Raw genomic sequence first — 250,993 nt, 5'->3', positions numbered from 1 at the left:
TACTTTTCTAAAAACAGCTGAGCAATGTCATATTTAGAAAACCTTATTTACACAGAAAAAAGTGCATTTGTTAGGGGCTATCTCCAGCAGAACTGGTGCTCTAGTGTTGTAGTATTCACAGCAGCAGGACGATGTTTGTGGGATCGACTCAAATTAATACAGTGCTCATTAAAGTATTCATTTAAATAAAAGAATGTGTAAGACAGTGCAAAGTTAGCATAGGAAGCATAGGTAGCATAGGAAGAACAGTTGTGATGGTTTTGGTCTTTTTACGAGTCGTATCAGATCAAACCATTAGGTAGATGGTTCAAAGTTCCAATTTGAAGCAGATTTTCTTCTCAATGATGAAGAAGACATTATGTGGTAAATAACGTTGGAGATGCACTTGGCCAGTAAATAATCATGCAGGCTTGGCATGATTTGCACGACAAATTGTTCAGCTTGTTTGTGGATTTTCTGGAATTTTGTCTGCAAAATGTCAATCAGAAATCTTAGATGCTGCATCATTCAACGGTTATGATAGCATGGCCATACGTTTGTACAATAACATGCTGTCAAGTACATCTGTAGATGAAGTTTTAAACAGGGCCAACACACACACACACACATGCAGGCACAATAACAGCCTCGCTCTCATCTTTCTTGTTGCTGTAGACGGTAGCCTCGGACCCCTGGAGACACCACGGTGTGATGACTGTGTGCACTTAGAGAAGCTGAAGGGGAGGTGAGAAGAGGAGCCAGAGGAGAAGAAGAAAGCACCAGGGGAACAGAGGAGAGGAGAAGACAGGAGAGGAGATGCTGTGGGAATCCTCCCTCTGTCGTTTTCACACCGGCTTCCTGTTGTCACCGCTCCCATTTCCTGTCCCAGAGGAACTCAGCTTGCACATCCCACAATTCTCCCTTTTGTTTGTGTTTATTTCCCCTCCAGGTCTGCTAAAAACAGCGGTAAATACCTGTGGTATTTCTACTTGAATGCATGAGTTAAAAGTAGACGCTTCTTAGTTTCTATGTCAGGAAATTGAGTCTTGTAGGAGTTTTGTTGATTGAAGTCTGATCATTCACTTGATAAAATTCTTGTCATGGTTACCAATCAAATCATGTAGGAACAAATGACTGATCTGATTGGGTCAACACACTGATTCACACACATCCTCGCTCTATCTTATCTTCCCTTCACCTGCGTACCTCTATCTTCCCTCCCTTTTTATTTTTTGTTTTCCCAGGCCTTTACCTTCCTCCCCCCGGGGTCTGTCTGCGAATCTCCTCCTTCTCCCCTCTGTGGTTTTCTGTCTGTGTTCTAAGTGGGGGTGGGGGGTGTGCAGTCTGGCTGGGGATGCTGCCTGCAAGAGGAGCAGTAACCTTTCTTTGGGTCCTTGCTGATTTCATTATTTTCATTATTGGGAGACTTCCACCGTAGCAATCCCATTAGGATAAGACGGGGCCCAGCAGGACAGGGCGCGCTGCCTGGGGGTGTCGGGTTTGTGTGTGTGTGTTTGTGTGTGTGTGTGTGTGTGTGTGTGTGTGTGTGTGTGTGTGTGTGTGTGTGTTTGTGTGAGTTCATGGCGTGGGTGTCCCGCAGGATAAGAGACTAAAGTTAAGCACGGCTACATTTACCCGGATTTTCAGGGGGTCTAAACTGTGAATGTCTCAGTTGTGATATCTGCCTGTTAAACTTTAATAGCTTTTTATATTCATCATCAAAATGATGCGCTGGAGAATGTGATGATCGAGACAGTGCTAACATTACTTTGCTCCACAGGCTGAATAATACTGTAAGTGTAGAGCTGGCAATTCAAAGATTTACCATGAATTAAAACAAGCATCAGAGTAATGTCTATTGTCACTTTGTGATGTTGTCAGCAACTCACAAACAATCGGGAAAGTAGAGTGTCCAAATTGATCAGATATGACAGTCAATAGTTGGAAGCCACTAAATATAAATGTGAGATGATTTATTTATCATTATGTGCAATCATTTAATAAATCTCCCTTAGATGCAATAATCTATGAAATTACTGTTTTAAAAAACAGATGGCTTGAACATGTAACAACCAAGGTTATTATAGTTAACGAAAACTAACAAAATAACGAAAACTAGAATTGAAAAAACATTTTCGTTAACTGAAATAAAAATAAAAATGAGGTTTTTTTTAAAAACGATAAATGACTGAAACTGTATTTTGTGGTAACAAAACTAACAAAAACTAGCCTAACTAAAATTATAGTGAAAATGTCCTTAGTTTTCGTCTTTGTCAACTTTTTTCATATGTAATCCTTTTTGGTTGATATGAAATCTATTTCATCTATCTGGTTTTATGACTTAGTAAACTTATTGGAGTTGAGATGGATAAGACAAAGGAAATAAAGCCAACATTTATTGTGACCTTATTGAATCCCACACCCAACTAATAACCCATTGCAAAAAACTAAAACGAATAAAAACTAAACTATAACTTAGCATTTTCTAAAAAATAAAAGCTAATTAAAACTAGCAAACTCACTCTAAAAACAAATTAAAACTATTATAACCTTGGTAGCAACAAGTCATCTTTGCATCTTGCATATTAAATCCTGTAAGTGAAATTACAACAATTTCAATCACTTATTGGTGGTATAAATCACCTCAATTAATATTTGATTTAGAAAACTGTATATCACAAAGTGTTTTGCATTCAGTTTAGATGGAAAATAAAGAAAAGAAATTGATCAAATTCCCTAGACTTTTTAATCTCTTTATCCAGCAACAGGTTGCATATTGAAATATATGTTTTATGATCTCACAGCTTTCTGCTTGGAAAGATAAACCATTTGGGGTGACACAACTAGTCCTCCTACAACGTTAGATATTTTTGGATTTTTCATTGCAGGAAAAGCATAGATCAAGTGTTTATCCATAATTGCTTATTTACGCCTTTTTTTTTCTATTCCTGCTTTGCACCTGCTGTGGATGTCCCTAACAAATTGGAACTAAATGTCATTGTATCTGGGATCATAACATCACCTTGCGGTGCACGCAGCTCGGTGAGTTTCACCTCCTACTCCAGGAACTGTCTGGATGACTGCGGCAAAGGTATGAACTCAAAATAAAGTGATTTTGCAGTGATTTAATTGTAATAAACAGATCAAAAGGATGCTGAAATAACTACAGCATAAAGTATAAACCAATGCTTGATTAGGTTTGTCTGCAAAATGACAAGCAAACAGCTTTTAAAATGTTTGTTTTCTGAATGGAGTTAGGATTGATTGGGGCTAAACTATACAGGAAAATCTCAGCCCTGATAGGCTTTCACGACACAATGTCACAAGAATTTCTTGCTGGGGTCAAAAAATGATATTCGTGCAATTTGTAAAATGCTACAAATATTGAGGGATTTGCAACTTAGTCTCCATATAGGTAAACACAATGAGCCAGCATGCTATTATTGCACGCCATGTTTGCAGAGCACTGAAACCTGCATATTAATTACACCTGTGATTGTTTGTCTATGACATGTCAAAATCTGCTGTGAAAAAAGAGCAAGACTGCGCCGGCTACAGCCTCCATCTGCTAAATAGAGAAGAATATCATCCTGAATGTATCGTTATTCCAGTGTCCCTTAACCGACGCCTAAAAACTGGACAAGGAGGAACATATTTGGACTGACGCATAAAAATGATTCTGATATATGATTGATACATGAGTGAAGAGGCCTTGTAGAACCTACTAATGTACATTTTACATTATTGGGAAATGCACTTTATTACATTATTGGGAAGTTATTACATTATCAGGTTTTATTACATTTTCAATGGACTCAAGTGCATATTTATTACATTATTGGGAATTTATCACATTATCAGGTTCTACAGGCCTCAAACAATGGAAATGTTTAATATTTTATAGATAATATTCACCTATAGTCTACCCACACAGGTGTATTCACATGTAGAACTGCTCAGGACCGTGTGGGTGTGCACAAAATTGGCTTGCCAGTCTTGCTCATTTTCCTGTTTCACCTGTTTGGGTAGAACAACTAGCAGTTATGCTACATACATCATTTCCAGCATAGCTCCACCCAACCTCAGTTTAGCTGCTATAATCAGACAGAGTAATTGTCCTGTACACATGTGTGGGTGTGCAGGACCTTTAACAGAAACACCACCACAGAATGCAGGCCCATACCTCTCTCCACCTCTCAGCTACACCGTGCTTCAGATGAAGCCCTTTATGAGCTGCTGAGGATCAAGTATGCTTTTATTTAGTGGACATCCATGAATCATTGGAGGCAGGCTCAGTGGCTGAATCACAACTTGATGTTTATAGAGGCTGTGATAGCTGCACAGACACTGGTACAATCTCTTTAAAAGCCATCACCAGAGGGACACAAACGGAGGAGTAGAAGAAGAGGCACAATCACTTAAACGGAAAAGTCACTCCCCAAAAGTGTCATCTTACCTGTAGTTCTATTTATGGGTCTTGATTGTGTTGGTGTGAGTTGCAGAGTTTTAGAGATATTGGTCATTGAGTTGTCTGCCTTTTCTCGAACAAAATGTAACTATATGGCACTTGGCTTATGGTGCTCAAAGTGGTAGTGATGGCCCAATGAAGCTTCATGAACCATTTTCTTTATTTTCTGAGATATACAGTCATGGAAGAAATTATTAGACCACCCTTGTTTTCTTCAATTTCTTGTTCATTTTAATGCCTGGTACAACTAAAGGTACATTTATTTGGACAAATATAATGATAACAACAGATATAGCTCTTAAGAGTTTCATTTAAGAGCTCTAGCCATTTTCCATGGTTTTCTTGATGATGATTTTGGTCATTATCAAGGAAACCATGGAAATGGCTCGGTATTGTCCAAACAAATGTACCTTTAGTTGCTCCAGGCATTTAAATGAACAAGAAATCGAAGAAAACAATGGTCTAGTATTTTTTCCATGACTGTAGATGCTGCTCAGGTCAGCAAAGGGTTAAAAGCGCTCTGAATTGCCATTCCTTGTGCCTTTTTCTTTAAACCAAGAGTACTGTCTGGGGTCAACAAATGCAACTAAATTGACACACAAAAAAAACATCTGAAAACTCAACAGCAATGTCCCCTTCCAGAAATCATGATATGGTTACTGAAGATAATCCCCAGACCTTGTTGTGAGCAGTTTCATGTAGGAACTATTTTCCTTATACTGAACTACACCTGCCAAATGTATTACTGAACAGAAGGAAGCATTCTTCTATGTCTAATGTTTAAATGTCATACATGAAACTGCTCACTACAAGGCCTGTAGATTGTCTAAAGCAACCTTGTCGTGCTTTACAGAAAGTCTTTGGTGTTGAGTTTTTTAAATGCATGATTTTGACCTTTCAGCACCACAAGCCAAGTGCAATCTAATTCTATGTCCTAATATGTTCAAGAGAAGGCCGACATTCCAACAGCTCAAATTTCCAACACCAAATTGGAAATTTGGATTGGAAATGGATTGCAAATCACAGTAAAATAATCAAAGTATTTTTGATTTTGGGGTAATCTGCCATTTAAGATAATTTAAGACAGAAAAACAGTGAGCATAAAACTTCCCCTGTCTTTATATAAATGTATATGGCTCCAGGTAAAATGGATTTAGGTTAATTTGATAAGACTATTTGTTGCCAGGTGCAAGTCTAATCCAATTAATATAAATGGACATTCACCTGGAGCGATACATTAAAGTGGATTTGCCTTGTTGTCTGTGATCTGATGAAGGCCCACGGTCAGGAAGTCTTCTTATGTGATTAATCTAACTGCTGGCCCATATTTCTTGGCAGCACCTTGTCTAATCTTACACCAACAGAGAGCAGAATTTCTTAGCAATGCACTTTATAAGACAACTGTTATAGGAATCCGGAAGCAATACTATTTTCTGACAAACAATGCTAATCCCTCACTTAGCTATCATTTATGGCCACGTCTCTTAGCTCACTTACGTCTCTGATGAGGCTCACAGGGAGCAGAGGAGTGTAATAGCCAATGAATCATGTTGAAAGTGAGGGGGTGTGAACCTCAGCGGCCTCCTTACAACATCATCATCTGGAGCCGAACTCCCGCCCTGCACTCATCACCCTGACAGCTTAAATGCCCCATTTACGTGCTCTTTTTGTAGGATGTGTGCGAGTGTGCGTAGGAGGGGAGCAGGAGGGGGTGAAGGGCTGAGGGGCTTCATTTAAAATAAACAAATGTGGACACATACTCTCTTTCAATATATAGCTTTAAATATACAGGCAAAAGCTACATACAGTCATATAGCCACAGATAAAGCCATGGAAAAAATATTAGACCATTGTTTTCTTCAATTTCTTGTTCATTTTAATGCCTGGTACAACTAAAGGTACATTTGTTTGGACAAATATAATGATAACAACAACAAAAAATCATATGAGTATAATTTTAGAGCTGATATCTAGCCATTTTCCATGGTTTTCTTGATAATAATCATTGTTAAGAAAACCATGGAAAATGGCTTTCTTAATAATGATTTTGGTTATCATCAAGAAAACCATGGAAAATGGATAAATATCAGTTTTTAAATTAAACTTGTATGGTATATTTTTGTTGTTGTCATTATATTTGTCCAAACAAATGTACCTTTAGTTGTACCAGGCATTAAAATGAACATGAAAGCAAGGAGAAAACAAGGGTGGTCTAATAACTTTTCCATGACTGTACATGCACGCTCACACACACAGCCCAATAGTGGCCTTTGGCACAAACAAACCCCTGCCCCCAAAAACTCATGACTGCAGCAGCTAAATCCTTATCAGTCTAATACTTCAATGTCCCTGTCAGCAAAATAAATGCCACGAATCTGGCATTACAGGGGGCCCGGGTCACGCAAGTGAAGATCAGAGGAAATGTATGTACAGTGTCTGTGGGGCTCAATCTCCAGTCTGATATTTGGCAGAGAGTCCAAGCGAACACACAGATAGGATGGGAAAGATCCAAGAACTCGCACGCAGATAAAAGCTCAATAATGAAATTAGGGTTGAGACTGCAACATGCTGTTTGTTATCCTCTTGGTAACCATGGAGATTAAGATCAAGTGTCACCACTATGCACACACACACACACACACACACACACACACACACACATCCATGAATGTCTAACCTTATGAGGACCCTTTACTGACAACCTCCACCATCATGTGAAAGCTGAAGCCTTCACCGAACTAACTTAATACTAACTCTAAACTAAAACTAAACTAAACTAAACCATAACTTAAGTCATATTCATAGTGAAGCAATGACCAGAATAGTGTCTCTCCTCAATCCGATATTGAAGAAAAAATATCAACAAGTGAAAATATTAACACAAACTAGAAGTTTTTTAGAAGTTTTTTTACCACTTAAAGTAGCATCCACGTGAATTTTCCCAGTCAGAAACTCATTTTTTCAATTATTCTGACACCACATGAATGCAGCACGAATGCCCTATCTCGCAATGTTGAGAAAAGTGAGATTTGGATCTACTCCAAATATTAATGGGTCCTTCCTTGGACCATGCTACACCATTACACCTAGTTTCATGGAAATGGGGCTAGCAGCTTTTACATAATCCTGCTGACAAACAGAGAAAGACACAAACAAAGTCAAGAGCATGACTTCCTTGGTGGAGGAAATTTTGGTTCGGTTGCTCTTCAGTAGCCTGATGTCACTCAGGAACAACAACATCTGAGTTTGCTAAAAATATATTTGGATTTGGTTTTAGATAGCTGCACTAATCAACCCCATGAGTAAACAATATATGAAATCATTATGTGTAATATGAAGCAGGCTGCTCATAGTGATAAACTGGCATAAACTCGACAGTTTCGCTCGGCTCTGTAGAATGTTTTAGCAGCTTTCTGCTCACTGTTATATGTTTTACAGCCTGCATTCACTGTTTTTGTTCACTCTTATCGCTCTCATCAGTGTTCTCAGCAGCACAAAAACATGTGTTAACTGCCCAACACCGAACAGCAGACAGTCATGATGAGCTGGTGGACATTTAGCTGCTAAAGACTCTGATATTTGTTGGTGAAAACTAGAGAGGAGCTGTAGGTACACCGTTTGGAAATAGTAACGCGTTAGACTACTTGTTACTGAAAAAAGTAGTCCGATAAGAGTAATGTGTTACTAATTAGCGTGTTAGTGGCATCACTGCTACTTACTTGTCATTACAGTAATCTATTTGCTATTTTTATTTTTCTCTAAAGGTGTGATACTTTTATATACTTTTATCTTCAATTATGCATCTACAGGCTTGCTCCAAACAAGGTTTCATTCTGCTTGTACCGTGACAATAAAGGCATCTTGTAAATCAAATGTGTTGCAGTAAAAGCCACAGCCAAGATGGCTGCCAAAGGGTCCAATACATTAAGTGAACACCTTTAGTGAGTATTTGAAAGTAATGCTTCATGTAAAAACTGTATCAAGGTTCAATGTCTTTATTTAGGCACAGAGTTCAACTCAACTAAGATGATGGAAAAAATTTTTAGGCTTGTACGACCAAAACCCTATTTGCAAAATTATATGAAATGTAATGTTGGGCTAAGACTCTCTGTTCTCCCATTGACCAACAGTGGAAATGGGGTGACCTTAGCAGTTGGCTGTTTCTGGGTAAGTAGGTCCAGGATGGGCCTCCAGCGAGGAGGAGGCCCAGCCAAACAATAGGAGCCAAAGGGAAAGAGTGGTGGAGAGGGTCCTCCAACCTCTACAGCTAAAACTAGGTCTTCCATTCACTGAGCTGCTCTCCACAGACAATGGCTGGATGGGGGTGAGGGAGTGAGGAAGCGAGTGAGTGAGTGAGGACTTTATGGGCATGTTGAGATTGCCGGTGCCAGCCAAGCACACGATAAATGTTTAAGGCGCGTGTGCACGTGTGTGCCCTGCTTTCTTTAAGAGGAACCTACATACACACAGACCCAGACAGAAGGAGCCCCTATAGCGGAGCCTCGCACCCTGGTTATGGGTCCTCTGCAGTCTAAAAACGTGTCTCTACTGAACATCTGTGCTTTATCAAAAGCAAACGGCTCTCCTCTATTCATCTCCCACTCTTATAGCCTCTGAATGGTGATTTGATTTGTATTGTTCGGCCCTGTGGTCATGAACCCCGCTCTGTGATATTTTACTCCCAGGGAGGTTTTTAAAAAAGTGGAATGGGCCTTTAGTATCCCATTTCCATGGCTGATTACATGTCAGATGTCACTTTCTTCCACTATTTCATCCATTCTGCTTCCCGACGGACATTAAAATGAGTTATGAGTTAAGCCGCGGCTGTCCCTGAGGAGGCGTTTCTTTCTTCTTCTTTTTTTGCCTTTGCATCATGTTTGATATTCAAATGTAGAAATCTTAATTCACTCTTGGTTGAAAATGACTCTGGTGAGAAGTTATTGCTCCGTTGAATTATTCAAACATTATCTTTTAGGGGGGTGTCTGGTCTCTTTCCCCACCAAAAAAGTCTGGGCAGAGACAATGAGCTATGTGAACAATTTCGGCAAGTCAATCGGCAACTCCCAGGAAAACACAGCCTTTCATTGTGTGCCAGTGTGATGGGAGAGGAGAAAGAAAAGGGAAAAGTTGATATTTCATACTGAGTGAGTAAGTGAGAGGAGGGGCAGAGCTGGACAGAGCCAGCTGCAGAGGAAAAGAAATGGCTGCTTCAATACGAATCTGTTCTTTCTTTCTTTCTTTCTTTCTTTCTTTCTTTCTCAAGATTGAGAGAGATGGGAAACTAACAGATAGACAGAGACTTGTGGGATGTCCTCCACCTTGAAGAAAACTTCTGCCCGCTCTTAGCTTGTAGTTGTGTGTGTGTCTGAAGGGGTGTGTAGAAAAGAAATGGGGAAGCTATCCCCCCTCCTCAGACAAAGGGCGCAGATGGCTGGCCCTCCTCAGCTTTGGGGTGGGGTGGTGCAAGCAGACGCCTGCGACGGAGCGCCGTGCCCTCCCATGGAGTTCATTTCAGTTCCCCACTGAAAGAGACGGCAGACAGGGGGGCCCTGCTTATAACAAGAAGGGCTTAGAGACCCTAAACTGCCCCCCCCCCCGAACGCCCAAACGCCCCCTCACCACTGGCCCATGACCCTTGCTCCTCACCAGGTCACATTCACAGTTACGAAGGTGGGAGGAATGCCAAAGCAGAGGAGGGAGAGAGGGAATGAGACAGAGAGCACACAACCTGGCCAAAAAACTAATCATACAACTAAAACAGATTGTGCTCAGTTTGTCATCTGGTTATGACAGACACTAATCATCTTATTTTCACTAAGCTGTAAGAGAGATAAGATCCTGACAAAGAAGTGAAACATACTGTAAGTTTCAGAATGTCCTGTCTTCAAATAGGGTTTTTCGACTGGGAGCCAGTGCTCGTGTGGTTCAACTTGTGAACCAGCTCTGAACCTGTTTACTTTTCCATAAGTCTGTAGAGCCACGTCATTGTGTCACTGCTAACGTCTGTATATGTCTCCACCCTCTCAGCAAGTATAATAACAATGGCAGACTGCATGTCTCTATAACACATCTGTGCTGCTCATCTTGATCACTATGGACGCAGAATATATTCTTATTAACACTGAACGTAAGATGCTAATGTTGTACTTTGTTGTAAGCTAATGTTAGCCCGCTAGTGCTGGCCCATTAGCCCGTATCAATCACATTGCAGTTAAACAAATCAAATAAATTAATGATACACGTTTTAGTTGGTCTCTTTCAACCGAGTTGGTCTTGTTGGTCAGATAGCCCCGCCCCCAGCCCCTGACGTAGCGATTCGCAGTTCAAGACCAGCAAAGACTTGGTGCCGCTGTGGAACCCGTTTTCACGGCCGGGAGCCAGGTCTTTGGCGGTGAAAAACCAAAAAACAGTTTGCATTTGGGCACTGGCCGGGTACCGGGAACCGCCTCCGGTGGAAAAACCCTACTAGAGTTCCTTATGAATACTTACTTAAGTTGCAAATTTAGCAAGCGTCAAATGAAGCCAACACGGAAATGCTAAACTGCAGTTTAAAAAAAAAGTTCCAAAAAAGATCTTCATAAATGTCCAGCATTTTTACAGTCTGGTACAAAATGGTTTTGGTCTTTATAGCTAATTTCCCCGTTCCTGACAACTGTGTGAGGTGTGAATTTTATACAAATTATATTAACGTTTCCAATTGCATAATTAGAGGCGTGGCCACTTTGAGTGGCAGTCAGGTTGCTCTATGTGTGTGACTGGCCGGCTGGCAAGCGAACTACCACTGCAGGCCCTTATAGACCTTTTTAACTCAGTAAAAAGTTTCAGCAAATTTGCACTTCACCATCATTCTTGCTGATATTTGAAATATACACACTTGACTTTGCACCTCAAACATTCTCAGAAGTTTATTAAGAGATGAAATCATGAAAGGCAAAAACTGGAGAAAAAAAATTGCCATTGTTTAACTGCCTCCCAATCCTCACTTGAATGCTGCAATGAATGTTGGGATACTGTCAACAAAACCAATGCATCCTCTGCTAGATCGGTGTGTCAAGAGCTTCCAGGAATTTTAACTGTCTTTGCCGAAATACCATCTTGTGTATTGGGACAGTACTTGGGCCAGAAAATATGACATTTTACAAGAACAGACAAGAACGCAGATTGAGAAAGGCCCCCTGTCTTTATGCTGAACTGAGCTAACAGCCTGCTGGCTAGCTTTTGTATATATGCTGCCATCCACTGTTCCTGCAATTCCTTCAGTGGAGCAGCCATTCAAGTCCAAACCAAAGATCTTTCTGGCTTGAGTTTGCTGACATAAAAACACCTGACATCACAGCAACATGGCAGTGCACACAGTTTTGATCTAAAGTTGTATTTAGAAATAAAATGCAATGCTTTTTAAGATAATTTATCTTAAAAGATCTTGACAGAGAAAATGCTATTTTCCACCACAGCAAAACTAAATGCACGCAATGTCTACAACTCTGCTACTGTCTGATTCACATTAGGACACTTATATTGCATTTAGCAAGACAGATTAGATTACTTTATACGCAGTTTCTCTTTACATGTGGTGCTGTGGTAATTGATGTTAGTCTTCTGTACATGCGTATTCATGTTTTCCTGAGCAGATGCATTGGCACACATTTAGATCAGAAGTCGAGAGCACCAACTTGAAATTATCAACTTTCGATTTGCATCATTACCAGACATGGGAATGGTATCCAACTTCTTACCTAACTCCTAGCAATAAAGTTAATCAGCATATTTACCAAAATGTTGAATGATGAATTAAAAAAATCCTAAATAATTCAGTATGTTATGGGGAGGGGTCTTGAAAATTGTACTAAAATATGCCAAAAGCATCAATAATGAGGGACGACAAGGTTGAAGAAGAAAAACACATAGAGAGACGGACAAAGATGGTGAAAGAGGAAAGATAGAGGAAGAGGCAAAATGATAGAAAAATAAGTTTGACACCGACCCAGAATGATAAGTCCCCTCCATCTATCTCAAACATGTGTTATCTTTGGAGGAGGAGGTTCGTTCGTGTCACAATCATCCCTCCTTAACTTGACCCAGAGTACTCCACTGCCTTGTTTTGCTCATTTAACCCTCTTCAGATAGCTTGTTCTTGTTCCAGGAGATCTCCCGACCCGATAACATGGTCAAACTGTTTCAATGTGGCTGATTAGCAGTGATCCCATCCCGTTCATGTTGAGGCTACACAAAACATGTCAACATACATCGTCTACTTTCCCTAAGCAGAGTTTGATTAAGGGCAGCATTCGATGAGGGATAATCTGCAGGTGATTATCTGCGGTAGATAGGGAAGAGGAGAGGATAGGCACAATCATAATTCCTATGTAATACACAGCACTTAGTCCCTTTGACCCAATGACCCATATCCTGTCTTGTAGAAGGGGGAGCCTATATTGTGATACTGAAAGGCTTACAATGGCTTATCTGGAGGGACCTCAGGCACAGTGAGGCGCTTGTCAGCCCACTCTTGATCCAGGGGGATTTGACCACAATGTGTGCATTATAATGGGCAGTGGGATGTATGTAGGCGCCCTGGCAGCTGTCCCACACACTGTACAGAAAGTATAGTGTGTGTGTGTGTGTGTGTGTGTGTAAATGTAGGAAGAAAGGGAGGGAGGGAAGACTGTTTGCAAGTCTAAGTGTGTGTGCGTAATAATGACAGAAAAGGCGGCAGAATATATTGTTTGCCAGTCAAAGGGGGCATGTGATGTGTGGCATATATTGTGTGAATGTGCGCCTGCGGGCATCTGCGTAAGTGTGTGTGTGTATGTGAAATGTATAGAAAGGAGGGAGAAGACTCGGTCTTAAGTGCACACATGTGCATCGTGTGTTTTCTGGGAACATGTAGAAAAGCTTAAGTGTGCATGTGGACAGTGTGTGTGTGTGTGTGTGTGTGTGTGTGTTTGTGTGTATGTGTGATGCTTGTTTAAACCAGTTTCTACTGAGGCGAAAGGAGGACATGCACACACATATAAAACATTTATGCATATGTACACCGGATTGTTTGCAATTCTGAGTATGTATTATACAGCATGTGTGCATCTGTGTGTGTTTGTGCGCTATGTGTGTGTATCGTAGAGTGAGCTGGGGATAAAGGACGGATTGTTGTCAAGGCTGTATGCATGAAAACACTGTGTGTAATTGGAATGAGGGAGCAGAAGTGCGTAAGAAAAGGTTTTGTGTTGCAGTTGTACGGTGTGTGTGTATGTATGTTTGTGTATGTGTGTGTGTGTGTGTGTGTGTGTGTGTGTGTGTAGTGTCCCAGAGTGTAGCGTTACAGTGAGTAGGGGTGGAGCCCTCGTTAGTGGCCTGTGAATGGAGGTCAGTGTGACTCCTGAATAGTAGGGAAGAGAGAAGAAAAAAACCATGACAGATAGAGGATGAATCAACAGCTCCTTGCCTTTCTCTCTCTCTCTCTCTCTCTCTCTCTCTCTCTCTCTCTCTCTCCCTCGCTCTCTCCCTCTCTCTCTCTCTCTCTCTCTCTCTCTCTCTCTTTCCTCACTCTTAACTTCTTTTTCCATCTCCAGGCACTGCCATGTTTCAGAGCAATGTAAAGTAAATGGGAACTGCCCTAGAGCAAATAAGATAAGATACGATGACATAAGATAAGATGAACATTAATGATCCCACAACGGGGAAATTCACTTGTTACAGCAACTAAAGAGTAAAAAAAGCAAAGAAAAAAAGTGACTGAAAATTAAACAAAATGAGAACAGACAAAATAAAATAAAATACAAATACATTTCAAATAAAATAGCTACTGTATAATGTACAAAATAAACACAGAAAAATAAAAATGAAATGAAAATAAGTTTATTACACTAAAAGTGTACAGAAATGTAACATAGAATTTTTCAATGAACTGATCTCGAACTATTCAAATTCTGACTCTAGCCATTCTCTCTTTAATTCTGGACAATGACCCTAAAATCAGGTCCAGACTTTGTCTGCAGTTGCTGTTTCACACATGTAGCACACCGCAGCTGATTGTCCATGTCTGATGTGTTCTCACTAACTGGAAATAACTGAATTTGATTTAGGGGAGGGGTGGTGCCTGGGTGAAGCGTACATGAGACAGGACACGATGCACAAAGTAGTATGTTCCGATATCATGATACTGATTCCATACCACAACTTCCAATGCGTTTTTAAAACAAATCATGCATAAAGTATGCTGCTGGTTTGTAATTTAGCCATAAACTCTTGAGTCTCTTGCCATTCCTTGAATAGACCCATCTAGCAACTCCTTGTGTTGACCAGCAACAAATCTGGTGACTTTGTCTGATGTTATTGGAGACTTTTGAAGACTTGTTCCTACTCTTCTCAACGAGTAGCAGGCGGCGTCCCAAAGCACTCACAAGCGGCCCAGTCCTCCTGCAGCAGTTTCTCCCAGTTGCAGATAGACCTGGAGATGTTAACCCCTCAGCGTCCAGTTTGCACCAGTCTGCAAATGAATCACGCATGCACAAAATGCCTCAACCGTATCCAATCAGCGTCGACTAGTTGGTAGCGACTCAGAAAAGTACCTATCCGAGGCAGGTACTTTCTGAGCCGCTAACTGGTGAAGTTGGGCGGATCCTCTCTCCTAAGTCACACCCATAGCGGCTCACAAGAGGGAAAAGTACCTAATGGAAACGCGCCTATTTTCTATGACATCATTCCCCCCAGCTATTTGTATTCTTCTGTTTTCGTGCCAGTCACATGATAGAAACATCGTAAACACATCCACTGGCTCACTGATTTGGACATTTCATTCTCACATACAGCTCCTCTGGGTAATATCTAAAGACTTCTTATACCACTTTCAGGCCTCAGCAGAGACCCAAAACTATTTGACGCTGGTGTGAATGGGTCAACATCTAAACTGGGCCATGACTGCGCTCCACACCTGGGTGCAATGTGGGTCACAAACTGCTCAACTCTGGTGTGAAAGGGTGAGCAGACGTGGGGGTCAAATGTGGGTTGAAAGCTTGGTGCATGATCCCACATCAAACACAGTGTTATTGTGTGAAAGTGGTGTTAGTCTCATATGCAAATGGAAATGATTTCCCCTGTGGGAAGCATGAAATTGAGCAAATTCTGCCAGCAAATGTGATTACAAAAAAAAAAGAAATCCATATAAAACGCTCAATAAATGTGACATTAATTATTCCTGTAATATACATTTTACAGCAATATTTAATTTTCTGCCTACATTTATTGTGTATGTATTGCCATTGTCATGTCAGCCTGGGTGTTTCTTGCATCAGCTCAACGTCAGGGTAATATACATGCAAATGCACGGGGGAGGTAAATTGATTCTTATGCATTAATAATTATTTTTGAGTGTTTAGTTGCCAGATGAGGCTTTCACTCTGTGAAAAGTGATAATCCAAAAAACTAATTTTGGTAAACTGCTGAAGTTATTACTCTGGAAATATTAAGGAGCTAAAACTCCTTTATATCATGAAGATATGAGCAGAGTATGAAGTTTAGCCTGATTCATTTCTCCCCTCTCTGCAGTCCTCCATGTCTCACATCTCTCTGTCAGCTACACCTCTCCTCCCCTGTGCCCTTCATCGCCTCCATCCATCTCTCCCTCCTTTCTTTCCCCCTTTCTCGCCTCAGCAGAGAGATGGTCACCAGGGACTCGCATTTCTGTCTCTCCTCCCTCCTCCCCCCCAAAATACCCCACTGTTGTTGTTGTTTCACTCCAAATCTCTGCTGGCAGACTATATAGAGAGTGAGATAGGCAGACAGAAAGAAATAGACTTCTGCCTCCCCCCCAAAACCACCCTCACCTCACCATCCCCCCGCTGTTGTTGCTGTCGCCCCTCCAAATCTCTACTATAGAAAGATAGAGAGAGATAGAGAGGGAAGGTAGGAGAGAGAGAGAGAGAGAGAGAGAGAGAGAGAGAGATTTGGGAGTCTTCTCTACAGGGGGATAGTTCTCAGGGCGGCAGGAAATTACCCATGTTGTTTTTTGGTAATCCGTTTTTAATATCAGGTTTTGGGACAAGGAGGGGTGGGAGAGGATAAGGAGGCAGGAGTGGGGAGAGAGAGAGAGAGAGAGAAGGAGGGAGACAAAAGAGGGATCCAGGCCAGACAAAACGATTGGCGGCTCCCAGGGGGACGATATGGTGTCTGTGTGTACATAACAGACATCTCAAGTGCTGGAAATGAATAGCATTATGAGCCTCAAACAGTATGTCTTTGCTGCTCAGTAATACCATTGGTATCCACTGAAATGAATAACATGAATGAGCTGGTTTTTCTCTTTGGGAAGACTTTACCCCCCCATTTTTTCAATTACAAAGCTCCTTTTACAAGGCTTTGGTTACAACAAAATAAATACATAACTGATTGAACTCTCTGGCTCAATATATGATCAAATAATTCTAAATTTTAATTTTTGTTTGCCTTCCTTATTTTGCAATACAATTTGAGACATAAACTCCTGTTATTTTGCTAGCATTGTTAGCATTCTGTAATTAAACTAAGGCACAAAGGTTTTTAGTTGCACCAATCTGTTTTTCTTTAATATAAACAATGGGTCAGATCACTTTGTGAAATGTTGCTAAACCCAACAAATGCCAGACACTCAAAGTTAGTCACTCGTTGGTAAAGAAAGTAAACATCTAGTTGGTAAGGATCAAGATACTGGTGAAATAGTGACTGTTGGATGTAAATTCATTAGGTGACAAGACATCAATGCATCCTCAACCCAAAAAACTGATGTATAGGTCATCTATACAAACAGCTTATTATAAAGAGCGACACTGTCCAAGCAGAGGGATGGTCGAGGTGGGTGGAGGGGTCAAAGAAACACAGTACTTTCACTTAGGAGATTGTTTTTTGATATTGTTGCAAAAATATGTGTCTTTCTGCTCAGATTTTGATTTGACGGCCCACACTTTGCTGTTTTAATTCAGTTTTACTGCTTTTACCAACCTGTTAACAGCAGCCGGAGGTTGTTTCTAGCCAAGAAGCTCTATAAACTGTACCGTACACGACCTGCTCAACACCAAACTGCTAACAGGCAAAATTAGTGATTAGCCAGTGATCACAATGGAACATTTACCAGCTAAAGAGCGAAACATTTGTCTTAAAAGCTGGTGGAGACTCAAACCAGAGCAAGAGAAATGACTCCAAAGGAACACTAATGTTGCTTTGTATTTGCTGAATATGTAAACAGACAGCTATTTGCTCACAAGCACACCGCAATATCTTCATAAAGTAATAATATCTTAGAGTTTTGTTTATGCTTTGTTGTGTTGCCCCAAAGTGTCAAAAATAATAACTGTGGTTGCTTTAACGTGTCAAGACTTTTTTTTTTGTGCACATTAAAGAAATTTGATCCAACTTTCAAAAAGTCAAAACGTTCCTTCAAAGGCACACTTCACTTCATACATCAAGGCCAGATAAGTATGGGCTTGTACTGATAAGGAGGAGAAGGATCTGCCTGCATTCTCAGCCATTAATCAGTGTCACTTAGGGAAATCCAAGCCTCCCATCAGCGCTCCATTGTAGATAGTGGCTGACACAAAAGAGGAGGATCAGCCCACAAGACACAACTCACAGTAGCCTGGTTGTACCATATTGACCCCCCTTTATGGCAGATGCACCCCTTTCGTAAGGGAGTTAGGCGTCTGTCTTAGTTGTCTTCCAATCCTCCCCCACTCGCCTTTCTTCAGTGGGGTGTGGCAGATAGAGAAAGAAATAAGGGATGGGAGGATGGAGGGTAAAAAGAAAACTATACAGTGTCTCTATTAAACCATTGTCAGCAAGCATGTACACCCTCTATTCAGGATGACTCGTGACCCTGGTATTTAGCACAGGGATGACATATAACCCATGCAACACACACACACACACACACACACACACACACACACACACATACACACACACACACACACTCTGCACACATGTACGCTTTATTTATCTAGCAGGAGTCGGACAATTCCTGGGGGTCGGGGTAGGAGGGAGAAAATGGGTGTTTCACTCAACGCAGTAAAACACAAGTCAATAGAGGACGTAGAAGTAAAATCCAATTAATCTAATTAACTTATCTGAGGCCCTGCTGGGTTAAAGTTTGCACCCTAACAACATGTAGCTTTGACTTCTTGCTTTGGGGCAGCGGTGTCTGGTATCCAAATACACACTGGTTGTGTATCTATTTAAGATGACCTTCCATTACTCTAGGAACACACTGACCATAGAGCAAGTGCATCTTTAGTGACAACTTGTAACAGGATTTAACTCTATTCTCCCTTTATTGCATGGGAAAGAGGCTCTAAAACCAATTGTGATTAGATCTGGTGTCTTGCTTTCAGTGAACTAATTAGGTTTGATCAAAGCTATCTCAATACATACTCAATGGTGAAAAGAAAACTAATATGCAATTATATAATTTTATTTAAGTACATTTGTGTCTGGTCTGGTCCAGTCAAATCCAGTTCAGCTGTTAATCAGTCCAATCCAAATTTAATTTCATTGATTGGAGTCCCGCCCAAGGCAACCAATCCATGCACAATGTAGCCTACTTTAGCTACTCCAACCCAGCAGCCTGACCCTGTTTACCCTTGAATCTTCTTCACGCTGTCATCTTAACCTGCGTGACAAACCAGCAACGCCTTTTCAAACCCAGCTTAGATCAGCACACTTCAGGCTCTACTCTGTCTCTTCCTTCCTGGATCCCTGGGTTCTGGCGATAAGGAGGTTAAAGGGCAGTGTGTGTGTGGTTGACAGGGGACTATAGATCACAGTGAGTAGCCATAGTTCTTCCTTTTTCTGCTGAGGATGCACAAACATGTCTCTCCATCAACCCCTTTGTGAAACAACATCGATCCTGAAATATTCTAGTGATATTAACGGATGATCAGGTCTGGTTTATGAAGGTGATGTGATGCATGAGACTCAAACACCACATATGTTGTAAGAATGCTCTGTTGAATCAATCGTAAATCCTCATATTTGGTATCATGTAAATCCTGCTTTAAAAAAAAAAAAAAAAAACATTGAGTAGAAGAACAGTGCACACTAGTCATCTATTGAATCCTTGACAAGGGAAGAGGAAATAGGATGCTATTGATCTCCAATGGAGGATCAGATTTCCTATAGCAAAAGGATACAGGTCTCATTCTACAATGAGAGGAGCATGTGACAGAGTGGCCCATGCTGTATACAAGCCATAGCAGGGAGTCAATAGCCAGGAGAACAAATGATATTGTGGCTAAAGGCAATCTATACCACTAATTCCTCTCAGCAGTGGATGCATTCGTCACACGGATCTCTTAACTGTAAGACGGTATAAAGCAGCTTTTCAAGTCTCCAAAGTCAAAGTCAATGAGAGCTCTGACATGGCTTGTGTTTAAGACTACTTCATGAAATACTGGTTAGCTCCAACACATGGACACTGTTTCTATTTGTTGGGTTTTGTTATTCTGTTTGAAGTCATTTTATTTGTAGCATTGCTCTTTTGTAGTTCATACTGTATTTCTGTTTTTCTACATTATTTTTCTACCTCTTCTGTCAACTCTAGTTGCATTATACAAGCAGCTTTTAATACCTCACTGTCTTGTTGCTCTTCACCCCATTTATTCCTCAAAATCTTCCTTCAAATTAAGAGTCAGAGGGTAGAGGGTGTTGCATGCTGTACAGTGGAGTAGTGATATCCAGCCAAATTTTACCTACTTCCAAGGTAAATGGACAGGTCGTGAAGAATTAGAACTCCAGCAACACTTGCAGTATGCAAAGCGACTTTGTTGTATATTGAATGCATATTATATTCAATAAAGTTGTTCTGCATACTGCAAGTACTGCTGCTCAGACTATACTATATAAACTATATATATTTCTAACGAAAAACTTCTTAATTCTGGGCTATAAGTAGATATAAAAATGAACTTCCTATGATTGTAGCTGCTTGCCTTTGACTCTTATGTAGGTGAAAAACAAAAAACAAAAAGCAAATTATATTCTTGATGCAATTTAGCCCAATTATGCTCTGTGTTACAGGTAGAATACCTGGCTTAAGAGCACATACAGTAAGCATTAATTGTTTAGGGATGTTAAGTGTTTTTTATTTTGTTTGAACTAAAATATGCTGGAGGAAACAAAGTGCTGACCATTACAAAACAAGCAGGTCTAAGGCACTTCCTGATTGGCTTCACTGTTCAGAATCGGAGGTTGCTTACTGAAGAAGGCAGAAGTACATGCTAAAACATTAGTTATTCACAAAGAAAAATCATATCAGTAAAGCAGAAATGGACTGATGATGTAAAAAAAAGAAAGAAGTTGAGCTCTACTCAAAGTCCAAAACAACCTTTCATTCAGGTCTGTAAACTCTGGGAATTAATAGTGTGATTTTTCATCATGTTGCTACGTACTCTAACCATCAGGTCATTGTTGAAGACTCCATTGTGTCCCCTGCCCTTGAATGTCCATGTTAAAAAATGGCAGTGGGTTGCCTGTTGGGGGAGGAATGATAAAACACCAAGATAATGCCGCTCAGCACATTTCCTTGTCTTGGGTTCCCAAACAACATCTATAATGTCGGCCTTCAATGAATTAAAGATTAAGGGGCCATAAGTGAGATCCTTACTGCCCCAAGCACAAAATGAACATAATACATCTTCAAGGATTTGATAGAACAGTTGATCAATAACAGTGACTCCACTAAATAATCACCCCCAACACACACACACAAACACACACACACACACACACACACACACACACACACACACACACACACACACACACTGACTTGCACTTTTCACCCGGTCAGTGATGCAGGACAGTGCTATGAGGGCACTATTATGTACTCAAGCCAACAAAGCCAATAAGCAGCAGTATTATAATCACTGTATACTGCATCGTGATTATCTCATCACAAGACTCTTTTGCTGGAGCTCTGCACACAATGTAACTTTATTAGTTCTGTTGATTATGCAGGCCACTGGGACTTGCAGAAAATGGTCAATAAAAGCTGTAGATTACTTAATTCTTTTCTAAACCGGCATTAACTGATTTTCTTGGCTTTTGTGGGCAGTTAAACAAGCTGTATACATAGTGATGTCTCATTTTAATTTGATATGGCAGACTAAGCAAACAGTTACTAATTTACACATCCAGCATTTACTTAGCAACTTAGAACCATGTCCAAAGTCCAATTATTGCAGTCTTTTTGCTCTGTTTTTGGTCTCTACCGCTCAAACAAACAACTTTACACTCAACACTACAGGGACCTGGGCAATACACCTGCCGTGACAATGTTTTGCCCCCTACCGACTACATCGATCATTAGCTCCCAGCTAGCTATTTGGGACCAGGCTATTTCTGGAAACAGAAGCTCCAGGCTCCCTTTCTTCTGTTCTTGACAAAGAACAAGCTGTACCCAGCATGCCGTTTGGTGTTGTAACAGTTAATAGGGGTCTCTTTTAGATACTACACAGTGTGTTCATGATGCACTACTTATAAATATGTCTTGCGCTCAATAAATATCAGCATTCACTCAACAGTGTCCTCTGCAATACACCTGCAAAGCGTGAAGTTGATTGCATGGATGTTTGTTTAGAAACTCAAAGGACAGACAGACAGAGAGTCCTTCAGTTTTAGCACTATGACAGGCCTTTGTAGCTTATATAGAGTCAGGTATATCACAGATCTTTAATTCACTGGAGATGTACGACAATACAAGGACAATTAAATAATAATAATTAATAGCCTGTCAGCAAGTGAAGATGCAGCCTTTCCTGTCTTTCCTCACTCATCATGTCTTCTCACACAGAAGCCATCTCGCTTGAATAAAATTGACCACCAGCTTGTATGACTGCGTGTGTGTGGGTGGTCTCATGGGGTGTGTGTATTTGGGCTTAGACCTAACTGACCCCTTATGTTGTTTATCAGTCCTTAATTCATCCCAGTGGCATCTGGGCATCACTGCAGTCTCTGGTAGCTGTGAAACTCGGAGTGGTGGGGTGTCGGGTATGTTGGGATGGGGCGGTGCTTCTGTGTGTGTGTGTGTGTGTGTGTGTGTCTGTGTGTATATAAAAGGTTGTGGGGGTTGCCCTGAAAAAAAGGCCTATCATGGTTTCCACAGTCCCCCAGCAGAGCATCCATCTAGACGCAAGTAGGTTCATTGTTTTGACACTCCCAGCGTGGTGCTGTCTGGAGAGGAGAGGAGAAGAGAAAACCCTCTTCACCTCCTTAATTGTGCTGAACATGATGCAATAGGATTGATGTGTGTGTACTGGATGAGTGTGCCTTTCAGTGCTGTGTTGAAGAGCTTCAGTCTTAAATGGGACACTCATCATTTGAAAGAAATCTACAATGGCCCTGGAAGCTGGCTGCATGGCAAAATACAGTTTTTGGCAACTGCTGAGACACAAAACACATTCAGTTATTAATCACTTGCACCCAAAGGTCATGTGTGGAAATATCGGTAACTAGTTGATTACTTCAGTCAATCACCGCTAAGTATTCACTCGCTATTAACATTCAGGTTTGCTTTTTGGTGTGTGCAACAATGGAGGTCAACTTTCGAGAGAGAGATAGAAGAAAAGGGGAACGAAGAGAAGAAGAAAAAGGGAACTGTCTGAGTTATTGCTTATCTGAGTCTTGAGAATTAACATTCCCCACTAAATTTGTGTTCAGTCTATATTTTTAGTTTTTTTTTTTATTTGCATCACTTTTAAGTGTCCTCTGGTTGTGGTCTTTGCATCGCTTATTCTTATTTTGTTCTGTTGTGGTCTTTGCAGCACATTTTTGAAATGCTGCGCTTGTGTTGTCAAATTGATGAAGATGCTTTCTCAATTTGCTTGTGTTTTGTGTATAAATTTGCGTTTTTTTTCTTAAGTTGCAGCGCTGTGAGCTCTCAGGGCCACAGTAATATTTTATGCGTATGTTTTGGTTTTTGAGTGTGTAAGGATTTGACAAGGAGGGCCCTAGTATAGAAATGATGCTTAATCAATAGTAAAAAACAAAACAAAAACACATGACAAACCATTAACGACTTGACAACTTATACAATCAAATTCGGAAAGAGTTTTTAGGGCCATAGTAATCAGAGATATTCCAACAAAATTGCAAACTTAAAATTTGAAATCAATCTCTATTTCTGACTGAAGACTGAATGATTATGTTCTCTTGTTTTTCTGAATTGATAGAACTGACAGTATACTATAACACTTTGGAAATTAACTCCTCAACATTAATCTTTTCTGGGAAGACGAACACATTATGAGAGATGAAGCTTTATTGATCCAAACCCAATTTCCCAAAGGATCAATATTTGTATCTCTTATAATGTTGTTTGTTTTTCCATACACAAGTCTGAACAACAACCCAATCAAATAAACTCAGAATCAGCGCTTTATAAAAAAAGCAGTAAGTGAATGTACGTCACAGAAAACAGACTTCATCTTTTCACAATCAGGACACACAGGAGTCACAGGACTGCTCATACGCTTTTATTGTTCATATCAGGAACGTTGCCAAATAAAGTGCTGTATACTGATATCACATTCACTGACGCCAGGACAGGATTACAGTGTTGTAAATACTATATATGGAAGCTACACCTAGCATATTAAACAGAAATGATCCTACATAAAGACTTTCTCAACACTCTCTCCTTTAACTAACACACCCCCTGACATATCTCTTACAAGGTCTGAGTGGATTTGATGATTTTAAGCGTTTGTGTTAACCTGCTTATAACACCACATGGAAGTAAGATAGCATTAAAACAACATTTTCTACAACTATTTGGGCTTAAATCTTCGACTCAATTATCCTGCGTCCTTAAAATATGATCTTTGATACTAGTGAAGGAAGCTAAGTTGTTCCCCCAAAAGTGCTCACTTGAAAGTAAGCAGAGGTGAGAAAAGGCATCATTAGTTTAAATTTCAAACCCTTTGTAAAAACAGACATCATAAGAAGTGATTGATAGTCCACAGTTGACATCTCCACCAATAATATCTGCAGCAGCTTAGCATCCTAAACAGTTTTGGGGACGATTTGAGGTCCCTGCAATAGGACAGGGACACGTTGGGGTTGTGTAAGACTACAAAGCTCTAGTTCTACATTGGCAGATACTGAAAGACCAGAGAGAGAGAGAGAGAGAGAGAGAGAGAGAGAGAGAGAGAGAGAGAGAGAGAGAGAGAGAGAGAGAGAGAGAGAGAGAATCTTCAGGGGAAGTTAGCACACACTATCATTACATTTTGCATATTTTGTTTTGCATCTGAGGATATAAATGCAGTCAAGGCACAATGGCTGCTCATATGCACATAAAGTCCCCCAGTGTCCAGGTTTCTCAACTGAACAGTCCATGCTCGCTGTGCAACGCAGACCCCATGTTGTGTCGAGCTGTGACAGGTTTGCACCAACGTGAGGCGGACGTCCCTGAAAGAGTGCAGCTGATTAGGATATTAAGAATGAAGCACACTCTTTGGCAGTAAAGTGAGAATCTGTGGACACATCAAAGGGACGCAAAACAAAAAGTTGCACCTATCATACAAAAAAAAATAGAAACAATCAAAATTCTGACCCATTAAGGGGACCTCCACTGATTTTACATATCAAATTTTGTTTACAGTTCTTGGGAAGTTCCATCATCAATCATACCTAGAAGTTGTACAGGGCTTTCACATACGATTCCTGCAGTTAAATCTGCATCAATTGATGGATCCAAAGTCCCATCCCCTTTGGTTACTGTTGCTAGGTTGGACAAGCTTGACAAAAAAAAAAACATGGCGACATAGTTCCGCTTCACTGGGTGCCCTGTGTATTATGTTTGTAGTCGCTAGGAGATACAGCTCCAAAAAGCTGGCAGCAAGAACCCCAGAACTGGATGGGGTGCTAGTATAATTTGATAAATAACATCAAAAGTTGGCTAGTTAGCTAACCTATAACTAACTAGCTAACATTTTGTGAACAATGGCTAAAATAAGATGTGACTTTAAACAATATAATGTGTCTTTGAAGATTGTGACACGGTTGGGGTGTTGAGTATTGCAGATGCTGCTACAGTGTTAATAGCCAGCATTAGCTATGTGCGAACACAGACCTACAACCAGCTGATGTTTCGCATTAGCAATGGTTAAGAATCCATAATCGTGCATTGCTTTTAAAATCTTTAAAATGTTTCTTCCCAACCTAGCCAAGTCTAGCACATTATGTAAGTACAGAAAAAGGGAAAGTTGGCCGAGATTCTGCTGGTAGTTTGTTCAGCTGTAACTGGAGCACAGAGCAAAGGGGCGGGACTTTGAATCGGTCAGGTGGTTCTCTTTGAAAGTAAAAAAAAACATATCGGGCTGTGGAGTCAGAAGTGAGCTTACCAGACCTCTTTAGCCGGCTCCTCCTCTTTGCTGGAGGCTACAGGCTCCTTAGCATGCTGCTAGCAAAACACACTAGACTTGCATAATCAGTAATATAGGCGCCAGATTTTGTTTGATTTGTAATCATCACTAATCATCTTGCAACCAACTGTGGAGGTCCGGGCATCCAAGTTTGAAACCACTACTATAAAGAATAGTAGAGGATACATGAGTTCACAGGCTAACAAATGACGTACAGTATTTATAGTATGTCAATAACAAAATATCTCTCATATTTAGGGGTAAATTACTGGTAATGTGTAGCTTCTGAATGGATATACAGTACCACACAGAAAGGCCATCTTATATACTGCTCTGTTTGTCTTTACACAGAAATGCATATCTCAATGTGTTGAGTGTCATTGTGCTCAGTCTGCGTTTCACAGCATGTCTGCTTCCACATTTCCTGTGCATCTGTTATGATCATTGTCACATTTACTCTTGCATTTAGTCAATCGCTGCCATAAATGTGCCATGACTTCCTGATTGAACTATTCACACATACAATATATTTATTCTCATCTATTAACACCATAAAAAAGGCACCAGTTACTGTTTTGATTTAGGTCCTTCGATTTGAAGCTGTACTACAATATGGTTAAACGATCATGAAACTGAAAATATATCCGCTTCATTATATCAATTCATGATAATGGTATAAAGGAAAATGAGCGTGTATGGATTATGTTAAACTCAATAACTGTTTGAAAAATGGCACAAATTGTGATGAAGGAACATGAAAAATGAGCTTCCGTTTCTTAAAATACAGTTTTATTCGTGAATTTACACTGATTAGCAATACATCTAAAAGCAACTCCATTAGATAACCATTTATATAGGATTTTCACAGGTCACAAAGTAGCTTGGCTCATTCTGGCATGCCAAAGCAAAACTCGTTCTTTTTTTAAAAACAGAAAAAAATGGTGGATAGAGAGGCATTAGTAAAGCAAGGTGCAAACAGTTGGAAACCAAAGAGGAGAAAATAAAAATGATGCAATGCACATTCAGTTCATCTGGGAGCAATTTATGCTCCTAAAATGGTTAATAAAAAAAAGCCTAGTGCTCTCTGCAAACTAAAAGAAAAAAGAAAGCGTACTGCGATACAAATGGAGGATGAAAAAAAGAGTTTCCGGGAGGAGAGATGGTATGAAAGACAGTCTGAGTGATACAACATGGTGCGTTAGTGTCAGGTTGTCCTAACCCCTGCCCCTCTCTACTACACACAAATATGCACTTCCATTTCCAAACTCACACCTCCCGTCTCCATCTTTCAGTTGTGTGACCTCAGCTCTTTGCCCAGAGCCAGAAGCTATCGTTTAACACAGCTAAAGATGTGTTCCTAAACCCTCCCTGCCTCCCCCCCAAATCCAATACTTCACATTGCTAGCTGGGATATTGGTACATCTGGTTAAACTGCAGGGGGAGGATATGTGGCAACCCATCACACTTTGGCTTTGCAGAGTTCAGCTGTGGGTCATCTGACAGTTACAACGTGATCGTGTTTACTAGAGAAATTACATGAGGGGAGGCTTTAGAGGCTGAAATGACGAGCGGGCTCGCAGTGCGATCAAATAAAAATAAAAATGTCCATATGACCTCCTTATAATGTTCCAGTTCCAGGAGGAGATAAATGGCAAATTAAGCAAGGAAGTGTAGCTGTTCTGAATGTCGCTACTGAAAAAAAAAAAAAAAGAAAAGTTTTTGGGAGCCTGAGGGGTGTCGATGCAGTCACTGGGGTGATTTAACAGAGGTCTTGTTAGGGTCCTTGATGCCCGAGCAGGCAGAATCACAACCCTTGTCTCGTCAGGAAAAAAAAAAAATTACAATATGGCTTTAAAAACAAACACACAAACACACCAAACAAAAGATGTCACCGCTCCACACTCCACGACCCATGGTTCTCATTTCAGCTGGCGACTGCAGATAGTTGGACGTAGTATTTCAGTACTACACTTCCTGTTTTTTTGAGTTGAGAAGATCATTTCTCATGTGTGACACCAATGAAAGACTATTCTCTCTTTCGTCATTCGACTCACTTTCTGGGTCCTGACCTTTTCTCCGACGCCATGCCTCGCTTGCTACTTGCGCAACTTTTACCAAAACACTTCACAATCTCCTTCACTGGTGAAACCACCTGCAACTAAAATGTGTTATATACCACGAGAAAAGTGCAGCACAATAAAATAAAAAATATATAGTTAAAAATCTATAGCCAACATATCCAGTTCTCATATATCTGTGTAATATAGTAAATTTGTGTACTCTGAAGATTAGAATATAATTTGAGCAATCAGGCATCACTACAGAACATAGTCAGCCATATAAATTCAGTTCTTGCAAAAAGAGAAAACATGCGTAACATCTGTAATTCTCTGTAAAAGCTTACAAATGAGTACAAAACAGAGTCGACTAATACCAAATTTGTGTTCAATAAAAAAAGATAAAATTTCATGAGATGACAAACTAGACACAAACAGTGACGCTTTACCAAAATGAGATTGTTTCGTCTTTTCTTCCATTTAGTTTGGCAAAAAAAAGAAAAAAAACTGAGATGAAGAGGAGAAGATATGAAAATGCTACATAAATATTCTGAGTGAGTCAGTGGCTCTTTTGAGATCATGTCAACTTTAGTTGTGATAAACTGCCAGCCTAACACTATCTTGTCTGGTCCAGTCTTTAACTCATCTTCTAGTTCAACCCCAATCAGCCAAAGTGAAGTTTTGTATCAGAAGAGTGTGAGAGAGTGAAGAGAAAACTTCTCGCAGTCAATAAATCAACACAAACACTGTGGCTGTGTTTTCTGAGACCAGTTTTCCAGTGTGACTTCAAATTTCATGCGGCCTCTCAGTTCCCTATGCAGAATGTGAAAACTAAACTTTAAAAGACCGGGGGAGTCTTCAATAGTAAGAAAAAGAGGTTAAGTTTCAACTTGTGCAGTTTTGCAATACTCGTGTCGCAACTCAATCATTTAAATAAATTTGGATTTGAAAGCAAGAAATTCAGAAGGCGGTTTCAAGTTGTGTTTCAGCCTGGGAAACCAACAGACGGGGAGCCAGTTATTCAGGATCAAAATGGCCTCAAATGACACTTTACAGCTCCTAAGGAGCCCTGTTAGAGTACTGCATAGGTGATCAGGTGTGAAGACACCCAACACCCATCTAACTCACCCCACAACTGCTGCACCTTTAATTTGTGGAGCCACACCCATCACAAAATTTCCCAAACATTCTTGTCTTTTTGCAGATTGCTCTCTCTCTTTTTTGTTGCAAACCAATTCATTTTTTATGTAATCCATTCTTCTGCCCTTTGCACTTAAAACATTTTGTTTAAAAAATTCAAATAAAATTAAAAACATAAAAGGACGTTGAAAACAGAGACAAAATAAAACACAGACATTAAACAGAAAAGGTGGCTGCCGCCCCTCTTTCTTCTTCTTCTGTGCAGACGGCCTCCTGTCTACTCTCAGGCCTCCGCCTTCTCTTTCTTTTTGTTCTTCTTCAGGAAGGACGGGGTGCGGAACTTCTTCTTCTTCTTGGTGTTAGGCGACTTGGAGGGTGAGCTCTCGGGGGACAGCGCCTCCTCTATCTTTTCGCCGGAGCGCACAGTGATCTCCACGCTCTCCACGCTGGTGGTCAGCTGGCTGACGCGCTTGGACAGCTCCTCGTCCACGTCGCCGTGGTCGTCTTTGCCGTTCATCAGGCCCGTGTGGTTGTCTGAGGGAGGAGAGGTGACACAGGTTAGGTGAGGACAGGGAACAAGGAAGGTCACATCATTCAACCCTGCGAGACACACACCCAAATAACAGACAACACCCACAACTAACAAATATGGCTTGTGCTTCATAGTGTACTAATGCAGAAAAGTAGATAATGTGGGAAATAGTGACATATTACAACTTCCACTTCAGAGCCAAAATCTAACTGATTCATTTTCTGATGAAACATCAGTGGTAAAGAACATGTTGAGAAACAACATTTTAAACAATTTTATCAGTTTTAACGCATATACAGTTATGGAAAAAATTATTAGACCATTGTTTTCTTCAATTTCTTGTTCATTTTAATGCCTGGTACAACTAAAGGTACATGGTTTTCTTGATAATGACCAGAATCGTTATCAAGAAAAGCATGGAAAATGTCTAGATTTCAGCTCTTAAATGAAACTCTTATGAGCTGTTTTTGCTGATATTATATTTGTCCAAATAAATGTACCTTTAGTTGTATCAGGCATTAAAATCAACAAGAAATTAGAGAAAACAAGGGTGGTCTAATATTGTTTTTACTGTATTCAGTCGTGAATCCATGGACTACACAAGGCAGATGTCCATCATATGAGGGGTGAGCTCACAACACAAACAGTAACAGAATCTATGTTTTTACACCAAATGACAGACACAGATTGAAGTTGGCCGTATCGCCCAGCCCTACAAGCCATCGCTACAAATAGTGTAAGTGGTGCTAAATCCTCTCTATTAAGGTCTCAACTTAAAAGGGAAAGCTATAAGCCTCACCAAAGGCAAACTGTATTGGACTGCATTCTGCTTTACATATTATTGTGTCGACTCCCAGAATGCCTAACTCTGCTCATGTAGTCGATGTGAGGCTTTGCTGTCCCTGCTGTACCAAACACACTAACACCATTTGAACTATGTGCTGAACTCCCGCTTCCCACAAAGAGACAGGCTGTCCCAGTGCTCTACATATTTCATAATATCCCTGCCTGCGTAAAACTCCAGTGACCTGATAGCACAGAGAGTCTTTTCACCTTAAAAAAAACGAGGCCTACACCCACTCCCTTAATGACTGTTCACGTAACAGGCTGCCGGTGTCACATCCCTTTCTCTGGCTTATAGATGCAGGTTAGGGAATGCAGAGCGGCAGCATCATGTTACCAAAACATGAAAACTGTGATGAAGAAAAAACACAGGGCGACATTAAAAAGTACAGAACACAACAATTGCCCTGGTTTCTGCACAACTACTGGCTGACCTCATAGAGGCGGTGTCAGAAAATATGTGTCCCCTGAGCCAGCCTTGTGTCCTGGGTTAATTGTGACTCATTGTGTGGTTTTGCGTGTTTGTACTGAAGGGAAGTTGACAGGAAGTCAATCCCATAGTGTCATTATTTACAACCTGTAAGGAGGCTGCTGTGATCTTTGTCTCTCTTGGAGGTACACCAACTGGCTTCAAATGTCAGACAAGTTCTAGGTTAATAGTTACTAGACTGTACATCCGTGACATCAATGACAGCAATTCAATACCCAGAAATCATGTGATGTGACATCATAACAGGCTCGAGTAACCAACAAAGCAGGTCTGTGATGTTTTACAGCAAAGGCAAGAGAGAATCAAAAGATCTGATGTGAACTTGTTAAGACAATTCACAACCTTCTAAAATTCACATTAGGAGTTAGCTGGCAAAAAAAAAAACGTTGTAATCTGTAATAAGTAGTAAATATATAATGAAAAATGTTTCTTTGAATAAATGTCTGTTAAGTCACTATCTATTGCTGAATGAGGTCACATAGTGGTGACTGAGCCGATGGCCCATTGGTTAAAGCCCTTACATTTCCAGCACAACCCCAATCCCAAGAGTTCTAAAGCAGTAAAAAAACAAACAGAAAATACGTTTTTCCCAGTTTTAGCATTATATATCTTGTATTTGTTTTTCACAGCTTCTCAATGCTTTTTGAATCTGGGTTGAACTGGGTCTCTGTGGTGACATTGCTCATAAAAAAATCCCAAGCAGCGATATCAGATTTGGTAAGGCGGACCTAACGCTACAAACCCACGCCCGGGCGCAGTAATGTGCTGCCCAATGCTCCTTGCATGGTGTGTTCACTTCTTAAATGTACAGTTTATTTTGTCTCTGCTATCACTGAGGTAGTGAACTATGGGCAAATAGATAAAAAAAGGTGATACTTGTGTCTTGGATTTCCACTAGAACATGCTTATATGCTTTAATGTTCAGAAAACACATTATTTTTCTCATACTGTCTAGCTGAACTTATCTGCATTCATCCTCTGTCTGAAATGCTCTGATTGAGCGCCTGTCTCTTTAAGTCCCCATCCTGAAAAAGCCTAGTCTGCTCTGATTGGTCAGTGTTTCTGGGTCTTCCACAACTGCACTCTCAGTGTCTCTGCACCATCATTACAGCTGGGGAATAAAAGTAATGTCACTGTTAAGGCATTTTCTACCTATCTAGTGAAAGCACCTAACTGAAGTGCTGATGGCTCATTTAAAGTGACAGTTTCTGAATATGAGCTGTGGGTATTTCTCTGTTGATCGACCAAAATATATAGCACTGACATGCTTTTCAATAAAAAAGACATGGAATTCTTACTTTTCACACCTTTAAAGAAGTTAAAGGACATAAACAAGTAGCTCCAAACCTGTTTTTGTCTCTTTAAATGCATGAATTATAAATGTATGCCAGGAAGAAACTGTCTGCAGTAATGTAAAGTGCTTTAAAAGTTGTGCTTCATCACTTCTGGTGGGTAAGGATCAATTTTCATTGCCAACAGCAGAAATTTATTTGGCAAAAAAAAAGGACAAATTTGGTTTTAAACAGAAGGGATGGGACATTATAGCAACTTCATTATTGTCAACGGAGGAGTTTTTACAAGAAAAATCATTAGTGCAGTAAACACTTATAGCACAGATCAGTAGTTTAGGCATTGCATACGGAGCTCTTAGTTAATTTCATTCATGCATACACACACTCAAACACACAACTGATCCTAAAGACACACAACAAGGCAGTGAAGATCATTCTGACAAAGTGTCTCTCTCTCTCTCTGGGTGAGTGATACCTTCTTTAGCTGGAGTGCTTTGCGGGGACTGGGTGAGAGACAGAGACTGAGAGAGAGTGGAGCCGTCGTCGGAGGTTAGCTCGTGCTCTCCATCTGCAGGGACGGGGTCGGGAGGGGGGTGAGGGACGGATGAGAGGATTGCAGGGTGGTGTAGAGGATTGAAGTAGTGGGACGACAGCAGGGGTGAGTGGGATGAGAGGTTGAGGAGGGGGATTTGGGATGAAGGGTCAGAGGGAGGGGGGGAGGAGAGATTAGTGGTAACACACATGTTAGAATCAGGCCATGCACAGCTGCTTTTCCATAAAATTTCCAAAAATCCTTGTCTGTTGATTGTCACTTATTTGTCTGTTTCTCCTGGCTGCTGAGCGTGCACTGTAACAGTTTGTCGTGCTCTGTTATCCCTCTGATGGGACAAATGCCCGAAACTGAAGAGCTGCAGGTTGGATCACAAGAAAATATCCATACACTAATAAATTAAAAGTATGGACGTGCAAAGTACAAAGTATTTCTTTTAATCCTAGATGTTGTTTACATGGTGGTGTATAGGTTAGTCTGACTAAAATCAGATTTAAACTCACGGTACATTGCCTTGCTTACAGTTGCAATATATTGAATTGATGCAGGGGTTTATCATTTTGTAAATTTAATATCCAATTTAAAATCACATTGATGTAATCTTTACCTACATTGTAAAAAAAAAAAATGTTGTATAATTGTTGATGTTATTTTAAGTACTATGTCAACAATGACAAATTACATTGATTTCTCTTATTTTTATTTCTTATGAATAAATCACTATATTATTCATAAAGAATTTCTTCTGCTTTCTTAAGTTATATTCAAATGTATGTAATATGGCAATACATATCTGGCATTAAATATATAGCTAATTATAAATAGGTTTATATACATTAAAATGCATTTTCATACATGTAATTATATAAAAAATGCATTTTTTTATTTTGAGGTTAATTTTATTATTAAATTTGCATTCAAACTCTGCAACATAATGTTATGATTTTAAAAAATTGAATTCAAAACACAACCAATCTCTAATTTTATTATGTAGTTGCAAAATATATGGTATAGTAAAATTCCATACATTTTGCAAGACACCATGGGTGAATAGAGTAAAACATGTTTAATTAACAGATATCGCCATGAATTCCCTTGTTGATTATTTACATTAACACAATAATTTTTTATATTACAAGTTTACGGAAATGTACTGCTTAAATATGCAAAAGGTGATTATCTAATGCTAATGTTTGGTGAATTCAGGAGAAATCTACAGACAAAATAAACACATACATGTGCATTTTGGATGTTTTGCAGCAGCATTTTAAACCATTATACCCTTAATTTCTGTACTTCATAGGGCATAGAGTTTAAAGAATAAATAAATCTTTATTTCCCATAAGTTGTCAATGTTTGCACCTGAAGGCTTCATGCTCTTAATGCATGAAAAGGACTTGAACATTTGTGTTTTTTGAATCTCTCACAGCTTATAAAACAACTTGTGTAAGCACAGTAAATGTTACAGTCCAGCTCAGCATCAGTGGCTTCATTAGTGTTAAACACTGATTAGTGTGAATGAACGACATTCCCATATCACTTGAACACATTCATTAGCACATTCAGGGTTACACATTCGGTTGGTTGCGGCGTCACAGTCTTTCACAACGGCATATAGAGAACGTGGTTGCATAAGAGCCTGCTGTGTGCAGTCAAAGTGCTAATATGTTCTCCATCAGATGTTACACATGCAGAAAGTTGAGGAGGGAACTCAGTGTGAACTGCTTTTTTGTTGTTGCTATTTCATATCATATTAAACTGAATATCTTTGGGATTTGGACAGACACAACAAGACATTTAAGACATCATCTTGGACTTTGAGAAACTGGGATGGACATATTTCACTATTTCCTGCATTTTACAGACAAAGTGATGATTTTTTTTTAACTAAGAAGAAGAAGAAGAAATAAATTAGTTGAATCCCTTATAATCCCACTGAAAAAAAAAAATCAATTTCAGTTTTAAAACTGCAGTTTTTAAATGAAGCTCGAAAATTACTCAGGCCAATGAAAGTGCACCATATAACTTACACTGCAAAAAAGGGGTGTCTAAAAACAAGATAAAAACACTAAGTCTGAAGGAAATGATCTTGCTGCATGGACAGATCATTTCACATGACAAGAAATAAGCATGTTGAACACTTAAAATAAGAAATTAACTCTTAAAACAAGGTAAATTATCTAACACTTAATCTAAATCAATTTTTTTTTTATCTTGGTAAGAAACAAATAAATTTCGGTGTATGGTAGGTATTTTATTTTTGTATCAGTTCTGACATTTAATATTTAAAATGATCACACTTTAATTTACAAAATTAATATACAGAGTGGACTGGACACTAATCACAGGCTAAACCTGATAGTGACTGAGTGTGTCAGTGTGTGTGTGTGTGTGTGTGTGTGTGTGTGTGTCTGTGTGTAGGCCATTACAGACGGTCTCCAGCTTGCATCCAGATTGGCCACCGGGGATTCATGGGGCTGTGGGGGCAACAGTGTCATAGCAACGGGCTGCGCTCATGTGGCGGGTGTGAAGACCTGCTGTCTGTTCGGTCTGCCATCTTAGTCACACCGGCCGCTCACACGGCGGCACATGTGAACGCACGCACATTAGCTCTCGTTTCATATGCACATAAGGACGATCCATTTGGATGATCTTTTAAACATGTAGGAGCGCTGATGTACACACACACACACACATGTATATGAATACACACATTCAACACGTCCAGAGTGGCAGGTGTGTATGCGGGACGACCCCCCTTCACTATCTGTTCACTATTGATTGTCTGAAAGGCAGTGGGACAGAGGCTAATTTGATTAGCATTGACGATCTGGTGTGTGCACACAGAGGGTTAACACAGATGACGGCCTGCAGGGACATGTTCAAAGTATATAAGTGTGTGTTTGTACGTGATACTGCGGGCGGTGTGTTGGCCGTCCAATGGGATCGCTGCTAAGGCGACAGCGCTACAGACCCTGAGATTATATGGATGTTTATGAACACCAAAACTCCTGGGAGAGCACAGAACAAACTCAGTAATCAATCTGCAAGTCAAGATTTGAAGAGGAGCAGGAGGAGACAGATTTGCAGGTTTTAAAGAAATCCTGATTTGGTTAGAGCTCAGTTTGAAATCTGCTCCAGCTGTTTTAGCCGATTCTGAGCTGTTGAAAGCGTCAGATGGTGCTTGTTAACAACTTTAACAGACTTCAGCAGGACGTGCTCACATCTGGCGGTTCAGATCTTGTATTCTCGACAGCTGAAAGTCTTTTACACCAATGGAAAAATGAATGGAGCACTCCAGGACGTAGCCCTGACCCAAGAGTTCAAAGCTTCAAAGCCTCATTTATAACGTGACAACTGGATATTGAAGCAACATTCAAATGCTGCAAAGCTTTTTTTAAGCATGTCTGTTCATTCTGTACAGTAGTGGAAAAATAATAGACAACAGTTATATTGTTAATATATTATTTGTAGAATGAGATTCCGACGCTGGCTGCAGAGGATTGTTTTCAACTGTTGTTCATGATATTTCCTGTTTTTTTGCTGTTTTATATCATATTAAACTGAATATCTTTGGGTTTGGACAGACACAACAAGATGTTTAAGACATAATTTTGGACCTTGAGAAACTGGGATGGACATATTTTACCATTTCCTGCATTTTATAAACCGAATGATAAATCGTTTAACCAGAAGAAGAAGAAAAAACAAAATTAGTTGAATCCCTTATAACCCCTATGACAAAAAATCTATTTCAGTTTGAAAACGTAATGCAACTTTCTTGAGTCTTTAAAGATTATATGTATCTGGAGGAGGATTCTTGATATTTTGGGGGTGGACAGCAGACGTGTGAAGCTTCATTCGAAATCTCAACAGAAGCTTCAAACGTAAAATAAATGACTTTTGGTTTCAGCCCGACCAGGAAGCTGCCTGACACTCGTAAACGAGATTAATCTGCCGGATTGAGACTTCACTCTAAAGTCAAATCTAAAAGATTATACTCTCAGTTTATGTCAGGAATACAAACTAGAGCTGAACTCAAAGTACATTTTTAAGGCTTATACTGTTACCTGGGTATGATAGAAATCAATACTTGTTCAAATAAATTAATAGTTTTTGCTTGGATAGCTCAGATTTTATTATGAAAGAGTTGTGATAAAGATAATATGTGTAGATAGCAGTTTATATTTTACAGTTTAACAATAACATTTGCTTCAAAAGACGCGGTAAAAACAGCATATTGTTAACAGTAAACTAAAAATCTAACTTTTATAAATAATTATAAATACAATATGTGCAATTAAAGAGAAAATTAAGTTAAAATAGTCTACAAAAACACTACCTATAACACATATATTGCTGCTGTTGAATACTGCCAAAATACAAACCAATTTTGGCTGATAATATCGGCCCTGCTGACACATCAGCAGGCTTGAATCCTAACTGCCAAAAATGTGAGCACACATCTTTGAAGACGGCAAAAACCTGCTGCTTGCTCAAATCTACTGACAAATGTTGCTGGCTCGGTTTAATCTCCTCCTGCAAGCTGTCAGAGTGTGTCTTACACATTGATTATTGATCGATAGTTTTAAACCTGTTCAATAATTTGATGTTAAATGACCCTTTACAGGTTGGTTGGGTTGTTTGCTGCTCATGGAGAGTCTTTGGCTTTGAGTACAAGTCACTGTGTGTGTGTGTGTATGTGTGTGTGTGTGTGTGTGTCTATGTGTGTGTGTGTGTGCCAGCGTGTGCAGTCCATATGTCTCTCAGTGTGACTGGCCTCTTGTGGTGTTTGCAAGTTGAGCGTGAAAGATTTTCAGAATCAAATCCACACACACCTGTGAACATTAATGAATTTATAGTCTGGTGTGTGTGTGTTTGTGTGTGTTTGCATGTTTTCTTTTTCAAAGCATGTGTATTTATGCGTGTGTCGTACCACTGAGGCCGAGCTGCCTCCTCTCCACGTTCTTGCGGTACTCCTCCAGCGCCTTCTCTGACAGCTCACTGAAGGGGTTGGGAGGCAGGGGAGCCATCTGGTCCTCCTCTGTGGGCACGTATGGCTGGGGAGGAGACAGGGAGAGGGGTGAGCATGGAGCACACACACACAAGCAGTCAGGAGGCACATACACACACTCTCTGAGATGCAAAAAACAAAGCACACACACAAACAAATGCACCAGAGCATAAATGCATGCACAAACACAACAGATCCATTTTTCTTTTCCTCTTAAGTAAAAACACACACTGGTGTAACACACAAACAAAACAACTCACATACACACTCGGAGAGGCGCACACCCCCCCCTGTGACTGAGAGGGACAATCATTCATTACAACGTAACTACGGCGGCTCATATAAAGATAAAAGTGTCGACCACATCACACAGAACTCAAGTGATTCCCAACTCGAGGCGGAGAGTCTCAACCAATTAGTCTGCAACTTCTTTTTAACAGACTGTGGAACATGAACACTGGTAACACGCACTCACACGCACACGCACACGCACACACACACACACACACACACACGCACACGCACACGCACACGCACATGCACACACACGTAAATAACATGTCTTCTTGGATTTTTGTGTAAAAACTACCATGCTCCAACACAACGTCTCATTTCAAGAATCCACACACGGGAAAACAACAAGTGTAACTTTAAATGAAGTAGAAAAAACAGTGACAATTTCTTTAAAAATTGGTGAATACAACAAGAACAAACACATGCAATTTTTTCTGGTCTCAGCGGGCAATAAAGTATAAAAATGAATCCACAAATAAAAAAAGAGTCAAATAAAAACACCACTGCAACGCCAACAATTAGAAAACACTTGTGGATATTTACCAGAATGTTTATCTGCACAGGATCCTTCAAGACAAGACACCACACAACCATCAGCACTCGATATTTTTAATCAATCTTTACTTTGTTTAATGACTAAGTGCAACTATAAACTTATTATAGGTTGCAAAATATTCTCTCCTGTCTCCACCTAGTGGTCAAAAGGCGTCATTAAGCTGTCTGTGAACTATAAAGGGGAGATGATTTAAGCTCCTGCACAACGATGGAACGCCAACACAGGTGTTTCCACTTGTGTCTAATCATCCAGAATAACTGAAAACACCTTCACTGAGTTATTGCTCAATAAACAAGTCATTCAGGAAATCTGTACTGGTGCTGCAGTGCAGCAGGAGGCCGGGTGGTATAATAATAAACCACAGACGCATACTGGACCTGTTTTTAGAGCATTTGACGAAATCTTGAATCCCTAATGTGAAGTAAATGTTTCTCTGAACACACATGAAAAAAAAGACTCTTTATGTTGTTGGATGAAAACTCTCCATGAAGAGCAGATTCACAGGTACATCTCAAAAAATTGGAATATTGTGAAAAAGTTCACTTTTTTGTCAATTATTTCAGAAATTGAAACTCGTATATTGTATAGATTCATTACACATAGAGTGAAATATTTCGAGCCTGTATTTCTTGTAATTTTGATGATTATGGCTTATAGATAATGAGAACACAAAACTCAGTGGGCCTCATTCATGAAACGTGAGCAGAACGAATTTGTGTGTAAACCGTTCGCAGACGGAAATTTACGTGCATCTCCGCATTCATCAATATTTTAGTAGCTCCGATCTTTTCGTAGCTACTAACAAAATCTACACATGCTGCTGACCACACGTAGTGCTTGTGTAAATTTAAGAACGCATATAAATAATGCTCGTCACTGTTGGAAATTACAATTTTAATTCATAATGCGTTCTGTTATGTACACAATACGCAGATGCCTTTGAAACATGTGATATAAACATGGCAAACGATTAAAAATATAACATATTTAGTTAAATTAGTTGGCAATTGGCGGGATTAAGATTCAGATTAAACTCATAATTGTGAATTATCTATGTAAATTGACGCATCCTGCCTGCAGTTCTCAGAGGTATCATTAAATTAATGCCAGAGTATATCCAATTTCCATACGGCGCACAACGGCAGACAGAAGTAATGCAGGGGTTCAGCGCAGTTGCAAACATGCCAGGTGTTATCGGTGCCATAGACTGCACACACGTACGCATCAAGGCTCCATCCGGTGATGCATTTGCTTACATTAACCGGAAAAACTTTCATTCCGTGAATGTGCAACTGATCTGTGACGCAAAGTGTGTGTTGTTAAACGTTGTGGCACGGTGGCCCGGTGGGACGCATGACGCATTCATCCTGCGTAATTGCGCAGTTGGCACGCGTTTGGAGGATGGAGCTGTGAGAGACGGCTGGCTCATTGGTAAGAATATAGCCTGCATAATCACATGTGTGTGTTATATATGGACTTACCTTTCTATATCCGTAGGGGATAGGGGTTACCCACTGACGCCGTGGCTTATGACCCCACTGGCCAGCCCGCAGACACCACAGGAGCATACAATGAGGCGCACGCGGCTACTCGGGCCGTTGTAGAGCGCACCAACGGGGTATTTGGACTCTGAGCGTCCTCCTCCTGTGGCAGATGTACTTTTTTTGTGTGCGCTAATGCGTTTCTTTGCGTCAAGTTTAATGTCAAACCATTTACGTTTAACCTCGGACGTAGTTCTTTGCACTACAGAAACCACATTTACTGCGTCCGTCACCTCCCTCCACGCTTTCGCTTTGCCTGTCCCTGTCACACCACTACTAACAGATGAAAATAAAATTTTTTTTTTGGACTCCACTTCTCCCAAAATAACTTCAATCTCCGCTTCGGAAAAATTCTTTTTTCTTTCTCGTTCTTTTTTTCTTTGTGCCATGACTGACAGGTCGACAGGATGCCTCTACACACCTCCTTATATGGTGGTCATTAGCAATTCATGGGCGGGGTTCATGCTAATTGCTGATTATCGGGAGCGCGCTGCCACCTTACGATGGATTGGCATTCATGATCATACACACGTGTTTACGATCAGATCTGAGTTTCCCGCAGCGTTCATGAATCCGGAGTAGGTTTTTAGTAGCGTAGGCTTTTATGTGCAAATCTACGCACAAATCTACTAACGTTTCATGAATGAGGCCCAGTGTCTCAGAAAATTTGAATATTACATAAGATCAATAAAGAAAAAGGATATTTTAAACACAAATGTCTGGCTTCTGAAAAGTATGTTCATTTCTATACACTCAATACTTGGTTGGGTCTCCTTTTGCATGAATTATTACATTAATACTTGGTGGCATGGAGGAGATCAGCCTACAGCACCATGTTGCTTTTATTGCAGCCTTCAGCTCATCTGGTGTCTCTCACCTTCCTCTTGACAACAGCCCATAGACTCCTATGGGGTTCAGGTCAGCAGAGGACATGGCCCCACACTGACTGTGAATTCAATATTGAACTTTTTCCACAATATTCTAATTTTCTGAGACACTGAGTTTTCATTAACTCTAAGCGAGAATCATCAAAATTACAAGAAAATCAGGCTTGAAATATTTCACTCTACACGTAATAAATCTAATGTATGAGTGTCACTTCTGAAATGATTGACAAAACATATTGAACTTTTTCATGATACTCTAATTTTTTGAGATGTACCTGTATATTCTCGATGTATTTCTGTCAATACTTTGTATTAAGAGAAGAATTTTCTGAGCTTGACCTGGTGCCAGAGAACTGGAGTCTATTTCAGCAAGTTTTTTTTACATTAATTCAGGTATTTTTTGTGAAACACCTGTGCATTTTTCTTATTCCATTGTGTCTAGTTGGGAGGTGATTTGGAGTGCAGCTAGTGATTTATAAAGGACGTATAAAACAGGTCTTGACATCCACTGTCTGGCAACCGTGTTTGAACAAATCAAAACCACACTGTAATACCAGCATACAAAGTGAATTGGATTTTTTTTTTCACAAGGTCCAAATATCAAAGAGAGACAACTCTTACCCGTCGTGGTTCATCAACAGGGATGCCGGCCAGGTGCTGAGAGCGCGGCCCCGATGTCATCATATCAAACCGGTTCTGCTCTCTGATCTGTGATAGGACAAAACACACAACAGAAGCTTTAACAGCCACTTTAAATTATTTAAACAGTCACACAGTCACACACATTTAAAGAGTCAGACTCACTTTGTTCCTCTTCTGCAGCACCTCTTTGGGGTCTGTGTTGAGAGGGACGAACTGATTGGGGTCCTCGATCCGGATCGGGGTTCCCGTCTCCTCTGCCTTCATCCACTGCAGAAGAAAGGCACAACAGGTGAGATCAAAACTAACAATAACCAGCGGTAGACTGAATAATCAGTCAGCCGCCATTTTGGGATAAACAGCCTCAGCCAGTGGCTGCACTCATGAGGCAGATTATTCTTTTATGGTGTCTGACTGAGCCGACACCAGGGAAGGCCACTTCACTCACACTGATTATCTATTCATTCATGTTCACTCTTTCTCAGAAATGAGTCGATGCTGCTATGAGCTCACAGATGCTGTTTTTAAGTGCAATAAAACTGTTTATTGTTGTCTGTTATTATTGTTGAGTCTTTAAAAAAAAGGAAAATAAGTGCACTGCAGAGAGTGCAGATGTAGTAAGCAAACAAACAGAGAATGCAGACAATAATAATGAAATAAATACATTTAAGTTCAGTCACTTGTGTCTCAGTTATTATTATGTAATTGTTGAGTTTTATCAAATGCAAGTAAAAACCCAACAACAACAGGATATCAACATTATATATTGCACCAGTCATTAAAAATATTGGTTGACCACTACTAAACATAGCTATAAAACTCAATTGAGGCCTTATTTATATAAGAAAGTTAAGCTCTTAAAAACAGATAACATCACAACAATGAGACTAAATTGAAATACTTTAATTATTGTCTATTTTTAAAATGACGTAACTTCACTTTTCCATTTACTGCTATATACACAGTCGCCCATAAAGTTGGGATAATTTTGTTTTCAGACACAATCCTCAAACATTGTGATATACTGTATTTGGAAGAGAAAATAAAGTTTTGAGAAGATATACACTATCTGTCAAGAATAAATCACATTGTCACAATCATTTCATGGAAAGAGGTAAAAAAAAACCCTATGTTATTCCAACTTTATGGGAGACTGTGTATAACAGTAAGGCATCCACGTTGTATATCATATAATCTCTTGTATCTCGTTGAGATGTATTTCATCCAGGACAGGTTGAGCACATTTTACACGCTTTTTATTCTTCATTTGTTAATAGTTTTGGCTGTGTTCATGCATGAATTTTGGCAAGATTGTGTATTATTATTTGATCTTGTTATTTCCAGCTCAGCTCTTGATCATTTTTACCACTTTCCACCAGATTGTGTCATACTGACCATATTCAGCGTTTAGAGAAAAACCATGCGGTTTATACACACAATCCATATACACTGCTTCAAATAAATCTAAACATGGGTCATCTTGAATCACATTGCAGCCAGGTCTATAAAAGTGTTGTCATCATGACAGAAACCTGACATATAAAGGGTTAAAATATTCAAAAATCAATTGGTGTTTGATATCAAAAAGTAGGTCGGATGTAGGGGGAAAATCAGTACAATGAAAGTAGAATATCATAATGTATAATTTTTATTTACAGCTTGCTTTTTAGGAGCTGATTTTATGCGCTAAGCAGTACAAGTGTGCATAAAATTTGAACAGACCTGTCAGTGTCAGGGTCTGATGAAAAACTACTGACTTGCATCATGGGAACTTTAGGATCCACCATTATTAGGGACTCACAGTCAGGAGATCCACTGTTTGCTGCTTTGATTTAGATAAATTATTCTTAAGTGTGTCTCCTGTGAGACATCCAAATGTGTGGAAGTGCAGTGTTTAATCACTGGAGGACACTAAGCTAAATGTTAGATAAATAACATGAACCAGAGCAACTGAAGCAGAATACATGTAGTTCTCTGTTCAGCCAGTAGATGGCGGCATGCTACCAGGTGTTAAATACTGAGAAACCTGTCAAAACAAGGCAGTCCACACTGATATGACAATGAACTAAATGAAAAGTACAGGGGCATCTCAATAAATTAGAATATCATAGAGAAGTTTATTTACGTCAGTATTCTATTCAAAAAGTGGAAATAACACATTATATAGATCCATCACACACAGAATGAAACATTTCATGCCTTAATTTATTTAATTTCTTCTAATGACTTACATTTAATGAAGACCTAAAATTCAGTGTCTCAAAAAATTTTAATATTACAAAAGACCAATTTTAAAAAGTATGTTTAATATGGAACTGTTGGCCTCTGAAAAGTATGTCCATCTATATGACTCAATACTAATGGACTTTTCCATCTTATTCTAATTTATTGAGATGCAGCTGTATGTCTACGAAGTTCACTTTGTCACACAAACATAAATACACATGTAATTTGTTGAGGAAAGAGGTTTTAGTTTCAGTTCAGCTTCATACCTTTAGAATAAAAACTGAAAGCTTTAATCGTCTTCATGTTGAACATTCACACTGTGCTCACCGTGGTCGTCCGGCTGTTGTAGCGCTCTTCTCCGCCCTCCACGTTGACCTTGGTGTAGCTGTTGGGCGAGTTGAGCCAGCGCGTCTTCTCCCTCTGCTGCCGCTGCTGCAGGAACTTGAAGGGCAGCCTTGTGGCGCTCTCCCCATCATCCTCGAACATAAACGCTGTGACAGTGGCGGGGATCTCCACGTCGCTCTTGTGCCTCGGCTTCTCTCTCATGATGGGGTGTCTGTAGGTGTAACCTGTCCTGTAACCCTGCAGCAGCAAACAAGATCACATAAACTGATTGTTGTCTTTAATTTGGTGTAATTTAAAGATCCATACTTTTTATTTATGTAGACCCCATTTGACTTCTACTCCTCCATTCGATCTATTATCTATTGTATCATCCTGGTTACCCAGTGAAGATCATAAATAGATAATATTTGACATTATTATGAATCCACAATGATGCATTCCTGAGCAGAAATTAGCATTCTTTCTGTGACTTTTCCTCTCTATAACGCTGGTTGAGCTGCCAGTTTCACACATCGGTCAAATGAAAAAGAAAGAGAGAAGCAGTGTTGTGACCACAGGGTTTCTGGCAGCACAGAGGACGGAGTCAGAGAGCCATTTCCTGTCTGACCCTCTCCTCTTTATCCTCGTCTTTCCTTTTCTCTCACACTCTCATTTCTTGCCTCTCTCTCTCTCTGTCGCTGAACTCTCACTTGGTCCTGCTGTTCGTCACAAATTTTTCCACACTGGACTTGACAGTAAAGTTCCGTTCCTTTTCCGTTTTGTCCTCTTTTATTCATCTCAGCTCCAAAATCAAAGTTGACCTCTCAACTTCACTTGATCCCACTTTTTCTATCCAGGGCTGACATGCTCTTTTCCTGCAGCATCCTGCTTTATATTCTTTATATTTTTGGCTTTTGTGCTCTAGGTGTTAAATCGGGGTGGAGAGAGTAACTACTTTACTTTCCTGCTTTTTATTCTCGTCACTGTGTCTGGTTCTTGTATTAAAACTATTAGCTTATCTGAGACGAATGCTGTGTTTATGAGGTGTCGGAAGAAACAAGGATGACGCAGAGATAAGCTGCTCAGAGACTCAGCATGCGGAGAGGCAATGACAGGAGAGAGGAGAGAGAGAGAAGAAGGAAGAGAGGGAAAGAAAGTGTGAGGTGCTAGTGGTGAGAAGGGGAGACACATAGTGACGCATGAGAGACAGAGACAGATGCTACGACAAGCTCAGACAGAGAGAGAGCAAAGACATTTACCAAGGACTGACTCATTGTGGTGATTCAAAATTATTATTATAATTATTTTTTAATATCACTTCTTGCCATATTAAAATATTCTCAGCAGAACAGAAGTAATTGCAATCCAACTGCTCGAAAATGTAGTTCTTGCTGAAATCTCCAAAAGTGTTGGACAGAAAATCACAGGAAAACTTATTCTCTGGTGTTCATCAAGGTCTTGGTGTCCTAATTTGATATTTTGGGGGTGATTTCTGGCTTTTTTTTGTTGTAATTTTCAAGTGTAATAAATAGTACCAACCCATAACTTGCTTTTACTTCCAATTACCATCAACTTATGAGACATAGCTGAACATGGGTATGTCCATCATATACTCCCATTATAATGTAGCCCTTTTCAACATTAATTAATAGTTGACTTTAATTCATTAATTACATAGTTATTTTTTTATTTATGCCTAGTACAACTTGCCAAACAAAGTGCAGGCACAAGAGTTGCATGTAAATTGTAAATTATAAATGAATCTTCAGATTCAGATTCCCAGCTTTCAGATGATGCATCACACAGTCCTGCTGTTTTCCTTACATTTTCTGTAGCTTTCTGTAGGGGGCGCTATTTTCTATCTGCTCGCCTGCAGTGGCAACCAGTGCACATGGTCACTTCCAACTCAGTTTATTACAGATAAACAGAAATGTATTACAATAGAGGGCACTGAGGAGTTCTCCCAGGAAGGATATTTAAAAAAATGAATGCACTGATGCTTGTAGGTTGTGCTAATATTGTGTTTTTTTAATTAATTAAAAATATTGCCAGACACGCATTAAATTGTACGAAAAAAACATTGCTTAAAAGAACAGGTTTTGTCGAAAAAAATCAATGTGTTGAGATTAAAGAAAGTCAAATAAATCCTCTGAGTACCCTTCACTTCATTTTCACTTAATTTGCCTCTGAGCTTCTTTGTGCAACAATAACACTTGACTCACCAGATTATCCAGCATCCTCATCAGACACTCAAACTCCAGCTCGCCATACTTCCATTTGTACTGTCCTCCCCTGTTGACATCGGCCACAGTCACAGCGGAAACTCGTGATTTGTACTTCTCCGGGTCCAGCACTATGAGGTTGTCCACGCCTCCAGCAGACGAGATGGCATTTACCTAAAATCACAAAGTGAGGAAAGAGAAGCATGTGAGCCTTTACTGCCCACTGAAGGCAGTAAACAGACAAAAAGGCCCTTTTATCAAACATCTAGGGCATTAGATCATCCACCTAAAATTACATTATGCAGGAAGAGACTTTCTGACCATTTTCCACACCAAAGAAAGACATAATTTAACAAAACCAAAATGAGCTACTCCCTCAATCTTAAGCTACCACAGGAACCAGGAACATACAGAGCATGGCATACAGCAAACATGGTGGGGGGATTTATTTATAGAAATTAAGCCGGGCTTTGCAGGATGGATTAATGTTTTCTTTTGCTTGACCAGGGAGAGTCAATCAGGAGATTTGGTATGCCTGTTACAGTAAGGGGCACAACAACATCTCTAAAATCCTGCATACAAGGGAACACAAAGACACACAGGAGTCCAACAGCAAAACACCAGAAAGAAATCCACACAAAACACTATGTTTGATACATCATGACGTCTCTCAGAGCTGGACATTACAAGAAATGAGTCTGATCGCATTTTCTGATATGAAACTATAGTAATGTGACCTTCATGTGATCTATCTATCTATCTATCTATGGACATATATATATATATATATGGACACATTCATGCTTCAACCATCTATCCTTAAATTACTTTAAGCAATGGTTGCTCAGTTACTTTCAGCTAACTAAAGTATAAAGTATAAACCATAGTTTATCCACTTTAAGCTAACTAGCTAACTTTAATTAACCATCTAGCCCTTGATTACTTTCAGCTAACCATTTCAACTGTTTATCCGTTACGTTTAGCTAATGTTTCAACCATTTATCCATCAATTACTTTAAGCAAACTATTGAACTTTCAGCTAACTAAAGTTATAACAACTGTTTATGCATCTTTAGCTAGTTATTCCAACCATCAAGCCTTTGATACTTTCAGTTTACCATTTCAACTGCTTAACTGTTTATCTGTTATTTTGAGCTAACTTTTTAACTGTTTATGTATTACTTTTAAGTTAATACCCTGAGGGGTACAGACAACAGAATTCATGTCTTTCATATTGAGATTTTTAAAATACAATACATGAAATATGAATGCGATATTTAATATCGGCCCATTATACAAGCCTGACGCTGTGGAGAGATTTAATAAAAACACAATGCAATTTTCTGGAAATCATTTTCGACCTAAATTCAATTGAATATAGTACAAAGACAAGATATCTAATGTATATATATTGTAAAGATTACACTGAATTTGATGCATTTTTTATTTCCACTGTGCCCCAACTTTTCTGAACTGGGGTTGTATATACTGATTTAATAACCATTTATTCCTCCTGCCTGTTCCAGACCTCTTGAAATCCCCTCTTCCATCTTTCAGATTTTTTTTTTACTGGTTCAGAAATAAAAGGAAGAACAACACCCTTTTTCTAAATGCTGCTTTGGACCGACATCAGCAACAACAACACATCAGCATGCTACTCCCCTCATCACTCCTAATAGCCTGGCTGTTTAGCCAACATTTCCGCAAGGCAAGAGATTATGACTTATGCAGCGTTGTTAAAATAGTGAGAGCTGGGAAATGTGAAAACGGCTGTGGGGAGATTATATTTAGCGAGAAAGCTGCCGCCCTGCTGGTCTAATACATGTGCAGGGGAAGCCGAGTGGTGCTGGAATGTGCTCGGTACCCAAAACAGCAGCAGTTAGTAAGTGTGCACTGGTGTGTGTGTGTGTGTGTGTACCTGGATTTCACAGGCATAGTGGGCATTGTAGATGTAGTGAAAGGCCTCTTCTATGGTCTCCCCGAGAGCAACAACACCGTGGTTCCTCAGCACCAAAACCTGTAACACACACACAGAAAAGGTCAATTAGAGGTACATCTGTTTAACCTGCTTTAGTTGTGACTGTATTTCATTAATAAGTAGCCACCAAACATTTCTGATTCCATGTATCAAGGGTCGGGGCACTGCAGGGCCTGGCAACACAACACCAGTGGAAATTCCCTTGAATTCCCTGAATTTTTGCCAATTAAAAGTCTGTTGAACTCACATGGGGAAACACATGCAAGGACAGAAATAAAGAGGCCCAGAAGGTAACTGACATCTCAACAGGATGTCCTATTTGAAATTAGCCGCACCCTGATAATTTGTTCATTTCTCTTTCTTGACTGCAAGGGCAAGAAACAAAAACATCCCTTCCCTCAATATATCAAAAATACCTTTTATTATCTCCACATCACAGGCTTAACAATGATTCTATATTTTCTAAGACGCTCGCTTCATTTCATATTTTTGTCTGCTGTCAGTGTGAGTGCATCATAGATCAAAGAGTATGGAAAGTTAAAAGACTTCTCTGACATTTTGGGAAATGCTGATTTTTTATTTTGAGTGTTAGATGATAAGATGGAAACCAACTTCTATGTCTGTGCAGTAAATGTTAATCATAGCCAGCAACCACAGAGTGGTATTGATCTTCTTATCTTACTGTCTGCAAGACAGTAAATTAAATGTATTATTAATAAACAAACTATTCCTTTAGGACTGCCCAGCTTCATACCTTTGCTGTGGGCCCCAGGGCCTTCTGCAGCTCTCTGCGCTCCTCCTGGTCGTCCAGGCTGCCCTGATAGTTGTAGTAGGCGATATCACCCAGGATCAAGGACTCCTGGGAGATGGGCAGGATGCCACACTTCATGGATGACACCTAAAGCAGAAAGAAGGTGAGAATAAGGCAGCAGAGACATGAGAGACGAGAAGCTTTGACAGGTGTGTTACAGCTGTTTTATTCATCTGAGTCTGCGGCTGACATTCATGTTGGACAGCTCTGTGAGGAAAACTTCAGACCCTCTGACTGCAGAGACGAGCCTATCATACATATCACCAACATTTCCCATAACAGATCATTATCCTTTTCAGTTGAGGTTTGATACAATTACACCGTTCAAATTTCTCATACTCCCTGAATACACTAAAGTCAAAGATCCAACATCTGGTTATTATGTTCACTGAGCTTCAGGTGTTAATCGTCTGAACCCCAAAAATGGGCATCATCTTCAGATTGTCAACTTTTCCTTGAACTGATCATGGGTGACAAACGTGTCCATCAGGAAAAGTAACCAAATTTAGGCTTAAAATGTTTATATTTCATCAAAATCACTTCATTGTAGAAGTCTCATTTAAAATCTTACCAGAAACAAACTGTTTGCACTCATAAGATCCTGTAAAAACACAAAATTTTAGCACAACTGGGAAGCCAAGAATGACTTGGCTAAGACAAACAGCAATGAGACAAAAGTTCAACAGAGCTGTTTACTGTTTACACAGATCAGAGAAGAGAGGACGAGAGAGGTTTTTTTGTCCAATAACTGAACTGAAAAAATTGGGAACTGAATAAATATTGTAACTATATATTCACACATTTTATTTTATTTTAAAGCTTGTAAAATAAATTAGCAAAAAAAAATTAAATGAGATTTTTCATTTTCATTATTTATAGCATTATGACTGTGCTTTACTGCACAAAAAAGTAACATTGTGCTGTGCACACAGGGGTGCAGGAATTAAATATAACAGAAAAAAACAAGGCCATGGTGAGTAAAATGTGACTCAATATGACAAAAAAAACGCCCTGAAATTGCTTGGGGTTCAGAGGGCTTATTTTCCAGCTAATTTTTGCAACTTTTTGTGTTTGTGCTTTACTGCTGAAATACAATTACATTTCAAGTAAAATGTGAGCAAAAACCACCCTGACATTTCTGAGTTGATCAGAAGCTCTGACAGTCATTTGCTTGCAGGGCAGGTTTTAAAAATGTTCTAGTGTAATGAGGACTTACAGCAGCCGTGGCAGGAGTGTGCACATGTATGACGCAGCGGATGTCTGGACGCATGGAGTAGATTGCAGCGTGCGGGCTGAAACCTGCAGGGTCGACCCTCAGGTTGGTGGAGCCCTGTTCGATCACATCTCCGATGATGTTGACCTTTACCTGAGGGAACAAGGAGAGTGTCAGTGAATGCTTCATGGAGCTGTGAAGCTGTGTTGACCCAGTTTTCTTAACTGGTCAAAAGTAATTCAAACACAAGCTAAACAAGCTATTTGGAAACTTGACGGCAGCATCATCTAGACGTCTCTCCTGAGAAGGGAGGAGAAGGAATATGATGAGGCTGGAGGGAGATGTACTGTAAAATGAACCATGCACACATCAGTGTAATTAAATATGCCCAGGCACTAAAGCACATCCAGGGACCAACAGATCCGCCCGAACACACAGACACACAGCTGATAACCCTCCAACATTAACTAAGACATAAACACAAGTCAAAATCAATGAGCATGATGACAGAAATCACATTATCAATGATTCCTCTCCTCTGTCCACGTCTCCACAGGAAATGAATTGGAACGTTACCAGGAAACATAATATAGTCAGGGAGTGGACATGACGTCCCTCAACTATGACAACTTTATTACCAGCCAGTTAGCAGTAATTAGATTACAGGATGGGAGAGAAGAGAGATGGAGGGAAGATAGAGACTTGAGATGGATAACAAGAGAACATAAAGAGAGATAACTGGACAAGGAAACATGGTATAACACATGAAAAATGAGAAACTGAGTAAAACTTAATAACAAGCAGAAACACAGCTTTGCCTGCAGTTCTTGCACAAAATCACCGTAACCTGATGTTCTGTGACACAAACTCAAATTTCTCTTTCACAAAACAAAGTCTAAAAGTTTGTTATAATAACAGGAAATACATCCACTTCAGCTGAATATGTACCGGGTCTCATTTTTTACTTTACACTTTAAAAAAAAACTAATGCAACAAGAAACCATAACCAGAAAAACCAGAGAAATTATCTATCCAAAAAAAAAATAATCCATAGATTATGCAATAGATAAACACCTTATACTTGGCATGACCAACCAGAGGATGGTTCATTTCTGTTTTCTTTTGTTTGTTTTTTTCCAGCACAAAAATCACACTAATATTCCCTGAAAAATACTGTGATTCACAACCACATCGTATGCAATTTGTGCAGCTATTTCCATATAATAAACACCATCTGTCACACAAACATCTGGCCAAAATGCTTCCTCAGTCCCCAGAAAAATTATTTTGTCTTTCTTTGATACTTGCAGTACTGCCTGTTCAAAATAAATCTCGTTATAAACACATTCTGCTTCTAATAACAACAGCACATACTAATGCTTTAGTGTAGGGCTGGCCGATATGGACCAAAACTCATATCCCCAATATATTTAGGCTGAATATAGATATACAATATATATCCAGATATTTTAACGCAAACAGAGCAAATGTTCAGTCAAACTCAAAGTCAAATATGACATGTAGTTTTATTAAAACCATTTATTTAAGTGAACATAAATACTGTATCACAACAGGAGTTGAGTTATGGAGCTCCATAAGTGCACATTTAAATAAAAAAATATCTTAAATAAAAAATAGCCTATGAAATAAAATAGGCCAATCTTTTTCTGAAATAAATATATTTATATGAGAAAAGAATAACGAACATTATTTAAGAAATACATATGACAAACACTAGTAAAGGCAGCATTTATATTTGAAGAAAGCTTTTTTTTAAAAAACTATATTGATACATGCGATATGGTCTAATTCATTATCACAATAAAAATATATCAATACATTTTTTTTATCGATATATCGCCCGGTCCTACATTAGCGGGTTTTTACCTCCCAGAATATGTCGATGCTGGCAAAGTAACATCTGTTTTGGTATGCTTTATATTTGCACTAGTCTCAAAGAAAATTGATTCCCAGAAACAGCAGGTTGGAGTCCACTGCTAGCTGGTGATCTGTGGGTCAACTCAGCCTGATAATCCTGAGACACATCCTGAGTGCTGCTCTGCCTTTTATTAGCCATGGATGTTTGGATGGATGATCGTCTATTGATCTTTTACCAAGCGGAGGGAAATAAATGACACCAGCCGAGCGTAACTAACTATCGCCATCTTTGTCTCCACACACACCCGCAGCCGCAGCCAGCTGTCAGGAGATCGAACATCGATTGGTTTAAATCACATGTCCTGTCCTGTATCAGTTCACCCCGTCACGTCCTTCAAAATGCAGCTCCCAGACCCCGCCCTGCTGCCGAGAGGCCCTTCTGACAAACATAGCACTTCTAATTTTAAAAAGATGCCAAAGGACGTGTCAGAAAGAATCTGAAATGTGACTCGGCTGGGTGGAAAGTACATGATAAGAGCCTGAAGAACCAGTGTGGCCAGCTGAGACTTCTTTGATCTCCATCACTGCACATGAGATTAGGGCTGGGCGATATGGACCAAAAGTCATATCCCGATATACAGCATTTAGGCTGAATATCGATATACGATATATATCCTCATATTATATTCGCAAAGTGAGAGCAAATGTTCAGTTAAAGTCAAATATGACATGTCACAAGTAGTTTTATTAAAACCGTTTATTGAAGTCAACCATTTATTTAAGTCAACCATTTACTTAAGTCAACATAAATACTGTATAACAACAAAAAAAAAAAAATCAAAGCTCCATAAAGAGCACATTTAGATAAAATAAAATCTAAAATAAAAATCGCCAATGAAATAAATAGGCCAATCTTTTTGTGAAATTAATATATTTATATGAGAAAAGAATAACGAATATTACAAAATAACTAAATATGATAAACCCTAGTAAGGGCAGCATTTATATATAAAGAAAGAAAAAAAAACTATATATCGATATATGATCTAATTCCATATCACTCATCATTTAAAACTATATTGATATATTTTTTTTATCGATATATTTCCCAGCCCTACCTGAAATCAAACTAAACAAAAAAAAAATGCCATGTCGAATCAAAAACACAGAGGTGAAAACTTTGAGTTTCTCTATGGACTCTCATGACCCCGCCTTCACCTCAGAGCTCCAGCAGAGAGACTGAGAGGGAGAGGCAGATGGAAAGTGACCAAAGCCAACACAACTGCAGCCTTTCTCTGACGCTGCAGCCTGACCCCAGCACGACCTCCCAAACTCTTTATTCTGGATGACTTCCTCTTAATCAATCTGTTCGCTTGAACAGAAAAACACTTGAACTCGACCATGTAACTGTGGAGATGACTGGATCAAAACAGGCTGCGAGATAAGAATCAGAAGATGAGGAGCTTAGAGAGAGAAACCCAGCAGCGACAGAGTGCCGTCAAAACACAAAAGCACTAAAACAAATTCAGGCCGATCTGAAAGAACATCATTTTGTTGCATCTCCAAAAAGCTGCAATGGTGTGACCATCGTTCTCATACAGACAACCACAGAAAAGAACACAACACAAACATGGTCCAGACGCACTAAAGATACTGAATGATTTTGTCTTGGGTCCTGTCTATCCTGTCTATACGGATATGGATATTTTTGAAAACTGGTATTTTTACTATCCATTAACAAAAAAAAAAAAAAAATCTCCACATGACCTTTGTTTTTATAAAATAAAATAAAACCGACGTAAACGACGTGTCAAACATCAGAGAAGAAGATTTCTAATCTCTAAGTATTGCCTTTGGTGGTTTTAAGAAATCACACAGTAGTAAAACACTGTTAGCTAATCATTTCTGAATTTATGAATAAAACCGGTTTATTTAACATCCTTCTAGTATACGCTGCTATCGTAAAACTGAAATGCGACTCATATGTGCACATTATACACTCACCGGCAACTTTATTAGGTACCCCTGTTCAACTGCTTGCAAACACAAATATATCTATGAGCCAATAACATGGCAGCAACTCAATGTATTTAGACATGTAGACATGGGGAAGAAGAGCTTTTAAAGTTCAAAGTGAGCATCAGAATGAGGAAGAAAGGTGATTTTAAGGACTTTGAACGTGGCATGGTTGTTGGTATTTCACAAACTTTTAACGCACAAGCATTTCTAGGGTATACAGAGAATGGTCCAAAAAAGAAAAATTTGAGTTAGAAAAAATGCCTCGTTGATGCAAGAGGTTAGAGGAGAATGGTCAAACTGGTTCAAGATGATAGAAAGGCAACAGTAACTCAAATAATTGTTACAACCAAGGTATGCAGAAGACCACACCTCCACTTTATTAGGTACACACTGGTACACATGTCTTATACAGTGACTTTTTCCTATATCAACATACATTCAAAGTATGTTTTTCCTACCAAGTGAACTTCTGCATTTTTTTCCCAAGTAACAAATAAACAAGCGGTTAAGTTAGCTTGTGAAATATCTTACTTTACTATCAACTATCTGACTTTATCCTGCTCAACAGAAACCAATCAGGACAGCCTTAAAAGTTTTTTATATAAAAAAAATTGTAATTGTAATAAGGAATAAAACAAATCTACCTCAATGATCTTAAACAGGCTGGTAAACACACTCTCCACTCTCTCTGCTATCAGTCTCCAGCAGAAACTAAACTTCAGCTGACTTTTATTACATATCTCTGCCTGCCTGCCAGCCGCTGCTGCAGGTCAAACAGTGAAACCTGCCCGTCAGCAGAAAGGCTACTACATCCAGCTGTTGACCCACACCTGCAGACACAGAACGCAGGTGTGTGTGTGTGTTTGCACAGGTGTTAGAGATAAAGCAGGAGAAAAGTACAACAAAGCAGAGAAAAACAGAGGAGATAAAAAAGACTGAAGATTTTATCCAAGTGACTTTTAAGCAAACTTTAGTAATGTCACAGAACATGAAAAGCCAATTATGGAGGAGTTATGTGGCTTCGTTTGGTGGACCCACATAAATATTCCTCCTGAATATCAAAGAAACCGCATCCGCCACAAACATGAAAAGCATTCCAAGAATGTATTACTACTGGGCAAGGTAATATTATTGTTGTTAAGTGTCTGTTCCAGATTTTATGGAATAAACAGAAAGACAAATATCTACTCTTAAGCACAAATGGTAACACAAAAATACAGTATGCGCTGTTTATAATATGGAAATAGCTGCATAAATCTCATAAGCTGTGGCTGAGAATCACAGTATTTCTTGGGGGAATATTAACATTAATGTACGGGGGAAAAAAAACCCAAAAACAAACACAAAACTGAACCATCCTCTGGCTGGTCATGCCAAGTATAAGGTGTTTATTTATGGCATATTTCATTTTAAATTAATACTAGTAAAAATAAACTTTTTTCCAGTCAGATATAAGGCTGGGCAATATATCGAATATATATATCCATATCACATATATCGATATAGTTCAATTTTTTCCTTTTCTATATAAATGATGCCCTTACTAGGGTTTAGGCATATCTAGTTATTTTGTAATGTTGGTTATTCTTTTCTCATATAAATATATTTATTTCAGAAAAAGATTAGGCTGTTTTTATTTAAGATATATTTTGTATCTAAATGTGCCCTTTATGGAGTTTTGATTTAAAAAAAAGGTACTCCTATTGTTATCCAGTATTTATGTTCACTAAAATAAACAGTTTCAATGAATGTCATATTTGGTTTTGACTTTGACTGAACATTTGCTTTCACTTTGCGATAAAAATATTGGGATATATATCGTATATTGATATTCAGCCTAAGTATATCGGGATATGACTTTTGGTCCATATCGCCCAGCCCTACATCTGATACTTTGGAATGACCGTGAAATAAACACTTGGATGAAACCAGAGGGAGAAGTAGAGAGATGAGAAGAGAGATACAGAAGAACAGATGGAAATAGAAACTGAATTAGAGGGAGTTAATGTATGGCGGTACATTATTAGACATTATTGCACATCTATTGACACGACATGTGACAGTGTGTGCACTCACTGAACCGTAACTTAACAGACAAACGACCTGAATACACAATATTTGCTGACATGTAACAGGAAAGCAGCAGATGGAGAGAAGGGACGACACATGTCAAACACATGCAGAGAGAGGGAAGGAGGCAAGTTGTTACCGTGATGCAATGACTAAAACACTGAAATTAGCTTCATCTACCATTTTTCACTTCATACAATTCAAAATAGGGACATTTCTGATAAGTGGAAAAGCATTAGCCCTGTGCAGTGAAGGCTAAAACCTTAATACTAAATGTGTGTCAGAGTCCTTATCTGCCAACAGCATTCCAACTATTTTATTTGTTTTACTAGGACCAAGAGATAAGTGTTGTAGTGAACAGTTTCATGTAGGAACTCTACTAGAAAAATAGCTCCAACATTTTGGAGTGGACTGTCTCTTTAAGTTAAAGTTAAGTTTTAAAAACAATTTCTAAATATTCTCTTATGTGTGGGTAATTTACTTCTTCGTTTCTGAAGCTAAACAAACAATTAAATATAATTATCATGTGTATCATACTGGGATCTTGTGCTTGTTCCACTCAAATATCGTTTTATTTTATATACGCTAAAAATGAAATAAAAACATAATATTTTTTTATCACTTTAAGTTACCTGCAAAAAAGCTGAGTATATACACCTAGATGTTATTAACTTATTGTGGTTTCTCATGTTTCTTACCAGGTTTGATGCAGACGCCTCAGCAAACGACAGTCCTCTGGGGATGATGAGGATGTGGTCCTGCTCTTTACTGACTCGACCCTAAGAAGAGGAAAAAAAACATTAATTTTTTTGTTGAAGGATCAAATTGATTTAAATCTGAAGGCAACAGACTTTTTAGGTCTGGCACAAGGCCTTTTTAAGGATAGACTAGTACTATATTTCTTTCTGAATATTGAGTATTCAAACTATGCTGGTCAAAAGTCAAGTGAGCTACAACTCAGAGGGAAATGTGTCTTTTATTTTTTCAGCATGTGTCAAAGTAACAACAAGTGGGACATCCAGAAAATTCCTTCATTCATCGAAACCTCATTGAAACAATCAACACATACTATATTTATTCCTACAGCCTCCAGAGACCATTGCTGTGTCGGAAATCACCTCCTCAAACACTCAGAAGTACAAAAGTAACTCAATACTGAAGCATCAGACATAGAGTCAACACTCTTTAGGACAGAGAGGCAAATTCACAAAGAATGGAACTGATTGCCACATGCAACTGATATCTGCCCATGTTAATGTGTGATTCACAAAAGATATCTGCGACTGATTGCAATCATGCCGGAATATTGTCTTTGCACAAAGTGCACAAAGGAAAGTGAAAAAAACCTATATGAAATTTAATATCCCAGTCAGTCAGTATTGGTGGTGCGTTCAGGTGCACAACTCTGCATTACATGATTTGAAGTTGAGGACACCCGTTATGAATGCGCTCCAGTTAACAACAGCTCTCTGAAGACGCTAATGATTTCACTGTAACTTTGTGTGGCTGCTCTATATACTGCTGATCTTTGTGAATTAAACTGTTTTGTGCAAATAATTATATGCAAATACCTCAGGAGTAACAAGATGCTTTTTTCACTCTTTGCGGAAGCTTTAAGAAATTACAAAGTTTGTTTTGGTCTTATTTTTGCAGGTTCAAAGGTCACAAAAGCCATATGATGCTTTTTGTGAATTTGTCTGGCAGTCTCTAAATGCTCCTGATCAGTTTTTAAAGAAATTGGATACTGTATACCACCTTGCTTTGCATTTTATTACTGGTTGCAGCTATCGTTGACATCACTGTATCCTATATGCTGTCTCACATTGTTCATCTTTGTATGTCGGAAGACTCTCTCACTGGTTGACATTTATTTATATATCTATTCTTGGACTTCTGCCTAAATACTTGTGTTTACACATGTGTAGAAACCTCAGCCAATATGGCCTGAATTCTCAGGCCTTCATACAGATGCAGGTCCTGAGAGTCAGAACTGAACTGGGCAAAAAGGCTTTTAAATGTTCTGCCCTGTCTACCTGAAACGATGTGCAGAAGGACTTGAAATTGACACATCTTGTAACTCAAGAAGAGAATTCAAGTCAATTTTAAAAGACAGAGAAACAAGTTCCATTGGATCTTGTGATTGCACTGTGTAATCCTGTAATCCAACTCTTGTTTTTCTTGTAGTGTGTGACTGTTTTTTATTTATGTCTTGTGCGTTTGGCGTAACCAATTTGCTTTTGTGCTGCTGTCTTGGCGAGGTCACTCTTGGAAAAGAGGTTTTTAATCTCAATGAGTTTTTCACCTGGTTAAATAAAGGATATTGATTGATTGATTGCAGTCATACTCTGGATGCAGCTACTTACTGTGATGTAGGAGTTGGCAAAGTGGGCCCAGCTGAACAGGTCCACCAGTCTGTAGAGGCTGGCCACTTTACAGCGTGTCAGCTTCTCGCCCTTCACCATCGTGGTGGATTCCATTGCGTACATGTCATTGATGGGGTTGACTGACCCCATACCTACACGAAGGAAAAAAATGTGTTAAAGAAAATGATGTAGTTGTAAAATGAGCCGTACTTTTTTAAAATTTTCTAACGACAGCAATGACAGCCGCACAGCACCACTGTCAACATCTGTCTTCATCTAATGATGTACCTGACACATCTGGCTCCACATGAAGCACACTGAGGTAAACAGCACTCCGACCTCTCGACTTTGTTTACCGCCAGCTCCTCTTACACTCACTCATTATGGGTATATGCTAAGAAAGAACTGAAGAACTATATTGCATTTGACATGTAATTTGGCATTAGTTGTGCATTCCTGCGCTGTGATTGGAAGCAGACTTCACATATGGACTCCTGGACAGAATTCCAAGATCAAAAACCCAGCGAAGTATGTGCAGCTCTTCCGGAGTCTGGGGTTGGGTTGTCTTTGAGTTTTTATGCCCTTAAGCACGCAAAGCTCATGTTTGGATATGGATCTCTCCTCTTTAAGTAATGATGCTGTGTTTTGTTTTTCAGTGCAGTGCAGAGCGGTTGCACCCTGGGCAATGGTGGCATGCTCTGATAAATGTTAGTGTCTGGTTCCCGGGGTAACGTGCCACAGCACTGTGAGCACTTACTGAGGGGGGAGGTGTTGAAGCCGGCCACGGAGCTGGCCATGAAGAAGTCAGCGATCTGTCTGAGGGCCAGCAGGCCGGTGGGGTTGTTCCCCTTCCGTTGCTGCTCCTGGATCAGACTCTCCAACTCCTCCTTGAAGGCCTGGAAGAGAAGACAAGAGAGGTAGAGTTGAGTGAGGAAATAATGTCACACCAGGACGACGCAATGTGGCAAACACTAGAAAATTAACCCTCAATTACCCTAAAATTAAAACATCAAAAAGGCTATTTGTACGTTGCCCCTGAGAGCTCACAGCGCTGCAACTTAAGACAACACATGCAAATACACAAAACACAAATTACCGTAAGAAAACATCTTCATCAATTTGACAACACAAGTGCAGCATTTAGAAAACACGCTGCAAAAACCACAACACAACAGAAGTGTTTCCAGAGGACACTTAAAAGTGATGCACATGTCTGGACATGCTTATGTTATTTCAAGATAATGATCATTTCATGTGATAACATTATAACGTGAAATTATCACGTTATTTCATGATAATGATATTTTCATGTTATAACGTGATATATAGTGTTAGCCCGTTAGTGTTAGCGCGTATCAATCACATTGCAGTGCACAAATCAAATAAATTAACGATAAACGTTTTAGTTGGTCTCTGTCCGAGTTGGTCTTGCTAGCCCGCTAACGGTAGCTAACTTTAGCACGCTAGCGCTAGCCCATATCAAATCATCAAATAAATTCATTATTTTATGTCTAAAATATAACAACAATATACACAACAACAATAATATCATAAGCGTGTCCAGACATGTGCATCACTTTTAAGTGTTCTACGGAAACACTTCTGTTGTGTTGTGGTCTTTGCAGCGCGTTTTCTAAATGCTGCGCTTGTGTTGTTAAATTGACGAAGATGTTTCTCAGTTTGCTTGTGTTTTGTGTATTTGCATGTGTTTTCTTAAGTTGCAGCGCTGTGAGCTCTCAGGGCCACTGAATATTTGGATTGAAATTTATTTCATGACCTTTAAACCATCACACCTGAAAACACACCAATATTTGTATGCTATACATGACAATCAAGCTAGATTGGTCACCTCAATCAGGTATTGTGCAGCTAAAACAGCAAAGAAAAAACTATTTATTTCATTACGAAGATGGAGCTTCAACTTCCTTAAACTGTAATTAAAAAAAAATTGAAAAGACAGCGAGAGATACTGGGAAGGGAACTGGGAAGGGATGAAAAAGTAACAAGATGTGAGAACATTAAGAGAGACAGGAGGAGAGGGAATAATGTGGATGGAGACGTGTTAATCACAGATTAGATGCTGCTCGGGTGTCAATCTGAATTGTCCTCAGACAGCTCTATGAAGCTGAATCAGGATAGGCCGGCTTCCCAAAAAGCTGAGTCCGGATTGGACGTCAGGCTGCCAGCCTGCGTTATGATTGGCTGTCTGACTGGGAGAGAGTGTGTTGCTAATCCTCATGTCCAGACTACAGTCATCTGTTGAACCCACAGACACAAAACAGTATATGCTAGCATGCTCTTATGCAAGAGCAGACAAACTCACAGCTGGCTGCGTTACATCATGTAAAGCACTGTATGATTTTATGCTTTCACTTTCCTTCAAAGCAAATCATCATGAAACAGAAATCACAAGACGTCTCAGAATACATGAAGATCAGAAGTGTCGGTTTAAATGTGACATTAAAGACACGTTACACTGTGAACCCCGTCTGCAGAGTGTAACAGCAGGCAAGATAATGCTGTTTATCTCAATAAGGCTGTTAACCTCTTAGGAGGCATGCTCACCTTTCCCTATAGGATAACGTCATTAAAGCTGTGACAGTACAGAGGTTACCCAGGTAAAAAAGGTACACTGAGGTACACCTCAAGTTAAATACACTGACTTACATGTGCAATTTATTAATGCGCTAAAAGTCCTATTATTTATGTATTTTGTATTTAATAATATATGATATGTAGTACTTAATAGGGCTGGGCGATATATCGATATAAAAAAAAATATCGATATATTTTTAAATGTGATATGGAATTAGACCATATCTCACATATCGATTTTTTTTTTTAATGTGCCCTTTATGGAGATTTGATAAAAAAAAAAAAAGGTAATCCTGTTCTTATACAGTATTTATGTTCACTTGAATAAACGGTTTCAATAAAACTGCTTGTGAAATGTCATATTTGACTTTGACAGAACATTTGCTCTTTCTTTGCGATAAAAATATCGCAATATATATATATCGTATATCAATATTCAGCCTAAATATATCGGGATATGACTTTTGGTCCATATCGCCCAGCCCTACTGCTTATAAATTTATTGCATTCCTTACTGTTTTTTCTTATGCACCAATACACTATAGCAAATTCCTTGTATGTGAAAACCTACTTTCAATAAAAACAATTCTGATTCTACTTTTCAAAAAATAAAAAGAGATGTCTTAAATGTCAATAAAATATGCTTATCTTTTTGATGATGTTAATTCAATTGAAAACTATCCAAACACAGTTCATATAATATTCAAACTGATAAACTTTTTGTAAATATACACTCTGAATTAAATACTCCAATTTGATGCATTCTGATTTTATTTACATTTTATATAGCAACCTAACATTTTTAAATAAGGGTTGTATTCATACACTTAAAATATCTTTGAAATATATTCAGAATTCAATCAAAATGTAAATGTAATTAATTCAAATTTTATTGATTTTCAAGTGCACTTAAAGTAACAAGAAAATCTATTTCAAATTGAGACAAAGTTGAAATAAAGGACATTTGTAAAATAACTACATTATAAAAAAAATAAGTTGTACTTTAGTGTATCTTAATGGTGTTTAACTTGACTAAGATTGTAGTCAGTTTTGCAGATGGTCAGTTCTGGAGAGTTAATCAGCATCGAGCTGAACCATACTTCATATGTTTAACTTCAGGTTTCTGTACTTTGTGCACCGGTTTACACGGTTTATAAAGGCAAACTTCCAACAGTTAAAAATCACTGTTTTTCTGCTGCTGTCATCATAAAACTAAAATATCTGGGTGAAAATGTAAACTCAAACAACTCATGGCTCGACTAAAACCTTATCACCTGCACCAGCTCACTGGTCTGGATAATATAAATGATTTGTAGGACTGCAGCACTCAAACACAAGTACAGCCTCCAGTTCTGAGTCAGCTGTTAAGAATACTTTTCATTTTGGATTGCTTCTTTTTTCTGTATGCATAATATGAGTCAGACTGCCTTGTGTTGCAGTCATTATTAGATATTGGGCGGAAAAAAATTCTGAACATTTAATTATGTTTTATCCATCTGGTGCACCATCCCTTTCTTCTATTCTGTATTACAAAGATTTTAGGGAATTCTATCAGTGTAAAAAAATAGTCCTCAAAAAACAGTTTGCACAGATTGCAAACTCCACATAACATGTGACATTTTAGTCTGCGCTGTTGAAAACGCCCCTTGGAGAAAAAAAAATTAAGAGAGAGGCTCCCGATTAATTCACATTTGAGATCTGGTCTGGCAATGTCAGGCTGCTAACCAACTGGATCTGGTCTAAAATTTACTTCACCTCATCATGGAGTTAACAGACATTTTCTGACAGACTCTGAGTCCACTTTAACTTCCTGGTGGAAATTTAAAACCAGTGAAAGGAATCTGTGGCAAAATCAGCAGCCTGAGGGTGAAAATAGGCCATGACACTGTTTCCATGCAATGACTCCTTTTGCAGGGCAACATGTAATATGCATGCCTTTATTTAATCTCATTGCTTATGCAACAGTCAGGACATTCCCAATAGAGCTGCATCTGTGCACAACAACATCTCTGACACTTAACTTCCCCTTGTCTCTGCCCCCCGCAGCCCCTCATGTCACCCCACGGGACAGTCCATTAGTGTTATGTGAATAGAGTTAGGGCTTTTGGTTTTATGCCCTTTTGGGGGTGTTTTGTTCAAAGTGGAGCAGCCCCCTGTGTCACGACACATACAGTCCTGGTGCACTGCTGATTCTGAACCCGGGCCAGACATTCCTCAGTCCCTAATGGCGAGGTCGCTGTGGCAACCAGCCTGTTGCGGATGTCTGACAGTGGTTGGTCTGGGTTTTTTTTGTTTTGTTTTCAGTTGTTGTTTTTGTTTCTGGGCATTTTTGTTTCAAAGACTGTTGTGCCATCACATTGACATTGGAGCCGCAGTGGTGAAGACACAGTTTACTGGAGCCAGAGCAGAGACACTTGAACCCTCAGGCAGATCCTGACTCCACTAGAAAGGTCTTTGTTTTGGGTCTGTGCTGGGAAATTATTGCTAGCCTGACACTATAGGTCTATATACTATATGCTCTTACAATATGACAACAAAGATGAATGAAATCAGTTAGTACAGTACTAAACCTACATTAACAGATGACACTGACATACTATCATTAGTCAGTTGCAAATATGGTTTAACCTTAAAACATTCTGACAAAAGGTTTCTCAGTGGTTTATGGTATCAGGTGTACTTACAAACATATTAAAAGTTTACCAATTTTTGACTCCAAGAAATGCCCCATTTTCAAAATGGCAGCGCCAGGTCTTTAAAATGACCATTTGCATTCCTCTTTTGCCTGATACAGGTTTTGATTATGTAATAATCTAATTAGCATATTGCATGATAGATAAGTGATTACAAGTACAAATGTATATTAAAGCAATTGGTTACGAGCATATGTATGCGAAAATGAGTACAATTTCCCTCAAGTAATTGCATATTTCTCCTTTCTCATATTACTTTGCCTAGTGTTGGTGGCTTCCAGCCCACCTTGGATGCCATCATGAAAGGACATCTAATACAAAAAACAGCTGAGAATCCTTTCCGCAGATTATTTTTAGGGTTAGGTGTTTTTTCTCGTATATGCACCCGCCTACATCTTTGAAATTGAATTTAACAGTACTGCGTTCATTTAGAGTCAGTTTATCTGGCCACTCGATGAATGTAGGTCCTATACTTTCTCTCCTTTAAGCTCGGTTTTGGTCACCACCAATGACTAAGGGAAATATCTTGCAATTTAGCTGCTAAATGTTCGGCTATGTTCACCTGTTAATCAGTAACGCTGAAGTAAAAAGTCTACAGTGGACTGTTGGAGCTTATTGCAACAAAAACAGCTGCCTGCCATGGCTGGAAATGACACTAACTTAATCAAAACAGTAAAGTTGTGGTTAGAAAACACAATTTTACCAGTTTCAATGTTGTGTTTTAAATTTAATCAATTTTTAAAAAGTCCTCAAAATACTGTCCAATCAAGACTTGGATTGAAACCTATTAAAAAGCAAATGAGCATGACAGCACACACATTCATAAACACACACACACACACACACACACATTCATACACACACACACACACACACACACACACACACACACACACACACACACACACACACACACACACACACACTCTAGCAGGCATCTGCTCTACAATGTGTGTGTGTGTGTGTTCCCAAGAAGATTATGACAGCAGGGATTTGATTCCCATCATCTAAACAGATTAATCCCGGGGCATAAAGTGGATCGTATCATTAATATTTCGACAAACCCCCCACATCTGCAGCAAAAAAAACATCACACATCGAGTGTGTTTTTTAGCTGCTGTGGCGTGACTGCTTGACTCTGATCCCACTCTAACCCAACGACAAGAACATGAGCTGAACCTTCTAAATAACATTAGATCACTGCAGTCGCAGCACATTCACCTACTGAGTGAAGAATAACACAAACATCCATCATCTAACCCGCCAGATTAAAATCACTGACAGGCTACCAGTCTAAGCAGGTCCTTCCACTTACTGGAGGAATACAAATGTGATCCAATCAGAGAAGTGAGGAAGGGTTTCCGTGACTGCTCCAAATGGCAAAAGCTAATCTTTCAAAATGGAACTGCAGCGGTCTTCAGAGAATTAAGTCGACATGCAGATTGGAGCTTGGCCAGCACATCAGTGGACGAGTCAAAGTCTGAGAGTGGTGAAAGAAGTGGCCACTTATATAAAGAAACAAAAAGCTGGCTCGTCCGATTCTGACATTGAAATGTTTTGGACATTCTCTGTTGTAAAGCCAAGTGTTTATTGGTTCTCTTGGATGATCATTGCATCAGGACAGAGGCTTCCTGGAAATACTTTCCCACTATGGTGGAAAAAAAATGCATCTTTACATACAATTGAAACTTCTTCGAACTCTTACTATAACAGGAAGTTTCTAGTCTTCCAGGAGCTTGGGTCATATGACCTATAGAGAAGCTTCCTTTGTCTGGCTCAGTCATTGTTGCAAATGCAGGTGACACTTTAACTGTTGTACGTCATCGTGTGGGAACGGAAGACGAGATTTTTTTATGACTTTGCTGGAGCAACGCCGACCCTGCGTGTCTGTGCTTGTACCCTGATCAAAGAAGCGGTGGTTTCAGCATTACCTCACACTCACTCGTGTCATCATGTAAAATGAAACTATTATGGTTTGATCTGACTCACTAAAGCAGAGTTTAATTAATTGAATTGGAAAAATCTGGGTTTAGGTTCACACAGCAAACCAAGGCTTGAGAACAACAGCTACAACTAGCTTGTATCTGCTTCATCAGCCCAATATCAAATGGCCACTTTTGTTTTGTTACACCTGCGAACACTGTGTTTTGGGGTCATTTCCTGTAGCAGGTTAGGATTACATTGTCACACGGACAAAAAGTGCATCACAGTTCAACTGGAAGAACATACTGACCTGCATTTGTCGCTCACCAGTGATGACATCCAAGCTCAGATTGCAATATTGTCAACTGGACAAATAAACCACGAGTAACCTCAATGGAGTCCAAACAAAACTGTTCAGACAAACTTGCCGTGAGAAGACCCTTACCTAAAGAAGCATGCATGCAAAGATAGATAAAAGGCAAACACACACACACACACACACACACACACACACACACACACACACATTACCCTTAAAGCTTGTAGACACATATGCACACCAGGTGAGGCCTGTAATTTCAGCCACAGCCTCCCCAGTTACGTCAGCACAATGCTGCTCTTTCAAACTGCAGCGTGACAGTGTTACAAAGTAAGAGAGTGCCTGCCTGCGAGCTTGCCAAGACTATTGATTTCCCCCCATCTAACCTCAGAGTGTGTGTCAGTGAAATTGGTCCCAAACTACAGCTGCAAAGACTCCCTACTCTGCATAAACTCTCTGCCCTTTTTCTTGAGGGGTGCACTGGTTCACCTCGGCAGAAAGTGCCAGAAAATCCGAGCATGGAAGATAATTTTCACTAATTCTTAAAAGTGAAAACAATGGTCATCAATACATAAAGATGATACGTGTCATGCTATTGTTATGATGGAGAATTAGTCCGGAACCCCAACAGTGTGAAAAATGTCCCATTAGACCAAAGTACATAATACGCCAACTAACCCTCAAACCCTAACAAAACAGAAGCAAAAGGCCAATTATTATCCCCATTGGTAAACATTTCCCCTTTACCTTAACCAGAAACCAAATCTTATCTCTAAACCCCACATGACAATTTGTACGAAACTTAACCCAACCCTAACCATATCTCCAACTAGTTATCTCTGCTATGCCGAACCATATCCTAAGCCTTAATCCCGACCACACAGAAGGGAAACAGATATCGATGGAGAGACAGACTTCGACACAACAATGCAAAATTTCAGGAGGCAGGGCCGACTGATTGCAAACCATGAATCTTTCTTACTGCATTGAGTGTGTAATCTATTTTCGGAGCAATGGGTGTTTGTTTCTGGGTCAGACAAATGGGCTTTGATCTAGGGGACTATAGGGATTTCTGAATATTGGGCCATAGGAACAAGTGTGTCGATACAAGAGCTGAAAGATGCACCAATCCAACACTTTCTCTGTCAATACCATTTCAATACCTGATACTGTTTCCTTAACTCAGGATATTTGCCGATATAGAGTACTATTTCAATAGGACTTGAAATTTTTGATTTAATGGTAACTGAATCAGAGTCTGGTCTCGACTCAGTGAATGTGACCGACAGCGAAACCTGAAAACTGTAATTCATGTGGATTGGGCACATCATTGATGATACATGATCCACTTAATCAGGTCAGTATCTGCACTGATACTAATGCACCAGTTTCAGGAAAGAAATAAATCTTTACATTTATGATGCTTGGTGACCAAAACATTTCTGTCTCTGATTTTGAATAAAAAAATTGTGATTTCCGTTGCCAGATGGGGAAACCAGTGGAAAACTTAAACCCTAAACACCCAAAGGGATTCTTCTGACTTTTAGCCCATCCTTTTGAGGTTGCACATGAGCTAAAGTGGACCTAGTAACATTTCAGTATGTTACCCTCTAATCCCGGGGGCACTGCTCCACTGCTGGAGGTTTTGCTAAGTTCAGCACCCAAGAGACGTCGTGAAATGCCAAAACTGAAACACAGCCGTAGAGACATGGCTCTAAGGGGGGAGGCGGCGGTTTTAAAACAGTCTCTGGAGTAAGTTCAACCACTAATGTTCTACCAAACGAGACCTTCAGGACTTTAAAAAGAAAAAGGGAAAACATAATAGTGCATAGTCGTGACATTTGCCTCACATGAGGGGGTTCACGGCAGAACCCACCAAAGCACCATAAATTATCCACTTGTGTTTCCTGGCAAGTGGGGGGGAGAGAAGAAATGTGTACTTCCTCTGAAAACCACGGCACTAGCGCAAATGAGGCTGAGTAAATTTACCACTTGGCACCAATAAGTCATTTCTATGGATGATGAACAAACTGTGCCACGAGACGTGGTGAGGAGAAGAGAGAGGGGAGGAAAACTAACAGCAGGGAGAGAGCAGGAGGAGATGCAGAAAATAGAAGCAGCATGTGGAAGTAGAACTCAAATTCAATTTCATGTGATTTAATTTTCAAGCCTCTGAAGGCTTTTGACCTTTTGACTTTTGGGTCACAAATAGAGTCAAGGCAACCTAGTTCCCAACACAGAGAGAGAGAGAGGCTTAGTCGCAGAATTTAACACAAACAAATTAATATCATGATTTACCAACCGTGACATCATGAGACTTGGATTTGCAGCCAAATTCTGTATCAAAGCGCCTTCTCAAAATGCAACAGAAAACCACCTCAGTGTGCCTCAAAAACCACCTCAAGGCAAATTTCAATCCTTGCATGTCATACAAAACACCCTTTATATGAACCACTGTAACCACCAAAAGCCATCGCTTCCTTTCTCTCTCTTCCTTCCTCATATGACTTTAAAACCAAATAAACCAAGTAATATTAACACTAAAGCAGTAAAGCGAGGTAAACATAATTCTTTTTTTTTTTAAAGATATTTTTTGGCCATTTTCAAGGCTTTATTGATAGTGAGAAACAGAGTGAAAGGGGGAGACAGAGGGGAAGACATGCGGGAAAGGGCTCCGAGTCGGATTCGAACCCGCCCGCTCACGAGGACGGTGCCTCTATGGTACGCGCTCTACCAGGTGTGCCACCGGGGCGCCCCGAGGAAAACATAATGTACTGTATTATCACTTTAAACTTTAAAGGGTCAGTTCCTCCCAGAATCAAAAATAAATATTTTCCTTTCACCTGCAGTGATGTCAAAGTGGCAAAAGAGCACAACTCAACAGCCAGAAATCGAGACCCGGTTACTCAAGATCCACAGATCTTGTTATGTGCAGTTTCATGTAGGAACTACTTTCTTTCTAGTGTAGTTCCTAGTTACGAAAAAAATATTTCTGATTTTGGGGTACTGTCCCTTTAACCCATTAAGGCCTAAAGCGCCTGGAAAAAAATGCCTGGAAAACCTATGGGTGATTTTCAAATGACCCCCTAAAACCTGAAGTTTTTCTGGAAATTCAACACCTACTAAATAATAGATTTTTCAGCCTCTGTAGCAGATAAAAATGAAATTCAAAAAGTATTTGAGAGCTTATACCCGTGGCTTTCATACGAAGTTGAGTTTATTTGTCCAAACCTTCAATACATTTTTTTTTTAAAATCAACAAACTCAGCAAATGTTACATTTGTCTGAATAAAAAATCCTATGCATAATACTAATACATGCCCATTAGCAAGATGCAAACATGATATGACCACTGGAAGAACAAGACATTGTTCTCATTAGCCTACTCTAATAAAAAAAAAAATCATAATAATAATAATAAATAATAATAATACATTTTATATATTGCACTTTTCAGGGTACTCAACGACGCATAAAGTAATATAAGACATAAACAGTCATGATTTCTTATATCATCATCACAATCAATTAGCCTATTATTATTATTAATATTAATATATTATTATTAATAATATTATTATCTCCAGATGGCCACAAATCTGTCTGTTCTTTGGTGAAAATATGTTGTCTAAAAACATATTCCTCATTCATAAATGCGGGTCGATTGGTTCCGAGGGTTCAAAGTCCGGATCAGCAATTAAATGATCGCCGCTGTTTTCATCAGATCTCTTCCTTCACTTACTTCTGAGCTCCTCCGATATAGTCGTCTTCCGCCATGATTTATAAGTTCTGGAAAAGTCCGATGTTGCATTGCGACACTCCTGCATGTATTCTGATCATGTTCTGATGCATTTCATTGGCCAAGAGACCGAAAATAGGTGGAAAAAAATACAAATACTACAAAATGACATATCCGCTGTCCCGGCCTTAATGGTAGAGTGACGCAACAGCGCTCCCGGCTTTAATGGTAGAAATGTGGTAATGCTTTCCTGGCGTCAATGGGTTAAGGATACTGCAAATTAAATTTGTTTTTACAAATATGGACATTTTCATCTTTAAGGGTTTTAATTGTCATACACCGCGTTCCAAATTATTACGCAAATTGTATTTAAGTGCCATAAAGATTACATTTTTTGTTTTTCAATTAAACTCATGGATGGTATTGTGTCTCAGGGCTCTTTGGATCACTGAAATCAAAGTACAGACACCTGTGATCATTAGTTTGCGAGGTGCGCCCAATTAAGGAAAAACTACTTAAGAAGGGCGTTCCACATTATTAAGCAGATGACCATTTCCAAGCAATATGAGAAAGAATAAGGATCTCTCTGCTGCCGAAAAGCGTGAAATAGTTCAATGCCTTGGACAAGGTATGAAAACTTTAGATATTTCACGAAAACTTAATCGTGATCATCCTACTGTTAAGAGATTTGTGGCTGATTCAGAGCACACACGGGTTTGTGCAGATAAAGGCACAATGAGGAAGGTTTCTGCCAGACAAAAACATCGGATTAAGAGAACAGCTGCTAAAGTGCCATTACAAAGTAGCAAACAGATATTTGAAGCTGCTGGTGCCACTGGAGTCCCACGAACATCAAGGTGTAGCATCCTCCAGAGGCTTGCAGTTATGCGTTATTCTATCAGTTATTCTATCAGTTATTCTATTCGGCTACCCCTAACCAATGCTCACAAGCAGAAACGACTGCAGTGGCCCCAGAAATACATGAAGACTAATTGTCAAACAGTCTTGTTCACTGATGAGTGCCGTGCAACCCTGGATGGTCCAGATGGATGGAGTGGTGGATGGTTGGTGGACGGCCACCATGTCCCAACAAGGCTGCAACATCAGCAAGGAGGTGGCGAGGCATGTTTTGGGCCGAATCATGGGGAGAGAGCAGGTCGGCCCCTTTAGGGTCCCTGAAGGTGTGAAAATGACCTCTGAAAAGTATGTGGAGTTTCTGACTGACCACTTTCTCCCATGGTACAAAAAGAAGAACCGTGTTTTCCGTAACAAAATCATCTTCCTGCATGACAATGCACCATCTCATGCTGCATCTCATGCTGTCATACTACCTCTGCATCATTGGCTGCTATGGGCATAAAATGAGAGAAACTCATGGTGTGGCCCCCATCCTCCCCTGATCTCAACCCTATTGAGAACCTTTGGAGCATCCTCAAGCGAAAGATCTATGAGGGTGGGAGGCAGTTCACATCCAAACAGCAGCTCTGGGAGGCTATTCTGACATCCTGCAAAGAAATTCAAGCACAAACTCTCCAAACACTCACAAGGTCAATGGATGCAAGAATTGTGAAGCTGCTATCAAATAAGGGGTCCTATGTTAAAATGTAACTTGACTTGTTAAGATGATTTTGATTGAAATAGCTTTTGATTTCAGTAAATATGACCTCCGAATGCTGGAAAATCCAAAAATGAGCATTTTCAGTTCTTAAAAACCTATAAAATGTTATAAAACTCTGTCGTGCGTAATAATGTGGAACAGTGCATTTTAAGTTTTTTATTTAAAAAAAAATACTGTTATCATTAAGAGGTTTGTCCAATCACATTACAATTCATTAAACTAATGGTTGATGACTTAAATTATGCTGACTGTCATTTGCATCGACTATTTAGGAAAATCGGAGAAAAAACTCAGTTGCATAATAATTTGGAACACAGTGTAAACTGCCTCCAAAATCTTGAGGATTTTGTTTCAGTAATGTCTATAGAAATAAGAATGCACTGAAATATCAACTGATATTGACCTTGTTAACTGCTATTGGCCTATCAGCAAATAAGATGATTTTCAATAATGGTGGCTGATGAGTATCTATGTTGTATCGGTTTTGCACTGGCTACATGTTGTATTAGTTATGTGTGGTTGAACTTGGACAAAACAGTCCTTTAAAAAAATGAAGATGTCTTTGTTTCTCTGTCACAAATGGGTAACAAATAACAAAAAAGAAGAAGAAAAGAAACAAAGACAAATACCGGCATCGACTATTGGCCAATTGTTATTTCTAGCTCTAAAATGGGACTAATGTTTATGACCACGTCACTTCTATAAATGCATCTAGGGGCTATGTAGAATATGTATTTATTAAATGTGTTACATTAGCTTCATTCATCCTTCCCCTTGTGTTGTTTTAGTTTGCCTTTCTATGCCTGGTGTTGTTGCAGAAAGCCAATCAGGGACAAAAAGAGTTCAAGGTTCAGCTGCAGTCTTTGGCTTCTAAAGGTAAACAGTGCTGAATGAATGAGGCGGGAGGATGAAGTCAGCTGAGTTGATTCTGTCCCGCCTGGTCTATATTGGTCCAACTTTAAATACAACCTGCCATCTGAGAGCTAGAAACATGTAATCTGCAGCCGCCACTAGTCCCATAACACTGGAATCAAAACAAATAGAGAAGGAGGGAGGAGAGGGAGAGAGAGAGAGAGAGAGAGAGAGAGAGAGACAGACAGACAGACAGAGAGACAGAGAGAGAGAGAGAGAGAGAGAGAGAGAGAGAGAGGCACCATGTGTGGACACCCAGCTGTTGACATTCTTGTTGTTGTTGTAGCTGAATATGAGAGAGAGCAGACTGAGAAAGACAGAGAAGGAAATGGAGAAGATAGGAGAGAGAGAGAGAGAGAGAGAGAGAGAGAGAGAGAGAGAGAGAGAGAGAGAGAGAGAGAGAGAGAGAGAGAGAGAGAGAGAGAGAGAGAGAGAGAGAGAGAGAGAGGGGACACGTGTCCATGTCCAGCTGGTGACACACACTTGTTATTGTTGTTGAATATGAGTAAACCAACTGTCCTGATGTAAGAGCTGAAAAACATTCTGTGGCCAACAGGGAGCCACCTGTTACTGTGGCTAAGAGCTGGTTGGCTCACGTTCACACCCACATCAAACAGCAATAATATATATATATAACACTACGAGTGTAACACACATGCTCACACAGACACAGTGTGATCAGTGGTAAATGGCTTTGAAATGGTATTTACTTTTTTTGTTATAGGTCATTTGGGTTATTATAAATAGGTGGACGTTAACACAAGGCTTCAGCAGGCACTACATTACAAATCAATATGGTACAGTACAATATAATGTAATGTAATACAATAAAATGCATAAATACATTAGAAAAACTGAGAGTATATAAAAGCAGTGCTAGATATGAGGCAGTATGATTAGGTATGATTGCATTGTTTGGTTTGCTTCAATTCATCTTCATTCAAGTTTATGGTTACGGGTTAGGTTATTATTGACCTTTCATAATTCAATAGGGAGAGTATTCCAGTAATGTGTGGGAGAAAACTGTTTGCCCAAACTTGCTTTGTCTTTATTGTACAACAGGAGCTATTTTCTTTCTTGTATAGACGAATCCTGGGAGAAATCAGAAGTAAACAAGTTGCCATTACAGTGGTGGCATCTCCCTACAATACCCAACGAATGAATGCAACCTGTGCTAAGAAGTGTATAATGTACTACTTCTACCTTTGCTGTATGTGAAACATCATTTCTGACGATGGTGTCTAGGAGTTGTTTCACCATGTTAGGCTACTAACATTAGGTTCTCTAACTAACATAAACATAGTCAGCATCACAAACAGAACATGTACAATGTTGTCTGGTGTTTCGGCAGGTTGCCTTGTAACAGGTGACTCTCAGATGAATGTGTCTGTAGTGTGTAGATGGCAGCTGTTGAAAATCACAGTTGACATGAACAACATGAACAGAACATAGGTGTCCTCGTAACAGCCTTTAATATTGCTGCAATCATTACTCATCTGTCTATTATCTACGCCAACCAAGTTAGTACAAGCAACCACAAACGTATTCAGGTGAAGGTAACTCATTTAACACCATCAGTCCTGTGTTTTGTAGGAGTGATATTTATATTATCCATTGGAAAACCCAACTGTCACTTTGCAGTCAAAAATGTATATACTTAATGCTAACATTTGTCATCAATTAGCTGACAAAATGGTAATAATTGAATAAGCAAACAATTAAACATGTATATTTATTTATTTACTTATTTATTTATTCTTTTGGCACTGCCTCTTGTAAAAATGCATAAATGTGGCAGGATGAATTGAATATGTGATGAAGCTGCTAATATTTGTAATATCATAACCTGCAATAAAGTAATAAAAAAAAAATAGCTGACAAAATGTGTCCTCTATCCAACTACTATCCATTCTGCTGTGGTTGTCAGCAGGCAGAAGACACGATGGAGGAGCTGCTAGATGGCTGAGCATATAAAGTGGTCGCTGGATTGATCTATAGCACCTACAATTAACTGCTAACAGGTAAGATGAAAACACATATTTAAGAGTTTAATGTGAACATTCAAGATGTTTACCTCATCTTTAAAATGAAGATGGTGTTCAAGTGTTTAAAACTTGTAGTACTTTAAGAATATTTTTGACAGATCACTGTGGCCGGCACTGTTTTGTGTGGTGTTGTCAGTCTGTGGTGAGACAGCTCTTTGTCACTGACTTCCTCTGCCTTTAATTCAACATTCAATCTCTGCAGATAAGGACGGACTGGAGTCAGCTGTGCCAGACACGCTGCAAAAAAACACCAGTGATGCTCGGCCACAGACAGGCTCAATGACAGCCAGACAGTGCCCCTGTGGCTGCTTAGAGCGGGGCCCTTCCATGCACTCATTCATTTGCTCGCCCCTAACTGCACTTGTGGTCCTCAATCACGTACACAGACGATGTGACACAGACATACACTGAGTATCAAGTGGAAACCTGCATCAGCAGCACCATGCTCCTGCCCTTCCAGACATCTGGCACAAAATGCAGCGTGCCAAGAAAACCACACTGGGCATGTGCAGAATGCGGATCACATTTAAAGCTTGAAAAGAAACAGGCCAAACCACGGCAGCCACTACCCAATATCAATCACACACACACACACACACACACACACTTGCAGGCTTGTGTTTCTCCACTTGTGCGGGACATTCACTCATGACATTCACTGCCTATGCAACGTCTAACCTTATCCTTTAGATAACTTTAACTTCACCATAAATCTGTCCCTGCTGACTCTAAAACCTTCAAAGTGTATTTGTCTCTTCAAAGTAATTCAAAGTACAAATGCACACAGACACACAGACACACACCTTGTCTCTCCTGATGTAAGATCCCATTGTTAACAGTGACGAGCCCTTCAGTCAGGGACCAGCCTTGAGTCAATAGTGCAGAGTAAATATTCCTAATACTGTAAAAGGCTGGCGGCTTGTTGTAAAATCTTTACACAAGGTGACGCAACTGTTCAAAGGGCACAATACAAACAGCAAGACACTGAGCTTGACTTTGTATATGGAGAATTAGATGCTGAGTTCCTGGCAGCGATGCATCAAGGGCCAAAAAGGAAACAATCTGATCCACAGTGAGGCACAGCAAATAGTTAATAAATGTAAGTGTGTTCAAGTGTTGCTGTAGGCCTGTGTTAATCACGCCCGTTATAATCACACAACACACAGTGCACTCTGATCTTTGCAGAGGCTGCAACTAACTGCAAAACCTATAGGAAAAATACAATACCCCAATATTTGTCTCTTTGTGCCTTAATAGCAAGTACGCATTGCCCAAAATGGGTTCAAACCTCTAACTACACCTCCAGCACTTCAGTCTTGCTACAAGTGCAACAGTAATTCTCATAAATCCAGACTCCAGGGAAAGAAAATCAAACCACAACATGATGCGTGCTGGCTGAAATACGCCCTGTGCTCACAGAGTTGTTGACCTCAGCAAAACCTGACCCAACATGAGAGCCGCCGGACTGGAGGGCACTTGGAGAGCTCCGAGAGTAAGCCTGAGCGAGGGTGTGGTGGCCGGTGGTTATATTAGGGTTTTAGCAGGCCGCTGACTGCTGTGATTCTGTGGCCAGTGTCACAACATCAACACAATCATGGACATGCAAGCACACATGCTGCAACTTCTTTAGAAATCACCTGATTGGGGAATAATAACTGACAGAAAGAGAAAATGGGAACTGATTACCCAAAGCATGAGTCAGTGAGGTGAAGAGTTCTTGGCTTGCATCAAGTTCTCCATTAGGTTTTAAGTGATCTTAATAACTCAACTGCCCTGTTCTTTGGAAATAGATAAACTAACAAATGTGTAGTTTTCCCTCCTTCGATTACATTCCTTGCATAAAACAGCTTATTGTGTCAGGGCCAATATTTCTGCAGGTTACCATCTCTCCCCTCCCAGTAAGTAATTGCATGCATTACCCTAGTTTTGACTTCAGTGAAATGACTTACGGGGCTCTGTAGTATTTGCGTGACACGTTTCTTCTGCTCCAACACATTGAAGTCCTGTCGGAGGTCAGGTGACAAGTTCCTGGCCCTGATATACTCCGGATCGTTGACGTTGACCCGGTCGAAGTAGCGTTCCTTAGTCCCTCCACCGGGTGGAGGAGGGGTGGTCACCACCCCCTGATGGCTGTCCGCACTCATGCCTGCTTCACCTCACTCGCTCGCTCTGTGGCCGCCGCTCTGACTCTCACCTGAGAAGAAGAGAAGAGAGAGACAGAAATGTTAGAACACAAATCACGCCATTTGGCAAGTGGAAAAAGTTTCCTATTTGCAATAAAAAAACATATGAAATCTGTTGGTTTCATAGCAGAACAGAATCTACTTTCTGACATGAGTAGAACTAAAAAGAGTAAGCAAAATAGTACTATATTACATTCAACATCTGACGTATGCCAATCCAATCAGTGACAAAACCCTATCATCAACAATGACACGTGTGTTCGTCACACAGGACAAGAACAGTCCTGTTATTGGTGGGCCAAAGAGAGGTATTGCTCTTTTTGGACACAAATAACAAGCTCCATCCTGACAGCAGAGTTTTGTTCCATACACACATCGTGTCACAACTGCACGTAGGCATTTCTGAGGTCACTCTCAACAAAGTGTACGAGGAGGACAGGAGCAGTTCTGTTTGAACATCCAGGCCTTGACTGGTGAGCTGGTGTACTCCCACCGTTCATTCTCAGGTCAGCTGGCATGACAACAAACATTATGCCGGATACAAGAATTGTTATAAATCAACAAGTGTGACTCTCAATGCCTTGTTGTCCTGCCAAAGGTCACAGCCAATAAAGGTAAAGGGAAATACATTTGAAATATGGCAACATTTGTTATGTGTGTGTGAAAGAGTTGGCTTTGTGATGCAAGGTATTTTCGAGGAAATACGAAAATAAAACACAATCTAGGAAATACAGATTTTCTTTTGATTTAATAGCAGCAGTAGCCCCATCTATCCAAGACCAAGTGAAGACACCAAGATTGACTCAGTCTTTAATTCGAAAGGCCTGATTTCCAACCAATTATTTGGGGGATTTCTTGTAAATTAACACATGAGATGCATAATGTCCATGGTGAAATGAAAAGATGAGACAGACAACACACATCAAACTGCATTATCCAGGTTCCCTTGCAACTCGGCTGCTGTTAAGCTGGTGGTGTATTAGGGAGAGGCGGGGCTTATTGGAGCTCTAACAGATGGTGTCTTGGCTTGAAGAGCAGAGGAATGAGAGAGAGAGCAAGAAAGAGTTCAAGAAAGGAATCCCGCTGCTTTCCGCCTTCAAAAGCCCAGTGGTCATCTGACAGCAGGAGGATCAAAATTTAGGGGTTACTCTGCCAGAAGAGATTCGTTCTCCCCTTTTAGCCTTCTCTCTTAACTCTGTATGATGGGAAACAGGGGGGTTGGGGACTTGGTTTGGTCTGCGCATGTTGCTAAGCTACTCCTTCAGGTCATGCCACTTAAAAAGATGGTTGAGATTAGTGGAGTGACACACAGCTCAGTGTATAGTCGAGTCGGACTCAGACCAAACAAACAATGTGTTTAAGAAAATCCTTCCAAGAGGATGAACTTGTTTTTAAGGGGGGTTTTCTCTCATGACCACACGTCTTCACTTGTTCCGATGGAACAAAACCACTGTGTGAAGACTTGACATTTACAGTGTTGCTACTGTACCAATTTAAATATGCAAGAAGGCCAGCAACAACATTCAACACTTCCTTTCCAAGGATTACCAATGACCTAACGTGTATGAGAACGTAGTTATTGCAATAATCCATTACTCAGACCTTAGATTTACCTAAATATAACTACTGCTTCTTCCTCTACTATTGGACACAAAGTAGTCGAGTGTTAAAGTCTTGCTCAAGGGCACTTCAGAGGTAGCTGAATGTGCTTGTCACTTGAACTTCCAACCTAAATTCCCCCCTTTGGTCATTTGAACTGGTATTATGGTTGGGCGGTTGGACGAATATATCGGATATCAGCAATCGGCTGAGTAAATTGCAAGTTGTTGTACTTTAGGCATTTTATTTTGGAATTAAATGGTCTGCCTCTGAAGAGCAATTATGATCAGCTCCAGGGGCCGTGGTGCAGCTGGAACATGCCGAACAGTTGAATCCTGGGTAATCTTCTGCTTGGCGGGCAGTTCGCACGGTGCTACAAAGAACTGGTGTCTAATCAAGACTACTCAGTGACAGACTCTCATTTAGCGAACTAACACAGTAGCACAGAGGCTAGCAACGGCAGAAAGAGACAGCAGGCAAAAACTCAGCATATTTTTCCTCTCACTCTGTCAATGAATGGTTTATTACGACCAAACCGGCTTTGTTTGAACAGTGAAAAGACTAAGCAAAACACATTTGGTGAGTTTTATTTTGTTTGTGTCAAATTCAAATGTGTTGTGTTCTGAGATGAATCTAAAATAAATAATAACAAGGTTAACAACCCGAATATTAACTTGAATTCAGAAATGTATGGTTGCATTTTGCTGTTTAATGGGAAAATAGTTGAGAGGAAATATGTACTAACTTGACATTTTGGAGGTATATTTTGTTTATGTATTAGACTAGTTATAAAGCGAGGAGAGCTTGTGAATGTAGCAAACTCGCCAGGACACACCTACACAAATTTATTTGCAATCACTGGTTGCTGACTTAAGGATGACGACTGGTTGGGAAATATTAACATATCGCCCAGCCCTAACTGGTATCAATGTCACATTCCTTCTATGCAGATGATCTTCATGTTTTGGAGAAGTCACAGACATACAAAAAAATAAAAGTAAAACAGAAGCTTACAACTCTTACAATGGTTTCCCAAGATTTCTATGTCATCAGTAAACTACAGAATCCATAGGAGCACAGGAAGTCTTTCGCTTTCTACCTGATCCCACTACTGAAGCTGTGATTTATACTATGGAAGGGAATAAAAGCCGCCCCCAAAATCCTCTGTAATTGAAGGCAGCTGGGCAGTGCAGAGTTATGTAACCTGATATTGAATTCATCCTCCTGCGCGCCTGCACTGTTCTGCTTACTGAGAGCACAGGACAGGCTAGCATAAAACCCCAAAATGATGGGTTGGTGATGGGAGGAGGCATAATGGTTAATTAAAAGTAGAAAGACTTGTGCAATGTTTGTACGTCATCAACTTGAATTCCTTCACTTCTAGTACTTCTGGTGCACTTGTTCAAAGATGCCCAAAGGTAAATTAAATGAAGTTTACACAACCAGCCGCAAAGTTTTGATTGACAGTAGAAGCACATGCCTGAAATTTGCTGAATGAGTGGAATTCTGCGCGGCCGAATGCAACAGCTGAAGCCTCACCAAAATAAAGTTACACACCCCCCTCCAAGCTCTAAACCCTGCCTCACCTCTAGCTTCACTCACACACATACACCAGTACACTATCCTGTCCCTGCCCTGTCACAAGACACACAACTCCAGCAGTCCCCAGCATGAGTTTCCACCCTCCCTCCCTCTGCCGCTCTCAATAGATCATTGTCCCCGTCCCGAACCCTCTCGGTCTGGCCACATCCAGAGAGATCGACGGTTGGGAGGTTTAGGAGGGTGAGGGGTGGGAGTGGTTGTGTGTGTGTGTGTGTGTGTGTGTGTGTGTGTGTGTGTGTGTGTGTGTGTGTGTGTGTGTGTGCAATTAATCTCAGTAAGAATGAAATCTGATCTCTCACATTACAGCATCAATGTTTATAATTCAAATTTCATGCTCGAGGGCAGATGCTCTCTTGTGATTCATTTAAACACTTCTCGAATGAGACACATTGAACTTTCACAACAATGCCTCAAGTTTAGATTGAGTTCAGTGACCGACTGGAAATTTGAGACACAATTGCCCTTTACAGTTATGGCATTGGAGGACAGTGGTGTATTGTAATTGATTTAAACTCCATTAATGGGAGGCAGATAGACTAGGCAGACTGTGTTTACTGAAGGGCGCTAGACTGCGACCGCTGCCTGAGGCAAGGTGACCGCAACCTCTCACCCCCTGACCTTTAGTGACCTCCCCTCCCCCTTCCTCCCTCCTGCAGCTTTGCAGACATGAGCTGTCTTTATCACTGGGGAAGTCGTCCATGAAAACTTTCTCATCTCTAAACAACTGCTTTAATAGTGCTATAAAACCAATCACTGCAACAAGCCTTGCAATGGTTTTTGCATGTTTCTGGTAACTAGGTGTGGACACCATCTATCCCGACCTCAGCCTGAACAATACACTCTTACTGCATGAGGGAGATTTATCAAACACTCTCATGAGAAAGATTTATCAAACACTCTGCAGGTTTCTTCTGTGTTTCAAACACAACTGGCAGGAAGTTATACGAGTTTACATGAAACTATATTCTACTAGGGCTACGATTATTTTCTTTTTCCATCTGTCTGGCAATTAAACCAATGAACGATTTGGGTTTAAAAAATGTGACAAATTAGCAAAGAATAAAGCACCAACAATACTGATATAGTGACAAGATTGTACGTTTGTCTATTGTGTTTGCACACAATATTTACACAATAAAATTTGTAATTAAATAATCATCAGTAGTGTGGATAAAATGGCTATGGAACTCAGTAAGGTTAGAACTTTAAATGTCTTATTTTGTCTGACCAGCTGTCCAAAGCCAACACAGATTCAGAAAGCATAACCTTTCACATTTGACAGGCCAAAACCAATAAAGATTTGCTTAAAATTGACGATAATCAAAAAAGTAAAGTTGTCATTTTTAATGCTCTTTTCATGCTGAATGATTAATTTCCAATAAACTTATAAGAGCATCTCTGGTAAAAGCAAGAGTATTCTTTGTGGAGAAACTCGACTAAGAATCTCTATAGTCGAGGACAGCTCAATTGCCAATTAGAAATGTCTCTGTCCTGGGAAACCTCAGATTTGATAGAATTAATTCCTTCCTTTATCTTCATCTCTGAGACAAAGTGCTCACCCATAATGCCTCAGTCGTCCTCTGACATTTGGAGCTGGAGCAGAGCCAGCAGCTCAGACAACACATAACTCTCCATCTTCATCTGATGACAGCCGGCTAATCTGAAAACCTACGTCTAACTCGTGTATCTGCTCTTCCATCTCTCCGTCTGGTCCCGTCTCTCTGGTTATATACATCTGTCCATCACTCTCTATTCTGACTTTACCTCTCCTCCTTTTATTTGCTGTCCTTAAAAACTATGCACTCCATGGCTGAAACAAACAAAGTCACAATAATGTTGACTAATATTACCGTCAGTACACACAAACATTGGTTACGACGTCCAACAACAACACCACACACCCATCCACCCACTCACACACACACACACCCCTCATATCTCCATCTTGCCTTGGGGGGAGCTTCAAAGTGTGGCTACAAGCCGCCACCACTAAAAATAGACAAACAGCCTTTTGGGTTGTGTTACGACCCCAACGGCAACAATACCAGGAAAGAATCTGTATGTTGGCTAATAATATCCACACACACTGTAAATGGCAGAGTGAGCAGAGGCACGCACAATCAAATCTGCACACAAGTGACCCGGAGTAGAGGCAACTCATGCACGCACACAAACTGAGCAGTAGGTGTGTCTAAACATGCCTGCATGACAGGTCCAGCAGTGAGTCTGGACGGTGTGTGTGAGCTAAATGCTCAGCAGCTTATAATGTAGATCCTCCAGCAGCTTTACTATGACACAGTGAAATATCTTCTTCTGAGGCCAACGACGTGCCAGCAGCTTTTGTCTGCAAATACAACACATGGCAGCGGCTGGTTGTAGTTTGGGGGCGTTGGTTTCTTGTGCAACCCTTTCTTTGCAGATTGCAACACACAAAAAAACGTATTTTGATTCTTTTTACGCTGGTTTGTTGTGCAACTTCACTGTGCAGATTGAAACACACGAACACACGAAGCATTTTGATTCTTTTCACGGGAATTCCCTCTAAATGATTGATTCATATTTTGAGGAAACGTGTGCTGAATGCTGATCTTTGTTCCTGCTGTGACCCTTAAACACTTGACGGTGTCCACCTTGACATAGAGCCTCTGTTGTTGTACACATTAGAGATAATGGCTACAGCTAATCTTCTCTGGAGCTCACACACTCACTGTACTGTTACTGCCAAGCGTGTTTATAGTGCAGGAGTGTGTCTCTGCCTGTGTGTGTGTGCCCGAGCCTTCACATGGAATTCCCCGAAAAACTACAAATCAGTTTTAGGGATGAGAGTGGGGGTCAAGCTTTGGCAGCGTGTGGGAACACAAAAACAGAAGACAATGAATGAGATTGGATCTTTAAAAGATACAACTCCAACCAAATATATCCCAAGCTAAATCCAATTGTCCAACCAGGTGTAGTGACACAAGAAACCAGAGCATAAACAAATAAGCCAAGCCCAACCAACCTTGTATTTCCTCCTTGGTCAGTGAATGGGAGAGAACAGGCAGTAGTAGTAGGCAGCTGGGGCAAAACACATGTCTCTATTTTTCTCTCCTGCGCTCAAATTCCAACACTGAGTCCCAAAGAGAAGCTGGGGAACGACGAGAGAGAAAGAGCGGGATATGAACGACAGAAAGTGAGAGCCAGGCTGCGTTCAGAAAACCGGTCGGTCCACTTGTCTGTCCAGATTGTCCATATAGATGCTGTTTGGCCGAGCTGCCTGCAGACAGCAGATTCTCCCAGATTCCTGTGCTCTCCGCTCGTCGGCTGCCCCGGCGTTCATCAGAGAAGTCTCAACAGCTGTGAGTGTGTATGTGAGAGGATATATGTGTGTGTGTGTGTGTGTATGTGTCCTCTGCGAATGAGGGTGTGTGTTTGTGTGGAAAAGGAGCTAAAGGGACCACGTGACGCAGGCTTAATCCCCCGCCCACTGGCTAGAAGCACACACATTCAGGCAAACACACACATACAGGCTGCTAGACCAATCAGAGCTCAGGCTCACACGCACTAATCACACCTCCTCCTCCTCCCTCGCCCTCTCTCTCTTTCTCTCTCTCTCTACCTCTCTGTCTAGTCATCTTTTTTTCATTCCTCTTTTTTCTTTGATCCATTCACTTTCTGGTCTCTCTCACACATTCCACAATCCTCTATGACTCTTTCTCTGTCTTTATGTCCCTCATTCACAGCCCCGCCGACCCCGCCACCCCTCAGGCGACTGTACCGAAGGTCAGTGTTTATGGGTCTGGCTGACAGCAGTGTAACTACAGCCACACAACCTGCTGCAGCCAAAACTGCATGGCCTTTATATCTGCTCCTGCCGCCCCTCACGACCAATGCTATCTGGCTCTGCAGTGAACTGAAATGCCTTGAAAAAGTCAGAGGATGTTGTCAAAACTACAACTTTTAAATGACATTGCCACAGTGTAATGATCCCAGGTCAAAGGTCAGGGTAAACCACACCACAGCTGTTTGTGATTCTGTGTGTCGCCTCAAGCAAAACTCCATTATAAGCCTGGCTTCTTTCCCCCACTTCCATTTTTCTGTTATTTGTTTCTGTTGATTGATTCTCATGAAAGCTGAAGCTGCTAACCAACTCACACGTAGCTTTTCTTCACTGCATTTAAAAAACCAACCGCAACCACTCAAAGCACAGTTTCTTCATTGTTCTTGGTCACGCTATCATGATATCATGCCATGGTATAACTACATAAATGAAATTATGAAATATCAGCTCATACAGTATTTTTCAGATAATAGCTGACAGATAAACAATGAGCTGAAAATTAATCAGAAGTTTGACTGATGAAAATGTTATTAAGATTCGTTGGTTTCATACTGATATTTCAATGCATCAACATGGATAAAGAATCACATTTAACATGATCAGATTTATGGTTATTTCAATAAACCATCATCAGAAAAAAACTCTTTGAATGAAATATTAAAACAACCCACTTTAGTTTCTAATTACACTAAAATCACTTATTGGGGTGACAAAAGCCTGTAAACATTACATTCATACTGTCACAATATGATACAACTGGAGTGAGAAGTAGGGTTATTTTCACAGACTTCTATACAAGCTGACTTCTTTTTGCAACCAGTGGAGTTGCCCCCTGCTGGCCATTAGAAAAAATGCTGGTATAAGGCTCTTCCACATTGACTTCACTTATAGACTCTGTGGCTACGTATGGATTGCCTTTTGGCCCTAAAGCAGCAGCCAATTGACTTTGTTTGAAAACTGAGTGCTAGGATGGAAAATAAAACTATGTGATTACGGAGTTCAAAATAATAAAAAAAATCATCAAATCTCAGTGAACCCCAGGATGGTAAGGACAGGGATCTTTTTCTACCCATTTATCCAACAAAGCAGAACATTAAGCTAAGTTGTACAAAACAAAGACCACAATTTGAACTCGGCCGTTGGAGAAGAAGCTGATCCACCAGAGAAACTCAATTCACAAGTCATACACGAAGAAGAAAAACAAACAACGGAGGCAGCCAGCAAGACATCAACCATCTGTCAACAAAGTCATGCGTTGAGCTGTTTGTCTTTCACAGTATTATGCTTCACCTCAGCCTCCACCTGCTATGTGCATTTACAAGTGGATCTCTTACTATGTGACAGATTATTTTAGACTTACTGATAAGAAAGATTGTACACACGTGTGTGATGTAGAGATTTGTTGAAGAGTCAACTACAGATAATTCAGTTGTAATTTATATATTTTTACAACATTAATAGGTGTAAAATATGTAGGATATAGGTGCTTTCTTTCCTAGCTTAGCTAAGAAACAGTGCTGGTATGTGAATTACTAACCGTCTCTCTTAGTGAAGTTATTATTTAACTTTGAACCGTCTTGTTAAAGAATGTTATTATCTCACTTTGGCACCAAACTTCCAATTTATGTGAGCAGTTGATGCCAAAGGTTTTTGGCCAAGAGCTTTAGGGTAATAAAGAGCTTCAGTACACATCACTGACTGTCATCACCTGATAGCTTCAATGATAAGTTTCTGTTTAGGCTCCTGGAAGAGAAACTGTAACAACACTGTGCCAACAGACGCCAAATCAAACCCATCTGATGAACTGCACTGGAGCTGAAAACCTGCCAAAATTAACCTTCACGCAAAATGCTGCATTGTTCTGTGAAATCTGAGTCTGTATTTCCTCCTGATATCAGTTCAGACCAGCTGTGTAAGGACGGTGTTTCCCATGCTCTCAAAGTGTTGAGAGTCTTCTGCTGGTGCATCAGGGCAGTGAAAAAAGTGTAGCACATGTTCAGGCAAGAAGTGAAAAGAAATGTGCCAAATATGCATGTCAAGGATACAGTGTGTAAATAAAGAGTTTGTCTAGATAAATGCTAACTCTGCTGAGGGAAACCAGTAACACACTGCAACCACGTGAACTAAACACAGTTAACAACCACACCTGGTAAATGGTAAATGGACCTGCACTTATATATCGCTTTTCTAGTCGCTTTGTGACCACTCGACGCGATTTACACTACAGACTGCGCGACTACTGACTTCGACATGTAGGCTGCCATGGTCAGGGATCAAACCACCGACCCTCCGATCACTGGGCGAACGCTCTACCAACTGAGCCAACCTGCCAGCCATAATGCTAAAAAAAAAAAAAAAGTTTTCATGATTTGAATACATCATTTAAGCTGTGTGTGTGTGTGTGTGTGTGTGTTGTATTTGGAAGTTTTTCTAAATTGTCCTAAAATGTATAAAAGTATGATTACAACTCCTTATTATAAACATTAAATCATTTTAAAACAATGTTTGTTCTTTAAAGATTGTTTAATGTTTAATGACGTATAGGTCATTTTATATCTAGATAATGTTATGCATGATGATGCATGTTTTCTGGTTATTCAGTAAATTAATTGTCTATAGGACTCGAGGTAGAACGACTGTTCCTTAGCATCGAAAGGGGCCAGTTGAGATGGTTCGGGCATCTGATCAGGACGCCTCCCGATGGAGGTGTTCTGTGCACCCAACTGGTAAGAGGCCCTGGGAAGATCAAGAACACGCTGGAGGGATTATATATGTCACCTGGCCTGAGAACACCTCGGGGTCTCACAGGAAGAGTCGGAGAACGCTGCTGACAGGGACGTCTGGAATATGCTGCTTTGTGTGCTGCTCCCGCGACCCGGCCACCTAATAAAGCCAATTTTTGTATACTGCATACTCATGATAGCAAAAACAGTGCCTCTGTGGATCGCTCCAGCTTTGCTCCCACGTGTAAGCATCACAGGCTTCATTTAATGGTGTAAATATTGCTGTAATGCGGTTCTGCTGCTAGATTTTCAACAATAGAAACGACAGAGAAAACATGTTTATGTATAGTTCACTGTATGTATACCCTATGACGCATTGCTGCACAGCTTATCTTCACCTGGCTGTTTCAAGGAACACGCACACAGACACAGACACACAGACACACAGACACAGACACACACACACACACACACACACACACACACACACACACACACACACACACACACACACACACACACACACACACACACCTACTTACTTAAGCCCTCTTTGGGGGCGCACACTTAAACACCCTACTTTTGAGAGCACTACTTTCTGAATGGTTTAGAGAGATGCCAGCAGGTAGGATGTATCACTGGGACTACCCTGATTATGAAAATCACCTGAGATTTTAGTTTCAAACAACTTTTGTCCAAATAAATTTTAACCTTGAGATTGAGGACAAATAATTTTAATGTCAATTTTGGGGGCTTCAACTGTACACAGATACACAAACTCACAAAAATCACTTTTAGGTGCCTCAAATTCCTTTGGGGACAAAAATCTATGAAAGTAATTTGAACATGTATGTTTGCTATGTTTAGTTATGAGAATATTCAACCTTCAAATTCAGTCTCAACACTGTTCCTGAGTAGCTCTTGACATATCTAAAGAAATGCATTAACTTACTCTTATTTAACTTATTCAATATAAACGAAAACAACTGAAGGACGATGGCTAAACTAATGGCCAACCCTTGCCATACTAACAAGTTTTATATTGACAGGACTATCCCCGTGCCTAGCCACAACAGTTGGGTTTCAACAAAATTCTGTAGGAAACACCTTGTTCTAAATAAGATCTAGACTGAATATATTAGCCACATTGGCACCACAATCAAATCTGCATGAAAATAAATCACCCAACAAAATAAGGTATGCTGTCAAAATGTGTTTTACTAACACAATGCATGAACATCATGTACCAGAGCCCAACAGAGGAAATGGAAAGTCTTCTAAAATTACAGATTTTCCATAGGAGTCAAGAACTTGGCTGACAGTGACAGACTGACAGTACAGTCGTTAGTTGACTACGAAGCTCAGAGCAACAATTTCTGTGGCATACAACATATTAATGCCATTAGAAACATACTAATGGCTACATAATTGGCCATTTAAGTAACAGGAAGGGCCAGTCTCAAAGTGCTACTATTCTGTAAACCGAAACAGGTTCAAATAACAGGTATGCTTCAACTTACAGTATACATCAAACAAGTATACTTTACCAGGGTACACTTTAACAACAGAAGAGTTCAAGATTTTGTCCATTAGCTCAGTAACAAGCTGAGTCTATTACTTCCAAAAGAGAAATATGAACTTAACAATGATCTGAAAAGCAACATAAAATGTTCTTATTGTTTAGCACAAGCCTTTCTCTTCAAGGCAGTGATTCGATTTCTGACGTAATTTTTTACACCAGTCCAGTTGCGGTCTCTCAGTGCATAGGGCTCTGCATTGATACACCGAAGACAGTCAATCTTCTGCGGTACCTTGCAAGCGTGTATGAAGCGCATCATGTGTCTTTCAACAGCACGCACCTCACTGTCATCCCACTTACGTTTAGAGTTATCTCTATCTGTAAAGAAAAGAGAAAAGGGGATGTCAAGTTACCCTTCTGTCAGTACCAATGTTAAATGTGCAAGGACAACAGAGGTCAAGTGACAAACAATGGAAGACCATAAATAGTTGGTTAGTTATAAGTTAAGAGTTTTAAAACGAAAAGGCATCATAGTTTGTGATTTTAAATTACATGTAAATTAATTTAAACTTATCTGAGGATAATATGAATGAGTTATGTTAACTACTTTTACTAATTATCCAATACTACAACCTGCTATAGGACTGCTACAGCATGTACTGACTGAGTACAGTGCAGATTCTGTCATCATACCCAACTTTGGGGTTTGACTGGATACATTACTGTCACTTAGTACAAAACATGAATCCTATCTGAATTTTACCTTGATTGAGAGTGGCATCAGAAGAAGTGGGGAGAAGGGCAGATGTCACCTCTGCCTCATGATCGTCTTCAGCTGTGGTGTCCGTGGCTGAGTTGGCGGTGGCAGGCTCATCCTCATCACTTGATACGTCTGGTTCTTGTGAACACTCAACTCTTTCTGAAGTGACAATGTAAGAAAACCAAAAAAAAAAAACCCTTAGGAATAGTAGCCTTAAGATTAAAACTCAGAATGGACTTCCTGCATTACTTAAATTACACATTTACACAAGTAGTTTTGTATATTAATATTATAGATAACATGATTATACACATTTGCCAATGAGGAAAAATACAGAGCAGTGATGATGCATTTCTCATGAGACAATAGCCATGGCTCACATCTAACCTTAATATAATTGTACTAATATACACACATCCATACCTTCAGGGTCAATCTCAATGTCGTCAAGGGCTTGACCTTTATACTTTGAGAGGGTCCCCTTCTCCACCGCCAAAAGCACTTTGCTCATTTTGGCGAGCTGTAGTGTTCCCTGTGGCAGGCGGTAATACTGCCTGTGCACACGAATGTCGTGACCCAGAAAGTCTGCAAGTTGGTCTGATTCATTTTCTTGAAGATTGAGTACCTGTGACATTGTAGCGATGTGCTTTCGCAGCCTTGTTGATGTTAAGACCTCTGGATTTTTAGCACCACTCTCCCTTGCAAACTTTTGGATGCATTCTCCCCCTCTGTAAGCAGACAAAGCACCTGGTCTAGCAAACATGTAAAAGTTCTCTTTGAGGACTCCACACAACTCACGAGTTTGAGCTAGGAGCTCCATGGCTGAGAGCATTGATGGCTTTAGCAGCACAGGGACTGCTCTTCCTCGTTTTCCCCGGATTTCGACTCTGGTGAAGAAATCACACATCTTCTTCTCAAGAGGGGTGAGACAGGCCTCCATGTCCTTGTTGAGTTCTGACTTTTTCCTCGCCATGAAAGTGGCAAACTCCATCCTGGACACCTCTCCTTCTCTTCTTCTGTTGAAAATGATCACCTGTGCCAACGTCACTTTGGCAAGTGTTGCATAGCTGTTTGCAGAGGGAGAGAGTTTCATCATTTTTTCAGCAACATCTTTAACCTTCTCCATGTGAGAGTCCAAACATTTGACGTCTTCAGTGAAAGGTAAAATTGGAGGTGCATTCCACTTCAGCTCTTTCATAGTGGTTGTTGCGCCTCTGGTTATCAGTGCCTTCCATCTGAAACTTTTAATGGTCTTGAATTCACGAGCATATTCCACCAGGGTGTTGTCTCTGTTGACTGTGGACAAATTATCAGTCTCTACTAGCTCGCAAAGTACACCCAGACTGTGGCCAACTTTTAGGGCTAAGGAAGGTGTGAGAAATGTGTTGTTCTCTGGGTTGTACCCAGCCAACTCTTTCACTGCAGATATCACACTGCTGAAGTTGGATGGGTAGATGAGTTCCTCTGCTTTCCGAATAGAAGTTTTCTTCTGAGCAACTACTAACAGTCGCCCAAGTTCTCGAAGTCTTTGTCTTATTAAGTCATGTCTGTTCTTTCTTGACCCGTTTAGATCAAAGAGGTGTTGTCCAAACTGCAGTAGAAGTTTGTCATTTTGGATCGTCCGAGTGACCTCATCATAGGTCATGCAGGAAATCACACTCTTCAAGCCCTCACTAATCTCATGAACAACAGCAGTTTTAAGGGCACATTTGGATCGAACTCGCTGCTTCCCAGTCCTGGATTCATCATCGGTTTCTCCCCGGGCTGGACAGATTTTCATGTGCTTCCACAGAGTCCTCTTGGCATAGAGTCCTTGACAATGAAAACAATGAATAAAATCAAAAGCAGATCTAGCTTTTCGAGGTCTGTAGCAGGCCTGGAGCTCTCCAGCTCCCTTACTTACAACACAAGCATTATAGGCAAAGTTTCCACGCCGTCTCAGAATATTTAACGCATTGCGTCTCTCTTTTGAGTTCTTCGGATATAGAAATGCTCTGGCAACCTCTTCTACATTTCCGTGCACAGCTTCCAGGTGTCGTGCAATTTTTGAAAAAGGCTTGAGGCAATAGAGACAGTAGTGTCTTTTGTTATATACTCGACGACTTTGAGACTTTGAGGGAGGGAATACTTTGATTGAGTCCGAAAGATGTTGGATTCTGCTTTTCTTTGGAGTGTTCGAGTTGCTCTTCTCCGAATGAGGAGATGACCTCTTTCTCTTCCTTGGAGTGTTGGAGTTCCTTTTCTTAGGGCTGTCTGTGGTGGGTTTTTTTACGGGAGTTTCAGAATCAATGGCTTGGCTTGTTGAAGATAAAAGGGGATATCGTAGAGACAGCAGAGGCTTTTTTGCAACTGGATGGAGTTCTATGTCCTCATCAAGCTCAGAGGAACTTCCTTCAGAGTCCGGAGCGTAGTCTGAGTCATTATAGTCTGTGTTATCGGATGAATCAGGGGATTTTTCCTTATACCTAGGGGCCTTGAGGAAACAAAAATGCAAAGGTTGTTGCACTGTGTTGATGGACTGCACTTTTATTACATAAACTTTCTCTCTTTTAGCTGTATATGGGAAAAATAAGGCACATTTACCAAATTTTATTCAAATAAAAGAGATAATTCACACATCAAATTGTACACTACTGTTATGACTCAGGGTGCAACAGTACAGGTGTTGATCCTGCACCAACTGAATATAGACATCATGGTCTGATGTACATATTCATACAACGAATACACTTGGCTGTCAAATGGCAAGAGAATTTGTGAGATTGTTACCATTCTGAACCATACTCCTCACGAGTAAACTGCAGTAATGTGCCTCAAAGCTGTTTTCCAGCCATTTTTAACGTAAAAAGCAAAAGATGACACAATAAATGAATACAAAGAAGACGACACTGTTGCACTATCGCTAATTCACAAGAGACAGTGGAGCTGGAGGACCCACCCACTGCTTTCAAATCAGCTCTAAGGGAAAGGGTGCTGGGCTGGCATTGTTCGACAGTTATTTCTGAGTGGAAACATGTCAAACATGCTAACACATAGACAGCATCACTAACGTGTCAAACACTGGAACAAGGTCATAAATAAATAATGAACAATATTCCTGCCATTTTTAGGGTAGATTCTAGATGTGAAAGGAGGCAGGGCCAAAGGAACTTACAACTTAACTTAAATTACATTTATGTTTGTTTTTTTGTTTTTGTTTTGTAAATCAGCCCTGCATAAAAATCTGACATATGCGAGTGTGTATGTTCATTGCTTAATGCATTCCCAAACAAGGTGAAGTAGCTACTTCTCTTGTCTCTTCTTTTTGAAGACTTTAGGTTTGCCATATTTAAATCAATGATCATCAGTTGATAGTTAATGCAGGGCTTAAATAATTTACATTTTCCATGGTTTTAGCTAAGTTTGGTATCAGCCTCTATAATCCGAAGTCATTTGCTTGCTCTTGTTATTGTATTTAAAAGGCAATTTATTTAATAAAACATTTCTGAGATTTTGTGCTTTGTTTTATTGTCTTTTAAATCAAATTTAAAAAATCAAATTTTTAAGTAGGTCGAAGAGAATAACTGCACTACTGTCAGTTAAAAATTGTTGAACCAAACTCATTCTAAACCGTGATGTTTTTATAAATGATGCCAAATGATAACACTGATGTTATCCATGTTGTGGAAAACTGCTGAAAACCAAATAACAAGCTAATGTTACAATGCAGTAGTGTCACCTTTGTTGTTGCTGCTGCTGGCTCTCCACTGTCCACTAGATCACTGGCCATTGTTGATTCATCCGTCGATGAAGAGTCTGATGAGGCTAGTGTCTAAAAAGACAAACCAAACATTCTATTTGCAATATTCAAATTCAGTTTGACTTTACAAAAAGGCAGATGAATAGCAACCCTTTCAATGCTATAATAATGCTCGATTAATTAAGAACATGTGAGTGATTATAAACATGGCCCCCAGTCTAATGTGAACATACTTGAATACCATCATGCTCCTCCTCAATGGCATCATCCAAGGGAGATTGTGAAGTCAGCTGAGGAAAAGATGTGAGAAAAAATGAGAAATCATCTAAAGCAAACATGATACTCTGTTCAAGTACAATAACAAAACTTTCAGTAATATTAAACCAATTGTTATTAAAATAAACATTTTGATAATGCCTTATTCTCACTAATGTCTAAAAGTAAGCAAGTCATAAAAGAAGGCACAGTATCCTGTCTCTTAAATTCTGTATTTCTATAGCTGTACATAGCTATAAACATGCATTACATTGAAGTGAGGAAGCTGCATTACATTTACAGCCATGGTTTGCAAAACCATGCATCTGCTGGCAGATGGAAAATAAAGTGCACTAGAAATAAATAAATTAAGAAACATAACGTATTCATCTAAACATTCCACAAATCTTGTGCTGGTAATTTCTTTAAATAGTTGTCCTAATTTCAATATTTTGTGCCAGAGTAGGGCTGGGCAATAAAACGATATCCATATCACCCAGCCCTATGCCAGAGGTATTTTGCCAATTTGGAATTGGGGCCTGAAAATAAAAATGTTACCAGTTGACAGACAAAAGTTTTAATTTCAGATGTTTTTTCTATCACTGCTTATGCATGTTCACAGGTGCAATTCATGAGTACAATTTGGACTTATGGCTGCTGTAAATCATATATTCTTATCAAAAGTGTTGAATAGTTCCAATAGTCATCAGTATTATAGAGTGTTTGGTCAGTAAACCATGTATCTCTCTCTCTCTTTCTACGCAGAAAAAAAAGGAAAAAAATGTTCTGGAATCCCATCGCACTTAAACCAATCAAGACTGAGAACTCATAAGGAGGCAGTCTGGTTTCCTTGCTGAAGCCACAGAAAGCAGGATCCTCCTGTTCTGTGTCTCATTTATAAAACATTGCACAGGATCCATACTAAAAGAGCATGTGCGCCCAAAAAACGTAAATGACATGCCCTAAAAAGAAAAGTAATCAGATTTTTAAAACGGTGCCTATACATACTGGCACTCAATGTTCTCTTTATTTTAACAGTCCAGCTGAAATTGTGTGCACGTGGATCAGCCTCATATTTTGCCCTCTACACACCCAAATTAAATTGGTCAAAACATTCAAATGGTCCAACTGAGGGGAAGACAAGAAAATAAATCTCTGTATTTTTAGGCTCTACACTGATATACATTTGGTATTATTGAGTACTTAATTTTTAATTGTAGGTCAAAGCCATATCTGAGATTACTTTTGCCAAGATTACTTTTAATGAAAACAGACTGATCAAAATAAAATGCAAATGGCTGCCTTCCCTGTCCCTGGCAAATATATAAACCGGTTTGCAGTGACTCTCCTAGTAATACACATGAGGAAAAGAGTTGGGCAGACAGCAATGTTCACATTACTCACAAGAGCATCCAGTTCTGCCGGTTTCTGAGCCTGCCGTGCACGCTTTAACAGAATCGTGGTATGTTGTCTATCTTTAGCATTTCGCTGCTCCTCTGCAATTTTATGTCGATTGAAGCATTCCTCATGGTGCCTTCTCAGTTTTGCCATTCGACACTATGAGGACAGCAATTAAATTAGATAAGACCTTGGTCAGCAAAGCAAATATTACCTGGAAACACAACACTTAACAGTCAAAAATGTGCAATAATGTAATAGCAATTACATTGAAAGATGAAAAGTGGCTGGTATTTGCCCCTGGACTGCTGCTGTTGCAGTTGATCTTATCTTCCATTGGAGATGTATCCACAGGACCAGATAACAGCTAAAACACAAAAAGCATGTGTGCATGTGAGTGAGCACTCTTTGACCAATGTATCAAATCTTAGACCCTATGCACTATATGAAGGAAAAAAAACTGGTGGTTTTAGGTTGACAACATAAATTGGTATGGGTTTGGCTCTAGAATATTGTACTATATCGCTGGTTATGCATTGCAATGTTTTGTTGGGGTGTTCAAATTTATTCGAACGAATTACAGGTAATTTTAAATTTGTTCAAACTTGATTTGTTGATAAACTCACAGCCCTAGTAAGAACACATATAGTGGAATAATCAAAGGTCGATATAAACCCACTTAATAAAACAAGAGCCTTTGATCTGCATTTTCAAAAATGAACCTATTTAGTGGGCTTTATGTCACATCTGGTAACATTTTAACTACTTAGTGTTAACAAGAGACGTTCAAGCAAGTTAAACTTAGTTTAGTTTGTCAGATTACCAATACCGTCTCATCCCTGAGGGATTAAGTAGTCTATGCAGTAATGTGGCTCCTACCTGAGGTCTGTCACTCTCATCCACAGTCTGCTTCCAGACTTCAGGTGATGATTTCTGCTGGAAACAGAAACAGGATACAATTTAAGAAACCAACAAGACTTAAAGTTTGAACTTAAGTGTGTGAGGATGTAGGTGGCTCCATTTATGTCACGTCTGGGAACATTTTAACTGCTCAGTGTTATGAGACGTTCAAGCAAGTTAAACTTAGTTTAGTTTGTCAGTCTAGACATACTTTTGGGGTCGTTCAAAACACACACACTTGCTGACCAAACCCAAGTGGGGACGTCCGTTAGATGAAACCTTTAGACACCAGTTTGTCAGTCTAGACATACTTTTGGGGTCGTTCAAAACACACACACTTGCTGACCAAAACCAATTGGGGACGTCCGTTAGATGAAACCTTTAGACACCAGTTTGTCAGTCTAGACATACTTGTAGTGTGGTAATTGACAGACAGAGTCCATCCCAACAGCAGACACACAGACATGAGAAGTACTTATGGACACAGACTACTTGGGCTACCATAAGAGAAGTGCTGGGAGGTAACTCATGCTCACTGACCCACTATATACAACACAGATTACCAATACCGTCTCATCCCTGAGGGATTAAGTAGTCTATGCAGTAATGTGGCTCCTACCTGAGGTCTGTCACTCTCATCCACAGTCTGCTTCCAGACTTCAGGTGATGATTTCTGCTGGAAACACAAACAGGATACAATTTAAGAAACCAACAAGACTTAAAGTTTGAACTTAAGTGTGTGAGGATGTAGGTGGCTCCATTTATGTCACGTCTGGGAACATTTTAACTGCTCAGTGTTATGAGACGTTCAAGCAAGTGAAACTTAGTTTAGTTTGTCAGTCTAGACATACTTTTGGGGTCGTTCAAAACACACACACTTGCTGACCAAACCCAATTGGGGACGTCCGTTAGATGAAACCTTTAGACACCAGTTTGTCAGTCTAGACATACTTTTGGGGTCGTTCAAAACACACACACACTTGCTGACCAAAACCAATTGGGGACGTCCGTTAGATGAAACCTTTAGACACCAGTTTGTCAGTCTAGACATACTTGTAGTGTGGTAACTGACAGACAGAGTCCATCCCAACAGCAGACACACAGACATGAGAAGTACTTATGGACACAGACTACTTGGGCTGCCATAAGAGAAGTACTGGGAGGTAATTCATGCTCACTGACCCACTATATACAACACAGATTACCAATACCGTCTCATCCCTGAGGGATTAAGTAGTCTATGCAGTAATGTGGCTCCTACCTGAGGTCTGTCACTCTCATCCACAGTCTGCTTCCAGACTTCAGGTGATGATTTCTGCTGGAAACACAAACAGGATACAATTTAAGAAACCAACAAGACTTAAAGTTTGAACTTAAGTGTGTGAGGATGTAGGTGGCTCCATTTATGTCACGTCTGGGAACATTTTAACTGCTCAGTGTTATGAGACGTTCAAGCAAGTTAAACTAAGTTTAGTTTGTCAGTCTAGACATACTTTTGGGGTCGTTCAAAACACACACACACTTGCTGACCAAAACCAATTGGGGACGTCCGTTAGATGAAACCTTTAGACACCAGTTTGTCAGTCTAGACATACTTGTAGTGTGGTAACTGACAGACAGAGTCCATCCCAACAGCAGACACACAGACATGAGAAGTACTTATGGACACAGACTACTTGGGCTGCCATAAGAGAAGTACTGGGAGGTAATTCATGCTCACTGACCCACTATATACAACACAGATTACCAATACCGTCTCATCCCTGAGGGATTAAGTAGTCTATGCAGTAATGTGGCTCCTACCTGAGGTCTGTCACTCTCATCCACAGTCTGCTTCCAGACTTCAGGTGATGATTTCTGCTGGAAACACAAACAGGATACAATTTAAGAAACCAACAAGACTTAAAGTTTGAACTTAAGTGTGTGAGGATGTAGGTGGCTCCATTTATGTCATGTCTGGGAACATTTTAACTGCTCAGTGTTATGAGACGTTCAAGCAAGTTAAACTTAGTTTAGTTTGTCAGTGTAGACATACTTTTGGGGTCGTTCAAAACACACACACTTGCTGACCAAACCCAATTGGGGACGTCCGTTAGATGAAACCTTTAGACACCAGTTTGTCAGTCTAGACATACTTTTGGGGTCGTTCAAAACACACACACACTTGCTGACCAAAACCAATTGGGGACGTCCGTTAGATGAAACCTTTAGACACCAGTTTGTCAGTCTAGAAATACTTGTAGTGTGGTAACTGACAGACAGAGTCCATCCCAACAGCAGACACACAGACATGAGAAGTACTTATGGACACAGACTACTTGGGCTGCCATAAGAGAAGTACTGGGAGGTAATTCATGCTCACTGACCCACTATATACAACACAGATTACCAATACCGTCTCATCCCTGAGGGATTAAGTAGTCTATGCAGTAATGTGGCTCCTACCTGAGGTCTGTCACTCTCATCCACAGTCTGCTTCCAGACTTCAGGTGATGATTTCTGCTGGAAACACAAACAGGATACAATTTAAGAAACCAACAAGACTTAAAGTTTGAACTTAAGTGTGTGAGGATGTAGGTGGCTCCATTTATGTCACGTCTGGGAACATTTTAACTGCTCAGTGTTATGAGACGTTCAAGCAAGTGAAACTTAGTTTAGTTTGTCAGTCTAGACATACTTTTGGGGTCGTTCAAAACACACACACTTGCTGACCAAAACCAATTGGGGACGTCCGTTAGATGAAACCTTTAGACACCAGTTTGTCAGTCTAGACATACTTGTAGTGTGGTAACTGACAGACAGAGTCCATCCCAACAGCAGACACACAGACATGAGAAGTACTTATGGACACAGACTACTTGGGCTGCCATAAGAGAAGTGCTGGGAGGTAATTCATACTCACTGACCCACTATATACAACACAGATTACCAATACCGTCTCATCCCTGAGGGATTAAGTAGTCTATGCAGTAATGTGGCTCCTACCTGAGGTCTGTCACTCTCATCCACAGTCTGCTTCCAGACTTCAGGTGATGATTTCTGCTGGAAACACAAACAGGATACAATTTAAGAAACCAACAAGACTTAAAGTTTGAACTTAAGTGTGTGAGGATGTAGGTGGCTCCATTTATGTCATGTCTGGGAACATTTTAACTGCTCAGTGTTATGAGACGTTCAAGCAAGTTAAATTCATGCAAGGCTTTAAGGCATCAAAAGCTGGATACCACCCAACTCTAGGATACATCATGGAAAGGCACGTTACATTCATACTCAAACAACCAAAATAAATGGCATCACAATTTAACTCAAATGCTGGTGTACCTGTTTGCGCCAAGGCCAGTCTGCATCGCCGTAGTTGTATGTTACTTCTTCACCTGGGGTAATGTCTTTTATAGCAAACAAGCATAGGTGTGGCATCCCAACAATATCAATAGTTTTCATCTTGCAGTTAGGCTTTCGGTTGTCATCGTTCACCAGCCTTCCAAGCGACTTGTCTTCAACTGATGCATCAAGACTTAAGAAAAAGAACAATAAAGTTGAGACCAAAAGTTGCTAACTTGGTTTGTATACAGTGTTCAGCATAGTAAGACAGTTAAAAAAAACGTAAAATTTGGATAAAGAAAGACTGGAGAGAAGGGAAAGTTTAATTCAACAGCTGAGCAAGCCACTGAAGTATGACATGAACCTCGTGCTGGGCGCTGCGATTTTCTCAGTTTTACCATCAACTGGTGTTTTTTTTCGAGAAGGATTATTGTAGAGATGAAAGCATCACAATATCTGTTACTGGGGCTGATTAAATGAAGATTTACACTATATTTCAATTTTCGGGTCAAAGACGAGACGTCTCAATTTCAGGGTCCGAAGCATATTTATTATGTAATAAATAAATAAACATTTTAAAACACTACATTATGTTCTCCAACTCACTCCTCTTTACTTACTTATATCATTACCTATTGTAAGAAATAAACATTTAAGGCGCTATGGTGCTCAAAAGTACCAAAATGTCCTTCCTGAGTAACGTCCGGGCTTAAATCTAACTATAAAAATTTGACAAAATGGCAAAAAAAATTAAGAAATATATACATAATCTACTGTGGTGTTGTTTGCAATAATACCTACTAATACAGTAACAACCCAAGGCTTTTTTACATTTTTACACAAGTAATACTTTTGTCCGCATTTTTGGATTTCCCTAATGTCCTCACTGGGTAACAGACATTGAAATTCCACCATTACCCATAAAGCATTTCTGTAGTCATTTGACCAGCTACATCATAATCAAGAAGACTCTGATGCACCCAGACAACTTCTTGAAAGGTCAATAAGTCTCTCTTTAAATGCTGATATTTGGACCTTTTTGGTCACTGGTGTATGATGTCCTAAAATCATGTGTCTTTCTGGATAACGCTTATAAAACATATGCTGGTTTTATTATTTAAAAAATGGCTTTTCCATGTGAAATCTATCATTGATGTGATGAAGACTACGTTATGTTTTAGTTATCTAGGCCATTGTTTGGCCAAGTTTTGGCGGGAAAATAGCTTATTTGTCCTCCCTGGATGACAATATGTCCTCCTTGGATAACGAAGATCTTCTGTTACCCAGGACATGTCCTCTGTTATCCACAATGGACATGTTGATGAATATAGTATTTTATTTCGTATTTTGTCAGTTTTTAAGCATCAAGTTGATATTGTAATATTATATTAATAATAGACTTATGTGTGTCTGATATTTTATGATGTTTAGTTGTATTTTTTCTTCAATTCATGATAGAAACAGTTAAGATTTCCTTCTTCTTCCAAGTTTGAACTATGAACATGTCCACATATTTCATACTACATGAACACTTTATACAGTACATCCCTACATACATCAGGTCCTACTCTTTCTGAAAATTTATGAATTTACATAGTGAGATCCTCAGTTTTGAGTTATGAAGATTTGTTTGGAGCCTAGCATTAAAATTAATGTTAGGCCTCATTTGTGATCATTCAAAAGGCAGAGTCGTTAACCCCCCGCACACAATTTATGAAATGCCAGCAAAATTAATTTATGAAATGCCTACATTTAACCCTCATACCGTCCTCAAGGGTCAAATTGACTCCATCTCTTTCTTTCTTTCTCTTTCCTTCTTTCTTTCTTTCTCGACCTGACTTGTCTTCTGTTAAACGGTCAGTTCTGTTTTTGAAATTGAGATTGAAAAATCATTTTTCAAATATTTAACAGTTCTCAGTGTCTCTCCCTTTGTACTATGTATGACTGTTGAAAAGATATATTCATGAGTCGTGAAAAACTTTGAAATCTTGCAGTACGTCATTCCTGGATAACAACATGTCACTCCGGGTAACAGTGATGCAGTGAAGTAATCTAACCTAAAATGTAATATTATCTTACACAATCAGGTTTTCTTGAGTTGAGGATACAATGACAAATATTTTTGCCTTTACTGTAAAGTATTCTAATACATTTTCCAGTTTTTTTCTCTTTTTGGCATGAAAGATTGTACGATCAAGAGCACCTAGTAAGCCCATTCCAGTATAACTAACCAAATATATCGCAAACATTTTTGATAAAACTATGTTTTTCTGAGCAGTAATTGTTTGTTTAACTCTAAAAATTGATATCTATTAACTTTTATAAGCTAACAATGGTAGAAATTTGAATTATTTTAAAATCCATTCCCGTTACCCAGGAAGGACATTTTTCATACATTTTGCATACAATCCACAAAAAATACGCAAATTTTATTCTTAAAGTTATTCTCTGTTGTTGAGTTGTATACAGAACAGTCTAATAAACATAGAAAGAGCTTAAATAGGCATTTTTAGACACTGTCATATATTTTCACATTTTAAATCCTTATTCGTCTTTGACCCTTTCACCTGACAAAATGTACTTTATTTTAGAGTGAATATCCATTTTACATGAGGCCAGTGAAGACACAGAACTCTAGAATCCAAGTGCTCGTGAAGTAACCATGTTTAACCATCAAATGTCTCATTTGAGTTTTCCTGGGTAGAAAACTGTACAGATAAGGGCTGGGCGATATGGCCTAATAATAATATCATGATAATTTCAGGCATTATCACGATACACCATATATACCTCAATACTTTAAAAGCTCCTCTAAAGCATTTCAAGAATGTGTCATTCGCACCTTTTGATGCATACAATGACACCAGTATGATGGTTCAAGTCGTCCCTGCAACATTTCTCCACATTAAACGTTCCTGTTTGTAATATATTCAGTGGTTTCTGTGGATTTTTAAAATGTAATTTGCATGGAAAAAGGGGGAAAACTGCCCATGTCATGCATTCCTACGGATTACACCTGCAAGGAAGGGCATATTCACTCTTACTTACCAATAATTTTTCCCTTTCCACTGAAAATCAAACAGGAACACTGCTTCTGTGTCATCATAGTGCCTCAAAGAAAGGGGGACGTCCTGTTTGAGAAGTTTGCCACGGTATTCAAGCACAAAATCTCCTATTCTGAAAGCCTCAGTAGCAAAAACACCCCGACCTTTAAAATAAGGAAAAATAAAACACCATATCAATATTTTTCATCTACTACAGCAGCATGCCATATTTTAAATCAGAATCTACTGTTCTGGGAGCTATAGCAAAGCTGTGCAACAATATTGTGTTAGATGGTGGGCCATCAGCAAAGTCTGTGTGTGCCTTGGAAGTTTTCAAAACCACAGAGTATTACTAAATTCACAATTATATAACAAGTAATGAATGGAAGTGTGGACATTTTTTTGATTACAAGATGCATCATAATGCAGACATGAAGACTCTGCATAGAGACAGGGACCTTGTAGCAAGAAAAAAATACAGGGTGTGCAGCAGCATTGGGTGGAGTTATTTCTCTGAGCATCTGATTCATTACATGTATGTACAGAGACTTTAACCAAATATTACCAAAATGGCTCAAAAATACTGCATAATCCAGCTCTCCCAATCCACATAGACTTATTAACAAAGTTACCTTAATAAATGAGATATGCATCAGATGCAGTGTTGACTTAACAATAATAGAAAAACATTAGATAAATCAAAAATACAAAAACTAACCTTTGTGCAGATTGATAAAACGCTCTTCGAGTCCAGCCTTATCAATTTTCAGCTGAATGTGTTGCTCTGCATCTTGTTGTGGAGTGACTCGTTTCTTCTTCCTCACTCTCTCCATTGAACTTCCAATGTTAGCCATCCTACCTGTTGGAGAGAATACTTATCTATGAGACTCACTAAGATCAGATTCTCAGTTAACTAACATTAGTTTCATACATGTTTGGACATCATTTTGTATTGATACCATACCTAAACACTAAAGCAGACTATCAACCCTCATAATAAAAACCTCTTAAAAAGCAAATGCAATGTGAAGGTCATTAAAGTATTAACCCTTTTCTATCAAACACATTGCTTATTTATATTATACACACAAGATATGGATATATTAAAGTTATTTATAGATCCCCTTTAAAATCTGACAATGTACAGTCCTGGAACACAATTTCAATTAAATAATTGGAACAATGTGTTTTCATTACAATACACTAAACACATTGGCTTGTAGCAAAGTTTAAACCACACCTGATTGAAAAGCTTAGTGCAAGACCCTTCAAGAAATAACGTTAAATAGCGGATCATTCTTATCACTGCAATCAGCAAAATCTACTCAAAATTCAATAACGCATCCCCTCCTCGAAAGACTGTATAATTAATTTTTTTTTAATCACAAACTGTAATAACATTCACAGAATAAGGCTCACCAAGACTGGCGCTAATCTGTGCGCTTTTTTTCTCTCCAAACTAAGTAGTGCACCTGTGTCCGAGACTCACTCTGCTAGCTCACTTCACAATTAGCCTGCATAGCTAATGCAGCTATGATATGCTGCATTACCTTTAACTGTCAGGACCAGGATCTTTAATACAAATGGCGACAAAACTCTTTGGCCTTAACTTGCATGCTGCAGTGACAGGTAATCTAACTGCTAAACCCTGCTACGAACTCCAGCACCACCAGCTCCCACTACTTAGCATTAGTTAGCTAACAGCAGGTGTTACGGCCATTAGCGCTCAAGCTTAAATGTCCGGTCATCTGCACCAATTCAACAGAAACTAGTAAGCAGCACTTTTTTTTATTTATTTTTTTACGGATGTCAGTCATTAAACGGCTGGATGTTGGCACACTGCACAAAACCCTGTTGTTTCAATAAAACGTTTTGCTTACCTTAAAATGTTCCTCCTCCATGGCATCCTGCTGGCAGTCTGTGCGACACTGACCATGGCACATGCGCAGACCTGCCGGGAAGACACGCACGTGCTACCTTTCGGAAGTGGGGGGGGGGGGGGGGGGGGGGCGGGCGGGGGCGGACTTTACAATGTAGTTTTGCTTATTGGAGGCGGTGTTAATCTTATTTTTGTAGTCGTGTGTGGACTGAATGGTGCATTATATGAGTGTTTTACACTTTAGTCAGTGGTGACTATTTTTTATTGCATAAGTCACAAGAGTACAGACCTTTTAGAAAATAGCTATAAAGATATAATAATAATAATAATAATAATAATAATAATGATAATAATAATAATAATAATAATAAACATTATTATTATTATTATTAGTAGTAGTAGTAGTAGTAGTAGTATTAAGTTCAACTACACTCACAAATACTGCTCACCCAGTATGCAGTATTGTTTACAATTTTCAGAATACTGAAACTCATCCAGCAGTGCTATATCCTACCCTGTATAGCATGTAGCATATTGATAATTAGGGCCTATGTTATCAGTAGTTTATTAGAACAGTGATTAAAGCAGTCGGCTTGATTTGTAATATAGAAGTCAAGAAAAAATTGTTTCACTTCCATTCACCTTTAGTTAAATCAAGATTACATTATAACAAAAAAGACAACAAAAGATCAACTTTGTCACCATACCGTAAGCTTTTACTGCTGTTCAGAAAATGGAGTTAATACATATAATAGATGAATAGAATAGATTAAGTCTGCTGAGGAAAGACAAAAATGAAGGATGCATGGTATGAAAACATAATACCTCTATCCCAGAACATTTGGATCCATGTGACTCTAAATAATGGGGAAATATATCCTGATATTGGTTTTGTGAAGAAGGTTATTATGATTTATTCCAAACCTTAGTGATCTGTTTCACATTAAGATACTGCAGATACTGCAGCTAACAAGTTCTTCACATTTAGACATACATTATTAGTTCTATACTCAGAGTTCAAGGCTCTGTTGTTGTCAGTCATTATACAGTGTTTGTCTTTGTTTTTGTTCCCTCAAACTAAATACTACTGACCAAAATCCACACCTAAAATGATGTTTATTTTTGATAAAGCAGGAACGTCAGTAAGTTAATTAACTCTAATCATTTTTGTATCAACAAAAGGCTGCATACGCCTTTTTAAACTATTTTAAAATGGTTGTTTGGGGGCACTAGGGTCCAAAGAAGATCTATGTAGACTAACTAGCAATAGCAAGCTATCAACATGGTTTGCTCCATTGGTGGTTCATACCGACAGAGATAAAAAGGGGGGTGATAGAGGGGAAGACACGCAGCAAAGGGAGCTCAGGCCGGATTCGAACCCAGCTCCGCCGCAGCAAGGACTCAGCCTACATGGTAAGCGCTCTACCGGTGTGAGCCACCAGGACACCCCAATGCTATGTTTTTAACAGCAACATAATAATGAAATTAACATAGGTAAGATGTCATCAAGGAGAGCAAGGAGGTTGAAACCAGTGCAGGAAATGGCAGGCAGGGAACTCTATGGATCAAGTTTAATTCATCATCATGTCAGGAATAGGCAAACACAACAGAGCATAACAAATGACCAAAAAAAAATTAAATCAGTCACAAAAAAGTCAGAAGCTTAAAGGTACTCTAAGCACGGTTGGTTGATGTCACTTCTGTTGACGTTGAAAAATGGTATCGAACAAAATGGAGCTAGCTTGCCCCTCCCCATCTCCACCTCTCCCCCTCTCGTACTCCCTGACATGAATGCGCATAAGGGTTAGAACATTTAAATACAGACTTGGCTTGTTCCTTCTTCTTTTCCCTGTTCTTGGCCAGATGAGCATCTGAACGTCTCCTTTTTGGTCCTGTGTCAGCCATATCAAAAAAGACAGTCCTCTAGCTAACTTTTCTCGTCTACTCTACTCCCCCAACCCTCCTTCATGTGCATGCATGCAAACTCCCAATCCTTCTTGTCAGTGATTGGCTGGTTGGTGCAGCCTGGACCACAATGTTTTGGAGCCTGGGCTGTTCACAGAGACCAAGGTTTTTCACAGTATATTCAGAGGACAGACAGCCAGTGGATCGTGAGGAGATGCTTGTTGTACGTGACTAGCTTAGAAACCGCGTAACAAGACTTAGAATAACTTTAATATTGGGGAGGTTTTGGGTAGGCACTGGTTCGTGATGGAGGGGTAGTGCAACTAAACAAGATGGTGTGTCGGCCAGGACAGAATGAAGGGGGGATGAAGATGGTGTACTGAATTCTGTATTGTGCCAGCTTGATATTCAGTATTGTTACACACTGATAATAGCAGTCTGAAATAATAAAAAAATAAAAACCACAATAAATGTCTAGTACTTTAACAGCAGTAGATCCATATCACTGTTAAACATAACAAGAATAGCTCTATTTGCATGGACAAAATTTCCTGAACATGAATGCATTACTGTTATGCATATAAATGCTCTTAAAGCAAGATAAACCAGCTGGATACACAGGAACTGATACACTTCAGAGAACGACATTCAGCATTGTTTTTACTCTCACTGTTTGACTGTCATGAGCCACCGTACTGTGTACTCTCATCCAGTCAGAATGCACAGAGGTCTAGTTAACTTTCCCTTGGGTTCTGTATTGCACTTGCCAGTTACTGAAGACACGGATTAGATGCAGTTATGTACATTCTGTGTGATCATTGACTCATGTTGACAACAGACATGTTCTACAGTAGGGTTTGGAGAAGTAGGCTCAGTAATGGTAGCTATGTGCTTCCAAGAGCTTGCAATGCATTAGAGTGCACATAGACTTGGCTAATAATGCCAACACGGTCTTCAAGTTGGTGCAAATTGAGGAATTAGGTTTCACAAAATTGACTGAGTGTCTCACAATTGTACTTAACTTTAAGCAAGTTAAGTTTATTTAAAGTTAAAAAAGCCCTAGACAAATCCACATCACTTCAGCAGATAGCATGTAGCATGTAGCACTGGTATATGCATGCTACTGCAGTGCCAGCTACATTTCTAGCTATGGATAGAACTAGATAAATCCTTATGAATATTCATTTCACAGTCAGACTTTATTTTTTGTTAAGTTATTGCTAAGTTATCATTTACTATGTAGGCTTCCAGGTTCATATTTCCCTTCTATGATTTTATTATCGTGTAACCTACTTTTGGGGTCGGCAGTTCCACACACTTCCACTAGGGGGAACATAGAGTCATACACAGATTGGTGGGGGGAGTGGAGTCAGGACCACACACACACACAAAATATCTGACAAAAACAAGTTTTGGGGACTATGGAGATTTTCAGACAGAAACCCATATTGGAGCATGCTGAATGCAACTGCAATGAAATCTAATTGGGGACCGTGGTTTTCGTCCTCAATGGCAATGGTGTCCCCAATCAACTGGTGTGTGAGCTGATGAAAATCCCCAATTTGGACTTAAGTAAGGACACACACACACACACACACACACACACACACACACACACACACACACACACACACACACACACACACACACACACACACACACACACACACACACACACACACACACAGTTCTGAGCTTATCTTTACAGCAGAGGAGGAAGAAGCACAGACACACACTGATATGCATTCCTCAGACATGGGCTGGGTGCTGCCGGCTCTGTAAAACAGTCTGATTCCTTTAACTGCCATCACATGCATGTGGATGAAATAAATGGAGCGTTTGCTCAGGGGGCTGCCGCCGGTTTGTTCCAGCAAACAAGAGCAATCATCCTGCAGTCCCCACATGACTAACCAGCTTTTCCCCACATACTGTGTCCCCTACACAGAGAACAACAATGTGCTCTGGGGTATTACTTGCACTGCTGGTCTATAACATTACATTATGCTTAGAGAAAAAAAAGCTCTGTTTGTATCAAGTAGCTTGGGGGGACTGTTTATTTCAGAACCCACTGCAGCATCGTCTTAAAGTTCCTTTAGTGCAATAAATGTGCGATGGAGAGAGTCCAACCAACTGCTGACAGAGCAGATCTCACTGATTAGTTTCACCAATTTAGATGAAGGTGAGCTGATCAGTAAAATCTGCAGCATCCCTGATTGGAATCAAAGTCTGCACAGCACATACTTGTGTATATCCTCGTCAAACAATAGTGCATGACAAAATGCTGCATGGAAGACCCTTCTAATTGAGCTTTATATTAATTTGCAAAGGGCTGAGTGTTTGAATTTTTGTTGTAGCTGTACATTTTCTGGATAATACCCAAAATTGTTTTCAAAATAATGACATGAATAGTGACATAGTAGTTTCTCATATTTTATAAAAAATGCCTTTTTTTATTACATTACATTAATATTTGAGACTGGTCCAAATAAGTTCTTCTGTGCTGCCCTGCCCACAGTATTCTTAGCCGCAGTGCAGTGTGTATGCCAAGTCCAGACTGGCATAGAAAGGAGACTGATCTCCCACCACCACCACCCCCCGTCCTCCTGGATGTTGGTGCATCACTCAGCACTTTATGCCCAACTTCACTCCACTACACTCCACACACACACACACACACACACACACACACACACACACACACACACACACACACACACACACACCATCCCCAGCTGTCACAGCCAGGCCTGACTCAGGCAAACAGGGCTCCACACACACAGACACACACACACACACACACACACACAGACACACACACACACACACGCACACACACACAGACACAGACACACACACACACACACACACACACAGACACAGACACAGACACACACACACACACACACACACACACACGAAAATTGAAAAACGACCTGATATTTATAGAGAAACTGGACAGTTAATTAGGCACATCTTGGGTTGGACCCCCTTTCGCCTTCAGAACTGCATGGATTCAACAAGGAAACATTCCTTACCAATCTGTCTTAAAGTTCGTCATGTTGTGCGTTCAGAGATGGTCCTCTACACACCGCGGTTGTCATGACTATTTATTTGAGTTACTGCTGCCTTTCAGCTCGAAGCAGTCTGACCTCTGGCCTCAACAAGGTATTTGGACACAGAGAACTGACGATCACCGGATATTTTCTCTTTTTCGGACATCTTTTTCTCTGTAAACCCTAGACATGGTTGTTAGATCAGCAGTTTGTGAAATACTCAGACCAACAACCATGTCACGTTCAAAGTCACTAAAATCACCTTTCTCCCCCATTCTGATGATCGCTTTGAACTTCAACAGCTCGTCTTCATCATGTCTACAAGTCTAAATGCGTTGAGTTGCTGCCATGTGATTGGCTGATTAGATATTTGTGGTCACAAGCAGTTGAACTGGTGTTCTTTATAGTGTACATCAAAGATGAAACACAAAACTTTTTTCACAAAGTTAACTGCAAGTTTGTTTCGCTACACACTGTACACAGTGAGTGTAAAGAGGGGCAAAGCAAAGAGAACACATCAAACTGGGGCAGTCCCCAGGCAGTGTCTCACTGGCTGATAACAGCAGGTTTGTCTCTGTACGATAGCTAATCATGACCCTGTGGAAGCCTGAATTACTGTTATTGCTTTAGGTTGACTCATGTGACACATTACAGACTAAACCCAGGCGGTCAGAAAGCACTTGATACTTGATACTCTGCCATCTCGATGCAACTGTTATCAAGCCCCGATGATTAACAGGTACGTTGCACACCACAGTGCTCTTAAGTAATCCCATATTTCTGTTGAAGTCATCCCCTCCTTGACCTCTGTGATAAGCTGTGGACAAAAACAAAACACAACAGAGAGGAAGACGTGAGCGTCTGCTGGGCTCGATGCATGCTGGTATCCATTTACTGCCAAAGCTCTGCTATCAGCGTCTGTCAGCGTTTCCCACCAAACGCCAAGCGGTAACAGGAGAGGAGCGAGGGGGCACGTTCACTGATGCTAACTGTTCAGGAATGTACAAACACTTGAGCTCATTATTGGGACCTATGAGCTTTATTCCCCAAGAACAGAGAAAAAATAGCAGAGTGGTGTTGGAGACCCCATGGTGGGAATCTGACAGATGTGGTAATGCTTAAGAAAATAAAAGTCATTCAGTTATGGGTGTGAGGCAACCCCACCGACATGAGAAGGATTTTTTCACCAAGTTTGTTTTGACTGCTTTTACTTCAAACGCCATTTTCCCACATGACAGTGAGTTCAAGTTTATTCCCAAAGGACACTATAAAGCCACACGAAGGACTCAAAATAAGTCATGGAAACAGCTTGTTAGTTCATATGTCACATCATGTTTGCATCAGGAGGACAGACGCAGGACAGGCTCGCCTACAGAGCAGATTGAGACGTCTTGCAAGCAGAATTACACCTTAACGTGCAGGAAACCACCCATGTTACCCAACATTCAAAAAGAAAACAGCACGATATGGTCTAATCCTATATCACATATAAATATATCGATATATTTTTTATATTGATATATCGCCCAGCCCTAGTTCCAGGCAAAGTTTTCATACTGTAGGAAGTGGACATTTATGAAGCACATCCAATTTGTACAAAAATGAAACAATTTGGTTCTCTACGGTTTTACTATACGGTGACACATTTTTTTATTAAAAATGGCGAATTTCACTGAAAGGCGACAAGTTTGCAGCTATGATAAACATGGAAAAGGTAAATAATCAAACGTAATACATAGTCTACGCTCTTTTGCAACTTGTGATCTTTTGAAATATTGGGGTTGCTATTTTTAAGCTTAATATAAAAAAGGCTTGATTAACAGCCATGTTCAAGTGCAACAACGGCAAGTGGAATAAAAATCTGTGTTTAGGTATATGACATAAGTAAAGGAAACAACCAGGTTTGGAGCCTCTTTGTGTTCTTCTCAGCGACCTTTATGATCCTCAGTGTAGTCAGTGCTGCAGTGAAACAAGCTTCGGTCCTGATCATTTTCAAACCCTGCAGGTCTGAAAACAGGCCAATGTTGTGTCACCTGCTGTACACACACACACACAGAGGGAACCTTTAAAGCTGTCACTCGTCTATTTATCCGCCTCTTAACAACCTGCCTAGTTTTACGCTTGCATGGGAGTGATCCTAAGTAGCCTCTAATCCATGTTTGAGGGGTAAAGAGGCATTTAGAGAGCAGCTAATGTTTAACGCACTGAGACGCGTTCACACTCACTTCCTGGAGCGCTCGCTGGGAACAATGCTGTCACTGTCTGAGCAGCTGTGATACTTAACGAGGAGAAGAAGCGCACACACACACACACCATTACAGGGATGTACTCAAGCGTGACCAGAGAAGTCTGCCTCTGCCTCATGGTTCAGGTACAGAGAGAAATGAAGACACAGCAGACAGCGAGCAGAGAGGCGAAGTGCTTGTCTGTGTATTTTTTAAGAAGTCCTCGTTACTCCCTCATTTCCTCTGTTGATGGAGATAAAACGAGGCCTGGAAGTGACAATGGGAAGTCAGCGCCCGGTCCTCACCTCGGTCAAATGTGCCATTCCAGGTCAAGTCTAATGAAAGCACTTCAGTGACAGATCGCTGAGGAAACACAGTGTTTGTCTGTTGGAAGTGGAAAGCTTGGCTCGCATTTAGGACCCTTGACTCACCTGTCAAGGTTGTGACTAACACTAAACTAAAGATAGAAACTGAAAAATGGCTTATTGATTTCTATTTACTCTTTTAGTCCTGGTCACATTCAGTACCTTTACATGACACTTGAAAAAAAAAAGAATTATTGCCTTAATCTGACTATAACTGGACAACTGAAGTACATGTAAACGTGTTAGTCAGACTAATGTCGGAGTTCTCCAACTCCGATTAAGACACCCAGATAATGCGATTGGAATAGGATTTTTGCCGGCATGTACAACAAGACAACGTATGTGCGCATGCTCCATGCGCATGTTTTTGTTGTTTGAAATGCAGGTTTCCCGCCACTTGTTTATTATCACATAATAGGTCAACTGGAAAGGAGGCTATAGGACACGTTCCCGTCAGTTATTTGATTTTCTCTTGCATATAAACTTGGACAAGGACAGAAGTCCGATTAGACGCCAAAATCAAATTTTAGGCATAGCTCCATTAAACTGTGCATGTAAACGCACTGATTGTTGTTGCTAATGAACTATGAGAATATTTTTTGACTGGCACTGATTGCATTTTTATTTGCCACTGTGACTGCATTTCGAAGCCTGACAATAGCCGCGTTTCCATTAAATTGTGGGGCAAACTTTTTATGTTGTTGCAAGAAAGAAAAGTGAATTAAGCCATGATTCAATCAGCAGGATGGGAGCTAACCAAATAAACTAGAATTTAGTTTCATCAGAAGTTTGCACTGCATGTATGGCTGCACACACCAGTAAACAGAGTAGAAGAAGTAGAGGTTGTGAACCAGAGACAAAACTAGTCGAGAAAAATGGAAAGAGGTTTTCAGGAATTTGGTTCAATTGGGCAAGTTTTAATTGTCCATTCTTGTCAGCTGTTTGTCATAGATGAAGACAACGTAATATAATATCTGGGAAGTGGAGTATAAAATTTCACTATATCCTAGCTTACTCAATAAAGGTGTTTCCATATCCCATCTAGGGCAAAAGCCCTTTTTTGATAAAGACAAAATCCACCACAAGCGAGCGTCCAAAATTTTAGGAGGCTTAATTTAATTTTGCCATATCCATTTAACTATATTAATGTGGAGCTTCAAAATGGGTAAATAGGCAAAAAGGGGATTTTTCTTACCTTACCTGAAGCAGGTGACTAAATGGACTGAGGTGAATTCTCATTAAGACATAATTGAGTATATTTGTTTCCTTTCTAAAATGTACACTGGAAGAAATTAGTGTATCACATTTAAATGTCTTAGCAGAACTTAAAGGAAGGCAGGTGGGAGTTGCACTGAACTAAAACATTTTATGTGTTTTGTGAGTTTAAATGTAATTTATAGTGTTATGGTTTGTTGACGAAGCCTGATATGGAGCAGAGGGGTGAGGTTTCTAGCTCATACAGGTGCACTGCAACGTCTTTATCTGTGCATCGCATGTGGAGGCCCGAGACCCGTTCTAGACAGAGCCCACAATATCCGAGGACTGCCGTCACTCCCATAGCAATCACAGCATATCAGATAACCACACACACATGCGCACACATGCACACACGCACCTTCCCCACTCCCTGTTGGCAAAAGAATACCATACACACCTTGAGTCAACAGAAACAGAGGAGAAAAGTTTACAATAACATCACTTCCTCTAGATTTAAAAACAGGTTGTCATTTTTTTGGGTTCAGTTACGTTGTCATCTTGCTATGTCATCCATTAATATATTCTTTTGTACTTTTAAAGGTAAACTAAATTAAAAAAGGAAAGAAGGAGAAGAGAAAAGGGTAATTCTGGCACAAAATGACTGGATACACCTTGAACTACAAGCTGCAGATGAGTGTGGGACAGTTTATAAGTTCAAAGCAGAACACTTTGTACATTTTTGAAGCTAAACAAGTCCATCACAAAGTCCGCACTTGGCAGCCGCTTGCACGGCTCTTCAATGAAACTGCGACATGAAAGCTAAAGCACTGCGACTCACACAAACTTTCAGTAGACAAAAAGGTGCTTTGTAGCTTCACATCCCACAGGCCAATTCCTCTGAATCAAAGCCGTGAAAGGAGGGGGGTCGACCACTTTTATCTCGGGCACTGAGCGTCGCTGTGCATGTGGCATGAAACAAGGGAATGACCTTCAAACCTGAGGAATATGTGTGCATGCATGTGTCCGTGTGTATGCATGTCCGAAGCCTCTGTGTGTGCTGACAACACAGTAATCCAGATCAATCAATACCATTTAGCAGTGAGTAGTAGATCTGTGGTGACACTCTTCATTACGGATGTATTATATTGGCTTTTATGGAGATATCCAATATTTTCCAATTCATTTTAGCCGATTGCTGATGTAGATACTGATACATGGACAAATTTTTTTTCCATCTAATTGCAAAGAACGTCAATGTCTCCTGTAATGGAATGAAAACTCTTTGAGATCAAAGGCATTTTTTCTAATTTTGGTTTGCCTGTTCTCCTACTGTATTAATGTATGTTGAATCCATGTTATACATACATTATTACTACCACATAGGGCTGGGCGATATGGACCAAAAGTCATATCCCAATATATTTAGGCTGAATATTGATATACGATATACATCCCGATGTTTTTATCGCAAAGTGAGAGCAAATGTTCAGTCAAAGTCAAAGCCAAACATGACATGTCACAAGTAGTTTTATTGAAACCGCTTTACCCTATTTAATTAGATTAGCAAATATTTTTATGAAATAAATGTATTTATATGACAAAAGAATAACGAACATTACAAAATAACTAGATATGACAAATTCTAGTAATGGCAGCACTTGTATAGAAAGAAATATTTTTAAAAAAACTATATTGATGTATATGCAATATGGTCTAATTCCATATCACATTTAAAAATATATCAATATATTTTTATATTGATATATTGCCCAGCCCTATAGTATATATTAGTATTAGTAGTATATGAATTGTATGGCAGATGGCACATTTAACATGTATTATTACAGTGTATCAACAATGTCATTTACAAGCATGTTATATACTTTGTTTTTCATTACAAACTTGCTTATTACACTCACGACATTCTATACTAAGTCAATGCTTTATGGGAAACATCTTAGCACCTGTAGACTACAGCTATAAAGATATATTAGAAGATCAGTACCACTCTCATGTCTGTGCAGTAGTTCTAAAATGCACTGATTAAGTTTTTATAACTTGTTTGTTAAATACATATACAAAAGTGGAACAGCATCATTTGGAAGGTTTTATGCTAAGCTAAGCTAACTGGCTTGAATGTACAGTGAATGGACAAGAGAGTCCTGCTACATAGTGAGTGTATGATTTAAAGGTTGACAATGAGTGAAAACCCAGTTGAACTTGTCGAACTGCAATACTCAGTAGTCATTTATTATTTTTACATTTAGGTTAATTGGGCTCGGTCAGTAAAGTGAATCCGACAGTGATGTTAGAGCAATTAAGGACAATTTAAAAGGGATTATACAAACAAACCAACCTGAGATGTTTGAATAAATTCAGTTGCACACACGCACAGACACACACACGCTGCTGGCTGCTAATCACCCTGTAATTACAGCTGGTAATGACAGAGCCGTACACACAGTTTAACAGGACCCTGTTGATTTAACCACGCAAACAAAAACAATCCATCGCAGAGTGTCGCAGCTGCTAACTGCTACCGTATGTCCTCCCCGCCAGATGCTGGCTTCATAGTGAGACAGGAGCTGAACACAGTGGTCCGGGCCGCTTCATGGATACACAACACAATATACAATAGTATCCTCCTATACTACACAGGAGAGCTGTGCACTGAATCAGCTTCTGTGTGAATAACTTTTCTCAAAGCTCTTACTGACATCAATGCCTGACCAAGGAAACAATGTGGATTCTTTTAAGTTCACTATTTTTCTCTTTAATTACACCCTGATGGCTTCTTTAAACAAAAACATTTAAGAAAGGTCTTCATGGTACCTGGTTAAGATTCAAATCACAAACTCGGGCTCTGTCAGTCTATAACTCACACACAGCCTCAGCTACACCAGCACTACTGGCCACTGGTAAACATGCTGGACATGGACACGGAAAGTATAAAGCCCTCACTGCGGTCTACAACTTTTATGTCTTTATTGGTGTTTTGGCAAATGTGCACCATATAAAGTATACCAAAGTTCTTGTCTGAAATACAGTATATACTCATGGATATACTGACTACTATCACTGGATCACTTGATCCAGAAGATCACTTGATACTGAAGAAAACTTTTAAACATGATGATTCTCAGGCAAATTCTGGAGTATTATTTATTCTAAGATTTGAAAGCAGACTTATGGATGTTTATGGACATCAGAAATATTATATATATTTACATATATTCCATCTTTCGGAAGAGTAAGTCACACTTAATCCAAAGTATGTGTCTCAGAGCAGAAATGGCTGTATATGTGCCACATGTCTCTTTCTCCACAACTCCACTAGCTTTCTGATCCAAAAATGTGCTAACTTTATCACTATGTAGTTAGAATATGTCATGTATAACTAACAAATCAGAAATGTTGAGCCATACGATCCAGCATCTCAAGAACCGAAGCTGCAGTTTTTCTTTGACTGTAAGCACAAGCATTGTGCAGAGAAACCCTTTATAGGCTTTTTTTTATTTTTATAAAACCCCTGGAGAGTTCCCGCTCTGCTGCAGCAGCTTATACAGATTCTCTGCAGCAGAGGACAGGAATACACTTCTGTCCTGGATTTCAAAAGGATAATTGAGTTATTTTTTTGGCTGTCTCAGGGGCGAAAGCTGCAGAGTAAAGCAAAGCATTGAGATGGACTCTGTGACACTACTGCAGCAACAGTAGAGTATTTATATTGGAATGAAATGTTTCATTCTAACATGTGGCATGCACTAAATAATAAAAGGGAATTTGTCATTGATGCCCCAGAACAGACAACTGAAAACCAACAACTGCAGCTTGAAGGAAGCGAGGCTGTGGCGCCGTACAGCTTAGCAGTTCAATGCCAAGGCAAATGCTTTCTGTGCCAACCCCTCCACACCGATCTGAGCCCGTCTCTGCTCCAGGTGAGCACACACTGACTGTGCCTGAACTGACATGTGGGAACAGAGAGGCAAATTATCCACGCAGCACAATAGTAGCTTAGGGGATCTTTGAGCTATGTTGCTTGAGTTGATGCATGTTTGTTGTAATCGCTGAATCCCTACAACAAGCTTTGAGAACACACTGGTTTGAGAGAATTGGTTATTTCGACAGTCACAACAACTCGTCGTACACATTTCATGGTTCACCTGATCCATAGAAATGTGAATCCCCAGTGGCCCCACGATACGATTTTATCCCGATACTTGAGTCACGATACGATATTATTGGGATTTTAAACATTCTGCGATATGGTGAGTATTGCGATGCAATATATCGTGATTTAACTGTTTAACTGCATTTTGTGTCCACAAAATGAAATTCAATCAAGACTTGTTTTGTCAAATAAGAGAAAATTCTCAGTCTATTCATCTCACTTCAGTCTTTTTATTTCTCCACAATGAGAGTCAAACCCACAGACAAAGTATTCAGTCAAACTGAACTGAATTGATATCAAACATGTATAGATGACAACAAATGCAGCATTTTATCAAACTTTCCTCTACTTCACTGCTCTCAATTTTTTTGGAATGAAACATATAAAAACTAACTTTGCAGCGTTATTCCATCAACTTCCCGACACTATATCCTGACACATGTTGCCTATAGATTCCTTAGATCTTATAGTTTCATATGATACCAGCTATAAAATATGAAACATTTTCTTTGTGGCCTCCATGTTTTAAAGCTCATGAAGACATGAAAACTTCCCAACTCGTGATATGAAACCATCCAAAGAGCATGTGAATGCATTGGTCTACGCTCTCAGGATGCCATTGTGGTTCCAATTTGACACCAGACTTGTAAAGTTGCATATAATATGATCAGAAGTCATGTGTATCCAAATGTAACAGATGCATTTTTCTCTGCTGTATTAAACCCAAATAGAGAATTGACAACAACCAAAGAGCCAAACCGAGTGCAGCAGCAATGATCCAATATCTGGAGCATGCACTGTGGCAGAGCTCCTGCACGGGTTCCTTTTGACTCTGAATATGGGCTTTCCGTGGGAGACCGCAGTCACATGGCGGATCAATAACTAGGCCTTTAATAAATGTGTACGTTTATGCTTTGGGGGAAAATAGATCTCCCAGAAATCTTTGTGCAATGAAGCAGAACTTTTCCCCTCAGAGAAAAGCAGCATTCTTTTCCACACGGAAAAGATTTCTTACCACTGACTCGACTCTGGGCTATGATAAATGCACATCAACAGCTGGGCTGTGTTCCACATTTTCACACTATCCGAGATCAGCAGCTGAGAAACGTCAAGTGATCGACCGAGGGTGATAAGGTGGGAGTGGGAGCGGTTTTGTAACAACATGAATCGCTGAAATACAGCACAAACACTTGATGTAGAGAAGTAGTTTGAGGGTTCATTGTGAGTTCATGAACTGTATTTACCCTTTTCTAAAGAGACGTCTCAGTCAAATAAATCTAATTCCGCGATAACGCACTGTATGAAATGAAATTATCAAGAAATCAGACATTGTTCCTTTTGTTGAATGGAGTTGGACTGTTGTTGCTAAGGGACCCACAGCTCGTCTGTGGTCAAGCAACGAGGCACAACACTGAGGGGGCGTCGCCCAGAGAGTTGCTCAGTGTGTGTGTGTGTGTGTGTTAGGGGACTATCCATTACACAATCCGAGGAAGCAGACGGATTTGATATGTTGGGGTCTGTGTTTGGATGAGGTCATTACGCATGAAGCAGAACTGCAGCCCCATCACATCAGCACACACACAGACACACAGAGACACAGACACACACACACACACACACACACACACACACACGTTTCTATAGCAACTCCAAACAAACAGTGACCCCACCCCTGCAGAAATGAGGGAGAAACGGAGGCAAAAACAGACATAAAATGAAGATAGAAATTGAGGGTGCAGATGAAGGCAGCAGTGAGGGACATTACATGGGACTCTGCAGCTCCATATGCTTCACTTTATGCTCACTTCATGTCTTATTCATTGCAGAGACATTTAAAAAAAGATCACAAGCATTTAAGAAACTGATAACATATGCAAGCATTTCCCACTGCCTCTAAAGCTTCTAAACTTTATAGAACCAAAACCAAAACCAAAACTTGTATCTGAATCCCGAAAACCATCCTCAGCTTTGGGAACTTCACATCTAAAAAAAAGAGAGTTTCCTTTTTAGTAACTTGGAAAGCCTTGATTTCACAAGAAGACAGAGGAATTGTGAAATAGCCTCATCCCACCAGTATCCCACGGGCCTCTTATGTTGTTCCACCACACAGGTCGCAGTCTGAACACACAGTGACCACACAGTTAACAAGCCCTCCCCCCAGAAGGCCTTTTCATTCACCTTAGAGCTCCAGAAAGAGAAAGAGGACCAGGCCAACAATAGACACGCAGCTTTGCATCAAAGTGAAAGCCGGTTATTGAGGCTTAGCAGCTTCCAAGGTCAGTCAAGGTTGAAAACGCCCACATCCGCACATTAAAAGGACACTGGCATTTAGATGTTTTGTCGGTTGAGCAAACCTCTGACCACTTGGACTTTTGGCATTTTCCTCAACGTTTCGCAATGTCCTGCCCACTGAGATGAAAGCTGTGACTCCGCTGTTGCTGCTGAAAGGTTACAGGTTGGTTTCCAGAAAAGCCGTAGGCACCTATGACAGAACTTAGATGCGTGTCACTGCTTTGTGATTGTATGGATGAAGCCCAAATTAACCAGGAGACACTACAGTTACAATAAATCCACTCTTTCTCCAGAAAAAAAAGTTAACATTAGGGGGTATGTCCACTTAAAGCTAGCATATATTTTGTAAATTCTTTGCAAGTTTGAGCTGACAGCTGTACCTTCGGCTTGTATTTCTTGTCAAGAGATGAAAAATCTGCACTTTTTACTAATGTCCTACATGTAGGCCAACTTACGGTGGCCCTGAGAGCTCACAGCTCTGCAACTTAAGAAAACACATGCAAATACACAAAACAAAAGTAAACTAAGAAAACATCATCAATTTGACAACACATGCACAGCATTTAGAAAACATGCTGCAAAGACCAAAACACAACACATTAAGGAAAAGCGCAGCACTACATACAGTCTATGTTCTCACAATTAACCGTGTGCATTTTATCAGGTTATTTGAATTGGCGGGCTTATTACAACCAAAAGCCTAACGCTAGTTTAACAGCAGATATCTGCAATAGGCTAATATCTCTTTTTGAATTATTTTAACATTGTGACCACATGATTCACTTTCTTTTGATCTCATTCTCCAACACCAGAGATGGGAAGAGAGAACCTTAATAGCGATGTGAGTCAAAATCTGAGTCAACAAGAAGCGTGTCCAGACGTGTGCATCACTTTTAGGTGTCCTCCGACAACAACAACAACAACAAAAAAGGTGTCCTATGGAAACACTTGTGTCGTGGTCTATTTGTAGCGATTTTTCTTATTGTGTTGTGGTCTTTGCATTGCGTTTTATAAATGCTGTGCTTGTGTTGTCAAATTGATTGATGGATTGATTGAGTTTCAGTGCTGTGAGCTGTCAGGGCCACCGTACCAACCAGTCCTGAAGACCAAAGAGAATGGAAGGGAAACTAATACTGGTGGTCTCTAAACATCCAGTCTGTAATGGATAGACTGGTGGCTCCTTCTTCTCACTGTTCCAACATTTTTACTTCTGCTGATGCAATCTAAGGACAGAGGACAGTATCATTCAACTTCCAGTTTCTCTCTCTGGGCACCCATGTGGACTGTGTATCAGATGGGTGGTCTCTCCACAGACTGGACTTGGGCCAAGGGGCTTTGATGAGTTCTTGTTTAATTTGAAAGGAAATCTCAGCATGTCTCTACCAAACAGGAAGGGAAGCAGACAGAGTTCTTGTCACTGTCCCTGTGCTGTGCTTTGACCCCTTCTATCACATCTGACCGCTCAACGACACGCTGTCAGAGCTGGGAAAAGAGCCTCAAGTGTGTGTGTGTGTGTGTGTGTGTGTGTGTGTGTGTGTGTGTGTGTGTGTGTGTGTGTGTGAGTCCCTCCATGTTTCCGGGCATGTCAGGCTCGAGCCTCAGGGGTGGCGACACAAATTCATACAAAGCATCCATCATGGAAAGGAAAGTGGCCGTAACCGATGCTGATGACATCCTGGAGGTCAGACATCTTGGTGCAGAGGCCCCCAGGGGTCTTTCCTCGCCTCGTCAACAATTCATTCTCGAAGCTACACTGTCATGGAGAGTCTCGCAAACATGACTGAAGATGAAAGAATTTTAGTTTGAACAGGAAAGTCCATTTAGCCGAAGCCTTGTAGTAGCTGTCAGAAGTCAGATGGCCCAATACTTCTACATCTGCACTACATTTCAATATTTTAATTTCCAATAGCTTAATTCTGATGCACTACTCGCCTGCTAACAAATATCTGTCAGGTAAGGATTGACAACTTGAAAGCTACTGGTTGGTGGCACCTCACCTCTTGCAAGAATTACATTCCTAGACGTAGACAGACTTGTTATTCAGTTAGACAAATGCACATTTGGGCAAAATTCTGATGCATTGGCTCACAGTGATTGTATGTTTGAATATAAGATAAATAGAGTATAAATATTAAAAAATCTGTCATTAAAGCTAGTGTTGTTAGCTTAAGTTAGCAATTTTAGTGTACAACTCTGCAGTTTAATGTGGAAGTGAGGAAATCAGATGCTGGCACTCAGTCAACCAAACTCTGAGAACCCTGCTATAGGAACTATAAGTTCTGACGATAAGTTACAAGTGCTCTGTTGAACCAGTAACCTGTGCATACTACAACCTGAGTTCACCTCTACATCACACCACAAGGTGAGAACTTTAACCAGTCAAGACAAGCAAAATAATTTTCAACTGGTGTTAAATTCGTCTAAAAGGAAAGTCCCAAAGTTGTCTTGGAACACACAAGTTCTTCATAACAGTAATTACTGTACAGAGATGCTTTTGGGATGGTAGGCCCTCCACATGGGTCACTGCTCTCTATTAAGAGGTCCTCATGTAATTCAGGCATCATTTCCCTCCATTTGTGGTCGCTGTAATTAACTCTATTCATCTCTGTCTCCTTATCACTGTTATTTAGTAGTTGTCCAAATGCGTAGCCTGCAGTGTTTCAGTGCCTCTCTCTCCTTCTTTGACAGTCACACAGTCACACATACTTGTGCGTGTCTGTCTTCTGTGTGTGTGTGTGTGTGTGTGTGTGTGTGTGTGTGTGTGTGTGTGTGTGAAGGAAGGACAAGCTTCCTGTCAGGATGTGGGGTCCAGCAGGGGGACAGTGGCACTCAGCCAGAAGTCACAACTTTCTGCTGAAACCAAGTGTGTCAGTGAGTCTGTGTGTGTGTGTGTGTGTGTGTGTGTGTGTGCGTCCTTGTGGTGCATGCATTCATGTGCAATTGTCCGCGCCGTGATTGCCCTGACCGCTGAGCGGGTATAATTCATTTCAGAAGAGTCATTTCATCGACTGTAAGGAAATTCTTCTCCAACATCAAAGAGATTTGAGGTCCTTGGTTTCATTCATAAACTCCCCTACAGCAGAGGTCCAGATGAACCTGAATATGGCCAATTATCAGCGTCTCCACTGCACCACGTCCATAGTGGAGGGCTTCACTGGTCTATACAGACACTAGATAATTAGACCACCAAGGAGGAGAAAATACTCCACAGCCTGGGCCTCATAGATCCCCTTTCTTCCTCTCCTCCTGCCACTGTGCTCCTTCACATCTTTTCTACTCTCTCCATTCACCTCCTTTGCCTTCATGGTCTGATCAATCTCTCTTCCTACCAGGCGAAATGTAAAGTAATCATTCAGATTATCTGCAACAGAAGAGCAAAATGGGGACCAATTTCTGATGCTCTGAACAACAATTAAGCTTTATTGACCAAGAAATGTAATGCTAAGGGAAACGGCAGATAAATAGGTCAGGATATCAGTAACACTTTATCATTAAATACTGTTAAATTCCAGTATTCTCAGAACCAAGATCCTTACTAAATCAGCGTTTATTTAATGGAAAAAATTGCAATCATCCCTCCATCACATGATAACTCTCGTGGGTTCATATGATGTTTTCATTCACATAACTGTGATTTTATGCCTTAAAAACACAGACAAAGTGTCAACTATTGTAATTTTAATGACTGAGCATTTTAAAGCAAGCATGATGCATAAATGGAGCAATTTTGTCAACATTTCCCCTTAGCGCTCTTTTCTCCCCTCAGATTTGAGTCAAAACATGCTTTGCCTTATAATATTAAGGCACCAAACACATTTCTGCACAAATGTATAAATGACATCACAATCAGAATCAACTTTACAGATGTGTGTGAGTGTTTCTGTGTGTGTTTGTAGAAGAAAGTCCAGCTGTTTCCTCACACACACACACATTCCCACACCACTGCACACACACACTACCATCCTTCCTGGTCAGGAAAAGCTCACAGGATATCCAAAGAGAAGCAGCGTATCATTGTGGACACTTATTGTTCCTAAAGACCAGTGTGCTATATGACTCACAGTTGCCACGGAGACCGAGACCTAGTGATGCAATCAGGAAGGAAACTTTGAAGCAAGTGACAATCACCACAGCTGAGTGCTGAGTGTTAATTTTCCCTAAGAGCTGCTAAATGCTGCCTCTGAAAAGTCTGACTATACTGAAGTGACTTGGAGAACCTTGAGTTTTTACAGCTAATTGCATTTCTCCTATTGAATGTTGAGAGGTAACTAAAAAAAGGTACCAGTCGAGATTAACCATTGGTAAGTTTTTGTGCATGTTTGCTTGAGTAAAAATCTCAGTTGAGCTGGAGAATTAATTGCAAGTTTATTGAAATCTCAATTTGCATGAGTGGAATATGCAAATTGCTCAATATTTGTTAAAGCAAAAATATGTAAAAAAATGCTATTCTTAATTATGTATCGTACACCACAATCATTTTAAACATATTATTCAATGAAAATGAGAATCACAAATAGATATTTTTTCCAACTTTTTCAGCCCTACCACCAAGGTTCTTTCTTCAGGCCTGAACTTTATGGGGTAACAAACTCAAATCCAAGTTTAGAAAAGTGATCCCTTCCCTTCTGTATTGGTGATCCTACAGACTACACAGGCTTTGTGGAGTGAGCCTTTCAGTTACACACTGCCTTTGGTGTAGCAGCCAGGGGCTTAGCATCCTCATTTTATAGCAAAATACCATAAAAAGATGATGGGATGCTGTACAGTCCTAAAGATGCAGGAAGCTAAAACACATCAGTAGTTCCACTCGTGGCAATCACTTGGTTTTGTCTCAAACAGACACTGCCTTGGTCTTTTTTTGCACCTTGACAGGAGGATCTTTAGATTCTCACTCACTGACTTGCAGCGTTCCTGTACTGCCGTCACACATGTCACTGTCATCTTGAGACAGGCAGGGAACATACCACAGGATCTAATGACAGATATTCTGAAGCCAGAGCAGACCAGCCAGAGCTTTTCTAAAAAGGGAGAACGACAGCAAAGCAGGCATAGGAAGGGTTACACAACTGATGGGGGATCATAAAGCACAAGGGATTATCTTTTCAACCTTCAAGCTTTGGTGTCTGATCATTATCCCGCTGGGATAAAGATCACTCAGATGTTTTAACAAGAAAAGAAATGGTTACAAGGAAGTACAGCACGTCACTGTGCATCAGCGTCAACTCCAACTGGCTCAGCTGACTCCTCTGTGAATTTCAGATAAATCAAATGTGAAAAAAGAAGACCCTTTATTAAAGGCCAAACTTCAATTAAAACCATAAAAACACCTGTTAAGAACTCACTCTTGAATGCAACAGAAGGATAAACTTACTTTGTAGATCACAGATGATACTAACTGACTTGTTGCAAGTACAAAAGTGCCGAAACAAACAGAAATGATCAGATTCCAGTTTGTCGCCATCAGCACCAACCACCACGTTATTACAGTTAGAAAAAAAGAAGTGGGAGATGAGCGCATTGACACCCAAGCAATCACATCTTTAAAGTGACTTTCTGAATGGTGGAACTCGAAGGGGACACTAACACCTCCCTAATGAATCTCCAAAATCTGTGTGTGTTTTACTGCTCTGTAGAGTCTTGACATGATATCTAGTACAAATGCAGATTAGGACACCTACTTCCAGAGAGTCTTTCCTTAATGGTTTTTATGATGTTGGACTTGGTTGAACACAAAAAGTGACCAGATAGTTGTGTAAGTAAAGTTTAAAGCCTGGTTCTGCATGTGGCCAATCTATGACTAAACTAGGCGTGATTGTCAGATTGACTGCTTTTTAGTGGACGATTCTGCCAATGGACAAGATGTTTCAGACACTGTTGATCCTAAAAGTGAAGAATTATGTGGCCTTTAGGTTTGAATCTTTGACTTCATAAATTCTAAAAATTTGGCTTAATTAAAGGAAAACCTTGGGGGGGGGGGTGCCTCATTTCTAGGACTACAGGCTAAAAGACTGATTGATGCTCTGTTTGACTGATTCAATGACTAAAACTTATTTCGTAACTTCAGCATATGGGGATGAAGTTGCCAACAGTTCGCCGATCTTTTCATACTACCACCTTTTGAAATGAAGATATCCTAATATTTTTTTCAAAGATGCTCATGAAACCAGAACCCAGTAAACCCTTGGCATTTGTCTTCAAGTAATACCCTTAAATTAAAATATCTGCTGTCACATCTACTTCAAATCTTTGGTATAACGGAATGCATTTGACCCAAGACACCCATGTCATGTCAGCTTTCAGACAGGCCACGTAATGATTTAATTGGCATCACAGACATGTGATCCCACGGTTGGTTCTATGTCAGAGGCCTCAGCCTTCTGGGAGGGAACATTAAGGCGGGAAGTTCTCGTGTTCAGTCACAATTAGCCACCGATTTGTCGGTGAGGCAGGTAAAGGCTAGGATCACCCCCAGGGCCCACATTGCAGTGTCAGTTTCAATCATCCTGATCAAATACAGGAAAATAAGAGAGGAAAAGAGGGGGGGAAGGGATGGAGTGACTTCACTGAAGGCCTGTTGCTGAAATCTCTGTCTCCTGGCCCACAGTGCGGGGAGTATCTGCAGCGAGAAAGATCACTTTGATACATTTTTCAGCTGCGCAAGACGATACCGCAGCAATGCACCGAGACATTCCACAACTCCCTTCCTCTGTCTCTCTCCATCTTCATCCTCCCAGGCTGACAGCACCGTCCTCATCCCTCATTCCCTCTCCCTGTGGTGTCCCTACAATCTCCTCATCCATTATCATTGGTTATTAAATAAAAAATGGTCAAAAAAGATGAATGGACAACACAGCATTTGGCCTCACTTTAAGTTTTCCCTCGATCAAGCTACTGTCAGATCACATGGTTAACAGAATGAAAGAAAAAAGGAGAGCAGAAGGGCTTTAAAGCCGAGGCGATGACTTGACTCGGTTTACAAGGTGCCTGATGGAACAGCCAGACTGGTCATTTCTGGTTTTGTCTCCCACACACACTTACACATGCACAGTGGTATATTACAGAATCAGTTCCCCCGGGGTAACACTCTGAACCAATATCCCTTTCAAGTCCACCCCTCTGTTTAACCAATCAGAAAAACGCCCACCATCACAGCAGGCCGTTCTTGAATCTGGTGTTTAAAGACGAGCATGAAGGGATCTTTCCACATTTAAAATGAAGGCACGGAAGATTTATGGCTAGCTGGTGGGAAATGTAAAGCATGACTGTTTAGCGCATATGGGGGAACTAAGAAATATCACAGAAAATGAGACGCAGTCTGAGGTCTCTTATTAACAGCCGACAATCCTGGATGGCTTTAACAGAGGACAATGGTGTGCAAGGGCAGATGATCTGCTGCTTCTGTTAGTATTAAATAAAACGTTTCTCATTATTGTAATTTGATAATGAGCTTCCTCAGGGCTGTGTTTAAGTGGTTTGATTAGATTTGATAGACAGTGCTTAAAACATCCAACAAGTCTCAATAGATTACGTATCCAATGTTATGATATAGAGGCAAAATACAGAATCTTCCATGTGAAATAACCAGAAATGTTCAAACTTTGGAAAAACTTTGTATGTTCATGTCGTTCATGCGTTGGGAAATGTCTAACAAACTGGCATACAACAATGTCCACAGTGAAACATTACGATGGGTGATGATTTCGTTGTCGTTAAAGTATTAATTATTTGAACGCATTCTCCTCTGTGGATTTTTAAATTACGATGCTTAGCTTATGGTCGATGACTCTTAGCCACTGGTGATGGATGATGCCATCGTCCACTGGCTAACCTCCCACTAAGGGACATTTAAAGTGCAAGCTCTTGTTTGTCACTTGTTGGTGAATAATTATATGTTCATAGGAACATTTTCTAGTGTGCAGACTTTATTTTTTCCATCTCACATATAATTTCCCCCCATAAAATCTCCATGATAAGTAAAAACACCTGTTGCATTCTCCTAACTCTAACAGACACAGATTCAATGAAGGGATTAACTGAAAGCTGTGCCCATAATTCACACAATGTATCCAGGAATGAGGTGGATACACTTCCTATAGAAGTCTCAAACTCTTTTTCTTGAGATTGATTTTCTTCTCCTTGATGTTTCCAGTGGGATTTCCATCAGATTTTTGCTCAACTAATATATTCCAACCTAGAAGTGTACTAAGAGAGTGCAGACCTTCGCCAAGGCCATACCCTATCTTGCTATGTTAAGTGTGAAATCATTTCTGTAACCACCCTGTGATTCGGATCCGCTCCAAAATCATTGGCCAGTGCTACACCCTTCCACCAAGTTCCAAGAAAAGTGGGCCAATAGTTTTTACGTGCTGACAAGCAGGCAAACAAACAAACTGAGCTGAGAACATGACCTCGTTGGCGGCGGTAATTAGAAACTCTTTGTTTCTTAAAATAACAAAAATGGCTCGTTTCTTTCTAATTCACTGTTGAATTTCTTTTTACGCCATGTCATTTGCTTTAGCCAACCCAATAGGAAATTGTAAACTTTTACTATATCTTTGTGACATTTTAAAAGTTTGTCTAAACCTCACTTGACAGAAAGACAAAATGTAGCTATTATATCTCTGTCTTTCTCTCCCTCAACTCTCCTCGCCTTCAGCCGGTGTGTCAATCCATCCGTCTCTAATCCTCTTCCTGTACGGCTCACTGAAACCTCAACGTTCATTTGTGCGACTCTTTGTTTGGCATCCAGTAAAGAGTGTCTGCCTCTACCCCTCGTCTGCCTCCATTCATCCCTCTATCTCCCTCTTTCAACCACTTCCACTCTGCCTCCATCCCTCTGTCCCTCCACCCACCTATCCTATGCTTCACTCATTCCTCCCCTCATCTGTCTTTCATCTCCTTCGTCCTCCGTCGGGTCGTCCTTCTCTCTCACACTCTGTCCGCTCTCTGTCTTGCTGAGAGAAGGACAGTGCAGCGTCCTGGCAGCTCTCCACCCTCCCTGCATGGGCGGAAAAATAAACAAGCGTCCACATGTTCCCAAGGAATTTTAATGACTTCCATAACTCTGACTTCTTTACCTGCCAAACCCCAGGTAGCGAGAGAGAAACAGTGGACTCTGGACGAGCCAGCGTTAGCGGCACTGATGACGAGCTTTGTGAACCGGAGCCAAGTAGTATCCTTTGAATAGCTGAGCAGCTTTAAGAGAGTCTAGAGGGGAAGCCATATAGACAAATATCTGAGCTAAAATTGCAAAATAAAACCTGACCCCACCAACAAAACATTTTAGTTTGTCTTTTATTTTGTTTAAGTAGATTAATGGGAAACTATATGTAAGGAATGTTTGATCAGTGGGTATCTCTATGCCAAAATCAACTGGAACATGCAGATTTCCCAAACACATGCAAACTACAATTGAATCAATAACAACCTAGGGTAGTGTGGGACCTGAAATGCCCCACTGCGCTGGCTCGATACAGCACGCAATAAACACGTAGTGGCAAGTTGAGCAGAGGTCCAGCCTCGCAGCAGGAAACAACTGCACTGACCCATGATATTGTGGTCCTACTTGGAAACAGTCTCTGTCCACATCTGGGCTGTGAAATTGCACTAAAATGAATCACTCTGAATGTGTGGTCCAGCAGGAAACTATAGAGAGAGCAGCATTTATAGGAAATAGCACTTCTGAAGGTGTAAGGAAGACTTGCCTCACTTCCAATTTACTGTTATCGTGCTTTTTTACACAGGCCAATATCAAAGAAAGTAAAATATATTGGTAAAGGCTTCAGTTTGTTGTTAACAGGAAGGTTTGCAGTCTGACAACATTTTAAGATCGAAATGTTTATAGCTGATCTGAACACCAACACTTGAAAAAAGCCTTTATCTCTCTAGCTTCCCAATCCATCTCAAAGAATCCTGTGTCTTTAGGAGACCCTAAAGACACAAGATTGTATTGTAATGAATAATAAAGATAAGAGGAGTAGTCTGCACACTTTCAGTCAGTCTCTTATTGAAACCAAATATGCTTTAATTTTTACCTGGAACAGGTTCGGGTCCTGTTGCAATCTAGTTTTGAACAATATATGCATTTCAACTGAAACATCCATTGGTAGCAGAAAATAGCAGGTTTTCCTTGATCTAAAGTGCGAACCGAAGTGGGTATGTCATATTCTACCGGTTTGAAAGAGAATGGAATCTTGCATGTATTAGTAGTCTATATGCTACCAATATTTACTTCCATTGTGCATTGTGCAACACCCTCCGTTGATGACACATCTTTGGTTAGAAATCTGGTGAAAATGCATGCTTGTTCACTAGATAGCAACAAGATTCCAAGAATCCTGAACCGGTCCAAGAACCAGAGCCAATTTGGTGCAAATAGTATGGAATTTGGTTTTACCCATGAAAGGTGATGGAAGTAGTTGTGTGAAAGAAACCTTGAGGGAATGATTCAAACCCTCTGACCTGGCAAGCACTTTGGTTAAAGCATAAAATACGGAGGCCTCTATAAATAAACCAAACCAAAAGGTTTTTATTATGAGGCAACAGGAGCTTAGGTCAGGTATCCTGACCAAAAGACTCTTCCCAGTGCTGGATAGTCTCTGGTGAGTAGTTGTACACACGTTTGGTCATGAGAGCTTGTTTGTATCTGCATTGATTGAGGTCCAGGAGAGGCTCACTGTCAGGTGGGAAAAGCCTTGTTGAGAGTGTGTTTTAATGGGGCCGTGACCCACTAACTGTCAGGTCAGACTCCAGTGACCTGACCTCAGAGTAGAAAAGGGGTTGATGGGAGATCTCAGTTAAGGGCTGAGGCAGGGCAATAAATCTTTTGCTAAAACTGCTTGTGTAACACTAAATATTGAGGCCTTGTAGAACCTGATAATGTAATAAATTCCCGATAATGTAATAACCCCGATAATGTAATAAAAATCTGCACTTGAGTCCATTGAAAATGTAATAAAACCTGATAATGTAATAACTTCCTGATAATGTAATAAAGTGCATTTCCCAATAATGTAATACACATTTTACCAATAATGTAATAAAGTATAACACCAAGCACCTTTAGATTTCAAGAAGCTGTTGAATGCGTTCGTGAGTCATGGAAACCTCGTTTGTGAAAAACGGATGAACGGGTGAAAAGTTAATAAACATTCAACTCTGACCTGTTGGTGGCGCTAGAGCTCTTGAGCTAGAGTTGCCTACACAGTATCACCACTTGAACCCAAGTAATGGTAGGTCTGCTGTTAAATTATTACAATATTGGGGAATCATTACATTATCAGGACTTGTGAAATGAAGGCTAACCTGATAATGTAATAACCTCCCATTAATGTTATACTTTATTACATTATTGGTAAAAAAGTGTATTACATTATTGGGAAATACACTTTATTACATTATCGGGAAGTTATTACATTATCCGGTTTTATTACATTTTCAATGGACTCAAGTGCAGATTATTATTACATTATCGGGGTTATTACATTATCGGGAATTTATTACATTATCAGGTTCTACAGGCCTGTTTAGGAAACAGAGGGACAAAAGACGAGCTCGTTCATTCATGGAATCGCTCAAAAGCAAACAGCAGACTATGGAAATCCAATTCCTGACTGTACCATAATTTATTATTTATAAAGGTGTATCAGAATACAGGTTTTGTAAATCCTTGGTTGACAACACTGATTTATTCAACATACGGGCTGCATTACAGCTGTGCATTTTTCACCTGCCTGGCCTTCTCTTCACCTTCATTAGCAGCACATTACGAAATCAGACAATGTGTTTTATTACAGATGTGTCAGCAGTGGGGAACACCCAGCCCACTGGCAGGACCACTGTTTACATTTCTGATCTCCTCAGTTGTGTTTTTCTTTCCCTCTCAACCCAGGGGCCAGCTGCAGAGGAAATGACAATAAGGAGGGAAAACAACAGAGATTAATAACATCTCCTCCCTCCTTCTCAGACTCCCAACTCTCCCTTCATGTAACTGGTCTTTTTCTGTCCATGGGGCTTGTTCGACCTCCCACCCCACCTCTCAATCTGCACTTCTACTCGATTCATCTATACGGTTACGACCTTTGACTCATGAAATAGATACGTCACTCTGTCTTGCTTGGACTCAGGACGCTCACACGCTTGCAGATTTAGCTGCTCCCCCTTCCTTTCTCCTTGTTGGACTCCGTCCTCTGTCATGCGCAAGGAATCTGGGCTGTGTTCTCCAACTTTAAGCCCACAATGATTAGCAGGCCCTGGACTCATAGAACTCCCCAAAATTTGTGATGTTAGAGCTTTATGGCTCAACACATTCAAGAGATTTGTCTGTTCCCCTTTGTGTTGTAAATGTGCTATATGACTATCCAAATGGTGAAACATCTTAGCCCTTTCATAATCCCCCTTTTCCTTTTAGTCATAATGTGAGAAATACAGGTACAAGATGGCTTTCAAACTCTACCTCACAGAACAAGCACAAAAGGTACAGACAGCTACAAAGAGTATAGACGTATAAAATCAGCAAATTCCCAGTAAACCCGATTAAGCAGATCAGGAAGAGAAAATACAATGGGAGTACAAAACTAGGTATGGTATCTCCTCGCTCTAATCCATTCTGTGTGACAAATGTAAGAGACGAGAGGAAAGGAAGCTCTTAGAGCTGAGGCACAAGATCAAGATTAACAGGATTCAAAGAGACAAAAAGAGGATGAAGGTAGGAAGTAAAACGTGGATGTTCTCTGAGAATCTCTTTTCTTTTCCCTTTGGAGAGGACTTTGAATAAGATGATTTTGATGGTGATTTAACAAACCTTTCCTTTATGCTAAACCCAGACAGAAAACAATTGGGGCAGTCCATTGAAATATGCTACACCTACACATAGCACAAAAAATTGTTAAACTCATTCTTCTTCTAACCACCACTAGACACCCAGAGCTTATAAGTTCACCCTTGTGGATTCACTTGACTTGCTTTAGCTAATCCGCTAATAGAAAACTATACAGCCGACTGAGGCTCCGAACACACCAGGCCAACTTCAGGCCACCGGCCAATGTTGGGCCGTCAATGAGCATCTATGGCATTCGTTTTCTTTGGTGTACCCTGCACCTTCTGCATTATTTGGCCCTTGTTGGAGGCTTTTCAGCCGATTAAGCATTTTGGAGTCGGGAGTGGATCCTGTTGGTGAGAAAAATCATTCTGATTGGCTGTTCAGCTTTAGCAAAATGAGATAAGCAAGGAAAGTCTAAATTCAAGAGGGCGCACATAGAAGGCTTGATTTCATCTGATCATTCCAATAAACAAATGACATCTGGAATGAAGCAAGTGAAGAGAAATGGTTTTCCAAATCAAAACAACAGTTTGACTTTCGGTTTTCCTTTTTGAATAATGAACGCAGAATACTGCCATAGGCTACAGTCTTTGCGATGTGTTCAAGTGCAAATTTACGCGAATTTAGTGCGATGTTACTCACTGCTAGTTCTTTTTTGTCAGTTTTGCTCTAGGCCTTTAAACTCTCAAACCCACCTGACTGGATCAAAAATCATTTTTTCTCACTAGCTGGCAGGTGGGTTTTGAGAGGTTAAGCAATATTGTGAACTGTTCAAGTACATTCCCAATTTCCCCTAACATGCCACACAGGCATCTTTCACAACATCTCTACACCAAGACTACTGACGCATTCTCCAGCACTTGGGAGGTTTGAATTGTTAAAAAGACGGACTGTAGTAAACAGTCTCTGCTTAAGTAACTAGGTTTGGTTAGAACATCAAACCACAGCTGGTTCCAGCACTGAGCTCTGCAGCTCCACACTGATGCAATTCCCTTGATGGGAGGTGTGGGACGTCAAACTGAAGTCCCTCCTCACTGAGGTCTACTCTGGACAGGAGAAACCCCATCCGGACTTCGTAAATTACTTCCAGGTTTTTGTAAAGGAGGGAGGGAGGCAAGAAATGATATAGAGAAAAAAAGAATGGAAGAGATTTAAGGGGAAATTGGGAGGCAGTGTGCTCAGCCTGCTCACCACCAGAGTCAATATTTGCCAGGACAGAAAAGCTTCCCACTGAATGATGAAGTCATTGTTTTTGGGACTAGAAAAAACAAGTTCTGTATTGTTTTTCGGTGTATCCCAGAGATGTGATATGTGTTTGTGCTGGTGCTGGTTTGTTGGTATGACTTTTAGTTATGTAGAAAGTGACAAGGCCAGGACGAATGAAGCAACACTGTCCTTCCTGTACGCTCCACTCTTCCTTGCACAATCCTTCTACCTGCAACACATCACATTACACAGAGCTGCAAATCCCTGTAGATGCATGTCACAACTGGAACAAACAGACAACTTGTCCAAAAACTTTTCTTTGAGATTCTCACTTTCCTATCAGAGCTCAAAGCACAGGCTTCCCCTCTTTTTTTCCTTACAAAGCTGAACTGAGGATTTAAGAAGTCTCTACATTTAAAGACTTACTTCCCAGGGAATTGAGAAATTAACACTTATTATGTTGCATTTGTTAGCAATTAGAGTTAAAGTCAATGGAGCATTAAACATTACTATAAAGAACACTCATAAAACACCTTCCAAACAGATTTCCCCCACTAACCGCAGCTACTGAAAAATCAAGAATAGTTCAATTTGATGGAGTGGTTTCTTATTCAACTAATGCTAATAAAAGGCTGATGCCAGTTTTATGCAAATAAAAACCCTGAAATTCCTCCCTAGGAACAGCTGATCCAGTGTAAGACACATGATAGTCCCTGTGACTCAGCACATCATCACTGCCAAGACAGGGAGGGAAGCTGTCCTTGACAAAAGAGAGACTGAATAGAAACTGCACTTATCAGATGTAAACAACCTGCAACGTCCGCAAATAGAAATGCTGCTCAGGCATCTCAGGTCAAAGTTGAAGTACAACAGCTAATGAGCACACAGTATCGGAATAATATTTGCAGATGGGGATAAACCAAAAAGAACATAATGGAAAGCCATGGTTGGCCAAAACTGCGGGGGAGAAATGTCCTGTTGCATCGTGTCCCCCAGGTCTGAGTCATCTGGTGGTTTGGTGAATTCTGTTGAATATTTCATCTGGTGGAAACTTTTATTCATGGTGCAGCATTCAGGAACTGATCTAATCTTGAGCATGCCTTTACCGGCAATATAACTACTTTTATTGAAACTTACCATGTATTAAAGTTTGAAGATTGTGAGAAATATCAAGGGTACACACCATGACTGACTTAATCCTAAACCTAAACCTAAGCCTAACCATGTGGGAAAAGTATGCATTCTTGCATTTTAGCTCTGGTCCACTTTGTTTTCACACTGACTTTTTACAAACAAACAGAGGAGTAAACCTGAAGTTCTACAGACTGGCAGTAACTCTTGATTGGACAGTTTATGCCACCACTGTCATCCTACATCATCAGGACCAGCATGGGCAAAGTCCGGTTGCTGGCAGAAGTTTATGCAGCACTTTATTGCTTCTGATGTGTCTATTAAAGTCCTTTGGTGTTACGGAGAAATAATTAATTATAGGTATGTTAAGTGTTATTCAGCTGAGTGCCCATATAGCATCTTTTTCCAAGCTAAAATTGACTGCATGATATGAATAATGACTGACAGATAGAGATGGGATGTTTAAGGTGTCTTATACAGTAACAATTTACAGGTCATTTCCTGAACAGATTTCTCAATTAGCAGATATTCATTAGTGGTTCAGCTTTGGAAATCATGCTAAAATCACAAATCTGCTATTATAATATACTGCAATTGGTTAATTTGTTTCATACCACATCAGAGTCCATTTGGAGGTCTTGGTTCAGTTGTTTGATTCATACCAGGGTTTGTTTTCCACAATACCAAATAAACCATGCTAAGCAGGTAAACACACAAGGGTTCATTTTACCAAACCAAACAGGTAAGGTTTGAACACAACATTTGCAACACCAGAAGCTACATTAACAGTATCAAGCACCTACATCAAGTCTAACAGGTGCATATTTTCTTCTTCTATCTGAGATCTTATTTTAGCGACAAGTCATGAGAGAAACATGTCAGCAGCTTCTGCCACTCTGGTGAAGACAGGTTCAGCAAAGCTTTCCCATGAACTCTGACCTGGCCAGAGCAGCCTATAAAAAGTGTTGGGACGAGTGCAAAACATTATTGGTTTCACCCTAGACGCCTCAGCTCACTGCGGTCAAGGCCGACTGGGAGCCTGAGGTCAGCAGGGTCTAACCACTGCTGGGCAGAGAGAAGAGCAACGCAGCGCCAGACATTTCTATTGGCATTTAGCCACTTAACTGATATTATCATCCAGAGGAACATACAATGGATATAGAGAGTACTGTTTCTCTGTCACTGACCTCCCCAACATGAAATTTAACAGCAGTAAGATCTTCAGTAAATCAAACTATTCAACCATGCAGCATCATGGAGCCTTTTCCAAGAATCTGATAACATGCAAACCACCTGTGGGAGAGGACAACAGTGTCAACAAAACACGAGCTAGGAATTTAAGTCTGAAAGGAAATTGAGGATCTGTTGTCCATGGGAATATCAAACTTAAAAAGACTTCCATGTTTACTAAATAAAATTACCTTGACTATAAAAAATCTGCCATTTTGGCAGGTTCAAAGATGTTCATGCTTTGCTTTCTGCACAGAAATGAGATGGGGCCCCTGCACCTGCATGAAAGCTAAAATGTGTGCAGTCCTTTGTCAAAGCTCACATCTAAGCCCCTCAGTGGGACCCAGCCCAAATACATTTGGTTTAACTTAGAGCTGGACTGCTCAATCAGACTCAAATCACAATCATCAAAAAGGTTCAGAGCTTTCATCGGCCCGAATCCGACAGCAACCATTTCTTCTCTCGGCGGGCCAACAGGTGATGCTTAACAGAGTTTACAGAGTGTGCACTTTTATACGAACAATTTAGCACTAATTTCAAAAGATATAAATACATACCGTATACACACATACAAAAAGACACATACACACACAGACTGTGGTTGGGGATGACTTTCTTGAAAGCAAAATTAAATGCAGCTGACTTGGACAGCTGGAACCCATGCTGTATGACATAATCGCAGACAGGCTCGCCAAGCTATTTCACACACACACACACACACACACACACACACACACACACACACACACAAAAGTGATTTATAATGCAAGTTAGAAAGAAGAGTAACACCCATTTCTTGGACGATAAGACACCCCCTTCCCTGTCTCTTTGTAAAACCCAAGCTCACACACACATACACACACAGGGTCCATCATCCCTCCTAAAGTGGAAACATAAGGAGAGGAACTGGAGAGGTGCTTGGGTCACTGAGGTTGATTGAGACACCGGGACAATACTTTACCTCCTCGGCCTCAGCGTGGGGGAAACGTATCCTCTTTTAGCTATAAAATGTTATCGAACTACACGTCCAAGGTTGAAGGACAATAACTCATATGCAACCCTGGGAAATCTGTCTTAATTTAACACAAAGATATAGCTTGAAAACCTTGACTCGAGAGCAGGCATGCGGTGTTGAATTCAGATGGATGCGCATTTGCCTCGTGAGAGGAAATCAAGGCCAGCAGGACTGCAAATCATTTCGGCCTGAAGCAGCAATATTTTCTTCGGCACACAAAGTCATTCCTGAAACAATGAGAAAACCTTAGAGAATGGCCAAAAGATGAAGACCAAACAAAGCCTGCTGCAAAGGTCCCGTTTTATTACTTCTCTGCAAAAGAACTCTGGACAAATATTTGATTTGTTGATTCAGGATTCGTCAGAGGACTGAAGCCGTCGCCATGGCAATTAGTGCCATGGAAGCAGGATGTGAACGCAGATTATAAATCTCCTCTACAGAGTTTAACTTTAAATCAGAATATACATTGTACTACCACATGGTGAAATGGCTGCAGAGCAAGACTATTAGCAACTGGTACACTTGAATGTCCATTGTGTTTCTTTATCAAGTGTTTTAAGGCATTTTGAGCATTAGAAAAAGCGTGACAGTAATCTACTATACAGCAAGAACATTGAACACCCTCATACATTTAACATAAGTAAAACAAATTAAAAGCAAAATGTTCTTTACGCAATCTTCTACATTCTTTTAGCGTTATGCGATGCTAATGTCAGTGTTATAAGTGCTAACTGTCTCAGAGTACCTCTGGTTTAAAGTAGGGAGACTAATTTACCTGATATTTGAACAGAAGTCTAAACTTAGACTAGTTGATTTGTCTAAGAAAACATTTAGAAAGCTGTTCAAATTAAGCACAGTTTAATTTATGAGGTTAATAAACAACCAAAAATCAAAAATGTAATTTTTCAATAACCAAATCATATTTTACATGCTGCTAAAATAATGTTTGATGAGACGCCAGTGGGGCCTGTGGTCTAAGAGGAATCATAATTTGGCATTCTTATACCATTAGTATCTCTAGCAGGCTGTTTAAATGTACAAAGTCAGCATGATGTCATCCATTAGTTTGTGAACTATGTTTTTAAAGCTTTTAGTTTAGCTTTTCGGCCACTACCATCTTAGTTTTTTTGACCAGTGCATGCACAGAATGGATTGGGAGCTGAAATGATGCCAAAGAAGTTACAATGATTATAAATATAATATAATTGTGACCTCTTCGATGACACTATGTACAAGCTAACTCTATTGCTAGCTAGCTTGGTTAGCAAGAGGCACTCACTATTCAAAATGAACAGCCAACTCTCTATAGTGTCTTTTAGTACAAACCAATGCTGAACAAGACATTTTAAAGCAACCAAATTGTTACAGTTGACTTTGATGAAGTAAAAAATAACTGGGAAAGGGTCTTTCTGAGACAAAAATACATTGGCTTCACTTTTCAGGCCAGGAGGATGCCACTTGCTTGATTCATAGCGTGCTAGGTCGCTAGCTTTAGTCTGTAGCATATATGCTAACACGCTCGCTAGCTAGTAAGCTAGTTCAAGTAAAAAACTCAGCTGCTATTTCTGAAACAGGAAGTGTGAGGAGTTCAAATCAGAGTAGAGAGCTGCCACTGTTGTAGTAGAGATCAGCTGAAACAGCATATGCCAATAATTTAGATGTTTACATTTATAAAATAATAATTACTTTAATAATACATTTAACCGAATAGTATTTCCAACTAGCGAGGGGTAGTAATATTTAATCAGCTAGTTGACTAATCACACACACTCTTTGTTTAATGTAATGTGTGGCTTGGGTGAAAACATCAGAAAAATTGATGGAACAATAGAGGAGGAGAGTATGTGTGGGAGTTGAGGTCAGCGCCCTCAGGAGGCTGCACCAGGGACGCAGGTGTCTGTGTCAATGATGTGAATCCATCAGACTTCATCACCTCAGCGCTGAGAGGACCAACTTGACAGCAAGTCAGACTGTATTTGGCAGCAGCTGGGGTATTATTTCAGCTCTGCTCGTCAGGGGGAACAGTGAGATAACAAGGAGGGAGACATGAGCAGATACGCATGTTGGGGTGGACAAGATACTGACATTTTGAAGTTTAGATAGAAAATTATAATTCAGTGCACAGGTTTATTTTGTACATTTTAACATGGTCTAAAAGAAGAAATTTACTTTAATTTATTAAAAAATAATTTATTAAAAAATAATTAAATTACAAAATCAGGATTCAACTTAACCCTTAACAACCCATATTTTTCCTACTTTGAGCTGGAGAGATGTACAGAATTGTGTGCTACTTCTTCTGTAGAGCGTTAACAAATAGAAAACATGTAGAAATGCTTCATAACCTCGAGGCCTGGAAAAACACCTTGAGCGATTGGCGATTTGACAAAGTGAAGCAACTGTGAGCAGCACATTCAGGGCCAACAAACAGATAACAACATGAGCAACCAAACGGCGGACTTTCCCATCATTCCCTCAGTCGGTTCTCCAACCATGAAAGGAAGCCTTTCATCGGAACAATCAGAAAACAACAGCCAGAAATAGAAACGAGCAGCTCCTTATCACTGCTCAGGCGATGGTAAACAGACACCTATGAGAAGAAGAGAACGGCTAAAGCACTTGACCGTATCACTCCGCCTCTCCCTCAGGGGGTGAAAGAGCAGCACGGGAGCCACAAGACAGGAAGAAACACGAGAAATTATTTAAGACTCTTAAAAGTGGAGGGCTAAATAAAGGTAACCGCTCTTCTCTTATGGCCCAAAAGCATGAAACCCAGCCCCCTTCTATAAACTACAAGCACATCAACCCACCCCCCGCCATCAGCCCACTAAGCATGCTGACACTTGAGAGGGCGGCACCTCTCCTCTGCACACAGAAAGCCATCTCGGGCCCATTCACAGCTCTCTCCTCTATTCTTCTCCCAAAGTAAAAGCAATCTGAAAAGGAGGGAAGGGGCCCTCTGCTATTTCATGTAGCATGAAGCAACCAGAGCAGAAAGTCTTCTATTCCTTCCCCCGACTTCAAAGTTTCTCATGTACTTTAAACTAAAAAATAATGCCCCCAGCTTTGAAAACACGTAAGAGTTTATCACTTTTCCGCGCCGCTGTCAGCTCTGGGAAATGTCACAACTGCACAGAGGCAACAAGATTAGACAGTGGTGAGACAGCAGCCTTGATGGTGGAGAACACAGCATCCATTATATCAGTCAGAGAACACACAGGGGCAAACAGCATGCAACAAACAGCGAGCATTGTAAATAAACTGCACAACAAACCTGCTGAACAATTAGAGTTAAACTGCTGCCTCCGAGCCTTCCTCTTCAGCTGTGATCCACCTGCACTGCAGCGAGTCCTCTGCCTGTACTGCTCTCTCTCTCTCTCTCTCTAACACGCCTCTCCCATTGTAGCTGAATGCAGTGTAAAACTGTTGCGCCGGCTGCCCTCTTTCTTCCACGCTCCTCCTACAGTGTCTCCCTTTTTTCACCCCTTCAGTGCTCTTCCTTCCCCACTGAAGCCTCTCCGTTATATCTGGTCCTGTGTAGAGAGCTGATAGAAACACAACTTATCTGCTGCACAGGCTGCAGAGGACTGGCTCATGCAGAGAGAGAGAGCGAGAGGGGGGAGAGACTATGATATCAATGGGTGATGATGGTGCTCAGGGGTAGAAGGGGGAGGAGAAGGGGGGGAGGGTCAAACCGGATTTAAATTCAAACACACATGAGTGAGATGACAGGGTGCTTTCCCCTTAGGGTGCTTTAGCGATTGTTTGTGAAAAAGACCTTCAAAGATATTCCCGGAAAAAAAACACTTATTGGATTTATTCCCTCCATCTTTATTCTTTTCTTCTTTTTTTTCCCTCAACCATCTTTTCCACTCTCTCCTCAAACTTTTTGTTTAAATGTCTCCTCTCCATCGTTGTTGTTACATTTTCTGAAGTCCTCGGCAAAACAAAAAGAAAAATGCCACTTTCTTTCAGCAAGGTTTGACAAGAGAGCCGTCCCCTACTTTTCCCTCCACTAAACAGGGTCCCTCCCTCCCCATTATTCCTCCAAAAGACATCCAGAACTTTCCCTGATAGCAGCTTAACAACCTCCTCATGTGAGGAATCTCACCTCCGCACAAAAGAGGTTGGAGAAGAATTTGACCAAACACAAAGAAAGGAGGGAGGTGCTGGTATTTAGGAATTTGCGACAAAACATCAAGGCACACAATATTTTGTGAGCTTTTTCATGTGCTGAACCATGCCTCGTCCTTTAATCTGCATTTTGGGAAATACATTTATTCACAAATTTGCCAAGAGTGAGACCGAAAAGTTAACGCCACTTTCATGCCCTTTCTCCCTAGCAGACGGTTAGCCTAGCTTAGCATAAAGAGAGTAGTTAGGCAAAAAACCTCCCATAATAATCAGTTTTTTGTTGCAGACAAACATGACATAACACACTATTTTGTGATAATTAGAGGTACTAGTAGGCAGATATCTTCTTATCTTCGGACAGAATTAGGCTAGCTATTTCCCCTGTTTCCAGTCTTTATGCTAAGCTAAGCTAACCACTTGCTTGCTCTACCTTCATAATTAACCCTCTATGGTATGGTGTTGCCCTCAAGCAACATTCCCATTTTTGGCCTGTCAAATTTCTACAATGCATGTTTTTGAGTGATGGGATACTTTTAAAAAGAGGGAAGAGTATAGGGAACCACTAGCAATGCTTTAATTTGTCAATGACCTCCAGGAGGCCATATTGAAACCCTATTTTGCAGACTTTTCCAAAGGAAATAGCTTTGCCATTTTGTGCCATAAAAATCACTCAAAACGTAATTTCCTGGCCCATGTCTATCAGGAAAATTCAGACAAGAAACTGGTTTAAAAAGTTCCTTTTATAATGTTTTTAAATATAAAATGTTATGTACTGTACCCTGTTGAAGCTACCAAATCTTTCACACATGTTTATTAAATAAATGATGTTAAAATTAATTTTAAAAACTTTCTTTTTCACTTGTGCACCGTTATGGTACAATGTTGCCTGTGAGCAACAAACCCCAGAAACTTAAAAAATAAAACAAAATAAATTAAAATTTCTTCAGATTATGTTTATTTAGTCTATTTTAAGACAAAAACATCATAATGAGTACCAAAGAGGGTTAACACACGTTTCACTCTACAGAGGAAGAATCTATTGAATAAACATCATTCATTATTCATATTATGCGTAGGTTCCCAGATTTCAGATGATGTACATCACTTCAGTGGCATCTACTGTTGACCTGCTATCTCCCCCTAAAAATCCCCCAAAATGTTGGATTTTCATCTCTGCATAATTATTACAGCAATTTTATATGATATGATTACCAAAGTTTTATTTATTACGCCAAAAAAGCTAAGAGAGCATGTGGAATGCAACAAACTCGCCAGTCATCTTGACACATCTTTCACACATTTGTAACCACTAAAATCACATGTGGACACCGCCTGGAACCGCCACTGCAAGACACACAGGTTATTAATATGTTTTAGTGCTGTCGGGTTGCTGTGGTTAGGTCAATTTGTTAACTGGGCTGATATAAAAAGAGGCCTGGGGAATGACATTAAATTAACATGTGAAAGACTCGCTGACTGCTTCATGCTGACCAGAAACAAAGTCCATTCTGCACACAGCCGGGCTTTTATGCACATTTCATCACAGGGTTTTGAACTGATTGTGAGGAGATTGATCCTGAGGAAAACCATTTTCCAAGCCACTTGAGATTTCTCAGAACTCTGTTTTGAGGAATTTCAATGGACATCGGCTGGCATTTAACTTCCACCATGTAAAGACATGGTTGGTGTGTGTAATTTATGGTCAGTCAGCAACAAACAAATCTCAAATGAATTTTTAATTGCCGCTTCGTCAAAAACGCATCCAGTTAGAGGGTAAAAGCTCGGCTTTACTGCTGACTAGCACAGAAACGAGGCAGACAATAATTATAGGAAGCAAAAATACACATATGACAGAAGAAGCAAGAGAGCCAGCTGAGCCAAAATCAATTCAGAATCAATTATTCAGGCGGGGAGAGGGGGATTATGGGGAGACACACTCCGGCCAAGCTACTGTATACCCAGCTGTCAATCTCTAAGTGGCAGGGATTCCCTGCTTACTCCACTCGTCCGTGCGGTGAGTGTGGTTTTATGTTTGTCAAACTGCGTCCAGGACGGGAGGATCAATCTCTCGTCAGGGCTGAAAGCAATGAATCTCCCACACTGGAAACTATTTAGTTGTGGTGTGTTGAAGCGGCACTGGAATAAACGGCATCCTCAGTGTTGTCGGGAGTAATTTGTAGCTGAGGCCAACGGCACGTTTGCAGGAAAATCTCAACCTGCACAGACCAGCAGTGTTATACGACCTTATGAGCCCGCTTTATATCAAAAACACCTCACACATGCATTTATTAAAGAACCACATCCACTCTCACAGTGTCCCCTCTATGTCACACTGCACATACCTGTCCCAGAATAAACCTCGCCCTCTGGCCTCCTGCTGCATGCCTGCTCTAACATTAGCACATATTTAAGTGAAATGTGCAGGGGCCCGGCGGTCTCCACGGGTTAAAAAAGGATGCACGTCTAGATTATTTATGAGTGGGATTGCTAGTTGTAACTTTCTACAATACCTCCGTTAAGGAGAGGAAGGAGGAGGATGTGAAGAGTGGAGCAGGGCACTTTGCAAATGGCACAGCGTGTATGCATACTGTACGTTAATGAGCACTCACAGGTCGGTAATTATACAGCTCAAACAGAGCAGGATGAGCTATTAAGTCGGTATAAAGTTGTAAATCTGAGATGGTTGGTAATTCTATATCATCTGTGCATACCACGAGATTCATACAGTATAAATCATCATGTCCACGACAGACTCAACAGCTAACTGGGAAGTGTTCACATATACAGTCATAGAGAAAAAAATATTAGACCATTGTTTTCTTCAATTTCTTGTTCATTTTAATGCCTGGTACGACTAAAGGTACATTAGTTTGGACAGATATAATGAAAACAACAAAAAAGCTCATAAGAGTTTAATTTAAGAGCTGACATTTAGACATTTTCCACGGTATTCTATACGATTTTGGTTATCATCAAGAAAACCATGGAAAATGTCTAGATATCAGCTCTTAAATTAAACTCTTATGAGCTATTTTGTTATCATTATATCTGTCGAAACAAATGTACCTTTAGTTGAACCAGGCATTAAAATGAACAAGAAGAAAACAATGGTCTAATATTTTTTCCCATGACTGTATGTGTATGATTCTGAGGTTACATTAATATTTTTAACATTTTTCTACATTTAGCCCCGAGTGTCAGCACTATTCCAGCATTTACGACCCATAAACTGGAGACTTTTAAAACACTGCTGACCCTGTTGTAGTTTGAAGACTGTGGGACTGAGTTTTAGTCTGAAACAGAGACTTTTGAAAATGATAACAGCAGCATTCGCTTCCTGATTAGGTCTCATCAGTCCCAACATGTTCTTTCATGATTTGTCTCGCGGCTATCACAGAACCGTTTTCTGGATGAAGACAAAGGACGTCAGCCTTGACTACCATTGGTTAATTCAACATGGATAACAAATCACAGGCAGTTCTGACCTTATTGTGTATGCCAGCAGAAGTTTCTGTAGTTAAATTTCCATTTTAAAATGATTGTGGGTATCTGACTGTAAGATTATGTCCACACTAAGGCAGATAAACGTCCCCAATGGGACAGACTTGTTGCAAAACGTCAAACCTCTGAGAATAAAAAAATGATCAACAAATTGAACAAAAACAGCTGTAATGTACAATTGTCAGTATTCACATTCACTGTCTCTGAGGAGGCATCATTTTTCTCCACTGACAGCATTTTTAGATGTATTCCACTGTTTTGCAGTTGTCAGTGTTCATGCCGACATTGTTTCAATTCTAATTTACCATTTGTCCCATGTAGAGTCACCATACATTCTTTGAGTTCTTTCCACAGTTAGATGTGACAAACATGAAGCTTTTCCAAATCAAAAAGTTCACCACCAGCAGCGGGAGAGAAAGCAATACCCACAGAAGTGCAGCATCAACAAGAATAAAACAATATAATAGTTGTTTTATTTGTCAGAATGTTTTCTTTTACAAGGGAACAAAATGTGCCTAAAAATCTGTTCAAGCGGCTAAAAAAATAATAACATTTTCTCTGCCCAGAATCCGACTTGTGCATGCGGAGTGAATAAAACCTTTCCACTCTCTGCAAACTCGAGGGGATAGCAAGGCAACGCAACCACTGACGCAAGCTCAAATCCCCTGAAAAACCCAGAGGAAGTGCTAGGAATCACCTGCAGTGGCCTACTGGCCCGCGTCCAGCATTGGACATAAAGTGGAGTAGAGTAAAGTTGATGCAGGAGGACGCAAATCTCTGTAACCTTTTGTTTAGAAATATGAGCCATATGTTTTTGAACTGTACAGATAATGCAGAAATGACATGTGGAAGCCACAATCGAATGTGTTGTGTGTGTCTGACTTAAAGTCCCAACAACTGTACATTTTATTTACAATTATTTATGTGTTATTTATTAAACTCCTGCAGGAGTCTACAAAGTTCCCTGTATCATAGCTTTAGATTAGGGCTGGGCGATATATCAATATGAAAGATATCTCAATATATTTTTAAATGTGATATGGAATTAGACCATATCGCATATATCGATAGTTAAAAAAAAATTATTTCTTTATATATAAATGATGCCGTTACTCGAGTTACTCATATTTAGTTATTTTGTAATGTTCGTTATTCTTTTCTCATATAAATATATGTATTTCAAAAAAAGATTGGCCAATTCTATTTCATGGGCTATTTTTTATTTTTTTTTATTTAAATGTGCACTTTATGTAGCTTTTACTTAAAAAAAGGTACTCCTGTTATACAGAATCTATGTTCATTTAAATAAAAAGTTTCAATAAAACTACTTGTGACATGTCATATTTGGCTTCGAGTTTAACTGGACTTTTGCTCTCACTTTGCAATATAAATATCGGGATATATATCGTATAACGATATTCAGCCTAAATATATCTGGATATGACCTTTGGTCGATATCGCCCAGCCCTACTTTAGATGTTGACAGAATAGGGCATATAATAAAAATTCATGTGTACAATAAGTTAGGATAACTAAACCTGACAAAATGTCCCCAAGCATGCAGCTTTATTAATCATCCAGATTTATTTTTCCTTGTTTATTCACAGAATTCGGTCGACTCGAATCCTGAGGCGACCCCCTCCTCACAGCGTGGGGTGTGGAGACTCTTGGCCTATTTGCAGGGCGAAGTAGGGGGGGTTCCTCTTTAATTCCCCACGCTGACTGTAACACCATGTGACAGAGGTAAACATGGTGTTTCAGCTAATGAGTCCATGTCTGACACAAGGTCATGAGGAGCTCATTATGGTGAGAAAACACACGGTGACACTGACTTAAACTTCACCTTGTGATGGTTAGAACATGCTTGCAACTTCATTTATAAATTCAATAATCCAAGTGTTAAAATAGAAGTGAAGGCAATGTTGTTTAACGCTGACCTCAGATCAGTTGGACACCTCTTCTGCAAAGAAAGAAACACTCATGCTGGTAGCTTCATTATAACGATGTCAGATTCAGCAAAAACAAAAAAGTTATTTCCCATCGCGGGCCATACAAATGTGAAAATTCAACCTAATCTCTCAGTGAGGTCCATAAAGAGAAGTTAAGAATCTCACACATATCCAAGGTGTGGGGCGTGTTTCTACGAGAGCCCCTCGTCAACAGGAGACCCGGACTGTGAGTCTGCCCGACTCCACTGGAGACGGCGAGGGAACGATCCAGACAAACACAGCTCGCTGCCAAGCGTCGTTACTTACAACACCCACTCCACTCACAGCACATTTCCACTGCCAGCTGCCAGATTCAGTAATGATGATATTAGATTCAGAAAACAACCTCCTTTGTAAAATAAAAAACTCTCCTGCAGAGCATATGAAATTAATTTGGGATGAGCTATTGGAAAGAAAAGGGTTTGGACATTTTCAGAGTGCTTTCATGCATTAGGACATAGTGACTGAAGAGTGTAAATATTTATGAATCATTGTGAATAATGATGTGTAATGGTGGTTGTCATTACCCTTTAAATGTGGAGTTAATAAAATAAAGCAGAATGGTGTTTTGATTTTGCACTTTTTATGACAGCTATAATGACCCTAGTAATGATATATCTGGAGCCCCTGAGCAGAGCTGGGCAGCAGTGCAGAGTAAATCATTTTGAGCAGTTATTACCTGCTCCAGGTGTGTGCACGTGGGCCAATTAGGAACAAGATGTGTCATCCTTTAAGCTTTTTTTTAATCACAAGTACAATACCTGTAAAACATTTGGCTTCACAATCCAGTGACAATCCAGACAATCCAGTGTAGAAGGAGTGAAGTGAATGCAGCACTGCTGTACAAGTTCTAATGTTGCCAAAAATCTAGTTAGGTCAAGTGAGGCACCAATACAAATTAATTTATATAATCTACACTGATAAAAACTTATGATTCTGCCCACAAATGTATAACCATTAACTATGGCCCGATGGCCTGAGAGTAAGTTTTGTGCCCAAGTTTTATCAGGTCTCTCTTGAGATCAATTGTGTATATATACACACTCGTGAAAAAATTATTAGACCACCATTTTTCTTCAAATTCTTGTTCATTTTAATGCCTGGTACAACTAAAGTTACACTTATTTGGACAAATATAATGATAACAAAAATAGCTCATAAGAGTTTAATTTAAGAGTTGATATCTAGCCATTTCCATGGTTTTCTTGATAATAACCAAAATCATTATCAAGAAAATCATGGAAAATGGCTAGATATCAGCTCTTAAATAAAACTCTTATGAGCTATATATGAGCTAAATGTACCTTTAGTTGTACCAGGCATTAAAATGAACAATAAACTTAAAGGGTTGGAATGGATAAAAATGGATACCTGAATGAGATGAAAAAGTATGCTAACAGTGCAATTATTTTTGCTTATTTTTGTGTATATATTTATACACACATGACTGATACAGGGACAATGCTCGGAGGGAGGGAGGGAGGGTGTGTATGAGCCAGAGGGATGCATGGGGGAAGGTCAGTGAACTGAATCATATGTTTACAACATGTTTATATTTGAAGAGTTAATTGGCAAACAACATATCTCAGTTATGATTTCTATCCTTAAATCACATTTGATTTCAAATCTCTTTCTTTTTTGCAGTCCAGGGAATGCTGCCATTGATATGTTTCAATAGGATATAACACTTTTCCTAAATCATGCATGCGTATTGTACAATAAAAGGGGAAATCATTCAAATGTCATGGTTTATTCACTTTATGAATGGCTTCCCGTTGGTCCTGGGCTTAAAAACATTAGCATCTATTCCTGGAATGACAGTAATGTAACATGACAAAGAAAGACAACAAAATGAATTGGGGAATATCAGGCTTAAACTAAGTATTTTCGGGTGGATTTTTTCTTGAAGATTGACCTGAACACTGTCAGGTCAGGTCAGAATTCAGCTGCAGATTGCTGAGCTGTGACACCCCGTCTCCTCGTCCTCCCGCTATTGCAAGTCCATTTTCTCCTCTAGTGTCATGAGGAGGCTCTAATGAATCAGCCTATTGAGCTGGACAGAACTGTGCACAGGCTTTGACACTGCCAAAGTGTGTATTCGTGTGTGTGTGTGTGTGTGTGTGTGTGTGTGTTGCAGTCCAACTTTCCCAGCCTCCCCGAACACAAAGCTGTCGTTTGTGGCCTCTCAGCACTACAAAAGCCCCACAGGGCCACCAGAGCTAAAAGTGAATGTGTGTGTCTATATGCATGTGTGTTTCCATGTGTTTCACCAAATATGTGCATGTGTATATTTATGAGCAAAAAAATATGTCTTTTCCACATGTGCGTATACGTTATGTATGTGGTCAAGATGTGGCCACACACACACCCCGTCTGCATTTCACTGGGATGCACCTAATGATTAAAAGACGCACGATGTGGCCCCGAACCAGTCAAACTAGGGCTGGGCGATATATTTTAAAATGTTATATGGAATTAGATCATATTGCATATATCGATAAAGTTCAATTTTTTATTTCTTAATTTACATTTAAATGCTACCCTTACTAGGGTTTGTCATATTTAGTTCTTTTGTAATGTCCGTTATTCTTTCCTCATATAAATATATTTATTTCAGAAAAAGATTGGCCTATTTAATTTCATAGGCTATTTTTATTTAAGATATATTTTTTAATCTAAATGTACACTTTATGGAGATTTGATTTTTTAAAAAGGTACTCTGTTGTTATACAGTATTTATGTTCACTTAAATAAACAGTTCCAATACAAATACTTTTGACATGTCATATTTGGCTTTGACTTTAACTCAACATTTGACATCATCGGGATGTCTTATATTGATATTCAGCCTAAATATATCAGGATATGACCTTGGTCCATATAGCCCAGCCTTAAGTCAAACACAAACTCAACCATCAAACTGTGGCACACGGACAGACGGCCATACAGCTAAAGATATACGACCGCTGCAGCGAGACCAGAACTCTTTCTTAGATCTTGAAACAACTACAAACAGAGGCCAACAAATCAGATCAAATATGGCTGTAAAACACAAACCAAATACAGGACATATGTAACACACACAGACCAAACTCCTCCTCTGGCTGCTGTCAGGACTGATGAGTCACAGAGGAGACAGCTGCTATTTATCAGGGAAACGCCCATTCTTTCGGGTTTATAATTAAAAAAGTTTGTCTTTACAAATCAGTGGGTGTCAGTCCTTGGAAAGACCCCTTTTTGATTAATATCAATGCACATTGTACACACAGTGTAAACTTACCAGATGCACCAAACCAGCCAAATAAAAATATAAATTTAAGCGGTTACATAAATCATTTAAATCAAAACAACTTGAATGAATTTGACACAGTGGACAAGATTAACAGGAATTAACTTGTAATAAACTGAACCGCTGTTATGCTGGAGGGTTGGGCTGAACATCATTATATTATTATCCATGTCACATGTGCCCAGCCTTTTATGATTTACACTAAAGACTCTCCCTCAAAAGTCCAAGAACTGCTTTTTATTGTTTCCACCCTCTATAAAAGCCATCACTCTGGCTGGATGCCACAGTCTTTTTATGATTCTGTATCGCAGCCTGTATCCACCAACAGCTGCCCATCTCTGCAGTTAATTTTTCGATACAATTCAAAGCCTCCTCTTTCCTGCAGATTCCCCCAGTCGCCTCTAAACTGGCGCCAGCTTAGCATGTGAGTTAGCTTGTCTGACTGAGAGGCAAAGACATGTCTGAGCGAGAGAAGAAGATACTGCAGATACTCAGCTGCAGCCACCTTGAAGAGTCCATAGGTTTTAAATGCACCAGGAAGCAGTGGTTTTGTACTTTAAGTAATATCTTTAAAGATTTTCATAACAAAACATGTTTGTTAAACACAATCTATCGTCACATGAGGTAATGGTTTTCCACCAACAGAATCTTTTAACTCACTTGTACGTGAAGCTGCAAACAGTTTACCGTTACTAAGGCTGGACAAACAAATGGAAAAGGCAACAATAAAATTCCAATAAACAAGAGCAAATGAGATCCAAAAAACACCTGCAATTTCCGCCAAACCCAACAAAATGGAGCTCTTCTCTTCAAGATTTCTTTGATTAATCAAACATTTCAAATGGCACCACTTCTGCAATTTATGAAATATTAAAATAAAAAGGTATAAAGGAATGCTTAATTAAAAATCATGCATGTTCCTTTCGGTTTGGCACTTAAAAGAGGATAAATAAGCTGGGCCATCATTTTTGCCTGTGTGTAATTGTCATGCATTAAATTACAAATCAAATGTATTGATATGCTGCCATGCTTTCTGTATCAGCTTTAAAGTAATCACAAAATCACTGCCTGTATTTGGCCAGTGGTAGAATTTGTATTTTTTTGTTTTCGTTCTCCACTGGTTGCCTAACACACAAATGTCTTAAGGTGTTTTTCATTTACTGCAGGTTGATATCATTATCAGTTGATGTGTGGAAACATATCATCCTCACACAAACCACACTGATGCAACCCTAACTGAAAATGAAGGTAATGTTTGCAAAAGGAATTTCCATCAAGACTGATCCCTGATGAATTTCTCAAACTCTGCTGCGTGTGTGTTTACACAGACGGTTATATGGGCAGCCGTGCATGTGTGGTTTGGACCATCAGGGAGATAAGAGCAGCTGCGAACCATCCAGATGACTGGAGAGGAGACGGCAGACAGTCGAACCAGCATCTCAGGTCACAGAGCTGATAACCTTCAAGTATTCAACATAGGGCTGGGCGATATGGACCAAAAGTCATATCCCGATACATTTAGGCTGAATATCGATATACAGTATATATTCCAATATTTTTATTGCAAAGTGAGACCAAATATTCAGTCAAAGTCAAAGCCAAATATGTCACAAGTAGTTCTATTGAAACTTTTTATTTACGTGAACATAAATACTGTATAACATCATGAGTACCTTTTTTTTTTTTTATCAAATCAAAGCTCCATAAAGTGCACATTTAAATAAAGAAATATCTTAAACAAAAATAGCCTATGAAATTAAATATGCCAATCTTTTTCTGAAATACATATATTTATAGAAAAAAGAAAAAAGACTAAAGAACATTACAAAAGAACTAAATATGATAAACCCTAGTAAGGGCAGAATTTATATATATAAAGAAAGAAAAAAAATGAACTATATCAATATATGCGATATGGTCTAATTCCATATCACATTTAAAAATATATCAATATATCGCCCAGCCCTAGTTTGGACCATCCAGGAGATAAGAGCAGCTGTGAGCCATCCAGATGACTGGAGAGGAGACAGCAGACAGTCGAACCAGCATCTCAGTTCACAGAGCTGATTAACTTTAAGTATTCAGTTTTCTGTGTGGATGGGTGCCTGGAAGCTGTTCCCATCACTGCTTCCAAACTGCCAGGCACAATAACAAAAACGCAATTTACTATGAGAGCGGGCACATCCCAACAAGCCACTGAGCTCATAGAAAGGAGGCTACAACCAGATGCATCAGGCCGAAGCAGCCAGGCCCTGGCTGCACGCTGAGGCATTTAACACAGCCAGAAGATGAGGAGACTGTAAATGAGGGTGAAGGGAGACGCTGACGTCTCTTTACTGCCCTGCTGAGTAGAGGACAGCTTGTCTTGCTGAAGGAAAGAGAAGAGACAGAGAGGAGGAGCATCAACTGAAAGTAGAAGGATAGAAAAAACAGAAGAAAGAGAAAAGAAATAAACTTAAAGAGAAAGAAAATGACCAGTGGAAAGTTTTGACCTTGGCTTCCAAACTCCAGTAAACGGTTTAGCAGTCATGTGGTTTTATATCTCTACTCTATGCTCCGGATTTTTTAGTCTTACTGTTACTGGAGAAATTTCTGCTCTTGACTTGTTTGCTCTCCTCATTGTGTCTTTGTTACCTGGTTACATGGACAACTTGACTACTTTATGTGATGCAACAGACATCGGTCACAAAGACGAGCTTACAGGAATAGTTAATGTAGAGAGAAATAGAAAGAAAGGACTTCGAAGGCATATTTCTCAAATTTGCTAGAAGCAACATTTTATGTTAAAAATGGATGAAATAACTATGTGTAATGGGAATTATTTCCATTTTATAGATAATTAGCAGTTACTCTCAGAAAGCATTTTTGCATCTTTCAGCACAATGTTTAGGCGATATGGCGCTCAACTTTACGTTTCTGGGGCCGATCAGTGAAAAACGAATAAATCCACTGTTGGCTACCTGCCCAATACCCAGCAGGACCAAAAAGTTTGCAACAAACTGCTGATCTGAGTGTTTAGAGGCTAAAGCTCCAGATTTCCTGAACCCAATATTCACAAGAGAGTGAATATTGGGTTCATATTTGCCAGTTGGATACAAACTCAACTCCAATTTTATAATAAAGTATGATCTGTTTCTGCTCATTGTTTATTGCAAAGGCATACGTTTTTGCATAAGTTTCTGGTGTGTTTCACCTACCATCAACGCTGCGATTTCAAACCACGAAAATTATAACTTTTATAAACACTGGTCAGTCCCTTTTTTAGTTTGTCATCAAGACGAGCCTTGGATATCTTTATCATTTTAAAGAACGCTTTGAAAATGTAAATACAGTGTGGAAGTGGCCCAAGACGTGAACCTTAATGTGATAATATGTCAGTGTTGCATTTCCAATTTGTTGTGCCACCATATGTAGCAAAAAAACAGCTATTGTAGCTTTACAGAATAAGAACGGTATGAAGGATTGACTCGACTCTCATCTCTTGACCACTGACTGTCATTATTACTCGACAGTATCTTCATGTCACAAGGTCAACATGCTTCGTTCAGTGCAATAATGTGCATCACTTCTTAGCTCTTATATCAGTGCAGGATAAATTAAATCACAGAAATCACTATGAAACTTGTTAAGGGATTACACCAACAGCTGTTAATCCACTTTCTATTGTGGTGTAATTTATAAATGGAGCATTAGGAGCTCAGCCAGATGGCTTAGCTGTTGTTTGCACTGCATATAGCAAACATGTCCGAGTCACAGAGCTGTCAGCTCCCGTGGGAATCCTGTGGCAGACTCCTTGTTGAAATATACACTGAATCAAAACAACATTAGATTCATTTGTAAAACCTGAATACATTCATTGAGTCAATCTGAGACATGCCAACAATGGGAACTAGAACAGACATGCAATTCTACAGCAGAATATGTTTCGTTTCCCAGCCATGCTGTGTGAACCATCAACACACTGGTCTAAATATAAAGCACAGTATTATCAGCTAGCAGGAGCTGCAGCAGTAATCAGACATACACATTCATAGAAATCAACTAAGTCTCTCAGCAGCTAAACCTGCTGAGGGTTCAAATGGCAAACTGGGATAAAGTATCCAAAGTATGAGGACACCTGTCACCAACCCAGCCTGCGATTTACTCCAAGAGGACACGTTATGAGGCACGTCAGCAAGCAGAGCTGCTTTGTTTTCCCCCCTGACCTCACAAGCCCTGGACCTGACAGATCTGCCAAACTGGGACTGAGGGGATGAGAGAGAGGCTCTAAAAGTATCTGACAGAGAAAGAGGGACGGTGGGAGGGTAAGATAAGATTGAGACAGCGAGACTAACAGGGAAGACAGGTAAAGAGGCCGACAGAAAGAGGAGGGGAAGGGCAGAGAGAGACGACCTTTCTCAACATGTTTGTCACATTGTTTGACAGTTCAAGTTGAACAAATGGATGCTACACAAACAAACAGAGAATAAATGAAAAACTGGACAGACAAGACAGACTTTGAGTTAGTCAACTCGCTTTTCAGCCCTAACCCCAACACCAGGGGTCAAACATTCAAACTGTCTTTTGCTAATTAGGCCCAGCATCGCTGCTGCAGTTGCTACAGCTGCTAACTGAAGGTCCGTCTCCAGAGCTGCCGTCAGCTCTCCTCCCGGCGAAGTGTCTCTGAGGCGAGGAGTGAGGCAGAGGGAACGCAGTTACACTAGCTAGCTTATTCTTGTCTCATTTGTGGTCTGTTAAAGAGAGAGCGAGAGCAGGGTGAGGAGTGTTGAGTGAATCAGTGCACTGTGCACAGCTCTACAGTGAAATATGATTTTACCCATTTAAAAAAGTAAAAAACATGGAAACTCATGGCGGTCAAGGTCAATATTGTGGCGGGGAGCCACAAATAATCAGTTGAATCAATTTATTCAAGCAGATGGTTCTGTTTGCAGAAATTTTATGTTTTAGGCTGATGATGTCATGAAAGATGACACCTGGCATTCAAAGCTTTGTTTGGAAACCTTAATAGAAATTAATAGAAAACTAAAAGCAAGGTAGAATAGCTACCTACATTTAGACATTTACATTTAGTCATTTAGCAGACACTTTTATCCAAAGTGACTTACAGAAAAATGGGAAACAATCAAGGTATAGTGCGATAAGAGCCATTAGTGCAGTAATAAGTGCTAGTGACGATTCTTTAAGGAGTAGAATTGTTGTGTGGTGCTAGGAAGAAGATGCTCTCTGAAGAACTGGGTCTTCAGGAGGTTTTTAAAGGTAGAGAGGGACGCCCCTGCTCTGGTAGGAACTGGCAGTGTGTTCCGCCAACGGGGAACAAGAAATGCAAAGAGTTTGGATTGCCTTGGACCAACGGGGGGTAGAGCCAGGCGCCGTTCATTGGAAGAGCGCAACTGTCGTGAGGTAGCATATGTCTGAATCAGGGCGTTCAGGTAGGTAGGAGCAGTACCGGAGACAACTTTGTTGGCCAGCATTAGAGATTTGAATTTGTTGCGGGCTGCAACAGGTAGCCAGTGGAGCTCAATGAGCAGCGGTGTGACATGTGACCTTTTTGGCTGGTTGTAGACATTCTGGATTGTCTGAAGGGGTTTCACTGTGCAGGCTGGCTGGCTCATCAGTAGTTGAGTGTTGATAGTTGTAGATGACCAAAGCTTGTGTCAGGAGTTGAGTGGCATGTTGAGTTAGGTAAGGTCTGATTTTTCAATGTTAGGAGGATTAAAATGTAAAATGTAACACCAATAGTCTAATGAATGAAGTGTAGCTACAGTCCGACCTTTGCAAGACAGTCCCTTTTGCAACAGCTGCCACTGCCAACAGGAAGTGGGGAAGCATGTGACATTCTTCACCTTCAATAGGCAAATCACCTGTAGCAGTATTATAAGCTAGCACAGGCACAGACTCCCCTAAATCCCCTAAAATGTCATACTCATCATCAAATTCTCCACAACAAATCCACATTCATACTGCATTTGGTAAATAAAGTGGTTCACAATCTCAATTTTTCCATGAGCTACTGAGAAAATAAATGAGAGCCAGAATGGAAACAATGAATTATATGACAAGGCTCAAGAGCAAGCCAAGATATGAAAGGGATTAATAATTGTTAAAATTGCCATTTGACAAACAGGATCCTGGTTAGTTTTCCTGGTCACAAGTGGGCAGAGCAGCCAGAGAGAAATACACATTTATATACAGAGAGAAAGACCTGTCACTATTTCCTTTACAGGATCATTTCCAACACAGTAAAACGTCTGGCCAGAAGCAGTTTGTAAGCTTACCACTGACCAAAGCCGTGTCAGTTATCCAAGACTCTCCAAAAGGAGCTTGCTATAATTCTCCTTTACCTTCTGTGTCCTTGAGAAAACCAAAGCGGAGGGCGGAGGCGTTTGGGCTTCAGTCAACACTACATTACAGACTTTTTTTTCCATTTTACTTCCCATCAACTGTGAGTGTTATGGTGTAAGATGATATTTAAAACAGTGCTGTGTCTTTAATCTAATCAACAGGTGTTTTAAAGACTTGAGCAGGAGATGAAATGGTGCGTGTTGATGTCTTACCTCTCAGAGGACCGCTCAAGTTTACAACGTCTCTCCAACTAGGACAAAAACAGACACAAACACATTATTACTCTCTGCATTCAAGCCTTCTGGGAGCTCTTACAGCTATCCACTAAAACTCTGAGCCATATTGTTTGGCAGAGTCGAAGAAATCTGTCACAATTAAAGGCAGACACATTCATTTGCTTTAAATATTATTTACTCATTGTGTGTTTTTGAAGTCTGTAATGCCAGGATACAAAAACACAAATTAGCCAGGAATGGGTGAAAAAAAACCCTGAAATTAAAAGGAAGACAGCTCCCTCAATAAAGCCTGAAGCCTTTTAATTAAAAAAGAAAACTGTAATTCAGAATTTTTGACAAACTCAAAGAAATCTAACCAAAAAGAAGATATGCAATGTTACCTGTAATTAGGGCTGAGCGATATGGACCAAAACTCATATCCTAGTATTTCTAGGCCGAATGCTGATATACCATATATTGATATTTTAAACAAAATGTGCAACGTGTTTAGTTTTAACTCAAAGTAATCAGCATCAACCTGTTTTATTTAAGGACTATATCAAATTCAAAACCTTACACCTTTTGAAGCAATTTACTTGCAGAATGTTTTGCAAACAGCATTGTGTTGCTCTTAATCTGCGAGATGAAATACCTCCAAATTACAGAGTTGTTCTAAGGAACTAGCTCTTGCTCTTTATCAACTGACTAAATAGTGGTCATAAGTTAAGTCAACATCAAAAGATGTTATACATATCGATATGGCGGTATTGTCTCAACTACGTATCTCTTTCTAAAATATACCGGTATAACTCTTAATACCGATATACTGCCCAGCTAGGGCTGGGTGATATGGACCAAAAGTCATATCCTGATATATTTGCGATGAATATCGATAGACAATATATCTCTTGATATATATATATATATGAGTAAGAAGCTTTCCTGGAGCAAGGATCACAGTGCAAAACTATATTGATATATGCAATATGGTCCAATTCCATATCACATTTAAAAATGTATAAATATATCTTTTATGTCGATATATTGCCCAGCCCTACCTGTAATCTCTCTTTTCCACCAGGGAATGGACTGATGTTACTTATACATCCCCTGCTTTCAGTGTCTTTTAATGTATACAGGCCAAATTAAAAACCAGTCTTCTTATTGTGAAATACAGCAGACTTTGTAACCAACTTCTTTACAAAGAAAATGTTAAACTCCCTTCTTCCTCTCTAATGAATAATTTCCAGGAGGAAAGACTCTGTAGAAATGAATGACCGCGGTCTAACTGTTGCATTTATTTTCATTATACATCTCTGGATGTGGCTCAAATCCTGCCCATGTACATGTGTTTGTACTGGTTTCCTGTGAGTGTATAGGTCTCAGTGTGTGTTCTTGGTCACAGCGGTCAGCAGTTTCCACTACGGAGACTGGTGCTGTACTGGTGGATACACAGAGCAGCAGGCGGGCTGAAGGTCTCGGTCTGTGCCCTTGATAGTCATCTATGTCATCTGCACAAACACCAACTGTGTCAACACCAGGGAGCACGGCTCGCCGTAGGAGAAAACGAGAGCTATTGATAGCATGAGAGATCTGTTATTGCTGAGGGCGAGCGGCTGCATTCCATTATAATGATAATTGGCTACCGGGAATTTTGGGACTGGCCCAAAATAACAATTCAAACAATATTTCAAATCTAATGTATAGAAGAACTAGAAGTAAAGGACATTTAGAGAGCATAGACCTCCTCCGCTAAGGACATGCCCTATCTGACAATGTCAACAAAAGTGAAGAATAATTTGTGTACCCGCCCCATAATCGGGTCAAATACAGATATATTGGGTTCTTCCTTGGTCCTACACACAAGAATCATGAAAAAAAATTTGTTCCGTAATCCTCCTGATCATTAGTTGTCAATAAGGGTTTTTTTTAAGGCCGATGCCGATTATTTTGACATCAGTCTTAACCGATCCCCGATATGTGCTGCCGATTTTTTTGGGCCGATTCTTGAAGCCGATATTGCCTTTTCTCCCTCCATTTACACTATAAAATGACAATGACAACGATAACAAATGTTACACAAGTCTCAAATTAGACAAAAAAAAAGAAACATTTTTTAATAAAACAAACAAAACATATTAACAGTTGGATAGCAAACAATGTGTATGTTGTTATTGGCCTCGAGGTGGTGGAGCCTCAGATGAGTCCACATATTTGATGTGTTTTTCTTTTTTCCGGTATCAGCAGCAGCTCACCAGAGAAATGGGCTGATTGATCAGCGAACGCACGCACGTATCGGCCGATGCCAAAACAAGTAAAAAACACAAATATCAGCCCGATATATCGGCTGGCCGATATATCGGTCTATCTCTACTGATAATCAAACAGACCAACAAAAACATAACCTCCTGGGCGGTGGTAATTAAGGAACAATGTGTTGAGAGAACAACTACACAGCCACGAATGATGAAGTGATTGTATGCATTCACAGGGCTCACAATAGTTTGTAATCAGAAGAACAACTCAGAGCAGAATCTTGCATGAGTTCGTGCAGTCACAATTATATAACTGCGGGCACAATAACTGGAAGTGTTTGTTGCTTCTGGGAGATGTGTGCGAAAGGTTGCAGAGCACCTGAAAAGTGAAAATCCCCAGATGGCCCTGCAGTTGTGGAAACACACTTTCTGTCCAGGTCGGCTGAATGAAAAGGAATTGAAACCACCTGCTGAATCTGGTTGTGATGTTTTTCGTGTTAGTGGAGGTGAAGAAATGAATTTTCCTTCAGGTGTGGAATGACAATGAGAAGTGTGAGAAGCATGAAGTTCACTGACAGCAAGTCTGTGAGCTTCCATAACTCAGATCTATCCAGCCATATAAAAGACGCATTAAGGAGCCAGCAGATCACTTATCTTATTGGTGAATGCTTGACAGACAAATCCAGGGATGAAGTCCAGTGGTAGACTACAGATTCTACTCAGATCCCAGTCATCTATCCCTCAGCCTTGTTTCTTGTAACCAGATATAGTGAGACTGTGCCTAGATCAAGTTGAGATGGACTGAATTAAGAGTCTCAATTTCAGATGTGGCTCAGTTGACCGCGCGTGGGTCGGCTGCGACTCAGGAGGCAGAGCAAGCTTTCCAACAATCGCTGAATTGATGGTTTGATCCTGATGCTTTGGCTAGTGCCTTGCTTTGTGTGTGTGTGTGTATAAAAAACTATACATGCAGTCCATTTCAAGTAATGACAGGAAGTCTTCAGTGATACCTTTCAATCAAGGCACTTAAACATTGGTCTAAAAGGACATTATGTCATGGGATTATAAGGATGGGTCAGTGTTGTTGTACATATCGTGGGAAACATCTTGACTTTCCACTTCCATCACCGTGGGAAAAAGGTTCAGCACATCCTTTTGTAGAGACCTTATTAAGGTTGCTTCATGGTCATTTCTTGCACTTCTATTTTGGGACTTTTGGATTCCTTACTTTTTGCTGCCTCTTTCTCCTCTTGGTCAGAGGACGACAGTATACAAACTGCAGAGATTTTTCACCTTCATCTTCCATCAGTGTGCTACAGAGACTAAGTCAAACTAACAGTTTGATTTCAGCTAAATTTCTTCAAATTTGTACCAGAATATTAGTCAGAAATTCATATAAGAAATAACTTGGTACCTATATGGTCAGTCCAAAGGTGAGCAATAGCTCCCATAAGGGCCCAATAAGTGTTATTGCAACCTCCGGTTGAGGTCAATGAGGACGTGCCATAAATCTGCATTCTTTCTAATGGCCTGCAGGGGGTGACTTCACGGTCTGTAAAAAGATCTCTCATTCGATAGAAGTCTATGAGAAAATTATCCTACTTCTACCTTGATTTATCACCTCAGTAACATTTTCCTAATGCGTTTATGGTCTCAATCACTAATTTAAAGTCTTCTTAAATATAGCATGATGTTCACTTGGTAAATTATGGTCCCATTTAGAGTACCAAGTCACTACCACGGCGACCTGTCAATGGAAGTGTGCCAGTAAGATCCACCCTCTTGTGCAGATATGGTCACTTTTGGCTCTAAAAAGCCAAACTTACTGACTATAAAACAGGAGTCAGCAAACCAAAGGGTAACATGATGGTGGCTACGTCCACTATAACCATTATATCCACGGTCTATGGTTATGGTACAAATTTACATACAAGCAATCGGTGTGAAAAGCCACTTTACTTTGCTGTACCTCTCTGTATGTGGAATGTATTTAAAAATGCAAACTTACTGAAAACTCATGTGGCGTATCAGTAATCACCAATTTGGAGCTCCTCAAAGATCAACCACCACTTTAAGGTAGCATGGTGGCTCTCACCCCTGAAAACCTTTGTTAACCTCACAAATCACTGAACCATTGAGAACACACAGTGTCACAGCCTGTGTCCAGGAAATTAACCTCATGACTGGGTTCAAGCCACACTGTCAGCATCATTAATAACCTGAAGAACAACTGGAACGACCAGAATGAATTCCTCTTCACGTCATTAACTAAACCAGGCATGCACTGCACTTGACATACTAATTATTTTTTCTTCAGGCGAGATGCAGAGAGACAAGGAAAACCAGCACAGTTACATAACAACCTTTTCTGCTGACCATGGTGGTGGATGTGACTATCCAGTCACACAGCATGGACCCCTTTGGCCTTGTTATATAAAATCCAAACAAATTCAAGGTGTTATTTTTAACCATGTATTACATTAGCCATATAAGAGGTGGTGAGGTCACCTCTAACAGACAGAAAGTACCTCCAGGCCTCTGACAGAGGTGTGATTTAAGCTCGAAGAGACACTTTATTTTTAAAAAGCACAGGAAGTTGCCATTGCTTTCTGTCTTGTAAGTTTTGCTGTAGTTACACAACAATCCCAACCTCTCATTAATCTAATTCTGTCAGACAGGTTTAGAGAGAAGACGTGAGAGCTGCAGAGTCCAGTCGGATCAGCCCCGTCACTCTCTGATAGCGTGATGGTTGCAGCCTCAGTTAATTCAGAGGTATGAGGAGGATGACAGGTGATCCTTTCACTGCCGTTGAGCTGATTTGCAGAACTTGTGACTTTGAAATTTAATGAGGATAAGTGAGTGATATGTGGAGAGGCGGAGGCTGAGCGAACATCAGAACAGAAGTCAAATTCAGAACCTATTGGCAAAACAAATTAGTCGATCCCAAAGCATAAGCGGACATGTGTTAGATTTTGTTTATTTTCACATCAGTTGCAGAACAGATGGCACATCAGACGGCCTGTCAGGACTGTGTTCAATCAGCAGGAAACATCAGATGACGACATTTCGTAAAATGTTGTTCAAGTGTGAAAATCAACCCATTAAACAAAGTAATCAAACATGGGTGTGCCCAAATCCTGCCACTGTAGCTTAATGAAGCAATAGCTGCACACAGTAACAGCAAGCAAAGTTTCCCCTGCGGCTTCACTTTGATGCAATGCAGCACCAGCTAGCAGGACGTGAGTCAAATCATTATCCAAGTACTTAAGATCAAATTTGAGCCAATCGGCTTTTTACTTGGCATCACTCTAAATGAGACTTGGTTTCTTATCTTACCCATTTTTTTATATTCAAAAGTGGACATAAATTGGATGTAACTTAGCTCCCTGGTTGCAGAGCAGACGGTAACAGAATTTCCACCTGGTAGCAGCACTTTTTCAGATGGTGTGATTCTGTCTGCTGCCGTCCACTCTAAAAGCCCCCTAATCTGACTACTGTTGACTCTGCTTTATAGGGATGTGTGTGTGTGTGTGTGTGTGTGTGTGTGTGTGTGTGTGTGTGTGTGTGTGTGTGTCCAACACTATGCTACTTCTGTACTACTGTCCATGTCAGGTTATATTTGGCAACTTAAGTGCCTCAAATTGATGAATCTACGGAGGAGGATTAGGGCCAGGTAGGAGAAAAAAATTATGAGAGGAGGGGAAAAATTATTATGCACTTGAAATACAATGTTGAGGAAAAAGTAGAAATGTCGAGAAAAAAGTTAACTTTTTGAGTTTGGTACAGTAGACTGCAAGCTAAAACCTGGTTTTCCTCAATATGTCTAATATAAGTCTTAAACAATTCACATAAATTGCACAAAAGCAGTTTTTCCCAAAACAATAGTTGTAGTAGCCACTGCAAATTTTTTTTGAAAAATCCTCCCCTCATTTTTCACGTACCTGGCCCCAATCCTCTTCCACTTCTAGAAAATAAGTTATTTCCTAAATTGAAAATAGCTTAATAATGAACAATTAATTGAAGATATATTAAAAATGTCTTATACTCGAGTTAAACAGTAGCATACAGTAAAACACAATGACAGAAAACAATTGTATTTCTTGAAACATTTGCTAAAATTGCATCTTTTCTCATTGGGAAAAAAGCCAATTGATTTAAAGTTAAGAAGTAAGCGAACAATTTCAAATAGTAACCTGACTGAATGGCTGGAGCTGCTGTGAGTCATCAATCCATTCCTTCTGCACCAGTGTGGCTGCACAACCTGAGCTAGTGTGTATTGCCTGCCAAATGTGCGGACTGACTGCACAGCTGATGGGAGCCCCAGGTGTGTCTTATCTTGCAGTAATTTCACCGGAGAGAACATGATGAAAACAGGCAGGTCACTAATACTAAAGTAGGATAAACACAGCTGCTCAGGTCTGGAACGCTGCAAACAAGCATTCAACACAGTACGCGTGTGCAAACATGCAGATTCCTTCACAGTGCATGTGTGATGATCAAATTTGAGCTCTGGCATATTTGGCACAACTGTATCTATGTGACAAAACACCAGTACAATGTTCTTTTGTTTACAACCTCATTTCACAAGAACCTCACCCAAACACAAAGCCAGTCAGGTGTACTTACTCACAACCATGGAGAAAATACACTAAAACATTTTTAAAAAACTTACTAACAAAAGACCCCAAGGTTTCCTGAGCTCATTCATTTGAAAACGATCCAACACTTTTAAACCAAATTATTTTTTTGGGTGGTAGCTAAGCTTTCTGCGTCACTTTAGGATTAAAGGGTCTTTAAGAGACCCACACATGCATCTATGTCAAGCTACTGCCTCTAGGTCTGAAAGGTTAATCAGTGTCTTAAACCTGCATTCTTTCTAATGACAAGCAGAGGGCAACTCCCCTGCTTGCAAAAAGAAATCTGATTGTTTAGAAGTCTATGAGAAAATTACAATACTTCTCACTTGATTTATGACCTCAGTAAACATTTTCCTGACAAGTCGATGGTCTCATTGACCTTGTTTCCATTTAGCAGTAACATGAGGTCTGAGTGATCCAAAAACAAGTGGACAGCTCTCAATCTGAGTGTTCTCACCTGGCATTAGCATACGTCTCCACATGCGTCTTCAGTGACCACTTGTTATCCAATTCCATTTACCCGCTCTGTATGTAAACACGTACATAATTTCCGTTTGAGAAACAACAAATGCGTTGCCGTTTTTAACCGACGGGGGGCAGCAGTGCCCCTCCCGTGCCTAGTCGGCCGGAAATAAAAGAAGAAGTAGTAGTATCAGTAGTAGTAGTAAAAGAAGAAGAAATCAAAACGGTGCATTATTTGGCATGTTCCAGGCAAACCATGCCAAAGATGTTACCTGCAACTATGCGCTTTTATTACGCCATTGTCGCGGGAATGAGTACGTACTTCCGCTCGGGCAGGGGGCGGCTGTTGAGTAGGCGGTCCCTAACGTGGACAAGAGTCACATACCCGTTGTCACTATTATCTGAATCTGGACACATGCAGCCTGAACCACCTCCGAATGTTGTTTTTGACAACAGATCTCAATGCGTCCTCAATGTGTCCTGATGTCGCTACCTCATTGACTTGTGTTTGGTTGTTGTCCATGTTTTCTTCTTATAACTTCGACACTTTTAACGGTGCGTTTCAGTTTATGAAAGTTAATTAAAACATTTTGGTTGCCTAAAATGTCCTGTCAGCTTTCATTTGTATTAAAAACTCTCTAAGGAATTAGCTATTTATTTCTACAGGCAAAAGGGTTTTCTTTTAACCCTGTGTTTTTACTTATATCACAGTAACCATGAATTACGGATGCACCTTGTTAACCAAGCTTGCTAGCATTAGCTGTGAAGTTAGTGTTCTCGTCTCCACCCTCTTATTTAAATATTGTCAGTTCTGATTCCCAAAAAGAACCCCAAGATGGAGTTGGCCAAAAATCCAAACTTGAGGCTTCAAAAATGTAGTCCACAAACCTCACTCACAAGCACAGACCCCGGCCCAGCAGGAACCTCTACATCCCAGACCAAGTACATGATAATCCAATTTGGACTATTACCAGAGAAACAACTTGTTTGGAGGAAAACAAAACCACACAAGCTGCAGACAAACACTGGGGTCGTGCAGAACTCTGGGTAGAAAGACAATATTGTGACCAAAGGGTCGTGAGTGAGACGCCAGCTACAACTGAAGTCTACCTAAATACTTAGATAAAACAGTTTATCAAGGCTGTTTATATTCATAATACAAGTGGAGCATTAAGCTGTTGTGTGCATGATGTTAAATGTTTTCTATTGTTTTGCTGAGATGACACAATCTCCTGTATTCTCCCTCAGGTCGATCTGTGTGCAGTGCTGGCAGACCGCCACTCTCTACAAAGACTTTGTGAGCAGATCACCCAGACAGCTGTATTAACAGGAAGAGAGCATCGCTGAAGGATGAGTTCAGGCAGAGTACATGACATGACAAGCCTGGAAACAGCCCCATTAAACACTCACATTTGTTTTCATTTGTTTTATTAATAATAACAACTTAAATGCAATACACTATAAACCTAATACGCCTCTTCAGGAAGGTCATGGGTCACATTCAGCCTCTGGAGCTGATACAGATTTAGAGCTTTGCTTAAAGGCACTTCAGCAGTGTCAGGGTTTGATGATGGGAAATGAGTTGTGTAGTTGAAGGATGCAACGGCCCCACAATGCTGCCAAAAATTGTTTCGAGAGAACAATAATGTCACATAGCTGATGGTTTATTTTTCCAACCACAAACTGGAAAGTTTAAGCAGCATTTGCTGCTGCCAGTCTCGGGATTCATAGAGCAATCACATGAATGAAGATCAATCTGACTGAAAAGCAAACAAACAAACAAACAACAAGAATGGATTGACCCTTTGTGGCTGTAAGAGCCAGGCATAGGTTGAGGTTAAAAGTTCATTTTTCTAACCTTGACATCATCTCTGAAAGTAATCTCAAACATAAACCATGTTTGAACCCAACTATCCCAGCCACAATTGTAACTCTGGCATTAAACAAACCTCTGGCCTAGAAATAACCTAGAATTAACCTTGTCAACAAAAGGATCAAATATGGCTCTACTTATTTTCTGTTCCCTCGAAGGAAAACTTGGACATTTTGAGAATTTGCTTTCTTGCATGAAATTAGATGAGAAGATCAATCTGTTCTCCTAACTTTCAGCATGTTTCCCAAAATACCAACTATTCCTTTAATGAATAGGATCAAAGAGGACATCAAGTCAGCACCAAACTTGCATGACAACATCTTTCACCTGACACAGCAGCCAGTGAATCTCAGTTTCATCTTGTACCATTAACTGTCTGAACTGAATCCATGTGAATGCAGCATTAGTCTACACCAGCTTGGACCCCCACTGCAGTTTTCCCTTCATTTCTAGTTCTGCCAATGAAGATAATACCAATATATCTCAGACTTTGCATTACAGGAGCACTTACCGAACAGATAACTATGTTCCCAAATTCTGTTTGATTTATAGATAAAGTGTCATTCCTAACTTCTTATGAAATGTTCTTCTCTTGAGTTCATGCTTGGCACATGGTGGACTTTAAAAATACTGTCACACACGCACGCACACACACACACACACACACACACACACACACACACACACACACACAAGCCTATTTGTCATCTTTTCCCCTTATTGTCACGTCCCAGAGGCCATGAAACACATTTTTCCGGAACACCAGATTCAAACTGATGACATCATCTTTGGGACCACAGTCCCTCTAACCACAAGATGGATGACATCACTCTTTCAAGTTATAAACAACAACTCATGGCCCGTAAAGGACGCAGGAACATGGCATGTTGGGATATCACATGGCCTTGTGCTACATGTTGCGTTTGTCTAACTTCCCAGCCGAAGCGTATCAGTGACCGTCCTGGAAGGACAGAACAAAAGATGGGTCCTATCCACTGATTTCCTCTGCTGGGGTAAAGGAAATACAGCTTTCCCATACTTCCCATCCTGAGTCCGAGACATGTGACACAACACCACACACATCTGACAGGGTATCTCTCCCTGACTCCGACCAGATACATCCTCCGTGGAAAGTGCGTGTGTTTGTGTGAGTACGTGGGCAGCGATCCGCCAGAAGGGGGAACTGATAAGAGCGAGAGTGTATTTGTCATGACAATCTGTTATTTAAATGCTGAAAGGAAAAACTAATCTTAAATATTAATGAAGCAGCTGCTGGCAGGAGTTTAATATGGAGGTTCCCTTTCAAAATAAAGATTAAACTAATTTCTGTCTCTGTATAGAAGTCTATGAGAAAATTATCCTACTCTTACTTTGTTTATTACCTCATTAAACATTCTTATACTGAGTTTATGGTCTCAATCACTTGCTTTAATTCTTCTCCAATACAGCATGATGTTTATTTTGAAAATGATGGTCCCTTTTAGAGAAAAAATAAAACTACATATTCCTGATGCTACCTATACATCAGACGACTTTGAAAAGACTCCTGGAAAACTGTCAGCTCACACCTGCTCACATCTAAAGACAAGTGTTTAGAGTTTTTAGTCCCAGTCTAGTCTCACACTGAGATTTTAGACAGACTGTGAATATTGCAGTGTAACTATTTACAAGACTACAACTAGATTCTTTTAACATTTTTTCCCATCATGCTCTTAGTAAAAACTTACAAAATGGAGGAGAAGCATCTTTTGGCTACAGCTGCTCTAGTGTGTGCAGTGGTTTGTGTTGAAAAAAACAACAAACAGAAGAGGAGAAGACAAATGCCCCTCACAAAGCTGAAAAAGGGGTTCTGTTTTTCTGACATGAAAAGTTGACTATTTTACAGTGAAAATAGATTTAAGGAAGAATAAAGGAAAGGAAAATGTAGAAATGAATGCATGATATATCTTTATGTCCTATTTAATTATAATTTCTTTAATTTAATAATTACATTTATCAGCTCTATCAACTTTCATTTAGTTAATCATACATTAATCATCGATTATTTATTATTTATTTTCTGTATACATTTATTTATTAATTTTAACTGGGTCTCCTTACTGTTCTCTTTACTAAGAAACAGCGCCCCCAGAAATCCCGAAAAAACTTTGGTATGTTTGTTTTGATAAACAGACGGTGTTCCAAAGCAGTGTGGGGATAATTAATAATTCAGTTAATCAAAGCATATTAATATAGGTTTTAGGGTTTAAATTTTATTTCAGAAAATTGTATGAATTTCTTAACTCTGCAAGACTACCTGACACCTACAGTTGATGTTTCAGTCTGATGGGTATTCTGTTTTTTTCTAAGTATGTCAGGGTGGCTCTTTCCTTTAAAGGAAGGGCTGTGTTGCATTTGAATGCACAGGATGTAATGCAATGATGACAACAATGATAACTGTAACTGGTAACAGACAGGGAACACTAGGTGTGACAGGGTGCAATCTGCTATCAGAGGATCAGCTTGTTCATTTTTGCTCAGACTCAGCAGGTTCTTCTCTGTAAACACTGAGAAAATCATATAAAATCTGAGCTGGGGAGGATGAGTGATAGCCAGTGTGCGTAGAGGCAGATGGAGAGGGTTGGTGCTGTACCTGCACTGCAATGTGGATGCTGTGTCGCTTCAGAGTTTTTCCCATCCTTTAATCGATTGTTGATGAATGATGAATTTGAGGTGTGATATTAGAGCTCAGCTTAGTTTTACAACAAAACTAACAGATTATTTAACTGCAAGAAGAGTAAAAAATGAGCAGTGAATTCAAACAAATCCAAAGGGAGTATGGTTTGATGCACATGGGTTGTTAACACTCGAAACACAAAAAAACAAGCAAACACACTGAAGCCACACAAAGAGTGCTTGTGATGCCCCAGGGTGATAGAGAACAGAATGCAACATGCGTCACTAATGACATGCATCGGCCCTGCAGCAGAACAGCGTCAAGACAAACTGTTCCTGTACGTACAGGAGAAGGTTAGTCTTGCAGAAACATTGACCTGAATCCAGGACTGAGGTACAGTCACAGCTTGAGATCACCTCAAAGCAAAGTGCACAGCAGACACAGTAAATGGTTCATAATACAGTAAATCATTCATAATAAGAATCAGATTCATGTAGAGCACATGTACTATGGTGTAGTACAATGTGCTCATGGGCAGCCCAGGTCTGGTGGGTCCCCTGTCTGGTTATTTAATGCCTTAATGGTCTTCCATTTTTTAGTTGGTTTTAATGATATCTTTAGCAACCTGAGCCTAACCTTAACCATCAGGAAACCTGCAACTATTTGTCAAGGTCAAAGATTACAAGATCATGCACTTTTTTTATGGTATTAAGTCATGCCAACCTTGCTGCAATTCGTTTTGGGCAGGTGTGTGAACCATAGACTGTATATGAAGATGGACAACACCTAACTTCCTCCCACTGTACAAAAGTGAAGCCAAAATATCCCAAATACAGGCCATTGTGCTGGTTGCATTATTTGGAACCAGAGTCTGTGCAGCAGTGATCTACTGGTGGAGCCGCAGTTATCAAGATCCCGCCCATACACCAACCCGACCAATTGCAAGACAGTTACAGCTGTCATTCATGATGTTACATCAGTTTTATAGCATCAAATAACTGATTCAACACTTTAACATATCCCAGGGTGATAAAACTGACAGAAACCATCTTGATGTGTACTTTGAGTTTTTTAGTTCAGCTCATAACCGATCTCCTAGCACGGAGGAGGCGGGGTTTATGACGATTAAGATGTTTCGGCTTCACTCTTGGGAAGCTGTCTGTCGTCCACCTTTATATTTAAACTATAGTGTGAGGAGAGAAATTAAGCTAGGTTGCAGACCAAAACAACTGCACTGAGACCCTTTAAAAAGGTGTTCTCGGTCAGTCCCAAACAAACTTTGGAGCATTTGTGGTGAAAAGGTGATCTGACTTTGATCTTACCCAATTAACACATGTAGTTGGGTCAGACTACCAGATGTAGTTGTATTGGGTCAAGTTAAAGCTAATCGGCTCCTGTAGCCAGGTGTGCTTTGCATTCTCGAGACAGAACATGCAAAAATATAGCAGCTTGCATAGCTGTAGTAGTAGCAGCTAGCTGGAGAATTGCACAACAATGTTCTTCTCATAAAAACATACACCAGTCCATAACAAAGGACTTTCTTCTAGCATTTACTTTCTTGGTTCCTCCCCAGACACATCTAGGAGTAAACATTCTCACGGGGTTTTAAAGTGACGCAATTTGGTTTGCTTGGATTTCTCTCCGTGTGAAGAGAAACCAGACTCATCAACTGATACAAACTATGAAACGAAAAGCAGTGTTTCACTGTCTCTAAGTGAAAGTTACTGTTGCACCTCTGACAACACCCAGCACCAACAGTTATGTCACAGTGTACCTGACATATCACTTCTATATCCCTGCAGCAATGTTTGCTGTCGCTGTGCAAAAACAAGATTTTCAGGCAGCTGGTGTTTCTCTTTAGGAATCACTACGCGCATAAGAGCAGCTAATCTCATATATCTAATGCACCATTTAAATGTCACATGTAGCCATACACAGTAGAGTACTCTGAAAGTGTGTGTGTCACTTTAAAACATGTGACACACGACAGTGCTGTTTCTGATTTCACATTTGAACAAAACAGATGTTTTGACTGACATAAAGTCTTTCACAACAAACACAGCAGTGGAGTATAGTTAGATGCATGGTCTCCCATCCGGTATTTTTGCTCATGTGTGCAGACATGAGAGGTCATATGAGCTAATGTAACTCCATAAACACATACAAGGGCTACACGACTATTTGTGACCCAGCAGGAGAAGAAATAAACGGACTGTGATTAGCACCACGGTGGTCCTGAGGATCTCGTGTCGCCACACACATAGCTCACGCTCCACCAGCAGCACCATGATACTTCTGATGTACTGTATCTTTAAATACAACCTATCACTATGGCCAGCTCGGCCAATGTGCTAAAAACACACACACATGAAACACACAACTGGTTGACAAGTGATTTCTAGGAGGCACAAAAGCAGAAACACCAACAGCACCCACTCTGATTACTGACTTGTAAATGTCAACAACAGTGTTTTGTAAGCTGACATTTGTCTTCATGTCACGTCCTGACACGCCCCACTACACCACACATCCAAACGAAGCACACTAAATCAATTAAAGCATGACTAAGGACAACAAACAACTGCCAAACTCAACATTAAGACCACACCGGGCAGTGCTGACACAGCGTTTTAGTTCAGTAGCAGCAAGGAGGAGAATCATCATTTAGTACACAAGCTGACCCAGTTAGAGACAACAGAGGAGGTAAGCACAGTACATACACAAGGATTCAGCAGCCGGCTAAACAGTGCTGCCAACACTGATTTCTCACTGTGTGTGTGATGTGTCAATAACACAGTGTGTGTGTGTGCAAGTGTGTCCAGAAACAGGAACCGAGGCATGGGTGTGCCTGCTAAAACAGTGGCAGATGATGTGGTAAATGTAGATGTTTGGTCAGAGAGGCAATAAAGCGTGTTTCCTGGACACATGAGGCCAACAAGAGTTCACATATGAACACACACACACTATTCCTAAGGTTCAAAATTAATAAATATTTATGAACTGCAACAATGAGCCAATTAAAAAAAAGTTGGGACACTGTGTAAAATGAAAAAAGGAAAAGAAAATAATGCATCAAATTCAGAATTCACAGTGTATATTTATTATATTTATTGTTATTTTTTATATATTTTTGTGTATTATTTTGAATATGTATGGGCTTTGAACTGATGATTGAACTAAACAACACATTTATTGACGTCACCTGGTGGTCTCTAGGCTATTGTGATGGGCATTTTACATTGTTTTCTGATGGTATTTGTAGAAACTGACCAGAATAAATACAGACTGGATACCAGTGCATTAAAAGCCTGTTGAAATTGACCACAATAGTACAACCCCTCAAAACTCAAGCTTTACCCGCTGTTTTACTTCTGTAAAATTCTCCTAAATTGCTGACATTTTGCTGGCTTTGGCTAATGTCACAGTCGCTACTAGAACCTGCCTTACCAATACCTTGCATGGACAACTCTTAATCGAGATGAGAAAGAAGCAAGGTGGCTCAATCATTAGCTACTTCCATCACCAATAGGTGTGTTTCCATTGAGTGCTTTTTGAGTGCTTTGGATATGCCCACTAGTTACTTCCCCTCGGCCTCTGTACCCATACAGGTACTTTTGTAGCGGCTAACCAACGGGGTTCGAATGTGACAACAGACCGACGCAGAAAGTAGTGTCGCAAACTTAGCAACTTTGTCTCTATATTTAGCAACTATTCAGACCCCTCTAGCGACTCTTTTTCAAAAAAGCGACAAGCAACAAATCTAGCGACTTTTTCTGGTGTTATTGGAGGCTTTTGGAGACTCATTCCTACTCTTCTTAATGAGTAGAAGGCGCTGTCCAAAAGCACTCACAAGCGGCTCAGTCCTCCCGCTGCAGTCTTTCCCAGCTGCAGTCAGCAGAACAGGAGATGTTAACCCCTCAGCATCCAGTCTGCACCAGTCTGCAAATGAATCATGCATGCACAAAATTGCCTCTCAGTAGCAGCTCAGAAATGTACTAACCCGAGGCAAGTACTTTCTGAGCCGCTAACCTGTGAAGTTCGGCGAACCTTGGGCGGATTCTCTCCCCCAAGCCATACCCATAGTGGCTCACTAGAGGGAAAAGTACCTAATGGAAACACGCCTAATCTCAGATGCAGGCTGCACATGTACAAATGATGTGATAACGTTATATCGGATTGATGCATAAACTCACATACTCTGGTCTGACCTATCTAACATTTTAGGCAGTATTGGAGGCATTTCTTATCCTGGTATTGGTATTGGAACAACTTTAGTTATATTTTATAGACCAAACAATCAGCAGATAAATCAATAATAATAAGAATATTTGGTTGCTACCCTGCATGATTGATCTTACTTGATGTTATGCTATATAACCAGTAAGTCCACAAAACTCTGTCAAAGAAATTGACAATAAACTACTCAGACTGCAATTCATGGCAATTAAATAAATCATTATCAACTGACAATAGCTGCAACAACCACTGATATTTACCAAGAAGTTCAACCAAGTAATCAGCTAACAGCTATGTTTCTTTAACTGATCATAAATATGTCCAAGTGAGCCATCACAAAGGGAATACATGCACTGATGCAGATCATAGTAATTATTGTGGCATGTTTTGGTTTGAATCTGTCATATCATTCAGCCACTTCTGTCACACATTAATCAAACCTCAAAAACCTCATTCAAACAGGGACAACCAATAAAAAAATAACATGCAAATACAGTGGTTAAACTTGATAAACTGAACTGTTCAGAAATTTTCATATTAACCAGCTGGTGGTCATCCAACTGAGAAGGGAACCGGTGCGACAAGTACTACCGCATTTTATTTTATCACCCAGAATGCATTTCACCAGCACACATCAACATGTTGTGCCTGTGGTTAGTAAGAATTTCAAATCCAGTGAGTGGCCCTCCACATACACATTGCAAATCAGCATGATTCATTACACAGAAGGTCAGTTACAGATTGATATATGTTATAAAATAAAGAGTGAACAAAGCGCACCGCGTGAGCTACGAGTCACTGCAGGATTCAGCCTTTATGTGTTTGTACGTATAGAAGAGTTATGTTGCTCAGCAGGAGTTTTATAGCAGGGCCATAAAACCAGCAGAGAAACATGGTTTAATATAGAGAAGAGAGGGGAAGAAAAGTAAAGACCTGGTGGTATCATGGATAGAGAAATTGTGCACACACACACACACACACACACACACACACACACACACGCACACACGCACACACACACACACACACTCTTGTACTTCTATCTTTGTGAGGGCCCTCATTGGAATAGTGAATTCCCTAGCCCCTTACCCTAACCCTCACCATAACTTTCACTATCACAACTAAATGCCCAACCCTAACCTAACATAAACCTAATTATAACCCTAACCCTAAAAAAAGTCTGAACTCTCAAACAAGCCTATAAAGAAGTGAGGACCTGCCGAGATGTCCTCACTTCACAAAAATGTCCTCACAATGTTGGTTAAAAACGTGTTCCAGTCCCAGTCCTCACTATGTAGGAAGTACAAGAACACACACACACACACGCAACTTGAGCTTTCCATCACACTCAGACATAGTGACACAGTGCATCCTATCCAGCTCCCCACACAGCGAGGGGATCAACACTGGTAATGAAGGCATCCATAGCAGCTTTCATGTGGCCCAACACACACACACACACACACACACACACACACACACACACACACACACACACACACACGAATGGACTCACGCTGATTGATGAGCACAAACCCTAATGGCTGCTCTTCACTGTACATTGGAGTATTTTTCCTTTGCCAGTAAATTTGTGAAATGACAGTCAGTTAATTGAGTGGATTAAGTGACCTGGAAGATTTCTAATCTCATCTCCATATTAATGCAGACCCTCGGGGCACAGTGAGGGGGGAGGCGCTCAACCCTTCCTCCACCAACAGTGTGGCTGCACACTCGCTCTCATGACTGGCAAGCAGCCCAGGCAAAGCAGCACACCACGTCAGTGCCATTCTCTGCTCACAATGGCAGCATTTCATTCGTCATTAAGGGTAAAATCAACGATTCAGACTGATGATTAAATAAGGATGCAAACCTTCATGGATCTTACATCGCAAGAACAGAACTAATTCATTGTGCTGGTTGATTATCATACAATCATAACCATTGTTGTTTTTTTTCCCCATATTTCCAGCTCATATCTGCCCAAGTTCATAAACTCAGTGAAAGATAACAACAGATTAGGTCTGATCATTCATGAACACTCTGGTGGAGTAGACATTCTCACGTCAGCTTCGAACTTTCGTGATCTTGCATGTTTGACCCTCAGAGAGACACTTTAATAAGGTGACGACCGCAGGGATCAAAAGAACCGCTGTCTGCCTTGAAAGCTCATTTGGCCCAAAACTTGGCACTTCTCCTTCTCCCATGGTCGGAAGCTGACCCCGTTGCCATGGTTACCCCACTCTAATATGTATGCAAACGCCTTCTCGCGGCGTTGGGGAGACACACTGCTGACCGGGGGCCGACGCTCTGCCAGGGACTGCCCCCACCCCCTTACACAGAAAAACAAGGAAAGGCCTGTGTAAACACAAACATATTATGAACCCTAATGCAAAATAAACACATACGTGCATATAAATACACATGCACATCCAAAGTGATGGCATATGGATGTACGCACTTAGTAGAGCTGGACAGAAGTCAGCTGCACGTCACGTCAGGCCGGATGCTTTCAGTAATTCATACACCCACAAGTGTATAATAAAGTTATTGTAACCCCACCCCGCTGGGACCTCTGGCTCTGGCAACCACACACACACACACTCACACTCACAAACAACTGTGGAATCTAAACACTCGGCCCACACATGTATCACATCAAACAGCACCCTGACTGTGGATGCACAACAGTATGAAACGAGAGATTGTTCAGCTTCGCCTGACTCCTTTCTTGTATTAAAAATAAATCACTGAAGTTGCAGATCAGCAGTGCAGCTCAATGTAACTTTATCAAGATCGCCCACATGATAAGGCATCAGGAACAGACATATTTCCAACTAAACAAACAAGTAATGTAACAAGTAAACAGCAGCCATTTGTGTCCACATACAGAAACAAAATATTCTTAATGTGGTTCTTTGTCCCCAAATATCTAAATTGTTGACTCCCAGTCCTCTGAAGTCTGGTCACATCGGTTTTTAAACTCGACCACTGAGCTCAAAATCCTGATTTAAAGCCCTCTGTTGGGCGTCCAGGTGGCTCACTGATAGAGAGCATGCACACCTGACCCAGGTTCAAATCCAGCCAGAGCTCTCTTTGCTGCATGTCTTCCCCTCTTCTCCCCCTTCCATGCACCATGTCACTATTCAAGCATGAAAAAATGCAAAAAAAAAAAAAAATTATTAAAAAAAAAAATAGAGCATAGAGTTTTCAGCTTGCAGCTCAGGTGTGGTGGTTGAATTACTCATAATGGTTGGGTGGGTACATACTAAAATAATCTGATCTAGGGTTGGGCTGATAGACAAAAAAAGCCTCCATTGTGGTGGTTGACAGTCATGGACCACTGAGCCCAGCATCGAGATTTAAAAGCTGGGCTGTCACATTAACAGATCTAAAGCAGAAGATAATGACTTCAAACTAACTCAAATGTTAAAGAACATACTGATTTTTACAGTTTATGCCAGGGATGGGCAACTGGAGGCCCGGAGGCCGCATACGGCCCGCACCCTCACTTGAACTGGCCCTCAGTACAACTACATGTATTTGAGCATGAAATCTGTGCAGTGAAAAAATGCACAAAATTACTTCTTGCAATTAATGTTGGTCTGCTGTTCTTGCACTGAAAAAAAGAAATCACAGTAAGTGGTTAATTTTTATCTGCTTCAAACATTTTGTATTCCTATTTATACTGTTATACATGCATTTGAGCATGAAATATGTTAAGTTACTGCACTGTAAACATATTTAAAACTGCAGTTTCGTCATATCTGGTTAAGTGCACGGTCCTATATGTGGCCCTGTGGTAGTGTCGATGAAAAATTGTGGCCCCCTCAAGCAATTAAGTTGCCCATCCCTGCTCTATGCAATGCACTTAGCAAGATGATGATGATCCTGAATGGTGAGTATAGCCTCTGTAGTGGATTTTATGTCCAAATCATTTGAGTAGTTTGAATGACCTGCGCTGACGAAATGATTGTCTATTGTGATGTTTCACTGTGGACATCGTCATATGCCAATTTAGTAGACATTGTCCAACCCTAATGTGACCTGCCGATCACTAATAAGTGATCACTCATTAGAGAAGAATAAATAAACAAGACAGAACAGCTCAGCCTACTGCAGATGTGTTGCAACAACAATACGTATATGCTATTCTGTGAACACTATAAAGCTTAATAAACAAAATTCTCATTGGCTGGTGCATTATTTTGAGGCAGCTACACGGCTCTGATGTACTTCCTGTTTTAAATACACACAAGGAGGAAAAGTATGCGAAGGAAAGATCAGGATGGGCTGCAAATGCTCTAAAACATGTGTACAAAAAAAAAATATTTAAAAAAGCATATAAACAACAATGATATCATGGTCCATAGAATTGTTTCACTGTGGATATCATGACATGTTACTTTGGTAGACAAAAGTCTAGTACCAATAACTCTTGATAGGAAAGCAAATGAGCATGTTTCCCAAAATGTCAAACTATTCCTTTAAAGCACTGTATGGTTGTGCAATAATATGCTCAATAAAATGTTAACCCCATTATGTTTTTCCTCTGGTTTCATTGGGCGTAACAGACACAAACACACAAGCACAAATGCTCAGGCATGGTGAAAGAGTCCTGTCCAACTCTGCGGGCCTCGGCCCCGTCCGACCAAACCCAGATCTCTGAAACAAGCCAAACGAATGACAGATGAAGTCAAAACCCAGAGAGAGACAAGAAAATCCAAGATAATAAAATGAAAGCCTGCTTGCGCGCAAACACACACGTCCTCTAACAAAGGAAAAACATTGGAGTCCAAGACTTAATCAATTTGCAGTGTAGAGGGAGAGTGGAGCCACATGTTTTTGATAAGTTCTCTAGCAGAGCAGGGTGAGGTAATGATGAAGTCATCTCTGTCCTCTGGACAGGTTCAAATTCACTGAGCTGCGTGCATTTTAAATGGCTTCAGGCTCACCAACACACACATGCCTTCATTTCTATTTTGTGTGTGTGGTGGTACGCAGTTAAAAAATATTGTACTTTTATTGAAGTCTGCAGTAGGTATCAAGACCAGAGAATAGGTGAAAGAGCTGCAACATGTGCACACTTCATCTTCTGCTGCACACCTGCCACTCAAAGAGCACAAAAAAAACTACCATCATCAAATATTTTTGTCCTCCACGTTATTCAGTTCCTGTTTCCCCAAAACATTCCCAAGCAATCAAGTCTTACTATGGACACGCCTCATTAACAGTCCATGCAGACTGCCCCCACTCAACCGCTCACTGCCATTCTGTGACTAATCTATGAGGCGGTCTGTCCACTCCCCCGGCACAGTGGACGACTGTACTTCCTGTGTCTCGGCATGGATCTTAAGATTAGATGAGCTGCCTCGGGTTATTATAAAACCATTCATTAGGGCAGAGAAAATAAACAAGAGAGAACAGCTCAGCCTGCTGCAGATGTGTTGCTACAACACTACGTAAATGTTATTCTGCGAGCACTGTAAAGCATAACATTGTGGGCCTATTACAATGTGCACATGGAGAACATGTAATTCTTATTGGCTGGTGCATTATTTTGAGACAGCTGCATGGCTCTGATGTACTCATTACGATTGAAATATGCACACAAATTTCAAATTAAGAACACATCAAATAAAACTTAGTATATTTTAACCACTAGTGTCATAAACACATTCTTCAGTGAGCTTGTCGTTGGCATCTGGAGAGTTTGATGCACCTCCTCCTCAAAAGCAGTTGTGTGCAAAAAAACATTTTTGCAAAAAATTTGAACTACATCGATATATGTGATATGGTCTAATTCCTTATCACTTTAAAAATATATTGATATTTTTTTTATATCGATATATCGCCCAGCCCTAGTGCAGATCTGACAATGTACGGTCAAATTACAGCAACTTCCTGTTTTATGGCAAAACACAACATTTTGCCGCAATTCCATAGCAATGACGTTCCATGAAAATTCCAAATTTTAACAACTTTTCATTGCGTAGGAGTTTAGATTAAGCTGTCCAAAGTTAAAGTCAATCAGGTTAAAATTGTAGGTGGAGCCTGGAAAATGCAAAAAAAAAAAAAAATGCACAAAAGTAATTTCTCCATATTACATTTTACTACCACATGTCATTCGTCATCTATGTGAACCCCATCGACAGGGCTTCACCATTAAAGTTGCTCAAGACCCAAAAAAAAAAAATTCACCACTTCTGAAATGTGTGCAGCGTCATAAGTTTTTTTGAGCACCTAGACAGACCACAATGCGATGCATTTTAGAGAATAACAAACACAAGTTTCATTAGAGTCCTAGCAACAGTTGGACTAACATGCACAAGCTGTTTACAGGAATCTGATAATGTCTAGTTTGAAGCTGCAGAGAAACAACATTATCAAAAAATCACATGGAAAAAGGTTGGGTATCAAATTACATAGACTGGTGTTATGAGCTTTTTACAGAATCTATACTCAATAAGTTTTCACATTTAAACAACTTTTATTTCAAGCCTCAAGAGTAGATAATATTCCTCTTCTTTACTAAACTTAGACAGACTGAAAACCTCACAGTCTCGCCTCCCTAGAGACACAAGTTACTGCAATATTCATGAAGACCTTACGAAACACTGGAAAATGGCATTTACATCAAAGAGGATGTGCCGAGGGAGAGGAAAAATAAATATGGAGTATGTTTGCATTTTCTATCTATTCCGTCATTGGCTCTGGGTTAAATAACTCACTCGTAGAAAGTCCCTGAAGGGTTCTGAACGGGGCCCCCTCTATCTGAGTGAATCAGAGAATGAGGGGAATACCGTTTTAGATTTCAGGTCCATATGGTGAACATTCACAGCTTTTCAGAGGGCTCTGCAGACCAAAATAAAAAGAGGGAAAAAAAGTAACAAAAATGAAAAATAAAGAGTGCAGGCCTTTTGGAGACAATTATCATATTTGTCTGGGTCCTTTTTAAGTTCAGACAGCCAGGCTTTGGTATGGAAATGGATATCCTCAGAGAGTCATTACAGGTTGAGAAATATCTACGAGCCAGAGGTGACGAGGAGGTGCTCGTGGGTAATATGTGATTTGAGGGAGGAGAGAGGGATAGTGGGGGGTGTCTGCCAGACTTTTGATCTGCAGAAGCTGCAGGCAGGACAAGAGGAAAAGAGAGTCAGGAGGAAAAAGATTAAACGAAGGGTGAAAAGGCGGGAAACTGAGAGGAAGGGAGAAGATAGAAAGAGCTGCACGCACAAGCTAACCCAGCTGGTGGTCACTGAACAGTTAATGTTTTCTACAGGATACAGAAGTTAATGCACACTGCTGCATGAAGGGGCTTTTAAAATGGTTGTTATATAGATATAGATATGTGAGAAATGATATGCTTGTTGCAAGTCACAAGTAAGTTCCAAGTCCTTGAACTCGAGATGTAAAGTCCCAAGTCCTAAACTTTAAATTGAGCCTTAAAGAAGGCATAATGCATGCTTCATTATTTACAGAAATAATGAAAGCTTTCAAAAGAAAAAAAGCTCACTGATTTGTTCTTCAGGGTTCTCTCATGAAACTTGATTTGATGCTTTTGGATTGGTTTAAAAAGTGCATATGGACTTTCCAGGAATCAGTAGCATGAACACCAGTTGATGCAGTCAGTTCAGGAACTTGACTGATTGTGTTTAAATAATGATCCTTTTTTGGCTTTGAGTTGCAGATGAATCCCTCCCAGCTGCAGCAGGAGCTGCACTGTAACTGACCCTGACTGTGACCTTTGACTACTATAAAAGAGCACTGACAAACGTGGACATATTGGAAAGAGCTTTGTTTTCTCTCCAATGTTACACATTTACTAAATATATATATATATATATATATATATATATGTGTGTGTGTGTGTGTGTGTGTGTGTGTATATATAGTAAATGTGTAATATTGGAGAGAAAACAAAGCTCTTTCCAATATGCCCACGTTTGTCAGTGCTCTTCTATCGTAGGAGGTGTGTGACAGCTAAATTAAATAAACCTACACAATTAAAAGGAAAGAAAAGGGGAGTGCTTTCATTAAATAGTCCATGAAATATCAAATACAACAACTCACAGTGTGACATGTATGATGGAGGACCAAGACCTCAGAGTAAACAATATAGCAGCTGTTTTGATAATAAAGTTGGAATAAAGTGACATAATTGTAAAAGCTGCTGTTGGACAAAATGTTAATAAACTGGTTTTACCGGAATATTTTCACTGAAACACCAATAAACAACGCATGGACATGGGACTACAAAGTAGAGCATCCAGTGTTCTTCACGTATTATTTTTAAATGACCAAAAATAAGAAATTAACAATCTACATACCTTCTGTGGAGCGCACAAATTCCCGGGTAAGCAGCTGACAGTCGATCTGCACAAACACAAGTGTCCCCGGACCTTTTCTGACTCTGTTTTCACGGTTTGAATTCAAAGGTTCCGTTCAAACACGACGTGTCGGAGTACTTTCACTGACACTCAGTCATCGGGATGGTGCTGAGCTGCTCCCAGCAGGCTGAGCCGGCGGCAGCACATGCTGTGTACATCTACTATGCCGGCTAAACGCGGAAACGGTGGCTCACAATTTGGCAGGAAGTGGAGTTTCATTCACCCCAAGTGGCGGCGCATTTTTTCGCGAATCCCTTGCCTCAGACAGAGGACACGTGATTCAGGCTTGCTGTTGATGTGTATTATTTATGTTTGTCCCAGTTCAGAGGGAACATTAGCTTTAGCAGAACTAGCAAGGAACATACTTCACATAGCAGACTTTAAACAAATGTAAACATATTTTAAAGTGTATTATGGACAATATAAAGGCTACACTTGGTATTCTGGATATTACTCAAATTGTGCTGCATGCAAATACAGTCATGGAAAAAATTACTAGGCCACCCTTGTTTTCTCCTTGCTTTCTTGTTCATTTAATGCCTGGTACAAATGAGGGTATATTTGTTTGGACAAATATAATGATGACAATAAAAATAGCTCATAAGAGTTTAAGAGCTGATATCTAGCCATTTTCCATGGTTTTCTTGATAATAAAATCATTATCAAGGTACCAGGCATTAAAATGAACAATAAATTGAAGAAAACAGTGCTCTAATATTTTTTTCCATAACTGTATATCAGAAAATACACATTCTTGGAATCACTGTGATACATACCTATTCGGGTATTAATATACAGTGTTTATTCCCTTTATAGTGGGCTTTATAGGTCATTTACACACATTTTTATCTGTATTGTTTGTGTCTTGAAAGTGCAGCTTCAGGATTAATTCGTATCACCATATAAAGGGCTACATTTTTTGTGCTCAGAATGAATTGGTTGAGGCTATATGATTCAGACAAATATGATGCGCTGCCTCCATCTAGTGGCCCCAAGGGTGCTAGTGTACAACCTCTAGGTGAATGCAGATCCAGGAAAATCACTTAAAAACAGAAGCACAGATTATGATGCTTCTTCAGTGTAAAGACGTGGAGGTTAGGTTTAATTGGTGACTCTCAATTATCCGTAGGAGTGAATGAGAGCATTAATAGTTGTCTGTCTCTATGCGTCAGCCCTGTGATAGTCTGGTGACCTGTCCAGGGTGTACCCAGCCTGGCACCCAATGTCAGCTGAGGTTGGCTCCAGCAGCCAAAGTGCAGATAAGTGGTTAAGAGTAATGGATGAATGAATGTTATCAAAAAGATTTAGGCGTATAGGCAATAAGTAATAAGTACAATGTAATACAATATACGGAATTAAAGGAACATTTTATTTGTGAGCTAAAATTGCTGTTAAGTACCGCATAAAGAGGTTCCCTGAATAAAATAAAGTAAATGTTTATTCTGTTCGATCATTCGTCTCAAGCAAGTGTCATGTCTTTGCATGAACATCTTAACTTGAATTAAAATTCTGCCTAAAAGAAAAATCAACATTGTAACTAATGTAATTCTAGCATAATCCAATTTTATTTCCGCTGCAAGGTGTCCTTTGTTTGCATGTGTAGTAGATGTCAATGGTTATCACCTCACAGTCACTGTATTCCATCTAGTAGATGATGGTCTGCATGTTCCCAGTTTGGAGAACAGAACTGCAGACCGGGATTGTCACAAAACATATTTTACCCACCTAAACAAAGGCTCACCCTAAATACCTGTTTATGTGTACACTATATACATGTCCACTGATTTTTGTTGCTATCCACAGCCGTTTCATTTGGCACTACTGTTTCTCAACCGTAGAACCTCAATGTTCCTACATATACAGGTACATCTCAATAAATTAGAATATGATGGAAAAGTCAATTTCCAGTAATTCAAGTCAAATAGCCCTAACCAAGTATTGAGTCATATAGATGGCCAACATTTCCATATTAAACATACTTTTTGAAATTGGTCTTTTGTAATATATATATTTTTTGAGACACTGAATTTTAGGCCTTCATTAAGTGTAACTCATAATCATTATAATTAGAAGCAATTAAATAAATTAAAACATGAAATGTTTCATTATGTGTGTAATGGATCTATATAATGTGTTATATCCACTTTTTGAATTGAATTTCTGACATAAATAAACTTTTTTATGATTTTCTAATTTATTTAGATGCAGCTGTCGATCAGCTATTTTGGTCCGAATTAAACAGAACCAAGTCCACTCATGGCAGCAGAAGCTCCAGGTGTCTGTAGGCCTGGGCTCTATCTTTGGCTTCATTTTGGGGTCTAGTTCCCACAAAAGTTTCCCCTCTTTCTCTTTCAGCCCGTTCAGTCTCCATCTGATATTCCATATCATAAAGATATCCTTTTGTCTCCATATTGAACAGCATTTTGTCATTGCTGTCGTAATCACTCTTTTTTATTTGTATTTCTTTTATTTGTTGTCTCTTATAGAAACTAGCTAATAGATTCTGACCAAACCAGCTGATCGAGTGAAGCATAGTGCTGTGATGCGTAGGAACATGGAAGTTGTACGGTTGATCTACGGCAAATAATACATTGACGTTGTGGCTAAGTACCTTATACAACCCCCCAAAAAAATAAAATATATCCAAACTATTCCTTTAATAAGCATTGTTTAACAGACTCTTTAAAGCGATTCATTGTGAGCCTCAGTTAGTATATAAAATAATCCATAAGTATTTAAGTATTTTATTATGAGCAGCGCAAATGACGTCAACTTCTTTGAGAACCTGTTCTGCAAGAACAGAACAGATTCTTGTGGTTTGGATCAGCTCATCATAAACACCACATACAGCAGATCCATATCAAAGCACAAGTTTTGCTGTCAGGAAACCATATGTCTTTGCCACCTTTCCCTCACCTTAATTACACAAGATGATGCTCACAGATGTGATTGATGGTGAACATGTTTTGTCTGTCAAAGACATTGCTGTCATTTTTGGATCAGAGACAATCAGGAAGTAAAAAGGAGCACTAGTTAAATGAAGCACATTATAGAGAAGGGTTTGATAGAAATGAATTCCCTGCTGTTCAGAACTTGTGTTGTTTCAGGTGACACCCAACTTCATCAAACTGGTACTTCCAACCATTACGTGCCAAGAAAAGCTATCTGGTTTTGTTTTCGACTTTTCACTGACAGTTGTTGCTCATCAGGTGTTGTGACAACCTGAAAGAAGTCACACATTGACAGTGTGTGCATGAATCTACCTCCATAGATTTTAAGTAAATCTGTTCGTGTAGTACAGAAAAGATTCTGCATCCATGCAATTTCTATCACATCGTCCCATCCAGTGAAGGACAGCAACGAAGTACATTTACTCAAGTTCCAAGTATATTTCAAAGTACTTCTGTTGTATTCTACTTTATACTTATACTCCACCACACTAAATAGGGAAATGTCTCACTTTAAACAAGTGGTGTGAGTCTCAAGTTTTATCAAAGTGCAATATTATATCAATTCTCGGACGATACAATATTTGTTGAAATCATAAAGTCTGTCACAATATTATTTCAGTTTGATTCATTTTGATTCATGAGACGATGTAAAATGCTCATATGACACAGTTAATTTTATATCAACTCAGAACATGCAACTCAAATATGATGACAACTATATTTGTGACTTTCAAAATAAAAGCATTTATTAAGATGATGATATGTATAGATATTTTCATTATGCATCAGCAATATTGGATCATTGATCACTGTTTCCATATATGGACACACATCACTGTATCCAACACTTTTCACCACATGTGACATTTGTGACAACCACAGTTACTGAGATTAAGCTTTGACAATAAACATGATGAGTTTATTAAATAAAATAAATGTGTTTCCAAACCTTTTTGGCTTGTGACCCCAGACAAAAATGTTTTACTTTGGATACTTTTAGTACTTTTTGCTGATAATACATCTGCACTTTTACTGATGTAGAATGTTGATTGCAGGACATCTACTTATGTAGGATATGAGTACTTCTTCCATCACTGGTTTCAACTTATCGTGTTTCAGAATTTCTTCTATGTCAGTATGTCAATTTTCCCATCAAACCAGACCAAATGTAATTGCATGCGATGTAAAGATAAGGGGAACAAAGAGAGAGTTTAGCTTCTAAGTTGTATAAAACATGAATAGATCATTTTGCAAAGCTAGCTTTGTTCTGCAGAACAAACACAGTTCCTGCACTACACTGTTTGAGGAAGAAGGCTGAATATTTATGTTTGCCATCTTTGTGTTTACAGGCCCTGTCAGCAGAACATTTCCCCTTCCTTGGAGAATAAAGTACCTGGTCTTTGTGAAATAAGTATGATGGTTTGAGAGTCCTGATGTTTTCAGGTTGTCCACCCAATCGTTGGTCCTCACCATTCTAGTGAAGTCAAGTCAATTTTATTTATACAGCCAAAAATCACAAATCACAGATTTGCTTCAAAGGGATTTACAGACTGTACATGGTACGACACCATCTGTCCTTTAACCCTCACATTGGCCAGGGAAAAACTCCTCCAAAACCCTTTTAACAGGGTAAAACGAAGAAGAAATCTAGGCCAGGCCTAGGACAGAAAGACATGCAATAGATGAAGGGATATCTCAGAAACAGCTGGGAAGCATTTCTTTTAAATTTGGAACAAACATCCACTTCCACTGTCTGTTAGGATAAAATGATGAAGTGACTACATTTAAATTTGAAAGGTCTAAGGTCAGCTACACTGTGGCATTCAAAATGTTCTGCAAAAACATTTTCTGGCCATAACTCAGGCACAGAAGGGCAGACTGTGACCTAATTTCACATTTGGTCAGAAACTGAAGTGGTGTTGCTGATCTCGGGTGCCCACCTTGAATCTGTGCTCGCTGAATTTAAAGCTTTTTTGCACCAGCATCCATATTTGATTTTTCTTCCACTGTCATAGCTACATGTATGAGTCTGTAGATGTTTTATGCCACTTGACTGGTTGGTGGAGGTGTAACTGCAAGGTAATAATTCTAATTTATTTTCTTTCATTATTCATACAGTAATGCTCTAACTTAACTAGTTAGGAGTGTCTATAAAGTCTGCCTTATGAATCGTCAATACGGTGTTGATTCTGTCATGAAAAGGAGATGACAAAAACGGGAGAGATGCAGTGCATAGCTGATAGGGCTGGGCGATATATCGATATGAAGAATATATCGATATATTTTCTAATGTGATATGGAATTAGACCATATCGCATATACCGATATAGTTGAATTTTTTTCTGTCTTTATATATAAATGCTGCCTTTACTAGGATTTGTCATATTTAGTTATTTTGTAATGTTTGTTATTCTTTTCTCATATAAATATATTAATTTCAGAAAAAGATTGGCCTATTTTATTTCATAGGCAATTTTTATTTAAGATATTTTTTTTTATTTAAATGTGAACTTATGGAGCTTTGATTTTTTTCAAAAGGTACTCCTGTTGTTATACAGTATTTATGCTCACTTAAATAAACGGTTTTAATAAAACTACTTGTGACATGTCATATTTGGCTTTGACTTTGACTGAACATTTGCTCTCACTTTGAAATGAAAATATCGGGATATATATCGTATATCGAAATTCAGCCTAAATATATCGGGATATGACTTTTGGTCCATATCGCCCAGCCCTAATAGCCGATATAAAAATAAATTTATTTAAATAAAGTCACACAACCTAAAGTAGCACAAGCACGAGGTGTGTACGCCAGTGGTTTCAGTCATATAAATGTGGGTGTATTGATCATGTAAGGTAGGGTGTTGTAAATTAAAGTAAATGCCAAAGGAGCCTAAAAAGGTGCGGACGCTGGCAAGGGAAGCGAGAGAGACTGCACAAGGCTGCCAGCTGCCCTTTTATCCAGTTAGAACACCGGGCCCAGGTGCTCCCGATCAGGTGGGGCCGTCACAAATCATATTTTTTATTTCCTTTGACATGTCTCTCAGCACTACTGTCAAACATCTGTGACATCTTTGATATGTTTCCTCATACTTCAAACTTGAAATGAAAACTCCATTGTCTGATGAGTGTTCTCAATGGCATTAAAAACAGATGAAATATCAATCACATGTCTACATGTCTGTTCAGGGTGGTTTACAGTAAAAGATCACCAGTGTGAGCCACCGGGACGCCCCCTCAAGTTTAATCTTACAAATCATTACAATCATATCATGAAGGCGCACGTTTGGGCAATGGTGGAAGAAGTATTCAGATACCTTACTTAAGTAAAAGTACTAATACCACACTGTGAAATTACTCCACTACAAGTAAAAGTCCTGCATTCAAAACTTAGTGAAGTAAAAGCACAAAAGTATCAGCATCAACATGTATTTAAAGTATCAAAAGTAAAAGTACTTGTTATGCAGAACGGACCCACTCAGATTGTTTTATATATTCTAAATATATTATTACATTATTTGTATTGAAACCTTTATGTAAGCAGTGATTTAATGTTAAAAATATAGAGCTCATTTAACTATATAATATACTGTTATAAGATTTAATAAAAAAAAGTTAAAAAAAAAAAAGTCTAATCACTTTTAATTGATCATGTTTTTTTAGGTTAAATCTGACTTGAAAAGTAATGCAGTAAAGCTGTCAGCAAAATGTAGTGGAGTAATAATTACAACATTTGCTTCAAAATAAGTGGAGTAGAAGTATAAACTTACATAAAATGGAAATACGGTACTCAAGTAAAGTACAAGTACCTCAAAATTGTACTTAAGTGCAGTACTTGAGTAAATGTACTTAGTTACTTTCCACCACTGAGTTTGGGTGATTGTTTCTGTCAGTAGAATGCTTGACAAAAAAACAAAAACAAATTCTCCCTGTGTAATCTCTGGTTAATGCCTTAACATTTCAACAAACCAAAAAAAGATGACACCCACATGTAAACAAGTCATGAAAAAATGCTCTTCCAACAATCATCCTACACAAAATTCCTTAAAATGTGATCCTACTGATTATCTTAGATGGCAACCTGAATGACAACCCTGTCAAACCTGTCCTTGTCCTTAAATAACTGTGTTTACAAATTCCTGTTTACTTCAAAATGCACCAAAATACAGTTATTGGTGCCAGTTAAGTACAGATTAAGAAGCTTTTACATGTTGTTCTTTATTCTAGTGCCCTCAGTGTATAATTATAATCACTTTTGTGCGTGAACACATGACCATGCATGATTATGCATGACATCAAATTATCAGCACCCATTATCAGACACCTTGTGACTACACCAATACAATAGGTGTGCATTTTGGGATTATTCTTTTTCATTTATTTATTTATATTTTCAAGATATTCTCTTGGTGGCTATTTTTAGCCATTATTACAGTTTGGACCTAAAAGTTGTGTGTTGTGTTTCTTGGATATTTTTTTTATTTTTATCAACCTTATTTAGGAAACACACTGTCTGTAATTTAAGAGGTTTGTGTGGTATATCACCCACAATTCATCCAAGAAAATACAACCATGGTTAGATGGAAGTAATTTCCTTAAAAAGGAGTTGCTCAAAACTAATAGGGAGATTCATAATATTAAAAGTATTATAGTGTAATATTATAAACTAATGGAAAAAGTTATAAGACCACTGTTTTCTTCAATTTCTTGTTAATTTTATGCTTCGTACAACTAAAGGTACATTTTTTGGAAAAATAAAATGATAACAACAAAAATAGTTCATAAGAGTTTAATTTAAGAGCTGCTATCTAGACATTTTCCATGGTTTTCTTGATAATAACCAAAATCATTACCAAGAAAACCATGGGAAATGTCTAGATATCAGCTCTTAAATTAAACTCTTATGAGCTATTTTTGTTGTTATCATTATATTTGTCCAAACAAATCTACCTTTAATTGAACCAGGCATTAAATGAACAAGAAAGCAAGGAGAAAAAAAGGATAGTCTAATATTTTTTTTCCATGACTGTATATATCACAGATCTTCTTTTTCTTCTTCTTTTTTGTTGATGCTACTACCAGCTCCTCTGTAAACTCAATTCCTTAAAAATAAAACTGCCACTACCTTAAAATTACAGACGGCTCCTGTGCTAAACATTTGCATGCAAGGTATCATGACAAAACACAAAACTTTTAGGTTCAAGCTGTTATAATCCCAAGACGCACCCCTATTGTATTGGTGTAGTCACAAGGTGAGTCATGTATTTCATGCATGGGGGTGATAACGGGAGGAGATGAGGTCTTGTGTTTTCACACAGGGGGAGTGCTGATGATTTGATGTCATGCATAATCATGCATGGTCATGCACATTTTCCAGCTCCACCTCTTTTTTAAACCTAGTGATGCTTTTAAGTTGTCTAGGCTTCTCGACTGTGTCAGGGCTATTAGGAACTGGTTGGCAGTAAATTTCCTTCAGCTGAATGACAATAAAACTGAGGTTTTGGTTGTTGCTCCAGACACAGTCACCCCCACAATTGTTCAATTCTGTCTTCTCTGTCTTCTGCTGTCCGCTCTAACCTCTGTAACTTAGGGGTGTTTTTTGATCAGTCTACATTGTTCGACAAACATATAAAACAGTTGACCAGATCTTGCTTTTTCAATCTTAGAAACATCAGTAAACTGAGATCTGTAGTTTCAAAAGCTGAACTTGAGATGCTCATACATGCATTTATCTAATCTTGTATTAGTCTCACTTTTCTCCCTACTAGGTCAAGGTTAAGGTCACATTTATTTCTAGAGCACCTTATACACAACCAAGGTTGACCAAAGTGCTTTACATAAATGAATAACTACAAAAAATCCAAAAGCTACATAAACGAATAACAATAAACTCAAAGATACAATTTAAAAAAGACAATTTCATCTAGTAATATATGATATGAGATGTACAATACAACACACAGAAACAACTTTCTTCTCACACAGGTTCAAAAGCCTGGGAGAACAAATGAGTTTTAAGAGATTTAAAAATGTCCAAAGTCTCTGACGACTGGATATGCAGCAGTAAACTGTTCACAGCTTAGGGACAGCCACTGCAAAAGATCGATCGTCTTTTGTTTTTAGCATTTAGGCACATCCAGGTATGAATCATTTGCAGACCTCAGAGCTCTGGTCGGTCTTTGAACATGTATAAGTTCAGCAAAATTTGCTGGGGCCAATCCGTTTAAAATTTTAAAAACAAACATCAGGATCTTAAAATCAATTCTGAAAAGGACAGGAAGCCAGTGCAGAGAGGCCAGAACAGGGGATATCTGTTCCCGTTTCTTTTTGCCTGTTAAAAGACGCGCTGCAGACAATTAAAACACAATTAAAACACAAGTTGTAGGCGTCACAATGAGCGCTGGTCTAAACCTACATACAACAAGTTGCAAAAAAAGTACTAAGTATGTAAGTATGTCTGCTCTATGCTCCGCAAGATTACTCAGTGGTTCAAACAAACGCTCCCACATCACCCCTGTCCTGAAGTCTCTTCACTGGCTCCCTGTTGCATACAGGATTCAGTTTAATATTGTTACTCTCACATATAGAGCATTGCATGGTCAGGCTCACCTATATATTATTGAACTACTTCACCCATATCTGTCAGCTCGGTCTCTTAGGTCAAACACACGACATCTTCTGTCTGTTCCACGTACCCGTCTGAAAACACGTGGTGATCGATCATTTCAATATGTGGCACCCAAACTTTGGAACTCTCTGCCTCTCCCCTACGGTCTGCTATTTCTTTTGACTATTTTATTACCTTAAATCACCCTAAGACCTACCTTTTTAGACAGGCATTTGGATGACCACCATGCATTGTACATATTATTTTGTAATTTTTTATGTTTCATTGTGTTTTAATTGTGTTTTAACTGTCTTTTAATTGTCTTATGTTCCCCTATCTTATTTCTTTATTTTTATCTTCTGTAAAGCATTTTCATCTTCTGTAAAGAGATTTTATCTGTGAAAAGTGCTATTTAAATACATTTCACTTACTTACATGCACGTGCTAAAGTGGCTTCTATATATTTCTGTTATTTAGTACATTCTGAGATGTTAAATCTGTGTGAATCCCCTCATTAAGAAAACAGTCTCTTATCACTGTCATCATTCTGCTGTTTCCATATACTGCCCTCTCTCACTGTCTCTGCCTATTGTCTGCATGTGTGGATGTGTGTGTATGCAAACCTGTGTGTACACGATCACGTCATGATTCCAGCTCCTGCCGCAATCAGTGATTTAAACAAGCCGAATGAAGGACCTGACCCACTTCACAGGTCCTCCAATATGTGTAAATAGCTACGTGGCCTACCCCAAACAGCCCACAATGATGGGCCACTGGGGAGCTATTCTTAGAACAAGTTACTATTTTCTCTCTTCTTTTATTCCCCTCAACCCTGTCACAAGGACAGCTGAGGCGTGTTGTGTGAGAGGAAAGAGAAAGAAGCAGAAGCGAGGTTGTAAAAGGGGAAAAAAGAGAACAGATCAACTCAGCAACAGCTGAAAACACTCGAAACTTTGAGGATACAAGTTTGTTTTTTGGCAGCTTATTTGTCTTTCTTTCATGCTTACAGTTAACAAGTGAATAAAAGCAAAATGAATATGAATTAAAAATAGAAATAAGCAGCTGTTTGTATTTTCGGTTTATGTCTGTGGAAACAAATCATACATATGTCATCTCTCTTTATTCACATTAAGCATAAATGTCACAGGATGGTTTAATTACATTGTTTTGCTCAACAAGCTTGAACATTGATTTGCACACCTACACTGAAACTGGTTTAGCTTTATTCTTTCACTTTGCCATGACCTGTTGCTGTTTTGCATTCTCAGTAACACTTATCTTTTTTCCATTCTAGTTGTTCATTATTTATCTTATATGACATCAATGTTTTTGACTATAGATCGCTGCTGTTTATTGCCATCAGTGTGGTCCTGTTTTAGAAGTAGGTCATTTTAATCCCTGCTATTACAGTATACTACACAGAGCAAAGTATTAATGTGCAATCTTATCTCACAAAGCATAAAAAATAATAAATATACACACAATACAAATTAAATAAATATGTTTATGAGTTATTATGTGCACTCTGTAATCAGCCACTTAAATTAGCATTTTGAGCTGATTGAGCAGAACACAGTGACTAACAAATGCTTTCCTTTGTCATTTGCGTCGGTAGGGCAGGGCCGCGCTTCCCCACCCATCCAGGGCTGCCAAATATTCCTCCTCCTCCCCTGCCTCCACGCATGAGACACTGCGGGCCTGTTGACCAATCAGAGGCTGCACAGCACAGACAGACTGCAGCTGAAAAACAGAAGCACAAACTGGGGCTTCACACACATGTTCCTGGAGAACACACTCAGACACACACTCCATGACTGTGCTGTCACTGAACTTCTTTTGTTATAACTAAGCTGTTTTTTTTTTTTCTTCTTACCTACACTTTTTATGCAGATTTGCACAACTTTACTGAAGTTTTTTGTCACATAATTTTCTCTTTGCTGTGTGTCTTCCACACACTAGCCATCATCATGTGCCTTCTGGCTGCTGCCCTGCTGCTTTCTTTGCTTGGTGAGTATTTTTCCATTATTTTCACCTTTTTTACAGAGTGCCACGTGGACTAAATGAATGACTTGTGTATTCAGCAGTGTAATGTTTATGGCAAAAGGCTTAAACCATGTGCAATGCAGGACAGAGAGATATTCACTGTCCAATGATTCATCTTCCTTTATAATATTTAACTTGTTTTGAGACCAAATGTGCAACAGGCACAGCAGCAGCTCTGTTCTACTGATGCAGGCTTGGGGGATGCAGCTCCCACTACGATGTGAAGAGGTTTGAAACGACCGTAATGATCAGATTAGAAGCATGTGATGTCAGTAACCACTACTCCCAATAAGGGGCTCAATTTGGTGATTTAACATGAGAAATTGAGAACAACCAACCAATATGTTTGCACATTCTGGATAATCTGCTCTTTCAATCTAATTTGTATTCCCTGGGATTGAAGGGATTTAGCATGTATTTTATCTTGCACAGGCAATCTCTTTTTATACATGGGTTATAACTTGCTGGTATTCCAGCAAGTTATATGATGATATGTTGATTAACCAGATTAGCCAGATGTCTAAAAATCTATACTTGAGTCATTGCAAGTCTTTGTTTTCAATTTGATTATACTGCAATAGATCTTAAGGCCTACACTCAAGAATAAGGTTTTATCTATTTTTATCTAAACAGGCTTTTGAGCCTATCAGTCCTTCATTGCATTATACTATATCTGTAGGTCAAAGCTTTGACGTTGATTTAGTCTGCTATTAACAAGGTTTATAACACTTACATCATAAATCATTCACACTTTAAACCACTATATGGTAGCCATATAATCAGAAACTAAAGGTGCGTATAACCTAATTTAAACAGTATTTCCACAATATGGTGGTGATAGTGTCTTCTAACACTCTAACTTATTAAACACCTTTAATAACACCTACACCATCATCCATTGTATCGTCCAGTAAATCTATTTTGAAAGTTATAATTAATCTATTTTAATAGTGATAATCAAAGTAAAGCTGATGACGATGATTTCCGACTAACACTGTAGTCGCTGTGAAAGTAGCATTTCCACAATTGAATGTCACCTAAAATGCCATGTAGGAAGAATGACATTAAAGAAATGAAAGTGGCCACTATATATACCATTTGCCAAGAATAGAAACTAAAAGGTGCATGTAAACTTAACAGTATTTCCACTATATGGTGTTGTATACAGTCGTGTCTTATAACACTATATTACTACTTATTATTACTATAATATATTCTTAAGGGTAAACAACTACTATATATAGTGATTTGTCTATCAAAAAACTTTACTAAAACAAACAAACAAACTAAAATTTGATCATTGTAGTTTGTTTGAAACTTTATGTATAACTTGGTCAAGTGATGATGTGTAATCAGTCTGTGATTAAGAGGCAGTGCTGTCACAGCCGTCTATGAATAGGTCAGCATGTTCAGTAGACCTGCATCATATGCACATTTGCCCTATAAAAACAGCCGTTAGTGTGCCACATTGCCGCTATTAATAAATCGACCATTAGAATACAGGTTGAATGATCGCACTCGCTTTAGCAACGAACACTCTGACACAACATGTTTTTGTGTCTTAATTATTATTTTCATCTTCTGGAAAGTTTTCTAAAGGGCTTTAACTTTGTTATCCAGGAACAATTAAAACTTTAAATCTTACATACTTTTTTTTTTTTTTTTTAAAAGCCTAAAGTTCAAGCTCAAATCTCAACATCTTTCGAACCTTTTCAAAAACTTGAAAAGGTTCAAAAACTAAATATTGTGAAGGAGAAATTCTAAAGGTTAACCCCATGGGATTTGGATTTGTTTTGCTATTCATGGGTTTCCAGTCCCTGTGCTTTGTTGTATTGGTATGTTCACACCTTAATTAAAGTAATTACTGCTTAAGTCGCATGTTCATTTCTGACCAACTCAGATTTTACATTGTTGTGATTTAGGTGGAAAGTTCAACGATATTGTGCGTGTGACAGCACTTCAACTCATGAAATGTCAGCGACAACAGTTATATCACTCACACGTTATGTTTACTTCCGCACACTGGCAGTCAGACTTGGAATTAGAATAAAAGTCACCTGTCAGAGCAAGCAGAGAACGATTATCTCTGAAATAATCAGCATTAATCACTGAGTGTATAGGTAGAGTCATGTCTTTAAGAGGATACACTATTACCTGTGAGGGTATTACAGTACAGATGGATATTTCTTACGGAGTAAAGAGTGTATTTTGGAAAAAAGGCTGTACACCTCATTGTGACAGTTTATCCGCACTGGCTAACATGTGTGCATGTACTGTTTATCATTTTTTAATTAATAAGGAAGCTGTTAATATGGATTTGTTGATAAAAAAAAATGTTGTTAAAAGTAGTCAATTAGCCTAAAATGTGTAAAATTGTTTGAAATTACATACAAGGAGGAACTAAATGAAGGCCAGTTAAAATGTATTATTTCCAATTGAAAATGTAAAGATATATGCCAACGTATTGGTATTTAACTTATGTAACAATATTTGGAACTAAAAAAAAGACATACCTGTGTGGGTGTCTGTGTGAGCATAAATTAATTTAAATGTTGAATGATTCAGCAGCAAAAGGTTTACATCCAAAGCTGTTGCAGAACAAAGTGCGATGTTTATCTTGTGTGGTGATAAGTAAAGATGAGGTGGTTGTGATGATGGATGCATTCGTACATCATAAATACCTTTGAACTATGCATGTGCAAAATTTGACATATGATAGCTGTTTTCACATTAGTGGACCAATCGTGGTCCAATATACAGTTTATTTAACCGTGTTAAAGTTTTCAGTTCCTCCTCAGGTTACACTGTTAGCGTTGTTAAAATAGCCGCCGGCTCAGCCCCGCCATGTTGAGAGCCCTGTGCAGACAATCAATATGCTCTTGATTCTGTGTACATCCCATTTAAATTATTATTATGACTTCAAGAAGAGGTTTGTTTTATGCCTAATTTTGGTTTTCTTTATCCATGAAAATAATCTTTTCCCTAACCTGTTTTAGATGTCTATCGTTATTGTAATATGATATAATGTAATATGATATAATGTAATATTGCAATGTGCATAAATACTTGTGATTCAGGATTTTGCAGGGACAAAACACATATATGACATATATTACCTGAGTTCTGTTTGTTGAGGAGGTTTTTAACCCAGAATACTATTATCCCCTCCTATTTGTCGTCCTTTTCAGATTCCATATCCTGTGTTCAGTTTATGGCGCCTCTGAACATGGGAGGAGTTACAGGGCAGGTGCACTTTAACTCCACCTCCCAGATGGCCACGGTCAACGTGTCTGGCGCTGGTTCCTGTGGTCCACTGAACTTCTCCCTCAGCGTGTTTCCCGTCATGTATGGCCATTATGCTCAGCCCTGTTCTGAAAAAAATATTGGCTCCGGTGTCTTCACCTTCACAGCTGATCCTGCCTCAAACCCCACCGTCAACGTGTCAGGCCTCTTCGAACAAAGCTCCAACCTGGACGACTTTTCGCTGACTTTGCAGACATGCAATGGCACTAAAATATGCACGGTTGTTAGTCAGGGTCAAACAGCCATGACTCGTCAGGCCAGGTTCACCGGACCCATCGCGGGTAACGTTTACATACGCTTTAATCAAGGACTGACCAACCCCAGGCTGCTTACAGACCTAGTAACCATCGGTCAGGTCAATGCCTCACAAACCAATGTCACTCTCTATGGATCTACGAGCACCACTGCAACCTGTGGTGTACTTCTTGGAAGCCTAGATACCTCAGCTTTGACCAATCTGGGTGTCGTAAAGGTTGGAACTCCCTTAAAACCTGACAAATCCCGCCTGGACCCGAGCAGCTTCGACAGCAACACTCGCTTTCTCGTCCTCCGCATAGGGTCAAGCTACAAGTGTGCTCTGATTTATGTTATGGCAGAGAAACAGGTGAGCGCTGTTGTGAATATGAAAGGAATCAAAGGATACTTCAGCTTCCGTCAGTCTTCCCCGTTTGATGTGACAGAGCTGAGGGTGAACCTGACCAACTTACAGATGAAAGTCGGCCCTTATCACGTCCACATGTTTTCTGTCCCCTCAGTCAGGTCGCCTTCATCAAGCCGCTGTTCGAATGATAATGTGGGTGGCCACTGGAATCCATTCCGTGTCAACACAAATGACCCAGCTTACCCGAGAGTGCCAGGTTCAACCCACGACATGTATGAGATCGGTGACCTCAGTGCCAAGCACATGTCCCTTGCAGGTAAAAACGAGACAGACGCAATGTTCACAGACTTCAGCCTCCCTCTGTTTGGACAGAACAGCATCGTAGGTCGCTCAGTTGTGATTCACCAAACAGATGGGGCCAGGTACGTTTGTGCCAGCATTAGCTATCCCGGTGAAGTGACCGTTGGGAGAGCCATATTTCGGAGCCCTGTGGTTGGTGAGATCTGGTTCACTCAGCTGGCGAACAACCCTCTGTCTGACGTATCCATCTTCATGGATCTCTCATATGGAAATCCCTCAATGACACCAACCAGAAACCACAACTGGCATGTTCACACCTACCCCATCAGCTCAGAAAGGGACGATGATGAAAGACGCTGCAGCACAGCAGGAGGACACTGGAACCCCTTTAACATCAGCACAGGAGACAGCAGCTATGCCCTCCACTGTGGCCCGTCCCGTCCCTTATCCTGTGAGGTGGGAGACCTCTCCAACAAACACAGCACCATTAACCTTGGCACCAGTATGGGCAGAGTGGAAGCAAAGAATTTCTTCACTGATGTCACTTCCTGGCTGTCCGGGTCAGCCATTATTGGTCGTTCTGTGGTCATCCATCAAGCAGAAAGAGGAGGACCAAGGATTGCTTGTGCAAACGTCACAAAGGTGCGGGTCCCCAGAGCTAGTTTAGGAGCCTGGTTTGGCTCCCAGATTCCAGGTGGACAGGTCCACTTCTTCCAGGCTGTCCCACAAGGCCCCACGACTATAAATGTATCCCTGACAAACCTGAACTCCATGGCTGGGGGTTACCATATTCATATACTGCCTGTCAAACCTGGCAGTGCCGATCCCTGCTCCAACGCAAACATCATGGGCCATTTCAACCCGTTAACCTTCAACCATTCAAACAGCCCCGCACCTGGAGCTGGCACAGTGGACCAATATGAGATTGGGGACATTGCTGGAAAGTTTGGGAAGCTGACTGGCCTAAACGAGTCTCAAGCTGTATACATGGATCCCGACATGCCATTAACTGGACCCTACAGCATCGTGGGGAGGTCGCTGGTGATTCACTCCTCAAGTAACGGATCAAGGTGAGAACCCTTAGAAAAGGATTAGGAGTAGACATTAGGAGAGGAGGTAACAATCAAGCGAGCAGTGGACTAGTAGGGCATGTAGAGCTAGCTGCTAAATAAGTACATTTAATATCTATTTGTCACAGTGCAAAAAACACACATTGCAGTCACCAGCTTGTTGTCCACTAGTAAGCTAGATAGCTTGCTAATTCCATCAAGTTTTAATGTTAAACAGGTTACAGAAAATGAGTCCAATAGCTTAGGACCTATGTGTGTTTGTGTGGTTCAACCTAAAGACCTAAGCTAACCTCAAAGAGAAAGAAACCAACAGAGGGTCAAAATGAAAGAGTAAAGGAGTTATAAGAACATATTGCACGATGACCACAGGTTCTTATATCTGAAGAAGTTGTGAGCCCTTCAACTTCTTTATTGTAGCCACTGACTTCCTTTCATGTACATTACACATAGTTCAGATACAGAATGGCATCCATTCTAGCAGCTGCAAAACAATTCAGTTGTCCCCAATGCCTTTGCAGCATGGGCAAACAAGTAAGCTTCACCACATAGAGTGGCCCGCTGGCACAGTGACAGACAGCCAGTCTATTGAGAGCAATTACAGGTGTAGGATGTCATAGACATAGTCATATCATCCTCATGTTTTGTACTATAACACGCAGATCCTCCTTATTCATTCAGAATGACTCAACAATATATTGCAAAGGAAACAATTCTAATGCTTAACCCCATGGGATTTGGATATGTTTTGTTTATCTTGTGTTTCTGTGTCTTTCTGTGCATGTGTGTACATGCATGCATGTGTTTTTTGTACAGAATGTGGTGTAGCAACATCTTAGCTGACAGAGATGCAGATGGACAATGGACCATTGCCAAGGCTGTTTTCAACGGCACAGTGACTGGGACGGTCAAACTGGTAAGAATCAAAAATAGCCAAGGTCATCTCTACTCAACGCCAATTTATTTTACATATATTTTGTTAATGCAACTCAACTTCTGGGCAGTTTGTTCAGAAATTCAGATGTGTTAGCTAGTAGCAGCTAACGTAGCTTCGAGCAGTTAGTTTATGCAGAGATAAAGAGAAGTCTTATGAGCCAAATATTTTCTAACTTCACACCATTTTCAAACCTGCAGTCTTCATCCCCAACCAACACTGACTCAAGCTTTTTACAACTTTGTCACATAGGCTAAGAAGTAACTCACCAAGACCCATAAACATAATTTAATGTGTAAAATCGATGTTTTTCCCCTTAGAGAGACAATGGCTGTTGCATTTGTCTGTGGTTGGCTGACACTAATAATTATGATCTTAACTCAGCTTCCTGATTTTTGTTGCCTAAGTTCAGGTTGCTAAATCTAACCATACTGCAAAATGTCGGTTGTGTAAAACACATTTTTCTTTGTAACTTGCTGGTTTTGATGTTGTGAAATTAATTTTTGAAAGTGTTTCCTCAATTCATAAGGACAGAAATGATTCTTTGAAAGACTGCGTAATCAATTTGTGAAAGTGAAAATCATCAAGCACAAACTAAATTAAGAGATTTTCACATGATGGCTGCAAGTTCTAAGAATCACAATGCAATGATTTCTCTGGAAGCCACAGAACTCATACAAGGTTTTTCTCTTGCTAACTTATAAGGAGCCAAGCTGCCACAAAAACATGACAACGTATTTCTGCTGTGCTGGGCAGACAGTGAATTCATTATGCCTGTAGTGGGTTGCAACAAGGAGCCATGGGTAGCAGGGGTAAGATCATTAGCTTAGCTTAACATCCATTTGCTGGCTATGAAACCTACAGGCCCCCTAAACTAGGAAGCTCCCCAAAGGAACAGCTGTCTCTGTCAGCCACCCTCCAGAGGCCCCATACTGAGCTCTGCACTATGTCTATGGATAAGAGTGTATGCTGTATCTACTAAGAGGCTATATTATCAAGGATAGTGTGTGGAATAAACAGTGTCACTCACCGAAATTTGCAAAATTTGCTCAGGTAGATTTGAAAGTCAGAGTGAGTGAAACAATGGCTTAACATGTTACAAGAATAAATTCCTACTATTGTCCATCTTCACTGTCTTTATATTTCAGCAAAACAAGAGCCCAGATCTTGTGTAACTACTAAGATTGTATGACAGCATGCAGTCTCTCTAACTCTCTACTAATATCAGACATGGTGATTGTTTGTTCTTGCAGCGCCAGCAGATGTTTCCTGATGGGAGTAGCAGTGACATCACAATGGAGGTGGCCCTTCAATCATCGACACAATCCAGACAAAATGTAAGTATCTTCACTCCGACATGGGGGAACAACTGGTTTAGAGGGCTAAGTGGAATCAGACTATTCTCAGGTCGTCAATTAGCGTCTGTGTGGGACACACCAGGCTTTCAACTCTAATCCCACCTGCAGCAAAATAAGATGATCAGACAGAGCAACTGCTATGACCTTCACTAATATATGTTAGATATTTTACTTGCATACGTAGCTTCATTTACTAAACAAACAAAGAAACTAAAATTCAAACCACAATAGTTTTCCGAAGCATAACCAGGTAATTTTGTTTGAATTTATCATGTTAACCACATGTTTGAAACCACAGCCACAATGGAGCATCATAGTTTGATACATGAGCCCAGTGCATTCAAAAGTGATGCCAAAGGGTCTAATATTAATATACTAATCATCCGTATGTGGTGAGTTGGGAATAAGAAGCCTTGCAGGAGTGTATGTGGGGAATAAATGTATATATTATAGAGTTGAAGGTGAATGCACTCACATGACACACAGTCTGTGTACCCGCTTGTTTTTATAAAAAGATGAGTATTTATTTGGATTTTCAGTATGAACTCTGTATGAACGGTATGAAAAAGCAGCTACATGTGGGATGTTCAGATGTTGCGCGCATCTGTTTCGACTAACAACACAATGGTTTCCTGGTTTATTTACAGTGTCTGAGTTTAGTGACAAACCAACAGACCACATTTACTAAAAACAGACCGTGTTTAACCTGTGTAGTAGAGCTGTGAGAGATCACCTGTGCATGATGCACAAAGGATACAGAATTGTTAAAAAAATTTCACTCACTGTTGGTTAAAATTAACCAACATGAAGCAGGAGGCGTTCAGTGACCACACAGTTTTTCTGTGAATTTTACAAAAAAATGGTATATAATAATAATAATCCTCTACAGAAGTTAGACTTAAACGAAACTGAATTCTATTGGCTAGTTACCTATGACATGGACAGGCCAACAGCTGTTCAAGTCTCGTTCGAAGGTTGTGATACACAATGTGTGTATGAGCTACAAAGCCTAAACAAGATAACATACCATGGGAAGACACTGTGCTGTCTCAGGCCTGTGAGAAAGAGACGAAAGCTACAGTGGAGAAAAACACATTGGCTATTCTTATCATTATTTAAATATTACAGTGTAAAACCCCTTAAGTGCATATGGAAAAACCTGGTAAACCCTTTGAGGAAAAGTTATGTAACAGATGAAACATCAGAGCAGCTGAGTGGCACCAGGAAGAATAGTAAAATGGACAATAACATGTAAAGTGCTTAGGAAATACTTTCACATCCCGTGCTGTCTACGTTCATTTAGCACTCATAACTGCTGCCACGTAGAAGCAAGTGTCTAATTTCTGAGGAGTAAGAGACACACACACATACACATACACACACACACACACACACACACACACACACAGATACAAGTTGATAATGCCAGAGTTGGTTTAATGCCCTTAACAAGAGAGGGTGTTGAGTTTCATTAAGTATACTTTAATTTCTGAGAAAGCTGCACTCAACAAGAACAAAGCTTTTAGTGCCTTTTGATGGGGTTTTTTTTCTCGTTTTTTTTATTTTTTTTATCTCAGAACAATAACCAGCTCACTGTAATCTCAGGGTTGTGCGTTGGGAAATGAGAGTGCACTGTAAAAATATCCCGTTGTTTTTACAAAAAAAAACTGGCAGCTGTGGTTACCAGAATATTTCCGTAAAAAATACAATACATATGTCATCATCTTTACAGAACAACTTGTAAATTTTACATCATAAAACTGTAGTAATTAAAAAATAAATAAATAAAATGTAATGTTGTAGATTACACCGTCCTTTACTGCTAATTTAACAGGATGATGCTGCTTTTATACAGTCTTTTTAATGAAAAATGTACATGCAGATTTTGCTTATTGTGCATTTAATACCAGTAAATTAACATTCAGTTATTATTTATTGTACACTGAATACCAGTAAAATTTACAAGTTGTTCTGTAAAGTTGTTTACATTTTTACTGTATTTTTTGCAGAATTATTCTGGTAACCACAGCTGCCATTTTTTTTCTGTTAAAGCAACGGAATTTTTTACAGTGTGGATGAATAATCAGGCATTTAAGTTCCCAGATATTTATTTTGTCCAGCAATTTCCTTGTAAATTGTTTTGTAATGTGTTTGTGTTTCTTTCTGTATTAATGAGACAAATTGACACCACATAGACACAGCAGAAAACAATACATGTACACTCACTCTTCTATTTTGCTCCCCCTCCTCCCTGCAGCTAACTGTTGCATCCATGTACATCACAAGCAACCGGGTCAACGAAACCAGCCAGTGCAGCCGGGTCGGAGACACATTCAATCCCTTCAATATGACGTCAATGGTGAGACCAGCCTGTCTCTTCTTTAACTTCTGTGCTGATTCTCACAGCTGGCTGCTCAGAAAGGGCTATTCTCATTGAAAGCTGCTAAAACAGCTGTGTGAATCTAAGCCAGTGTGCTTGTTTACTATTTGTTCTTAATTACTCTGGATATTTTTAGGAATTTGTAATTGTCTGATCTTCTTTATGCAGAGTTGTCTGATATTTCAGTATTTGTTTTCTTGTAGATTTTTGCTCTGAATACAGAATAAAATAATAGAAGGACATTTCTAAATTATTTCAAGTTATTTTTATGTGACAAAACCATGTAACTTTATTCAGACTCTAAAAAATAGTGTATTTCCTCGCACTGACTTATATTTTTACTCTTAGTTATATTGGTGCATTACTAGATAGAGGAAAATTGGAATATAGCCATTTTCCATGGTTTTCTTGAAAATGATTTTGGTTATTATCAAGAAAACCATGGAAAATAACTAGATATTAAATTAAACTCTTATAAGCTATTTTTGTTGTTATCCTTATATTTGTCCAAACAAATATACCTTTAGTTGTACCAGGCATTAAAATGAACAAGAAATTTAAGTAAACACTGTCTATTTATGGTCATTTCGTTGTCCTAGTACTTGTTACTCTGTTCAATGACATTAAAGTTGAATCTTCTATCTATCTAATATTTTTTTTCCAACGAGTAGATCAGAGTTGTACCTTATTTGGACTTTTTAATATGTTGCAAGGACTGTTTATATACAAAGCCAAAACCTTCAATATTTTCAAAGAAGTAAGAGTACTACTTGTGAGTTTCTTTTTCCGACAATAAAAACGTGACCATTACATGTCAGATAACTTACAAAACGGTGTCAAAATTGTGCTGCATGTGGTGCACTTCCTTCTTTCTATTCCCCCTTCAGAGCTCCAGCTGTTCACTATTAAACCCTCTGAGCTGTGTGGTGGGAGAGGTGTCAGAAAGACATGGTGACGTCAGCCTGACTCAGAGGCAGCTGTACACTGACAGCATCACCCAGCTCTCTGGAGACCACACAGGTACCACACCTTCATTTTTATTTTTTTTACCAGTGTATTTAGCAGTTGTAAGCATTAAAGATTGCAATAAAACTTTGTTTGTCTATGTTTGTAGTGGTGCACAGGTCTGTAATGCTAAAGAACGGAGACAGCATCATGGCATGTGCCGACATCCTCCCAGAATCCCCTTCAGCAGAGCAGACCTTTCCCAACGTGACGGCCTTTAGTAGGTGGGTGTCATAAAATAAATTTAAAAAAAGGTTAAAAAGTTTTTTTTTCTTCCAGAGGGTGTAGCGGGCTCAATTTTAGGGGTTTACTAAAGATACTGATATTATATGAAACGAGAAGATCTAAGGAATCTATATGTCATGTATGAGAACCTACAGTGGCCTTCAGGTGATGTAAAAAAAAAAGTGAAATGCTCTTTGTCCATTTTTGGCGACTGTAAAAACTTGGCGATGCAGCATTTTAGACTCCAGACTCCCTAAACTCTACACACTGCTCCTTTAAACATGCATTTTAAACCCTTATTATGAAATGTAACTGAGAAATCATCACAGTCCCTGAAGTTCATTACACACTGCTGTTTGATCACATCTGGATTTGATTAGAGGAAGTACACTGAATATGGTGAATTGTATTGTATTACACAGAATACATTTTCATGTAATTGATGGTTCACTACTTTTTTGTCCAGATTTGACTTCCGTAGGAGGGTTGCAGATGTCCTGGAGTTGGACATGGCGAGAGTCACCATCCTGTCGGGCTCTCCAATATATGTAGCTGATGGAAAGTGCCAGCAAGTTGCCTTCATGGTGTCTGGTAAGAAAGAAAAACTTATGTTCCATTATAAACACAACAGTGTCTAATTTGCAGTAAAAACTGAACTGTATTAGCTTTCAAGACAATAATAGCAGAAATACTGTAAGGAAATAAGGTGATCTGAGGAAGTAAACATTCATTCCTCTTCTTCTTTTTATACTGGAAATCCAGTGGGGGAATGTAAGTAAGTACATTTACTCAAGTATTGCTGTTAAGTACAATTTTGAGGTACTTGAGTATTTCCATTTTATGTAACTTTATACTTCTACTTCACTACATTTAGAGGCAAATATTGTACTTTTTACTCCACTACATTTAGCGGACAGCTTTAGTAACTTTTAGGTTAAACATGAAAAACATGATCAATTTAAAGTGATTAGGCATTAGTTTTTAAATGATACTTTACAACAGCAATTTTTACAAAATCAAAACACTGCGTACATAAGAGCATCCATACAAATAATGTAATAATACAGTGATGGAAAAAAATATTAGACCATTGTTTTCTTTATTGCATTTATTCATTTTAATGCCTGGTACAACTAAAGGTACATTTGTTTGGACAAATATAAAGATAACAACAAATATAGCTGATAAGAGTTTAATTTAAGAGCTGATATGCCATTTTCCATGGATCTCTTTATAATAACCGAAATCATTATCAAGAAAACGATGAGTACTTTTACTTTTGATATTTTAAGTACGTTTTCATGCTGATACTTTTACTTAAATAAGTATTGTATACAGGACGTTTACTTGTAGTGGATTCATTCTGTAGTGTGGTATTAGTAGTATTACTTAAGTAGAGGATCTAAATAATTTTTCCACTACTGTGGAAATCATATACTGATGAAAATCTGCTGTAGCAATTTAAAATGTGATTTAAAATCACGACAGACACCACTAGATATTCTGAATAGTGTGGCAGCACACAGGTTTGATCCTACACTCCTGCAAGGCTGCAACAATTACATTTAAAGTAACTGCAGTTCCTGCGATTGGAGGCTATTTTAACAAACATTATGTCAATAATAATTATGCTGAATGTTGCATCTTTAGGAGTCATTGAATTAAAAACCTTTAAAAGCTGATTTAACAAAGAAAGTGCAGAATAATGCCTACATTATGGCCCAGAGTGTTCGGTTCTACATTCACAAAAACGTCTTTGTGTGTGAGATATAATCTCAATCTACCAGACTGCATGTAAAGCATGTGTAAGTATTCAGCTACTTGAGGCTTCCAGGACCTACCTGGGCATGCTGTGTGCCCAGTCTGTGTTCATCAGGACAATGAACAATTACAGCTATTGAAAAATCTTTAGAAAACCTGAAAAATTACTCAGTAACCTGATGCTGGAGTTGAGTGTCTGTGTGTCTCGTTTTCTGTCCCTTCCTCTGTCCCTGGGGGAACAGAGAAGTGTCTGTACAGAGGTTTCACACAGTATAGGACAGGACGGGCATTTGTGCCCTCGCAAGACTCCCACAAGGTGGAGAGTTTAATATTGCAATAAATCTGGAAAAGGACTTCTTTACTGTATGACATACAGGAGTTTTCAGACAGCATGCAGCTGAGAATGTGTGATGAAGATGATAATGCTTTCTTTGCTTGAGAGGATTAAAATAAATAAGACACTGATTTTTGTCTGCAATCAAAGCAATCACACCTACTTCACCAAGTGAAAGGAAACTTGCTACATTATAATTACATTTCTAAAACATTTAAAATACACTGCAGCATTTCAAGCCAATCTGACGTAATGATAGAAAAGCAGGTCTGCCTTAACACTCAGCTACAGTAATTATAAAAATAACAAGTCAGTAACTGTGGCCTGGACTGTTGTGTGTAACAAAGCATTGCTACATTGTATGTGTGTTACAGGGGATGTCAGCTCACAAAGTCTGGAGTCTGTCAAAACCAGCGACAAGATGGGCATGTTCAAAGAGTCTGACACATGTAGTAGAAGTAAGTACGTCATCAAGTGCATCATGGGAGTGTGAGCATGTACTCAATATTTAGAATTCCTCCTGTGTCTGACTTGAATTTATGAATATAATTAACTGTCTTATTAAATTAATATTTCATTAAATATTATGATGAAGAGACATTGTGCTGTGGCACAATTGACAAATCTACTCTAGATAATAATAGTTTCAGGAAAAAAGACAATAAATACATGAACTATACATGCACAGACATGCAAAGGGCCCTATCTGTTTGTTGTTGCTTTGTGTGTCTTTGTTTCTTGCTATGCATCCTTCTGTGGTTTTGTGTCTCTTTGTAGTTGCTTTTAATTATGTTGTAGTCTTTTTGTGTTTGGTTTTTTTTTTTACACCTTTTAATCCTCATTTTGGGTCTCTGTGTGTCTCTTTGCAGCCGCTTTGTGGTTGTTTTGGTCTCTTTGTGGTCGGTTTATTTCTCTTTGCAGGTGCTTTGAATTTCTTTGTAGTTGTTTATGTCTCTTTGTGGTAGTTTTATGCCTTTTAATCGACATTTTGAATCTATTTGTGTTTTTTTGGTCTCTGTGTAGTCTTTTTGTCTCTTTGTTGTTGTTTTGGTCTCTTTGTGGTCAGTTTATGTCTCTTTGTAGGTGCTTTGAATTTCTTTGTTGTTGTTTATGTCTCTTTGTGGTAGTTTTACGCCTTATAATCGACATTTTAAGTCTCTTTGTGGTTGTTTGGGTCTCTGTGTAGTCTTTTTGTGTCTCTTTGTAGTCTTCTGTGTCTTTTCCTGGTTGTTACGTGTCACTTTGAGGGACATTTTGAAGATGAAGACCAGAGGGTGGGCCTGACACTCTGGGTCTCTGGGACAGTGCCCAGTAGTTTTTAAAGATCCTTCTTATTACATTGTCCATTATTAATTATTTCTGAGCACATCATGGCTGTATTTTTGCTGCTTGGATCTTTTCAATAAGACAATCTCAGAGTACAAAAGCAACTGCACTAAGTCCTATTGAGTTCTGCTGGAATAACCTGGAATATCACCCTTCAGATGTGGGGCTTTCACGAGGTCTGCTGCTGCAACCAGGAACTTTCCTTCTTGGTTTGATGTTTGCTGCCGCCTGCCTGCTGCCATCTACAGTCCATTCATAGCTCAGATCCTGCCACATCGTGCACCATCAGTGGGGAAACATGGATCCTCATATTGTAAAACTGTGAATATGTTTATGAAATGTAGCCCACCAAATGATACGATGGTCATCTGATTAATCATCAGGAAAATAACCGTGTTTCTTTGTACAACTTTTTGTAGTAATCATTTTAGGTAACAAGCTATTCATTAACTGTTGGGTATGGCCTTTTAGAATATTTTTTTTGCAACATATATTGCTTATATTTTATTCATCTAGACAGGGTAGGGTAAAGTTAATGTTGTACATTTTCAGATACCCTGATTTTCTTCCCTTTTTATGCACCGTCCACTTCTTTATGTCAAAATCAGTGTAAATATCTTGAAAACTGTGAATAAATACAATAATGTTTGTATTCCTTGTGCCATTAATCTGTGATTTTTTCTTTTTCTTTGTCTAAGCCCCTAAACATCTCAGCACATGCATAAATGTGTACGTTCAGCAGGACAGTAATGCTGTGATGCATTTTAAAATAAGTGTTTTATTAATATAAAACTTTTTGCCACTTCAATAGAGCATGAAAAGTGTTTTTATCCTACTTCAGGTCATTTCTGCTCTTTAGTTCATCTGTTTCACTGCTCCAATTCACCTCTGACCTTTTGGAAAAGTGCTGCAGCACATTTAAACCAAAATCCTATTTTAATTAATAACTAATAATTAATTAATTTAATAACATTTAAGATGAAGGACTTATTTGTGGTGAAAAGTGTTTATTATTAACATATCAAGGGCTTATAACTGATCTATAAAACATTTGTTAATTAATAGTATTGATAAAGACAATGATTACTACCTAAATATCTGAAGAAAAAATACACATACACCTCCCATTGCTCTTTAAGATCATGACAGAGTATGAGCCATTATCAAGCTAAAAATTACAAGACTGTAAAGGTTTATCAATGAGTTAAAAAATATGTTAAACTGTTTGTCAAACAAACTGTTAGTAAAGGGAAATGTGAAGCTTCATTACACCAGTGCCTGCTGGGAATGCAAATCATTCATTGCATACTGCCGGGGGAAAATAAATAAATAATTAAATGTTATATTAGTTTGTACATATTCATTGTAGACAAGTTATTTTATTGTTTATTTTTCTATTCTATATTTATGTTCTTGTCTTGTTTTTGTCTCTGCCTTTATATTATTATTTAAAAAGAATAAACCTAATTGGCAATAGACCTAATTCCGATAAAAATACAAAAAACTGAATACTGAAAAATGATATTACCTAGTAAAAGCGTCTGCTAAATGATTAAATTATATTGTTTAGCCTATTGTTGTAATGAGTAGATGACGAATTATATGATGCCTAGTGATGCATTCAAGTGCAGTATGATTTAAGACTCCCCATTAAGCGCCAGTGCATAGATTACAACAAAATATTTCATTTTCTTCAATTGTTCTTTTTGAACTGAAAAATAAACAACAACATAAACAACAACAACGTAGGCTACATACACATACTCACATACACACTGTTATACAGATGTACATATAAACATACATATAAACATTTACACACACACAGTATATATAGCCCTATAAATATACATGCATCTGCCCCGTCTAAGTAATAAGATAAATATAAGAACCAGTAATATTAATTTTTCCTTATATCATTTTGGTCCTAAAAAAACAGGGAGTAGGCTGAAGTAAAAAATACTTATGGTGTTGCGTCTTGTTTTTTGTTTTTTCTTCTTTATTTCACATGAGTTGACAAACACACACACAACACATACATTAAGAACACACATAAGGAGAATTCATGACTACATACATTTACTGAACAACTAAAGTGGAAAAAGAAAGAAAAAAAAGAAAAAGAAGAGGTGACGAAACTTCTGCCATTGTCTGTATTACCGGTAGCCATCTTTGTTCAAACCTGTCTGATTTAACCTGTAACCTTGCTGTGATTTTTTCCATGATAAATACATTTTTTACTCTTTCTCTCCATTCCGTTATACTGGGGAGTTGTGGCTTTAACCAAGAGGCTGTAACTGTTTTCTTCGCTATTAAAAGCAGAATTCTCAGTAACAAAGTCAAATTCCCATCTATAACATTATCTGGGACTATACCCAATATGTACACTGCTAGATCTAGAGCAGGGATGGGCACTGGAGGCCCGGGGACCGCACACGACCCGCACCCTCACTTGAAGTGGCCCTCAGTACAACTACATGCATTTGAGCATGAAATCTTAAAAGTGCTGTGTAAAAATGCACAAAAAAAGAAATTACAGTAAGCTATTTTTATTTGCTTCAAACCCTTTTGTATTCATATTTATACTGTTATACATGCATTTGAGCATGAAATATGTTAAGTTACTGCACAGTAAACATATTTAAAATTGCAGTTTCGTCATATCTGGTTAAGTGCACTGTCCTATATGTGGCCCTGTGGTAGTGTCGATGAAAAGTCAATGCCAAAAGCATGTTTTATTTCATTTTGAATATTTTTCCAAAAATCTAAAATCTTTGGGCAATCGCAAAAAATATGAGTAAAATCCCCCACCAGCCCACAACCCCTCCAACACATCTCAGAAGCATGCGTCTTGTTTGTATCTACGTTTACAGCGCGTCCCAGCTGTTTGGGACTCGGGGTTGTATAATCGTCATTGTGTTGTTTTGCAGTGTGTCTGTATTATTGAGAGAAAAGGAGGCGAGTCTGGATCCCTCCGCGTCTACTGGAGGAAACGCAGCCACGTGACCTGAAACGTCAACAAGGAAATGGCAGCCTCCTGTTTTGTAAATTAACACAAGGTCCGAACTGGTAGCGGAGCGCCTCGTTTTTTAACCCAAGAATCACATTTCCGAGACGAAACCACCGGGTGTGTATTGAGCTTTTTACCGGCTTCATGTGGGGGGACGTTAACGTGAGCTAGTGGCTCCGTCTGCTCGGAGGGATAGGGACTGTTTTCACATGAGGGGGACGCTGGTCACCACACCTGTGTCTACAGACCATTGTCCGGCATTAAAGCGAGCAGAAAGGCGTTTACTTACAGCACTAAAATTAGCTCGCAACTTTAGAAATATCCTACCGGCGTTCAGCCACACCCACTAAAACCAGCAGCCACTCACCGAATGACTCCGTTATTGTTTTGTTGTTATGGTTGGCCTGTTGATAGTGTGTGAATAGAAACAGCCGCCCGTCCTGTTCAAACCAAGCTCTGTGGTTTTTTAATTTCACATCAGATCATCATAATAACCGTTAGTTTATTTTGGCTAGCTAGTGGGTTAGATAAATGCCACGTTCTTCGTACGCAGCAGATTATAATGTGGAGGATTTGACACGTGTCTGCATTTTTTTTTCTTCTTCTGGAGAGTTAATTTATATTGAGAACTCCAACAAGTCCTTATGGCTAAACCTCTGAACTGCTAGCAAAGGGATGGGCGACTTAAATGCTGGTGGGGGCCACATTTTTTCTTGGACAATACCACAGGGCCACATATAGGAGCGTGCACTTAACCAGATATGGTGAAACTGCAATTTTAAATATGTTTACAGTGCAGCAATATAACATATGTCATGCTCAAATGCATGTATAACAGTATAAATAGGAATACAAAAGGTTTGAAGCAAATAAAAAATAACCACTTACTGTGATTTCTTTTTTTTTCAGTGCAAGAACAGCAGACCAACATTAATTGCAAGAAGTCATTTTTTGCAATTTTTACACTGCACTTTGCATTTCATGCTCAAATGCATGTAGTTGTACTGAGGGCCACTTGAAGTGAGGGTGCGGGCCATATGCGGCCCCCGGGTCTCCAGTTGCCCATCCCTGAACTAGCAGGATCATAACCCAGGCTGTTTACTGTGTTTTCATCCTATTCTAGGTCTTGATTTATTTCACTGCTCAAATTGACCTCTGACTAGGGCAGCCTATATTTAGGCAGAATATCGATATATGGTATATATCCCAGAATTTTTATCGCAAAGTGAGAGCAAATGTTCAGTCAAAGTCAAAGCCAAATATTACATGTCACAAGTTGATTTATTGAAACCGTTTATTTAAGTGAACATAAATACTGTATAACAACAGGAGCACCTTTTTTTTTAAATAATCAAAGCTCTATAAAGTGCACATTTAAATAAAAAAATATATTAAATAAAAGCCGCAGCTTGCCTGGAGCAAGGATCACAGTGCAAATTTGAACTGTATTGATATATGCGATACGGTCTAATTCCATATCACATTTATCCAGCCCAGCCTTACCTCTGACCCTTTTGAAAATTGCTGCAGAACACCTAAAGCATTCCATGCCATTTTATTTTCTCTTTTCTTTTCAAATGTGTGGGTAGGCCTGTCACGATTACACATTTTTTAGGACGATATATTTTCCCTGAAATTATCACGATAAACGACAGTATCGTTGCATTGATCTTGTTTTAGTTTTATAACGATATTAGAGCATAATAAGTACATCCTTTTCCACAGCAATGCATTTTTCAACCTCGAGAATATTAAGCATTGGAATTGAAATGTGGAAAAAATAAAATAAAATACCCTACATAACTAAAACAAATAAATAAACTGACCTCCGACCCTTTTGAAAATTGCTGCAGAACACCTAAAGCAACATGCCATTTTCTTTTTTTCTTTTGATATGTGTGGGTTAATGTAAATGAGTTTTTCCATTTTAATTCAATAGAAACAAAAATAAAATGGCAACAACATCTGAAAACATAGCTCAGCATAGACAAAAAACAAACAAACCAGAAAATGAGAGGCTAAAGTTAAAAATGCTAAATTTACATAATCAAGAAATTGTTCATTTCAGTGTAATGCAATCTGCTCAATTATTATTACCCTTACTCGAAACGCTTAACAATGTTAATGTTCTGTTATGTACATTAGACAAAGGCCATTTTGTTTTTAAACAGCCACAGCGTACAGTATCAATATCCGTCCATGATCTAAACCTAACCTCCATTTATGAACAGTTTATTAACATTTATGACTAATTTAAACCCCAGCACAATCCTCATTGAGGATGACAAGACTACAAAGTGTTATCAGATGAGGCTAAATAAAAGAAACCTGTTTAACAACATTTACCGTGAACCACAAACATGAAGTGATTTTGAAATACAAATGAGTCTTCTTTTATCATGATGAAAGATTGTTGATATAATGATGACTTTATATGAGAACATGCAGCTTATTGTAAACTTATTGTCACCATGATCTGTAATAGTCACAATTACATTTTCATCATGAAAATGTACTTCATTACTTTACTACCTATAAAGAATAAAACTCATTAAGATTAAAGAACCGAACCAAATGTGGTTTGAGAGACTGTGATCATAACAGGCATAAATATAACTGTTAAAAGACAAATGAAGCACATATTAAATCATATGGCTTTTAATTTGACATTAAAATGGGAATTTATCATTTGAACAGAATATATTAAATTATTAACTGCAGAACTTACTTTACTTCGCTGGTTTCAAGATTGATAAGTACGGTTTCATTTTAAGAACCGGTTTTTAAAAGGTAACACTTTAAAGTGAACAAGGACATGTGATGTAATAAATAAGTATAAAAATAAATAAATGACTGAAAATGCTACAAAATTGTCTGTCTTGCACACCGCATTAGTTTAGCCTCCACAGATCTCTGCTTGTTATCCTGAATTAGTTAAAATACATTTGAAGAACAGGTCCGTAGAACGAGACTGATTTTCCTAATTCCAACTTGTAAACAGTATTGTTCACCCAATAGGAGAGCTCACTGCAACAGGAGAGAATACTGCAGTGTGATTGGTCGGTCAATGAAAGTCTGTTACACTAACTCTCCCTACAGGGAATGTGAATAATGAGCAGTATCTCCTGGCCTTTGTTTTAGGAGATTGTGACAGTGAAAATAGGTCACAGAGCTGCTACACCAGCCATGTATTATATTCTTTTAATATTTAACTCCTGTGACAGTTGCTCAATCACAATGTTCCAGCAGGTTAAAGATCCAGGTGTGGACTGAGACTTTGAGCTCCACGTTAATAGTCAGGTAGGCTGCAGTCAGTCATTGTCCCGCTCCAGTCACCACAAGTCAACATGACTTCCCAAAAGTCAGGTAATCTGTGGATGATTAATGTGGGTTTGAATAACAGTAGATGAGGGAATGTCTCCATGTTTGGAGGGTAGTTGTGTGATTTAAAAAAAAGATTCCTTAAACCTCACAAATGCCTCGATATGACGCTGTCTGCACTTATTAAGGGATTTGTAGGGCTGTGTTGAAAAATAGAGGAATCAAGAAATGTTCCTGCTTTAATCAGAGTGTCGTGTTCTTTCTCCTCTCAGACACTGCCATGTCTCCAAAGATCACAGGAGAGCTGCTCAGGCAGCTTCGCCAGGCGATGAGGAGTTGTAAATACTTCTCTGAGCCCATACAGGCATACATCGTTCCTTCTGGAGATGCTCACCAGGTAAGAGAGATCAGACACATAACATACGTAGACTACATTCATGTATGTTTACATGGCTAAAGTCACACCTAAACTAGGGCTGGGTAAATCGATTTTATCAGTTATTTTGAATTTACAGTTTGGAATGATGTTTAAAAATCAAACTAGATTTTCACTAAATACCAAGAAAATACTGTACAAGCACCTCATGTAGGATTTTGTGATTTAACAAGCGAATAACAGAAAAAAAAACAGAAAAAAAGTGTTTTCCCTGTTTTTCTGAATTATTAAGATTATTATCTCAGGAGAAAGAGAAGAAAAGTTGGCATGAAAAATAATGATTATATAACATATACATAATATTTCTGAAGTTAGATACCTCCAGCAGGCTCTCCTAATTTCAGAGGAACAGAGCAGGAATTGTTTTCCATGAAATCTTATGTTCATTTAGAAAAAGAGAGTAATCCTTTTTTTAATGAAAATTTCATGTCATGGACTGATTTTAAAATACAAATGACTTGTTTTCTTTTCTCATAATGAAAGATTGTTGATATAATGATGTATAACTTTATATGCGAACATGCGGCTTATTGTAAACTCACCATGATCTGTCATTATAAAACTCAATAAGATCGAAGATTATTTTTTCATGGAAACATTTCTAATAATCTTAATGATTAAGAAAAAAAGGAAAACATTTTTTTCCCCCAAATAATGCAGTTTGATTCCGTAAATGTTGAGTTTTTGTTTACAAAAATAAAACAAAAATGATGATACTTCAAGGATACAGTCCTTTTTTCAAGAGGTGATTTACATTTTTTTTTAAAAGAAGTTTGTTAAAAAAAACAAAACAATTCATCTTTGTTTGTCAATCATTTTTATGGTTAAAGTCAAAACCAATGTTGAATAATTAAGTTTTATGCACTTTATTTTTAAGAAAAAAACATTGATTAAAAATGAATGTGGTGCAGTGTGAAGAAATGAGATATTTTATATTGAGGCCATATCGGCCAGCACTGAGACTCACACAAGCTCACAGTGTTGCAGCTGCACCTCCTGCCTGTTTTACTTTGTGTCCCGATTGACTTCTGATCGTTTCTGTTGACCTTCCCAATTAATTGTAGCCCGCTGCTCCTCCCTTTTCCCCTCTCCATGCACAAGACGTGATGTGAGAAGAGCAGCAAAGGTGGAATTTAAAATGTCTGACTGGTTGATGGCCACTTCACACTGATTGTTAATGAAGCTGATCTCTCTCTCTCTCTCTCTCTCTCTCTCTCTCTCTCTCTCTCTCTCTCTCTCTCTCTCTCTCTCTACCTGTGTCTGTCCCTCTCCGTGCCCTCATGTCTCACAGAGTGAATACATTGCACCGTGTGACTGCAGACGTGAATTTATCTGTGGATTTAATGGCTCTGCAGGTATGTTGTGCTTGTGTGTGAATGGCAATGTACATGCAAGTCATCCAGAGTTCAGATCTTAGGCAGGCAGACAGGTAGCAGAAAAATCTAGGACAATGTGATAAATGAACTTGCATGATCATCCAACTTTAATTCTGTGGATGTGTTCAGGTCTAACCACCCAGATCCAGATACATCATCACATCATCACAATTTAGATAGCAAAATGGATGACGCATTAGTTTTTTATGGTGTTGGCAAAGGTGTACTTTCAGGCGAGGTGACCTACTTTGGATTAAATCGCTGTGGGAAATCAGCCTCATTTCAAAAGACAGTAGAAGAGCTCATTTACTCAAAGACACTGCTGCTGTAATTTCAGAGCATATACTATATATACTATTTTTTGCTTCCCAGAAAAGACCATATAGCCCCTGACCCAGCGTCTTATAGAGCAGTTTATCACTATTCCAGTATTAGCTGTCCTGTGTACTTTCATATCCATCCACTCAACAACCCAGATCCAGCAAAACATCTGTGATTGTAAAAGTAAAATCTGCTCTGTTTGTTGTGATGTGTAGGTACAGCCATCGTCACAGAGCAGCACGCTGCAATGTGGACTGATGGGCGATATTTCCTCCAGGCCAGTCAGCAGATGGACAACAACTGGACCCTTATGAAGATGGGTAAGATTCTGTAATGTCACGAGTCTTTACACCACAGACTGTAGATAAGAAGTGGAAGTAGCCACTAGGGTTGTCACGATAATACATTTTCAACTCGATACTGATACTCGATACTCGATTCCATTTTCGATACCACAAGGATAAAAACAAAGACCCCAAAATTTAACAGAAATATTTTTATTAACAAGAAAAATGCAACATTTAAAAATTAACAGAACCACAGGTTAAATATTTATAATAAAAAAGACAAAAAGAAACTGCAACTATGATAACAAGCTACAGATACTCGATACTTTTAGTTTTAGTATCGATACTTTTTTGAGTATCGATACTTTTGACAACCCTTGTAGCCACTGTGATTTTTTGTCCATCACCATCTTGGTTTTTTGGAGTCAGAAGTGACCGTCTTTGGATGAGAAGGTGGAGCTAAGGTATCAGCTTGTGCTAGTTTGGTTAGCAAGGTGCAAAAAACAAACAGCCAGCTCCTTACACTAGAGGTTGGGGAAAAAATCGATACAGCAAAGCATCGCAATATTTTGCATGGCGATATTATAATGATTCATGGCCATCAAATATTGATATTTAATACCCTCCGTATTTTCGCAGTTTTTTTCTTTCCGGAGGCCATTTCAGGCTCACTTTTAGGAATATACTGGAGATACTGTTATCATATGAAACTGGAAGATCTAAGGAATCTATAGGCACCTTATCGTGTTGGGAAGTTGTCAAAATAAGGCTGAAAAGGCTATGTTTTGATGTTTCATTAAAAAAAAATTCAGATCAATGCAGCTGTTGAGTTGAGGAAAGTTTGAGAAAATGCTGCAATTGTTGTCGTCCATACATGTTTGATATCAGTTCTCTGGGTTTGACTCTCATTGTGGAGGAATAAAAAGACTCAAGTGAGATCAACAGAATGAGCATTTTCTCTTATTTGACAAAACAATCCTTGATTGAATTCATTTTTGTGGACACAAAATGCAGTTAAACAGTTAAATCACAATATATTGTATCGCAATACTCACCATATCGCAAAATGCTTAAAATCGCAATAATATCGTATCGTCACTCAAGTATCGGGATGAAATCGTTTTGTGGGGCCTCTGCTGATTCCCACCTCTACCTTGCAGTGTCTTTTAGTACAGGCAAACATTGAACAAGACATTTTTAAGCAACCACGTAACTTTTATGAACGGAAAACACACTGAAAGGTTCAACGCTGTAAGAGATAAACACGGGCAACACAGGAGAAGCAACCTGCCATTCTTATGATTAGCTCCACCCTAAAGCATACCCTGCTTTACTGTCTATTTTCCTCTAAATGGGACTATAATTTACAAAATAAACATCATGCTGTATTAAACAAGACTTGAAACTAGTGATTGAAGCCATAAAACTCATGAGGAAAATTAAAAGTAGGGTCGCTTTCTCATTGACTTTCATACAGTCAGACTTCTCTTTGCAACCAGTGGAGTCGCCCGCTGTTGGCCATTAAAATGAATGTAAGCTAAAGGCACTTCTGCATTGGCTGAGTAGCCTTCGCATCTCATTGTTAAAGTACTGATGAAAAGACTTGACTGAATCACAGCTAGACTGTAAGTCAGAATATTATGACCTGATTTGAGAATGAAAAGACTGTGCTATTTATGTCTGCACATGTCATTTCAAGACAAAAATAAATCTATAATGATGCTTCATGTTTCTCACTGGTATGAGTCAGGAATATTTTACATCTGTCTTTGATTGTGGTCAATAGTTGTGATTTAATTCTATCCAGGGCTGAAGGAGACACCCTCTCAGGAGGACTGGCTGATCAGCATCCTGCCAGAGAACTCCAAAGTGGGAGTAGATCCTTGGATCATTGCTGCTGGTAAGCTGTAGTACCATTTTCTTTCCAATTACTAGGAAGGTGTACAGTTGTTAAGCTGTCACTCTGATAATAAAACAGCAGGCTGTATTTGCCCAGTTGAAAGCTGAACAACTTATGAGCAGTAAAGTTGAAATGTCTTAGACCCACAAAGTTCTGAGCTGAAAGCTGCTACTCGACCTCCATGCCAAAGACGCTACTGTAGCCAACTCATTTTTTTCAGCCATCCCAACGTGGTCGGAGAGACGTTCTCGACTATTATTACACATTTAAATGGTTTAGTGACATCAGTCCGATATCTAATGAGTGTGTCATATTGGAACATGGTCCCAACTACATCCAAACATTTTCCCGTGAATTTTCTAATAAGAAAAGCTTGATTGAAGTGATCTGTTTCATTCTGATGAGTAAGCTTTTTCAGAATCAACATGGCTCAGTTCAAAATTTTGTTTCAAAACAAAACTTCTCATCTCTCCTCTGACATGATTTTGACATCAGATGATTTACTACCACTACACTTCATAGTGATCAAGCAGAGAGACTGAAGTCTCATCTGTCATTGGATTTAAATGAATGCATAAAAATCTGTCATTAAAAGAATGTATAAAAATAAGACATGTCTTCTTATTAGTCTAAAAATCAAACTTTTTTACAAAGAGATTTGTGGCTTTGTGGAGTTCATCTCATCTTTTGGGGGATTCTCCTTTTTTCTTGCCCCCTAAACATGCTCAGTTTAAAATAACTTTACCTAAAAGCTAAAACAGTGCTGCTTTATGATACCTAAAAAATACTACAATAGATTTTAGAATATAAAAATGTAAAACTTTCACTAGCCCCCCAAAAAGGTCTAAAATAATGCTTAAATATCAAATTAATAGTAAACAGGATTGAATGCACCACCTCGAACAACATGACACGTGCGAAATGCGTTTGCATCTCATTATGCTTCCCTTTTTAAAGCTGGTGCATGACTCTCCAGACCTGTAGGAAAGACTTTGCTGGATATCTAGACCAGGGAAGGGCAACTTAAATGCTGGAGGGGGCCACAATTTTTCATGGACACTACCACAGGGCCACATATAGTACCGTGCACTTAACCAGATATGATGAAACTGCAATTTTAAATATGTTTACAGTGCAGTAACTGAACATATAACAGTATAAATAGGAATACAAAGGGTTTGAAGCAAATAAAAAATAACCACTTACTGTGATTTCTTTTTTTTCAGTGCAAGAACAGCAGACCAACATTAATTGCAAGAAGTAATTTTGTGCATTTTTACACTGCACTTTTAAGATTTCATGCTCAAATGCATGTAGTTGTACTGAGGGCCACTTCAAGTGAGGGTGCGGGCCATATGCAGCCCCCGGGCCTCCAGTTGCCCATCCCTGATCTAGACAGACGTTATTGGTCAAAAACATTTTGCTGTATAATGCACAGTATATTACACAGGTACACTTGTGCTATCATAACACACACCGTTTTTGCTTTCTGCAGAGTCTCATCGTGTTGGAAAGAAAAAATGTCTTCTTCACCAGTGTTCGTGTATCTTAACACTTCTGATGTTTTGTTCCAGATCAGTGGAAGAACATGTCCAAGGCCCTGACCAGCGCAGGACACTCTCTGGTGGCAGTGCAGGACAACCTGATCGATGCCATCTGGATAGACCGCCCAGAAAGACCCAGCACACAGCTCCGCACCCTGGGCTTAGATTACACCGGTACGTGCAAAACACACTTTCTTATCGTTTGTTCCCAAGACCGAAAAAATTAAGTTTTCAGCCAACTGTAACTTGTAACGCAGGTTTTTGAAGGAAATGAATGCACTCACGCTGTGTCAATGAGTCGTGGCTGTCGTCCTCTAGGTATGTCCTGGCAAGACAAGATCACGGCGCTGCGAGCCAAGATGACGGAGAGGAAAGTCACCTGGTTCGCTGCCACGGCGTTGGACGAGATCGCATGTACGGATAACTTTCCTTTTTCAGAAATAACCGCTCCTGTAGTTACCTCTGCCAAAGAGGAACATGGACACAGTAGTGTAAGTGTTGATATGATGCCTTTGAGGAAGAAGTAGCACAATGTGGAGAAGTACATTTACAGGGACATCAGGACAGTATGGGGCTGGGCAATATGGACCAAAAGTCATATCCCAATTATATTTAGGCTGAATATCGATATATGATATCTATCCTGATATTTTATCGCAAAGTGAGAGCAAGTGTTCAGTCAAAGTCCAAGCCAGATATGACATGTCATAAGTAGTTTTATTGAAACTGTTTAAGTGAACATAAATACTGTATAACAACAGGAGTACCTGTTTTAAAAAAAAATCAAAGCTCCATGAAGTGCACTTTTAAATAAAAAAATATCTTAAATAAAAGCCGCAGCTTGCCTGGAGCAAGGATCACAGTGCAAATTTTAAATATATCGATATATGCGATACGGTCTAATTCCATATCACATTTAAAAATATATTGATATATATCGCCCAGCCCTAGGACAGTACAGCCTTTACTCTAATGTTTATGTTTGTTTGACCTTTATGTTGTAACCATACAATATTTGGCCTGTGTGTGTTGGGACACTGTTAATAACTGTTAATAATGCCTAATTAAAAGCCTTGATCACATTAAGTTTTATCAGTTTTTAGTCACTTTTGTGTAAAACGAGCAGCAGCCATACCCAACGTCACTTCTGTTACATAAGTCCGTTCTGATACACGATCACGATCCAAGGACCCAGGGATGCACGGGTGTCCCTCTAGATGCCTGTCTGAGCACATCGTTCACCGTTCCTAATGAGCTCTTGTTTCTGATTGTTCGGTCTGAGGGTTTGTGTTAATTAGAGTAATGCTGATTTTGATTGTCATCAGGAAGCATTCAGACAAGAGGGTTTCAATGGCCGTTAAATTCAAGGGGATCCACTCTGGCATGCACAAAGAATGAATAACTGATATTTAACACCAAACTAACTATACTGAGGTTTCAGTATTCAAATGGATTTTAAGGTAACTTTACTGTTTACGGACATTGTCGCTGCCTTTATTGGATGAAACAAGTCATTTCTTAATATTATTAAATGTTCTGTTATTTCCTTTCCCCAGGGCTTTTTAACCTCCGTGGTGCAGACATCGAGTACAACCCAGTTTTCTTTGCATATGCCATCGTGGGGATGAACTCAATAAGGTAATTAATTTTAACAATGCAGCGATATATTGGTGAGATCAGTGTTCAGTTTATTACCTTGATGGGGTAATTATGGGTCAGTATTTATCAACTGAGAATTTCACCTAATTTTGCAAAAAAAAAAATGCTACTACTAATAATCAAATGAATAACACACACACACACACACACACACACACACACACACTCCTCTTTACATAGATCCCCTTTAAAACTGATTATATTCATTCTCTTTGAGCTAAATATTTTAACCAACTTCAGTCCTGATTATTATTACCACATAATTATTAATTTTCAGTATTTTAACCCTTTAATTGTCAGTTTGTTTACATAATGCCACTATGGATTTTTAAGACAAAACACAATCATCTCTTATTCTCTGTATACTAAATGCAAGGAGGATTTTTTAAATGTATGTCATGTTTTTTATGCCAATGATTAGCAACAGCATTGTTTTTGATGCATTGCCACACAATAGCAATAGTCAAAATTACAGTTTTGCAGCCAGGGCTCAAATTCTATTATATAAATATTGAAAGACTGATAAAACTGAATGAATGATTTTATGCTGCAAAAACTGGTTTTAATCGTTTTTCTATGGGGACACGTTTGTCCTTAAGTGTCTTAGTGTGTTCATTTTAGCTACACGGTTTATTAGAGTTATTATAGAAACTGAGGTTTAGGAGGGAGCTTTATGCCAAATGCTTTAAATCAGACAACAGGATTGAAAAATGACTTGCACCGAAAATTTGAAGGGCAACAATTTCACCTGAATTTACAGTATGTTGTCACTAAACTTCCTTTTTGCCTCTGCAGACTTTTTGTGGACCTAAAGCGTCTCTCGGATCCCGTGTTGAGGGACCACCTGCAGCTGGACTCGCCCAGCAAGCCTGAGCTGAGCATCCACACGTTTCCGTACGAGTCGGTCTACACTGAGCTGCAGGCCATCTGCGCAGCACACAGTCCCAAGGACAAAGTGTGGATCTGTGACAAGGCCAGCTGTGCTCTCACACAGGTCATCCCCAAGGTAAAAATAATTGTCTTTTCCTGGGTCATAAATCTCAAGCTTCATCCTTATCTCTATCTATCAAATGACATATTTTAGATTCTTCCTGTAGTTAGTTCCATCCTCACTAACAACATTGTAGCTCTGCTGGTGGCAGGCAGGATGCACTGGTCTGTTTTTTTCCGTCCTGATACCGAGGCTTGGGCTTTGGGTGTCTGCTGATACTGAGCACTGATCCCATACCAGTGTTTGATTAATAAGCTGTTTGCCTCACTGTGTGCAAGTGACAAGAATCTTTCTTTTATGTGTAAGGCAACATCAGGGTCAACCTGATCATTGCTTTCCTATAGCTTTTGTAGAACACAATCTTAACATAAATGCAGAGATATCTGTTAAACAAATGCAAACAGAACCTAAGCAGGAATTACAATTCTACAATATATTAAGAGTAAGTAAAAAAAATAGAGTAGAATTTAATAGCTTGGCCCAATTGTAACCAATTTAGCTATTTGAATTGGTATCAACCCATTATTTTTCATTTTTCATTTATGCTTTATTTATTTCTCAAGGAATCATTGAGGGGAACCCCCCATTTACAATGGTGTCGAGAGCACAGAGAAAACGAATGAAGAGCAAACAACACAGACAGAACACTTGAAAAAAATTAAAAACAGTTACAGTGAAAGGCAGAGTTATTGATTATCATAGTTTTAAACTGGCCCATAGTTATAATTGTGTTGAGTTTGAGTGAATGTTGCGAGATGTTCCAGGTAGATGCAGCAGAAACATTGAAAGCAGTTTTTTCCAAATTCAGTATTAGTCCGGGGAACATTGAGCATCATTGAGCATGTTGGATAATTACTATGTGACCAGGTACTATGGTGGCATGTCGCCTATCAAGACTTTATAAATGAAAAGGAACCAGTGCATGTCTCATAGATAAAGGTGCCCATCCCACCTTGTTGTATAGAATACAATCATGGGTGGAGTAACTGTCACCAGTGATGAATGCAGAGTGCAGAGTGATAAACTGAGTCAAGTGAGGTGAGAATGGAGGCAGAAGCATGTCTATAGATAACATCAGCATAATCCAGAACTGATAAAAAGACAGCCTGAATGATCTGTTTCCTACAGAACAGAGGGAAGTTTTTGTTTCTGTATAAGTATAAGATTTTTTGTTTTAATTTACTTGTAAGTATGTCAATTTGGAATTTGAATGTGCGTATCTGATCTAACCAGACACCCAGATATTTGTATTGTGAAACCTTTTCAATGCTGTGACCTGTTAAAGTGGTAATATTTAGACCATCATCTGTAATGTGTCTGGTTCTTGAGAATATCACGTATTTGGTTTTGTCTGAATTGAGAACTAATTTCAGATTGATATTGATATCAGTATCATATCGGTTCATAATTTTTCAGACTTCTCAGTGTCGGGGTCATTATTTTTTTATGACCTTAAAATAGTCCTACAAAACCAGTCCTAGTGTGTGTCCTTGTACCAGTGTTTTGTTATTCAGTTGAACTAAAAACAATCAACAGTTAATCCAATAGCCAATTTGTAAAGGCAGACAGGCATTTTCTGTCATCAGCATTCTGTTTCTTGGCTTTCATACTTTGCATAACACTTTGATACAATATGTCTAATACACACAATTAAAAACATTTTACTCTTTCATAACATGGGCTTCTTTTTTAACATTGTAAATGTTTCCTCTTGATCTATTTCAGGCCCACAGGACTCCGATTCCCTACACTCCACTCTGCCTCGCCAAGGCTGTGAAGAACACGACTGAGATTCAAGGAATGAAAATGGCTCACGTAAGAACTGTTGACACGCCTTAAAATCTGTAGTGCACATCTCCTAATTATTGAGTTTGTGACACCACCATAACTTGTCTGATTTTACCTCAAATGAGATATCTGACATCTTCTACGCTTTTCCTCAACAGATCAAAGATGCAGTTGCCCTTTGTGAACTCTTTGCTTGGTTGGAAAAGGAGGTAAATTCATTATTTTTAGATCCACTAGAGAAAATTGATCCTCCAGTCTGTATTTACAGGGTTCCCACATTTAAACATTTTTGTTTCTCAAATCAATGGATAAACTAAAAACGTATCAATAAGCCTCTGCTCGAATGGCACTTTTGTATTGTCATTTTCTAGGACATAGAACTTAAATTGTCAGGGTGAATGTGGGAACCTTGTGTTCAGGCGGAGAGCCAAAAATAACTCTGCTTGCCCTGGCTGATGTTTTTTTTGTTTTGTTTTTTTTAAATCTTTCCGCATGTCCGGCTTATTGTTTTATAGATTCCAAAAGGCACCGTGACAGAGATCTCTGCTGCCGATAAGGCTGAAGAATTACGCAGGTAAGGACTTTTTTACCTGGACCTTTTACACCACTACCACATTTTCCTCACTGTCATGCTCATCCAATTTAACTTCATGTCATCTGTTACGATGGAGAGGCTGCATATGAAAGGTGCTTTTTGGAGCTGTGTTGAGACTATCCTGAAGTTATACCCCCCTCTGCTGGACAGGGAAGTGCAGTAAAATGTCTTCCTAAAAAATAATTTTTGAGCTTTGAGGTCATTCCATACCAAACTCTGCTTGTCCTCACAGTTCATGTTATGGATTTTCTTTAAAGAATAATGTGAAAAAAAACAACTTTCATGGGATCTGATCAAGAATGTTTTCAAATTTGAGCTTAATTTAATAATTTTTTGCAATTATTTGAACATCCATGAAAATTCTTAAATTTTCCAAATTAATATCTCCACTATTTTCAGTTAAAAATGAGTGCTAAATATAACACGTGGAGCTGAGAAAAAAACTATTTTCAGATTTCATATTTTTCCAAGAAGGATTGTTTTAAATTTGTTGATTTATTTATTTATTTTAATTATGGGAAAGTGTTAATGATCTTTGTAGATATATCAAATTGTAAATCTAAATAATTATTTCACTACTATATATAACATCTTTTAAGTCAGACCCTTTATATACCCTGTATATTTTTTGTACATTTTATTATTTCAGTGTACTGAAGAGATCCTGAACTTTAAATGAACATTAAATAATCTGTAGTCCAAATGTCATTGTGAGAATGCCCCCTTCATAATTAGACATTGTCTTTTTCAGTCAACAGAAAGATTTCGTCGGCCTCAGCTTCCCCACAATTTCCAGCGTTGGACCAAACGGAGCCATCATACATTACAGGTGAGTGACGCAGGTGTATTAGATTTGTGTAACTATCTGCTTTCTGTCTTCTTTTTTTAATGAAAAAGTTTTTGCTATCCATTAAAAAAAGCTGACTCTGCCTTTTTCCATGCCATTTTTTCTTGCAGACCTCTGCCTGAAACCAACAGAACTCTCTCCCTGAATGAAGTTTACCTGATCGACTCTGGAGCTCAATATGTGTAAACAGGATCATTATTACATACATCTATTGCATTTAGGCTAACCAGCTGTGCCATTACTTTTCTGTTAATCCGGACAATCCATGCCTCCATGCCTGTTGATGCCAAAAACACAGGCGACATACTGTAGGAACAGTTGTGTGTTTTTGAGCGTTACATACATACATCTACATTCACTCTGTGTCTCCGGCAGTGATGGAACCACAGACGTCACACGCACCATGCACTTTGGGACTCCATCAGCTTTTGAGAAGGTAAGTCTGTTTATTTATTAATGTACTGCTTTTACTGTCATTAAGTCTAATCTCAGGTCTCAGGTTTGATTGACTGAAGCTATTTTGTTGTTTAATTTTAACACATATGTCTGGCCATTATACTGTAGGGCCGCTTGAATATTGCAAAACATTATAATCACAATTACTTTGGTTAATATTGAGATAAATTATGTAACACAATCACTCATTGACTTTGGAAACATAAATCATTTATTGAACTAAAAAAACAAAAAAACAACAGAAGATCTTCCTGAACCTTAAATATAATTAAACTGAAAAATGTATTATAAAACACGTAAAATGTAAAAAAAAAAAAAAAATTGACATAAACAAATCAAATCAAATATATATTATTAGAAGTAATTTATCTAAATGATCTTGTTTTCTTAAAGATTCAAAGCCAAAATTGTGACTGAAAATAAGATTTGATTAATTGCCCAGCTCTATTATACTGTACATTAATTGAATGTACAGTACAGCCATGATTTTATTTTATTTTATTTCCTTATATTATGTGCTCTCTCTTTCCTCTAGGAATGCTTTACCTATGTACTGAAGGGACACATAGCTGTCAGTGCTGCTGTTTTCCCCAACGGAACCAAAGGTGTCGTCCTCTACTATACACTGTTTCTATAATGTGCCAAAGTGTTAAACATGCTTTCAGACAAACGGTGAGACAAAAATAATTAATTCACATCTATATAGTATGTCCTTTTTTTTGTTAGTCTCAGACAAATGAGACAACAGTAAACATTTTGTTGCTAAAGGCATCTTTTTGACCTGTAACTCGTAAACAGGGTTTATTATACCCATCTCCGTCTTCGTCACACAGGGAGAAATAAGGTTACATATTAGTACATTTGTGCATTTATTTTCACTTTTCCAGCATGCACTGAACAGAGGGAAGGGCATCAGTCTGGACAGTAGCCGTGTTTCCTTTAGGGGAAAGAGCAGCCGTGACGGATTAAACACGGGAGACGCAACTGTGGTTGCCGTCACTAACTGTGCACAATGTCCGCTGCTGATCATAAACAAACCAGCAGGGCTAATTATGCACAGCGTCTCCACTGATCATAAACAAACCAGCAGGGCTAATTATGCACAGCGTCTCCGATGATCATAAACATTGTGATCGTGAATTAACCGGCATCGCTAACTGTGCACAGAGTGTCCGTTGCTTGTTGTAAACAAACAGAGATCGCTAAGTGAACACCTCCTGCAGCAGCAGCACATACACACTGTACTGTTATAGAGCTGTAGAACTGTTGTGCTGCATTAGCACTGTGCTACTGTGCACCTCGTTCCGCAACGCCAGACTGCACTATAAAAGCGCAGAAAATCAAGCCTTCACGGGATCACTATGGACGCCCTAAGGCGAAGAGCTGGCACAGATCTTTCCAGCAATATAGCGGGGATTTGCGAGACCGAACCATGAAAGGGGCCTATGTTCATTGTAGTCAAGCGATTGTGACTACTCGTTACTTCGCCAGCTTTTAAAAATGGCACGCGTTGTTGTGGCACCGAGTACTACGTCACATCCCGCTTAGCGTTTTATCCAATCAGCAACCAGGCTTTACCCTGAGGGGGGGAAAAAGTCGGGCCAAAAGACCGCTCCAGACGGCTCATATTCAGATTAGGGGCGTTTCAGCGAGTGAGACCCGCCTCATTCCGGGTATTTAACTGTAATGGAAACACCCCTAGTGTTAACACATTGACAAAATCACAATTTCACATGTGGGCAAAATGTTTCATGACTTTTGGGTGTATAACTTTAGAGTGTGTTTTCTCCCCAGGCCACCTGTTAGACTCGTTTGCCCGTGCAGCTCTGTGGGAGTCGGGGCTGGACTATCTTCACGGTACGGGCCACGGCGTGGGCTGCTTCCTCAACGTCCACGAGGGGCCCTGCGGCATCAGCTACAAGACCTTCGCTGATGAGCCTCTGGAGGCTGGCATGATCGTCAGTGATGGTATGGCAGCAGGCAAAGTGTTCCTGAGTTAGCCAATGAATGTTTGTTTATCTTTTGCTTTTCTGCATTTGATTATGTAAATGCTCAACTCTACTCTTTTTTTCTAGAACCTGGATACTATGAAGATGGATCTTTTGGCATTCGTATTGAAAATGTGGTCCTTGTTGTACCAGCTAAACCCAAAGTAGGTCCTTTAACTGAGATAAAGGCCACTTCATGTTCATAAAAATATGACTCAATAGAGCTGGATGCTTGGAAGAATATGTTTTTTAAATGGGTCACAATATCCATATACTGGTAATCACTGTTTGAAAGACATTATTGTCATTGAGGTGTTCATTATTTATGATTGATAATTAAGCCTATTTCCTCCTAATAAGAAACTATTGAAATGATGACTTCATATCTCAAAATAAGACTTAGTTTCATAAAATATTAACTTTGTGTCTTTTTAGAAAGTTTCTCATTATTTCAAGATGAGTAAGTTATTATTTTCAGTGTTTTGTTATTTTAAGATACTAAGTCATTATTTTACTGACTTAAAGGATTTCTTTTTATCACAAGGCAAGTTTTATCTTATTTTTTTCTTTTCTTGTGCTTCCATAGATCATGACATTAGTTTTAATTGTAAGAAAATTGAGTATGTTTTCCTTCTCTTGTGTGTGTGTTCAGTACAACTACAGAAACAGAGGCAGTCTGACGTTTGACCCGCTCACTTTGGTTCCTATTCAAGTCAAGATGATGAACACAGAGCTGCTCACTCAGAAAGAGGTGAGGGATATCCAGTGTGATTATGTTTAATATTTTAAATTATCAAAGACAAATTCACCCATTAAAAAATGTCTCAAAATGTTTTATTGGTAAGGTAATAAACAGTTTACATACAACAAATCATCAAATATAGCTTACTTGACACAAAATGTGAGAAATAGGAACAATTTAATAAAATGAACTATAATAAAACGATAATGTTCCAAGCTATTTCTAGTACATTTTGCACTCCTAAAACAAAGTGTCTTCATGGTTTGTCGGCCGCTCTTCTCTGTCCTACAGCGAGACTGGGTGAACGAGTACCACAGGAAGTGCCGGGAGGTGGTTGGAGCGGAGATGGAGAGGCAAGGCAGGAAGGAGGCGCTGGAGTGGCTGATCAGAGAGACCCAGCCGCTCGTCTGAGGACTCTGATGCAGTCCGATCCTTTTCCCCAGGGGGTACTGCAGTAGCTCTGCAGTGATAATCGCTTGTGTTTTTCTCATCTTTCTCTGTGTCTCACACTTGGCTTCTTTTGTAAAGCACATTGTATCAGCAGTTTTATTAAAGATCATTAAAAAAAAATCAAGAAACCACTTGTCTATGTTCTCTAATTTGTGTCTCCAACATACTCAGCTTTTCTTGAACTATAACAGCATCATCAACTTGGAAACCCTACATTTATAAGGTCAGTCACATGATCTATCCATCGTACAACACATTTACATAAGAAAAAATACAAAAATAATGTATGCATGATTATAGGAGCCTCTGTTAAACTAGTAGCATAAACCTGTGCTGTGTTGAGTATTCTGTTTCGACTCAATGGTTCTCACCAGAATGCCTGATGTGTATCATTGAGGCCTTACAAACATGAATGTTTCTGAATTAATCCTGCATTGTTCACTGTTCGTTGACTTAGTCTTCCTTCCCAGCCTTTGCTGGCACCTACTACTGTAATTAACTGTCAATCAGCAGATACCATGGCAGGAATGTAGATCACATTGGCGTGCTCATGCAGATACACAAACGGAACGGGTTGATTAATAAAAACAATGCTTGAATGAATGATAGCCACAGTGTACCTTTGTATGTCTTTGAGGGAAGAAAAACCTGTTAGACCTCATATTGACTAAGACTTCTAGTCAGAGATGCCAAGACAGATCTTTGTTAAAGAGTTAATTAAGGTCATAAAGTGTCTGTACATGGAATTCAGAGCATATCGATTGCCTGCACACGGCTCTTAACATGGCAGTGGCTAATAGTGCTAACGCCACCAACAGCCCTAAAAACAGCAACAGTGGGGACAAAGCTAACAGTGTAACCTGAGTGGGAAGGTGGCCACTGCGAATCTGTGACAACACTGTGGGCCGGGAAGGTGGTAACAGAGAGAGCAGTGCAGAGTGGTGCCAGTGGGACACAGATACATTATTGTACTGTCAAAATTTAAAAGGCAGTGGATGAAATAAGCTTCATTTTTGTTTTCTAGCAGGTCACTAGCTTTTAAACACTGGATCCTACATTTCCCATAATGCAGCTTGATAGCATCCCTAGCATCTAATGGTTTTCCAACCCACTTTTTTTCCATATTTCCACATGACAAAGTCCACAACACAACGTCAACTGTGGACTGTGATTACTCTGTGCAGCATGCATGGGAATTCATTACAATGATATATATTTCTTGCTTTTTCTCTGATCATCCAAATAATGCAATACATTTCTTGCTACATTAGTCGCTTTTTAGAGATGAAAGCCCCTTTCATAGTGAGGTCCGCTATATTGTCTGAACAATCTGTGTCGGCTTTTCGCCTTAGAGCGTTCATAGTGATCCTGCGAAGGCGTGATATTCGTGCCCTTTCATAGAGGTGCTGGTGGGAGGAGACGATAGTGACGTGCAACAGAGCAGCAGCAGTGCTGCGCAGTAGCACAGTGCTAATAGGCTACACAGTTAGCTCTGTAGCAGTACAATAATTACATGCTGCAGCAGTATGTGTTCAGTTAGCGACATTTGTTTGTTTACAACAAGCACCAGACACTCTGTGCACAGTTAGCGATGCTGGCTTGTTTACAATGAGCAGCGGACGCAGTGAACAGTGATTTGATGTCTGTCGGATCCAAGTGGGAGGTGTGTGTTAGACGTCACATGTAATGTGAAATATTCCACCTTGCCGGGATGGCCCGTTCATAGTGTTCCCGCTTTCAACAGTCCCACCAATTTTCCATCTCTTCGAGACGTGACAGAGCCGTAAATGTTCCGGCATGAAACGGCACTATGAAAGGGGCTAATGTGGCCAAGAGGGTCTGAAAAGTCACTAAATCAAGTGTTTCCCGAAAGTCACCAATTTGGCAACGCTGCAGCCTAGAAGGCTTAGGGTTATAAATGTGTAGACTCCCAGGCTTCGCTGAGATAACCCTCATTACATCACTATGACATCATCAGGGGTTCTCACACTTGAGCTACAGGACATTAACCTGCTACTTTTACTGGCTTAGTAATGCTCCCATTGAGAACTAACAGAATGTATAATTAAATCTGTGTAGTGCCCCTTTAATGGTCGTACATGATGACATAACGTTTGACGAACACAGCTGCAGGGGTCAGAACTCGGACCTTTCAAATTTCAGTGTCTCTATAGCCCACCTCAGACATTCAGACAACTTCTCCCTCCCGCCCCCACAGCAGAACTCCTCACCACCTTCTAAAGCTGCATGTAAAAAATGGGAGGGTCCAGGACGACACCACTCTTGGGATCATTGGCGTACTCTTGAAAGGACAGCGGCAGCGTCAGTACAGTTTGCTCCTTGGGTTCCTGCAGGGCTTTAGTCCGCCACTCCTCCTCCTCCTCCTCCTTCAGTCCCACAGGCAGAGGGTTACTGTAGATGTAGTAGATCCTGGAGTTGTCCTTTGTTGCCTCGGGTTTCCTAAAGAAGGCGAGAGGGTTCATGAAGCTGGTGGACCTCTTCACTGCTTTGACCGCTACAGGGTCCGCTGGCTCGCCTCGGGTCACTGCACTCTCATACACGTGGGCTCTCTTTGACTGCCTGGTGGAGAAGATGACACTAATTGCTCTAATGACTTTGATGTCATTTCACACACTGCTTGGTTCTTTAAATTTAGATTTCAGCAGGAGGACGACACTCCACTACACTCGTTATAAAAAAATGCCAAGTCTTTGTTTTTCAAGTCACAAGTAAGTCTCAAGTCATTGCCAAGTCGCAAGTCAAGATGGACAAGTCCTACCTCAAGGCAGACAAGTCCCAAGTCAAGTCCCTAATCAAGTTCCAAGTCAAGTCCGAAGTCAAGACATGCAAGTCCTACTTCAAGACAGACAAGTCCCAAATCAAGTCCCTAATCAAGTCTCAAGTCAAGTCCCAAGTCAAGACACGCAAGTCCAAGACAGACAAGTCCAAGGCAAGAAGTCCCTAATCAAGTCCCAAGTCAAGACATGCAAGTCCTACCTCAAGACAGACAAGTCCCGAGTCAAGTCCCTAATCAAGTCCCAAGTCAAGACATGCAAGTCCCAAGTAAAGTTCTGAGTCAAGTCCCAAGTCAAGACATGCAAGTCCTACTTCAAGACAGACAAGTCCCAAGTAAAGTCCCTAATCAAGTCCCAAGTCAATACATGCAAGTCCCTAGTCAAGTTCTGAGTCAAGTCCCAAATCAGGTCCCAAGTCCTAACATTGGGTTATGAATCACAATTGTGCTTTTCACCAAATGTATTGAAATTGAAACATGACAATAATTTATTAAAGTTTATTAAATAATGAAAGCTTCTTTAAACATAACTTTTTTTGTTAAAGCAAGTGCGACTGATTTCAGTGATTAAAACACTAGTGCCAACATTGCACTTTCAGAGCATAAAACATGGCTTGTTAGAGAATATAAATTTATGTAATATTTTCTAGTCAAAAGGCTCAAGTCATAGTGAAGTCACAAGTCTTTTTGTTTGTTTTTTTGTCAAGTTGAGTCTAAAGTTATTAAATTTACACCTTTGGAAGCAACTGTCCCATCTGTTATCAAGGTGGAGGCTGCACTTACCTAATACCCTAATATAAGAGAGAAAGAGGGTTATTTAAAGATGTTTTCAGGGATTATTTTAAAGTGTTCGCAGCATATCTGACCTGGTGCGGTTGTAGCAGACAGTGATGCAGTACAGGCCGGTGATGGTGAGGATACACAAGGCCAGGGCGATGATGACAATGTTAAACACTTTGAACTCTGGGTAGAAGAAGGAAGAAGACGAGACAAGCTGAAACATCAGTTAAACTATAAAGTAACAATGCTGTGAAACCAACTGAACTGATATAAAAGAGTGCAACACACCAAACAGCGCTGTGTTCATCTCCTGGTCATGTAGTCCCAAAGCTGCCGTCCCGTTCAGATGGAGGCTGTCCGCCGTCATGGCTCCGTCCTGTTGGGCTCCACTCATGTTGCTGCCATTGGCTTCCAAAACATGCAGTAAAGGCTGAGCCTCCAGCCTCGTCTCTCTCAATAGAAACCCAGGCCATGTGACTCAAACAGCTCGACTCAGTCGCTGTGGAGACACCCCCTCTTTTGTCAACCCCTCAGTTCAAGATGGACACCCCCTCCTCTCCCTCCCCTCCACTCCCCCTTGTTTACTGCTCATTATTCTGCTCAGAGTTTGGGGGGACACTGAGGGGAGGGAGATGTTGGGTCTTTTATACTGTTTGTAATAAGCTCTGAGTGGTGACCCAAAACTGTTTAGAAAGACCACCAATGAAAACGTTGGAGAGGAAGCAAAGAAGAACTCAATCACAGTCTTGCTGCCATCTGTACTCATGATTAATAATGAAGTTTGTGCACCATGTGACATCTTACTTGTACATTTTTTAAACATATTAAATTAGAGCGTCAACTAACGAATATTTTCATATTCAGTATATCTGACACTTGAAAAAAACACTGAAAATGGGGGGAAAAGGGTCACCCACAAGTCTGAAAGTGTTTTAGTCTGACCAAATGTTCAAAATAACAAAGACATTCAATTTACAATGTCAAAAAAAAGAAAAAGATTCTCATGTTTGAGAAGCTGAACATGATTTAACAATTATTTGTCATGATTTGCACTATGTTACATCTCATAAGATGTCAATAAAGTTAGAAAAGGGAGTACCTTCTAATGTAGAATAACAACTTAAAACTACATGTCAATGATGATTTCACTAAATGTAAGCAGATCAGACCCAGACATTCGAAAACATTTACTGGCCATGGCCGCTTTACTTTTACCCCACTGTCTTCATCGCTGCTTGTTTTGTGTGTTTTGGGGACAGGAGAGCAGGAAACCAGAACCAGCTCCTCGCACCCATTTGAGAGCCAAAGCTAGCAAAAAAGGCAACAAAGACGGCATTCTCCTGTCTCCTTTTGCTTCACTTCACCCTGCAGCACCATGGGAGATATTATGCAATTAGTCGAGCATCTAATTAAAGCCGGGTTTTGTTTCCCTGTTTGACAAGACAAGCTGCTGTACAGACTGAGCTCTGAGAGAATTTTAACCTTTTTGCAAAGTGACCTTTGTGTCAACCAGCCTTGAGTCTTCTTGGGCGAGTTTGCTACAGAGGATGATACATAATGTGTCCAGTAAGCTAAAAAAAAAAATAAGAGCATGAAATGATCCCAACCCTATTTAGTAACAGTAGTGATAATAGTGATTTAATCAGCTCTTATTCATTACATTTAGCTATGATTTCCATTAACAAAGGCACAATTCGTCTCAATCTGTCTTCACTTTTCACACATTACTTTAACATTGTCAGGGAACAACAACCTGAACAGAATCACTTCTAGGACATACTTGATAAAATCATTGAAACAATTTCCTCAAGAACTTTTAAAATAAACTTTACTGCTGTTATATCATGAACAATTCACTTGACAGTATCAAGTAAAATGTACTTACCACTTAACAATTTATGAAGTAACTGTTACCTTATTGTATTTAAATTATTGATTTATTGTCAATTCTGAAATTGACTAATTTACTGTCCTTAGAATATTAGCATTGAATCTTCCAGCTATTTTTCTTCAGTTTGTCTTTAGAGATTTTCATAAAAACATCTGAACTTTTAACAAGCTGGCTGAACCAGAACATTAGGCCGATTTGAAACGCTCACAGCACACCATGGGATAAGAAAACAGACAAAAATGAATGATAACACATATTGAAAGATGAAACATTAAATAGTAATTTCCACTATTGTTTTGACTTTGTGTCGACAGCACAGCAAAAAGGCTGGTCACGCTTATTACAAATGACATTAACAGGTCATGAGAAAAAATGAAAATAGCTAATGACAGCTAAGAGATTAAACATTTGACTAGAACAATTTCTGCTGTTAAGGTTTATAAAAAATATATATTTATTAATCAACAAATTGTGAAGTGGGTCTGTATGGAACACCCATGTGCTTTAGGTGGGTGTTTTAAAAATTATGCTCATGCCAGACCTTCAACCTAGTTTGACAAATTAAACAATAACAACATTAGAAATGGCTATTAATGAATTATTGGCACTTTGAATGAGAGATTACACTTTCAGTTTAATTAAAATGTTTTACTTAGATTGGGGCAGTATACAGGTGCATCTCAATAAATTAGAATATGATGGAAAAGTAGTTCAAGTCAAATGGCCCCAACCAAGTATTGAGTCATATAGATGGACATACTTTTCAGAGGCCAACATTTCCATATTAAACATACTTTTTGAAATTGGTCTTTTGTAATATAATTTTTTTTGTAAACACTGAATTTTAGGTCTTCATTAAATGTAAGCCATAATCATTATAATTAGAAGAAATTAAATACATTAAGATATGAAATGTTTCATTCTGTGTGTCATGGATCTATATAATATGTTATTTCCAGTTTTAGAATTGAATTACTGACATAAATAAACTTTCTATGATATTAAAGTTTATTGAGATGTACATGTATGTTAAAAAAATATGGAAAGCAGAAATGGTGGCTTAATAGTCTTTTAATAATAAGAACAGTTATTAGAAACTACACCATGCAACTGCAAATCAGATCAGAACTAAATTCAGTTTCTTTTCTCTTTTCTGTTTAATCTTTGTCCACTAGGTGTCAGACCTTGCCTGCATCTCTGTTCCTCAGTAGCTTAGTAAAGTATAGTAGAGTAAAGTAGCTCTGTGGTATTTATCAGTTCGGCAGTCTGATCCTGACTGACAGCGGTGGCCTTAATATTCCAGTCATACAATAAAGAAAAATAAAGACGGAGAGAGAGATTGACTGATTAGGAAATAAGTTGTGACACAGAAGCAGAAATATGTGTTTATTAGCCTCATAAACGTTTTTAAAGCCTGTTTAATTTTCACATCCATCAGCTCTCTGCAGACTGAAGCTGTTTTGACTGAAGGGGCATGTGGGTGGCATTAGGTTGGTGCGGTCTGTTTGAGCAGACCAGTACACATAAACCAACTCTGTCTGTAGCCGCCATCATGGGAATGAGACTGGGAATATTCCAACCCAGTGTTTCTCAGTTTGACCCTAAACTGAAATACTTACACTATGAGGAAATTTTCTTATTCCCATGATTTTTCTTTTCATTTTATAATGGTTTTTATGCACGTTCCAACACTAACTGGAATCATTACTGTGGTATTTCATAGGTTTAATGACATTTACTTACTAATATTACCTAAAACGAACACAGAACACCATAGATGTTCGTGGTTATTCAGAGGGGGTTTACTGTAAGTCTTAAATGCAGGCATATGAGCACCTGATGTCCAAAGTGCCCTTTTATTAAGGCTTATTTTATTTCGTTCTCTTTTATTTTGTGAAGGCCTGTAGCCCTTATCAAGAAGAAAATGTATTAATAATTTAGCTTTCAATAAAACGACCTGTCTGCCATCAATTAGTCTGTCACATGACGACCTGCAGCAGGTGAAAGGTCATCATGTCACCTAGCCTCCGTTTTGCTAACGTGCAGCTATGACGCTGCAGACTCAGCATCTGACTCATGTTCAGATGGTGAGTTTGTCTGATTGATCATCACATTTTATTTACAGTCTCAGCGTTACGCAGCGTCATTACGCAACATAATAACGGTCCTGATTGCTGCTTTTCTAGTAATACTCCTGTATGTAACTCTCTCAGTGGCGGTTCTACACAGGAGCCTACAGGGCCATTGCCCCTGTGTTGAAGCCCTCTGCTGTGGCCCCTGTGTCAAATGAATAATACAATGATCCATTTATAATGATGATATTCGCTAGTGCCAAAACCGGAACTAATATGACTCAAAGTTCTACATGGAACAATTCTTACCTATTTTTTGTTCAAATAATATCTCATTGTAGACTAAAGGAACCCAGAATGTGTACATTGTATAATAGTTTAATTGTGCAATAAAAGCTTGTATATCTAAAAAAATAAAAATAAAAAAAAAGATCATTCTCACTGTACTGTACTTTCAAAATAAAAAATAAAATGTAATTTGTGCACAAAAATGAGAAATGTCATTGTCGTACAAAAATGATTGTTATTGTTGATAAGTCTCATTGTCAATCAATGTACGTATTTGTGTCTTCCAAATATACTTATATGAAATTTTTGAATAAGCTAAAATAAAGGTTTTGAATGCTTAAATATCATCTCTGACGTTTTTAAATGCGCCCCTCTGATTAGACACTGGCCCCTCCTTGGCCCCCACAGTAAAACTGGTCTAGAACCGCCACTGGTCTCAGCGTTACCCAGCGTCATTACGTAACATAATATCGGACCTGACTCTGCTTCTTCTGCTTACCTGTATGTAATATTCTCTGCTGTGCAGTGGTTGGTGTTATTATGGGCTGTTATCGGTTAAAGCTGTTGTGTTCCTGCTGATGTTAAAGTGAGCAGGACAGAGCTGCAGAACTCTGAATTATTTGGTGTTTGTTTTACTAAACCCAATCCTATTTTATTTGGTTTCCTGAGATCAATGGTCAAATTATGAGGGTGTGACCATATACGCAATAATCCTGCATCATTTTAAAGTAGCCCCTAATTTTACCTAAACCATGTATCAGCAGGCATTCGTGGTCAAGACGACAGAATCACATAGAACATAATCACTAACTTTAACAAGACATATAAAAGATATGAGCTATGTTAAGTAAATAGAAAACTATCTCACAACAAAGGATAGAATTAAAAAAAATGTCAGCTGACAAAACGTCAACAATAAAAATGCCATAACAGATATATAAAACAGAGAGATAAAAATCCTTACATTAGATAGATTGATAATTTGATAATATAATATAATATAATATCCTGCAGTAATAGTTCAACCAAACAAAGAGTTCTTAAACACTAAAAGTTGCATCAGCTTACCACCAATTCAGTGGGAATCAATTTAAAACAAGGGAATACATCCCTTAAGTTTCATTTCATCTGAGTAGAACATGGTGTATTATGTTAATACACTAACATGCACAATTGTAGTCACATCTGGCAGCTGCTAATGCATCAATTGTGCATTGAGGGGGGGAAGTATTTCTACTGTTTATATAACATAAAGCTTCCTGAGGTGCTGCCAGGTTAAAAAAGAAGAGAAGTAGTTAGCTTTAGGAAACTTACTGAATAAAATATTTAATGTCAGTGATAATGCATGCTCCTACTTTCACAGCTTATCCACAACGAGCACCTCACTTATCAGCGCAGCAGACTGTTAATATCCCAACGCAGAACACACACACACACACACACACACACACACACACACACACACACACACACACAGAGTCCCTTATCAGCAGCATCAGCATTGACTAAGCAGGTGAAACTTCATGTATTGCTCAATGACTCCTGGTAATTAGACACACTGGCTTGGACCCAACATCCTCATGATATAACACACTATTTCCTTCATTCATTTCTTCAACCACTTCCCCTTTCTTTCCCATGCTTCTGATTCTCTGTTGTCTTGTGTTTGCTCCAAAATGTGAGTTTGTCTTTAAAAAAAAGTTGGCATCTGCATCTACAAGATAATTTATCACCCGAAATTAAATCAGATTTTGGCTTCATATACCGGTTACATGAGGCCATACATTTATAGAGTGGATGCACCGAGGGGCTTTTCAATAGAATCTTTTATTCCTTATTTTCTGAGTCATAAAATGCATTCAGCTCAATCAATCGTCTCTCCTATAATCTCCCCCTCTCTCTCTGACTGGCCAGTGAATTCCTGACCATCCCTCATCGCCCAGTCTCACCCCTCCTCACCCTCTGCTCCTCTGCCTCCCCCATCGGCGTGTTTATACAGAGGCTGGTGGGGAATTAGCGTTCTGGCGTGATCCATTTGTTCTGACGTGGTTCAGCGGGAAGGTCCCGCCTTGATTTATTACACTTGTCAGTTAAACTTGTGGAGGTGCATTTTAATACATAAAAGCTGGGTACCGTATGTGGCCTGTGTTCCTGCCTCTCTTATTTTGATTTGGTCGTTTTATCAGCGATCATGAGTGACTTCTGTACTTGGTGAAAGACTCACTGCTGATGGAGGTTTATTATATACAGCAGAAGTTATGAGAAAGATATACACTGGAGGAAAATGCAAGGTTTTTATTTTTAGGTGCACTGTATGGTTCAAAGGCCTTGTTTCAGATCTTGTTTTAATTGATTGTTAATGCTTTTATTTATTTGTATTATAAATTTGTATTTATTTATTCTATTCTGTGTCTAATCCACATGTTTATTTTCCTGTATTTTAATCTTTAGCTATCATACATTGTGGGTTTTTTGTTGAGTTTACAAGACTTGTGTCACATCTGGACGCCACTGTAAATGATGTCTCTTCTTTAATGATCTTTCAACATAACATCAATGAAAGAAAGTGCAGAATTCATGCGGGTCATGTTGAGATAAAAGTATGCCAGAAGTAAACTTATGGAAATTAAAAGTAAGTCAAAACCTAACTTAAAAAATCTCTTCATGAATATTAATTCATATGATTGGAACATCACACATCGATCATTTGAGGTATTTTTTGTAACAAAAATGTCCAACCCTCATTGGTTCCAGCTTCTCAATTGTAACAATTTTATGGTTTTCCATGGTTTAAATAACTGAAAAGTTGTAATTTCGGCCTGTAAGTTGGACAACACAAGAAGTTTAAAAGCTTCATTGGAAATCATGACTATCATTTTTCACTGTTTTCAGACAAACGCTTTATTAATAAATCTATTAACTGAGAAACTGATGCAACTGATAATGAAAATAATGAAAGCTGCAGCCCAATGTGTTGATATACTGTCTCACATCATACAACTGTAAAATAAATTGTCATTAAATAATAATAATAATAATAATAATAATAATAATAACAATAGCCTCTTTAAATAAAAGTGTTAATTTTATCGGTCTGTCAACTTTCATCCAGTTTAAATTATTTTATCAGGCTAATTTGTTTTACAGGTGGTCCTGTATCAAAAACTAACAAGAAAATTAAAACATAACAAACAACTGTAATAATTTTTTTCCCTCAGAGCCTCCGAAGTTAATTTCCTGAACATTCCTGAAACAAAGAATACTATACGAACACTGGCAGAGTATTTCTAGTTCTGTGAAAAGTCTTAAAGGCTGAATTTTGAGATGAAATGACTGTCATGGCGGATGTCGGAATGATCTGATCTCTTGGCAGCATTAAGTTAAAGCCTGTTTTGGCAGAGAGGAGAGAAGAGAATGAGCCGTGTTGGATTTACAGTGTCAGAGACGAGAGACGCCAAGGAGCCGTGGAAAGTCATACTCTGCGTTTCTATATGTGATTTACTGATTTCTGCTGTCATCGCTGTTCTGTCCAATTAGAATCCAACACGGGATACTGTGGCCCTCAGTGGGCTGCTGGGAAACTTTACCAAGCTGTGTCAAAAAGAGGCTGGTATGTGGTGCATGACCCATAAAACATGCTAATGTGCTACTTCCTCGACCCCGTATGACCTCAGACCCTCATGTACTACACAGAAAGAGCTCGGAGCTATATTCAGTTTATTTACAAACTGCGTCAAGTAAACACAGTAGTGGACATGAGGAACACTGAGGTGTATACAGATGAACAGAGAAGAAACACAGAACTCTGTCTATGTGTGTGTGTGTGTGTGTGTTCCGTGTGTGTGTGAGTGTGTGCGTGTGAGAGTATGTGTGTTAGTATGTGAGTGTGTTTGTGTGTGTGAGAGTGTGTGTGTGTGTGTGTGTGTGTGTGTGTGTTCTGTGTGTGTAAGTGTGTGTGTGTGTGTGTGTGTGTGTGCGTGTGATTGTGTGTGTATACCATGATTATAGTCTGTTTCAGCTTCATGTTCTCCCTTAAGATTCACAGCAGAGATTTACCTCCCATTATTTAGTTTCAATTTTATAAAAACAAGCTTTAAGCGTTAACCAAACAGCTCATATTGAATCTCCTAAACTCTAACAATATCATTTAAGGAGCTTTGATAATCTCCATTTCAATCTAAGGGATTCACTGCTGCTGAGCCTGTGTGGATGAAGACGCTAACTCCTCAGGCTAGGCTTTAGCTTGTGCCAGTATGAGAAAGAGCATGAACAAAGGCATGTTAGATGTGAAAAAGTATCATATAGCTGTCTTTATCATATAAAAAAGATGCTGGCATTCTGTTGTAGAGCAGGTTTTACCTGGTTTTCAATGGCCTGCAACAATCTATATATTTGCTATACTGTGACACCCCACACACAGGTGTTTTCAATAATTGTAGCTAATTAGAGCTAGGCACATTCTGTCACGAAACTCAATAGGATGATTAAGGTGTAAGAGTTGTAATCAGGCAATTAAGTGAAAACACCTGTGTGTATTACAGGCCTTGAAATGACTTTGTGAGGCTACTTTTAGCGCTAACATACAAACTCCTCTTTTAGCTTTTTGTTTGAGTTGTATGCACATTTAGTGTATTAGTCTTTCATAGTAAAGTTTCCAACAACATCTTTTATAGTGTGATCACATTGTATGCTAAGAAACATCTGAGAGAGTAAGCAACTAGCAATATCTGTGCTTTAGGGCCTGTTCAAATTTAATGCACACTTGTACTGCTTAGTGCATAAAATGCACTCTTAAAAAGCAAGCTGACTGATTTTTTTCCCACCTATATCTGACCTAACAATTGATCAAACACTAATTGATTTTTAAACATTTTAACCCTTTAAATGACGTGTTTTCATCATAATACCACCATGTTATTAGATTAAATAATGAGAAAATATGGATTATTTTCAATATACTACAAGCAAAGTAAAAAAAAAATAAAAAAATGTTGAATTATTGCAGCCTGGAACTTGTCAATGATTAGCAGCAGAACTGATTTTGTTGCATAATTTTTTTGTACAGTGTCAAATACTCAATAAATGCATTTTGAATGGGTTTTAATGGCACGTTTTACACGCTCAACCTTAAGAGTGTAACTATTGTTTGTACAGTGTATGTACTGCAGGATCTGAGCTGGAAAAAACAAGACCAAATAAAAATACAGAATATTGCCAAAATTCATTCCAAATGCATGAACACAGCCAAAACTATTAACAATTGAAGAATGAAAAGCACGTAAAATGCAAATTGTTTTGGGAAACATGTGATTGCTGTGTTGCCCAATAAAAAAAGAAGAAGAAATAGGAAGATCAATATAAATACAACAGTTAGTACAAAGATAGGACTGGGGTTTGTTAGCTTAAAGACTAGAAGCGGGGAGAAACAAATTATTTTCTTTCCTAGGAGCTGCACTTTTAAAAATATCTTTATAATCCCATGGGAGCGCCCTGTCTTCTTAAACTCCCACCTGCACTTAACGTCTATCACTCAAATCATGTACTTTTATCCAAGCATACTGTTATTAATTCTGTACTACAGAGCACCCACACCTCAGTTTCAGCTCAGCTCTGTGCACTGCTGGCTGGGCACCAACAGTCTGCTGCATCCCTCAGGATATCCAGGCCTAATCTAGTGCTTGCAAACAGTAAATACAGTTTGGCAAATGGGCCTTTGAGACGACGTGTGGGAACTGCACGCTGGACCAAAAAGCAAGACACTTGCTGTGGGTGTTCGACATCTCGGCACAAGTGCTGTGTCTGGGTGTACTTAAGGCCTGGAGAGTCATCTGCAGGGGATTGTTGGAAGCTGCTGGATGTCCACAAGGATGAAACTCAGCAAATAAACATGACAGGAGATTTGTTCCAATTAGTTGTTTTTGGAGTGAATGAATTTCCTCATTTGTTGCCAAGGGTAAGGAAAGGTCATCTTATGTTTGTAAAGCACTGTTGCTGAGAGCTAAACTGTGGAAACCTCAAAGTGTTCAATTTTACAAGTGACAAGAAAGGAGGACACCAAACAAACTTTGAACTATGTTTAACATGTGTTGCTTACGATGAAAGAATCCCTTAATTTGTGAACACAAAACTTTTGAAATTTTGAAAATCCAGTAAATTGCACGACTCCATGGTGTAGTAGCTTATCAGGTCAAGAAAACCATGGAACATGGTTTGGTTGCCAGCAGGAGTTTATTTTTATTTCATTATATTAAGTGATATTTCTGGCCCTCATTAAACCATGCCTTTTGCTTTAATTTGGCCAAATTTAAAATAGAGCAAAAACAGAAAAAGTTCCCAAGAACTCAGACCACCTACTGTCTCTTTCTGAGAAGAAAAGGATTGCAACATTGCTTCACTTTAGCCTCAAAACCAACATTACAATATAAATACCCTGTCAGTTTAACATACTGAGGTTAGAAGGATAAGGTGACTGATGATCAGAGTTATTCATCAATGATAGGCCAGTGTAGAGATTGCATAAAATGTCAATTTTCTAAAAAAAAATGCATGCATTCAAAAAAGTTTGATAAGTCTAATATCCATATCTCATCCAGTAAAAACTTAACCAAATGTCTTTCCACAATTACTGCTTTTGTCTGCGGTTGCTGAAAGGGTTGCTCCCTTTCGCCCTTATTAGTAATAAAACTCCCGACTATGGGGAAACATGCCTCTGTCATAATATTACCAGAACATTGACCAGGTTTTGAACCAAAAAATTTAACAGTTTAATTAGTTATCTAAACAAACAATGTGTATGTGTGGTCTTTTGCGGAGGCCCTATGCAACACACACACACACACACACACACACACACACACACACACACACACACACACACACACAGAAGAAGGTTTCAGATTCTGACAAACTTTCATTTCAATGAAAACAAAACTCCAGTACTATGTGTTTGCACATGTGTACACGTCCAGCATTGAACACGCTCACACATGCATGTTTGTGTGTGTGTGTGTGTGTGTGTGTGTGTGTGTGAGTCGACCCTGCAGGGTCCCAGTGAGTCAATTCTGTTATCTGAACGAAGCTCATCAGACATCTATTAATCTTGCTATGTGTGACAAAGCAGACTGGGGAGTCTTAGTTAAACAGTCTCTTAAAAACAAACTCCTTCTGCCAAAGCTGCTGCTGGCCAGAAGAAGTCTGAACATGAGTGGCTGCAGAGGGGAACTGAGGCCAAAGAGACAATCTCTGGAGAGGAGACAAGTTAAGAGACATTAGGGAAATATTGAACCACTAGTGACCAGTCAGAGTTTTTTAATCTTTGTGTGCTAGTTTTAGTTTTTATTGCATTTGACAGCTCAGATTTATGAAGCCTGCTCGGACAGGGGCAGCCTCTGTCCTTGATCATCATCCTCCAATATTGTTGTATTAACCTCTAGAACGAAAAACACAGCTACTATCTGCGATCCATCAAGTCAAACTAGGTTGTCCATTTTGAACGGCTCCCAGATGAGATAAGGACGTTTTTGAAAAAGCAGCACTGGAAAATGTACAGGGATGGTGTCACTCGATGTAGAAACAATCTAAATAACATTAGTGTGGATTGTATTTAGATTAACGAGCCATTTATCATGAATCTGAAGAAAGATAAATGAGTGCACTTTGTGAGGTAATGTGTCGTTTGTTCAATTTCACTGTTGACCTTTCAGCAACCTGTTTAATGTCTAAGAAAGAAAAACTGGTCTAGTGAAATCAAATTTGGATAGATTGAGACAAATTATTATTATTATACAAAAGATTATCAGTACTGGCTGCAGTTGGTGTGACACACTTCCTTATCTTGCATAATTTCATTGCTGCATTTCATGTTGAATGCATTACAGGAATTATACAGTGATTCAGTGATGCAATCAAGCTACAACCTTTGGGCCTGAAAACTGAAGCCAATGCGGAAGTGCCTTAAACCTTAAAAATGTGCAATTGTATAGAAGTCTATGAGAAAATGACCCTATTTCTCATCTGATTTAATGCCACATTCTCAAAATGCAAAAAGTGGCTGACTGTTAAAAGACTTCCAGTAGATGCATTTCCTTTAGGTACAATAACTGTAAAATGCAGGGTCCAAAATAAAATACTAAATGTAGTGAAAATAATTGAGACCCCCCACCAACTTCTTGTTGAGTCAGTACACTGTGTTTACCTAGATTGAAATGTCTGACAAGTTTCAACACTCAGCAGAGGTCAGTGCCACTTGACCCACCTAAGCTCCATTCAGGCTCCAACCCATTGACCAACTGTGGATTTTGTGACTCCAGTAACTGAGAAAAATAGAAGTGAATGGTAGATTCTGCAGGACTGAGACAAATACTCTGTTGTAGCTTCTTTGAAATTGTGACATGATGTCAGAGTATCTGTTTCTGGTTATAATTTATAAGTACATGGATGCTTAAAGCAATTCACTGAGCAACAAGTGGCACAAACAATATAAAACAAGTTTACCTTTTTTGTCACCCAGTGGTCGAGTCTGCCAACTGGGAGCCATTTTAGGTTTTCTACAGAGCGACTGGCGGCTCGAGGAGGAATCAACAACAACATTCCTTGTTCCTCACTCTGCCATAGCACTGCAAACAGCAGGCCAGACAGTTCAGTGTCTGTAGTGACATCTGTAAAATTATGTATTAAAGTAAATGGGATTATTCAATCAAATCAAATTGTTTCCATGTTGCCTTATACATAGTAATGGAAGGATTTAACATCAGCACTCCAGCTTTGTCAAGCCCATAAATAAGATTTTAAAAAATGATTTTATGGCACAGAGGCAAGATTATGAATGCCACAAAACTGCTTGTTATCAGATAAGAAGCAAGTATTTTTCACTATTGTCTTTCCTACCAGCCACTTCAGCTCAAAATTAGTAGTTTAGAGTTTTTTAGCAATTCAAATGCACATGCAGATGATCTAATTGTTACAGTAAAGTGATTGATTGTTTTTTGGATCAAAAAGTCATTTTCCTCCCCTGACTGTTGCCCTCCTGCTGATAAATGACTGGGTGTGAATAATGAGCAGGCAAGCTGAAACCACATGTACTTAGATGATTGTGTCTGCGTTTCATACAATGCGGTCATTATTCTTCACTGTTCATCATCATCTGAAAAACTTTTTCACTTTTTCACCATGGAATGAAACTACAACTGGCATTCCCATTCAAATCAATTCAAACATTTGAACAATAGTCAGAATGGCGGCCATTTTTGTGTGAGCCATAGCCAAAACAACTCATTGTAGCGGGTTACCTTCTGTATAATCTTCCGTATAAACAGTGCACACTGCAAAAACCAACTGACAAAAAATAAGAAATTAATAACTAGAATTTAACAACTACATGCTTGAAACAAGTGAAATTATCTGCCAGTGCAGTAAGTACATTTTTCTTTGTAAGAATTCTTTAAATAAGTAAAAAAAATATCTAGTCACTGGAAAAACCAGTGATAGCTTGATATAAATCCAAATATACTTATTTTGAGCAATTGTGGCTTGAATAGCCCAACTGTAGTGACATTAAAATAAGCCAGCAATACTTGAAACGAGCATGTTTTAGTGGTAGAAATGCTTTTGAAATAGCATTAAAACTACATGCAACTAAAACTCTCAATTGGAGCCAATATTTTAGTTAACAGCTTACCATATTCAACGGTTGAATTGCTTGAAAAACATGAAAAAGCTCACAAAGTCAATCCTAAAAACAAATCTTTGAATAATTACATAATTAAATAAGCAAGCACATAATAATACTAATAATTAAGTAAGCACATAAAGTTATGGTCAGTAGGTAAGTTATACTCAAAACAATATAATTGAGATACTTACTGCTTGATATAAGCAGAAAACACTTGGTAGGCTTCATGTTTTTTGCAGTGTATGACCATTAAGGATTTACATTAACTTTGCTTTACGTATTCACTAGCTTGATAAGTTGTTAGCTTCTGTGGTTTTTAGACATGTTGCCAGCTAGCAACTTCCTCACAACATCACCACTTGAAGATCAAGCATTTCTTGTACACGAGTTCACAAGTTCCAGCTGAAGGAAGTTTAACAGTCCCTTGGCCTCACTCCCTGCAGCTAGGAGACTAGCATTACCTCACCAGCTGAAGAGTAGAATAGAGTGCTAGTTAACATTTAGCCAGTTAGCCAGCCGTAAACCTAAGAAACCGCATAGCTACAATTCCAGAATAATGTGTTTTGTCACCATAGCATCTAACAACGATCACCATTTAGCCAAATGACCACAGCCAACAGTGCATTGTCCATTCTAGTTTTATTCTATTTCTACGGATGGCACCTAGCAGTAGGTTAGCATTGATGCTAGGTAATAAGCTCTCAAATCGATAAAAACACGCTCTTTACATGTAGGTAGGTTCTTTTTAACAAACAAAATAATCTGATGCCTATCTAAGATGAAAATTTGTTTTTTGCAAGGGTTTCTTTTTTTATATTAGGCCTTCCCCACTGACCATGAAATCCAGGAAAAAGTTCAACATGAAAGCTTCCTCTAAAGCTAAAAGCTCTCTGAAGGGGATCTGTGTCTGGACTTTTTTTTAGATACTTGCCAGCTGTGTGTCAGTTCCCTTTTTATTTTCCTGCAAAGGATTTTTCTTACTGGATCTTGGCATCAAGTTCTTTCGACGAAAGACTAAATTCAATATCCAAGAGTTTCAATACAGCTAGGAGAAATTATTGCTGACTCACTAAAAGACAGGCTGACAGGCTAAGAGATATCCAAGTTGGAAATGAAGCATTGATCTGTCAACCAAGCAACGAAGAAAATATCAAATCTATCTTGACCATTAGCCTGAAACTCTATATTTTAATGGAAGCATGTGGACAGTGTTTGGTCAGCCCGTTTGTGTGGGTCAGTCACTTGTTCTTGTTCAATGGTTCAGTTATCTTTCCATCTGGGGAAGAAGGATGATATGTCTATTTTTAAGTGCTCATAAAATGATGTCCTCTGTTATTCAGCCAAGAAAACAGATTCTGGCAGCAGTAACAAAAATGATGAACACATGATCCATCATGGAACAGGTCAGATGGCTTTTCTCAGCACTGCAGGGAGCTTCACCTCAGCTTGTATTCAAAGCTAAATGTAAGCATTGCTCATTTTATCAGATTGTATATCTGTAACAGTATGCAAAAGTACTGAAACCATATAATGTATCAGATTCAACACAAAGTAACCTTTCCATTAAAGAAAAAAAAAAAGTATCTCCCCACCCGGCAGTTAGTTTTTACAACCGCAGACCGTACGTGTGTGCTATTTTTAGAATGCGACTTTGAAAAACTTGCAGTTCGACAGCATATATATGTGCCGTGAAACACGAGCCGCAATCAACCCTGCGTGCTTTAATTTTTGGTACTGCCACATGACCTCTTCTGCTGTTTATGTTGGAGAACTTGTTGAGAAATAAACATGTTTTCACACCTAAACGTAATTGTCGCCATTATAAACTCTTGGTTAAAGTGGTTAAAGTAAAACTACATGGTTAGGCTTCGGAAAAGATAGTTTGGCAGTAGTTATGTCAGTCTTACATGATGTAGCTACTCACAGAAGGTATTGGTACATAGGGAACCAAAAATAATAACATTGACTTTTACTTTTTTTAAATTTATTTTTTTACCTTTTTCACTTCAGACACAAACACCTGGGTTAAAATCCTGTATTTGTTTGACCCACCATCCTCAGAGGACCTTATTGTTCTTTATACTCCATAACGTCACTTCCACCTTGGCTTCCATCATAATAACTACAGCCACTAGAGGGTGCTGTCTAACAATGAATGTGAATATGGGTCATAATAAGCTTACGTAGCAATGACATATGGGTTTTGTATGGTTTTTTTGGGGGGGAGGAAAGTCTCGAATGTCGGCACCAATTTTCATTTGTCAATTTTTTTTTTTTTAACACAAATGTTATGCTCCCCACATTTTCTAGAGGAAAAGTCTGGGGATCACCAGGTTTACTAGGATTCATTCTCTGGACAACATGAATATCTGTACACAATTTTACAGCAATCCATCCAATAATGATTGAGATATTTCAGTTTGGACCAAAGTGATGAATTAAATAACTGTGCAGCATTTTGGTGACTGGATCTCTTCCTTGCTATTGATAATCCACTAAGTTTACTGACTTGGCTGCTAGATCTGAGTTTTCAATGAACTGGTCCTGAACCTTTGGTTTAATTTTTCCGTCATCTAAAAAGTTAATGCCAAAACCTGCGTAACGTTTTTTAAACCCTGCATAAATTGTGGACACTTAATGGTTTGCAGCATTGAACATGGAGCTACTGATTCAGACAGAATTTGTCAGTGTGTTTGTTTGGAGAACAACTAGAACAATATGTTAGCTTGCACTCTGGGAGAATTTCCACCATCGTCCTCTGGAGAGGATGCACAGTGACCAACCATCTGATGAATATCAAATGAAAATGATTCAGTATGACATGTTTATTTGGAACTACAGTGGAAATGTAAGCCAAGAATGCATGCTATTATATAAAAGACGTTTTTTCCACATTTCAAGCCCAGATTCTGATTTAGTAAGTAAAACAGTAAATCCTGACTGTGCCACATTACAGGCTCAATATGCCATACATTTCTAATTTATGAGTAAGGAAACTGGCTAATTATTGGTGTCAGATGCTAAACCACACTGATTTATGTTAACATTGGCGACCACAACTCGGCCTCTGGTGGTTTTCTCACCGTGTTGCCCGAAACCTTGTTTCTGGGAACCACATACTTGATCTCAGAGTGCCTACATGACAAATAAAGATGACCCAGGACGCATGTATACATAGCTCTCTGGGAAAGAGATGTCACCAGACGCTCCAGGGGGAATCCTGCATGTGTGGGACGCAGGAGCTGTGCCCAAAAATAGATGCAGACCTCTAGTACAGAGATGGTTAAGGGAATGCAGCACCCCCTCCTCAGCATGTTTCACAGGATGGACACGGGAAATAGGCTGCTGAAGCACCAACCACATGCAAAGTCATCATTCATATAAGTTTTGTAAAAGTGGGAATTTTCTTCAGGCCTCATCCCTGGAGAGACAAAGTATCTTGGCTTTTGTTTCCAAGCACTCAAACTGGAACACAGTGTTTCCCAAAATGCATCAACGGATCAAGGAAAGGGTGTAATATAAACAGGCTTTATGCTAAAATGTTGAATAAAATGTCAAGATGTGAGACGAATGAGAAGCCTTATGTTCTTTTCTCATAAAACAAGCCAAAGATCTGACTTAAACATGATGCCCTGAAACACATTTAATAGAAGATAATGCTATTTTTTTTTTAATGTTTTGGCTCAAGTGTTACAAATCATGTATACCATATGTTTATTCTTTTCTGTTACCTATGAAAACTGGCACTTCAATGATCAGTATTGTGTATGCTGTCCGCTATGTGCCGTTATGAAAACTTTTTTTTACACAATATATAATGCAGAAAATGTTGTTTGACGTGATTTAGAAATGATCGCTCCTAATTTTTTACATTTTTGAACAGTAATTATGTTTATTTATCTATTTATTTTATTCCCATTTATTCTTTATTTTCTCAGTTATCAGTTATAGAATTGGCCGGTAATAAATTGTTTGTATAATGCATAATAATTTATAACTATATAAACATTTTTTAATACACTTTTATGTTTGAGAAAGTAGCTCTGTGGGTAAGTTTGCAGAGTGGTGAAAAATCTGTTCACAATCCACATTAAAAAAAGGGTCAATTTTCATTCCAAATCAAAAATGTATCATATCAGCCTTTATATCAGTTATCTATTAATTTCCCCCCTGTAAAATCATAATCAGCATCGGTTGAGCTCAACAGTGAACACACTGAATTGTCTTATTTCATTGGAAATTATTGCAAAATCATTGTGTTGAAATGGACCATATGAGACTTGAGTCTGTTTCCACAAGGCATTACAAGTTATGTTGAAATGTAATGTCATAAATTATAAAAGCAGATAATGTGGCTTTTTATTGAATTAAAAGGTTATGTTGAAGTAAGGGTTCAAGTGCATTCATCACAGACTGACAATTCATCTCTGGAAAAAAAAGACAAGAAGATATGTTCAAAAATTAATTGTGACAATATATCTCATACCTCATTTTACATGTCAAAAGGTTCATTGTTGAAGTCATTTTAAAACTGAATCTAATGGAGCCAATCAGCTGCCTTGAAATGGTCTCCTTTGAAAAATGTTCAACACTCTTATAAAGTATACATAATCCGTAGTAAATTGGCTTAAACATGCAAAACCACCAGTGTGCTGCTTTAAGAGTTTGGCCTAATCACCTCATAAACAAAGATTGTCTATGACCCCATATACAGATCTGACCTCAGCGCTGCATTCAGCTGTAAACATCAAAAACATAAGCAACACATGACACAACACCACTAAAATGCTTCAACACAAATGTGATTGTCATGCTTCTATTGTTCCAGAGTAAACAATGCTCAGCTCCGTCAGCCTAAACAGGGGATTTTTCAAATAGTTCCTCTGCGATGCTTGTCTTCTCCCTCGCAGTCCGACTAGCTGCTCCAACAGTTTCGGCCCGAGCTGCCAACCCAAACAGTGTAATCACATACTCTGCAGCTCATGGTACAGTGAGCGCACCCGTCCAAGCGTGGAGAGAGAGGGGAGGGAGGGAGGGATTAGGTTCTCCTCCTCGGGGATCAGACATACCGGAGGCACTTGGCTTGTACGGCCTCCACCAGCTGGGCCGATGTGACGGAGGTCCTGAGCTCCTGCTGACAGCTCAAACACTCTCAGATCAGGTTGGTTATGGTCATTTTGTGATTTAATTAGCCTAATTCCAACATTAGATATTCACCACATCCCTATTTTGGCCTGAACAGAGCTCTGTGTATTGTTCTACCATATCAATTTAATGAATGAAGCAATCACAATGTGTTTTCTTCAAAACGTGTTGAACAGCAGAAATGGGACTCAAGTCCCAAGTCATTTTGTCTCAGGCAAGTCAAGTCAAGTCCTAAGTTAAGACCATAGACTGTATAAATAATGGACGTAGTGACTGTGACGTCACCCATTGTTTTGTGGAAGCATCGAGTTCAGCGTTACACTCGTTGCCATCTTGTTTCCGGTACGGGGAGCAGACCATATTTGGACTGTGGAGGAGCGAGAGGGATCTGATCACTGACTACAGTCTCTCTACACCTTAACCTGACTGAGAGAAGTTGCTGCTAAGTCATGTTAGCATTACCTGGAGCATTAACCGGGATGTGTCTTACTTTCCTGAAAAAAT

The 250,993-nt window shown here is 39.4% G+C and overlaps 6 protein-coding genes across 15 annotated transcripts; 2 read left to right on the top strand and 4 right to left on the bottom strand.

Annotated features, from left to right (window-relative positions):
• Window positions 1–26,605: 26,605 nt before the first annotated feature.
• Window positions 26,606–180,022, bottom strand: add3a (adducin 3 (gamma) a). 6 transcript variants are annotated; one of them, XM_059336296.1, is made up of 17 exons: window positions 179,881–180,022; window positions 155,432–155,469; window positions 76,566–76,810; window positions 59,530–59,668; window positions 58,773–58,924; window positions 57,108–57,188; window positions 50,446–50,595; window positions 49,173–49,316; window positions 48,359–48,457; window positions 46,441–46,614; window positions 44,222–44,476; window positions 41,834–41,938; window positions 41,651–41,737; window positions 38,589–38,612; window positions 37,674–37,797; window positions 32,663–32,755; window positions 26,606–29,564 (listed from the first exon to the last, which is right to left on the bottom strand). In XM_059336296.1, the coding sequence occupies exons 3-17, from the start codon at window positions 76,758–76,760 to the stop codon at window positions 29,314–29,316; spliced, it is 2,073 nt and encodes a 690-aa protein (XP_059192279.1). In that variant the 5' UTR covers window positions 76,761–76,810; window positions 155,432–155,469; window positions 179,881–180,022; the 3' UTR covers window positions 26,606–29,313. The 6 variants fall into 6 exon arrangements, with proteins under 6 accessions (XP_059192279.1, XP_059192288.1, XP_059192272.1 ...); XM_059336305.1 differs by lacking the exons at window positions 155,432–155,469; window positions 179,881–180,022 and adding an exon at window positions 139,240–139,351; XM_059336289.1 differs by lacking the exons at window positions 155,432–155,469; window positions 179,881–180,022 and adding an exon at window positions 83,002–83,374.
• On the bottom strand, window positions 87,742–95,347 carry LOC131974118 (uncharacterized). 2 transcript variants are annotated; one of them, XM_059336272.1, is made up of 8 exons: window positions 95,094–95,347; window positions 94,483–94,581; window positions 94,221–94,373; window positions 92,795–92,851; window positions 92,541–92,633; window positions 89,246–91,295; window positions 88,826–88,981; window positions 87,742–88,440 (listed from the first exon to the last, which is right to left on the bottom strand). In XM_059336272.1, exons 2-8 carry the CDS (start codon window positions 94,549–94,551, stop codon window positions 88,217–88,219), a joined length of 2,802 nt encoding a protein of 933 aa, XP_059192255.1. In that variant the 5' UTR covers window positions 94,552–94,581; window positions 95,094–95,347; the 3' UTR covers window positions 87,742–88,216. The 2 variants fall into 2 exon arrangements, with proteins under 2 accessions (XP_059192255.1, XP_059192263.1); XM_059336280.1 differs by having other exon boundaries at window positions 94,483–95,104.
• Window positions 97,658–102,682, bottom strand: LOC131974156 (N-lysine methyltransferase KMT5A-A-like). 2 transcript variants are annotated; one of them, XM_059336345.1, is made up of 4 exons: window positions 102,198–102,682; window positions 101,484–101,643; window positions 98,436–98,628; window positions 97,658–98,156 (listed from the first exon to the last, which is right to left on the bottom strand). In XM_059336345.1, exons 1-4 carry the CDS (start codon window positions 102,331–102,333, stop codon window positions 98,040–98,042), a joined length of 606 nt encoding a protein of 201 aa, XP_059192328.1. In that variant the 5' UTR covers window positions 102,334–102,682; the 3' UTR covers window positions 97,658–98,039. The 2 variants fall into 2 exon arrangements, with proteins under 2 accessions (XP_059192328.1, XP_059192336.1); XM_059336353.1 differs by having other exon boundaries at window positions 97,658–98,153.
• An 11,195-nt stretch (window positions 180,023–191,217) lies between the features above and the next one.
• On the top strand, window positions 191,218–206,784 carry cusr (Copper-only SOD repeat protein). The gene is made up of 10 exons (XM_059331110.1): window positions 191,218–191,508; window positions 194,733–196,818; window positions 197,632–197,731; window positions 199,003–199,086; window positions 201,365–201,466; window positions 202,375–202,507; window positions 202,602–202,716; window positions 203,184–203,308; window positions 205,187–205,270; window positions 206,297–206,784. Exons 1-10 carry the CDS (start codon window positions 191,469–191,471, stop codon window positions 206,395–206,397), a joined length of 2,970 nt encoding a protein of 989 aa, XP_059187093.1. The 5' UTR covers window positions 191,218–191,468; the 3' UTR covers window positions 206,398–206,784.
• Window positions 206,785–209,109: 2,325 nt separating this feature from the next.
• On the top strand, window positions 209,110–228,884 carry xpnpep1 (X-prolyl aminopeptidase (aminopeptidase P) 1, soluble). 2 transcript variants are annotated; one of them, XM_059336234.1, is made up of 20 exons: window positions 209,110–209,265; window positions 212,742–212,866; window positions 214,197–214,260; window positions 214,818–214,922; window positions 216,697–216,789; window positions 218,364–218,507; window positions 218,652–218,747; window positions 219,890–219,971; window positions 220,788–220,998; window positions 222,709–222,798; window positions 222,930–222,980; window positions 223,287–223,345; window positions 224,118–224,195; window positions 224,324–224,395; window positions 224,589–224,649; window positions 225,205–225,274; window positions 226,464–226,637; window positions 226,745–226,821; window positions 227,310–227,408; window positions 227,691–228,884. In XM_059336234.1, the coding sequence occupies exons 2-20, from the start codon at window positions 212,750–212,752 to the stop codon at window positions 227,808–227,810; spliced, it is 1,863 nt and encodes a 620-aa protein (XP_059192217.1). In that variant the 5' UTR covers window positions 209,110–209,265; window positions 212,742–212,749; the 3' UTR covers window positions 227,811–228,884. The 2 variants fall into 2 exon arrangements, with proteins under 2 accessions (XP_059192217.1, XP_059192225.1); XM_059336242.1 differs by lacking the exon at window positions 209,110–209,265 and adding an exon at window positions 211,484–212,448.
• si:dkey-246e1.3 (uncharacterized) lies at window positions 228,415–231,840 on the bottom strand. Of its 2 annotated transcripts, none has more exons than XM_059336253.1 (3): window positions 231,712–231,840; window positions 231,510–231,606; window positions 228,415–230,429 (listed from the first exon to the last, which is right to left on the bottom strand). In XM_059336253.1, exons 1-3 carry the CDS (start codon window positions 231,815–231,817, stop codon window positions 230,087–230,089), a joined length of 546 nt encoding a protein of 181 aa, XP_059192236.1. In that variant the 5' UTR covers window positions 231,818–231,840; the 3' UTR covers window positions 228,415–230,086. The 2 variants fall into 2 exon arrangements, with proteins under 2 accessions (XP_059192236.1, XP_059192244.1); XM_059336261.1 differs by having other exon boundaries at window positions 228,415–230,309.
• Window positions 231,841–250,993: the final 19,153 nt, after the last annotated feature.

This window comes from Centropristis striata, chromosome 1, assembly GCF_030273125.1.
Source record: "Centropristis striata isolate RG_2023a ecotype Rhode Island chromosome 1, C.striata_1.0, whole genome shotgun sequence".
NCBI classification, from domain to species: Eukaryota; Metazoa; Chordata; class Actinopteri; order Perciformes; family Serranidae; genus Centropristis; species Centropristis striata.
This window is presented reverse-complemented; position numbering and strand designations above follow the sequence as displayed.

Bases quoted from the DNA above. Each gene is read 5' to 3' on its own strand.
- si:dkey-246e1.3 (XM_059336253.1), bottom strand. From the start codon at position 231,817: ATGAGTGGAGCCCAACAGGACGGAGCCATGACGGCGGACAGCCTCCAT. The intron at 231,607-231,711 runs GTGTGTTGCACT...TCTTCTACCCAG, and splicing joins GATGAACACAGCGCTGTTTG to AGTTCAAAGTGTTTAACATT. The intron at 230,430-231,509 runs GTCAGATATGCT...CTTCTCCACCAG, and splicing joins GTCTGCTACAACCGCACCAG to GCAGTCAAAGAGAGCCCACG.
- LOC131974156 (XM_059336345.1), bottom strand. From the start codon at position 102,333: ATGGCTAACATTGGAAGTTCAATGGAGAGAGTGAGGAAGAAGAAACGA. The intron at 101,644-102,197 runs GTTAGTTTTTGT...CTTATTTTAAAG, and splicing joins TTTTATCAATCTGCACAAAG to GTCGGGGTGTTTTTGCTACT. The intron at 98,157-98,435 runs GTACACCAGCAT...TTGTGTTTCCAG, and splicing joins ACTGGCCTTGGCGCAAACAG to CAGAAATCATCACCTGAAGT.
- LOC131974118 (XM_059336272.1), bottom strand. From the start codon at position 94,551: ATGGAAGATAAGATCAACTGCAACAGCAGCAGTCCAGGGGCAAATACC. The intron at 92,634-92,794 runs GTATGTTCACAT...TTGTCTTTTTAG, and splicing joins AGGAGCATGATGGTATTCAA to ACACTAGCCTCATCAGACTC. The intron at 88,441-88,825 runs GTAAAATTCAGA...TTTTCTTTACAG, and splicing joins TGATGCCACTCTCAATCAAG to ATAGAGATAACTCTAAACGT.
- add3a (XM_059336296.1), bottom strand. From the start codon at position 76,760: ATGAGTGCGGACAGCCATCAGGGGGTGGTGACCACCCCTCCTCCACCC. The intron at 46,615-48,358 runs GTACACACACAC...TTGTGATTTTAG, and splicing joins ACTATGCCTGTGAAATCCAG to GTAAATGCCATCTCGTCTGC. The intron at 37,798-38,588 runs GTAAATATCCAC...TCTCCTCCCCAG, and splicing joins CTGTGCAGATAAACATTCTG to CCATACGTGCCCACAGAGGA.
- xpnpep1 (XM_059336234.1), top strand. From the start codon at position 212,750: ATGTCTCCAAAGATCACAGGAGAGCTGCTCAGGCAGCTTCGCCAGGCG. The intron at 222,981-223,286 runs GTAAATTCATTA...ATTGTTTTATAG, and splicing joins TTGCTTGGTTGGAAAAGGAG to ATTCCAAAAGGCACCGTGAC. The intron at 224,650-225,204 runs GTAAGTCTGTTT...TCTTTCCTCTAG, and splicing joins CTCCATCAGCTTTTGAGAAG to GAATGCTTTACCTATGTACT.
- cusr (XM_059331110.1), top strand. From the start codon at position 191,469: ATGTGCCTTCTGGCTGCTGCCCTGCTGCTTTCTTTGCTTG. The intron at 196,819-197,631 runs GTGAGAACCCTT...TTTTTTGTACAG, and splicing joins TCCTCAAGTAACGGATCAAG to AATGTGGTGTAGCAACATCT. The intron at 201,467-202,374 runs GTGAGACCAGCC...TTCCCCCTTCAG, and splicing joins CCTTCAATATGACGTCAATG to AGCTCCAGCTGTTCACTATT.